This window comes from Homo sapiens, chromosome 18 (assembly GCF_000001405.40).
Source record: "Homo sapiens chromosome 18, GRCh38.p14 Primary Assembly".
NCBI lineage: Eukaryota > Metazoa > Chordata > Mammalia > Primates > Hominidae > Homo > Homo sapiens.
In genome coordinates this window covers 46475669-46762062 of record NC_000018.10, presented here as the reverse complement: position 1 = coordinate 46762062, position 286394 = coordinate 46475669, and the positions used below count along the sequence as shown (strand labels likewise).

The following is a 286394-nucleotide window of genomic DNA, read 5'->3' as shown; positions in this document are numbered from 1 at the left end:
GCAAGTACAGGAACATACTGTAGGAGTGTGACATGCCTGAGGTGCAAGAGAATCTTTCTGTACTATGATGCATCAGGTGGTTTATGGATTACTAATAATAATATCTCTACCCTTTGAAACAAACTGGATAAATTGGAACAAATGCAGGAGAAGAATATCTGGGAGTGATGCTGAGACAGGCAGGAGGATGCTTCTCAGCTTGGAGATATGAAAGCTGAAAGGTGGCTTCATCTCCAGGTTCAAGATTATAAATGATTTTTCATAAATTATATTGGATACAATTTGTACTTCATAAGGGGACTGAACAAGGGGTTTAAATCATTTTTCTGTTATATAATTTATTAAAAACGAGACTGATGAAGTAGAGTCTTGTGTCTGCAGTTGACCATGTAATGGCAAAACCCTGGCTCTCTGATTACAAGGTTATAACTGGGCATTTCTGCTCACCTGACAGCAAGATACCCTCATCACAGACAAAGTGTCCCAGAGCCAGGAATCAGCCTCTTGAAGGCCTGGCTTGTTAACATAAATGTAAAGAGGCACAAAAACAGCATGTACTTATCACATACTCCTCGAACACATGGGTGAAATGTCACTTACATAATCTGACAGGTTGCAGTTGTGCTGTATGATATAAAAACTGGCTTTTTAAAACTGGTAGAAACCTCTAAGTTTTTGAAAAAGTCTTTCCATTTTATATTGGAGACAATGCTCACAGCATGAGTAATGCTCATCAGTTATCAGTAATTTAGCAGATGGTGCCAGTGTTGACATTTGTTCTGGCTTAATTGTGCATGAGTGTGTGTTTTAAACAATGATGCAGCTGTCCCCATTCCTGGCAATTAGAATATAAAAATGGTGTTCACTGAATCTGGCATAGTGATCATTTATCCATGTGTTTACTCTTTTGTTTGCAAGGCCTTCTGAGTGTTTGCTGCAATTCTACAATCAGAATATAAATTTGGCTTAAAATGGAATCTAGCTCCATACTGATAGGAACAAAAGGGACTTCAGACCTCCATGTTTTGAGATCTTAGGTCTCCAGCTTCACTAGAGATGCCTGTGAGGTGTTTGTGTGTGTGTTAAAGATACCTCTGATATGAAGATAGTCAGAATTAAAATGCCATTAGGATTAGAAGAGCAGTGTCAGCAGAGACCACTGGACTATTGCTGATCATGTGCAGAGGATCAAGTGACCAAAATCTATTCTACATAGAGTCTTGCTGCAAAGTTCTAGCTATTCCTAATGCCAGCATCAATCTCATTCACTGCCAATTCATGCAGGAGACCTAACTGTTGAGTACCTCCTCAAGGGAGAGTGGGTGCCTTTGGAGCTGTTGTTGTCCCTCAACTATCTTGGCTCTTGATTGGGTGGGCTTTTTGCTATTAGGTTAGCCAGTTAGTTTTATTGTGGGGACGAATTCCTTATTAGGTCGTGGCAAATCTGGATAAAATACCTATTAAAAATAATTTTCCCTTTGGAAAAACTTTGGCAGTAATTGCTAAAGCTGAACATATGTATACTCTCTGACCTAGCAATTTTACTTCTAGAAATAGATACCCAGCAGATATGCATGCATGTTTTCACCCAAAAAACCATGCACTGGAAGGCTGATGGCAGCAACTACCCAGATGTCCATCAGCTGTAGAATGGATAAGTTGTGCCACAGTCGTTTGATGGCATACTATATAGCAATAAGATTGAACAAACTATAACTGCACACAGAAGTATTAGTTTCATATTGCAGTGAAACATATTACCACAAACTTAGTGGCTTAAAGCAACACACACTTACAAGCTCACAGATGTGTAGGTCTTACATCTGGGCACGGCATAGCTGGGTTCTCGGCTGAGGGTCCCAACAGCTGAAATCAATGTGTAGGCGGCTGGAGCTCAGAATCCTCTTTGAAGTGTATTCAGGTTGTTAGCAGAAGTCGGAGTCTGCTTCATGATTGGAGGACTGAGGTCCTCATTTCCTTGCTGGCTGTCAGCCAGGAGCCAGTCTCAGCTCCTACAGGCTGTCTGCATCCTTTGCCTTGTGGACCTCTTCTGTCTTCGAAGGCAACAGCAAAGAATTTCCCTCATATCAGCCACTCTCGTGATTCAAATCTTTTTCACCAGGAAGAGCCCAGTCCCTTGTAAGGGCTCCATATGGCCATGCCCACTGAGGACAATTTCCTGATATTAAAGCCAACTGATTTAGGCCAATTACATCTGCAAATTCCCTTCACAGCAGCGCCTAGATCAATACCTATGGGAATGTGCATACAAGAAGGGGTGAGGAATCTTGGGGGTCTTCTTGTAATTCTGCCCACCACATGCAACAGCATGGATAAATCTCATAGCAACGTTAAGCAAAAGAAGGCAGACACAAAATAATATATAATGTATAATTGCATTTATATAAAACACAAAACAGGAAGCACTGATCTTTGGGGTTAGGATTCAGAACAGTGGTTACTCTTGAGTACATAGTAACCAGATAGGAACATGAGGGGACTCCTGGGGGCCGATAATTGATCTGTGTACTGGTTACATGGGTGTGTTCAGCTTGTGAAAACACAGCGACCTGAACATTTATGATTTGTGTACTTTTCTGTAAATGCATTATATTGCAATTAAAAAGTTCTTAGGATAATTTTGATTCATTTCTTGAAAATAGATTTGTTTTTCCAAGAAAACAGCACTCAAAGACAGGTATCAGAGTGAGCACCTGATGGGGTGGAGAATAAGCAGGAATACAAAAGAAACAACAGTGCCTTGCCTGGAGTGAAGATGATAGTACCCCTCAAACTCTACACTTGAGCACCAAGTAGAGAAAAATTAGTGAAAAATTAGTACTGTCATCTTGGAGCCTGTGTGTAGGACCTACCTCATAATTTGGCCCAGTGCAAAGAGAAATGCAAACCCCCTTGTTCAAAAGTTTGAAGACAGCAAGAGTGGAGCAATCAGTCAAAATCAATGGTGGTGGTGGGGACAAATGAACAAGTCCCACTCCCAAGAAGCCAGCCTGCCTGTGTGTGTGGGAGAAAGAACCTCATCTCAGAATCCCAAGACTTGTTGCTAGGTGAGTTACTTTGGGCATCTGTTGCTTTAGTCCTTTCAGCTGTAAAATGGGTTAGCCAGGGGCTAGGAGGTGAAAATTCATTAATATATGCAAGTGAAGCACGTTTTTATGTGCCAGACAGCAAACAAATACAGGAATTATTATAATAATGGGCCCTCTAAATGTTGGAGTTTTTCTTTAATTGGTTAAAAAGCCTACCTGTGGCCGGGCGCGGTGGCTCACGCCTGTAATCCCAGCACTTTGGGAGGCCGAGGCGGGTGGATCATGAGGTCAGGAGATCGAGACCATCCTGGCTAACAAGGTGAAACCCCGTCTCTACTAAAAATACAAAAAATTAGCCGGGCGCGGTGGCGGGCGCCTGTAGTCCCAGCTACTCGGGAGGCTGAGGCAGGAGAATGGCGTGAACCCGGGAAGCGGAGCTTGCAGTGAGCCGAGATTGCGCCACTGCAGTCCGCAGTCCGGCCTGGGCGACAGAGCGAGACTCCGTCTCAAAAAAAAAAAAAAAAAAAAAAAAAAAAAAAAAAAAAAAGCCTACCTGTGACCTTGCAGAGAAATACAGAAACTCTTCATGGATAGCACAGGGGCCACTTCTGCCTTATGAATTAACACAAATCCCGAATTCTTGGTGGAACCCTTATCATGAGATTTTACTGTGCATTATTTGATCTTTCCAGTTCAAAGAAGAAACTACTAAATGCCAAGGTCGAGAGTATTGGAGTCTGGGCACTTCCCCCATCAAAGTTCTTGTGCTGAGGTTTGAGTTTCGGTCAGGTTCGCTGTTGAATCCCTGGCCTGACTCTAGAACATCCCGGAGTGCCTGCTGGAACCTGGGAAGGGGCACCCTAGAATCTTCCAACCGGCCTCAGTGGCGAGCGCCGCGGGCACACGACTCCCAGCGCTTGGAGCCTCTGCGGTGTTAGGATGACAGGACTGTCGCCTGGCCGGGTTGGGGGGTGGGGACGGTATTTCAGGCTAAGAATTTCTGAGAGGCACGACATTCGCATTGCGTTTCTGTGATTATTCTCCCTGGCTTGCGTTCTGAAGCACGAATCTTTCCGGATGTAGTAACTGGCTTCCTAAAGCTTTGGGGGGACTGTGGTCCCCGAAGGCTGCCGGCTGCCTGACCTAAGATTTACGAGTGGTTCCAAGGATGAGACAAGGTCCCAGTGTCTCGGTGACAACAGGGTCTTTGACGAACGGCTGCCGAGTTGCAGCTGGGGAGGGGGAAGAGGACTGTGGCGGGGGCGGGGAGCCCCTGAATTTCTTCCTTGTAGGAGTTGGGCGCCGGGGCACGGGCAGGCAGCCCCGCAGGCCATCAGCATGCAGGAGCGGCGCGCCGTCCTTGAAGGGCTGCCCGGCTGACCTTGCTCCGCTTTCTCCGGAGAAATCGCTAGGAGAGCGCGAGGACGCGGCCACGATGGTGACTCAGTGCCCTGCGCGCCGCACGCAAATGCTCCCTTCCATCAAGTCCAGCTCCGCAACTGTTGTTTCCTCTTCCTGCCCTCTTTTTTTTCTTTTTTTTTCTTTTTGAGACGGAGTCTCGCTCTGTCGCCCAGGCTGGAGTGCAGTGGCGCGATCCCGGCTCACTGCAACCTCCGCCTCCCAGGTTCAAGCGATTCTTCTGCCTCAGTCTCCCAAGTAGCTGGGACTACAGGCGCGTGCCACCACGCCTGGCTAATTTTGTTTTTTGTATTTTTAGTAGATACGGGTTTTCGCCATATTGGCCAGGCTGGTCTTGAACTCCTGACCTTGTGATCCGCCCGCCTCGGCCTCCCAAAGTGCTGGGATTACAGGAGTGAGCCACCGCGCCCAGCCCCTGCCCTCTTTTTAATTCCAAGATTCAAACCCGGCGTTTTGCGCTCCGCCCCTCCCCCTCCCCACGGCCCGCCTATCATTAGCCAGACTGCGCGGGTGTTTTGTACGCCCCCTCCCCCCGTCCCTATCGGCAGAACCGGAGGCCAACCTTCGCGATCCCTTGCTGCGGGCCCGGAGATCAAACGTGGCCCGCCCCCGGCAGGGCACAGCGCGCTGGGCAACCGCGATCCGGCGCCGGACTGGAGGGGTCGATGCGCGGCGCGCTGGGGCGCACAGGGGACGGAGCCCGGGTCTTGCTCCCCATTGGCCGCCACCTCGGCGGGAGGGGCCGCCTCCGGCTCGTGGCACCTGGCGTCTCCCCTCCGCGGGGAAATCGGCGGCTACCCGGCACCGGCGCCTGGAGGTAAAGGTACCCGGGGGTGGGGAAGGCCCCTGGCCGCGGCAGAGCTCCCTGCCACCGGCCCTGTCCTGCTTGCCGCCCCAGCGCCTGCGACGCTTGGATGCCCCCAGCTCCGGCCGCGCCAACCAGAAACTTTGCCCCTCGAAGTCCCCCGCCTGCCTGACCGCACCGTGAGGCGCCAAGTCGGCCGCGCGCCCCCCGGGGCCCCGGAACCCCGCGAGTCATTGCCTGGCCGCCCCGTACCCCGCGCCCGCGGCGCCCGGTAGCCAGGATGCGCTACGCGGACCCCTCGGCCAACCGGGATTTGTTGGGGAGCCGAACTTTGCTCTTCATCTTCATCTGCGCCTTTGCCTTGGTGACCTTGCTGCAACAGATCCTGTATGGCAGGAACTACATTAAGAGGTAAGAAAGTCCATTGAGAGGGCGGGATGCGCGGAGCCGGCCGGCGAGCCCCCGGGTGGCAGTGGCCGCGGCAGCTTCGGTCGCAGCGCCCCGGGGTGAGTGGCCGTGGGGTCCGCTCCTAGCCCCGAGCATGGCCGCTTAGGCTTGGGCCACCGCGTTTCCAAGAGCATCCTTGCTTGCTTCTGCCCAGCGCTGGCTGGAGGGTCCAGACAACTTTGTTCCGCTGTGAAAAATGAAGGACAGAATAGAATTCCAAGCAACCAGGCTGACGATAAATCCATTTAATACCCGGAGAGACCGCATGGATCGGAGCGGTGTCCTCCAGACCCACAGTTCTATGGCCATTTGTTTGGACTCCGGGGTCGGAGGGCTCAAAATCGTATCGATTGTTTGTTTGTTTGTTTGTTTGTTTATAACCTCGCGAGTCCTGAACTTTCGTAAGGACCCTTGGGAGAAAAAGCATTTTCCCCTCCAGGAGCTTCGGGTTCGGTGGGGGTGGTAGTGTGGGCTGTGGCTATGCGACAGGGATAGTGATAGTGAAGTCTTACAATCCCACAGCCACTGGATCTGTGAAACTCAACAACCTGATTCCTTCTGAAACAGATGGCTTTTTTTTTCTCATCCTTAGCGCAAAAGGTCAGAGCTGCAGCATAAGTTAACCCCTCGTTGGGCTCTCCCCCTACTCCACCCCAATCCACGGTTAAACTCCAAGAGAAAGAGCAGTAGGAGGTGTCACTCAGAAATTCAATTCGGGCACAGCCTCAGCCTCTCTATTTGCAGAAGATACACTGAAATGCCAGCCACTTCCTTCTGCCGGCTCTGCTGGCTTAAGGAAACACTTGGGGTTCCTCCGCCTGGTTTGAGAGATTAGGGGAGGTTCTTGCTCTAGGATACACCCATATCAGAGCCTCTCTTGGCAAGAGCCCTCTCTCCTAGCTGCTGGGCTGTTTTTTAGTTTGCTGCTAGTGTCTCCCTACTCTCACCGCCCCTCCCCTAGGTTGATAGGAAAATAAATGTCTCTCTAGCTAAGTAAGCATCCCACCTTCTTCTCTAAACTTCCCCATAACGAAACAGCCCTCTTCTCATCCTTTGGGTGAGGTGGATACATCAGGTATGGGTGCTCCCAATCTGGGCTGCCCACGAAGGTGGGAGGGTGAGGATCGCTGCTAGGTGTCGCTGTCCAGTGGAAAAGCCGAGCACTTAGGCTGTTTCCCCTCCTTGTAACTCCCCCGGAGCTGGGGAGTAATGAGGCACCTTGTTCTGAACATTTGTTTACAGCCAGTTGCTGCTCCGGACCTTCCCAGGGAGCGTTCCCTGGTTGGTGGCAGCTCCTGAGTGCTGTCTGACACTGGTGGCTTTAAAGGCCATCTTCGGAGTCTCCTGGCTTCTTGGATCTGATTGGGCCTGCCTCTTGTTTTGGCTACTGCTGCCCCTGAGATGATCCTATGCAAGGACAGCTGGGTCCCCCACAGCTTGCTGCGGCCCTGCAGGCCGATTGCCTGCTGCTGTCTTGGCACTTGCTCTTCAGCAGGGCAGCTCTGGGTTCCTGCCCCCTCCCGGCACCTCCCCAAAGTTGCTGGGGCTGCTGGGATTCCTTCTGCCTTGTCAACAGGGGGAAAATACAACCGCCCATGGCAAACGCCAACCAAACTACCTGCTTGCTCTGGCAAGTCCTCCCTGGTCTTGGGTGGGTGGGCTAGCTGCCAGGAGTTCAGCAGGCACACAAGGTGCTTCCCTTCCTCCCTCACAGAGACCCTGACCCCCTGAATCGCATAGATGCTATCTTGCAGGCCTCACTCTAGAGACTCAACCCAATCAACCAGGCAAAACTTGTATAGGGCTGATCCTGGAAGCGTGCCTGTAGATAAGGGTCTGTAAAGAAGGAGATGATGTGGTCTTGGTACTCAGAGGACTCGAAGTCTATTTGGGGCAACAAAATAGCCACAAATGAAACAGAAAGTGAATGTTAAACTGTCTGAGAAGAGAAGCACTGATAGGCTGGAGAAGTTAGGCAAGACTGTGCCCAGAGGAAGTTGAACTTGAGTGGGCCTTGAAGGAAGGGTAAGATTTGAGGGTGGGGGCAGGGGGCATGCACATCCAAAAAGTGGGCAGGAGCAAAGGTGCAGAGATGCAAGTGTGTCACAATTTCCTCCCGTCTCTCCCACACCTGACCCTACCTACACTGCAGCACTTGGCTTAATCATTGGTTAGTCCTGATCTTGAACTGGATGTGGCTGTCACATCAGTGTCACCCCTAGCACCTGCTTACCTATCTTGTTTCCTCCATATATCATGATTGTAATGAACTGGCCTGATGTGATTATCATCAGTCTGTCTCCTGTCTACAAACACTTGACCAGTGTTCTTCAAGCAGAGGCTCTGGGAGGGCCTGAATCAGAACCAACTGGAGGACCATTGAAATGCAGACTCCTGAGCCCCTGAATCTGACTGTCTTCGGGTGAGATCTACTAACCTGCCTTTGTAACAAGCTCCCCAGGCGATCTGCAAGCTGCAACAAGCTCCTCCTGCTGCTCTAGACCAGTGGTTCTCAATCCCCTATTCCCCGTGGCAATGTTTGGAGACTTCTGTGGCATTCACACTGGGGAGAGGAGAGTGCTGCTGCATGCAGAGGGAAGAGGCCAAAGAGGTTGTAAAGACCTATAATGCATAGTTTGCCCCCAGCAACAAATAATTTTCCAGCCCCAAATGTCAGTAGTGCTGAGGTTGAGAAACTGCTCTAGACCGAAAGCTCCATGCAGTGGGGATTTGCTCTTTTTTCTTTTTCTTTCTTTTTTTTTTTTTTCTGAGATGGAGTCTCACTGTGTCACCCAGGCTGGAGTGCCGTGGCGCGATCTCAGCTCACTGCAAACTCTGCCTCCCGGGTTCAGGCCATTCTCCTGCCTCAGCCTTGGCAAGTAGCTGGGACTACAGTGGCCTGCCACCACACCCAGCTAATTTTTTGTATTTTTAGTAGAGACGGGTTTTCAGCCTGTTAGCCAGGATGGTCTTGATCTCCTGACCTTGTGATCCGCCCGCCTCGGCCTTCCAAAGTGCTGGGATTACAGGCATGAGCCACTGCGCCCAACCAATTTGCTCTGTTTTGTTCCCAGCTGCACTGTGAACACCAAACTTGGTGTCCAGCACATAAGATGTTCTCAATAAATATTGGATAATGAATAAATAATTGAAGGTAGGACTATGTGTGTGCGCGCAGGGATTGTAACAGGAAGAGACACAATGAAGAAATGGATACAACTGCTGTGAGGTGGAAGGAAGGGACGAAGAGGGCAGATGTAACAGTGGGTCACTAGCCTCAGCAAAGTGTTTTGAAGATTGAGAAGAACAATTTGCATTTGGTTCATTGGGCCATTGGGAGCTGTGTTTGGCCCTGGAGTAGGGTAATGGCAGGATAAAAGCCCCTAAGAAGGATGTTAGCTGGGTCTCCTACAGGAAGGGTTAAAGAGGTAGAGAGGCTGGGAGGTACTGTCACAGCCCAGTGAAAGTGAGAAGAACTTGTTGCAGGGAGCAGGTCCACTTCAGAGCCAGGGGATTCCTGAAGGCTGCCATTCTTTGCTTCTGTGCTGAGCTGGTGCGATGCCACCTCACAAAGATTTCAGGGACACAGCAAAGGCAGGCTCTTCCAGGGAGAATTTAGCGACAGCCCAGAGCAAATGGCAGTGGGGCTGTGAGTCGATGTGTGCTTACTTCTTTGGACCCTGGGCTCTCCCTGTGCTCTGCAACCAGAGCTTTTGGGAGGACCCCATTGAGAGCAGTCAGAACTCTGGGGGTCCATTTGCAGCACCTCCCTTGGTCAGGAGGGGAGAAGGTGGGGCAGTGCAGGTGGCTTAGTGGGCTCAGTGTCTCTAATGGAGAAAGCATGTGCTATGTGAATGAGGAGAAAAAGACAAGAAACAAAGTTGTGAACGTACTCCTTGATGCTCTTGGCTTCTCCATGTCTGTTTTGATTGATTGAACAAATACTTCATGCAGATTTACTCTTTAAGTGCTAGGGATACAATGGTGTGCAAGGCAGGCACAGTCCAGGGTCTCCAGGGAGCCGGTGGCTATTGGGAAGACAGAAAGGCACGCCTAGAGGAATGGACGAGGGACTCTAAAAACAAGGAGGAGGCGCCAGAGAAAATCACTGTGTTTCAAGGTACATGGAGGCATTTGAAGGGGTCTTCAAGAAAGGGGAATGATCCACAGGCATAGGCAGAAGTGAAAGGAAGGGGGATGAAACCGAGTTTGAGCAAGGATTGACAAGTGCAGGCAAGAGTTGAGTGAATCTGCATGACTCAGGGGTTAGAGCTATATTGCTGGGGACAGAGTGAGGCAGGCAGGGCCCAATTCCTGAGAAGAAAGTAGGGACCCTGTGAGGATGGCGTGTCTGGGAGGGAGCGGGGAGGGTGACAGCTGTGGGTCTGGATCCTCGTGCGTGGAGCTACCCAGAACTGCGTTGGGAAGAGCCAGACTAGTAATGTAGATTTGGAGTCACCAACCACTGACATCAGTGTTTTTCAAACTTTTATGATTGGGAAGCACAGTATGGCATATGTTATAGCCGGAGACCTTGAACACAGTTATGTACACACTCAACTGAAACATTTTGTGAAGCAATACTTGGCCTTATTACGAGAAATGTACTCTAATGTTTTCTATTTTACTTCATTTAAAAAATCCATTTGCCATGTGCGGTGGCTCATACCTGTAATCCCAGCACTTTGGGAGGCCTAGGCTGGTGGATCATGAGGTCAGGGGTTCGAGACCAGCTTGACCAACATGGTGAAACCCTGTCTCTACTAAAAATACAAAAATTAGCCAGGTGTGGTGGCACACACCTGTAATCCCAGCTACTCAGGAGGCTGAGGCACAAGAATTGCTTGAAACTGGGAGGTGGAGGTTGCAGTGAGCCAAGATCGCACCATTGCACTCCAGCCTGGGTGACAGAGCGAGACTCTGTCTCAAAAAATAAATAAATAAAATTTAAAAATTAAATAAATAAATAAATAAATAAATCCATTCTACTTCCTTAAAAAATACAATGGAATATTGGCCTTAAAAAGAAAGGAAGTTCTGAAATGTGCTACAACATGGATGAACCTTGGAGACCTTGTGTTAAGTGAAATCAGCCAGGCACAAGAGGACAAATACTCTATGATTCCAATGATATGAGAGACCTAGAGTTGTCAAATTCATAAAGACAGAAAGTAGAATGGTGGTTCCTGGGGGCTGGGTGTGGGATGGGGAGTCATCTTTTAATGGGTATGGAGTTTCAGTTTGGAAAGATGAGAAAGTATTGGAGATGGATGGTGGTGATGGTAGCACAGCAATGTGAATGAACTTAATGACATTCAACTGTAGACTTAAAAATGGTTAAAATGGTAAATTTTATGTTATTGTGTATTTTGCCACAATAAAAAGAGTTTTTATTAAAAAAATCTGAGAGCAACCCATTAAATTTTACAATCCGTTGGGTTGAAACCCTCAGTTAGAAAACCACTGATGTGAGCAATGGGATTGGATGAGTCACCAAGGACAGAGCAGAGTGGAAAATGATGATGGGTCTGGGCACAAAGGAGAGCCTTGAAGGATGTCTGCACCTATAAGGGGTCGAGAGAGGAGAGCTGGCTCTGGAAGCCGAGGCTGGAGAGAGGTGGAGGGGAATGAGGAGAGGGAGGTGTTAAGGAAACCAAGGGACGAGGGCGTCAGAGTGAGAGTGGCCAACTGTGGCATGCCAGGAAGAGGGCTCGGGTGGGATAGGATTGAGGTGTCTGCTGGGTTGGCAGTAGAGGCAAAGACAGTTTGGGAGAGAGAAGTGGGGACAGGATCCTATTTCAGTGGGCAGGGAGTGAGTGGGGAAAGACAATGTGGAGACAGGGAGCGCAGGTTACCCTTTCTAGGTGTCAATGCTGAGAAGAAAAAGCATTAAAAGAAAGATTTTCCACAATGAGGGGCATGGAAATTGTTCCGTCTTCTTTTAAGTCCCCCACTGACCCCAATCCCCTTTGTTAGTGCTGAAATCTTCATATAAGCTCACAGCCCTAGAGTATTACAACTTCAGGTGTTTACACTTTAACAGAGGGACAGGGAAAGGGCAATGTTTATTTAAAGGTAGGAAAAAAGACATGGTAGATTTTAATAATCTGGTCTGAGTCTATCTTTTAAACTTAATCTCAGGAAAACCAAATAACCTTGGGCCTTGAATGTCTTCCCGTGTCTTTCAATGGAGTTTTATAATTCTCCATAAAGAGTTTGAATGTTTTCTGTTAGATTTACATCTTAGTTTGTTTGGGCTGCTATAACAAATTACCATAGATTTGGTAGCTTAAGCAACAAATGTTTGTTTCTCCTGCTCAAGAGGCTGAAAGTTCAAGATCAAGGTGATAGCATGGTTGGGTTCTGGTGAGGGCCCTCCTGCAGGTTGTAGACTTCTTGTTTCCTCATGTGGGGATGAAAGAGAGGTAGCTAAGTCTCTGGCCTCGTCTTATGTGGGCACCAATCCCATTTGTGACTGCTCCACTCTCTGACCTAATCATCCCCCCAAGCCTCCACCTCTAAATACCATTGCCTTGGGATTCGATTTCAACATAGGAATTTTGGGGGGACACAAACAATTATTTAGTCCGTAACAATTCATGTCTAGCTATATAGTTTTTAACTATTTAAAAACTATGTAAAATGTTTATTATCGTACAAATTATCTTTTAAAAAGTTATATTTTCTAACCATTCGTAGCTGGCATATAGAAATAAATTTGTTTTTTGTGTATTAATTTTATAATCAGCAACCTTGATTATGCACATACTGATAATAGTTTATCTGAAGATTATCTGGGGATTTCTATGTAGACATTTTTCTTTCTTTCATTACTACCATTATACCTTAATATATGGTTCTTGTTTTACTGTAGTGGCTAGGACCTTTGACATAATATTCAATAAAAGTGTCGGAGTGAACATCCTCATTTTAGTCCTCATCGTTTTCTTCTTTCTTTTTTTGACAGCTTTATTGAAATAAAATTCACCCACTTAAAGTGTAGAGTTAAATGGCTTTTAATATATTCATACAGTTGCACATCTACCACCACAGTCAATTTTAGGACATTTTCATTACTCTGCAAAAGAAATCCTGTACCCCTTAGCCATCGCTTCCCAGACCCCTATCCCTCCTAGTCCTAGGAATGAGCAAACGCACTAACCTGTTTTCTGTCTCCCTAGATTTTCCCGTTTTGAGCATTTCATATAAATGGAATCATATGCTATGTTGTCCTATGTGATTGACATCTTTCACTAAGCAGAATGTTTTCAAGGTTCATCCATGTCATATCATGTATCAGTACTTCATTTATTCTTATTGCAGAATAATATTTCATTGTATGGATAGACTGCATTCTGTTTCTCTGTTCTTCAACTCATAGACATTTGAGTTGTTTTTCACTGTTATGTTAAGTTTTTGTGTGGATATAGATTTTCATTTCTCTTGGGTTTATACCTGTGAGTAGAACTGGTTATATGGTAACTCTGTGTTTGCCATTTGATGAACTGCCAGGGTTCTCCAAGGTGGCTGTATCATTTTACATTTTCTCCAGCATTGTATGAGGGTTCCAATTTGTCTACATCCTTGATAACACTTTTATTATCTTTTTTTTTGGATTATAGCCATCTCAGTGGTTTTGAGGTGACATCTCACTGTGGTTTTGATTTTGCATTTCTCTGATGACTAATGATGTGGAGCATCTTTTAATGTGCTTGTTAGCTATTTGCATATCTTCTTTGGAGAAATATCTATTTAGATTCTTTGCCTTTTTTTTTTTTTTTTTTTTGAGAGGAAGTTTTGCCCAGGCTGGAGTGCAATGGTGCGATCTCAGCTCAGTGCAACCTCTGCCTCCCGGTTTCAAGTGATTCTCCCACCTCAGCCTCCTGAGTAGCTGGGATTACAGGTATATACCATCATGCCTGGCTAATTTTTGTATTTTTATTAGAGACAGGGTTTCACCATGTTGGCCAGACTAGTCTCGAACTCCTAATCTCAGGTGATCCACCCTTCCCAGCCTCCCAAAGTGCTGGGATTACAGGAATGAGCCACCACGCCCAGCCAGCCACCACGCCCAGCCCCTTTGCCTATTTTTTTAAATTAATTAATTTATTTATTTATGAATTATACTTTTGAGTTCTAGGGTACATGTGCACAACGTGCAGGTTTGTTACATATGTATACATGTGCCATGTTGGTTTGCTGCACCCATCAATTCATTATTTACATTAGATATTTCTCCTAATGCTATCCCTCCCCCAGCCCTCCACCCCCTGACAGGCCCCGGTGTGTGATGTTCCCCACCCTGTGTCCAAGTGTTCTCATTGTTCAGTTCCCACCTATGAGTGAGAACATGCAGTGTTTGGTTTTCTGTCCTTGTGATAGTTTGCTTAGAATGATGGTTTCCAGCTTCATCCACGTCCCTGCAAAGGACATGAACTCATCCTTTTTTATGGCTACATAGTATTCCATGGTATATATGTGCCACAATTTCTTAATCCAGTCTATCATTGATGGACATTTGGGTTGGTTCCAAGTCTTTGGTACTGTGAATAGTGCCGCAACAAACATATGTGTGCATGAGTCTTTATAGTAGCATGATTTATAATCCTTTGGGTATATACCCAGTAATGGGATGGCTGGGTCAAATGGTATTTCTAGTTCTGGATCCTTGAGGAACCACCACACTGTCTTCCACAATCATTGAACTAATTTACACTCCCACCAACAGTGTAAAAGTGTTCCTATTTCTCTACATCCTCTCCAGCATCTGTTGTTTCCTGACTTTTTAATGATCACCGTTCTAACTGGTGTGAGATGGTATCTCATTGTGGTTTTGATCTGGATTTCTCTGATGACCAGTGATGATGAGCATTTTTTCATGTTTCTGTTGGCTGCATAAATGTCTTCTTTTAAGAAGTGTCTGTTCATATCCTTTGCCCACTTTTAGGTGGGGTTGTTTGTTTTTTTCTTGTAAATTTGTTTAAATTCTTTGTAGATTCTGGATATTAACCCTTTGTCAGATGGGTAGATGGCAAAAATTTTCTCCCATTCTGTAGGTTGCTTGTTCACTCTGATGGTAGTTTATTTTGCCATGCAGAAGCTCTTTAGTTTAATTAGATACCATTTGTCTATTTTGGCTTTTGTTGCCATTGCTTTTGGTGTTTTAGTCATGAAGTCCTTGCCCAGGCCTATGTCCTGAATGGTATTGCCTAGGTTTTCTTCTAGGGGTTTTATGGTTTTAGGTCTAACATTTAAGTCTTTAATCCGTCTTGAATTAATTTTTATATAATGTGTAAGGAAGGGATCCAGTTTCAGTTTTCTACATATGGCTAGCCAGTTTTCCCAGCACCATTTATTAAACAGGGAATCCTTTCCCGATTTCTTGTTTTTGTCAGGTTTGTCAAAGATCAGATGGTTGTAGATGTGTGGTGTTATTTCTGAGGCCTCTGTTCTGTTACATTGGTTTATATATCTGTTTTGATACCAGTACTATGCTGTTTTGGTTACTGTAGCCTTGTAATATAGTTTGAAGTCAGGTAGCGTGGTGTCTCCAGCTTTGTTTTTTTTTGCTTAGGATTGTCTTGGCAATGTGGGCTCTTTTTTGGTTCCATATGGACTTTAAAGTAGTTTTTTCCAATTCTGTGACGAAAGTCATTGGTAGCTTGATGGGGATGGCATTGAATCTGTAAATTACCTTGGGCAGTATGGCCATTTTCATGATATTGATTCTTCCTATCCATGAGCATAGAATGTTCTTCCATTTTGTTTGTGTCCTCTTTTATTTCACTGAGCAGTGGTTTGTAGTTCTCCTTGAAGAGGTCCTTCACATCCCTTGTAAGTTGGATTCCTAGGTATTTTATTCTCTTTGTAGCAATTGTGGATGGGAGTTCACTCATGATTTGGCTCTCTGTTTGTCTGTTATTTGTGTATAGGAATGCTTGTGATTTTTGCAGATTGATTTTGTATCCTGAGACTTTGCTGAAGTTGCTTATCAGCTTAAGGAGATTTTGGGCTGAGATAATGGGGTTTTCTAAATATACGATCATGTCATCTGCAAACCGGGACAATTTGATTTCCTCTTTTCCTAATTGAATACCCTTTATTTCTTTCTCTTGCCTGAATGCCCTGGCCAGAACTTCCAACACTATGTTGAATAGGAGTGGTGAGAGAGGACATCATTTTCTTGTGTGAGTTTTCAAAGGGAATGCTCCCAGTTTTTGCCCATTCAGTATGATACTGGCTGTGGGTTTGTCATAAATAGCTCTTATTATTTTGAGATACGTTCCTTCAACACCTAGTTTATTGAGAGTTTTTAGCATGAAGAGCTGTTGAATTTTGTTGAAGGACTTTTCTGCATCCATTGAGATAATCATGTGTTTTTTGTCGTTGGTTCTGTTTATGTGATGGATTACGTTTATTGATTTGCATATGTTGAACCAGCCTTGCATCCCAGGGATGAAGCCCACTTGATCGTGGTGGATAAGCTTTTTGATGTGCTGCTGGATTCGATTTGCCAGTATTTTATTGAGGACTTTTGCATCGATGTTTATCAGGGATATTGGTCTAAAATTCTCTTTTTGGTTGTGTCTCTGCCAGGCTTTAGTATCAGGATGATTCTGGCCTCATAAAATGAGTTAAGGAGGAGTCCCTCTTTTTCTATTGATTGGAATAGTTTCAGAAGGAATGGTACCAGCTCCTCTTTGTACCTCTGGTAGAATTTGGCTGTGAATCCGTTTGGTCCTGGACTTTTTTTGGTTGGTAGGCTATTAATTATTGCCTCAATATCAGAACCTGTTATTGGTCTATTCAGAGATTCAACTTCTTCCTGGTTTAGTCTTGGGAGGGTGTATGCGTCCAGGAATTTATTCATTTCTACTAGGTTTTCTAGTTTATTTGCGTAGAGGTGTTTATAGTATTCTCTGATGATAGTTTGTATTTCTGTGGGATTGGTGGTGATATCCCCTTTATCATTTTTTATTGCATCTATTTGATTCTTCTCTCTTTTTTTTCTTTATTGGTTTTGCTAGCGGTCTATCAATTTTGTTGATCGTTTCAAAAAACCAGCTCCTGGATTTGTTGATTTTTTGAAGGGTTTTTTGTGTCTCTATCTCCTTCAGTTCTGCTTTGATCTTAGTTATTTCTTGCCTTCTGCTAGCTTTTGAATGTATTTGCTCTTGCTTCTCTAGTTCTTTGAATTGTGATGTTAGGGTGTCAATTTTAGATCTTTCCTGCTTTCTCTTGTGGGCATTTAGTGCTATAAATTTCCCTCTATACACTGCTTTAAATGTGTCCCAGAGATTCTGGTATGTTGTGTCTTTGTTCTCATTGGTTTCAAAGAACATCTTTATTTCTGCTTTCATTTCGTTATTTACCCAGTAGTCATTCAGGAGCAGGTTGTTCAGTTTCCATGTAGTTGTGCAGTTTTGAGTGAGTTTCTTAATCCTGAGTTCTAATTTGATTGCACTGTGGTCTGAGAGACAGTTTGTTGTGATTTCTGTTCTTTTACATTTGCTGAGGAGTGCTTTACTTCCAACTATGTGGTCAATTTTAGAATAAGTGCGATGTGGTGCTGAGAAGAATGTATATTCTGTTGATTTAGGGTGGAGAGTTCTGTAGATGTCTGTTAGGTCTTCTTGGTGCAGAGCTGAGTTCAAGTCCTGGATATCCTTGTTAAACTTCTGTCTTGTTGATCTGTCTAATATTGACAGTGGGGTGTGAAAATCTCCCATTATTATTGTGTGGGAGTCTAAGTCTCTTTGTAGGTATCTAAGGACTTGCTTTATGAATCTGGGTGCTCTTGTATTGGGTGCATATCTATTTAGGATAGTTAGCTCTTCTCGTTGAATTGATCCCTTTACCATTATGAAATGACCTTCGTTGTCTCTTTTGATCTTTGTTGGCTTAAAGTCTGTTTTATCAGAGCCTAGGATTGCAACCCCTGCTTTATTTTGCTTTCCATTTGCTTGGTAGATCTTCCTCCATCCCTTTATTTTGAGCCTATGTATGTCTCTGCACATGAGATGGGTCTCCTGAATACAGCACACTGATGGGTCTTGACTCTTTATCCAAATTGCCAGTCTATATCTTTTAATTGGAGCATTTAGTCCATTTACACTTAAGGTTAATATTGTTATGTGTGAATTTGATCCCGTCATTATGATGTTAGGTGGTTATTTTGCCCGTTAATTGATGCAGTTTCTTCATAGCATCGATGGTTTTTACAATTTGGCATGTTTTTGCAGTGGCTGGTACCGGTTGTTCCTTTCCATGTTCAATGCTTCCTTCAGGAGCTCTTGTAAGGCAGGCCTGCTGGTGACAAAGTCTCTCAGCATTTGCTTGTCTGTAAAAGATTTTATTTCTCCTTCAGTTATGAAGCTTAGTTTGGCTGGATATGAAATTCTGGGTTGAAAATTCTTTTCTTTAAGAATGTTGAATATTGGCCCCCACTCTCTTCTGGCTTGTAGGGTTTCTGCTGAGAGATCCGCTGTTAGTTGATGGGCTTCCCTTTGTGGGTAACCCGACCTTTCTCTCTGGCTGCCCTTAACCTTTTTTCCTTCATTTCAACTTTGGTGAATCTGACAATTATGTGTCTTGGGGTTGCTCTTCTCAAGGAGTATCTTTTTGGTGTTCTCTGTATTTCCTGAATTTGAAGTTTGGCCTGCCTTGCTAGGTTGGGGAAGTTCTCCTGGATAATATCCTGAAGACTGTTTCCCATCTTGGTTCCATTCTCCCCCTCACTTTCAGGTACACCAATCGAATGTAGATTTGGTCTTTTCACATAGTCCCATATTTCTTGGAGGCTTTGTTCACTTCTTTTTACTCTTTTTTCTCTAAACTTGTCTTCTTGCTTTATTTCATTAATTTGATCTTCAATCACTGATACCTTTTCTTCCACTTGATCGAATCGGCTATTGAAGCTTGTGCATGCATCACGAAGTTCTTGTACCATAGTTTTCAGCTCCATCAGGTCATTTAAGGTCTTCTCTACACTGTTTATTCTAGTTTAGCCATTCCTGTAACCTTTTTTCAAGGTTTTTAACTTCCTTGTGATGGGTTAGAACATGTTCCTTTAGCTCGGAGAAGTTTGTTATTACCAACCTTCTGAAGCCTTCTTCTGTCAACTCATCAAAGTCATTCTCTGTCCAGCTTTGTTCCATTGCTGGCGAGGAGCTGTGATCCTTTGGAGGGGAAGAGGCACCCTGGTTTTTAGAATTTTCAGCTTTTCTGCTCTGGCTTCTCCCCATCTTTGTGGTTTTATCTACTTTTGGTTTGTTGGTGACCTACAAATGGCGTTTTGGTGTAGATGTCCTTTTTGTTGATGTTGATGCTATTTCTTTCTGTTTGTTAGTTTTCCTTCTAACAGGTCCCTCACCTGCAGGTCTATTGGAGTTTCCTGGAGGTCCACTCCAGACCCTGTTTGCCTGGGTATCACCAGCGGAGGCTGCAGAACAGCAAATATTGCTGCCTGATCCTTTCTTTGAAAGTTTCGTCCCAGAGGGGCATCCGCCTGTATGAGGTGTCTGTCAGTCCCTACTGGGAGGTGTCTCCCAGTTAGGCTATACGGGGGTCAGGGACCCCCTTGAGGAGGCAGTCTGTCTGTTCTCAGAGATCAAAGACCATGCTGGGAGAACCACTGCTCTCTTCAGAGCTGTCAGACAGGGACGTTTAAGTCTGCAGAAGTTTCTGCTGCCTTTTGTTCAGCTATGCCCTGCCCACAGAGGTCCCTTTGCCTATTTTTAAAGTGGATTATTTTACTTTTTCTTCTTGAGTTGTAAGAGTTCTTTATATATTTCAAGTATAAGTCGCTTATCAGGTACGTGATTTGCAAAACATGTCTTTTCACTTTTTTGGTGTTCCTTTGAAGCACAAAAGTTTTACATTTTTATGAAGTCCAATTCTGCTATTTTTTTTTTGTTGTTGATTGCTTGTGCTTTAGGTGTCATATCTAAGGAACCATTGCCTAATCCAACATCACAAAAATTTACACTTAAACATTTTTCTAAGTATTATACAGTTTTAGCTCTGACATTGAGATCTTTGACCCATTTTGAGTTAATTTTTGTATATGGTATGATTAATCCTAATTGTAAAGGGAATGTTAAAAAAGTGTCATCATTGAATATGTTTGCTTATTTTTTTAAGATATTTTCTAATAGGTAAAGTTCCACACATTTGTAGAATGTGTTAAAAGTTTTGTTTTTTCTTATTTTGAAAATTATATTTATTTATTTATTTATTTTTTACATGGAGCGTCGCTCTGGCACCCAGGCTGGATGCAGTGGCTTGATCTCGGCTCACTGCAACCTCCACCTCCTGGGTTCAAGTGATTCTCATGCCTCAGCCTCCCGAGAAGCTGGGATTACAGGCATGCGCCACCATGCCCAGCTAATTTTTGTATTTTTAGTAGAGAGGGGATTTCACGATGTTGCTCAGGCTGGTCTGGAACCCCTGACCTCAGGTGATCCATCCTCCTTAGCCTCCCAAAGTGCTGGGATTACAGGTGTGAGCCACTGCATCCAGCCAAAAATTGTATTTAGATATTAATTTTATAAGTACTTTTTCTACATCTATTGAATGGTGTGTAGTTTTTCCCCTTTAACCTTTTGATGTGGTCAATTACTTTAATAGATGTTCAACTTATAATTTTAGGGGTAAACCCAGCTTGTTTATGGTATATTATTTGTTTTATATGATGTGAGATTTTGTTTGCTATTATTTTTATTCAGGATGATCTGTTCTGTTTCTTGAATGCTATTGGATGTAATTTTCTCTTATCATGCTATCTTTGCCTGGTTTTAAAATCAGTCTTGCAAATGAGTTGAGAATGTTAAAACTTTATTCTCTGTAATGACTTATGCACGTTTTTGAGATTCATCTATTCTTTAAATGTTTGGTAGACCTCACCTCTACAACCATCTGCACCTAATGTTTTCCATATGGGAAAACTTTACTAATCCATTAAGTCTTACTAATTAAGACTTATTAATCAAGTTACTGATCCATTTCTTTAGTAATTGTAAGAGTATTTAAGTTTTCTATTTCTTCAATCAATTTTGGTAAATTATATTTTTCTAGAAATTAAAAGAAATCAAGTTTATTGGCAAAATTTATAATATGCTGTATTTCATCTCTGTCATATCCATCGGTTTGCCCCTTTTTAATTCTTAACATTATTTACTTGTTTCTTTTTCTGTTTTTTACATTGTCTCTGTAAAATGATCAGATTTTGGCATTGTTGATTTTCTCTTGGATATTTGCTTTCTATTTTATTAATTTTTATGCTTTGATTTTATTCTGTCATTTTTCTAACTTCCTAAGTTGGGTGCTTAGCTCTTCAGTTAACAGTCTTTCTATTTTCTAATGTAAACTTTTGAAGTTATAAAATTTCCTCTAAATATTTCTTTAATTAAATCTCTTCAATTTGGGGATGATGATGATAACAAGAACTCAGAACGACATTGCATTTACGATGTGCCAGTTACTAGTCCATGTGCTTTATGTGTTAACATACTGAATCCATATAACACAAGTAATAGATACTGTTACCAGGGGCTATTTTATAGATGAGGAAACTGAGCCACAGTGAGGTTAAGTAATTTGTTCAAGGTCATACAGCTAGTAAATACCAGATGTATTTTCAATATCTTGAATTCCAATTATTTTCTAATTTCTATCATAATTTACTCACTCATGAAGTTAGAAGTGCTTTAAAATGTCCAGAGGCTTCAAGTTTTTCCTTATCTTTTTGATTTTTTTAACTCAAAGGTATTGTGGTGAGAGAACATGATATTTATGATATTGAATCTTTTTTTTTAAATTTGCATGTCTTTCATTCTATGTCTGTTGTAACTAGCACATACTTACAGTTTTTAATACCTAGTCTGACAATCTCTGTCTTCTACTTAGAAAGTTTAGTATATTTACATTTATTGTGATTACTGATGACTAAGGATTTATTTCTGCCATCATATTTTGTGTGTTTCACATACCTTGCCTTTTCTCCCTTCTTCTCTTTTGCATTATTTGTGCTTTCTTGGCTTTAGGAGGAGGTTCCCAGTGTGACCCTCCTTGGGAGGGCCCTTTGGCCATTACAAGGGAAGCATGAATCACCGAGATTGGCTGACGAATGCATCTACTACTTCTTTTCTTGCCAGACTATTCATCAATTTAATAAGGCAATTAAAAGACATTTTAATTGTTATTTTAGTGTTTTTTATTGGGAGGATGTTGCAGATTGGATTCCCTGGAAAGTAGACTCTGAGTCAGAGATTAGAGTGTAGGATGTTTATTGAGAAGTGTTCTTGGGATCAATATCTGAGAAAGAGAGAAGGAAATATGACTGGCCATAGGGAGAAATTGAGCTGCAATACAGTTCCAGAGAAAGCCTCAGTGGACCCCATAGGCAGCCCTGGAGCTGGGCTGTCTCTTCATACTTGCCCAGAGTTGGGGTGAGGGGGCCTGACCTTTATACCTGGAAGAGGTATATGCCCTGGAAGAGGACATAACCTTGAGCAAGGTGGCTCTGCTCACCTGTGGCAATTCTCAAAGAGGAATGAGAGCTGAGGGCTGTCGGCTCATGGCACCCCCAACAGGTGGGGAGAAGTCCTTCATTCCCGAAGGTGATGTGGTGGGGTATGTCACAGCACCTGCCCCAGAGGGCTTCTCAGTTGGCCACTTTGTTGGAAATAGAAATCTTTGAATGTCTCTGTTCCCCAAACAAAAATCTCATGCCTAATTGTCAGTCTGTGCTGAAGCCCACTCTGGAAGTTGAATGTTTCTCCCCTGTCAGCCAAGGATCTATTTTTTTCGAGGTGGAGTCTCGCTCTGTTACCCATGCTGGAGTGCAGTGGCGCTATCTCAGCTCACTGCAACCTCCGCCTCCCGGGTTCAAGCAATTCTCCTGCCTTAGCTTCCTGAGTAGCTGGGATTACAGGCTCATGCCAATTTAATTTTTGTATTTTTAGTAGAGTCGGGGTTTCGCTATGTTGGCCAGGCTGGTCTTGAACTTCTGACCTCAGGTGATCCACCCGCCTCAGCCTCCCAAAGTGCTGGGATTACAGGCATGAGCCACCACACCCGGCCAGTGAAGGGTCTTTTACGCATGTCACATCTGTCCTAACTCTGGGCCTTCACCCACGCTGCCTCCGACCCGCTGTCCCCTCCCAGCTGTCTTTCAGTCCAAATCCTGCTTCTCTTTCTGGTCTCAGCCCACGGTGTTCTTTCTCTCCTCTGAATTCACAGCACCATGGTGTCTCTACTTAGCACATCCTGCTCAGCACTGTCCCATTGCTTTTCTATGTGATTGTGCAGTGGACAGGAAATGAGACCAGGAGTTTTGTCCTGCCTCAAGTACAGAGGACCCTCCTATGCTTTGTCTTCCCTCCAGCCTTCCTCTCTCCTGCACCTTCAGGGCAAAAAGCTGGGCTGCCTGCATGTGGCTAGTGCAGGCCTGAGACTTGAGGATGCGAAACTGGGTCAAGGAAAAGTACAGCCTGACTTTGTGCTGCCTACATGTGTATATTCGAAGGCCCTCATCACTGAGCCAACTCTCCCCCGACCCAGGGGACAAAGCCTTCTGTTCGACTGCCCCGAGAAACAGGCACAGCCCCAGGAGATTGGGACCACAGGGACTGGAGGATCTATCCAGAGTGTGGTTCTCGAGGGGGAGGGTGCCCTGGAAAGAAGGGATGCTGCTCTGACTGCAGCCTGGGTGTGTGGTGGGTCAGCAGAGTGACTTTACAGTTTCGCTGGTCAGAGCAAGTTTCTCCTGAGCACTTGCTGCAAAACTGAGATGAGGTGAGGCCAGCAAGTGATCCAGGGAACAAAATTTAAGGTGGCCTCTACTCTCAGGCGTTAACTTTGTACTTACATGAGCCTGAGAATGAGGACCTCTTTAAATGTTGTGTGCTGGGTGCCTTGCTGGCCTTCCTCTAATCCTGGCTCTGACCTGCCATATGCCCAGCCCTGCACCAGGTGTTGGATGTGAGTTTCCTGTACCTTCCTCAGATATCTCTCAGGAGCACAGTGATACCCTCTTACTCCCGGATTCCGTCTCTTCTTCCTTGCCCCACCCACCTTTTTTTTTTTTTTGACATTTCTATTTTCCAGGGATTTACCTCTTAGAGAATTTAATTTCTTCTTTTTGATGTATCCAGGTCATTCACTTCTTATCTAATAATTCTCTAATTTAGCTCTTAACCCTACCTATTACCCTAGGGACACCCCTCCTCCCCACAGGTGAAGGATTCATGAGGTAATAATATTAACTATTGGCCAGGAGTGTTGTCTCATGTCTGTAATCCCAGCATTTTGAGAGGCCGAGGTGGGCAGATTACCTGAGGTCAGGAGTTTGAGACCAGCCTGGCCAACGTGGTGAAATCCTATCTCTACTAAAAATACAAAAATTATTCGGGCGTGGTGGTGCATGCCTGTAATTCCAGCTCCTCAGGAGGCTGAGGCAGGAGAATCGCTTGAACCTGGGAGGTAGAGGTTGCAGTGAGCCAAGATTGCACCACTGCACTCCAGCCTGGGCGACACAGTGAGACTCTGTCTCAAAAAAAAAAAATTAATTATTAACATTCACTAAGGGATCATGAGGCAGGTTCTAACCTAAGAAGCTAATCCTAAATGAAGATTATTTCATTTAATCCTCTCCATAGTCCTATTAAATACATAGTCTTCCTCATTTCATATTCTTGCAGAGAGGGGAAGTAACATGTGTAAAGTCACACAGCTGGTAAGACCCTTGTAAGAGATGCTTTATTCATCTCTAAGTTCTCAGGTCCTAGCACAGTGCCTGACACTAATTGTTGAATGGATGGATTCATACGAAGGGAATCCTGAAACTTTATCCTAACAATCAAGAAACATTCGTTAAACGCCCTCTCAGCTTTGCGCTGGGGGAGAGGGGATGCTACTAAAGAATTATTTGGTATGATTCATGTCCTTAAGAAACTTACAGAACACTTAAAGAGACAAACATGAAAAATTATGTAAGACAGTGTATAAATAAACTCGCAATTTTGTGGCATAGACTATAAATCTTGTAGGTTTCAGAGGAGACAGCAATGGGGCGGGGTGGGAGTACCCTGGTGGGACCTGACAGAGGCTTTGAAGAACTGGTGGGTCTCAGAGACTGGATTTGGGGATATCTGGGGGACAGGCTGAGGTGTTGAGGCAGGAGGAGCAGGTGATGGAAGCTATCAAAGATTTGAAAGTTTCTTTTTAGACACCATAGCTCTGTGAAGCTGACTGACGGCCTGTCTGGTCTCTGTTTAGCCTCATGCAGTGTGAGTGGGTGGGCAAGGTGGCTTCCTCTCTTCCAGCTCTGGTGACGTGGGGCACAAGGGACTGGTCCCTCAGGAGAACAGCTCAGGCTGGGCTTTGCTGGCTCCTTCCAGGGGGCCCACAGGTCCTGCAGAGCCCCTGGACTGTGTGGGTGGAGGGAATGGAAATAAGGCAGGTAAGCCAGGATATGTGTATGGGATGCCACACTGTGGGGGTTCTGGGGGTTTAATGCCACACTGGGTCAGCGGGGGGTGTCCTGGGAGAATAAAATGCATCCACGCTCACTCCAGCCTGGTATTCCATCTGATTTTGTGCTGCATTTGCCGAGTATCTGGGCAAAGGAAGGCCAAACCTCCCTCCCCTCACTCCTCCAACCTGCCAACTCCCCATTCTTCCTCAGCAGATCAAAGGATCAATACTTCCTAAGACCACCATTGCCATTTCTTGGAAATAAACCACACCCCACAACCCCCAAAAGAAGGTTTAAAGGAAGCAAGAATTCCCAAGTGCTTTCTCTTCCTTCCATGTTAGGCTGGGTTTTTGTCCTCCTTCTAATCCAAGTTCATTTTAGGGGGTTCTCTTTCCACCCAGCAGTGCCTGCAGAGCCAATATCCCCACATCTATGTGCCCCTACCCCCACCCGGTGCACTTCTGCTGGTGAGGTGCTATTCTGCAGGTCCAATCTCAGGCCCCTCTTAGTTCAGGTTGGTTAATTGGTTCATTCATCATTCATGCAGAAAGCATCCATTGTGTGCCCTTTGTGTACTAGCCCTGCACTGTCCACTAGCCACTAGCCCCATGTGACTACTGAGCACTGGAAGTGTTGCGTCTGAGTTGAGACATGCTGTCTGTACATATACAATACACGTTGGATTTCGAAGACATAATACAAAAAAGGGATGTGACGTATCTCCTTAATTTTTTTATATTGTTTGTGTGTTGAAATGATAATATTTGAATATATTAGGTTAGAATAAGTATATTATTGAAATGAATTTTACCTGTTTCTTTTTACTTTAAAAAAATCTTTTTGAGAATTGTAGATTCATACGCAGCTGTAACAACACAGAGAGAACCTGTATCCACTTCCCCTAATTTCCTCCAAAGATAACATCTTTCAAAACAATATAGTACAATATCATGTCCAGACATGGTGGCTCATGTCTGTAATCCTAGCACTTTGGGAGGCCAAAGTGGGAGGATCACTTGACCCCGGGAATTTGAGACTAGCCTGGGCAGCAGAGTGATACCCTGTCTGTACGAAAAAAAAAAAAATTATCCAGGTGTGGTGGTGCATGCCTGTAGTCCTGGCTACTCAGGAGGCTGAGGTGGGAGGATTGCTTGGACCCAGGAAGTTGATGCTGCAGTCAGCTATGACAGCACTGCTACATTCCAGCCTGGGCAACAGGGCAAGACCCTGTCTCAAAAACTAAAACACCCCAAACAATATAGTACAATATCAGAACCAGGAAATTCACATTGATACAATCCATCAATTCTCATTTCACCAATTTTGCATGCACTTATTTATAAGTCTGTGTATTTAGTTCTAAGCAATTTTATTACATGAATTTTTACTTTTTTATAATGTGGCTACCAGAAAATTTAAAATTATATATGTGACTCCTGGTATATTTCTATTGGTGCTGCTATAGACGTTGGTTACTGTATTAGTCAGGGTTCTCTAGAGGCACAGAACTAATAGGATAGATGTATATATAAAGGGCAGTTTATTAAGGAGTATTGACTCACATGATCACAAAGCGAAGTCCCACAATAGGCCATCTACAAGCTGAGGAGCAAGGAAGCCAGTCCAAGTCCCCAAACCTCAAAAGTAGGGAAGCCAGCAGAGCAGTCCTCAGTCTGTGGCCGAAGGCCTGAGAGCTCGTGGCAAACACTGGTGTTAAGTCCAAGAGTCCAAAAGTTGAAGAACTTGGAGTCCGATTTTCCAGGGCAGGAAGCATCCAGCATGGAGAAAGATGAAGGCCAGGAGACTCAGTAAGTCTGCTTTATTCTAGCCACATTGGCAGTTGATTAGATGGTGCCTACCCACATTAAGGGTGGGTCTGCCTCTCCCAGTCCACTGACTGAAATGTTAATCTCCTTTGGCAACACTCTCACAGACACACTCAGGAACAGTATTTTGCATCCTTCAATCTAATCAAGTTGACACTTAAAGTTAACCATCACATTTACCAAGATGGATGAAACAGGGTGCTCTCTTGGGGTAGGGCAGGGAAGGCTCAAACACACATGAAGAGTTTACAACTATCTTATATACTAAGTGCCAAGTGGATAGTGCAAACTCTTGTTCATTGCTGCTGGAGTCAGAAGGCAGAGAGACCCCTCTGGCTAAGGGCTGTGTAGGAGCCCATGCTCACCTTAGAAGGAAGGATGCTCTGCTTGAAACAGGATGGGGGCTCCAGTCCTGCCTACCTAGTTCCCTTGTCCTAAACCCTACCTCCACCATTTTCCCTCCTCTCCTCTGCAGAGGCTCAAAGGGTGACCCAGTGTTCCACGGAGTCAATTTGGGAACCACTGGACAAGATTTAGGCTTTGAGTGGAGCCTGGAAAAGGAAGAGTGAAATTTCTGCCCAAAAGATTAGAGAGGCAACCCCAGGTGTACTGCCAGGGTGGAGAGCAGGGGTGGGGGGAGGTGGGGAACGGCCTAGGGGTTGGGGGTCTCTCCGTTCCTCTCCTCCCTCCAGATACTCCTGCCCTGCAGCATCTTTTCTTTTGCCTCCAATGAAAGGCCCCCCAGGTGGACCCTGGTGAATGAAACCCCTTCCTTTTTCTGATGAGGGAATTGTTATCCTCTGGAGCTTCGTAGGAAAGTAACGTAAGTCACAGAGTGAGTCAGGAGCATGGACAGGCAAGGGAGCGCAGAACCTGGTCATTGCGCCCGTTCATCCTGCTGAGAATGCGGCGCAACCAGAAGCATCTCCGCTCTAATCTGGGTGGGAAGGTCCTGGCACCTTCTCTGAGGGGCCCATCTCCTTACCTGGACCTGGGGATGGTGGAGGGCTTCGGGAGGTAGGTGGGGGAAGGGCGGTCAGAGCCCCCTAGGGACGGGGAGAAGCCTACATTCTGGGCCCAGCCCACAGAGACTCCTGGCTGAGTTCTTGGCTCCTCCAGAGATGAAATTGGACTCACCTTCCTCTCACATGGCTTTGAGGGACCCCAGAAAGGCAGTGTTCCTTTCTTCCATGAACTGATGCCCCATCACTGGCCACCCTGCCCCTGGCTCACTTGGCCCCAGTGAAAGCTCATCCTCCCCTCACCTCTGCCTCTGCAGGGGACAGTCCTCACCTAGCGCATCCACCTGGGCTGGCCCCTCATCACCCACTTCCTGTCCTGCTCACATGTCCCCTTCCCAGAGAGGCCTCCCTGACTGCCCTGTGTGGAATAACATTCCTCCCCCACCCCAAGCCCCTTATCCCCCTTTCCTCCCTTTATTTCTCCCACAACACCTTTCACCCTTTAGCGTATGACGCATTTTGTCGCCTGTTAGTTTATTGTCGTCATATCTGTCTCCCTCTGGTAGAAATTAAGAGTCACTGGGGCAAGGCTTTGGTGGCTTGCTCGCTGTTGAGCCTCAGTATGTGGCCTGGGATGGCTGTTGGACCAATATAGAATAATATCATAAAATAAATATTATGCATATATAACAAGATGAAAATAGAATGAATGGGAAAAGGAAAGGTACCCTCGATACACTGTGAGGTCCAATGCAAGTGATTTGCTGATTAACAATAGAAAAGCAATTATACATTTTATTTCACAAGCTTGGCTTGGTGTGAAAGAAATGGCTCATTTTTAAACTTTCTTTCATTAAAAACATGACTAAACCTTACCCACCAATTTGTGGGAAGTTGAATCCACCAGTGTTGAGCCGCCTTCGGGGTCTTCCCCCTCCCAGGGTTGTGTGAAGACCCTGGGGGTCTTGTGTGGGACAGAACAGTGCCGTGGACCCCCTGGGCTGTGCTGGCCCTGCTGATCTGCTCACTGCTTTCTGGAGGCTTCTGGAGCCCTGGGTCCAGCCTCCCGAGCTGCCCCTTTCTGAGGTCCTGCTATCCCTTGTGAGGGATGTGGACAGAGCGATCTCAAGCTGCTAGCATGGGCTTCCTGGTTTGGGCCATGGTCTCACCACTTCCACCAGCCCTCCCGAGACCCAGAGGCACTGGCCCCCCACCTCCCCCAGGACTCTCTCACACAGTTTCTTCACAGCACAATTTCTTGAGCATTGAAGCCTTTCGCCCCCACAACCCAGTTGGCCCTGGGTTGAAGATAAGAAAACCGAGCTACCTTTCTGGAATGGAGGAGGGAAAATACAAATGAATAATTCAATAGATTATCCTCCCACAAAAGTTAAATAGCAACGTTTGTGAATGATTTTCTTCTTTTATTGTTTTTTTACGAATAGAGCCTACTCAAGGTTATCCCTCTAATGATAGGGAGTACAGTCATTCTCATTCCTGTTGTATGCCTGTCAAGAGGGAGGGGGTGGTGACAGGCAGGGCCCTGGAATGCGCTCACCTGGGCCAGTGTGAGGATAGCAGTAAAGGTGAACAGGTGTGTTGTGCATGAGGCCAGAAGGCTGAGGTCACTGACCCAGCACCCCAATATGGGAAGACCCCAATGTGTGCTGGGTGCAACTGACTCCCGGGACAGGATCCAGACCTTGGGTGCTGAGAGGCCTGAACTGGGAGTCAGGACTCCTGGGTTCCAGGCCTATCTTTGCCCCCAGGTGGCTTGAGCTAACTTCCCACTCTATGCCTGTTTCCTCAGCTGTGATGGCTGATGGTGCACTCTACCTCTCTCCCTCACAGGACTGGGGTCAGGATGGAGCAAGATGCTGCAACTCAGGGGCTGCCAATGGGTGGTCTGCAGCCTACAGCGTGTCGTATTTGGTCTGCACAGTGTTTCAAGTTTGGATTCATTGGCAACCTTTAAGAACTGGGAAATGAAAAATAAAAGCCTGGACTTCCTGCCCCTCTTGGACAAATGAGCAAAGTGGCAACCCGAGGCCTGTCTTCCCACAACTTGGGCAGCACAGACACCCTCCCCTGTTCTTGTTGCCTTCGCTCTGCTCGTTCTCTGTCTGGGCCCCTCATGCCCAGGTTTGAATTTGCTCCCTGGTAGAAGTGAAGCACTTTGTAGAAATATAAATGATTAATGTGCGGTTGTACTTTTATTGGCTGTTTTACCCAGGGTGCGTGATGCTCTAAAAGGTCCAAGAAGAGCATAGAGGAGCTCTCTAAGGAGAGCTTCTTGAGCGAAAGTGTGCATGTTATGGTGCCATCCCTAACTTTAGAGATGATGGTCATAGGATGAGCAGGGCCCTCCCCTGGCCAGGATGGGATCCGTCAGGAAGGTAAGGGCGTCTGTTCTGGGGTGGCTGCTGGCTTAAGATTGAGTTGTTTTAAGGAGAAGAAGTGGATTTGGCTTTGTTCTTGGTCAAGACTTGGGTCAGGAAGGACTTTCAGATCAGTGGCTGCAGCCACTCTGGCTACTGATCCTTGGAGTCCTCGCCCTCCACAGGGGCCTGGGCTCTCCTGCTGGGGCGAGAGGGAGGTGAAGGGGCCCTGAGCCCGGTGCTCAGTGACCTCTAGTTCCCCGAGGGGTATGGGTAGTAGCAGTTACTCAGGAGAAAGACATGACATTCTCAGCATGAAACAACTGCCCTTGTTTTGTTTTCCTTATTTTTCATTTTTGTGTTAATACCAGCCATCATCGTCGCTACCATCCCTCCTGTTTGTGCAACGCCAAAAGAGTTACCAAAAGGCCTTTTTCTTTTTCTTTTGGTAGAGAAATAAAATGTTTTTACTATTGAATAAGCATTAAATCAGAACGTAGTGCTCATCACAGGCAATCTGCTAAGAGACTGCAAAGACAGAAAGAAATCTCCCCCTTGACATAACCAGGCAGCTACAGCCCGCTACCTGCATCTTCTCCGGATAAACAACTAGCGCTCACGTAGTTGACAGAGCCATTTGTCACACATAGTTCATCTTCACTTCACCTGGTAGTTGGGGTGACCATCTGTGTTGTTGTTTCTTTTTTCTTTTTTAGACGCAGGGTGTTGTTGCTCTGTCATCCAGGCTGTAGTGCAGTAGCACAATCATAGCTCAGTGCAGCCTTTAACTCTGGGTCTCAGGCAATCCTCCCACTTCAGCCTCCCAAAGCACTGGAATTACAGGTATTAGCTCCTGTGCCCAGCCTACTTTTGCTTATTTCCTTTATTTTTATTTTTTGAGACAGCATCTTGCCCTGTCACCCAGGCTAGAGTGCAGTGGTGTGATCATGACTAATTGCAGCCTCAACCTCCTGTGCTCAAATGATTTTCCTGACGCAGCCTCCTAAGCTCTAATTTTTTGATTTTTTGATAGAGACAGGTTCTCACTATGTTGCCTAGGCTGGTCTCAAACTCCTGAGCTCAAGCTATCCCCCTGCCTTGGCCTCCCAAAGTGCCAGGCCTACTTTTGTTTATTTTTTGAAAAAGTAATGCAAGCATGTATAAAATCAAAAGTTACAAAAGTGTGTACAAATGGAAAGGAAGACTTCTCACCTTGTCCATCAACCACTCCATTATCTTTTCTTTATGCAAACATTGGGTTAAATACATTTTAATTGTGTATATTAGATATAAAAGCCTTTATATGCATGTTAGCATTTATATGTCTGCTTTTGTAGACTGTTTATATCCTTAGGTTGAGGATTATTCATCCCCTTTGACGGATGAGAAAACTGAGACTTCAAGAGGTTCAATGCTGAGAGTCACACTGCTAGTGAATGGTGGAATGCGAGCCCCCCTATCCAAGAATCTCTAGAGGCAAGCATTGCCTGGAGGTGAGTCATCTGCTTGGATGGCTATTGAAGCTCTGAAGAAAGTGGCCACTTCTGGGGCTGGTGTTAACACCTTTAAAGGAACATGGCAGCTGCAGGTTTGTGACTGATGGAGAGGCACTGATAACACCTTCTTATCCAGAACCTTCTCCCTCATCAAACTGGCACTTCTGCCTGAAATCCTGCCAAAGGCTGTTTAGCATTGGAGCTATTTGCCCCTCACTGAGAACTAACAATTTCTGGGATTAGTGCTGCAGTTCTTAGTAGAACCCTGGCCTGGCCTCCTCCAGTTCACTGCATTTTCTGTCCTCTCACCACCCCCTAACCTCTGGACTCTTCCGAGGACCCCACCTGTGCAAGGTGGTCATTTCCCAAATAACAGTTAAAACCGGACTGTCAGTTCTTGAGGGCAGCAGCAGTATCTCCTAACACTGAAGAAGTCCGTTTGTAATTGTTGGTCGCAACACTGTCATTCTTTTGGAGTCTTAGTGACAGGTTAATGGGTAAGATACTTTAGGGACAGGGGACAGCCCCTGTGGGCCTTCAAGTCATACCCCTCCCTGCCTGGTGCCCCTTACTAGCTCTGGATTATCCACTGTAAAACTTGTCTCTTGGGTGGGAGTTTGCCTGGCAACACCTCTAACACCTCTATGGCTGCAGTCCCTTTGCCTGCCCCAGGAGGGTTGGACTCAACAAGCAGTCTGGCATGTGTTTCTGGCTGGCCTCCCCTCTCTCTGTTTCTTCCTCTTTCCCAGGACTGGTAAGACCCTCCTGTTCCAATTTTCCTAAGGAGACCTCTGGGGAGGGTGGAGTTCAAGGCACCCACCCCTGGCCCCCTTTCCCCACTCTGGTTGCTTAAGGACTTTGAGAAAGACAATTTGGGGCTCAGTTTTAGATATAAAGTCTAGTTTCTTCCCTAGGAAGGACCATAATTATGTAGGGGTGACAGAACTCACAGATAGACAGGCAGAGGTGACCGCTGAGTGAGGCAGGATGAGAAGGTGTAGGGGGTTGGAGAGTAAGTGCTGACTTAGTTCCAAGGTGGGACGGCCTGGTGGGCTGGGCCAGAGTGGTCAAGAAGGGCCTCAGGGAAGTGGTGGTGCTTGAGCTGGACGTTGGAGGTTGAGGGACATTGAGGCAGGTGGGGCGCAGGATGATTGTGGGAGCACAATAGTGGCTTAAAAAGCTGAGGTTTGCAGAGGGGTGCAAGTGAAACTGCAGGGCCACTCCTGGGGCACTGAGTTGAGGGTCTGATCCTGTCCTTTGGGTCGTGGGCAGTCTTGGAAGGTTCTGGAATAGGCAAGTGGTGCTATTGGGATACTCCTTAGGAAGCTCACTCTGATGGCAGTGTTCAGGCCGTTGGACAGGGAAGGCATGAAGACCTAGGAGACCATCTAGGAAGCAGCTGCCTTCCTGTCCTCTACTGACCTGAAAAACAGAGCAGAGCAATGACAGTGGCTTCAGTCTCACTCTCCAGAGCATGTGGGGGGGCCTCAGCCTGAAGCAGGAGGCTCTTGGAGGTGGTTTGCAAGGATGGGTTCAGTTGCATTTTGTCTTGAGCACATGGCCAGTCTCTTGGTGACCTGGGCTGCACGCTGTGCCCCACTGGGTTGAGCAGTCAGCACATGGGGTCCTGGGCTCTGGCATCAGGGGTGGGGCTTCTTTGGGGAACCTAAGTCCACAGTGCCAAATGCCCTGTGCCCCATAGATTCAGCCTCTTTTGGTTCAACCACCCTGGAGATTCCAGCATCTGAGTGGGCACTCGCGGATGCTTGGCCCCAGGCCTACCATATGCGAAGGCAGATTGTGCAGGAGCCCACACACTGTGAATGGATAGCTACGCATGTGCCACTTCCTCCCCTTCCTGTGTCCCCCACAAAATTGCCTCCACTGGCCTCCTCCAGTGCCAGAAATTCTGTAACTTTGGCACTTCAATCAAAATGGGAAAGGATCTCAGAGATGATTTTGTTCAGCCTCTTCATTTTATAATACTCTATAGTTTTTTTTTTTTTTTTGAGATGGAGTCTCGCTCTATCACCAGGCTGGAGTGCAGTGGTGTGATCTCAGCTCACTGCAACCTCTGCCTCCTGGGTTCAAGCGATTCTCCTGCCTCAGCCTCCTGAGTAGCTGGGACTACAGGCTCATGCCTCCATACCCAGCTAATTTCTGTATTTTTAGTAGAGATGGGGTTTCACCATGTTGGCCAGGATGGTCTCGATCCCTTGACCTTGTGATCCTCCTGCCTCGGCCTCCCAAAATGCTTACAGGCGTGAGCCACCACACCCATGCATGGTTTGTTTTATATAGACTTCGTCATTAAACAGTCCACAGCAATGGCAGCAGCTCAAATAATATTAAAAATATTGGACAATGGAAAAGTCTTTTTTTCCCCAAAAAAGAGCATGAGAACATGGGGTTAAAGGAGAGAAGGAAGAAACATGGGCCCTGACGCCGGGCTTGGGCTTGAATACTTTCTCTGCTCTTCACAATATCTGGGCAGGTTGTAAATCTAATCTCCCTAGGTTCAGTTTCCTCATCTGTGAAATGGTGATACTAATGCCCACCTATAGGCTTTTGGGAGGATTTGAAATAACATGTAAATCTGTCACAGTGCCTGGAACATATATATATTTTAATCCATTGGCAAAAATTTTAATAAGATAATGCCTTACAATATTTGGAGGGTATTATTAATGGAGGTAGTTCCACCTGTTTTTAAATTGCTTCTCTGAGATGTGATTTTGCCTTCTGTCCTGAAATTCCCCTGGTAGTTGGCTCAGGGAAGCATGGGCAGCTTTCCCCATCCTCTGATGGCTGTAGGATTCATTGCCATGAGAGCAAGGGGCTATGTTACATGGCTGTGGGTTACACAACCAGGGACCTGGCTGAGCCAGGTTGTCAGCAATAACCACACAACAGAGAAAAGCTGAGCCTCCATAAACATATCCCAGATTTTATAATCAGAAAATCCAGACAGAGCTATTTTTATTTTAACAGGCACATAACTTTTGAGTAAGTATGGGCGTGAGGTGGCACCACACACTTTTCAGTGCTTGAGGCCTCTAAATATCTGAATCCAGTCTTGAATAAATCAGTTTACATAATTCTTATATGTTCTGTTTCCTTAGGTTCAGGGCTGTGTTCAATTCTAGCTTAACCTGCAAGGTGCAAAGATTCTGCAAGGCTGACTGAGTCCAGGAAGCTGCCCTTGGCTACTCTAAGGCCTTGTTAGTGATTACGAGTTTAGCACAGTTAAGCACTTGTTTTTTGTTGTTGTTGTTTGTTTGTTTGTTTTTTGAGATGGAGTCTCGCTCTGTTTGCTCAGTGCAGTGGTGTGATCTTGACTCACTGCAACCTCCGCCTCCTGGGTTCAAGCAATACTCTGCCTCAGCCTCCTGAGTAGCTGAGATTACAGGCATGCGCCACCACACTGGGCTAATTTTTTTGTATTTTTAGTAGAGATGGGGATCCACCATCTTGGCCAGGTTGGTCTTGAACTCCTGACCTCGTGATCCACCCTCCTTGGCCTCCCAAAGTGATGGGATTACAGGCACGAGCCACCGTGCCTGGCCTTAAAAATTATTTTAACGTGTATTTTTATTATGGAATTATAGACTACAAAAGAATATGGAGAACAATATAACAAACATTCATGCAGTCATGACTGAGAATTAGCAGTGTTAACAAATGTTAACATCCTGCCGTATTTACTTCAAATCTTTTCTTTTTGAAAAAATAAATTAGACATAAAAAACCAGTTACAGCACTCCATTTAAGCACTTGATTTTGCCCTATCTTGTTTGCTAATATTTCTATGTGTGTTAGTGTAATTATCTCAATTTTATGGTGAGCATTTTGGAAACAAGCGTTTGCTCTTTGCTGTTACTTGGCCCAGCAACTACCAGTTCCTAATGCATAGTAGATGCTCAACAAATGTTATATAAATGAATGAGTGAATAAAATGTTTTATTTTTTAAATTTTTTTACAAATTTATTTTATTTAATTATTATTTTTGAGACAGAGTCTCACTCAGTCACCCAGGCTGGAGTGCAGTGGCACAATCTCGGCTCACTGCAGCCTCTGCCTCCCAGGTTCAAGCAATTCTCCTGCCTCAGCCTCCCAAGTAGCTGGGACTACAGGTGTGCACCACCATTCCTGGATATATATATATATCCAGGATATATATATATATCCAGGATATATATATATATATATATATATATATATATATATATTTTTTTTTTTTTTAAGTAGAGATGGGGTTTCACCATGTTGGTCAGGCTGGTCTCAAACTCCTGACCTCAAGTGATCCTCCCACCATGGCCTACCAAAGTGCTGGGATTACAGGCGTGAGCCACTGTGCCCAGCCATGAAATGTTTTTTCATTTTGTCATCTTCCTTTATACCTCCACAGGCCTTCCTCATTGGGTTTCTTTGACTAATAATAGATCCTATCCTTAGCTCAGGAATGGAATTTAAATTATATAATACATTGGTTTTGAAAATTATGCAGTTAGGTTTTTTTGAGGTAAATGAGTAAACATTGCTAAACTAAAAGAAAAAATAAACTTTAATTCCACCTACAAAAGTAACCAGCTTTCTGGTATAAAACCTTACAGAAATGGAACTACTATTGGGTATCTCCTTTTGTAACTTGTTCCCCCCCCACCCGTGCCATTTAATAATGAGTGTCTTGCTAAGTCATCATATTTTCTGCTCAGTAGTCCCTCGCTTCTATAGTCCTGGGAGGGGACTGCCATGTGAAGGGACATGGGGTCTCACCATGGGTAGGAGGATGACAGTGTGGCTGGCTAGCTGACCCTTCATGCATGCTGTGGGAAGAAGTCTAGCTGGTTAGACTATTTTTTAAGGACCCATGAGTTTCGTAGCAGACTCCTGGGCTGGACATTGATTTGATATGTTTGTGAACTAACTAGTTTGCAAAATCTCGGGTGGAAATATTACTGTTTTCTTGGCCTCTAGGCTGTTTGGTAAAGACTTTTAGGAGTAGAAGCATTTAGAGTTAGCCCTCGGTTTAAATCTTAGCTTAGCTACTTGTTACTTGGGCAAGCTACTAAACCTCTCTAAGCTGCATATTTCATCAGCTGTAAATGGAGATAATGAGATTTTCTTTCTTCCTTCCTTTCTTTCTCTCTTTTCCTTCCTTCCTTCCTTCCTTCCTTCCTTCCTTCCTTCCTTCCTTCCTTCCTTCCTTCCTCTCTCTCTTTCTTCCTTTCTTTCGTCTTGCTCTGTCACCCAGGCTGGAGTGCAGTGGCATGATCTCTCCTCACTGCAATCTCTGCCTCCCGGGTTCAAGTGATTCTCATGCCTCAGCCTCCCAGAGTAGCTGTGATTACAGGCACGCACCACCATGCCCAGCTAATTTTTGTATATTTAGTAGACATGGGGTTTCACCATGTTGGCTAGGCTGGTCTCGAACTCCTGACCTCAAGTGATCCACCCACCTCGGTTTCCCAAAATTCTGGGATTACAGGTGTGAGCCACCATGCTTGGCCCGATCATGAGATTTTCTGCATGAGGCGTTTGTAGGAATTGAGACCATTTATGTAAAGGGCCGGGTTCATAATAGGTGCTCAAAGTGTCTCTCTTCTGAATAAACCAAACCCAAATTTTCTCCAAGAAATACCTTGGTGATCTCTTTGAAAGGAAACAACCACTTCAATAAATAAATAAATGGATAAATGAATAACTATTGAATCAGAACCAGACCGGAGCCCTTCTGTGTTTTGAATGGACTAAGAACTGGACAGGCATTTTGCTTTGGCTTCGGCCTCTGCCCTGTGAGTTGTACCTTTTCCTCTGAGCTCCCCACTGCTGTGGAGCCTGGAGAGTATGAGAACAGGGTCTACTGTTACTCAGCAAAGCATCGCTGGAGCACTTCATGTGTGCAGCAGAGAGCTGCTGGCAGGGCCCCAAGGGGCCTCCTCAGCCCAGGGTCTGGCTGGGAGACTAAGCTGACACACACGTAGGAGGTGAGCTAGACTTCTGAAGAGGGAGGTGCGTGGGCATCATAGAAGAAGGCTCAGATCTGTGATACTTGCAGTCAAAGACTTTGAAGGCAACTGAGACAGTCCTCTTGAAAGATGGGAACAGAGGCCTTGAGAGGTGCAGAGACTCAGGTACTCAGCCTATTAGTGGAGATATGGATGGATCAGTTCCCAGCTCCAGTGACCATCTGCTGCCCCATTCCCTTAGCTTAGAGGCTATTTATTATTAAGGGTTTTATTGAAAAAAAATTCTGCTTTTTTCTTTTTTTTTTTTAGATGGAGTTTTGCTCTTGTCACCCAGGCTGGAGTGCAATGGCACGATCTCAGCTCACTGCAACCTTCACCTCCCAGGTTCAAGCGATTCTCATGCCTCAGCCTTCTGAGTAGCTGGGATTACAGGCACCTGCCACCATGCCTGGCTAATTTTTGTATTTTTAGTAGAGACAGGGTTTCACCATGCTGGCCAGGCTGGTCTCGAACTCCTGGCCTCAGGCAGTCCGCCTGCCTCGGCCTTCCAAAGTGCTGGGATTACAGGCATGAGCCACTACGCTTGGCCTTCTGCTTTTTTCATTTGTCTTTTTCCCCCTGCATTCTTTTTTTAAGTGTTTCACTATTTATTCATTCATCTATCCATTCATTCATTCATTCAAGACAGGGTCTCACTCTCTTGCTCAGGCTAGAGTGCAGTAGTGTGATCTCGGCTTACTTCAACCTCCACCTCCCAGGATCAAGGGATTCTCCCGCCTTAGCCGCCCAAGTAGCTGGGACTACAGGCAAGTGCCACCATGCCCAGCTAATTTTTGTATTTTTTGTAGAGATGGGGTTTCACCATGTTGTCTAATCTGGTCTCAAACTCCTGAGCTCAGGTGATCCACTCACCTCGGCCTCCCAAAGTGCTGGGATTATAGGCATGAGCCATCAAGCCTGGCCTCACTATTTATTTAGAGAAATATTCCACATCCATGATTCTGTCCAGTCAAAAGTTCTTTCTGGGGCGATGCTGTTGGCTTTGGCCAATCGGAGAATGGAATAATCTGACTCACCCATCCTGCGAATGGCCCTCTGGATAACATAGGTTTTAAACTGGTCGTTAAACCTGCCCGTAACCTTGTCAATCTCGCCCATGTCGTTTTGCATGGACCCATGGTCCTCGGCACCAATGGTTGCTGGTGGAGCATTTCCATGGGAGGTACAGGTTTATGAACTCACTGGCATTGTTCTGCATATTGAGACCACACTGGGCATGAGCAGAGAAAGCTGTTCTGTTTTATTTTGTTTTGTTTTGTTCTCTGACTGTTAAAGTTTTCTTCACATGATGATGGTCTTAATAGCTTGTTTATATTTAAGGGCCAGCCAGTCACTAGAAGGTTTCTTGGAAGCTCTGTGGATTGTTATAGACAGCGATTCTCAACTGGGGCAATTTTGCCCCCAGTAGACATTGGCAATGTCTGGAGACATTTTTGATTGCTGCAGCAGGAGGGTCCAGGGTACAATGCTGCTGGCATCTGGTGGTAGAGAGCAGGGATGTTGCTCAGCATCCTATAATGCACAGGACAGTCCCACAACAATGAAGTAGCCAACCCCAGATGCCATAGTGCCAGGCTGAGAAAGCCTGCCCTGGGGCAATTAAGCGGGCACCAACCCTTTCCTCCATATCTGTTTCTTTTGAGCGGATCAGTTTCCCTCCTGAGAAACCCATCCCTCAGCAAACCTGGAAGGCAGGGTGTGTGACCCAAGCATTCAGAAGCCAGGTGCACTCAGTAAGCAGACTTTCAGGCACATCCACTGTTTTCAGTGCAGAGTCTCTGATAAGAGAAAAGAGCGCAGAACTCCTGTGAGTCGGTTTCCCCAGAAAGCAATCTCCTGACATCTGTGAGGTGGGCAGGTGGAGTGGCCAGGCTGCCTGGGCTTGGGAAGAGGGCCTGGTATGGGAATTCACAGGGCGTTGGGGAGAGGGTTGTCTGACTGCTTTTTGTGCAGACTTCAAACAATGCTGCTCTTAGCTCCATTGTGCACTCCCACCTTCGCTGGCCCTGGGGACCTTTCATTCCTGAGCCTTCCTGAGTTGTTCACTGCGAGTAGATCTGCTTTTTGCAGGAAGTAAGATGTCCACTGTCTGGTGGAGGTCCATGACCTTGTGCTTTTCATCATCCAGCATGTTATTGCTGGCCCCTTCTATGGCCTTCTCCCGACATGCATGTCTGTATTTATCCCTTTGCTGTCATTTTAGTGAGGGTTGGGGAAGGAGTGAAGATAAGCATGTGCTGAGTGCACGTCTTGAACCAAAAGTGGTATCCTTGTGTGCTGGAATACTGTAGATTTTATTAAAAGCTCTGAAGTGTGTCTGGCTTTTGAGGAGGACAAAATGTGGTGCTGGCGCTCTTTTGGTTTAACTGGAGGCAGGAATTGAGGGATGGCACGGTATAGGAGGTAGAAGAGCTCTGCGACCTTTGTCTCGCAAAGTCGCAATGTCCCTGTGTGTGAAATGTGTGCTCTCAGCCCTGCTGGTACAGATGGAATGAGGGGATAGATGCAGAACCGCAGAGAGCACTGTAGAGGGCTGTGGTTTATGATCACCATCCTCATGGTTGGAGTCAGTACCATCGCCTCCTTTAATTGCATGACCAAGGCAATGTGTCACTTGGGCACAGCAACAGAATGTGGCTCTCTGGTAGGCAGGCTTAACCCAGCAAATGAGCATGAGTACCGACTGCCTCGTTTTCTTGCCAGAGGCCTCCAGTTTGGTTGGCAGAGTGGTGACCAGCTGACCAATTGGACGGGGCTCTTTAATGTCACGGATGATCCAGCAGTGCAGAGCGGCAGTGACTCCAGCTCCAGGTACAGACCCCGGCAAAAGGCCAGGGAGTGGGGGAAGCTCAACCCGGGGTGGCCCTGCAGCCCCTGCCACATTGTCCACTTCCTAGGGTGGAAGAAGCAGGTCTTGTTCTGGTGGCTCGAAACTCCCTGCACTTTGGTATCCCACCTGGTTCCTTTAACTTGAAGGTGAATGAATTTGAAGGGTGAGGCATAGGACCCAACCACAACCAAGCGGGGATTCACTGGCCCCTTCTATCAGGGGGTAGGGTGGGGAGTCTTGGTCTCAAACCTCCATTTAGGGGTGGGGGCCAAAGCTCTGTCCCTGCTGCAGGGATTTCGGATATCAGCCAGCAAGTGTGTGTAGGTGTGTGTGGGTGGGTGGCATCAAGAAGCGGGTGTCAGGTGGGTGTTCCCTGCTTCTCTGAAGTCCCTTGCCCAGGTACTCCCTGCCCTGCCCACAGGGGAGGTTGCCCTTGGCTGGAGCAGAACCATTTCCATCAAGGTGGTGCTGAGATTTGCTATGCGCCCCATCATGTGGCTATTTCCTCTTGATCAGTAATATTTGTTGAATGAATAAAAATGGAATATTCTCAGGCTGAGCACACTCATTGCAGGGAGGGTATTGTGGAGAATTTTTGCAGATGAGGCAGGATACTGTCTCTGCTGGGAGCTGGGTATGACTGGAACCTGCCAGCTAAGCATTCCCAGGGGCTGATTAAGCTGTTTGGTTTCTTAATTTTTGTATTTTTAAGGAGGGGGTAACTCTCACGTCCGTTTCCCTGAGAGAGAGGCTTGCATTTTTGTTGCTGGTGATTTTGACACACAAACATTAAATTGACCCTGCAGAGAAGTAATGGGTTTTTCAAGGACCCCTGATATGTATGTTTTTATTCAATGCTTTGAGAAAGATGAGATTCTGATGTCAGAAACCAGTCAAGCAAATGTCCACAGACATGCCCGAGGGTGTGGGGATGGTCGCACGCTGTGGCCTGGGCTGGAGGGTCTTATGCTGGCCTTTGGGACCACAGTTCTTTCCATGGAAGTGCAGAGGGAGCTCTGGACATCACGGGTAAGGTGGGGGCCCATGCTTGTCCTGGGAAGCTGAGCCTCCCATGCTGGCCTGTCTGCTAAGCGGCCCTGCCTCCCAGGTGGTGAGCAGTCTAGGTAAGTCAGCAAGTGTGTACCTCCCTACTGGACTCCTGGGAGAGTTCTTCAAGAGGTTTGGGGTAGAAAATGCGAGTCAAAGCCAAGCATGGTGGCTCATGCCCGTAATCCCAGCACTTTGGGAGGCCAAGGCGGGTGGATCACTTGAGGTCAGGAGTTTGAGACCAGCCCGGCCAACATGGTGAAACCCCATCTCTACTAAAAATGCAAAAATTAGCCGGGTGTGGTGGCACATGCCTGTAATCCCAGCTACTCAGGAGGCTGAGACGGGAGAATAGCTTGAACCTGGGAGGCAGAGGCTGCAGTGAGCTCAGATTGTGCCACTGCACTCCAGCCTGAGTGACAGAGTGAAACCCTGTCAAAAAAAAGAAAGAGAGAGAGAAAGAAAGAAAGAAAGAGAAAGGAAGGAAAGAAGAGAGAGAGAAAGAAAGAAAAAGAAAAGGAAAGAAGAGAGAAAGAAAGAAAAGAAAGAAAGGAAGGAAAGAAGAGAGAGAAAGAGAGAAAGAAAGAGAGAAAGAAAGAAAGAAAGAAAGAAAAAAGAAAAGAAAGAGAAAGATAGAAAGGCGAGTCAAGTGAGCAAGGCGGACCGACGGGCCCCTGGGAAGCTGTTTCTTGGCAGATGTCTCCAGTCAGTGGCTGAAACCATTGTCATTGCATGGGCTCCATTCCTAACTTTTCCTGCTGCCAGTATCTTTTGTCTTTCCTTCCTCTTTCCACGGTTTCACCTGTAACTTCTCATAGCCCTCACTGCACCTGTGTTCTCCTCTGCCTTTCTTCCTGTTACCTGTTTTTGTCCATCCTTCCTTTCTTCCTCCCCATTGCCTCCCTCTCTCCTCCACGTCCTTGCTTCCCTACTCCCTTTCTCACTCCTCTTGCCCTTTATTTTCTCTGCCCCTCTCTCCATGATCTGGGCCAGCTTCCTCTTTCCTATCAGCCGGGAGCCTGCAGGGTCAGAGACACAGCTGACCTCTGTCAAGTTGGTTTTGGAATTCAGGTGCCTTTGATGCAACATTGTTAGCAGCTGAGTTGACTTCCTTCTGGAGCGCTCCCATTTGAGCAAGAATTTCCTTAGTCACAGAATAAATGGCATGACCACACCTCCCACATTTTCCTGGGACAATTCCAATTTCAAATCTCTATTTCTAGTTGACCCCGAAGTACCCCCCTAGTTGAAGGACTGCAGTACGTAGAGTCCCCACATGTGGGAAATAATGGTTAACGTAGTTAGAATGGAACTGGAGTTTTTACCCTGGCGTGTGAGCAGCTTCTGCCTTCTTTAAAATGGGCAGGACAGCTCCTGGCAGCAGCTGTGCAGAGCTTGGGGGAGGACCTAACGAGGACACGACGTACATTGTCCCAATTGACAACTCTCCAAATCTGGAAGATGGGATGAGCTTCATGGTATTATTCACATATTGAATAATTCAGTGCATGCCATGTTTTGCTATCTATAGTTGTGTGGTGTTGAAGTGTGGTACAACCTGTTATTTATTATTAACAGTTTGGAAAGGAAGTCAGGAAGTACCAAATATAACCAGAGGATGAAGAGGGGCAAAGAAGCAAATGACTCATACATTGTATATACTCAAGCAGGAGCCACAGGCAGAAGGAGCCAGTCCAAATGATTAGTCCGGAAAACTCCAAACAGCACTACAAAGCAAATTCAAGCCAGATAGTGCTCATAAAAGGCTGTGGTCAGATCTTCTTATTGGTCACAGGCTGGGGAAGTACAGGCTGAATTAGAAAGGTGTGAGCTATAAGATATACATTGACATATAGCTTTATTAATTTCAAGTCTAGGTCTATGAAGTGTTGTCCAATAAGCATCCTTAGGGGAACTGATTTAATGAGCATATAGGAATAATTTTTTTTCTTTTTTTTTTTTTTTTGAGACAGAGTTTCACTCCATTGCTCAGGCTGGAGTGCAGTGATGCAATCTTGATTCACTGCAACCTTCGCCTCCCGGGTTCAAGCAATTCTCCTCCCTCAGCCTACTGAGTAGCTGGGACTACAGGCACCTGCCACCAGCGCCGGCTAATTTTTGTAATTTTTAGTAGAGACGGGGTTTCACTGTGTTGGCCAGGCTTGTCTTGAACTCCTGACCTCAAGTGATCCACCTGCCTCAGCCTCCCAAGGTGCTGGGATTACAGGCGTGAGCCACAGCACCCAGCCGGAATAATTTTCAATCAGCAAATATTTCTATTTAAGTGGGTGTTTTGCACAAGTAGGAAGGCCTGTGAAGACATTTCTCATGTGTTTGTGCTTCCATCGTCTCAGTAAGACAGTTGTTGTGCATCTTCCGTTTTGAATTGCCAGAACCTAGCGTGGCACCTGTTATGTAGTAGGTGCTCAATAAATGTGAATTGTGTAAAAAAAAAAAATGAATTAAGCGAGGAAATAGTAAAGGCTATTGGTAAGAAAGAAAACTTAGATTTCAGTGTTCCTGAGTCTTCCCTTAGAGATTTATCCCTTTGGATTCAACCTTGTCTCCTGGCACTGTCTTTGAAAAGTTGTCCCCTTTCTGGAAACACATTAGAATCAGAAACTCATTCACAGGCTGGAATTGCCAGAGAATTCGCTCTTGAAAAGAGCTGATAGTAGGGCAGGCTGACATTTGTGGGCTTCTGGGTGGGAAAAGGAAGACTGACAGTTGGTGGGGGTGAGGTATAAAAAGTAGAGAGGGTGGAGAAGCCCCGTCTCTACTAAAAATACAAAATTAGCCAGGCGTGGTGGCACATGTCTGTAATCCCAGCTACTCGGGCGGCTGAGACAGGAGAATCGCTTGAACTCAGGAGGCAGAGGTTGTGGTGAGCTGAGATCACGCCATTGCACTCCAGCCTGGGCAACAAGAGCAAAACTCCGTCTAAAAAAAAAAGTAGAGACGGGGCAGTGAAGGCAGATGACGTGCTCCTGTGCTAACTGACTAGACCTCCTCCTGAACACCCCTCACCGAGCATGGCCCCTCTGGGAAGGCAGAGGAGGATAGAGGGTACTTGTCCTCCATGGTCAGCTGCAACCCTGTTCCCTCTGGACTGGCCTAGCTGCCTGTCTGCCCAGCAACTGCTCAGAGAGCAGGGGGAGGCAGCGGTGCCCTCATGGTGATGGCCTCTGTCCTGTAGGGTGGGCAGTGTTGCATGCATTGCCTCAGGAAAACATCCCCCACTTCAGTCACAGGGACAGAGGACAGCTGAGGCAGGAGTCCCCCAGACACTGTCCCAGCAGAGCTGACTGTCAGCCTGGCCCATGGCCACAGCACAAAGGGCTTCACTCAGCTTCTGCCAACTGGGTCTGGCTCCACATCCAGGTCCTTGTCCTCCCTCCAGTATCCACTTCCTCCTTGAAGCCTTCCCTGCTAGCCCCAGCCCAACCGAATCACCTTTAACTCTGCCTTCTGTAGATACGTCTGCCCCCAGGGCAACTTCTGTCATTGCACACACAGAGGACCCTCTGGCGAGTGCACATAATCCTTCTGTGTTTGCTCAGGTATTCCCCAAATCCCGAGGAGCCTCTGGCTTTGGAGGACTGGGCTAGACCACCTGTGCGAGCATCTCCAGGGCCCTCTGGATCCCCTAGATCCAGGCACAGCTGCAGGCTCCTTGGCTGGCCTCACTGGCCCCCTTTCCATACTCCACACCAATCTTGGCCCTCCGGGTCTTACCTCTGGAACAGGCTGGCAAAGAGGAGGTGTGGAAGGCAACTCAGGAGACACTTGTCTCTGAGGTCCGGAGCGGGGCTGGCCCAGGCTGCCTGTGGGTGGGACAGCCTTCTCCCTGCACCCTTCTTCCTGGGCTTCTGGGATGGAGTGTGGAAGACCTCCCAAGGCCAGGGTAGCACCAGCTACAGGAAAAAAGAGCAAGCCCCAAATAGATGACACAAGAGGGTCCTCTTGGCTGAAGAGCGAGCCAAGTGAGTGTCTGGGGCCAGGCACTATACTGGGTGCCTTACATGTATTATCCCATTCAGTCCTTACCCTCAAACATTTGAGGTGGGTGTATTCATTACCCTCCATTTTATAGATGAGGAAATTTAGTCACCAAAAGATTAGGTCACTTCCAGGTGGTGGGTGGAGCTGGAGCACTATATCTATCTATCTATCTATCTATCTATCTATCTATCTATCTATCTATCTATCCTGTGTGACTCCACAGTCCCAGCACTCATGGGAGGGGTTAGAGGGGTTCTTCCTTCTGGGCTGTGGACAGCTCATGCAGGGCTGGGTGAGCCTCCTTGTCTTTTCTTTCCAAGTCCTTTCAGGTCTTCTATTTCTGCCCTCAGCTCCTTGCTGTTAGACCATAATAAAAAGGCCATATTGATTTAAGTAGATCACTTCTGGTCAGGCACAGTTGCTCATGCCTATAATCCCAGAACTTGTAAGAGGCTGAGGCGGGAGGATTGCTTGAGGCTAGGAGTTCAAGACCAGCTTGGTCTACATAGCAAGACCTCGTCTCTACCAAAAATAAAAATAAAAAAAAATAGCTAGACATGGTGGTGCATGCTTGTAGTCCTAGCTACTCAGGAGGCTGAGGTCGGAAGATCACTTGAGCCCAGAAGTTCGAGGCTGCAGTGAGCTGAGATCATGCCACTATGAGCTGAGAGCATGCCACTGTACTCCAGCCTGGGTGACAGAGTAAGACCGTATCTCAAAAAATTAAAAAAAAAAAAAAATAGATCACTTCTGTGCAACTGTTGTCAAAGCTGCAGGGTTGATCTCAGACAAGATGATCTTTAGGGTCTCTCATCTCCTCCTTCCCTATCTCTTCCACTTTCTATCTTCTGTGTCCTCCTCCCTCCTGCCTTCCCAAGTGTGCTTAGTGTTTTTCTGATTGTTGCCTCTGAAAAATGCATCCCTCCACCTGCTCCTGGCAATTATACATTTCAAAGAGGAGCCCTTGGGGGCAGTGCGACCCCTGCAGTCCCGAATGCCATCGTCCAGGCTGAAGGCAGAGCAGCGGAGGAAGCACACTCCTGTGTGGCAGGTGCAGCTGGCTCACTTCAGCCTTCCGGGTCAATGTTCTCTTCTGCAGAAAAGGAGGGAAAAAGGGCCAGAGCTGTTGAGCTTCACCCAACTGGGAAGGATTTGGAGATGCAGGTTTGGTGGAATGTTCTGGGCTGGATGCTGGAGAAACAAAAAGCAAAACAAACTTGGCAGCTTCCCCCATTGGTCCCATGAACCTGATGTGGGCTTCTTGGGGCCTGGCAGAACCCAGGCTGCGGCCGGCTGAGGCTGCTGGTGGAAGTGGAGTTGTTGGCACTGGGAGACTCCTCCTCCTTAAGTCAGGGTTGCTCCAGGAGTGCTCTGAACCCAAAGCTTTATGGCTTTTGAGTCTCTGTGGAGTCTCCTGGGCAAATAACCACTTACACAAACCTTTCTGTGCCTCAATTACTTCATCTGCAAAACTGAGGTCATTAACCCAACTCTGGGGGTGATACAAAGGAGGTCACAGGCTCTGTAACTCCCTGAGTGCTCCAAGGTTAAAGCACCTCACAGGTCCCCATAGGGCTCCGTGGAGGTGGAGTGAGGGGGTCTCTTCCCCCCCTGCTCAGTCACTCCTGGGGTTCTCTGAGTGGGCCTAGGTTCGCCCCAGACGCACAGCACTTCCGTGGGGGGATAGCACTCCCTCCCTGGGCCTTGTCTGCTTTCCTGTAAACTGAGGAGGCCGGATCAGCTGGGTGCAGTGCCTGTCAGGGCCTCACCCCTTCTTCACTGCAGGTCAACTCCCCAGACTCCGTTCCTCCCTTCAGCTTCCACTACCCATTCTCCCTCTTCTCCTTCTTCACGATCCTGTGCTTCCTCCCTTGTAGACCATCTTTGAGAATTTTATGCCAATCACTTGGCAAAGGCAGGAGGCTAGGGGAAGGCATGAGAATGGGAAAGAAGGAAAGAAAAGGGAGTTGGAGTCGGGCTGGAAGGACCAAGCATCCACCCACCCATTAGATTAGGGGATGCTCACAAGGTTAAGGCAGCTGGAGGCTCTTCCAGTTTTCCACTGCATGTCTCCATTTATAGCCCGGCATCCCCCAACTTGATGGCCACCAAGACCTTGCTAAGCTAGTAAGTGATAGCAGGTCATGAAGCTCCCAAAGAGGCCATCCTTCCCCATGCGAGCCTCCTGGTTCGAAGTGCTTCCTCTGGCTGATTGTAAACCTTTCCTCCCTAAGTCTCAGCTGGGGCTCTTAGGCTTGCCTTTTGGAGGCTCACAGAACACTGAAGTCTCTCTTTTCTTCCTCCAGCCATCCCTTTACACTTTGGGAGACATCCCATCCTCTCCACTTGCCCCAGGACCAGGTCTTCGGACACTCACTCAGCCCTCCTTCACCTGCAGACTTCCATGGCACCATCTCCAACATTTCCCACTCCTGGCCTTGCTTCCACCTACGGCAGAGGGGCATCTGTTCCCTTCTCCCTTGAATCTGCTCTTGTCAAGGTCATTGATGACTTCCTGGTTGCTAGATCAGTGGTGCCTTCTCTGTCCTCCTCTTCTTTGACCCCCATTTCCAAGACATATGGGTCAGCACTGCATATGGCCCATCTGTCCTGGAAATGCTCCCTCCTCTTAGCTTCCATGTCCCTGGGCTCTGTGTCTGGGTTTTCTTCCACCTGCAGACCTTTCTTCTCAGTGTCATTTGCTGCCATCTGAATGTGGGAGCTGACCTCAGGCCTGTCCTTGGCCCTCTTTCTTCTTCTCTCTGCACTCTCTCCCAGTGTTTCCTGAAGTCCCTTGTCCTTTGACTCTGGAATGTGCATCCCCAGCCCTGACCACTGGGCCTCAGCCATGTGCATCTGACTGCCTACCTGTGATCTCCTCTAGATGTCTGAGGGCACAGGAAGCTTCACAGGGCCCAACACCCCAAACCTGTTCATCTCTCTAACCTTTAAATGGTTATGTCATCCCGCTAGTTGTTCAAGCTGAAGTCCTAGGAGTTACTGTTGATTTATTCACTTTCTAAATTATCAATGCATCCTGCTGGTTCCATTCCTAAACTATTTCATGGGTCTGTCTCCTTCTCCCCACTTTCTTTGCCACCCCTTAGTGCAATCGACTGTCTTTTCATGCTGCAATAGTTCTCCCTCCCTCCCTTTACAGTCCTTTATCCCCACATCAGATCACGTTGTTCCTCTGCCGAGTCCCCATGATACTGGGTGGCCCACAGGCCCAGCTTGACTTGGCTTTGCTCACCTCTCTGACCTCCACAACCCTGCCTAGCCACATTGGCAGCTGCTACTGCAGAGCAAGTGATTGTATTTACTCACTTCCTTCTCTGGGAAGTTCTTCCCACACATCTGCACAGGGCTCCATGCCTCTATTCATGTCCCCTGTCCAGAGTGGCCTTCCTAGGCCACCCACTATCCTTCCAGGCACCCTCCAATTCCTTGTCCTGCTTTTTTTTTGGAAGAGTTATGGCTATGTGGCATTATATTGAATGAATCATTTATTGTCGCCCCTGTGGAAGTGCCATGAGAGTGGGGACACTGGCCAGTTCATCAGTGCATCCTGGCCTGAAACAGTTCCTGGCACACAGTAGAGGGTCTATAAATCTTTGATGAGTCAAAGAGGAGAAAAACCCTTCTCACGCATCAACAGCGCAGACAGGCCATGGAGGAGCTGTGTGTAATTCCACATAATAAGAGCTGGTCTGGAGGAGTGCCCAGGGGCTGCAGGCACAGAGGAGGGAGGGCCACGAAGGGAGCCAGTGGAAGCTGACCCCTGGGCTGACTCTGCTGAATGAGTAGGCAGGGACTAGCAAGAAAGCAAAGAGTATTCCAGACAGAGAGACTCCCCCAGGGGGGAGAAGACCGAATCCTTTCCCTGGCACTGGGGTGGAGATGGGGACTACTCAGGAAGGAGAAGTGGTGAGAGTTGGCGGAAGATGAAGGAAGGAGAAGGAGGCAGCTAGGATGTATCTCTTGGCTAGGGTGCCTGTGGGCATGGTGGTCAAAGTCCATGAGAAGCAGTAGGGGCACTGGCCAGTGCTAGCATTCACACACTGAGGCATTCCTGGCTGTTGAGCTGAATTTTACAAAGGGAAGCCTTTCAGGGCTCCCTAGTCTGGCCTGGAAAATAAGGTCATCATGTACATACTCTCACAGGGAATATGTTAAACACTGGATCTGGGGCCCTGCAGAACTCCGGGGTGGGGAAGGAGGAATGAAGCTAGACACCAGGCTTTGCCCTGCTACCCCCAACCCCCACCCTGTGCCAGAAATGACCCTCAGGCTTGGTGTGAGGTGCACACCTGGGGCAGATTAATCCCAGGACTATTTAGGGTTGCACTGAGAACATCAGGCTTTTTAGCATCCAGTTCTGATATCTCAAAACAGCTCTGATAATTCCTGGGGACAGATGAGTGAACTGTGGCCCAAAGAGGGCAGGTGAAGTTCAAGGCTGCTGAGCCGGGCCATGGACCAGCCAGGGGTTGGAGCCGGGGCTCTCCACTGCCATGGCATGTCTCCTGACAGCTGTGACCCGCAGTTGTTAACAGCTGAGCTGTTCTTGCCTCTCTCCTACCTATCTGGGAAGACACTTCAGTCCTTTGAATTGTCAGGCTGCAATTTTCAGACTGATTTCTGTGCGTTTGCTGTGACGGGTCGTGTGCTATCTCGAGACGGCAGCTGTTCTGGCTCTAGAAATAGCGCTGAGCTCACTGAAGGGCTGTTGCCTTTGGGAGGGGGAAGGGCTGCTGACTGAGAAAACCCCCCAGAGAACGATGGCTGTCAGAGTCAGGGAGAGGAAGTGCAGTGACACTGTTAAGAGCAGGGGTTCCGGGCTCTCACAGTCCTCAGGTTTCTTTTCCAGTGCCACCATTTACTAGCTGAATGACCTTGGGCAAGTTACTTTACCTCTTGTAGTTCAAGTCTCAGATATAAAATGGGGGAAATTATGCTTGCCTCATAGGGCTATTGGGAGGATTAAATGAGACCAAGTTAAATGGTCTGGTATCAGGCTGTCATGGACAGTTGTGCAGGGTGGGCACTGCACAAAGATACTCAGCCAGGCAGTCAAGTGAGGCTGAAGTACAGCTTACTCTCACTTGACCAGCCATGTGTCTGGTGCATGTGGCTTAATTTATCTGGGGAAAATGGTGCTTTTTCCTTATTTGCACAGAGGCGCTATATGGGCTAGTGGTGTCTCTAACCAGTGTGGAATAAATAAACAACTCCATGGTTCTCTGAGACTCTGCACCAAGCTGGACAGGAGTCTAGGTGTTCAGATTAGTTTCCCTGTTCACCTAGGGCTAGTGGAGATTTAACAGGTGTTTGTGCGTGACACAGGGACCCCCCTGGGCTTCTATTCTCTGGAGTACCATCAGTGTCTGGGGGTGGGGATGGGGAAGTGTTAGATAGAAAGCTGAATGCATGGACCTCATCTTGTAGCAGCCAGTGGTTGCTGGGACCCAGAGTACTGTTGCCCCCAAGAAAGGAAACATGGCCCTGGAGAAGCTCTGGAGAGGGAATCAGGCCAACAGGGGAGCCTCTGTGGGGCAGGCTTTTGGGGAAAGGCTCATAGGAATTACAGACCCAGGCTCTCAGAGGGCCAGACCCTGGGCATGCTGAAAGGAGCCTCTTCGGGAGAATCACTTGAACCCGGGAGGGGGAGTTTGCAGTGAGCCGAGATCATGCCACTGCACTCCAGCTTGGGTGACAGAGCGAGACTCCATCAAAAAAAAAAAAAAGAGAGAAAGAAAGAAAGGAAGAAAGGAAGGAAGGAGAAGGGAAGGGAAGGGAAGGGGAAGGGGAAGGGGAAGGGAGAAGGAAGGAAGGAAAGAGAGAAAGAAAAAGAAAAAGAAAGAGAGAGAAAGAAAAAGAAAGAAAGAAAGAAAGAAAGAAAGAAAGAAAGAAAGAAAGAAAGAAAGAAAAGAAAGAAGGAAAGAAGGAAAGGAAGAAAAAGAAAGGAGGCCTCCTTAGCCCACAGAGCTGGAGCCCAGTCTGGGCAGGGAGAGAACTGATGCCCAGGGCCACTGTGTTCACCTCTTTCTGGCCTTCTGCATTTGTCTTCTCACTTAGTGGAGGGCAGAGAGATGGGGCAGAATGATGCAGCCTGGCACCAGCATCATATTTGGCTGCTGGAAACTGAGTGGCATTTGAGAGGAGTTGGGCTCCTGATATCACCCGCTGGGACTATTTATACCTGTGAGATGCCCTACATGGTGCCAGGGTGCCCTCCCCTTTGATGTGGGTAAAGATAGTCTTTCTAGCATTGAAAGTAGAGACAGTGACGAACTCACCTTGAGAGGCTAGTGGAGTTTAAGAAGGTTGGAGAAAGTGCTTCCCTCAATCTTGTAACAGGGTAAGGGGAAGCTTGAGATAGTTAGAAGAAGGTCTGGGACTTAAAAAAGAATTTATTAGTGATTTCCAATAATAAAAGAATCATAACCCCATTGCAGAAAACTTATAAAAACACAGAAAAGTATTTAAAAAAATAACGCATCATCCCATTTATTCTGAGAAACCCCTATTAATATTGTGTTACAATTCTTCCCTTTGCCCATGCTTTCACATACGTATATATAATTCTTTTTGGAGATCATAGTTTTGTAACTTGCATTTTTTTACTCAACATTGTCATGTGAGCATCTTCTTATGTCATTAGACAAAAAAACTTTAAGCAACATTTTTGATGTCTGTATATCTGTATCCAGACCAAATGGGAATTTCCATGAATTTCCATGACACCCTCCAAAATGCAGTTCTTGAGCGTCCTGTTAGAAGCAGAATATGGGACAGTGCTTCTCAAAATCTTATTTCCTATCTTAGTTCTTTTGGGCTGCCATAACAAAATAGCTTAGACTGGGTCGTTTATAATTATAACAGGAGAAATTAATTTCTCACAGTGCTGGGGGCTGGGAAGTCCAAGATCAAGGTGGCAGAAGATTTGGTGTCTGGCGAGGGCCCGTTCCTCATAGATGGCAGCTTCTTGCTGCATCCTCACATGGTGGAAAGGCAAAAGGCTGTTTGAAGCCTCTTTTATAAGGGCCTAATCCCATCATTGAGGGCAGAGACCTCATAACCTAATTACCTCCCAAAGGCCCTGCCTCTTAATACCATCACATTGTGGATTAAGTTTAAACATGAAACTTAATGTTTGTATTGGGGATACAGACATTTAGACCATAGCAACCTCAAGTCAATCATCTCTACAGACTGAGCTAGAGCAGTACGGACCAAAAAAGCAGAGCCCAGGTAGGATAGAGAAGGAAGCCAGGGCTATTAGCTCCATTTTCCAGATGGGAAAACTGAGGCTTTAGACTCAGGCATGGAATAGTTTTGATGACTTGGCTAAGGTACTACCTGGAGTGTTTTCAGGGTGCCTGGGATTTGTTTTAATCGGATATGGTAAGACACGAAAATATGGAAATGACTGTCATGAAGGAAGAGGTTTTGATACTCACAGATCCCTAGAAACAGGAGGCCCTGCAGGACCATGGGAAGAAGCACCCAGATCAGTAAGGAGGCAGAGGGAGCGAGGGGGAAGTGTGGGCAAGAGCCGTCGTTGGGATTTCCATGGAAAGGAACTGGTGAGGCAGGGTTTGCAGGTTTAGGATTGGTTGATCTGAGTAATTTCAGTGGGTTCTGGGGCATAGGGGTTATCCCTAGTTGCCTAGGACCTGGCCCTGGGGTGAGTGGGGAAGAGCTATTCCAGTGTCCAAGAGTATGGGAGCCTGATAGGGGCATGGGCTCTGGATTGGTTTGCAAATGAAAGGTGCACTCACAGGCTAGTCCTTTACTATCTCCAGGAATTGGCTAGCCCTAGAAGAGGCAGTCCCTCCAGGGTCAGCAAGGCCCCAGGTGTCAAAGCATCAGAAGCACATGGTTAATGAGCCTCAGTGAGATGAGGTGATCAAGCAGGTCCATGTCCAAGCAGGACTTAGTGTGGGCTTTATCCACAGGGTGACAGGGGAGAGGTTTACTAATCACAGCAGAAGGAGGATGTCACCAGTGCACACAGTGAGAAACTTCGAGTTGTTCATCCCTGACTCAGGCCTGCCATCAACCAGCTTACCATCAGAGACTGTCTCTGACTCCCTGGGACTTCCTGGGGCATCCACTGGTATCACGTGCTCTTTAGTGGCGGGACAAAGAGGACAGAGGGGAATGAGCATTTTTGGGGTAGTTCCTGTGTGCCAGTGGATTCCATGAAATGCTCAGCAGTGTTTTTTCTCAACCCTGTCGCACATGCACTGCATTGTTTTTGCTGATTTGCAGCTGAGAAAACAAAGGAGCAGAAAAGTGCCAGGCCTAATGTGGCTGTCAGAATACCATAGACTGAGTGACTTAGCTTATAAACAACAGAAATGTATTGCTCACAGTTCTGGAGGCTGAGAAGTCCAAGATCAAGGCAGATTAAGTTTCAGGTGAGGACCTACTTCCTGGTTCATAAACAGCATCTCCTTGCTGTATCCTTACATAGTAAAAGGGAAGAGGAGTCTCTCTTGGGCCTCTTTTGTAAGGGCAATGATCCCATTCATGGGGGCTCTGCCTGCAGTACCTCCCAGTGGCCCCACCTCCTAATACCATTACCTTGCCTGTTAGGATCTCAACATATGAATTGTAGAGGAGACACAAACATTCAGACCATACAGAGGCCAATGAGGGGTGGAGGGATGTGAACCCAGTTCTGAAAGCCTCTCTACCTAAGCACCACCAAAACCACGGCACAAGGTCATTTGGAATCATGATGCTGCCTAGTTGGGTATATGAGTGATGTTGAGGATGCAGGAGAAAGAGGAACCAAGGAAGAGGCAAGGCAGGAATGCCTTTGTGGAGGAAATGGAAGGGCTGGCTGATTGAAGAGGAGGTACTACCCTAGTTCAAACAGATTGTTTTAAAGAGGAGAAAAAAGAGATGCAGAGAGGGGAAGTTTTACCCAAAGTCACACAGCTGGTTTGTAGCCATATCCGAGATGTGTCTGCAAGTCCCCAATTCCCCAATAACTCTAGGATAAGTCTCGACCTAATGATTTCCTGCATCATTTGAATCTGGACCTTTTCTTAGCAGCAACCTAGGACCATGACTTTACCTGACTCAGTGGATTCCAAAGGGCTTAGTTGACACCAGCTCATGTTACAAACAGTGATCTTTGTGATAGGACACCAGAGCTCACTGTTGTGTGACTGGAAAATTAGGTGAGTTAGAGCCAAGGTCATGGGCTCGTTTTGTGGCCCTAGGCTGACCCCTTGTTCTTATTTGCAGATAACAGAATCTACATTAGCTAGTTAAAGCAGAAAAGGATTTATTAAGGGCACAGCTAGCTCAGATTCATGGGGAAAGCTGAAGAAATGGCTGAACTTCCAAGAATTCCTCCCCAAATTGCAGTGAAATGGGGCCACCGTGAAAGCTGCTGCCTCTGATATAATCATGAAGGTGTTACCACTACTGCAGTTTCCAAGAGCCATGCCACCTCTGCCACATTCTGCACCAGCAAAACCATGCCTTGAGCCTTGCCATTCTTCCCCTATAACAGGTCTGAATCCATCTCATGCAAATGCTTCTAACTGGCTGAACCTAAATTGCATCCAGAACCCTACCTGCAAAGGAGTCTGGGAAATGTCATTTTTAGCTTTCCTCCCTCTGTAGTACAGAAGATATAGAGATAACAAAGACACTGTCTCTGTGTTTGAGATGCTCGTGGTTTGGAAAGGAACACAATTACATAAACACACAATTGTACTATTATGTAGGTGCAAAAGTAATCGTGGTTTTTGCCATTACTTAAAAAAAAAGGCAAAAACTGCAATTGCTTTTGTACCAACCCAATACCATGTTATTTGCTCTAAGAGACAGTGAGCAGGGGTAGCCCAGGGTCAGGGTCAGAGGAGGCTTCCCAGCAGTGTGGTTACTCGAGCCGGGTACTGAAGAATCCATTTGAGTTTGCCAGATGAGAAAGAAAAGGAGCTGTAAGACACAAAGGTGTTTGATATTTTGGGAATCTTCAATACCTAGTTCTTATTAACTTGGTCTAAATTCTTTTATGACATGAGAACAAGGAGCCAATTTATTTTGTAAATAGGGACCAATTTGTTGTGGAAAATATTTTAATATCTTAAAATATTATGTAAAATTATTTAAATATGTAATTATAGTACTTAAAACTATATTAAAATTATTAAGGACAAATATTTATAAACATAACTTTTAAAGTATCACAGTATTATTTTAATGACAAAATGACAATACAAATACAATGATAATAATAATAAAAATACCAATATTTTTAAAAGAAGCCAATATATTGGGTAAAATATTTCAAGATTTCTAAAGCAGCACATACATAAGTTTGTCCAGTGTGTAAGGGTACGTGCGAAATGACCACTGCTGTGTGTAGTGGTTTCTGGGAGATGCTTGAGCGATGCCTAATTTCCAATCCTTGGCCCTGGGGAGCCCCTCTCACCTCTGATTCTTGCAGACTACGTGTTGCCAGGCCACTGATCCCATGTTTATAGTGGTTTGGCCCTGCAGGCTTCTGGATTCATGATGTTAAGGCTGTCCTGGGATCCAACCCTCCAAGCTCCACCCACCCCTGCCTCTGAACAACCGCCAGGAGGAGGGGGGCTGTGAGGAGAGGGCTCACCGGGCCTCTGCCACAGGAGGCCAGAGGGCCCTTTCCAGGGGACACCAGCCGTGCTCATAGCCAAGTGGCAGAAAGAGCAGCCTTGAGTCAGCATGCAGGTTCCCATCTTGGCTCTGCCACCTTCCAGCTCCGGGGGTCTGGGCACCTTAGTTAATTCCTAGAGCCTGTTCAGGATGCTTGTGTCAATTTCCTCATAGGCTGATTAGAAAGATTAAAAGTGAATGCATCCATTCACATCAAATGCTTGGCCTGGTGCTTAGCCTATGGTAAGGGCTTAGTAAGTGTTGGTTGAAATTGGCATTGATATTCTGCATGAAGCTGGCAGAGGGACCCTGAGGTGGCTGTGACATGCCTGGAGCCAGCTGGTGCTGGAAGGGGCTTGTTCTGTTCTGCAAGTAGACCTAGACCAAGCCCTGGTCCTGCCCTACACGGACAGTATGACCTGGAGCCCTGTCTGATTAGCCTCAGTATTGTCAGCTGCCAAATGGGGAGAAAGGCCCATCAGTCTCAGCTATGTCACAGTGTAGGCACGAGGATCAAGTGGGAAAGGGGCAGGGAATGGAAGGGCAAGTTGGAGGCCTGAAGGCTCACTGTCGGACTCCCAGTGCTGCGCCAGAATGGCTCTGGTCTCTCTGCTTTCTCTGATCACAGTACACACAGCATCCCTCCTCCTCCCCTCTCCTTCCCAGCCACAAACTTGGAACCAAACCTGCTTCTGAATTTCCCTGTGTGCTGAAATCTGTTTATGCCTCTGTAAATGCCTACACTCCCAAGGGAGTGGGGCGCTGAGAGTAACTGACCACCCAGTGATCAAGCCAGAGGGCCCCATGGTCTGCCTGAAGCCCCTAATGGGACATCTGCTGGGATGGGGCTGGTTGGCTTTATTTATTTCACTGGGACAGACACTCCACCCTGCAACAAGAGCCCCTGCAGGCCCTGGACATCCTGACCTGCTTCTCTGTTTAACCTGTCTCTGTTGGTCCCCAGGTACTTTGAATTTTATGAGGGGCCTTTTGAATATAACTCCACAAGATGCCTGGAGCTGAGGCACGAAATATTGGAAGTGAAGGTGCTGTCCATGTGAGTGTGGCCATTTGTGGTGGGTGCAGGGAGCATGTGGAGGTGGGGCAGGGGTTGGGGGTGAGTGCGTGGGGGCAAGGGTGGAAGGAAACAGGAAACACATGGTAGGTTCCTATAGAGCGAAAAGTAGGTCTCCTTCCCCAGAGCCACTGGCATTCGGAAAGCCCTGGAGGGCTGGAACACAGTGATGATTGTGCCTGTTTTATGACAAAAGGCCAAGTTTGCAAGGTCACCTCTGGTGACTCGGTGTTAAAGTCCCCGCCTCAATTACTGGTCTCTGATTATCATTACTGGCTCCTCTTGTGTAGAAATTGAAGAGGGCACAGGACTGTTTTGCCTGAAATTCAGTATGTTGCACCGCAGGGTTAAGCGTTGCCCTCTTGCTATCACCTTTGATGGTTTTAATTTTATTAAAAGTTTGGATTTTTAAATTATTTAGGTGATACAAAATTTGTGCAGTACAGATGGTTATTCAATGAAGAGCCACCGAGTTCTCCCCAGAGGTGACGATGTGGCTTTGGGTATCCTTGCAGAGTCAATGCATGAATAAGAATCTATGTATGGAGATTTAAAAAGTTTTTTTTTACATAAATGGTAAAAGAGCTGTGCTCCCCACTCCCCACTTAACAATGCATCACCTATAGCTCTTTTCAACCCACAGGAGGGAAAGCACATTAAATGCTGAACATTTTAGCATGCATGTGCCCACCTGGGTTTCCGCCCTTCACAGAACTGCCATGAATTCAGCAAACCCATTTAGAAGAATTGGTACTATATTAGTCATGACAGAATCTGTATTTATTTGCAAACAGTTACATCTGGATGTGGAAAAAATATAGTTTATTCAGAGGCAGGCAATGTTGGGTGCTCAGATGGACTCATCGGTCCCCTGACATAACCCCAGGGGCATCTGGGGTCCCTGGCCCTCAGGCAGGGACCGTTGTTCCTTTACCCATCTGATGTGATTCCAACTAGTGTGCATCAGGGGAAGAGCATGGGTTTTGGGGTGGGCAGACCTGAGATCTAAAGCTGACTCTGGGCCTTGGCATATGTGAATCTTTCTGCAAATGTCTTAACTTCTCTGAGCCTTTCCTTACCTTTGAAAATGGGGACACTATTACCTACCCTTTAAGGGTTGCTGTAGACTAGCCGAAATAAGGCATGTGAAAATAGATAGCCCAGGATCACAAGGTCAGGAGATCGAGACCATCCTGGCTAACACAGTGAAACCCCATCTCTACTAAAAAAAACACAAAAAATTAGCCAGGCGTGGTGGCAGGCGCCTGTAGTCCCAGCTACTCTGGAGGCTGAGGCAGGAGAATGGCGTGAACCCAGGAGGTGGAGCTTGCAGTGAGCCGAGATCACGTCACTGCACTCCAGCCTGGGTGACAGAGCGAGACTCCGTCTCAAAAAATAAAATAAAATAAAATAAAAAAAGAAAGTAGATAGCCCAGCAGCCTTCATGCTCAGTAGCGCACATCATAGGTGTTCAATAAATGTCAGCACCCGTCTCTCTCTTTCCTTCCTTCCTTTCCTTTTTGGAACTAGTAGCAGCAGCTTTTCTGGACTGTCATGCACAGACTCCATAGCTCAGCGGTTCCTGGAAAGCTCCAAGGGTGAGACCAGCATCCAGCTGGGATTAGCTGCATTGTTTATGGCCCCTGTACTAACCCATGGTCTCTGTACCCTCTCCAGAGAAGGTGGGATACAGACACCACCTATCAGTTTCACTGAGCCCTGAGCTGAACACATACCACTGTGGTGCCCACCCTTGTGGAACTCACAGCCACTGAGGGGGACAGACATTAATAGCTAGTTACCCTAAGGAGCTGGGGTAGTGACAGGGAACTTGACCCAGGCTGGGACTAGGGGGAGGATGTCAGGCAACGCTTCTCTGAGGAAGGGACACTGGAGCTCCAGTCTGAAGTGTGACAGGAGTTAACTAGGCCAGGAGGACTCCAGGTGGAGGGAACAGTCTGTACAAAGGCCCTATGCCAGGAGGGAGCTGGCTGTGTCCCGGGCTCTGAAGGATGGGGCAGCTCGAATGCCGGCGGGGAAGACACGGAAGCTGCATTGCTAGAGGGTCAGGTAGGGCCAGACCATGTGGGGCTTCATGATACAGACCCAGGTTTGGGTTTTACCTTTATCCAAGGGCCATGAGAGCCACGGGAATGGTTTTAAGCAGGGCCTGGGGCATGTGAGCTGGTTGGTATTTTAAACATGCCTCCAAGGAGTTTTGATTTAGTGGCAAAAATGGCTGTTGGAGCCAAGTTCAGAAGCTGGTAGCAGAGAGTCTGTCTTCTCAGAATTCAAAGCTTTCAGGCCCTTCCATGTTTTACTGTGCAAATCCAGAGCACTGTGATTGAAAGCACACCTTCAAGATTTCAGAGAATAAATGACTAATTTCTGTTTTTTTTTTTTTTTTGAGATGGAGTCTCACTTTGTCACCCAGGCTGGAGTGCAGTGGTGCCATCTCGCCTCACTGCAACCTCTGTCGCCCGGGTTCAAGCAATTCTCCTGCCTCAACCTCCCAAGTAGCTGGGATTACAGGTGCCTGCCACTGTGCCAGGCTAGTTTTTATATTTTTAGTAGATACGGGGGTTTCATCATCTTGATCAGGCTGGTCTTGAACTCCTGACCTCATGATCCACCCGCCTTGGCCTCCCAAAGTGCTGGGATTACAGGCGTGAGCCACCGCACCCAGCTGACTAATTTTTTTAAATTATAAAATGTATAGTTTCTTCATGGTTCCTTGAAGGTCTGGACAGGAAGATTTAAGAAATCCTATGAATGGGGTCATCCTTCTGGGGAACTTCCCATCCCTCTATGCATGTATTTTCTGTATGTTGCTGTTAGGTCCTGTATCAGTTTGCTGTAACAAGGTACACAAGACTTAATTCTTCCACAATTCTGGAGGCCAGGGGTCTGAGATGAAGATACTGCAGAGCTGGCTTCTTCTGAGGCCTCTCTCCTTGGCCTGCCAATGGCCTTCTTCTTGCTGTGTCCCTATATGGTTGCCCCGGGTCTGAGTCTTGCCTGTGCTCTAATCTCTCTTTGTAAGGGCATCAGTCATATTGGATCAGGGCTCACTCTGATGGCCTCATTTTAACTTTATTACCTCTTTAAAGGCCCTATCCCTGCGGTAGCTCATGCCTGTAATCCCAGCACTTTGGGAGGCTGAGGCAGGTGGATCACCTGAGGTCAGGAGTTTGAGACCAGCCTGGCCAACATGGTGAAACCCTGTCTCTACTAAAAATACAAAAATTAGCTAGGCATGGTGGCACGCACCTGTAATCCCAGCTACTCGGGAGGCTGAGGCAGGAGAATTGCTTGAACCCGGGAGGTGGAGGTTGCAGTGAGCCCAGATTGTGCCATTGCACTCCAGCATAACTGACAGAGCAAGACACCACCTAAAAAAAAAAAAAAAAAAAAAAAAAAAAAGGCCCTATCTCCAAATACGGTTTCATTATATGGTCCTGGGGGTTAGGACCTAAGCATACGAATTTTAGGGAGACACACTTCAGCCCACAACAGCCCCTGTCACAGCTTCCATTTAGGGCCAGATTAGAAATAACCCAGGGCCATTGTTTTGAGCTCAAAACACAAACACTGTTCAGTGTCATGGACAACCTCATATGTCCCCATGGTCTGACTGTACTAGCCCATGGTCTCTGCACTCTCTTTAGAGAGGAACATGAGAGACAGTCACCTTCCATCGATTCCACTTGCCATCACTTGTCCCTGTTATGGACTCCCATTGGTGGTGTTTGGGCCTCTCCACATTTGGCTTTGGTTCTCATCTCTGCCTTGGGGCACCCTCTCTGTCCCCAGGGGCTGGGCTCCTAGGGTGAGCAGCCATCCTAGCTGGGGCCCCTGGCTGAGCTGGGCTTTGCATGCCCTCCCTCTTCTACAGTAGTTACCTCTCTGTGACCCCAAGCCCTGGGAGTCTGAGAGGGAACGAGAGGCTGGGCTGTTCCTGGGGCATGAGTGTGTGTGCCTCCTTTCCTGAGTCCCCAAGCTGAGGGTCAGCAGGTCCTCCAGGGCTGAAATCAGAGAGCTGCAGAGGCCGGCCTCTGATCTGAGTGGTTCTGACACTATCTTGGGACCCGGGGGCTTCACTGTGCTCCAGCCCAGTGCCATGAGGAGGACTCATAGAGGGTCCAACCCTCAGTCTTTGGGAAAAGGTTAAAGTCCATCTGTGAATGGAGGGGCTGATGGATGTGCTTTGCCCCTTCGGGCCTGCAGAATGTCAGCTGGTGTTTTGTTTGAGGAGACAGGGAGGTGTATGGTTCATCTGGGAACAATTCTGATCCACAATTGCTGAAATCAGTGGTAAAAGTCAGTCAGCCAGAAAATCCCCACATGGAAAATGCCTCCCTCCCTGACAGTGTCAGATACATGAAGAACGACTCCATGATGATTTGTTATGAAAACTCATTGTCACTAATTCTTACTAAAATTATTTACACCTGTCATCTAGAGCCCCTTTATTTTAAAATAAGAATCTTCAGTTGCTGCCTGTGCTCACACCCAGATGGGGGTCATGCTGGAGAATTCCCCAGGCCAGCGTCTCCTGTCACCCTTCCCCATTTTTCTGCCACTGGGAGCTCTGTGCTGAGCCCAGTACTGAGACCAAGAAAGAGGCTGGGAGCAAAGGCCAGCTGGGCAAATGCCCACTCTCTGGACTGGGAGCCCCTTTTGTGCCATTGCAGTGTTCACAAGTCTCTGTCCTCTGCCAGGTGGAGGTTCCTGGAGGGCCAGGACCCAGGCTTCGGCATCTCTGAGTCTGGCCCTATGCCAGCTCAGTACTCATGTGTTAAATGAATAAGTGGACAGAGGGAGTGGGTGAGACCCGGGTGCAAACAGGAGGCTGTGAAAGAAAAGAGGGAGAAAGGCTGGGCGCGGTGGCTCATGCCTGTAATCACAGCACTTTGGGAGGCCGAGGCGGGTGGATCACGAGGTCAGGAGATCGAGACCATTCTGGCTAACACTGTGAAACCCCGTCTCTACTGAATATACAAAAAATTAGCCAGGCGTAGTAGCAGGCGCCTGTATTCCCAGCTACTCGGGAGGCTGAGACAGGAGAATGGCGTGAACCCAGCAGGCGGAGCTTGCAGTGAGCCGAGATCACACCACTGCACTCCAGCCTGGGCGACGGAGTAAGACTCCGTCTCAAAAAAAAAGAAAAAAAAAGAGGGAGAAAGAAGAGTAAAGAGAGAATCACTCTCATTTCATTACAATTAGTGCCCAGCTCCCTCCCACATTTCCACAATTGAGGGGTATTAATATTTTTAGTCTGTCTATAGATTACCTAAGTAATCGATTTCTTGTTCTACCAAATATCAACAGTATCTCTTAATCCTGCACTGTATAAGATAAGGATATTAAAATTATTCCTACTCTGCAGTTCCCCCTCCAGCCTATCGCTTCTGTCATCCATGCGTTGACTTTTAAAATGACAAGGCCGATAACATTTGTATTCTATTTGTAACCATACCAAGCCCTTTTTGAAGCTTTTTCTAGAGATTAACTCTAAAATTTGAAGAATAACAAATAGTGTTTTCCATTATTGGGATGATGTAGATATTGTTCACTGAAGGCCAGGGAGGCACCAGGACTCCATCAACTTTCTTGTACATGTTTCTTTCTTTTTCTGGAGCTTCTAGCCATCTTTTTCCCCTTGTTTCCTCTATTATAGCTGTATCTATTTCCCTGCCTCTCCATCGGTCAGGCATTCCCTTTAGGGTTTCTCTTCATCATCTTGCTCCAGTCTGGCTGCCCTCTTGCTGGGTCATGTGGCTGTTGTTTTGGGGCTTCTTTTCTCTGCCTTCTGAGGTTGGATTCACCTTTGCTTAGAACCTATAGCTTCTTTTGTGTTTACTTCTTCCTTTTACTTCCACCCATTCTCAAGTAAATACCAAGAAGTGACAGGTGGGAGGTAAGGTTTTGAGTCCTTTTGTGTCTAAATGACTGGATTCTTCCCTTTTACCTGATTGTTGGTGTGACGGGTTGTTGGATTGTTGTTTGGACTGTTGGCGTGGTGGGTGGTTGGTTTGATTGTTGGTGTGTTGGGTTGTTGGGTTGCTGTTTGGATTGTTGGTGTGGTGGGTTGTTGGATCGTTGGTTTAATTGTTGGTGTGGTGAGTTGTGGGATTGTTTTGATTGTTGTTGTAGTGGGTTGTTGGGTTGTTGGTTTGATTGGTGTTGTGGATTGTTGGGTTGATTTGATTGTTGGTGTGTTGGGTTGTTGGATTGTTTTGATTGTTGGTGTGGTGGGTTGTTGGGTTGTTGGTTTGATTGGTGTTGTGGATTGTTGGGTTGTTGTTTTGATTGTTGGTGTGGTGGGTTGTTGGGTTGTTGTTTTGATTGTTGGTGTGATGAGTTATTGGATTATTGTTGTGATTGTTGGTGTGGTGGATTGTTGGGTTGGTTTGATTGCTGGTGTGTTGGGTTGTTTTGATTGTTGGTGTGGTGGATTGTTGGGTTGTTGGTTTGATTGTTGGTGTGGTGGGTTGTGGGGTTGTTGGTTTGATTGCTAGTCTGGTGGGTTGGTATTTTAGGTGAAAATCATTTTCCCTTAGGATGTTGAAGACCTTCTCTACCATCTTTTAGCATCTAGGGATACATGAGAAGCATGAGAATGGTTGTTTTATTTCTTTGGAAGTATCCATTTTTTTTTCCTCTGGAATCTTTACAGTTCTGAAATGTGGAATCTTTTTATTTGGAGTTTGTGTCCAGACTCTTCAACTTTCTCTCAAATCTTTTTATATTCCTTCTTCTCCATTTCTCTCTACTTCTTCTCTTTAATCTAATAATCCTATACTTCTGGATTGTACCTCTAGTACTCATATCTTTTTATTGTTGTTGAGACAAGGTCTTGCTCTGTCAACCAGGCTGGAGTGCAGTGGTGTGATCATAGCTTACTGCAGCCTTGAACTCCTGGCCTCAAGCAATCCTGCCGCCTCAGCCTCCTGAGTAGCTGGGACTATAGGCGCATGCAGCCACACCTGGCTGATGTTTTTCAAACATTTTTTTGTAGAGATGGGATCTTGTTACATTGCTCAGGCTGGTCATATCTTTTAATTTTATCTTTTTTCTCTCCTCTTTTTGCTTCCACATACTGGGAAAATCCCTTGACTTCATCTTCCAGCTCTTCTGGTGAACCCCTCCCCCACAAGAGTTCTTTCTTTGTACCCTAAGTAGAATATTTTTAAGTTCTGTTTTGTTCCTCCAATAGTTGTCTTTGTGGTCATTTTATCTGATGGGTTATCTTGGTCTCACTTCAGGTTGACCAGGTGACCCTTGGCTATCTATCCATATTTAACCTTGAAATAAAAACTGATAGGAGCTCTGTGTCTGAAGTTGTTCATGATGCTCCTGGCCCTTTTGTTGCTAGAACGGCCAGATCTTTTAACTGTAAATGATACCTTTTTTTTTTTTTTTTTTTAACAGAGGAACTAATAGTCTGATTCCATCTCTCCTCCTCCTCTGCTGGACATTAAGCATTTGGCTGCCATGGTTTTTGGTGGGGTAGGGGGAGTGTAGGCTTGATGGTTCTGCTTACAGACTCACAACTGATTCTCATTTTTAGGGCCATGCTCCCTCCCCATCCTCCACCCACCTCTTAGAATTTTCCATGTGCAGATTGGCTCTAGGTACTTGGGCTGTGTCATCCTGTCCTTGTGCTACTCTCTTGTACTTCCATACACTTGTTGAAATTTCTCTTCTACTGAGATGCCCTTCCCTGTCATTCTATTCATCTATGGGCTTGTACCTTTTTTAATTCCTCTTCTGGAATGTTAGTGGTGTCTTGGGAGAAAGGAGAAAAGTGCCTGGGGTCAACCCTTCATCTTTAAAGATCTCTGCATTTGTAAAGCAATTTGTAAAATCTTTTTACACATATTCCATTTGAGCTCTCTGACAACCTTTAAGACTGGAAGGGCAGCAGCCAGCCGTTATATCCAACTTACAGATAAAGCAGCTGAGTCTCAGAGAGATTAAATGACTTGCCCAAGGTTACATTGCAAGATTGGGATGGTGCCAGGATTCAAGGCTGGGTGTCCCAGGCCCTGACCTTGGTCCAGGGTGTGATGAGGGCATTGGAGGCAGAGAGAGTAGGGCCCAGACGCTGGTAACAGTAGAGCTTGGAACCCCGCCTAGAGTTTTGCCAGGGCTGTGTTTCCAGAAGGCATTTGAAGCAGTGGCCATATAGGGGGCTGCTCTAGGGGCCTGTGGATTGCAGAGAGTGGGAAGGGGCAGGGGGCAGTGGGTGAGCCAGGGTGTTGCTGTATGATGGCACCTCTCCCTCATACCCTGTGAGGTCCTGAGAGGGGAGGTTTGGGAAAGCTGGAAGGAAGGTTTGCCTTCTGTCAGCCAGGGTGGGAGGAGGAAAGCTGCCAGGCTGGGGCTTTTGCACTCACTTTTCTCTCAGCCCGGAATACACTTTTCCCAGATATTTGCACAGCTCACTCCTGTGTCATTTCAGGTCTCTGTGCAAGGTTCTCCTCCTCAGGAAAGCCTTCCCTGATCACTCAGTCTGAAACAGTCACTTCCCCGTCCCTTTAACCTGCTTCACTTTCCTTCCTGGCACTTGCCACTTCCTGGCAAGGCATTATATATTTGTTTTCCATTTTCCTCCCCAATTGGTGTGTAAGCTCCATGGAAGCAAGGGGTTGTTTTGTTCACTACTGTATTTCTAGTTCCTGCCATATGGAGATAACTCAACAAATAGTGAGACTTGATTTGAACTCAGGTGTTTCAATTAATTCATTAACTTATTGGTATACTCAACAAATATTTACCACGCATCTGCTATGTGCCTTAGCACTTGAGTTACAGTGATGAGCGTAGGCTTGATCCCCTGCCCCCATGGTATTTACTGTCTAGTGGGAAAGATCAGGAATCATGATAGGTCATAGGTTTTACAAAAGTGGAAAGTACAGGGGGCTGTGAGTGAGCATAGTCAGGGCAGTTCAGTGTAACAATACTAATAACTTATATGTACTGGATGCTTTCTGTGTGTCAGGTGCCATGCCTAGTCTTTTATCACATCATCCTATTTAATTATTTCAACAAATTTGGGAGGGCAAGAGACTATTATTACATCCATTTTATAGATGAGAAAACTGAGACTCAGAGAGGTTAAATAACCAGCCTGAGGTCTCATAGTTGGCAGCTATCTGAACTAAGACTTAGGTCTTAGCCCAAGTCCCACTAGTTCCAAAATCCATGTATTTAGTTACTATCTTCCATGACTTTTCCTGCAATCACCCCTCCCCTGCCAGCTATGTATTCTTCCTATAGGGGAGGCTTGCCTTGTTTGAGGACAACTGTTACCACCTCCAATTAAACACAGGACATGCCTCTACAAAATGAACCCTTTTTTTAAAAAGGGTTTTTTTTTTTTTTCTTTTGAGATGGATTCTTGCTCTGTCGCCTAGGCTGGAGTGCAATGGCACAATCTCGGCTCATTGCAACCTCCACCTCCTGGGTTCAAGCGATTCTCCTGCCTCAGCCTCCCAACTAGCTGGGATTACAGGCACGCACTGCCATGCCCGGCTAATTTTTGTATTTTTAGTGGAGACAGGGTTTCACTATGTTGGCCAGGCTGGTCTCAAACTCCTGACCTCAGATGATCCGCCCGCCTCGGCCTCCCAAAGTGCTGGGATTAGAGACGTGAGCCACTGCGCCCGGCCTAAAAAGGGTTTTTAAAGTGGGTATTTGCTTTTTTTTTTTAAATAATGGACCCCTGTAGGAACCTGAAGAAAGCTTCAGATTCTCCCCAAAGATATGCACGTGGGTGGATAGACATGGATTTTGCCTATAACAAAATCGGGGGGTACAGGCACTTCCTTTAGCCCTTCAGTGGACCCCAGGGTAAGAGCCACAGTGATAGTAGTTTCTTGGTAACACTCAGCTCCTGAAGGCTGGTCACTTTCCCATTTATGATCAAACAGGACAGCTTCCTTTCAAGGGCTCCTGTCTGCACCAGCACCCAAGACTAATGAGCTTCTTAGTGGGCCACAGCCAGGTGACCCCAAACAGCTACAGAATGCCTGGCCCTAAAGTGGGGACTGTGCATGATCAAGAGAGAGAAATCATGGTGCTGCCTTTAAGGAGTGTATGATCTGTCTGCATTTCGCAGTTTTACTGTAGAATTACAATTTTTCGAACTACTCAATGGAAAAAGACGATCCAATAATTTTCTTGGAAATTCACAATATATGAGACATATTAAGGGATCTGAGAAGTCTTGCAGTAAAGAAAAGCATTTAACTTTATTTAGCTCAGCTTTCCCCAACTATATTTGACCATAGGATCCACCTTAAAAAACAAACAAAAAAAAAGATGCATAATTCTTTGCCAAAGATCTGGAGTTCATCAGGAAGGGCTCGCCCAATTGTATAATGTGTCTTGTGCTCCCTTCCTTAAGAAGGAGTGGGTGCTGGCCTGGCTTGAGGAGCTTCCTGGATCTTTCTGGATCTCATGACTCTCACCAGGCCAGGGCCTCAGTGGAACCTTCAACAGCTGGGATCCTAGAGAATTCTGGACATTTCTGTAGAATAGGAGAATCACCCGCAAAACCAAGTGTAAGTGAAAGCAGGAAGGAATTGGTTAGGATGCAAGGAACAATTTCTTAACTGAAATGCGGAAGGAGTAACTAAAGATAGGGATAGGTAATGGAGATGCTAAAGCGGATCTGTGACAGAGAGAGCTTGGGAATGTGGACTTGGCTCTGAGCTTAGGCACTGCTGAAAGAGGGGAGAAACTGATAAGAAGGGTGAGCGACTATTTGAGGTTAATGTACATGAGGATCTCATATTGGTCAGTTAGTGTTTGTGGGAATTTGTATTTTTGATTTGGCTCAGTCATTCACTCAATAAATATTTATCAAGTATCTATATTTTGCTAAGCACTGTTCTAGAAGCTGGGGATACAGCACTGAAATGATTATATGTATGCATAATTATAAATAAGTCGATGTAAATGTGTAAATTAAAAATGAGTTCTTTTTGCAGGTTTCGGTCAAAGGGAGAATGCTGTGTGGTTTAGACGTTCCCTTTCCTGAGAGTGCTTTAGAATGTCATGATGCTGAGATGTTTAAATGCCAACTAGCATAGAGGCTGGCCGAGGGTTTTTCAGGGAGAAGGGGCAGTCTCAGGTTTCTCATCTCATCCTTTCTGTCATTTGGAAACTGTGATCCACCCTTGAGAAGGGAGAAAGAGAAGGGCATGCCCTGCTCATGAGCCCTACTGTGTGCTGAACTGTGTGGGTGTTTGATGGGTGTTCCACTGGGGTCTGACTCTCTTTATAGACAGATGTTCCCAAGAGAACTATGCAGGCCCTGGGGGGTGGGCACGTGAGGGAGAAGGTTTCAAAGTGTTTCTGGGATTTGTTTTAATCAGGTACAGTAGGACACGCAGACATGAAAATGACCATCATGAAGTAAGACGTTATACTCACAGATCCCTAGAAACAGGAGGCATGCCCTGCAGGGCAGCCCCAGGGCCGGTCAGGAGGCAGCAGTGAGGGGAAAGTGTGGGTGAGACTATTGAGGTTTTCAGGGGAGGGAATGGATAAGGCAGGGTCGGCAGGGTAGCCAGGTTTAGGATTGGCTAGTTTGAATAATTCTGGCAGGCTCTGAGGCATAGGGACTGCCTCTGTTTGTCCGATACCTGGCCCTGGGATGATTAGGGTGGGGGGTGGGGAGGGGATGGTGGCCTGTCAGTGAGGAGGTGGTTGAGGGTGTGGGCTCTGATTGGTTGGTTTGCACATGAAAGGCACACTTGCAGGACAGTTGTTTGCTAACTAGGAATTAGCAAGGCACCAGGTGCCAGAGCATCAGGAATATAGAAAATAAGAAAATACCAGGTGGGCACGGTGGCTCACACCTGTAATCCCAGCACTTTGGGAGACCGAAGCGGAAGGATCCCTTGAGGTCAGGAGCTCGAAACCAGCCTGGCCAACATAGTGAAACCCCATCGCTACCAAAAAGTACAAAAATTAGCTAGGCATGGTGGTGCACCTGTAGGCCCAGCTACTCGGTAGGCTGAGGCACGAGAATCACTTGAACCCCAGAGGCGGAGGTTGCAGTGAGCTGAGATCACACCATTGCACTCCAGCCTGTACATCGGTGTGAGGCCCTGTCTTAAAAAAAAAAAAGAAACAAAGAAAGAGAAGAAAACATGGTCAATGCCAAGGGCCAGCCCCAGGACTGGACTTGGCCTATGGGAGATCAGGAGGGAGCATTTCTGGGAATGATCGCGCTCTGTCCCGCCTACCCTGCTCATGTACTCTTCTGTCCTCTACTCCCAAGGGTGAAGCAGTCAGAGCTGTTCGACAGGTGGAAGAGCCTCCAGATGTGCAAATGGGCGATGAACATCTCTGAGGCCAACCAGTTCAAGTATCTATGATTCGTCTGTCCTCCCTTCTCCTTGTATGATTCTCCTCACTGCCACCTCTTCTGGTCTCCATTGTCCTGCAAGGCCCAGCTCTCAGCGTGCATCTTCCCCAGAGCAGACCCTGACTGGGCTTAGGAATCCGGGCAGTGGGGGAGATCTGATTCAACATGCAGGCTGAGGCAGGCACCTTGCCCAGGTGCTATCCTCCACCTTCTCTCCCTTAGTCCTTGCAGCAGCCTTGTGAGGTTGGTGGTGCCATCTCCAGTACACAGCTGAGGTTCACTGAAGCTATTAGCAGGGAAGCATGTGTGGGCGGTCTCCAGCAGGCCTGTGTGAAGGTGCATTACGCATCCTCTATAGCCTCCTGGTCCTCACCTCCCCTGTCCTGGGGCAGCGGCTCTGACCCAGTAGCTTCTCTCCTTCTCAGAGCATTTGAGTTCTTCCAGCCTCCACGAGACATTTGAGCCCTGCTGCAGATTATTTTATAAATGCTCTCTAACCAAAATGAGCAGATTATAAACTTCCAGAGAGGTAAGAGCTGGATCTTAAAGTTGTCCTGTGGGAACTCTGCAAATAACAGATGTCCAAAAATTCTTTTTGATGGATGGTGAACTTTAGGGTCTTCTCCATCTCTAAAGTTCTGTAAGCTTATGGGATTATTTTAGTGCAGGTAGACCTTATTTTATGGAGTTGATGTAATCTGGCAATTTGTGTCTATACTGGATTTCAGCACTCAGGTCCAAGTTTAAATGTACTGAGGAGCTCTAAGCATGAAGGAGTCCTGCACAAGATTGTGAAAAGCAAAGATGACTAAGCTTTTTCTTTATAAATCATTTGTTCCAATTTGCTGCAGCTCCAGACCAAGTCTAGAGGTAGAGTAGTAGTTTTAAGAGGCACATTTTTAGAAATGCGAATGTTTAAAGTGATAACACTTGAAGATCAGGTGCCAGAGGCCTCTGGGAGACTACAGAAACCAAGCAAAGGCCTGACAGTAGTTTGCAGAGACTCACCTATCATAAGAAACAGAACATGAGCTTGAGCAAAGTGCTGGGAGAGTAGAGAATAGAACCATAATCTGTGCTGCCAATTGGCCCCTTAGAAATGTTACTGTGCACACTGCACAGAGGTGCCCCTGGGGGCGAGTGAGACCTGACACACTGAGAGTATGGCTGATAAAACACTCAGCCTGGACCAGGTCAGTGAGAGGCAAAAGCCTGTTGTCCAGACTTAGGGCAGAATAGAAGTCTCAGCAGTGGACCAGGCATGGTGGCTCACGTCTATAATCCCAGCACTTTGGGAGGCCAAGGCGGGTGAATCACCTGAGGTCAGGAGTTCAAGATCAGCCTGGCCAACATGGTGAAACCCTGTCTCTACTAAAAATGCAAAGAAATTAGCCAGGTGTGGTGGTGCACACCTGTAATCCTAGCTACTTGGGAGGCTGAGGCAGGAGAATTGCTTGAACCCGGGAGGTGGAGGTTGCAGTGAGTGGAGATCATGCCAATGCACTCCAGCCTGGGCGACAGAGCGAGACTCCATCTCAAAAAAAAAAAAAAAAAAGTCTCAGCAGCAGGACTCACATATCTCAGGAAACATGAAGCAATAGGGAAATGATGTGGCAAGAGAAAAACAGGGATGAGTGTGGGAGCCTTTGGCAGGGACAAGACAGCACAGTGCAGGGGTGGAGCTCTGGGCATGAGGGGTGTGGAGCAGTTTCAGGTGTGAGAAAAGGCAGTGACATCAGGCCTTGCCATGCTCTAAGTGAGAAAACCTTCCAGGCTGGTCATTGCCTCCCTTTGCTCTCATTTCAAGCTCATGGAACAATGATGAGATGCTTCATTCAGGCTGGCAGGAACCTGGTGCCATGAGGGAGTGTCAGGTGGGTGCTAGAAGGCAGGCATGAGCTTTCGAATTACAGGAAATGAATCCTGTAACAGGCCTTCTCCCACCCTGCTGCCTACAAATAGGCACACTGACATTCTGGTTTGTATATCAGTCACTTATGAGCTTGGTTAGTGTGAGTCAGTATCCCTCAATAGGAGTGATCTCCAGTGGGCTGACAAGACTGAGCTTCTGAACTAGCAAAGCTAAAAGGCCCAGATGCCAGTTTGTAATGCCAATCCATGGCCCTGCCTTGCCAGGCCTCTGGTCTCCTCTCTGGGAAGCTTCTGTTACATTCTGAAACCCAGCTCTCCACAGGAAATTCTGCTCTCTGTGACTGGGAGCCAGCTAGGCTTCCCAGTGAAGTACCTGCAAGAGATGAAATTAAAAAAAAAAACATTATAGGCCAGGCATGGTGACTCACACCTGTAATCCCAGCACTTTGGGAGTCTGAGAGGCTGAAGCAGGTGGATCACCTGAGGTTAGGAGTTCGAGACCAGCCTGGCCAACATGGAGAAACCTTGACTCTACTAAAAAAAAAAAAAAAAAAAATTAGCCAGGCATGGTGGTGCTTGCCTGTAATCCCAGCTACTTGGGAGGCTGTGGCAGAAGAATCACTTGAACCCAGGAGGCGAAGATTGCAGTGAGCCGAGATCGCACCATTGAACTCCAACCTGGGTGACAGAGTGAGACCCTGTCTCAAAAAAAAAAAAAAAAAAATCATAAAACATTCCTGGCTTTTGCAAGCTGGAATCACAAATTACAGAGGATTAGAGGTAGAAGAGCCAAGCCTGTATGAGGAAACTAGGGCCCAGAGAGAAAGAGAGAGACCTTCCAGTAGCCTCACAACTGGTCGGGGCAGAGCAGAAGCAAGAATCCAGGCCTCTTGACACCAGGACGGCAGCCCAAGTTTCCATGCCAGGCCTGGCTGGGAGCTCTTTGGAAAGCTCCTCCTTACCCTCTATTAGTGGCCAGGACTCAGGCTCCGTCGAGGAGTTCCATACAGTGCAGACAGGGGCAGCTGGGTGGGGCTTCATGGAAAGAAGCCTGGCCTGGGCCCTGAATGAGTGGCAGAAGGCAGGGGCCTTGGGAGAGGCGTTGAAAAGGGAGGGGACTGCATGAGCAGAGGTGTAGGTTGGGGGCAAGCCTGGGAATGAGTGGGCAGGAGAGGCCTCGGCTCCATGCAGGGTGGGGATGTGTGTGGGATGGGTGGGCAGGAGAGGCCTCGGCTCCATGCAGGGTGGGGGCAAGCGTGGGATAGGTGAGCAGGAGAGGCCTCGGCTCCACCCCTCTGTTCTCCGTGAGGTTGTGCTCTGCCCTCCATCACATCTTTCCTGCATCACGTCTTTCCTGCCTGTCTCCCTGCCTGGCAGGTCTACTCTGTCCAGGTGCTGCAACGCCCCTGCCTTTCTCTTCACCACCCAGAAGAACACTCCCCTGGGGACAAAGCTCAAGTATGAGGTGGACACCAGTGGCATCTACCACATCAACCAGGAGATCTTCCGCATGTTTCCCAAGGTGCTGCTTTGGGCGGGGGCGGTCTGGGTGGGGCGAGGGAGCCAATCCAGCAGTAGCCCTCCGTGGCAATGTCCCTGGGGTTTTGCCTGACTCACTCACGGTCCTCTGGACTCAGTTGTCTTGGTCCTGGTTGACCAGTTGTCTGAGGTGCAGAAGCCCACCCTCTGGATTTCTTTGGGGGTTCTGTCTGAGAACCATGACTGCCAACTGTCTATGATTTGAGTGACTTTTGGCGAGAAAGTGACTAGAAAATTCTGGGTATTGCATTGCTTGCAGAGGATATCCTGCAGATAGGGAGAGAATGACAACACATTCGTCCCCCTCCTGAGGTAGGCACAAGAGCAAACGCACATGCAGAAGTTGTGAGCACAAGAAAGAACAACCCAGTGCAGATCTAGACTCTGAAAGATTCAGCTCACTTGATGACCGTGGGCAGATATTTTGTCTTTCAAAGCCTCAATCTCCTTATTTGTAACACTGGGGCTTGGACTATGAATAGATTTGGCTGATTATAACAGAACTTCTAAAATATCAGAGTCTTAATCAAGATAGATATTTATTTTTTTCCTTTCACATAAAAGAATTCTGGAGGTAGGCTGTGCAGGGCTGGCACGGTGGCTCCCTGGTCATGGAGGACCACAAAATGAATGAGCCGCAGACCTGAATGGTTCAGATCACTGACCTTGGCCATTGAGGACCGCAGTGAGTGAGCTGCAGACGTGAACTGTTCAGATCACTGATGCTGAGCACCTGCAATCACCTGGGCTGACGGTTGGTGCAGACTCACCGCACTACTCTCAGAGAAGGGGCGCTGGAACCTGCGCTTTCAGCCAGTTCTGGCAATTACCCAGGTGTGGTGGCGTATGGACTCTGAAGAGGAGGAAGGTTGCATGGGTGTGTTCATAACCACATTCAGGAGAGCTCTGGGCCCAGGACAGCATTCAGTGAATGTAGTTTATAGAAATTCTGAGTGGGGGCATGTAGAGGTCTTTTTGGAAGAAATCTGAAGGCCTTGGCTGCCTTGCTTCTTGGCTGAGTGCGAAACAAAGCCCAGAGTTCCCTGCATTCTGTGACTGGTACCAAAGTGTATAGGTAAGACTCATGCATTCTGGGGATGTGGGGGAGGAGCTGCAGGTGAGCGGCGTCAAATGTGTTCTCAATCACTGTGGCCCTAAGGGAGGATGGTGCTGAGCCACCTTTATGAGGTGGGTCTTACAAGGCCTGGAACATGAGGCTGGTGACAGCAGGTGGATTTGCATCTCACGCAGGTAATGCCAGTGGGTGTAACACAACTTAGTATGACATACAGATCCAAGGAGAAGCAGCCTATGGACCGCTGAAGGCCAGAGACAGACAGCAGGGCTCACCAGACATTCTCCAGAAAGTGCCAGGCGGTAACTGTTTTAGGATTTGCAGTTCATAGTCTCTCTGTCACTACTACTCACCTCTATCATTCTAGCACAAAAGCAGCTACAGACATGAGTAAACCAATGAGAGTGGCTATGTTCCAGTAACACTTTCAATCTTATTAGATGCCAAAATTGGAATTTTACATAGTTTTCATGTATCACAAAATAGTTTCTTCTTTGGGTTGTTTCCAACCATTTAAAAATATAAAATCCATTCCTGGCTTGCAAGTTACACAAAAACAGACGGTAGGCCAGATGTGGCCCACGGGCTGTATGTAGTTCGCTTGTCCCTGAATTAAAGCAATGTGACATAGAATCACATTTCCTGAACTTCCCTAAATGTAAGTATCTCTTTGTAAAAAATTCAGCTTCCCAGCCTCCTATCTGTGAGACTCTGATTCTGTGGTGCTGGGATGGAGCCCAGAAATTTATATTTTCAGAAAGTATCCCAGGTAATTCTTAACTTACAGAAGTTTAGGAAACAGCCATATGGAACATAATAAACTTTTGATGATTTTTCTGAAAATGACTATTTTTTTTTTTTTTTTTGCCTTTCTCTGGTACAAGTCTAATAGTGCAGTTTACTCACCTACTGGCTGTGAGAGGCCCCTGTTTTCCCCGCCTTGGCTCACTGGGCCTGTCCATCCAGGGAAAATGGACCACAAATAAGGACAGTCTCCCGCAGAAGTCCCCCTTAAATTTAGCCTGATTCCTGATGGCCCCAGGGCAGCATGGCTCTCCATGAGACCCCACCAGGCTGCTGGTCCCACCGGAAGCCCAGGCTGCAGGCCTGGCCCATTTCATGCAGGTCTGCCAGCCGCTGTGTGCCAGGAGGAAAGCTGCCCAGCAGGCCCTGGGCTTCAGGGATGGGAGTGGCCTTTGGTGCCATCTAATAGTAACAAGACTCTCAACCACTCTTCCCATCTGTAAAGTGGAAAGCCGCTTTCCTCCCACATTCCCCACAAGGCTGCCTCTTGGGACCAGGAGCTAATATAGGTGGGTGTGCTTGCAGAGGTGAGAGTAGCAGGTCGAGGCAGGGGGTGGCTTGGCTCTGACAGCTGTGCCTGTGCCTCCCCCAGGACATGCCCTACTACCGGTCCCAGTTTAAGAAGTGTGCTGTAGTGGGCAACGGAGGCATCTTGAAGAACAGCCGCTGCGGGAGGGAGATCAACAGCGCCGACTTCGTCTTCCGGTAAAAGAAACCCTGGCACTGCCCTTGCCACTACCCCATGGCCCTCTCCTCCATATTCTTCCCCCGGTTCCCTAATGCTACCCTTTAAGCAAGTAATCCCCACTTCCCACCCCTGCAGACCCTCAGGTCTGGGATATCCCTTCTTCTCTCCAGCCCCATCCCTTTGGGGAAGTCGTTGAACTCCTAGGTCCTCAGTTTCCACATCTGCACAATGGGAGATGTGTTAAGAGCAAAGGACATCACAGATTTGAAGGCACTGAGGACTTAGGAGCTTGCAGCTGTGTCGGGAGGTCCTCTGGGCACCGTCTCCTTGGGTGGGTGCTGCCCTTCCAGAAGCAGTGGTTGGAACCAGGGAAGCCTTGTGGCAGACACCAATATTGGCTTCACCCTGGCTTTAACTAAGCCAGAGACTGGTCCTTGCACTTCTTCCTTCCGTAAAGCCCCCCTCTTATCTCTTTGTGGATCTTCATTTATATCTTTAGCTGGGGTGAAGAAGGTGGGTTGAAAATAAAAGCTTAAAGCAAAGAGACTTGGGTTGAGTCTGCAGTGGGGTCGCATGAAGCATGGATCCACAATCATCGGGCCACTCAGTTGGTGTCAGGTTAGGGAGGGTAGAGCAGGTTTGGTGTGATTTGAGGTCCTTAAATAAAGGGACTCCTGCATATTTCGGGTTCTTGGCTGTCCAACCCCAGCCCCTGTCTCTAGAAGAAGGAAGCCTTGGACACCCTGCGTCACCTGCTGTCACAGGCGGAGTGTGAGAGACACACCTCTCTCTGTGATCTGGAGTCTGCCCATGTGCTCCCTGTGGACGCCTAGTCGAGTCCAGAATTGAAGGTTAAGCTTCCTCCAACACCGAAATCTCTGGCCCTCACTGACTCCTTAGCCCAGCCACATTCCTGCCAGGAAAGGCAAGGAAAGCCTCTTTCAAGATGGTCTTTTGGGGAGAAGCCCAGGTCTCTGGGGTCTCCCTGAACTTTGATCCAGGCTCCAGCATTGCTAGGCACATGACCTCAGGAATGTCATGTCCCCCTTCTGGGCCTTGGTTTCCTCATCTGCAAAATGGGGATAAGGATAGCAGCTCCATCAGTTATAGGATTAAATCACATAATGATTGTATAGCTCTTAGTACCTCCAGCACTGGACACACCATTAGAGCCCAGTTAGTGCCGGCAACTGCGCTTCCAGGTCCTGTTCCCTCTGCCTGGAATGCTGTCTCCCCAGCCCCTACATCCTGCGTTGCCAACTGCCGCTTGTCCTTCCAAGCTTAGCTCAAGAATCACCCACTCCTTCCCTGGCTAAACCCACTTGCACCCTTTTCTGGGCTCCCACGGAACCTGGTGTCCACCTATCATGAGGCCTTTAACAACCTAACCCTATAACCAGGGACCCGCTGAGTGGTCTCGCTCTTGCAGGCTGGAAACACAAAGAGAACTTCTGTTTACAGTAACTGATGTAATTGGCACAACATAACTACTCAGAAAAATTAGTCTTAAATGAAGGAATGAAGGCGTGAATGAAAGAATGGACTTGTGTGATTTTCAGGGCTAAGAAGTGGAGCGTATAGTGGTTCTGTCCACAGGCTCTGAAGCTGGGGAGCCTGGTTTGAGTTAGAAAAAGCTGTGTTACTTTGCGTAAGTTACCTAGCCACTCTGCCTTTATCTCCTAAAATGAAAGATGAGGATGATAATAGTAACTACCCCTTGGGGTCAGTATGAGGAATAAATGAATTAATATGTTTAAAATCTTCAAACACTGCAGGACACATACTAAGTTTTATTATAAGGAAAATGTTATTTTAAAATATTCCTCTCATTTTACAGATAAAAAACAATTTTTTGGGAGGGGATGATATTCCTTGCTAGGGTCATGGGGCTATTCATAGTCAGAAATGGGATACACTTCTGGTCTTGCATTCTTTCTGTGATACCATGTCATTTCTCTAGCTCGATAATATGATAGTAAATGTCTCCCTCGGAGGGGCTGGTCTCTTGTCCCACCACCTAAGATCTGTTAAGATCTGTGAGAGCACACAGTTGTTTGTGCTACTTTTGGAGATGCTGTGGGCCCTTCCATCCTCATCGTCATCATCATCATAGCAGTACAGCAGCAGCAAAGCCTTGCTGGGTGCCTGTATGTGCACGCCAAGATGCCCTGAGACTCCGTCCTGTTCTAGGCATGTCCTAGATGCTATTGCACTAGGAACGAGACCTAGGCTTGGAGTCAGACAGGCCCGTCCTCCACCCTGCCTTGACCACCTAATAGCAGCAAGTCCCTTGACCCTCTGAATGCCTGGTTTCTCATTTGCAACACAGTGAGCCTAATATCTGCCACCCAAGGTTATTGATGTCTCATATAATCCTATGAAAGTTCCTGGCATGCCACAGATGCTCAAAAAAATGGTAATTGACTGCACACACCCCACCCCCTCCCGCACTCAATCTTTAAGGACAATATAAAACCTGCCTTTCATAGTGGTCTGATAGAGAGGGGTATGGTTGGATCATAAAGTAGGTGACAGTCCTGGTCCTGTTATAGAATAGGGTTCTTCTGCACAATTATTCCTTAAACCCATGGCTTCCCCTTGACGAAAGACCGCATTCTTCACATGGCCCACCGTCCCTTATAGTCTGGCCCCTTCTTCCCTCTCTGCCCTCAGCTTGTACCACTCCCACCTTGCCTGTGCTCCAGTCACCGGGCCACAGTCACTCCTGGGTGCTTCCTGTTCTCATCTACCACAGGACCTTTGCACAGGACCTGTGTCTGGAATGCTCATGAGTTCCACATTCAACCAGCTAACACCTGCTTATTTCAAAATTTATTATTCATTCATTATGTAGTATTTGATGTGAAGAATATTTGTACCACATAAGTATGAAGCAAAACAATAAAATGAATATTTGTAGACCAACCACTTGATTTAAGAAGTTGAATGTTTGTATGGTGCCTTTGTATCAACTGGTGTGCTCCTTCCCATTCTACCTCCGTTTCCCCCTGAAGGTATCGCTACCTTGAATTGAGTACTTAATCATTCTCTCATTGTTAAAAATTGTTTTGTCATATGTAGATGTACCCCTGAACAATGTATTGTTAAACTATGCTTGTTTAGGGCCGTATTCGTTTCCTATTGCTGCTATAAAAAAATACCACCAAATTAGTGGTTTAAACAACACAGATTTTATTATCTTACAGTCTTGGAGGTCAGAAGTCTCACTGGACTAAAATCAAGATGTCTGCAGAACTGCATTCCTTTCTGGAGGCTCTCAGGGAGAATTTGTTTCCTTTTTCATTTCCTAGAAGCTCCTTGCATTCCTTGGCTCATGGCAAAGCCCACAGTGGAGTATCTTTCAGTCTCTTTCTCTGACTCCAATTCTGTTGCCACATACTTTCTTCTCTCTCCCTGGTTGTCACATCGTCTCTTATAAAGACCCTTGTGATGACACTGGACTCCCCCAGATAACTCAGGGCAATGGCTCCATCTCAAGATCCTAAACTTCATTGCAGCTGCAGAGTCCCTTCTGCCACGTAAGGCTGCATAGTCACAGGTTCCAGGGATTAGGACATGGACACCTTTGGGGGCTATTACTCTTCCTACTATGGGGCTTTCTACAAATGGTGGCAACTTGCTTTTGCATGCAATATGTGTTGCATTTCTAAGATGCATCTTCGAACATATCGCATGTTTATGTAGCTCTTCTCCTGCCACAGGACATTTGCTCAATTCCTCCTTCAGACCTCTGCTCAAGCATTGCTTCCTCAGGGAAGTCTTGGCTCCCTAGGAAAGGAGATGCTCCCCAGCCACCTGTCCTCTAAGAGCCATAATCCCATCCTCCAAAGGTCCAGGGACTACCCAAGCTTGTAACTGCATTTTACAACCAGTGATTTCTCTGCCCCATGTGTCTGGAACTTCAGCAAGGCCTGTTGGCTGTCCTAGTGCCTGATAAGGAGCAGAAGGACCACTGTCTTATCACCTGGCTACAGAGAACCTGCCTAGCTGGTTGCCTTTGCATCCCTCTGCCCACATGATCACCATCCCTCCCCTCCCCCTGCACCCTCCCCAGCCTGACCTATTGAATGACCAACCACCTTGGGCTGCCTTTTCTCTTCTGCAGGTGCAACCTGCCCCCCATCTCAGAGAAGTACACCATGGATGTGGGGGTGAAGACGGATGTGGTCACTGTGAACCCCAGCATCATCACAGAGAGGTCAGTGGCCCTCTTTCTAGAGCTGCACTGTCCAAAATGGTAGCCAATAGTCACATGCGGCTACTGGGCACTGGAAGTGTTGTTAGTCTGGAGGTGTGCTGGCTGTGAGTGTAAAACACACACTGGGTTTCAAAGACTTAATACAAAAACAGGATAACATATCTAATTAACTTGTTATATTAATTACACGTTGAAGTAATAGTATTTTCGAAATAGTGGGTTAAAGAAAATATAAAAACTTCACCCATTTCCATTTTTTCATATGTGCTTACTCGGACATTGTTAAATTCCATATGTGGCCTGCATTAGTTCTTTTGGACGGTGCTGGTCTACACTACCTTCACCTAGAGATGGGTGGGTCAGCTTTCCAGGGTGTGACCAGGGCAGGCAGCTCCCTACCTGGCTGTGTCCAGGAGGTACTGGGGAGAAGCTCACACTGAGATCTCAGCTCCCCTCCTGGCTCCCCTCCTGGGGTTCATCTGGAAGGTTTTAGGGGAAGTGTTGAAACCCTAGCCCCGGGCGTAGCCACACCAACCAGGTCAGAGGACATGTAAGAGGAGGGGACAGTGGGAGATGAGAGGAGGGGGTCATTGAATTGGATCAGATGCCCAGGGAGCAGCTATTTAAGGGGCGGGAAGAGACAGCAAAGTCAGAGAGGGCCCAAGAGGGAACGCTGCTTAATGTAAAGAAATGGGGCCAGGTGTGGTGGCTCATGCCTATAACCACAGCACTTTGGGAGGCTGAGGCCAGAGTGTGGCTTGCGGCCAGGAGTTCGAGACCAAATTAGGCAACATAGCTAGTCCCTGGTCTCTACAAAAAATTAAAAAAAAAAAATAGGCAAGTGTTGTGGTGCACACCTGTAGTCTCAGCTACTCAGAAGGCTAAGGTGGGGGGATTGCTTGAGCCCAGGATTTCAAGGCTGCACAGAGCTATGATTGCACCACTGCACTCCAGCCTGGATGACAGAGCAAGACCGTGTCTCTAAAAATAACAACACACTAGTGTGTGAGAGAGAAACGGAGGCTGCAGGAGAGGAAGCGTCTGAGCCAAGACAGGCAGCTGCATTTGGGGTTTGTCCCTGGGGAGCTTGGGGATGACAGTACAGGTGAATGGCGTGAGGCCTCTAGAGCAAGCCTCCACTCCCGCAGCCACTTCCCTTCTGAGCCTCCCTTGGGCCACCCTCATCCTTTTGGATTCAGCATTGCCCTGCCCCCTGCAGCCACACCCTGGATATCTGTCCCTTTGGATCCCAACTGCCCTCTCCTGCACCCACTTAAAAAACTCAACTGCCCCTGAGAGAGTTCTCACCTTCATCTGCACAGGTGCGTGAGGTGTCAGGAGGCAGGTGGCCTTATGAGTCCCTTCCGTCCTTTGCAAAGCCCCAGGGTGCAAGGGTGGGGAAGCGAGGGGCCTGAGGGCACGGAGGAGTGGGTGCTCACCTCTCACTCGCGCCCTGTGTAGGTTCCACAAGCTGGAGAAGTGGCGGCGGCCGTTCTATCGCGTGCTGCAGGTGTACGAGAACGCGTCGGTGCTGCTGCCTGCCTTCTACAACACGCGCAACACCGACGTGTCCATCCGCGTCAAGTACGTGCTGGACGACTTCGAATCGCCGCAAGCTGTCTACTACTTCCATCCGCAGTACCTGGTCAACGTGTCGCGCTACTGGCTCAGCCTGGGGGTGCGCGCCAAGCGCATCAGCACCGGCCTCATTCTGGTCACTGCGGCGCTGGAGCTCTGTGAGGAGGTGCACCTCTTTGGCTTCTGGGCCTTCCCCATGAACCCCTCGGGCCTCTACATCACTCACCACTACTATGACAACGTCAAGCCGCGTCCCGGCTTCCACGCCATGCCCTCTGAGATCTTCAACTTCCTGCACTTGCACAGCCGAGGCATCCTCCGCGTGCACACGGGCACCTGCAGCTGCTGCTGATGGCTGCCAGCCAGGCTGCCCGGCAAGCGGCGCCCCCTCTCCTGCTGTCCCTCCTGGTGGAACTGGGAGCCCCGAACCGGGCAGCGTGGGGTCCTGGCGTTCAGGCTGTCTCTCCCTCCATTGTTCAGCTCTGTACTTGGATCCTGGGGTAGGGAGGCAGGGTTAGGAACCGGGGCAGAGTCAGCTCTGTGCTGAGCCTCCTGGCCTGGCCCCCACCGGTGCATCCGCCCAGTGCGTCCACCTGCCCTGGCTAGCATGCTGCTGGGCCACACCCCAAGATCAGGGGCCCTGGGGACGGCAAGTGAATAAAGCACATTTCCACCCAATTTTGTCATCCGAGAGAGAGCACAAACTGCAGGCCCTTGTTGCAGCTGAAGGAAGACCCTACAGAGAATGGAATTGAGAGTGGAGACAGGACACTTCACAGGACACTTGAGCACAGTCAAGATTTTATTCACACTTTTGGTTCCTGTGTTTTATATCGAAGACTTAGCTATGAATTGCTATCTAAATCTCAGAGCTTAGAAGCCAACCCAGTGACTAGACCTTCCAGTGAAGAAAGTGATCTCAAGAGGTCCAGGGACTTAACAGCCAAGCCACACCACCCGACAGGTTCTTCTGTGACACCGAGAGATCTAACCCAAGGCCTGGGTTATGTCTTAGTCGAGACATCATCATCTGAGAAGCACCACATCCTTTCAGACACATCCTCGGACACACATGCGGTCTTGGTGCCCCCAGGTTCAATCCTGCGTTAGCTCTTTTGATGAGAAGGAAATAAACCAAACCAGCCACTTGCACTATGGCTTCCAAGCCAATGTTATTGACTCAATAAGTGCTTAGCAATTGGCTTCCTCTTTTGTCTTCCTATTTTCAGCTCCATTTAAACCAGGAGTTATTTATAAAGACCTCTTCCTCTCATGTCTCTGAATCCTGCAGAATCCTGCTGTATCGTGTTCCTCAGTCGGAACCATAGGCTCTGGGCTGGAAAGCACTGACATGTCAGGTGGTGAGCTTAGCAGAGAGAAACGAGTTGTGGCCTCCGACACCAGCATCACTGAGGCTTCCGCTGTGAAGGCGGGACTTCTCACAGCAGACCCCAGGGCCTGGGCTTGGGGCAGTCAGCTGGGCTTAGGCAGAGAGGGGTTCACATATCATTTCACATCTGAAATTAATTCCCTTTGCTTCTCCCTGTGGTGTTTCCACCATAAATGGGATGGTGTCTAAGAGACACTGTTGGTGAACTAACTGCCTTAGAACTTAGCTTTGTGGAATCATAGGATGTTAGTGCTGGGAGGAGGACTTCAGCCTACCTGCCTGGCAACCTGTCTCCCTCCCTCCTTCCTTTCTCCCTGCCTCCTCCCCTTTCTCCTTCCCTCCCTTCCTCTTTTCTTCCTCCCCTTAAACATTTCTGGAAAGCCTATTCTGCTTTGGTCTGTGGTTGGACTTAGGAAGACATAAGGATAAACAAAGGCATTATCTGTGTCTTCTGGGGGTGCAGGGCCCAGAGATTATAGACCCAGTCCCACGTGCTGGGTGCTCTGGGAGGGTTAGGAGCTGTAAGAGTCTATCAGGGAGTGGGATCTGCTATCCAATCACCTCATTTGACAGGCCCCCCGGCTGAGCCAGTCAGGGACGTGGAGAGTGCAGGCTTTATCCCAGGCCTCCAGGCTCCTGATCCAGGGCTCCGTTCTTGGCCAAACTTTTGTGTCTTGGCTTGGGCTTCCTGTGGGGGGGTTGTTGTGGAACCTGTGCCCTGTGCACAACACTGTTCTCAGTGCTGACTCTCACCTGCATTCTGAGCTCTGGTCCTGGTTGGGAAAACCTCAGGTGGCTCTGAGTCTCAGTCTGCTGGTCAGGAATGTAGGGGAGTAGCCAAGGGGATGAAATGATCCCAAACACCTGCTAAACCAGGAAGAACTGCAAAGGACAGTGGATGGTTATTACTTGCTTGAGCTCTGCCTATTTCTCCCAGGGAGGGAATTTCTGGGAAAGATTCCAGTTACCTGAGATTTCTAGCCACTGCATGGTTAATTGAACCCAGTTCTTGAAACCATGGAATATAAAAACTAGAAGGTTCTTAAAGACCATTTTGTTCCACTTTAGGAAACAGGCCCAGAGCAAAGATGTGACTGGGTCAAGTCATGCCTGGGGCTCTACTGAGTGCCTGCTGTGGACAGAGCCCTCTACTGGAAGCCCTCTGGGTACTAGTTATGTTCCAGATGGGCAGTGTTTGGGGGAGGCTCCCTGGTGACACAGACATCAGGATTCCCACAGCTGAGGGTGTTGCAGGTTGGAATCTGCCCCAGCCAGGGCCCTCGTAGGAGCTGAGGATTGGAGCATCGGGATCCAGCCCACAGAGGAGTTGGGACACCTGGCTGCTGGCCATATTCCTGCCTGTGGGTCTTAGGGCCAGTCCTTCCTCTCCCTCAATGTCTCAGTTTCCTCATCTCTACAACTAGAAGCTTTGTAAAAATCTTCAGCGTCTGTACAATGTCCTTATTTTGGGGGGACATTCATGATGAATGGATCTAAACCATAATTAATATTTCTCATTATACTAGCTAGCATTTATCAAGCTACGTTAAGCACTTTCCCTATATTATCTCCTGTAATCATCATGAGACCCCTTTGGGTAAGGAGGCTCCCATTGTACAGATGAGGAGACAGAGGCTTAAAGCAATTCCAGGACTTGCCCTTGGTCAGGCACCCAATGGAGGGAACGGCACCCAATGGAGGGAACTGCACCCAGATCTGTAGAGCCCCAAAGTCTGTGCTCCAAACCTCTGTCTTAGCTTCCCAGACAGTGACACCAGAACATGAGGGATCCTGACCAAGATGCCCCTGCAGGATAGTACGGGGCCCTCCTCCAGGGACAAATGCTCTAGGAGGCTGTCATCGTCCGGGAAGCAGCCTGTGCTTATAGGTGCCTCTCCCTAACCCTGCCGCCTACAGCAGTAGCGACTTACCCACAGTGGCACTGGAGGGGAACTGAGGCCATCGTCACATTTTTAAGGTGAGGAAAGATGCCCAGAGATAGCACATGTTAAGTGACAACACGAATGACTTGCCCAGGGCTACATGGCCAGCTTGTGGCTCAACTGGGACTCACCAGTCTCCTGACTTTCAGGATATAGTTTTTCTGCTGCAGCCAGTGTTTATAAGAAAAACATTTTTTCAAAGGCTCAGAGAGACCTGGTGTTGACTCTGGAAGCCTTCTGCCATGTTCCTCCACAGCCCTGTCACCACGCCACCATGCAGTGCAGACTACCCATTGAATTATTATTCAAGGGAAATCGATTCCCGTAAACAAAACAACCATCATGTCTTCCTTTGTGCTAAACCCACTGCTCCAGGCTTGAAAGGCAGCAAAAACAAGTAAATGACTCAGTGCTTAGCCAAGCACAAAGAAAGGTGGCTCAAGGTCAGAGGCAGCGTCTGAGACCATTTCAGCAATGCTGCTGCGGCAGCTCTGCCCACTAATCACCTGGTGCCCAGAGACAGCATGTGCTCATCGCCCTTGACTTTGCTGAGAGCAGGGAGGAAGCAGAGCAGTGCTTAGAAACAACTGAGGCAGAGTAGAGTGCTGGCCAATTTAGTGAGTGAATTGGTGAATAAATTATATTTATTGAGTGCTCATGTTGTGCCAGGCATGGTGCCAGGTGCCGGGGAGCTAGTGATGAACAAAACGTCGTCCCTGCCCTCCGGGAGTTTGTGGTCTGGTGTGTGTGTATACAGACGTTAAATGACGAATCCCACAAACGTACGTGGGAGCTGGTTGTGCTGAACACTATCAAATCCAGTCTCAGGGACAGTTATCTGGGAGAGGTGGAGGAGGGGATGACCAAAGTCAATTCCGAATTCTGAAGGTTGGCAGCATAAAAAGTGTAATGAGCAAAGCAGCAGATACTTCTCAGATATCATCCTTGACATCCGTGTAACATTTGACAAGGTTGGCCTCTCTGGTCTTTTTTGTTTGTTTGTTTGAGACAGAGTCTCCCTCTGTCACCCAGGCTAGAGGGTGGTGATATAAATATGGCTCACTGCAGCCTCGACACCTGGGTTCAAGTGATCCTCCCACCTCAGCTTCCCAAGTAGCTAGGACCACAGGCACGTGCCATTGCTCCCAGCTAATTTGAAAATTTTTTTTTTTTTGTAGAAACGGGGTTTTGCTATGTTGACGAGGCTAGTCTCGAACTCCTGAGCTCAAGCAATCCTCCTGCCTTGGCCTCCCAAAGTGCTGGGATTACAGGTGTGAGCCACTATGCACAGTCTCTCTGGTCTTTCTAAAGTCCTCTCCTCTTCTGTTTTCTAACTATTCTTCCCTGACTTTCCTCCTGTCTCTCTGAATGCTCCTTCTCAGGTTCCTTTGTGGATTCATCTTCCGTGAAGCTTCCTCAGGGTTCTCTTCTCTTCCTAGGAGCATTCCTGCAGAAATCTCATCTATTCAAAGCCTTAAGTATCTTCTGCCCTGGCATCTTAACCCCTCTACCTGCAGGCCAGTCCTCCCTAGGAGCATTGGAAGCATGCTCACTGTGGCCTCCTGCATGTCTGTGTCTGCACAGCATCTCAGACCTCAACATGTCCTCAACTGGTATAGTTAAAAGAACAATCTGAACTCAGAGTCTCCTCCTACTACTTCGTAGCTGTGTGAAATTGAGGGAGCTCCAGAAGCCCCTGGAGGCTCTGGACTCATCATCTGAAATGAGGACAGGATACCAACCACAACAGCTGTTGCAAAGCTAAGTGAAATAGTGTTGCACAATGCCTAGCACAGTGCCCAGCACAAACTAGACACTAGCAAGCACAGGTTGCCTTGGCCCAAAACTTGGATCACCTTTGCCTCTTCCTTCTCCTTCACTCTTTATGTCTATTTGTTCACTGTATCTTGTCAATTCCAACTCATAAACATCCCTTTAAGTCATTCCCTCCCTGCAACCCCTCTGCTACTGCCCTAACCCAGACCATCTGATGGATCTTTTTGCTTTCAGAGAATAACCTTCCAAAAATACCTTTTGTGGGGCCCATTGCCTACCTGTATCATAAACTTCAGGTTCTTTACCAAGTCATGCAGGGAATGTCCCAAGCTGGCTTACTCACCTTCCCAGAGATCCTCCTGCCACCTCCCTGCCCTATCCCATACTATTCCAGGCACCTTTGCACACTCTGTTCAAACACCTGGAATGGCCCTCACACTCCTAAGTTCCTCTCTCCTTCCTTTTATCTGGCCACTTTTGCAGAAGTCAGGTAATGGCCCCCTGCATCCTCCCCTCTAGAGACCTGGGCTGGGCACTCTCTCCTCTGTGCTTCTGCTGCAACCATCACCGACTCCATTAGGACATCCTCACAGCACACAGCATAAGGGCCCGTGTGTCCTTGATAGAAGGTTTGCCTTCTCCCCAAGGGAAGACACGATATCTAAGCTCATTTTGTATTGCCAGCACTGGCGGGGAAGCACATGCCATGGCCACTCAACACATGTTTACTACAGTAATGAGGTCTCTGGTTCCTGGGGGACTCCAGCAGTTCAGGATACCCCGCTAATAAACTGAGTAACACCTTGGGGAAATTGTCAGCTGAGGAGAGTCCTCTATTGATTTTTTTACCTAGCACATCCCAGGAAGGCAGAGACTCCTCCTGCCTGTCCAGGGGAGCTCGGGGCTCAGGAGGCTGAAATGTCTGTCTAGTGGGGGCTTATGGGCTTGGCTAGCCTCTTTTTGTTTTCCCTCATTATAATCCTGCTCATCTGCTTTTTGCTGGCTAGCCAATCCTTTTTCCTCTAGTTTAAATGAAAGAAGGGAGAGACATTTTCTGTGTTTCTTGTTGTCTACTTCTTCCCTTCCTCAAAGCCACACAAACATGTCAGGCTCTTACATCACTGTGGCTGAGGTGCAGCCTGGGAAGCAATGTAAGAGGGATTTATCAATGGTGTTTAAAAAACTAGAGGAACATGCTGAATGCTTTGGCTGGGAAACAGGTGAGCTGAGCTTTGCAGGATGTCTGCTCCAGATGCGAAGGGGAAGACCAGGAGCATGGGGTTGTTTCCTGGGGGAAAAAAGGTGCTGCTTCTCTGAGCTCAACACACGCCCTGACCTAGTCTCCTCCCTGTAACCAGAGCACCCTCTGGGAAGAGGCTAACTGTGGCTCAGGGGTCAGGTGAGGCCAGGCGAGGGGTGCACCAGTGGCCAGGGTGTGCCTTGTGCTATTGTTTAGAGGTCTAGTCAAACGAGGCCAGTCTGTGGAGGCTGATTCCATCCTACGGGGCATCCTAATAAACCAGTGTGATCTTCAAAGGGTAGACTGGATAGATCTACAGTGTGATCTTCAAAGGGTAGACTGGATAGACCTACAGTATAGATCTACAGTATAGATCTACAGTCTACCCTTTGAAGATCACATGGGTTTATTAGGATGCCCTGTAGGATGGCCTTCTGATGGCCTGCATCAGAATCACCTGGGTGCTTGTTAAAACTATGGACTGAGAACCTGGGGGAGAGGTGGCGCCTGGGAATCAGCATGTGTGAGGCCCTATCTGTTCCCTGAGCATACAACTGCTTGTGGTTCAGAAGTTGCCACCAGTTGAGTGGCCATGTATGGCTTGAAATTCAGACTGGAGCCTTGAGTAGGAAAAGAATGAAAAGAAGAATTTGGCACACAACCCAACTTCTGCCTTTTCTGTACATACAAATATAATATATAACCCACTATGTACCTAGCAACAAAAGTCAAGTGCTCGGGAATCTAACATTTACAAAATTGGTTTTGCTTTAACACAAACAAAGATTTCTTTTTCATTTGTAATTATGGTAAAATACACATAACATAGAATTTATCATCTTAACCATTTTTAAGTGTACAGTTCAGTAATGGTAAGTACATTCACACTGTTGTATATTCTGTCTCTGGAACTCTTCTCATCTTGCAAAATGAAAACTTTAAACCCATTAAATGACAAGTCTTCACTTCCCCCTTCCCCAGCCCCTGGCAATCGCAATTCTACTTTCTTTCTCTATGAATTTTACTGCTCTAGGTCCCTCATATAAGTAGAATCATATAATATTTGTCTTTCTGATGACTGGCTTATTTCACTTAGTATAGTATACCAGAGACTTTTTAGAATCACTTAGGTGCAAGCAGCTCTCAAATGACATTAACTGTTTTGGGTGTCCCTAAAGCAGAAATCTGATTTTTGTTTTTGTTTTTGCCTTGGGCAGTTGTCCTGGGCTGGTCGTTGGCCCCTGGCTTCCTGAGACCTTGGCCCCTTGCTGAGGGAGAGTGCAGACCTGGCCTTGCTCTGCCACCTGGGCTCCACTGTCCTGGCCAGCATGTCCTGAGAGACAATAGCCTTGCTGATCTTTTAGAAGTCTTTAGGTATTTTCCCCTGCACAGTCTCTTCTGAGAACCTTTCTTTTTTTTTTTTTTTATTTCAAAGGAAAAAAACCAAAAGCAAAAACATACACTTCCATGACTTAGCTGTTGGCCACAAAAGCCAGAAATCAGTGACTCTCTCTTCAGTTGAAGATGGTTCCCATGGCAACAAATCTCTCATTTCCTTCAACTAAATGATCTGCTCAGCTTTGGGGTAAAAGTTCTGTTTTCTCTAGAATTGCCATTTGCAACCTTGTGTGTACATAGGAATCACCTGGAAGTCTTTATAAAATAATCCCCAAGCCAGGTCCTTTACTTCCCGGAGGATCTGATTCAGCAGGCCTGGGGATAGGGCCTGGTATCCCTATTTTGAAAGATCTCATTAAGTGGTTCTGTCTCACATGGTTGGGAGTCATTACCCTAAGGCAGGCAGTCTATGCCTTGGTGCACGCTAGAGTCGTCTGAAGAGCTTTAAGAAATACTCGTGCGACCCCACCCCTTGACATTCTGAGTCAGGTGGTCTGAGATGTGACCTGAATATTAGGATTTCACAAATTCTCCAGATGTTTCTAATGTGCAGCCAGCCTTGAGAACCACTATTCTAGGTCAGCAGTTCTCAAACTGGAGGCTGCCTCAGAATCTCTTGGAGAGCTCCTTGATTATGGGCCCCGCCCCAGAGTTATTTGGTGAGGCCAGGGTGGAGCATCTCTAACAAGTTCCCAGGTGATGCCAATGCTGGTCCAGGGACTGCACTTGGAGGCTCATGGCTCTAGATGATCCTTTAATGAGATTGGCCCTGTTCTGCTGCCCTGTTCTTTTTCCTGGTTGGGGGTTGGTGGACCCTTCCTTCCCTCAGTCTGACTCAGGCGTGAGACTTCTTAAAGGTACCAGCTTTTCTTTTTCTGAACATTTTAGCATTCAGATAAATATTATGACATATTTTTAAAGCAAAGTAACATAGATTTCTTCTCCCGGGGCTAGGAGCCTCAGAGTCTGCCTGAATTAAGAATTTATCTGTGCCTAAGATTAGGATGCATTTAGTGATCTGAGCTAAGGGGTTGGTGGATCTGCAGCAATAGGTTCAGCCTGTGCCTGGGTGAGGGTCACCTTGTGACCGGCGCTGGGTAGGATCTGAGTACCACACACTTGGCCCTCTAGCATGGGGAGGACCTGTCTGGTCCACCTGGGGGAAAGCCTGGTTTTCTGATGCAGACCCAGCCCTCTGCCCACCTCCACATCTGTGCACAAACATGGAAGGTAGCAATGAGGAAACACAGCACCAGGACTGCCGTGAGCCCAGGAGCTAGGGTTAGAGCCTCACTTCTTTATGCATTTCCTTTTCTATCATACTTTGGAACAGGCTTGAGCTGAAACCAGAGAGTTAGTACCTGGTTTCTGCCTCAATCTAGTCTCCCTCCTCCAAAGATGCCCCCACAACGTGGGCAACTTCAACCCCCATGAGAGCTCAGAATTCCACATTCAGCGACAAAGTTGACAAGAGCCTCTGGAGATCTCAAAGACTTATTAAAAGTGGAAATGGCTACTGTTTTACTGAGGCAGGGTGAAAACACAACTCACTTCCTAGGATCGAACCCAGCAAATTCACTCAGCCCCCAGGTAACTGAGGACTCAGTTGAAGGAAAATAATTTTGAGCCCCTGAAAATAGATGCTATAAAGCTGTGTATCAAGGGCCAACCATTTTGCTAATATCACATATCTCACGGCATTTGCTTTGATTTTAAATTCAGTTCTAGTGAACTTGGTTCTGATTTCTAATGACAAAGCAAACTAAGAGAATGATGACATGTGCTAGATAAAGCAAGAAGTGGCAGCTAATAGCCTAAATTGTGATGGCATTAAGAAGACCAAAACTAGTTTACTTGTTCAACGACAGCTTGTCTTTGGAAAAAAAAAAACACTACATTAAGGATAAGAAAATATGTCCAGGCATGGTGGCTCACATCTGTAATCCCAGCATTTTGGGAGGCTGAGGCGGGAGATCGCTTGAGCTCAAGAGTTGACGACCAACCTGGGCAACATGGCAAAACCCTGTCTCAATAAAGAATACAAAAGCACACCTGTAGTCAGTCCCAGCTACTCAAGAGGTTGAGGTGGGAGACTGGCTTGAGCCCAGGAGGCAGAGGTTGCAGTGAGCTGAGATCATACCACTACACTCCAGCCTGGGTGACAGAGCCAGACCCTGTCTCAAAATAATAATTAAAAAAGACCAAAACTAAATACATATCTCAGGAACCATCAAGTAGCCTGAGGTCGTTGGTCGTTTAGTGGGGAAGAGAGGGAGAATATGTTATAATAACCCCGGGAGCAACACAGCATTTCAGCTCAGTTCACCCTGTGACATCCAGGACATGCAGAGGTAAAAAAGCGTTCCAACAATGTTCAATACACTGTCTAAGAAGGCAGGGCTGCGTTTTATCCACTTTAGAATTATTTCCATCCCCAAACAGTTAAAATACTTTCACAAAAGTCTTGGTGCTTAAAAGATAAATGCTCAGTGACCTGGAAGTTCACATAAATGAAACGGTTGATGATCTGATGATGAAGGATAGGCGAGATGGGTAAACTCACTCTTTTTTTTTTTTTGAGATGGAGTCTCACTCTGTCACCCAGGCTGGAGTGCAGTGGCATGATCTCGGCTCACGGCAACCTCCGCCTCCCAGGTTCAAGTGATTCTCCTGCCTCAGCCTCCCAAGTAGCTGGGATTACAGGCGCCCACCACTTTGCCCAGCTAATTTTTGGTATTTTTAGTAGAGACGGGGCCACCATTTTGGCCAGGCTGGTTGTGAACTCCTGACCTCGTGATTCGCCCACCTCCTCCTCCCAAAGTGCTGGGATTATAGGTGTGGGCCACCGTGCCCGGCCAAACTCACTCTTTTGAACTTAACATTTTCCCCCTGACATTGGAGACTCTCCTGCTACCTCTCTCCTAAGAAAAAAGGGCAGGTGGTGGGGGGACAAGCCCCTTCCACCTTCCCATCTCCAAGGGACTTTGCAGTGTGGGTGATGGTGTGGCTGATCATCCTCTTTCTGCACCTCTGATTCTGCTTGTGTTGTCCTTATTGTGTGGGGCAGGAGGGTCAGGACTTCAGCTAGGGGTGTGCTGGCTCTGCAGTGACTCAGGCCTGGGTGTTTTTTGGTGAATTTAAAAAGATGACCATTTCTGGGGGAAAGTGACACTTTTACTTTCTCCACACCTTCACCATCCATTTTCTTACTGGACTTCGCTGCGTTCCTGCAAGGAGGACAGGGCAGAGAGTAGCAACCCTCCTTGCCGAGGCCCAGAAAGATAGCGTGGTGTGCCCAGGGCACCCATGGTGGGTGATGGACATCTCCTTTTGGGTGCCAAGGCTTCCTCAAGGTGGGAGGAACTGGAGGGCAGGGGACGGTGGCCAGTGTCCCGCTCTAGCCCTCTAGGGCACCTTTTTCTCCCCTCTGAAGTTGTTAGGCTGATCTGGAGTCTGCTCCAGGCCTGGGCTTCACCCTGGCCTCATGCCCTGCCCAGCACCTGTGTGGAGGGACCTGTTCGTATTCATTCCTCTTTGGGGGCCAAGCTCAGGGCACCCGAACCAGCAGCCTTGGGTGGCTGAACCTAGTGGGACAGAAGGGAGGCAGTTGTATCTGGCAGAGTCACCCAAGGCCACAGGCCTGAGCAAAGCAGGAGAGCGGGGCAAGCTGGGGTCAGGGACCATGGTGCTGGCCCCCTGCTGCTCTGGCCATGTGGGAGGCAGCTGGAGGGGTCCCAAGTGGCAGCTCCTGCCAGACTACCCCGGACTCCCGAGCCCATCGTCCTGTACTCTTCTCCAGTGGGACGTCTGGCCCTCACTGTGGCTAGCTTCTGGGCAAGTCCCTCTGCTCAAGATCACTTTATGGGGCAGCTGGTGCCCCCTGGGGCTCCCACACTCTGCACATACAATTTAGGGACCTGGCAGGGTCTTGGTGGCCTGCAGCTTCCCTTTCTGGAACCGACTCGCCTCCCATCAGAGAGCCATAACTCTTCTTCAATACAGTATTGTTTGAACTTTGAAATATATGCATTTGTCTATGTATTTTCTTAAAAATTAACACTGTATCTCAATAAGCATACAATGGATTGTTCAATGGTACAGTTTGGAACCAATCCCCCGCCACTTCCCTCCCCAAGTAAAGCCAGGACAGATGCTGGAGTCAGCATGGGAGCTGTGGAAACCTTTTGCCCTGGAGCCAGGTGCCTGTGGCTGTGCCTGGGAGTGGCTTCAGCCCAGGCGTGGTGTCAGTTTCCTGGCACCCCTGCCCAGGAGCCTGCATGAAGGCAGCCGGGTCTCTCTCTGAGTGGCTGGTGCACCGGCTCATTTCTGAGTGGCCTCCTGCGTATGAAGAAAAAGCGGCCACGTGGCATGCCTCCCTTCCCTCCCTTGCTTTCCTCTCAAAGAGCCAAGTCACGCTGCACTGCGCTCCGTGGAGCCTTTCCCGATGGAGAAGAGAAGGGAGGCCTGAGATGTCCTTTGCTGGGATGTGGAGAAACACCATCTATATGAAAAGCCCCTTGCTTGCTCTGCTGATTTTCTCCCTCCCCTGGCCCTGGAGAGAAAGGCTGTGCCATTCAAAGACAGTTTGGGGACATGGGGGCTGCAGGCCTGATCTTATTTTTATGCAAATTTTGTTCTGGGAGCAGTGGTTTATACAAACTCCTGTAGCATAATTCCAGCTTGTGTGTGGCTGTCCTTGAGTAGTGATTCTGAAGTGATGACTGTGATGCTATGCCTAAAAACATCATCAGGGTACTTTGTATCTGTCACTGTGTTTGAACGGCCCTCAATTTCTATCTAATAAAACCAGTCAAATGGTTCACCTAGCAAAGACTCTGTGGCTGTGGCTGTGTGTGTGTGTTAGTGTGTGTGTGTGTGCGCATATGTGTTTTTGTGTGTGTTTATGGGGATTGTGCCACACTGGGCTGACAGCAGCACAGCCCAATGTGCAGAGCTGCCAGGTATTGTGAAGAGCCCATGGCCACCCTGGGCACACCTTTGGGCAGTGTTGAGGGCACATGAGAATCAGGAGACCTGTGGGTGGCTGGCAGGAGTAGCTATCTGACCCAGGGAGTAGGTGGGCTCACAGCAGGGGCTTAGAGCCCAGATCAAGATCAAGTTGAGTGGCATGCTGAATTGACAGTGTATGAAGGTGTACAATGACATGGAAAGAGGATTCTGGAGCTTCCGCAGGAGGACAGAGGGCCCCTGAGGGCCGGAGCTACCTGCCTTAAGGGCTGGAGCTGCCTGGGACAGGTGGGTTTGAGACACACTCATAATGGAAGCAGATCCCATGGCTATGCGACCTGCCTTTCTCTAAGCAAGGCAGCTCTATCAATGTCCAAAGTCACACTGAGGGCATCTGAGTACTAATTACCCATTTGTAAAGAAAAAAAAAAAACAAACTTCATTCAATGCCAATCTCCTTGAGTGTATTTAAGACAGAATTATATCAAAAGTTGTTTGCATTTATGTGCAAAATACCGGGCTTGAGCCTGTTTGCCCCATGAAATGTAGTTAACATTGCTTGGAGTCCCCAGATCCACATCTTGGAAAAGCCCAAAGCCTTCCCCATGATTTCTGCAAATCCCTAGGGACTGGTGTTTCCATGACTCCACTGCCTTCAGACTCCTGCTTTTGGGCATGTTTCTGTTTTATATTTGTTGACCATCCAGATATTAGATGCAGCACTTTCCTTGATATCTGTGATGGTGTAGTGTGTCCCAGAGTGTAGTGGGAAGCAGTGGGAAAGGGATTGAGACCACTTCAGACATCCTGAAAAAGAGACAGCCCAGCCACCAGCCAAGTTTCTGGTGTGGACACTCCTCATGACTTTGGCCTTACCCTACCTCTCTGGCCTCTCTCTTCCACCTCTTCCCTCTTGGCCTTCCTTTTCTCATCTCTCCATCTCCCCATTTGTCTCTTTGGAGCTATTGAATCATTCTCTGTTTGCTTGGTCTCCTGCTGAGCCTGGGTCTCTGCTCACCTTCTACCTTCCAAAGATATTTTCTCAAAGAGGACCATTTCCTCTCTAAGATGAATTTTGGTGACAGCTATAAGATGTTCAAATGTTTCATTATGACAATTGTAAAATGTCAGACACTCAAGCAAACAATAACGGAACCTAAGGTTACTATTGGAGGGTCATCTCTGAGACCTGGGCATTGCCTTTTTTTTTTTTTTTTTTTTTTTTCTTTTTTTTTAGATAGGGTCTCACTCTGATTCTGAGACTGGAATGCAGTGGGATGATCTTGGCTCACTGCAACCTCTGCCTCCTGGGCTGAGGTGATCCTCCCACCTCGGCCTCCTAAGTAGCTGGGACCATAGGTGTGCACCACCATGCCCAGCTAATTTTTCTATTTTTATTAGAGATGGGATTTTGCCATATTGTCCAGGCTGGTCTCAAACTCTTGGGCTCAAGCCACCCTCCTGCCTTGGCCTCCCAAAGTGCTGGGATTATAGGCATGAGCGACTGTGCCTGGCCTGTCTTCTGTATATCATAGTAAGAAAAAGATCTGACGAACAGGGAAGTGGAACTTCAATACATATTTTTGAATGAATGAATGTATGAACGAGCTGAAGATTAAAGTGATTATAGTTTAATAAATATTTATCAAATGCATATTATTTGTCACTTCATTCATTCAACAAATATGTTTCGAACCCCTGTTTAGGTCAAACTACTTGAGTATTTGAGAATACAAGAGTTGCAAATGCACATTCAATCACTATGTTCATGGAACATAGTGTCTGGCCAGAGAAATACAGGTAATCAAAAAAACCTCACTGCTGAATGTTTTCGTTATAAACCATACTACAAAGGAACATGCAAGTGCTATGAGAGGCTCAGACAGGTAGCAACGAACTGGGATTGAGCACCAAGGGGGGCTTCCCGGGAGAGACAGGGTTAGCTAGGTGGAGTTGTGGGGGATGCAATTCCAGGCGGGAGAGAGCTTGGGACCCTTACGGAAGGCCAGCACGCTCCTGCCCGGAAAAGGAGGGGGACATGGTGGGAGATAAAGTTGGAGAACTGGACAGAGGTGAGACCCTATGGGGAAAGGTGGCCCCATAACTGATATTGATTTTGATTTTAAGAGAATCAGCTAGTCCTTGAAGGGTCATAAGGAGGAAGAGGACATGATCAGATTGACACCGAAAAACCTCACCCTGCTGCAGCGTGAAATGTGAAACTGCTGGGGCCCAGAGTGTTTGAAAGGAGGCCATTTAGGAGGCTGCTGGTGGTGGTGAGGACCAGGACGATGGGTGATGTGGGATGGAGTGAAGGGGACAGGGCTGAGAGCTCCCCAGGAGCCAGATGGATAAGGAGGCCAGTGACAGATGATGATGGGGGTGGAAGAGGAAAGGGCTGTGTCAAGGATGTTGCTTCTCAGCAGGGGCACAGAAGTCTAAGACATCAGTCCCACTTGAGAATGGGATTGCTTGCTGGAGGAGAGAGACCAGCAAGTGTAACCAGATATGAAGTGGGCAGTTTCAACCAAGGCATCAAGCTACGATAATGCCACTCTGTAAAGGAGGCCCTAGACCATGTACAGAGCTGTCAGACAAATCAGTTGAAAACCAGTTAAACTGTTCTTGGGCCCTTCTTGAAGATTAAAGATATAAAAGGGATGACATAATGCTGATAGAATCATTGATTTTTTTTTTTTTGAGACAGGGTCTTGCTGTGTCACCCAGGCTAAAGTTCCGTGGCACCATCATGGCTTATAGTAGCCTTGGACTCCCAGTCTCAAGAGAGTCTCCCACCTCCGTCTCCTGAGTAGCTTGGCTCATTTTTTAATTTTTTGTAAAGATAGGTCTTACTATGTTTCCCAGGTTGGTCTCGAACTCTTGGGCTCAAGTGATCCTTCCTCTTCAGCCTCCCAAAGTGCTGGGATTATAGGTGTGAGCCACCGCACCTGACCCTCATTGATTTTTTAAAAGGATTTCATGGAGAAAACTGGGCTAGGAACCCCATCCTCAAGGTAGAGGGTTGGGGGTCAGTGCTTCCTCCTGACTCCAGGCTTAGCGAGAAGGGCTTCCACAAGGCCACCCAGAGAGTTTGCCGTGGATTCCCCCAGTTGGGTCCCAGAGCACTGGAGCTGGAGCCCCACTCTGGCCTGAGGAAGCTGAAGGGGCCCAGAGCAGCAGAGCTGGGCTGATGGAGGGTCAAAGCAGGATCAGTCCTGGTGGCAGGGATGTATGCTCAAAAGTCAGCCAGAGGTCTTTAGAAAGGATAAGGGGACCTTGGCAGTGGGAGGCTGTGGGGTGTAGTTCTGGAGCAGAAGTGAAGGTGGGATCAGGAGAGGCCCATGTCAGGGGATCCTGGTCAGAGGGGAGCCTGGGAAAACCCACAGGCCTTCCCATGGAAGAGTTGGCTTTAAACATCCATGAGGACCACAGGAATACATACAGTCCTCTCACGAGAGTGACCCAACCCTGCGATGGGGGTGGCTGGGGCATATGTCAGAATCTGCAACTACCAAGAGCAGCAAGAGGTCAGCAGGACAGGAGATGACTGGCCCCTTCCCTAGGCAGCAGCTGAGCTGCCAGGCCTGGCTAAGGAAGAGACATGGAACAGGCTGAGTTTCATGAACATCCAGCGTGGGCTCCTACAGGCTCTATACAGCTCTAATTTTTGACTTGAGACAATATTCATCACTTACAGGGTCTGTAAAACTTTTAAATGATCTGAAAGTGATCCACCAAACAGTCACAGATCTGTTCAAGATTTTATCTAGTGTCAAGGGAAGGACTGTTCTCACTAAGCAAAAATAAATGTGCTTTTTATCATATCTGGGAGTCCTGCTTGTTGGATGTACTGGGTACAGAAGTAATTACAAAATGATGAGCTGTGTGCAACAATTGAGGTATGAGTGAAGGAGAGAGGAACTTGAGGAGCAGAGGAAGGTTTTACAGAAGTGACTGCTGACTGGGCCTTGGATTGCATGTTGGAACTTGCCACTGAGGGAAGGCGAAGCATTACAAGCAGATGGATCTGAATCTGAAAAGTCAGCAAGAAATGAGTTTGCAAGTGGTCACACAGGGTGGTGGGTGGGGGGTGTAGAGGACAGAGGCAGCACCAGACTTTGGTGGAGACTTTGCAAACAGGGCTAAGGAATTGGTCATTTGTTTCCTGAAAGAGAGGGTAACAAGAAAATAATGTGTCCTCACATCAATTTTCTGGAGAAATGATTCTTGCAGGTGCGCCGTAGGAATTCCAGCCTGAGTAAGGTAAGAGTAATTTGCTGGGCGGCCAGTAGGGGTATGATCCCAGTGAGAGAGGCAGGAGGAGAGGACTAAGGCAGTGGCACTAGGAAGAGAGAGGAGGGGTCCAGTTACAAAAATGGGGTCTGTTTGCCATTGACAATGAGGGGGCTGTGTGTGCGTTTGATCATAATAGTGAGGTCAGTCAGGAGAGGAGTGGGGTTGGTGGAAATGGGGTAGGTTGAAGCCAGTGTGGTTGGATAACGGGGTGAGGATATGAGAGCCTGCAGGCCTTGGAGACAGGTTAGTGTTTTGTCCTAAGGTCAGGGAAAGCCACTGGAGCACATAAGCTGGGGAGAGACATGATCTGATTTATTTTTAATAAAATCTGCTTTGAGCAGAGTGGGTTGGAGGGGGGCAGAAGTGGTTGAAGGCTCACTGTTCTAACACTGAGTAGCTGAACCCAGGGAGAAGGCTTCCCCAAAGTAGTTTTGGGAACTAACATTTCAGTGAACCAGAAAACCATCAACCTCACAACACCGCATCACTCTCTTCCTCCCAGAGGAAGAGATGCCTCATTTTGAGACGTCAGACTAGCTAGTTACCTTGAGAAATAAGGGGCACATGGTTGGTGGGGAGCTGTGGTGGGAGCTGGAGCTGCCAGGACATGCATGTGTGTTATTTGCATTGACGTATGCTCACTATCACCACCTTCCCACTACATATTTGTAATTCACTCATTCATTTACTTTTAAAGGCCACGTTCCTTTTCTGCTAGGCAGTTGAGGTACACAGGACTTGCTTAGAAAAACTGAAGTCTGAGGGAAAAAATAGGCAATTGGGATAGAGTAAATGACTGGTCTCAATACTTCACCCCTCACTGTGTCCACACCCCCTGCCATGTAACTTTATAGCCCCCAAAATAGAGAGCACTTCCTTGCCTCTTGACTCTGGGTTTGGCCATATGTGTTGATTTGTTTATCCAAAGGGTGTCAGCAGATGTGATGTAACTAAAAGGCCTCCCAGGTGCTTGCATTTCCAGGGTCACTCCTGTGCATTTCTACCATGGCCATGAGAAGAGCTTGCCCTGGGTGGCTGCTGTTCCTTCAGGCCGGCCCCAGATTGAACCTGTTATAGGACCAATAGGTTCATATGCCTACTGTGCAGTCACAAACCAATTACACCAAGGCAGCAGGATTTGCAGCAGAGAAAGAGTTTTTGATCATAGGGCACCAAGCAAGGAGTTGGGAGGAGACCCTCAAATCCATCCCCCGGAGGAGTTCTGAGCTGGGGCTTTTAAGGGGACCATGGAGGGTGATTCCTTGGTAAGTCAGCTTCTCCTGGGGTCCTTCAGATCAGCTGACATCAGTAGTTTCACTGGTATGCAGGACCTGAAAGGAGTATCTCAAAGGGAAATCTTCACGTTTTATAATGTTCAGATTGTTGGCAATAGGGCAGTTAAGGGGAACTATGCTCTTGTAAAAGAGAAATCTTCATGTTTTATAATGTTCAGATTGTTGTCTATAGGGCAGTTAAAGGGAACGATGATCTTGTAACAGGATCTACGTTATTCTGAGGCAACAGGTAAGGAACCACGAGGGGTGGGTCAGAGAGCAAGCTGACTTGCTGATGAATGCTGAGTGTGCTGCAAGCTTGGTTTATTTTCATTTCTCCCCCTCCCTTCTTTGCTGATTAATTTTATAAAGTTTATAGGGATGGTTTCAAACTCACGTAGAAAAGAGTTGCCCTGGCCATGTTCAGCTGGTCCTATAGATTGAGGCAGACCTGCCAGCTGAGCCCAGCATATATATGTCATCCCAACCCAGCCCCAGACATGTGAGAGGTAACACCATGCCACTGAGATTTGTATGCTTGCTTGTCGTGTGGCAATAGCTGGCTGACACAGGAATGCACACAACAGCTCTAACGTCAGCGTGAACTAAAGCCTGCAGAAGGAAAGCACCAGGCCCGTTTAGAAAACAGGGGTTTCTTCTGTTTATCCACAGTGTGGGTTTCATAAGGAGAAGGTTGGTCAGATTATAGAGGGTCTCTGCTATCAGCTTGAGGAGCTAGAATTCTATTAGTTTCATAGACATTTGTTATCTTGGTAATCCAGCATCTGAATCCCCTTCTAAAGTTTGAGAAGAGCACAGTTCCCAGCATAGCAGTTGGAAAGGCCAAATACTCTCTTTCCCAGCCTCCTTTCCAGCAAGGCTGTGGGCACATGACTTAGGCTCAGCCAATCAGATGCTCCGGCCCCAGACTGAATGGCAGAAGGCAGCAGAGTCCATTCTGGTGAGGGCGGCACAAACAGGCAGCTGCTGTGGCTCTAGCAGCAACAGCCAGTGCTGAAGCTTGTGGTGCACGCTGTACATCCAGGCCCAGCATTGGTGGAAGTCGGGTCCTCTCTGGACCAGCATGATTCTAGGCATCATTTCCAGAGTGTAGATCTCTGGGACATTCTGAGATCCACCTTCCATCAGCTTAAAAAAATAATTTTTCTACTTAAACTAGCCATTGTTGGTTTCTGTTGCTTTTAATCCAGAACTCTGGCTGAGAAAATTCAATTGCCGTGGGGCGTAAGCAAATGTTTTTGAGCTGGAGAGGAATATGACCAACGCCATCCAGCAGCAAGAGAATGTACTCTAAGGAGGAGACGGGCACAACGATATCATTTTGCACATTTGGACATGTCTGTGCACATGCAAATGGTCATTGGATGAACAACCTCTCCCTATTATCATAGGCTTGGGGTCCCACCCAAGTAATCACCCTGTCTGTCCTTTGTGCTTTTATCAGTACACAAGAAACCGATGGGACTCTACATCTTAGCTTTATCAATTAGGACTCCTCACCACCACTGCACAGTTCAGGGCCTTGTGCTATGCCTACTGAGGCCTCCTCCTACCTCTCCACAAATCTAGACCTTGCACTGGGATGAGAAGTGGGTCTGCAAAGCATGCCCTGAGCACCCGTTCACAGCCAGCTATGTGCAGGATCCTCACACCAAGGAGCTGGGGTGGGAGTTGAGTCAATAGCCAGGCCTGCACCATAGGCGTGACCCAGACAGGCCATCACATGGAGATGGAAAGGCAGCAGATAAGGCCACTTCAGAGAGACAGGGTGGAGCCCATGTCCTGCTCCTGAGACCAAGCAATGCCTCTTCATGCTTCCTTGCAGACCATTCCCTCCCACTAGTCCAGCCCTTGGCAACCATAGGCTTCTTTTTTTTTTTTTTTCTCAGACAGGGTTTTGCTCTGTTGCCCAGGCTGGAGTGCAATGGCACAATCACAGCTTACTACAGCTTATTGCAATCTCCACCTCCCAGGCTCGAGTGATCCTCCAGCCTCAGCCTCTTGAGTAGCTGGGACTACAGGTCTGTGCCACCAGGTTTTAAATTTTTTGTAGAGACTGGATCTCCCTATGTTACTGCTAGTCCCAAACTCCTGGGCTCAAGCGATCCTCCTATCTTGGCTTTCCAAAGTGCTGAGATCACAGGTGTGAGCCACTGCACCCATCAGGCCTGTTTTCTGATCCTATAGTTTTACCTTTTAGAGAATGTTACATCAATGTAATCACACAGCATGTATTTTTTCTGACCGCTTTTCTGCACTTAGCGTAGTGCTTTCCAGAGGCATCCATGTTGTAGCATGTTTCCCGACTCCCTTCCTTTCTATTGTTGAGTATTATTGCCTGTACAGATGTACCTCAGTTTGTTTACCCACTGGCCAGGTGATGAATGCCTGAGTTGTGTCCAGTTTTTGGTTATGAATAAAGCTTCTATGAATATTTACATACAGATCTTGTGTGGATATCCTTTTTCATTTATCTTAGGTAAATACCAAGGAGTGGAATTTCTGGGTTGCATGGGAAGTATTTGCTTTGCTTTATTTTCCAAAGTGGCTGCACCATTTTACACTCCAACTAGCAGTATGAGAGTTCTGGCTGCTCATGTCCCTATGAACTCTTGGTATTTGTGAGGGTTAATTTTTGGTGTCAACATGACTGGTTGTGCCCTCAATGTGGGTGGGCACCATGCAATCGGCTGGGGGCCCCGACAGAACAAAGAGGCAAAGGAAAGGTGAATGTTTTATCTCTCTCCTGGAGCTGGGACACCCTTCTTCTCCTGTCCTTGGGCATCAGAACTCTAGGTTCTCCAGTCTTTGGACTCTGGGACTTGCTCCATCACCCGCTCACCACCAGGTTCTCAGGTTTTGGGCCTGAGACTGAGAATTACACCACGGGTTTCCCAGGTTCCCAGGCCTTCAGACTTGGACCCACCACACTACCAGCCTTCCTACGTCTCCAACGTGCAGACTGCCTGTTGTGGGACTTCTCGGCATCCATAATCCCATGAGTCAACGCCCCTAGTAAGCCTCCTGTCATATATCTACTGATCTGTATATCCTAGTGGTTCTGTCTGTCTGGAGAACCTTGAAATAATACAGAAATAATATAGAATTATTTCCCTGACCTCCTAGCCAGTGTGTTCCAGTACCATGGGATTCTCTAAAAATATTTTGATTTCAGCTTTTAAAGTTCTAAGAAACAGCCGGGCGCGGTGGCTCACGCCTGTAATCCCAGCACTTTGTGAGACCGAGGTGGGCAGATCTCGAGGTCAGGAGTTCGAGACCAGCCTGACTAACATGGTGAAACCCTGTCTCTACTAAAAATACAAAAATTAGCTGGGCATGGTGGCGTATGCCTGTAATCCCAGCTACTCGGGAGGCTGAGGCAGGAGAATCACTTGAACCCGGGAGGCGGAGGTTGCAGTGAGCCGAGATCACACCACTGCACTCCAGCCTGGGCGACAGAGGGAGACTCCGTCTCAAAAAAAATTCTAAGAAACGTTTTATTATCTTTTCCCTGAATGGGTACTCGTGTAAAATGAGTTTTCTTAGTAGATTCCTAGAGATCCTTAAGGAAGGTCTCTTCCTGAAGAATCCAGGTGTGTAAACCACATATTGCCAGAAGGGGGCGCGCGCCACCCACCATTAAACTTCACTCCTGGTCCTCAGAGGACTTTGAGCTGCTTCAAGGGCGGCCCCTCAGCTGAATAGGGGAAGAGGGGAGGTTGATCTTTCCTGGGTAGGAACGTTCGGGGTTAGAGATGCCTCCCCCTAGTGGAAGATTTGGATGGCTCCAAAGAGCAGGGCAGGACCAAAGCTGCCCCAGGCTGCCGGGGAGGCCTGTGAGTGCCGACTGCTCCTCAGGCGTCCGCTCCAAATCCTCTCTTCCTCTCCACCTGAAATTCCCCTTTAGAGTCACTATTTTGGCTTAGAGGACAAAATCACACGTGTTGCTTCTAGAGGACTCCTGTTAGCACACCTAAGTTACCTGAGAAGCGATTCAGGGACCCTCAACATGGCTGCACATGAAAGTCACCAGGAGCTTTAAAAACTGGGGCCCAAGCTGCGTCCCAAACCAAGCAAATCAGAATCCTTGGGGATGGGACCCACGCATTAGCGTTCAACACCTCTCTGGGGGCTTCTGGTGTGCAGCCCGGGCTGTGCGCCCTGGGGTAGGAGCTTGCTGATGCCCTCCCGTGAGTCCAGGTGGTGAGCTGATCTAGTTAGTGAGTTCACCTGGGAGGGCATCGGCTACGATGATGTTTAAACTTTAGTGCATATAAAGCTCACCTGGCAGGGGGAGCGGGGAGAGTTTTCTGGTGCCCTAGCTTTCCTCGTGCCCAGAGGCCACTTCCGGAAGCCCGCAGTCTTGATGAGATGGAAGCAGAGAGAGAGAACGAGAAGGATCCAGCGAGAACCCCGCCTGCTCCGTAAGACGATCAGAGGTCATGAATAATGGAGAGAAACGGGGGCCTTTGAGTCCTGGGAGCCTGGCTGATTCCGGGGCCCCGCCTTCCTCAGGAGGGTCCCGTGTGGGCTGTAAGGCTTGGGAGATCTCCTGGGTGAGGAGCCCTCACCTGTCCCTGGGGTGGCCTGGAGGGATCCCAGGTGACCCCCTGGCTGTGAGGCCAGGTGGGAAATGGACTTCAAGGGCTCCGTGTCACCTGATTCTCCATAGGGAGGAGAGAGGGCTGGTGGGGAGGGGAGAGAGGAAGGAAGTCAGCCTGCCCTCAGCGCCATGAATAAGTGATGAGGCCCAAAGAGAAGCCCCGGGGCAGGTACAGAGGAGGAGGAGGTGGCTCACCAGAGGGTGGTGGGAGGGGACAGGGACAGGAGGTTCAGAGATAAGGCACTGAGGTTCAGCTCAGGAGCCAGAGAAGGCAGAGGGAACAGCACCTTGGGCACGGGGAAGCCAAGAAAACGGGGCACTCTGGCCCACCCAGGCCTGAGCTATAGGAGGGCCGTGGGCGCCAGAGCTCAGGGAGGAGGTCTCAGGTTCCCGCAGGTGTGAGGAGGCGGCACAGTGAGCCTGCGAGCGCTGGGAGAAGGCAGCCGACAGAATGATGCCCCAGAAGAAAAGGCGGAGGAAGAAGGACATCGACTTCCTGGCCCTGTACGAAGCGGAGCTGCTGAACTACGCCTCGGAGGACGACGAGGGGGAGCTGGAACACGAGTACTACAAGGCCAGAGGTGCGGGGTCCCAGCCTGCGGGGGGCGGGTGGTGCAGCTGGCTGCGGTGGGCAGGGGTCTGTTCCTGTCTATGGGGAGTCATTCTAAGATTTCGGAGCAAGCCCTTCCTCACTGATTATCCCATGTGTCTGTTCCATATCCCCTCGGAGTAAGAAGGCAGGCATTATGCAGGGATGGTGGGGTCCCTGTTGTACAGACAGGTGGAGCAACTTGCCTTTAGCCCCCGATTCTCAGTGGAACAGAATAGACTAGAGCCACAGTGCCCCCATGGCCCCATGTTCTCCAGCTCCTGAACATCCCCAAAGCCACGTTCCAGTCTGGTCCCCGAGTAGGTGGTCTGCATCAGGCAGAGCGCCCTGAACTGCTGGGGTCATGAAAGGATGTCTTGGGGAGGAAGCCTGACAGCTCATCCTATGCCCACTGTGGTTGATGGAGACAGGGAGCCTGGGGCTTTGCAAGGAGATGTCCATCCCATATGTCGAAGGCGGCCGGTGCTCTGGACCCCAGGGCCTTGTCCTTCTAGTCTCATCTTTCCCTGGGCCACATGAGACCTGCTTGAAATTGCTCTAACTCCTTGCCAGGTAAACCAAAGAAGTGAACTGTGACCCTAGAGCTGGTTTTGGCCAGCAGAGTTTAAGTTGTTTTTTTCCTTTCCAGCGTTTTGAAATCCTTTTTTCTGTGAATGCCAATAGGCTGTGGACGTCCAGCTTATCACAGTCTCCACCACTCCCTGTCATCTCATACTAGGTCTGGTTTACTCATCAGTGCTGCCTGCCTAGTCTCTGAAGCCATTTAAATTCTCAATGCTGACTCCAAAGTGGCTCACCAGTCCCCGTAAGCGCCATAGTCATCCATGCATTCACTCATTCATTCATTCAGCAAGTATTTATTGAATGTGTGCTCTGTGCCTGCCCATGGCCTTGTTTGTCTTCCCCTTTCTCCCTCTTCCTGTCCTCACTCTGAAAGCCCAGTTCTGATCCCATCTCTTCCATGAAGCCCTCCTTGATTCCAGTCCACCATGAGTTCCCTGATTACATCCAATTCATAATTGTTCCATTGTTTCCTGCAAAGCTTGTCCAGCTGTGTCCGGCTTGCAGCCACAGTCACCCTAAACTCCGTGAGGGTGGGGCCTTGCTGTACTTGTCTTTAGTCCTCATCATTCAGCCCCTGCACAGTCCTGGGCTTAGAGGAGGTAGTCTCAGCTGAGATCAGGAAGGCTGTGGCCCCTTTCCAGGTACAGAATCCTGGGTACCTCCAAGGGTAGAAGGGGGGGCTGTAGTAGGAGGAAGTGGGCCCAGGAAAAAGGAAGCATCCGCCACCTTCTAACAGTACATGTGCCTCAAGCTCTGACCCTCTTGTGAGGGGAGGGGCTGGGAGGTGAGACATCAGGGCAGCATCCCCACCATGTGTGCTTGGCTTCCCAGGTGATTCTCCCCAGCCACGTGACTGTTGGTGAGATCATTCTAGAACCTCTCACAGCCAGCAGCACACTGTTGACTTCTGTTTACGGGCTCTGCATGCCTCAGTGTGGCCATAATGATCGTTCTCCTTTTTATCCTTTCAGAAGCCTTTTTACTAATGTTCTCATGTTTGATCCTTAAGATCCCTGAGCACAGTCAAGGCAGGCGGATCAGCACCACTTCACAAGTTAAAGACTGAGGCCCTGAGACATTAAGTGACTTGAGCAAGGTCACAAACAGGATGGACAACAAGAACCTCAAATATCTTTTTCGAGGCAAGCGCCCCATTTCATCTCATGATGCTGCCAAATAGGATCATGCACCATGCACCAGGCACTGAGTTAAGCACTTTATTCATGTTAACTAATTTCATCTTCATGATGACACATTGCAGCAGATGTGTTATCCTTTTTTTTCAGATGAGGAATCTGAAGCACAGAGAAGTTAAGTAACTTGCCCAAGATCACACAGCTAGCAAATAGCAGAGTTAGGATTTGAATCCAGCTGGTCTGGCTGGTCCTTGGTCTTGTACTGCCCGATTTTGACTGTGGTAAAAATAGCTGGAGAAGAGCAAGTGGAGGTGGGTGCCACGCTGACATTTCTAAGGGAACCATGGATTCTCCTGTCTGTTGCAGGGTACTGCCTATAAATGTGGATGATGCTAACGGTGGTCACATGCTGAGCTCCAGCTGTACTGTCATTGTCACCCTCTCAGTGCTAGAACAACGGTTCCCCCACTTCCTTTGAACTCTGGGCTCTGGTGTTACGTGGAGAGTCTTGATGAGTGTGATGGGGAGGAAGAAGGAGGGAAGAAAAGCCTAGGTGTTCCTTCTCTCTTCTTAGGCTACCTTCTGGCTACCCTGGGATTCCCCAATAACCAGAGGGAGGAGAGCAGCTCCCTCAATGCTTTGAGGGCAGGCTGAACGTGGCACATTGCTCTCTCTCCTAAGACAGGGCCCATGATGGGAAGAATAACTCATTCCAGAACTGGAGAGTAGAAGGGGGCCTCAGAGGCCACCCTGCACAGGCTTCCAGCCCCGGAGGCATCTCCTCTCCTGCATCCTAGACAGGAGTCCCCCAGCATCTGTTGGGATGCAATTTTCCAAGGCAGCTTCCTTGGGGATGTTGTCAATGGAAATGATAGCAATGATTTCTCTCTTAGTCCATTGGTGCTGCTATGCCAGAATACCTGAGACTGGTGATTTATAAAGAACATATTTTTTTTTCTTCCTCAAAAATTCTGGAGGCTGAGAAGTCCAAGATCAAGGTGCCAGTATCTGGTGAGAACTTTCTTGCTGTGTTCCCACATGGCAATAGGCAGAAGGACAAGCCCCTTTATAACGGCACCCAATCCCTTTCACGAGGGGGAAGCTCTCATGGCCTAATCACCTCTTAAAGGCCCCACCCCTTAATACTATCACAATGGCAACACCTGAATTTTGGAGGGGACATATTCAAACTATAGCAATGGTGATGATGATGATAGTAACCACTTATGAAATGCCTATCTTTTCATGCAACTGTGGAAGAATGCCTATAAGGTAAATTCCCAGAAATGTAACTTCTAGGTCAATGAGTTTAAGAGTTGAAAGCTATTTTACTTAATCCTTATCACAGTCCTTCAAGGAAGAATTTATTCCTACTTCAGAGATGAGGAAATTGAAGCTTAGTAAACCATTTGGTTGAAATCACATAGCCAATAATGGTAGAACTGGGCTTCAAATCCTGGTCAGTTTTGTTCCATATTTATTCATTGATTGTTTCATTCATTCATATGATCATTCATCCAGATAATTATTTGACTGTCTCTCATGTGCTGGGCTGTTGCTAAGAGCAACAGATTGACAATTGTTTGTGCTGACTTGGAAACTTTATTAGTGGGGGTCTTCCCATCTGGAGTTCAACAGAATTCTGTGTCCTCCACAAGGTATCTGTCTTCTACAAGATAGTTCTTCAGTTATTTGAATTGAGTTTTTCTTTAAGTTAAAATTTTAAACTTGAGCAATATTGTATATACAGAACAAAACTTATGAAGGTACGTTTACATATGCACATGCCTGTGCAACCAGTATTCAGATCAGAATATGAAATATTTCCAGCCCCCAGAATGCTCCTTCACACCCCTTCTCAGAGGCGACAAATCTCCCGATTCTGTCATCATAGATTAGTCTTTTTCCTGTTCTTAAACTTTTTTTTTGAGATGGAGTCTCGCTCTGTCACCCAGGCTGGAGTGCAGTGGCGTGATCTCGCCTCACTGCAACCTCTGCCTCCCAGGTTCAAGCAATTCTCCTGCCTCAGCGTCCTGAGTAGCTGGAATTACAGGTGTGCGCCACCACGCCTGGCTAATTTTTGTATTTTTAGTAGAGACGGGGTTTCACCACGTTGGTCAGCCTGGTCTTGAACTGACCTCATGACCTGCCTGTCTCGGCCTCCCAAAGTGCTAGGATTACAGGTGTGAGCTACTGCTCCTGGCCTGTTCTTGAACTTTTAAATGGAACCATACAGTGTGCACATTTGTGTGGGTCTAGCTTTTCTTTCAGCGTTATATCTGATTTATCCACGTGTGACACAATATATAGTTTGTTCTTTTTTATTGCTGATTACTATTGCATTTGATACATACACCACTGTCTACTTAGCCATTCCATTGTCAATGAACATCTGGGTTATTTCTGGGGTTTTGTTTTTGTTTTTTTGCTATTACAAGTCAAGCTACTACAAATCTGGTACACATATTCTGATGAACACATGTACTTGTTTCTCTTAGATTTATAATTGGAAGTGGAATTGCTGGGTCACAAGTGAGCATATGTTTAGTTACCAGTGCTTGGATCAATTTACATGTATGAGAGTGACAATGGCTCCACCTTCTTGCCCATACTTGGTATTGTCAGTCTTCTTATTTTTAGCCATTCTGGTGGGTACATGGCAGTGTCTCATTGTAGTTTTAATTTGCATTTCCCTGATAAATAGGCAGAGAACTTTTCCATATGTCTATTGGCTATGTGGCTATCCTCTTTTGTGGTATGTCTGTTTGAGTCTTTTGTCCATTTTTCAACTTCAATGAGGTATAATTTATTTATAATAAAATACACCTATTTTAAATGTTCTGTTTGGTGAGTTCTACATTCTTGCATCCACTAGGAAATCAATTCATGGACCATTTAAATTGGCCCTCAAGGGTTCCCTGTGTTCCTTCCCAGTCAGTCCCCCCTACTTCTGACCCCAGGCAACCACATTTCTGCTTCCTGCTACAATAGATTAGATTGGTCTCTTCTAGAGTTTCATATAAATGACATGATAAAGTATGTTGTGTTTTGTGTCTGACTTGTGCATAGAATGCACTTGAGAGTCATCTGTATTGTGCATCAGGAGTTCATTTTGTTTTATTGCTGAGTAGCATTCTGTTGTACAGATATACCACAGTTCGTTTATCTATGCCCCTGTTGATGGGCGTTTAGGGTGTTTCCAGTTTGGGTCTATTAGGAATAAAGCTGTTATGAACATTTGTGTGCAGGTCTTTGTGGGAACACACTTTCATTTCTCTTGGGTAAAGACTTAAAAGTGGAATTTCTGGGTATTAAGTGTACACTTATCTTCTTAAAAACTTGTTGCCCATTGAAAAAATAGTGTGGTTCCCTCCTTTACTTATTGATTGATGTGAATTTTTGGTATCTTCTGGCTCTGAGTGCTTTGTTGGATATACGCATTCCAAATACCTTCCCTAGTCTCTGGCTTGCCTTTCTCTCGATGGTCTCAATTTTAATGAAGTCCAATTTGTCAGTTTTTTTTAATGGTTTGTGTCCATTTAAGAAGTAGCTGTGCATCCCAGAATCAACTATTGACTAGTTTTTCATTCCTCTCCTATGCCTCTCCAATGCTCCTCTCCTTTTCTCCAAACCAAGCATTCTCCGGTGTCTATGTCTTCTCTCATGTGGTGTGGCTCTAGAATTTCCACCAGGCTGGAAATCCTGTGGGCATTTGGTTTGGAAATGCCTTTATGTGCAAGCTGTGTGGGCAACATGTCAGGTCCCAGGTCTGTGCTGAGAGGAGTCAGGAGTGGGCTCCGGGGGTTGATCAGCCTCCCTGTGGTATAGACTATTAAGAATTAAGGCTTTGGTTATCACAAAAGACAAGGAGTTGTGCAAATATATGGCTGCTTTTCTCCCCCTAATGGTGCCTCGATGGGGACCTTCATCAGAACCAAGGAGATCAAAAGGTCCACTCACCCCAAAACACTCCTGATCCTGGTGCCTCACAGGCCTGTAAGGACCACATGAGAATGAGAGGTCTCCTGCAGGGCTTCTGGAATATCTGTGGATCGTGTGCATGTTAGTTGAGCTACATCTAATCTGCCAAAAGAACAAACTCTTAGCTCTCAAAGTTGAAATAGGCTTTTCCGTATGAACGGTAGTTTTAAAACCAGGTTACTATTTGTTGAGTTTCTTCTGTGTGCCAGAGGCTTTTCATACATCATCTCTAATCCCCAGAATGCCCTGCAAACCAGGTAAGATCGTTCAGGTGTTACAGAGAGGCTGGCACTTGTCCAGGGTCACCTTGCTCAAAGTGGAGGAGCCAATGGCTGCATCCAGGTCTCTGTGGCTCTGGAGTCCAGTACTTTCTACCAGCCCACACTGGCTCTGGGCATGCTGAAGTATGAATGATATCTGTAAAGTACCTGCCAAGGTGCCTAGCACACAACACTCCACGTTATTTATGTTTTTCCTTCCTCCCCCATTCTCCCTCACACTTTGCCACTTGTGCCCTCTGTGGAATGGGCTCTGAATTGACAGGTTTGAATAACGAATGTCTAACTTCAAAATATCCTCCTAATCAGCTGGGCGTCTTTGGGGCCACTCAAATATACTCAGCATCTGGTTGGGGATCTGCTCTGAAAAGACCGGAAGTAGAAATAACTATAGGTTTACCGTGATAATCAGGTACAATCATACATGTAAGCCCTTAGCTCAGGGCATACAGTAAGCAACCACTCAATGTTGTTTATTACTACAATTATTAAGTACTTGTATTAATACAATCCAGTGATGTGGTGGACATAGATCATATGCCCCAAATATTTAAAACACCCTCCCCACATTTTGCTGACTCTCCACATTGTAAATTCCATCTTCCCAACGTGGAATTATTATTTTCTCAGCCTACTTTGGTACAGACATGTACCTTAGATTTCCAGAACTGGCTGTTCCAGTGCAAGATTTTGACTCAGAAGTGAAAATCTCATAATGGAATGAGCTGGGGACAAGGAATTATTTTGGAGACATGAGTAGCAGAAGGACAGGGAGGTGATGGTGGGCTGTTTTCTGCTCTTGGCGGAGGGGATGTGGCTCTAGGGTGGCTGGTGGCAGCAACCTTCCCCAGGCTAGTTCTGTGCTGTGATTCCAGGAGTTGCTTCTGGAAATGGGTATAGAGCACATGCCTCCAGCCTTTCCAAAACTTCTGCAAGCCTTCTAATATCTCTATTGCATCCTGCTTGCTTCACTTGGCTAGAGTAGATTCTGCTGTCTCTAAGAATCCAGATGCATTCTTGCCTTCTCTCTCCAGGAAGTCGATAGGGCTATAATTGTACTGATGCCCTGAATAAGAAAGGTGTTGACAGTAAACAGAATAAGCTTCAAGGGTTTGAGGAGACAGAAATCAGAGCCCCTGCCAAAGAAGGACCCCCTGCAAAGCTCTGCACACCCAGCCCTGGGACGGCTTATTCTGAGACTGAAATGTCAGTGCCCAGGAGGTCATGGGAGGTGAGGGCTGGCCACAGTCACCTTGTGTAGAGGGCAGAGAGGAAGCTGGGAGCTGGGTGCAGGCTCTGAAGAAGGCCATGTCTAGGAGGGTATCAGTGTGTTGTGCTGGAAAGATTACAGAATGGGCATCTGGAGGCTTTGGGCCGGGCTCTGGTGTTGATAACGTGCAGGACCTGCCCTCTTGCCCTCAGCCTCCTCGTGTGCAAAACGAGTGCATGGTTTAAATGTGAAGTTTTGATCTTGCAGCAGGACATATCGTGGGTCTCACCATGGCTCAGAGGCCTACAGGATGCAGCAGGGATTCCAAGAGTCCTTTGTGCTTGGGCCTCCCCAGCAAGGGCTGGATTCTCCAGGCCCACACAGGATTCCGGTTTTTTTCTGAGCCTGCAATCTGTCTCCTCCTCTCCTCCTCCAGTGTATGAAGTGGTCACAGCCACGGGGGATGTTCGCGGTGCAGGGACGGATGCCAATGTCTTCATCACGCTTTTTGGAGAGAATGGGCTCTCTCCCAAGCTCCAGCTCACCAGCAAGTGAGTACCCACTTGGCCTTGGTGGGATCCTGGGCCATTAGTCCTGTTGATTAGGTTCTGGGACCCAAGGGTGGCCTGCTTCTCTGGGGAGAAGGCACATCTGACCACAGGTTATTAAGTGGTATGAAGCCTCTGCTAATGACAGACCGTGTACCAGCTGGGGATCCCCCGGTGCACCTCCCTCAGCTCCTCTCTTGATTCTTTTGGACGGTAATGCCTCCTATGGATCTCAGAATTCCCAAGAATCCATATTAGCTGTCCCATATTAGCTGTTCCTTAGTTCCGTGTGACTTTGGCCCAGTCTCTCTGCACTCGGGGCCTTGGTTTCCTCATATATCATCACACAGATATCGGGAAGACCATACATCTGAGGGAGCTGTGAGCATAAAATACAAGGTCTCACCAGGGACCAGTGTTGTGTTAAACCTGCCTGCCAGCCATTGCACACTCAGCTAGCCGCAGGGATTGCTTGTGTGTGTGCTTGTGCGTGTGTATGCCTTGTGTGCTCTTTTTTATTATAACTAGTGAGAGTTGGGACCGTTGTCTCCTTCGGATCCTTTCCCCCCACTGCATGCACGCATACACCAACATACATGCAAAACCTGAGAACATGTTAGCAGACGACTGGAATTTCAGAGACGTTTTGGGCCTCAGGAGTGGTCTGTTCAGCTGGTTTTCAAACTGTGCTGAATGGAACAGAATTGATCAGCTGGTCTGAGTCCATGAAACATTTGAAAACTGCTGCTCTATTCTAATCTGCTCATGGGGAAACCAAAGCCTGGAAAGGCATGAGTAGCTCAGAGTCATGGAGCTTTTCAATGGTGAAGCTCGTCCTTAAACCCCACGTTTTTTTTTGTTTGATTGTTTTTTGTTTTTGTTTTTGTTTTGTTTTGTTTTGAGATGGAGTCTCGCTCTGTCGCCCAGGCTGGAGTGCGGTGGTGCAATCTCAACTGACTGCAACCTCCACCTCCCAGGTTCAAGCGATTCTCCTGCCTCAGCCTCCGGAGTAGCTGGAACTACAGGCGTGTGCCACCATAACCGGCTAATTTTTCATATTTTTAATAGAAACGGGGTTTCACCATGTTGGCAAGGCTGGTCTTGAACTCCTGGCTTTAAGTGATCTGCCCGTTTCAGCCTCCCAAAGTGCCAGGATTACAGGTGTGAGCCACTGTGCCTGGCCTTCAAACCTCACATTATTGATGTAGACATTTCCCTTGACCACATGACCCTATGGTCCCAGGGAGTGTGCTCCTTAAGGGAGTGTGTCCCAGGAAGATGCTCCTTAAGACATCCTGGGGCTCCAGATTGTGACCCTGGGGTTAATGACCTGCCACTTCCAGGGCTGGCAGAGGAAGCTGTAGAAGCCAGGAGATCCCTGCACCCTGTACCTTGGGGGCTGGCCAGGCCCCACGTGACATGGGCTATAGCGTCCATGCTGCTGCATCGAGGCAGGTATAACGTCCCATTTTATCCATTTCCACAGAACAGGGTACCTGCCTTCTTGTACCGCTTACACTGCAGTTTGACTCGCTTGCAGAAGTCTTTCCGTCCGATGATGTGGGCACGGTAAAGAGAATACATGAAACCTCCATCCTCTTTGCCATGTGTTCCCAGAGTGCACTGCTGTAGGGAGAAGCCTCAAACACTAGGGAGTCGCCCGGTTGGTTTCTGAAGTTCCCAGCTTTTCCTTTTAAAACAAAATGAATCCTTTTCTCCTTTGATGGTGGTCCTAACTGCCTTCCCTCCTTTCACACATTCAGCATCCTCAGATTCTTCCCCTTTTTCATTTGTCAAAAGGTCTTCTCAGGAAGGGCCCCTGAGCCACCCTTTATAACATGGCATGGATTTCCACTGAGCCTCCATTCCCAGGAGTTCGGGTTCCAGCCTTCCCTCTCATGGGGTCTGAAGGGGGTCTAGGGCATGAATGAGCTGGCAGGGCTGGGACCTCCTGGCTTTGCTGAGATCCCATGGGGCAGCCAGCTTCTCCTGGGCAGCCCTGAGGATGGGAATCAACCCTCCCCAATTACCCCAGGGGTTGGCCCCAGAGACTGGTGGTAGTCTCTGCCTATATATGGACCATGTTCCAGGTTGGGCAGCAAGAGCATAGGTCTGGCCAGGGCCCCAATCCAGCTGGTCAGGAGTGCTCTAGAGCAGAATGGGTGGTCTCAGTGATGGGGACACAGTTCGGAGTTCCAGCTGTGGGGCTGGAGAGGGGCTTCGAGGAGTGATGGAGGGAGCTGGAGGATGGCCTGGGGGAAGGTCTGCTCTGTGCTGCCAGCATCTCTCCCAGTTCTGTGTATATAGTCAGAGCTCGGCAAAGGCCAGTGGTATCAGTGTGGCTAGAGCGAGACTTTAAAGGGACAGACACTTAATCTGGGTCTTAAGTGGTGAAAATAACTCAGATGAGAGAGGAAGAAAGAGGGTCCTTTAGACTGAGGGGAACAGATTGCCAAAGTCTGGAGGCAGCAATGAGCGCTGCGGGCTGATGGGGGCAGAGGAGGCCTGTAGCTGGGAATGTGGGGCCATGTTGATGGGCAGGGAGGGGGAAAGTCAGAAAGGTCTGGAAGGCCAGGCTGAAGAAGGCCTTGCTGGAAAGCTGACCGGTGGAGTTTCAACTTACCGTATCAACAGAGATCATCTGAGCACAGTGAGCAGGACGAGTGGGGAAGGAGGAGGCCAGAGTCTGGCTGTGACAAGAACTGAGAAAAGGCCTTCAAAGAGCATTGAAGGACATGGTCCTTGCTATCTAAGACCTTTCTATTCAAGATGGAAACTGCAGGTCTGGGAGGGGCATTGCTTTCTGAGGAATTCCAGGCTGCCCATGCAACCCAGAACATATGGCAGCTGAGGTCCCCTTGCTCCGTGAGGTCTAGATGCAGTTATCTCAGGCCATCGGCTGCCCCACCCCATCCTGGGATCTGGCTGAGAATATCCACTGGTCCCACAGTCTCCTCGCACCTCACTGTCTGCTGCCCTCCCATCCCCTCCACACTGTGTTATCCAAACCCAAACCTCCAGGGGCAGCTAGAACCAACTGCATTTTCCTTGCTCACCTATAATACACACACACATGCATATTTGTGTGTAACACACTTCACTGATAGCCCCTGGCCCCAGAGAGAGTTCACACTGCAGCAATGCAAACAACTTAAAAAGGAATATTAGAGCCTCAGTCTTACAGCTCGGCCATCCTCTTTCATGGTGTTTCTCCTGACCTGTCCTCCGTGATCTCTCGTCATGTCTCATCCCACCTCTCCCTCCTGCTTCTCCCACATTCTCTTTCTTCTTTCTCACCCCTCAATTCTTGTCATTCTTGTGCCTTTCCTTCTGTGCCCCAGGTCTTCACTTTCACTCCCAAATGCTGTATTAGGATTTTTTTTTTTCCTAGTACAGAATAATTCCTTCTCCAAGAGGAACTTCAGTACCAGTGCTGATTTTCTTTGCCTTTGTGGTCTGGTGCCTACATTCCTTGGTACTCAGTGGACTTAGATTCCCCCATTAGTGAACCTCTACCCCGACCCCACCCCAGTTAAGCACCCACAGCAGTGGCTGCCAGAAGAAGGCCCCATCTTCTGGGTTTCCTCGCACTCTTCCCCATTAACCAGGGCCACCTCCAGCTCTGAGTCATGTGTTCAGAATATGGCAAAAGGATGGGATCTCATGTATCGTCTGGAACATGGTTATTTGGTTGAAAATTCACCATCTGAGTGTGTCAGAGAATGCCTGGCATTTTAGCCCGATGGCTCTGCTGGCTGATGGCTAAAATGCCCCGTGCAGCCTGTAAAGGATCTCCGTGTGGGGGTTCCTGCTGAATGGCAGGGGCTGTGCACTGCCTTAGCCTTTATGTGAGAATCGACCAGTGGCCTTGGTGAGGCTCCAGGCTTCTGCAAGGAAACATGAAGATTTCTAAGATTTCCTTTGACCCGAAACCCTCTCTCCTTTCTATTTCTTTCCTACCCCCAGTTTTCTGAAACCCACAGGCATTTGCAATCCAGATGTGAGGATTTCAGAAGCTAATCCTGAGTTGGGGGCTTATTTGGGATGATCCCAGCCCTGACCCTGAGTGAAGGGAATCAGAAGAGCCCTGCCTCTGCCACTCTTTCCTCCTCTTCTTGTGATGTGGAAAGCCTTCCCCTTGTCTTCCAAAAAGAGATTGGTGTCCATCTCATAAGCACTGCGGAACCCAGAAATATTCCAGTGTAGTCCTGAGACAGCGTGGAGCACTCCCTCTGCTCTTGCTCTGTCCATCCTGGTGGATCTTCTCCCTGGTGTCCCTGCTTCCACATACGCTCCTCCCCACCCCCCAGCAAGTGACTATAAAGCGCCATGCCATGGTGGATTGTTTCACAAATGCTTTGGAACGTATGTATTCACGTTCAGCCTGGTCACTGGAAGGTAATGGAGATAACTCACATTTTTTTTTTTCTTTTTTAGAGACAGGGTCTCACTCTGTCACCCAGGCTGGAGTGCAGTGTCAAGATCAAGGCTCACTCACTGCAACCTCAAATTCCTGGGCTCAAGTGATTCTCCCGCCTCAGCCTCCTGAGTAACTGAGACTACAGGTGCACACCACCAGGCCCAGCCAATTTTTAAATTTTTTTGTAGAGCTATCTCTTGCTATGTTGGCCAGGCTGGTCTTCAATTCCCAGCCTCAAATGATTCTCCTGCCTTGGCCTCTCGAGGCACTGTGATTATAGGCATAAGCCATCACATCTGCCACATTCTTAAATGATACCGTCATGGGTGCAGGGCCTTTCTGGAGCTTTCCTTTACTGAATGCAACTGTTGGAGCTTCTTTTCTGGAACTTTCATCAGAAGCACCCCAGAAAGCCAGCTGCTTTCCTTCCAAGTCACACCTTGTCTTTGGCTAAAAATGGGGATACTTCCCTTCCTTTTCCCCTACTTGCTGGCAATGGCTGTTTCTAAAATTTCAGGCACCATCAGAAGATGAAGCCCAGTAATTCCCAAACAGCTTCCAAAGAATTTGATCCAGGCAGCCTGCAGGCTGGGCTGGGGATGGGGGAGTTGCTGAAACATGGGATTGTGCTTTTTTCATAATTACAGAAACAATATGTGTTCCTTTTGGAAAGTTAAAAATGTATATAGACAAGAACAAGGAGCCAACACTTCATAATGGCCTCAACATCTAGACATGATTTTTTAAAAGTAAATCTTCTCACTCCATTGTTTTTAAATGAAGATGGTATCCTGTTTGTATTGATTATTCTGTTTGTACATTCTGGTCTTAACCTACCTTTTCTTTTAAGCCTATATTATAAACCTATTTCTGTTTCATTAAGTATTTTTTTTTACAATAGGATTTTTAATGGTTGCAAAGTATTTCATTATATAGCTTCCCAGGGTGACTGTTTCTTAGGGTGTTTATTTGATGGAGAGGCTTTGTCTATTTATTCTAAAGATCACTTGCCTTGTCTTATATATTGGAAGAGAAAAGCCCTCTTATTCCTTTTTTTTTGTTTCCCATTTATATAATCCTGATGTGCAGAAACAATGTCCACACATTCTCCAAGTTATTGACAGCTGCTGTGACTCTGAACGAAAGCATGGGGTGTGTTGTTATTCTCCTTTGAAAGTGAAATTCCCACATCAGGCAGACCCTCACGATTGCTAGTTTGATTTAGTTCCCTTTAAGTGCTTGGTCTGGTAAGTTATTTTCCTGGGCAGGAGGATTTACTGGTGCTTCGTGGAGAAAACTTTGTATTTTCCTTGCTCTTCATCAGGAGCTAACAGTCGACATTCTCTGTCTTTATTTTGCCAATGGTGGAGTAGAAACTCTGGGCACTTTGCCCTGCTTCCTCCCTCCCTTCCTAAGGTACCTGCAGCAAGCCTGGGTGTCACCCCTTTCACTCCAGCAAACTCAGAAGGTTCTGTGCCTCTCTCCTCCTCATCCTTTGCACCCAGGCTGCATCCTGTGGGGGTCTCTTTTCCCTGACAAGGCTGCCTCCATGTACATTTTTGTCTGGAGTTAAGGAAACTTCTTCCTAGGGCAGATTGTTTGACACCATGAGTCCGTTCACAGAATCACAGCTCCTGGGTTCTGTAGAACCTTAAAAGCCGTCTATTACCAAGAGAGTCTGAGCCTGATGCCTTGGGGAGAAGGCCCTTCCCCTTCCGCTTTATTTTAAAAGACGTCGATGGTGGATAAATCTTCTGTGATGGCACACATCTTCTATGATTTTCCTTTCCCATGAGCTGTGTGCTGTTCCTGAGAGTCCTGGCTGAGAGCGCTGAGTGAGGCCTGCAGCTCTCAGCCCAGTGGGATAAACTGGGGACAGCAAGAGCTGCTGGCAGGCCGGGGCTCAAATGGCAGGGGCCCCGGCCCTGCACACAGGATGGAACAGCTGTTGACATGAGCTTCAAACTTCTGCTCCCAGAGGATTCTGTGGCGAGGCTGCTGCAGCCCTCCTGTGTCTATGCTCACTGTACTTAGGATGCTCCTGAATCTGGACTTGCCTGGCTGCCTCACGGCTGATGTCTCAGGTGTACTTTCTTCTGTTCACACCATTTGCAGGATGCCAGAGATGCACTTCCCTCACTGCCCTACTTCCCTGGCTGTTGGTTTGGGGTTGAGTGTTTTCTTTCTTGTTGGAATGGCAGGACCATGGACTGCCACCCAAGGTCTGCATCTACTTGGGGCTGCCATTGCAACTTTTCCCAGCAAAAGCAAGGCCAGTGATGGGGAGTGGCAAGAAGGCCAAAGAGTCCTAAGGTGTTTATTCCTTCCTTCCTCCTCCATCCACCCAACCCAGAGCAGCCAAAGGGCATGGGGTCATGACTGGGAGAGCCAGGTTCTGGTCCCAGCTCTGCTACCAACTAGCAGTTTGTAAAATGGGGCTGATATTGTCTGTGTGCTTGTTTTAGTGACTCACAGCAAGGATCAAATGAGAACCTGGGTGTGAGGGCACGGAATGATACTAGCAGTCCCTGCCCTCCCCTGGGAACCATGTCAGAAGGGAATCTTGGAATGGGATCTTGTTGCTCATAGCTCTCCCCAGGAGTGGGATGATGGAGGAAGAAGCGGAATGCCAGCCCTTGGCTCTCCTCCCAGGCCTGTGAGCCAACAGCTGATCTGCACTAACTGCACGTGTTCATTGCAGGAGCAAGTCTGCCTTTGAGAAGGGCAACGTCGATGTGTTCCGGGTGAGAACCAACAATGTGGGCCTCATCTATAAAGTCAGGTGAGAAGCTGGCGCCTGACTAGGATTGAGGGTGGAGATGAAAGTGAGGGATTGACTTCAATATTGACAATTTCTGGGTATGAATTACTTCCCAGATGTTATTTGAGGGGCTACCAAAGGCCCAAATCTTTCCCTGTCATCCTGAATCACAGTGCCCTAAACTTCCCCACTGGAGATTCATTTTTTTTGGGTTAAGACATTTCAAGACAAATTTTTACAAACTTGAGAATATGCTGTGAGAGACATTATAGCATAGTGGTTAGGGGCAGAGACTCTGAGTCCAGAGTGCCTGGGTTCAAGTGTCCGTTCTGTTATTTACTAGCTGTGCCACTTTGGACAGGTTATCTCTCCAAACCTCAGTTTCCTCATCTGTAAAAATGGTGCCTCATCGGTGATAACCCTAGGACTCAATGAGTTAGTGCTTGGAACAGTAACTGGCACACAGTAAACACTCAGCAAGTGGTAGAGATACCAAGTCCTGTTGCAGCATGTCTTTGGACAGAGAGCATCCGCAGTCTTGCCCTCTCTGGGGGCTTCTTGTGAAGGTATAAGGAGAGATTACTAGTCCAATGGCAGAGGAAGAGCCTTCAATTGCCTCCCTTTTCCCTTCCTAGTCCCTGCCATCCACCCCTATTCAAGTTCATGCCCATTGTCAGATGTTCATTTGTGGTCTGATTGCACCCAGACTAAGGCTGGACAGGGGTCAAATGCAGCCTCAGTTTAGTCCTGATTTTTTATCCCTTCTGCTAGAAAATACAATATCACGAACTCTCTTTGCTGGGGAAATAAGGGGCACATGAATATCCTGGGTATTGATTAAGTGTAGGGAAGGAGGTTACGAGCAGGGAAAGGGCTCTTGCAGGGGAGATTGGGAAGGGGTGTCATTGTGTGAGTAAAGGCGACCTCTAGCTGAGGTCCTACTATGTGCCAGACTTTGTGCCAGACAGAGGCATACATCCTTCCAAGGGAAGGGCCTGGTGTATCATGGGTTTCATCTGTCTGTTGGGGTTGTGTGCTGTATTGAGCTGTGGTTGTCCTGTTAACAACTGCAAGGATAAAGCCTCACAGGGGTAAGATGTTTGATGCAAAGTGAGGTCCAGGGGTCAAGAAACTGGACGTTGGAGAGGAGATAGAGGGGGCTATGGGAAGTGTTAGAAGATTTTAGGGACAGATTTTGAAGAGTCTGAATCTATACTGCCCAGTGCAGTAGCCCCTGACCATATGTGGCTATTACACTTGAAATGTGGCTAATCCAAATTGAGGCGTGCTACCTATATAAAATACACTGCAGATTTTTGAAGCCTTAGTACAAGAAAAAGAATGAAAAAATAGCTCATTAATACATTTTTACATAATTATATGTTGAGATGGTAAATGGAATTAAATGAAACATATTATTAAAATTCTACCAGTTTCTTTGGATCTTTTTACATGTGGCTATTAGGAAACTTTTAAATTGCATCTGTGGCTCACATGTGTGACTCATGTTATGTCTATGGGACCACCCTGGTCTAGATGGCCATAGGGGTCCTCTGGATTGTAGGACTAAGGGGAGTATCTGCTTGTTGTCCAGGTCCAGGAGTCATGATGAAGAGAGGGACACACTTAATCATCTCACAGCAATGGGAGAGGCGGTTGAGCCCCAGGGTATAAGCTGTGTCCTGTAAATCAGGTGGTCTAGTTGGCTTCTGCTTCCTGGGGATTCCCTTGTCATCTTTTCCCTTTACTGTCCTGTTTGACCTTGACTCAGCTGGATATCAAGAAGTGTTGTGTGTATCCGTGCTTGAGCCAGAGTGGGAGAGGCTCACTGCTTTCAAAGGCCAGGGTAAGGAAACAGACCTGAATAGCCAGGACCTCAAAGGGGAAGATCAAGATGATCCCACGGCAAGCCCTAGGGATCTTGGATTTTCTGTGAAAGGCGATAGTTAATATTTCCTTGCATGCAATATAACAGTGTAACATTCAGTAATGTGCACATCCAGCTTGCAAGGTATCCCCATTTTATAGATGAGGAAACCGAGGTTCAGGAGATAAAGTAACAACAACAACAGAATAATTGGACCTCTCTTTGGAGTAAACATCTGGGTATTCCAGTATGGAAGGGGTGCTGTTTCAGTTCTGCCAGTGATGGTGTGGGCCTTGGCTTCTGCCTCAGGATTGAGCATGACAACACGGGCTTGAATGCCAGCTGGTACCTGGACCATGTGATTGTGACCGACATGAAGAGGCCTCATCTCCGTTACTACTTCAACTGCAACAACTGGCTGAGCAAGGTGGAAGGTGACCGCCAGTGGTGCCGTGACCTGCTGGCCAGCTTCAACCCCATGGACATGCCCAGAGGTCAGTGCCTAGGCTGGCCTGCCTGCCATCCCTCCCTAGCTGGGCTGGGCTCACCCAGGAAAGAATCGTGCCTGTCTTGCTCTGGGCAGTCTCACCTACCTCATCTTGGCATGCCTCCAGGGCCTTCCTGTTGGTTAGGGCCAAGGGGAAGCCCCATATCTTCCTGGGGTCTTCCTATGGGCAACTTTTTATGCTCTAGGGGTTCAAGGAGGTGGGAAATACAAGAGGGATTGGAGGCATGATGGAAGGATAGGCACAGCCCTGAGCAAATCCTGTGTTCTCAATGATTCTTGTTGATGGGGTATCTATCGGAAGTCCCCTTTGAGATCAAGGCAGCCTTCCCCATTTTCCTATCCTTTTTCTTTTCTTACGATGCCCAAGGCAGGTGAGTTACAGCCAAGGCATAGTGGGTAGGAATCAGAGCTTGCAGCAGCCAGAGCTCATCATGCTGCCCTCTGACTCCTCCTGATTTTATGAGGAGTAAAACAACTTATTTCAAGTGACATCTCTGGGCAAAGGCCTTAAATTCGATCATTTTAATTTTACGGGAATAATGGGAGGCAGATACATTTGTCCCCCAAAGTTCTGGCCTCATCTCATCCCATCACAGAACATATTTGCTTTTCCAAAAAGGGGGGCATTACATTGCCGGCACCATCACCAGAATACCCTGCTCTCATAGAGTCATGGACCATGAGAGGGGAAGGGACTTTGGAGCCAGGAGATGAGAAGTGGCTTCCTACAATCACTCAGTTGAACAACAGAAGGCTAACACACTTGTTGGAGTCTGCCTTCCAGCGTGTACTCCAAGCTCCACCCTTTATCCATTGTCTTGATGGGCTTTAGCTCTCAATTTCTGTATCTCCAATTTTCTACCTCCCAGCTAAACTTGACACTTGACTTGTTCCTCTGTGATTCCTATCATCATAACTTACAACTTCATTGATTATTTTATTTTTATTTTATTTGTTTATTTATTTTTGAGATGGAGTTTCACTCTTGTTGCCCAAGCTGAAGTGAAATGGCACAATCTTCGCTCACTGTGATCTCTGCCTCCTGGGTTCAAGTGATTCTCCTGCCTCAGCCTCCTGAGTAGCTGGGATTACAGGTGCCTGACACCACACCCAGCTAATTTTTTGTATTTACCGTAGAGACGAGGTTTCACCATGTTGGCCAGGCTGGTCTGAAACTCCTGACCTCAGGTGATCCACCCACCTCGGCCTCCCAAAGTGCTGGGATTACAGGCATGAGCCACCGTGCCCGGCCATTGATTCTTTTTAAAACACATTATTGATCTTTTCTCTGATTATAGAAACCAAATTTGATCATTGTAGAAAATTTAGAAAATAGATATATGCAAACATGAAGAATACTTGTAATTCCATTACTTGAAAAAACAACACTGGTGACATTTTTATGTCTTCATTTCTAGTCTTTTTTATGCATATATAGTTTAAATGAATGGGCTGGTGCAACACCCCGTTTCACAGCATGACTACTTCTGTGCCATTAAATATTGCTCGACACCCCTCCTTGGAATGGCTCTGTGGTGCCCTGGAGCATGGAGATACCATCATTTATTCACTGGATCCCTTATCATTGGACATTTGTACTGTGCTCCCCCTCTAAAAAATTTTTGCTATTATAACAATGCTATTATAAATACTTCACCTAAATCTTTGCACAGGTTTATGATTCTTTCCTTAAGATAAACTCCTAAGTGGAATTTCTAAGTCAAGTGGAATGTACATGCTTAAAGCTTTTGAGGGACATTTCTGAATTGCTCTAGATAGGGTGTATCTTTGCACAGTATTACCAGCTGTGTAAGGGTGCCCATGTCCCTCACCCTTGCCAACATTTGGTAGTATTGTTTGATTATCCAGTTGGATAATTAAAGGGGATTTTTGATGTCCTTTCTTTGATTACTGGTGAGGTTGAACTTTTTTCATACATTTATTGGCAATTTTTATGTGTGTGTGTGTGTTTGTGTGTGAGTATGAGAGAGAGAGAGAAAGAATTTTTTGCCTGGGCCCTTCACCTGTTTTTTCAACTGGGGTGAATTTCATAGGTTCTTCCACAAACATTAAGCATCTTTAATTCTTTATCCAACCTCTACTATGATCAATCGTTAGCACACTGTCAAACTTGCCACTTTTCAGCTCATCTGACCTGCTTTGGTCACTCAAAAATCCAGGGTTCCACTGTCAGGAGAAGAGCCTCTGAAAAGTCATCATGAGAAACAATTCATGTAACTCAGTGGTTCTTCAGGGTTCCACAAGAATCCTCAGGGTAGACACCCCCTGACCTAGTCTTTGTATGAGGCTTCCTGGGCCCCCAGCTCCTTCACAGGCTAGAGGGCATTAGGTTCTTAGTATTTCCAGGCTGGATTCCAGAGAATGGAATGAAAAAGGGGTTCAAATATTCCAATGGTTTTTTTCTGTTTGTTTGTTTGTTTCCTGTTTTTGTTTTGAGGCGGAGTTTCCCTCTTGTTGCCCAGGCTGGAGTGCAATGGCACGATCTCGGCTCACTTCACCCTCCACCTCCCGGGTTCAAGTGATTCTCTTGCCTCAGCCTCCTGAGTAGCTGGGACTACAGGTGTACACCACCACACCCGGCTAATTTTTGTATTTTCAGTGGAGATGGAGTTTCTTCATGTTGGCCAGCCTAGTCTCGAACTCCCAACCTCAGGTGATCCACCTGCCTCTGCCTCCCAAAGTGCTGGGATTACAGGTGTGAGCCACTTCACCCAGGCTTCAAATATTCCAATGACTGCATTGGTAAAGAAAAAGTTAAATTTCTTTGCTTTTCACCTGAAATTACGTCAACTTGGTATTTGGCTGCTACTTCGATGATAAAAATGGGGTCTATTATTTCATCCATGAAGTTTGGTAGGTAAAATATTTCAAAACATGCAATATGGACAGTAACAGGAGAGAGTAAAGGGGGGCATGTTCAGTGAACTTATACCACCAGCCCCCAAAGTGGGACAGACTGTTAGGGAGCCTGTTCCTCTCTCCCCACCCTCAAGGGCCAGTTCCCAAAGTTCTGGCTGGCAATCACTGGAACCTTCTCTCATTCCTGCTCTTCAGGGAAGGGAGGTGTTCTAGGCTGACCAACTGACCCTTTGACGGAGGTGATTGGCAGATCCTCGTCGAGTGGAGGGAACTGGACCTTGATCAGGTTTCCAGGTGTTCCTCTAATGGGAATCTTGCATTTCATGCGTCAAGACACAGGTGTGAGGGAGCCTGCCCTACCTGTAGGCACAGAAGGTGAGCTGGGGGGCACCAGGACTGTTGCACAGTACGGTGCCTGACATTCGCTGGAGATGACTGTTTCGTCTCTAGGCTCTTCTTTAAATGCACTTCCTGGGGAAGTACCCAACCTCTAACCCCTTAAAGGGAATGGCATCTTTAGGACTGCCCTCTTCCTTAATGGGGTCCACTGGGTAGAAGGTAGAGATGATGAAAGACAGACAGGAGGTTTCAAGGGAAGGAGGCAGAAGCTGATCAGCCTCACAGTTTTGTGGATAGAAGATCCTAGAACCAAGTTCAATTTCTTAGTCCTTCTCAATTTGTTGGTGGAAATCGCTACATTTGGCATCTTCAAGACATCAAGCAGGACCAACCAAATGGCTGTGGCTTTTGGTTTTCTGGGTCTGATCTCCAGGACTCGGGGATCTATTGCTGGGGTCTGAAGAGGCAGGTTGTTTGTGCTCCCTCAATCCATCTAGGGGGCTCTCAAACTTCAGTAACTCACATTTCATCTTCAAGAGTTTTGCCTGATTCAAGTACTGCTTGCATTATTAATTACTACTACTTCTTTAACTCACTTTTTACAACTTACATTAACTTATAAATTTATTTTAATAAGAAAGTTGATATTACTATCATAAAAAACTGTTATCATTTGCTATAAATGTCAGGCATACACTAGTAGATATTAACATAAATTCACAACATTAGATAAATCTCATATAGCATTGCTAGCATCTTATGTCCCACCAGTGGTATGCAGACTGTACCCTGGTAAACAATACCAGCCTTGATCTGAGAGGAAGGGGAGGCAGGGTGTTGATTACAGAGATGGGTGCACAGAGGCCCAGGGATGTGGGGATCCATCCAAGGTCAAATGGCCAATAGCTGATGGAGCTAGGACTAGACTGTGGGTCTCCTTATTCTCAGTTCAATTGCTTTCTGCCTGCCCCTTGCGTAGGACATGACCAAGGGCAATTAGTCTGGCACCTAAGAGGTCAGAGCCTGTGATTGTGGGGATTGTGGGGGTTAGTTGGGACAACCTCCTGCTGTCACAAGAACCCCTTCTACATAACCCCCATCAGTTGCTTCTCCAGCTTTGGTTTGAGTCAAGCCTTCCTGGAATTAAACCCCCTAGTCTCCCTGAGGCTTCTGCTTGTCTGTTCCAGTGTTTCCGACACAACACAGTGTCTATCTAGGCATCAGCCCTTCAGCTGCCAGAAGACAGGGTTCCGTCCTCTCAGGAACACAACCCCAGGATCCTTGACCTCTCTTTTTGTGGTCCCTTCCCAAGAAGGTACCTACTAGTCTAGAACCCTGTGTTCCAGACAGGGGACCATTAGCACAGAGGAAGGGGCCTCCCTGACTCTGTTATCCTGCTTCTTTTAAAAAAAAATTGTGGTAAAATATGCATAACATAAAATTTGCCACCTTCACCATTTTTAAATGGACAGTTTAGTGGCATTAAGTACATTCACATTGTTGTGCAACCGTCACCACCATCAATCTCTAAAACTTTCTCATCTTGCCACCCTGAAACTGTGCCCATTAAACACTAACTCTCCATTGTTCCCCACCCCTGAGATCCTGGTAAACTCTATTCTACTTTCTGTCTCTGTAAATTTGGCTAATCCAGGAATCTTATACAGGGTGAGTCTAGTCCAGAATGCTTGGGACCAGAAGTGTTTTGGATTTGGGATTTTTTTTTTCTCCAGATTTTGGAATGCTTGCATAGGCCTACTGAGATATTTTGGGGATGGAAGCCAAGTCTATCCATGAAATTCATTTGTTTCATATGTACCTTATACATGTAGCCCAAAGATAATTTTATCCAACATTTCTGAAAATACTGTGCTGGAAGCAAAGTTTTACAGCATTTCATCTGTGACCTGTCACATGAGGTCAGGTGGTATAATTTTCCATTCATGGCATTGTGTCAGTATTCAAAAAGTTTTGGATTTTGGAGGATTTCAGATTTTGGATTTCTGTGTTAGGGATACCCAACTGTACAAGTGGAATCATACAATATTTGTCCTTTTGCATCTAGCTCATTTCACTTAGCATAATATCTTCAGATTTAATCCATGCTATGGCACGTGTCAGAATTTCCTTCCTTTTTAAGGCTGAATAGCATCCCATTGTATGGGTATAACACAACTTATTGGTCCATTCTGTTGATAGACATTGGACTATTTCCACCTTTTAGCTATTGTGATTAATGCTGCTATGAACATGGGCGTACAAATATTTGTTCAAGTCCCTGTTTTCAATTCTTTTGGGCATATACACACAGATTTGCTGGGTATTATATGTAATTTTGAGTAACCACCATACTGTTTTCTACAGTGGTTGTACCATTTTACATTCCTACCAGCAATGCACACGAGTTCTAATTTCTCCAGATCCTGACCAACACTCGCTATTTTCTGTTTTTTAAAAAACAATAGCCATCCTAATGGGTGGGAAATGATCCCTAATGATTAGTGATGTTGAGAATCTCTTCATGTGCTTATTGGTAATTTGCATATCTTCTTTGGAGAATAACCATTCAAATCCTTCATCCATTTTTAAATTAAGTTGTTTATCTTTTTATTGTTGAATTGTAGACCTCTGTTACATATTCTGGGTATTAACCCCTTTTCAGATATATGATTTACAAATATTTTTCTCCCATTCGATGAGTTGTCTTTTTACTCTGTTGATAGTGTCCACTGATGCCCAAAAGTTTTAATTTTTATGAAACCAATTAATCTATTTTTTCTTTTGTTGTCTATGCTTTAGGTGTCATATCTAAAAAATTGCCAAGGTCAATGTCATGAAGATTTTTCTCCCATGTTTTCTTCTAAGAATGTTATAGTTTTTGTTGTTACATTTAGGTCTTTGGTCCATTTTGAGTGAAATTTTGCAGATGATATAAATCAAGGTCCAACTTCACTCTTTTGCAGTGGATATTCAGTTTTCCCAGCACTATTTGTTGAAAAGACTGTCCCTTCCTTATTGAACAGTTTTGGCACCCCTGTTGAAAATTATTTGACTATATATATGATAGTTTATTTCTGGGCTCTCTGTTCTATTCCACTGGTCTATATGACTGTCTTTATGCCACTACCACACTGTTTGATTACTGTAACTTTGCAGTAAGTTTTAAAATCAGGAAGTGTGAGACCTCAAACTTTTGTTCTTTTTCAAGATTATTTTGGCTATTCAGGATCCCTTGATAGGTCACTTCTTTTAATGCATTCCAAATGTTCATTAAGTGATTTTAACAGTGACCATAGGCCATATTTCAGTCAAAAAGCTTTTGTTCATTTGGAAGAAAAGAGGAAAATGCCTTCACCTCAACTCCTCAGTTCTTGCGCAAGACTTCAAGGCTCCTGGAGAAACCTCCTGGATTCTCTTGACTCATCCCCATGTGAATCAGTAGGAGTGGGCGCCCCAGTCTTGGCTGGCTGCCCTCAACCTGTCAATGGAATGGTTCAGTCAGACATCACACGTGAATAAGCATTTCAGACATACACAGAGCCGGCACAGGGAGTTAGCAGCCATCTCTAGGCTTGTCTCACTCTAAGAGTGGGCGTCAGGGGTCCTGGCACCTTCTGGGGCCTGTGGAAGGCTGGCAACCGCTTTTCCAGCATATCCGCATTTATTATCCCTGGGAACAGAGTCTTGGCTATCAAATTGCTCCAGAAGTGTAGTGAATTTTCCCTCCTGCCATCTGCTTGTTGGCATCCCTTCTGTTGTCATGGATGTGTGTGACTGTCTTCCTGGTGGATTTCTTCCATCCTGCCGGGAATGGCTCACCCTCTTGGTAACTCAGAACACAAGGGGCAGAGTAACTGCATGGACATCTCCACACTGATAGCAGCCCCTGGCTGGAAGTTAAGCACTGTCTCCCCTGCCTGCAGGTGCAGCATCATCCTTAGCAGCTGCTGTTGGCAATGCCCTCTTGAGCTGCCCTAAGATGCTGAGCCTGTGGATAAGGACATAGTCCCTGCCCTCAAGGTGCTCACAGTCCAGTGGAGGACACAGATTCCCATCATACAAAGTGCCCACAAGGAGACTGTAGAGCATCATGGCTCAGAGTGCCAGGCCTCAAATCATGGAGTCCTGGGTTCAAATCCCACCCCTACCACCTCCTAGCTATATGACTTTGAGACAAAATACTTCCGTAGCCTTGTGTCTTTGTGTGCATACATTTTACAAGTAGTATCTTCTTAAAACTCCGAGAAGTAGCGGCTATTATTATCCCCACGTTGCACAGGGGACAAAGGTCAAGGCAAGCAGCACAGAGTGCCTCCCCACTGCCTCTTCTGTTTCTTGGTCTAGGGCTAGCAGCTCCCATTTCTCAACCTGTTTGCTCAGATTGTGTTGGCTCCTGTGCCTGGCAGACAGTGGCTCTGAAAGCTGTTCTCTCCAGCATTCATCAACCCTGAGGAGGTTTCAAGGGACCCGTTGGAAGTGGAACTGAGGCCTGAGGGCAGTATTAGACACCCTGTGCTAATCTGTTCAGAGATTGTGGAGTGGAAACCAGACCACGGACAGCCGACAGCTGTTTCTGTGATTCAGGCCCTATCGCATCAAGCCCTGCAAGGACCCAGTGGGGCAGGTCTTTCTGGAGCCCCGGGGCCTGCCCTATTTGCTAACTGAGTTGGCTCCTTGTTCCCAGAGTTCTGTCTCAAGTTGGTGATATAGGAAACTGCGGATCTTCTGTTAAAACGTGCCAGGGCCAGAGGAAATGTCAAGGCCCCTCGCCCCTCACTTCCTCTCTTTCATCCTCCTCTTTTTTGCATGCCACCCCGACCCCACTGGATGGAAAGCCTCAGCCTCTCTGGACGGCATTACCCACTTCCTCTGCCTCAGGTGTCCCCTCCCTCTCTAAACTCTGTGAGGAAAGTCTGTGCCACACACTGCTGTGCAGTGATTCTGCAATCAGGGATATGTAAGGAATCTCACGGGCAGGGAGGAGGACCTTCTCAACCTACTCCCTGTGGTTCACACGTGCTCTGGCAGAATCACCACCAAGATGAGCCACCAAGACTGATGGTGGTGGGGGGGTTGTAGCTGTCAGGTGTTTTGAGATGGATACATTGCCAAGAAATACCATATTTCAGGGCTCTAACTTCCTAATGTGTATCTCTCCAGTTTCTCCAGTGAAGCTCAGGTTGCTCTGAGGGTAACACTGCGGTCTCCTCCTATCTACCTGGTGATGGCTTTTACTCACAGCTGCTACCTTGGCCACTGGGACTTAGGGGCTTGTATGAACGTTGGTAAGGAACAGGTTGTGTGCATATGGTAGTAATGGGAGGTCATGGATAGACACATCTGATTATAAAGACAAGCCACAGAGATGGGTGGAAAGAGCTTTCCAAAGGGGCAGAGACCTGAGTCCTAGCCTCACACTTTGGTAATTATGTGACTCTGGGCAAGTTGCTCATCCTCTCTGGGTCTCTGTTTTCTCATCTTCTTACCAGGTTGCTCGAGATGTTCTCTGAGGTCCCTGTAGCACTGGCTTACTCTGACACTGTGCTAGCTAAGCACCTTCTTTCTTGCTTGCCTCCAGGTGTCTCCCACCCACTGATTTCACACCCCCCCCCATACCCACTTTGATGTTGTCCCTTTTGGTGAGACATTCACAGGACACAGTGCCCAGGTGCAATTCATAAGCCCACTGCAGAGTTGCCCAGGCTGAGAATGCAGGGCTACTCAGTCCTCTTTGACTTCAGGGAAGCCCTGGGCACATCCCTGCCTTCCCTATGGGGCAGTATTGAAGAATGAGGTTGGGCGAGACATCTGAGTTAGGCAAGGCCTGATAAGATGGCGTGTGCTCTCCAGGTAGATTTGGGATGACCTCATATTGGGTCTTGAAGGAGCTTGGGCTGGTAGGGAAGCATGAGCAAGACCTGTTTAAGGCAGATCCTGCCTGGCCTTCTCACGACCAATATGATGTCATTTCCTGCTTTCTGGCCAAGTAATTGCCCACAGCCCAGTGCCTACCCACAAACCCTCCTACTTCGAAAAGCACTGAGATGATCATGTGGCTTAGATTAATATTGAGCCCACACCATACTGCCTGGGGAAGGCTCCACCAGCTTGGCCATGAGACAGGCCTCTGAAGCCAAGAGCTGCGTTGCAGCTGACCTGGGGGCTGCTCACACACCAGGGCTGTCAGAACCCAGCACAACAGCTCAGAAATGTTTCAGACTCAGGCACTGGCAGAAGCAGAGAGGCCCCTTGCATTCAGAGGGCCCAGTCTTGAGGTGGGTCCTGATTCCACACCTGCTCTTGTTCTTTAGGTTTTGGGAAGGACAAGCCACCATCTAGGGGGCATGTAATCTTCTTGGGTAGATTAATAACAAATATGGTTGCAGCCAGTTTTGTTGTATGCTTCAAAGAGAAGAGAGGCTGATGATTACAGGAAAGGGAAGCCATAAGAAGAAACAACAACTTGGGCAGGTGGGCTGGGCGCATGCAGGTGGTGGGAGGGGTGGATGACGTTTACATCTGGACTCCCATTCTGGAGCAAATGAATTGCCTTTTTTTCTTTCTTTCTTTTTTTCTTTTTTTTTTTTTTTAATGCCCAGTGAGAAAGCTGGAGCTGGGGGCTGAAAGCTGCACAGCACTTGGGAATGGGTAGAAATGGAATTGTGTTTGTTTTCAGCATAATCACTGTTTCCATTCCTGGCTGTTTCATCAGGTAACTGGGTTATAGTTTTATTCCAGGCCATGCAGTGCCACACAATGATTATCACACAGCTCCAGATGTGTACCCGATCTTGACATGACCATGTTGGGCGTAGTGCCCAGGGTGCATTTGAGGGGAGAATGGGATAAGAAAGGGATGGTGATTAACGTATTAGGGGCATGTGCAAATTGTACCGCCCTGCAAAGGATTATGGACCTGCCAGAGGACTGCATAGTGCAAATGCAAAATGAAAGTACCCTGCATGATTGGAGCATAAAACACCCATCGCAAAGGCTCTGTCAAGAAGCCAGAAGCACTGACTTATTCCCAGATTCTATAGGATATTATCGTAGAGTAATTAAATCATTAATCTTAAAATAACTCTCTGGGTCAGAAAGCACATGGGACTATACATCCTGAGTTCTGGTTCTGGCTTTGCCACCAAATAGCAATGAGACCTGGGGCAGATCTCAGTTCCCCTCCTATCCTCAGTTTCTCCCTCTGTAGAGTGCCTGGACTAGGGGGTCTCTTGGAGTCTTTTCAGGATTACTAGAGTGTCCACTTTCATAACCAAAGGGAGACGGAGAGGTCAGGGCCAGCCCTCCTCCATGGGGGCAAAAGGAGATTGGCCTTTGGTGGCTTCCTTTCTACTGTGGATCTTTCTGCCCTATTTCATCTCCCCATACTTCCCATCTTCAAGATAGTCCCCCACCATGGACTCGGTCTCTGGACTCCCCTTCTCCATGGTCAAAAGCTAGCTCTGCCATTCTGCCACTTATGCTAGCATGAGCAGATGCCTTAAGCTCTGTGCCTCTATTTTCTCATTTGTAAAGTGGGGAGAACATTAATTTCTACCTGATAAGATTAGCTGGGGAAATGAGCATACAGGACTTAGTGCCGAGGCACAGAGTCAATGCTCAGTAAATGACACAATAGCGTGGTGCTTGTCCTTGTGGTTAAGCTCCTGATGTTTCCCTTTCTTCTTCCCCCACATCCAGGCTTTTTCTGATTCTGAGATGCACAGGCTTAAGATTCTAACCTCTCAGAAAGTACTCCAGAGCTACTCAGTGCCAGGTTCCCCTCTGGAATCCAGGCAGGTTCAAGCAGACAACTGGGAATAGGCTCATCACCTTGACTGCTGTTAAAGCCAGCAGGGAAAGCCTCTTTTCCCGACGCTTTGTCATTTTCCTTCACGGAGCACTCTCCAGGGCTCTCTGAGCCTATTTGCTGTGGGTGCTGCTTGGGAGTCATTGTTCCTTTGAACTCCATGGAAGAATTCCCAGGTGGGGGCAAGGACTCCAGGGTAGGGAGGGCTGGGCCAGCCCTGCAGCACTTTCCTCCACTGAAGCTCACAGCAGCTCCCCGCCCACCCCATCTGCTCCCACCTAGCACTGCAGAAAATCATCTCCGGAAAGAGGGGGAAGAAGAGAACCACTCTAAGTGAGGCCCTGTTGTGGCACATCAGAGAATTTAAGGACCAAAAGGGACTTTATCTACTCTTCCTCCATTTCAGAGAGGAGAAAATGGAAGCCCAGGGAAATTAAGCCCCTTGCTCTTGGTCACACAGCATAACTGTAGGGCAGAGCTGCAGTCTTGGGCTTTTGGTGCCAGCTCATGCTCCTCCATCATTCCTCCTGTTAAGCACATTCATTCAGTGATTCAATGGGCATTTTGCGGGGAGCCTTCTATGCACCAGAGCCTGCGCTCAGGGTGATTACATACAGGCCCTTCTCTCTAGGAGCTTAGAGTCTAGACGGGAGAGAGTCAAGCCAGTAGATAATCACAGTGCAAAGGGATAGAATATTCTAAGTGGGGTATGGCGCCCAGGCCAATGGGAGCATAGAGGAAGAAGGAATCAGGAGGCCTTTATAGAGGAGGTGATGCTCAAACTGAGTCTTCATGGGTGAGGAGTTTTCTAGGATTTGAAATGAAATGAGGGCACTTGGGGAAATGAGCTCTGATGGCTCAGTGTCACTCACACACCTGGGAATGGATCCTCCACCTCATATTTTCACTGTGGCCTCCACCCTCCCAGAACCACCACCAGCCACATTCTCTTTCAACCCAGCAGCCAGAATGTTTGGAGAATGCATGGAATTGTGTATTTGCTTCAAACTTGGTTATTTTTATCTTTAAATAGGTGTTTAAAATAGCCTTTTTTTTTCTGTTTGTGGAAATAGCACTTTCTCCATGTTGCATTTTGTACACACGAAAATCTGAACTGATGACACAGACACTGTCTTGGCCCTGATCCAGCTGTCAGTGTCCATTCCATTGCAGCACCAATGGCTTCCTGCTGGAACCCTCCCTTTAGCCACAGGTGTTGGCCAGTGTGAGCCCAGTGAGAGTCAGAGAAAGTGTTCCCACCTGCCTGGGGCTGGGTCTCTGCTGGTGGCCCTTGTGTCTATTCTCTCTCACTGGCCATCTGGTTCTCAATCTTCCCTCCAGCCTCACAGCCACTCAGACTGGCTCAAGGCATTTGTGTGACAAAGCCAGCTTGAGGTTATAATAAATTGGCAGGAACTTTCGACTGTTTCTTCTGAAATACAGAAGACATGACCTACTCAAGTATTGACATTAGGTGACTTCAGTTTTCAATCACAGAAAAAATATGGCCATTGTAAAAATTCAAAAGTACAAATAAGCAACAGAAGAATAAGAAAATCTTCCATAATCCAATCACTCAAAGATGACAATAGCTGATTTTTATGCAGCACTTACTCAATGGCTGTCATCATTCTCAACAAACTATTAATCTTAATCTAATCTATCCATCCACCTATCTATCTAAACATCCATTTAATTTTCACAACGCTGCAAGGGAGGTTTATTGTTACCCCCATCTAATAGATGAAGGAGACTGAGGAAGGGGGAGGTGAAATCATTTGTCTATAAGGATGAAGCTAGGAGCAAACACAGAGGCTTGAACTTAAGTACTGAGTACAATTGTGTTGGAGACACCCCTGTTAACATTTTGGTGAATTTCCTTCCCATTCTTTAAATTTTTGTTTATGAACATATTAAACCCTACATATTAAAATGGTATTGCATTAAACTCAATTTTATAACCATGTTGTTTCACTTAATACTACATTATAGCCTCAAATCATCTTCTGTTATTTTATTTTATATTTATTTATTTTTTGAGATGGCATCTCACTCTGTTGCCCAGGCTGGAGTGCAGTAGCATGATGTTGGCTCACTGCAACCTCTGCCTCCCAGGTTCAGGTGATTCTCCTGCCTCAGCCTCCCAAGTAGCTGGGATTACAGGCATGTGCCACCACACCTGGCAAATTTTGTGTTTTTTATTAGAGACAGGGTTTTACCACGTTGGCTGGGCTGATTTCAAACTCCTGACTTCAAGTATAATCCCAAAGTGTTGGGATTACAGGCATGAGTCACTGTGCCTGGCCCATCTTCTGTTATTTTAAGTGGCTGCATTGTAGTCCATGAATGGGAGAATATATGTCACCCCCCAAATCTCCTATTTTGGATATCTTTAGGTTGTTCCCTATTTTTTGTCAGTATTAACAATGCTGTGATAGACATCCTTATAGGTGATCAATTAATATAACTACTCCCTTAGTATAAACTAATGCATAGGGCTTGAATAGTTGGTTCAAGGGATTTGCACAATGTTAAGGCTTTTAACATATATCACTCACCTGCCCTCCAGGAAGGCTGGGTGACATTCCAGTAGTATACAAGAAGTGCTGGTGTTCTGGCCCTCTGGGAAGATAAATACTAGCAGTCTACTAGAGTCTGGGTTGGAAAGGGAAGTAATGGAGCCAAGGTTATCGAAATGTGCAGGTGGATGGGAGGGGTCTTCCGTAGAGAGGCAGGAAAGGAAGCAAAGGAGGACGAGTGACTGCAGGGTAGGTAGAAATAGCTCTTCAGGGCTGGGCAGTGGCTGGAAAAGGAACCAGCAGGATAAGCTGAAGGAGTGGAAGCTGATCTACTCCCTCCTATGTTTCAACACCTGATAGTATCAGACTTACATTGGACAGTTCCCTAGAAAAACGTACCAGCTGTATATTTACTTGAGGGTGATGAATGGTATAGGGCAAGCTTGTTCAACCCACCACCCACAGGCTGCATGTGGCCCAGGACAGCTTTGAATGTAGCCCAACAAAAATTCATAAACTTTCTTAAAGCATAAGATTTTTTTGCAATTTTTTTTTTTTTTTAGCTCATCAGCTATCGCTAGTGTTAATGTATTTTATGTGTGGCCCAAGGGAATTCTTCTCCTTCCAGTGTGGCCCAGGGAAGCCAAAAGACTGGATGCCACTGCTGTAGAATGTTATTTCTTGATTTCTGCCCATGAGCAACTTTTAAGGACCAAGTGATGTTTTCATGTTGGTGCATAACAAGGCTTGGCTGAGGTCAAATGCACGGACTGTGTTTGAGCACGTTAGTTGCTAAAGGAACAACGCACACACCGGGAGCTGTGGAATGGGGCCGTGTGGGTTTGGCAGGTGGGAACTTTTGAGAGAACCTGAGGTTTGAACTAAAGCTGGCAGGGTGGGGGCAATGACAGCCAAGAGAGAACCTTCTTGTTCAGATGCCCTGAGTCCAAATCTAGGCTGCACCCTTTCTAATTGTGTGAACACCATCAAGCTTCTTAAGCTCCTGCTTCCATTGCCTCATTACTAAAAATGGTGACACTAGTAGCCATAGGGTCCATCATTGTGAGGATTAAACGATGTGATAGAAGTGAATGGCCCATTGCAATTTCTCGGAGGATCAGAGGCACTTATGATTTTAATAAGAAGTGTGTCTGCAAGGAGAGCAAGGTGGAGGGTATTCTAGGGAGAAAAGTTCCAGTTCTATTTGTAAGACAGTGAGAGGGAGAAAAGACAGAAGAAGAAAGGGAGAAGGGAGAAAAGAAGGAAGTTACAGGAGGAAAGCAAAGGAAGAAAGCCTGTCATCCATCGTCCCAGTGCCTTGTGTGTGGTCCCAGGAGCAGAGAGCATCTCGCAGAGGCCATGGAAGAGCTGGTACAAAGTGATGATGGGAGGGTGGGTTGGATGTACTGGAGGTGGAAGAGTCTGGAGAATGAGGAAGAGACAGTAGACGAGAGCCTGGCTGAGAGGCAATGGGTGTCCAGGCCTGACGAAGGAAGAGGAAACCTTTTGGGGGTAGCATGGGGGAAAGAACTGGAGTCTACATGACTGGGAGGGAATCCATTGGTCGGTGGCCATGAGCCAGCTTCCGGCACCGGCACATGGCATTGTCCCCCCTGCCCATCCTTGGGTTCTGCGGACCAACCCCTCCCCACATCTGTGTGGGCTTGAGTAGTGAGGGGGCCTTCCCTGGCTGGGAGAGAACATTCCCCCTCATCTCCCACCCCCAGGGCAGCCCCCGCTGAATCTCTCTCCCTTGCCGTTTTCATCTCCTCCTACGCAGCGCCTGTGATATCTCACTTCTAGCGTCTTGGCTCTCAGTGAGCGGAAGTGAGGGGTGTCAGGGTGTGAGCCATTGCAGATTCACTTGCGGGTGGGGTAAAATCAGGCCCAATCATTCTCCTTCCAACCCCCTCCTCACCCTCACCTGCTAAAATAGCTAAAGCCACATTCTATTTAAACAGGATCTGGGGATGGGCGAAAGGCAAGGAAAAGAAACTCCACCAGTTCATTCATGATTCTCTGCTTCCTAAGAAAGCCTGGACCACGTGAGCTTCCCTGAGGTTCAGATCGCACTGGGTCTTGATGAGATGGGGGCTTAGTTACGGGGCATATGCTTGACTTCTGTAGTCGGGAATGTGGCAAGCAGCCTCACCAGCTCCGCTGTGCATGCAGCACCGAATTAGGGGGCCCGGCCCCCTCATGGCTCTGCCTCTCTGCATGGCCTGGGGTGGCTCTCTGGAGATGTGTTCTGTCACTGCTGTGTGCTGACTGTTCCAGACAGAGCGCAGGGGAGGCTGTGGGGGTGGCTGGTGCACCAGGCGCAGGCAGGCAGTTCGGGCCTGCCAGTGTCTGCCTTTTCTGGAAGCCCACACAGGCAGCTTCCGGCCAGCCGGCAAGGGACGGATTTCCTGTTTAGAGGGAGCAGCCTTGTGCCCCTGCCACAGGGCCTGCAGAGGAAAAACAGGGCATGTCAGGGCATGTGCATCCACTGAGCAGGGCAAGGGGGGCACAGACAACCCTCTGTTGTGGCCTTGAGTGGGCACTCTATCTTTAGGCTGCAGCTAAGCCCACCTGCACAGGATCCCAGCTCAATTCTGGTTGGCTTTGAAAGGTACCATGTGTTTAGCTTAATCCCTGGTCTACAACCCTCATTGTATATTCTTCAGATCAATGCTTAAATTAATTTGACCTCCCTGAGCACATGCTGACCTTTAGTGGAAGGAGGTGACTATGTGAAAGGTAGGGTTGCTGGTCTCAGATGTGCAGGTCACACACTGCACAAATGCGACTATGTAAGGAGACACAATTCACATCAGAGAGCTTGTAGATTTGTGTGTTTATTATGACAGTTATCCAACAGATGGCAGTAAAATGTCTTGAGAAAGGGATTCTTTTTGCCTAATTTGCACAAAGGTTCCATATAGGCTAATGGTAGCCCTGCTAAAAGGCCAGAGAGAAATCAACTCTAGGGACAACTGAACAACAGATAATACACTAAATGGGTAAATCACAGGCCAGCTCTAGAGCTGGCTTGGGTGACGATTTCCACAATCCATCGCTAAGCCCTGTTTCTCCCAAGCTTGATCAGGAACAGGGGTGCACTCAGTGCTAGCCTCTCTTCCAACTTGACTTTCACCTGTTTCCATTTCTGCTCCTTACTCTCAATCAGGCTATGAACAAAAAGCTTAAGACTAAGATTGCAGAAGCGGTGCTGCCCTCTGTCCCTGCCTTTAGGAAACCCCAGACCACGCCGCCTCTTCTATCAGTGGACTGCCAGGCTCAGCCCAGCCACATGGCATTGTAGGGGCAGGGAAAGTTGGCCCTGCTCATTCACAATGGGCATAGGACATGCTCTACTGCAACAGAGAAAGGGGACTCCTTCCCCAATCTTCAGAGCCTTGAGATGCTTAGCTAATGGTCCAGATATGCTGCCATTATCCTGCAGCCAGCAGCTGACCACCCTGGTCCAGGCAGCTTTGCTCCCATTCCAGGCCACAGAGAGCAGATCTACCCACCACCCCCTGCCTAGAGACAGGCAGAACAGTGCCTGAGAGTTCAAGACATATCCTAACTCTCACCGGTGGCCCAATCCCAGCCTGTCACCTGTTTTTGTGTGGACCCCGAGCTAAGAATGGTTTCTATGTTTTTTAAACAGTTGAAAAGAATTTTTTTAAAAAGTAATATTTTGGGACACATAAAAATTATATGAAATTCACATGGCAATGTCCATAAATAAAGTCTTACTGTAGCATAGCCACATACCCATTTGTTTATGTAATATTGTCTATTGTTGCTTTCATGCCACAACAGCAGAGCTGAACAGTTGATGTGACAGAGACCAAATGGCCTGCAAATCCTAAAATATTTCCTATCTGGTGCTTTACAGAAAAAGTTTGCCCACCCTGGCATAGGGTCTGGGAGGCCTGGGGTATCCTGGGAAAAGCCCTGGATTCAAAGACCAGAGACCTTGCTTTGAGCCCTTCTTGCATCATTTAGCAACTACCTGTCCTGGGGCGAGCCACCTTGCCCTCTGAGCTTCAGTTTTCTTATCTGTAAATGAGAACGTCAACAGCACCTGCCCTGCCTATCACATGTGGCCATTGTGTGGATCAAATGACATCTAGAATATGCAAGTGGCTTGTTAGCTGCAAATGCCTTTGTGAATATTTAGTATTATTTGCCCTGGAAGGTGAATCCACCATGTCATTTTCAGAGATGAAAGGTGACCTTTTGGCTCACATGGGAATTATTTCTTATCATCATCTTTCTCCCTATTTCCCTGCTTCCTGCTGGCCTTTGGGCAGGGATTTTTTTTTTTAATTGGTCTTTCACCTTTCTCTCTGGTCAGTGCCCAGTTGCCAGGGCAGCAGCCCTATCTCATATGTGGGCGTTTTGTTCTCACAGATTACGAGATCCAAGTGATGAGTTCAACAAGCAAAAACCTGCTTGAGACCAGAACAGCAAGTCTGTGCTCACTGAAACTCTAGTCACAGGAAATTGGGGGGCACTTGTGTGACAGGAAGGCTTGATGCCCTGAGCTGACGTTTGCCAACAGTGACAGAATGGAGCCCTGCTTTTCCTCAGCCTTGTTCTCTCATCGGCAGATGCACCTAAGCACAGATCAGGGCCGGCATTGGGCCATGGGCCTTGTTTTGGAAAATGGCAAAGTAGATAGTCTGGGGTTCTGCTTGAAGAGGGAATATGAAATAAAGGAGGTAAAAGAGTAATGTAATAAATGTCAGCATCCATGTATGGGGACTTCTAAAAAATGGTTTCGTGAGGTGTATCTGTCCATCCCTGCTGCAGCTCTTGTCTCCTTCTCAATGTGATTGGCAGTCACCTGTCACACAGGGATCCTATTCTCCACCCAGCCAACTGCATAGGGACTCAGGGCCCCATCTGCCATAGAAAGTTCTGCAGAGGCTAGAAGACAGTCTGCTTGTTCTAGAATCAGCTTCCTCCTGACCTCTGTCCACCTGACTTCCTGATCTCTTGGCTTGGGTCCCTTGTCCACCTCAGCTGGAAAGGCCTAGAAGCTCCTTTCCACCAGCCCTGGTCTCCTGATCTCTGACAGTTGGCCTGTCTCCCCAAATTGCCTCACTTTGGGCTCGTGGTCTGCTTCTCCAGACTTTGCCAGAGCATGGATGCTGTGTGTTCCCAAAGTCCCGTGTGCGTTCGTGCTGCCCAGGCCTCACTTTTCCTCATTCAGGGTGCTTCCCCTTCCTTCTGAGATGTCTCCTTGATCTCCTGGCTTCCCTCCAGAGTCTGTCCTTCTTGGTCAAGTGTCAAGGAATTGCAGATTAAAAAGGACCTTTAGCGTTTCCACATCCTCTCACCTATGGCACTTTCTGTGCAGCATCCCTGGCAGGTGGCTCTCCACCAATGTGCTTGGCACATGCTAACTGTCAGGTGTCTCTAGGGATGGGAAACTCCCTCCCCAACCCAAGGGCATCCATTCCTTTGTTGAATAGCCTTAGATACTACAAAATCTTTCCTTTGGTGAGTGAAAATCTGCTTTATAACTCAACTCGCTAATTAGAATTCTGCCTTCTGGAATGATTCAGAATATTGGCGACTCCTTCAACAAATGCTTCCCAGCCCCTCTCATCCTTTCTCCTGCTTCACTGTGTGCAGTTTCCCCTGGAGCCCTGCTGCCCCTTCCAATGGACTGATGCAACCTTCAGAACATTCCCCGGCCACCACCCTCCCTGGCTTCACCAGACAAGGGGCCCTAGGCATCTTGCCACCCTGAAGAGGGGTCTTGCCTCTGTGAAGTGAGCCCTGGACTGGAGTTGGGAAGGGTTGTGAGCCAAAATGAATGTTCTCAGAGGCACTGCCAGCCAGGGAGGAGAGAATCAAGGCTGGGGGGCGGCCTCTGGAATATGGAAGATGGTAAAAGCAGAATTAGCTAGCCACGGCTGAGGCCTCCCTGGTCCTTACAAACAACATGGCTCAGAAGCTCTGGGAGGGAAACCTGGAATCTGCCCGTTTAACACCTGCCAGGTGTTACTGCCAGGTAACCTGAGTGTGGCTCCAGTTTCAAGCTGCTCACCTCAGAGTTCCCTGACCTGGCCTCTTCCAAAACCTCCGGTTCTGGCTGCAGTCTCAGAGGATCTTCACTGTAAAGCAAGAGGTGTGGGAGTCTGACAGTGGCTGCTCCTCCTGGAGCTCTCAGTTAGGGACAAGAATTGCAGGATTCTTCCCTACCCCATTGATGGGTTTCCTCAAGTGAGGATTGAGGAGAGAAAGGGAAGGCACTGACCGCTGCTGCCTCAGTGTTCTCACCAGTTCAAGGCCAACTTTCAGGGGCTGTGTGTGGGCTGTCCTCTGTGGGGCTCCTGCAGGATCCTGCACCGTGTCACCTCTAGAAGGGATGAAATTAAGTTTTCTCCTCATCTCTCCAACCTCAGTCCTTTGCCCTGAGCAACTTCCTGGAGACTTTGAATTTTAGGAAATTTGATTCCATTTATTTTCCAGCGTACTTAATGAGACTGTAATGTACATGCCCAGCACTGTGCTAGGGTATGTGGGAGAGATTATCTAGGAGAAGGAAGTCCTGCTCCCAGCCCTCCTATAAATACTTGAAATTAGAAGCCTTACTTGCAGGAAATGGCAAACAACACAAGACAGTAAATGACAAAACTCAAAAATCATTGTCACAGGCAACATAGCGGAGCTGAGGAATACAGAAGAGAAAAACCTCTAAGGGCCAGGGACAGGGCTCAGAGAAGGCACTAGGGAACAGGTGGGCAGAGGGGCTGGGACTCTGAACCTTGATTAGAACAGCTCTAGTTTTTACCAGTTTCACATATTGGGCAAAAGACACCTATAAAAAAGGATTCTGCTACATAAAAAATATGAAGCCACTGTAAGAAGGGAAAAGGGGAGGGAGAGTGGTCTCAGCCCTTGGAATTGTTGGCACCCAGTGAAAAGCTGGAGGATTCCCCTTCCCTTGACCACAAATACCAACCCCTGACCTTTGCTCCTCACTCTAAGGCAGGCTCCAGCTGGGGAGACCTGGGCAGGTCTCATCATGTCAAGTTTACCAAGCTTCGTCTCCCATCAAGGCCATGGCTGAGGCTGAAGCTAAGGCATTTGGAGGTTACAGGGGATTAAGTTTTGTTCAATGAATGGAGCAAAGATACAGGAAGCAGATACAGGTCTTTGAAAGAGCCCTAAGCATGCCAGCCACTATTGGTGCCTCTTGTCTTTGCATTGGTTATGGCTTTGACAATTTACAGATAAATTTGATTTTCATCTGCAGAATCCAGTTTTCCCAGTGAATTTTTATGCTATGGTGCAATGTGGAAAACAGACTGGGAAAGGCAGAGGAGATACAGAGGGCCTAGTTAGAGACATTTCAATAGTTCAGGGGAGATATGGTGGAGGTTGGTTCAGGGTGGCACCTTGGGTCTGGGCTGATCCCTGTGTTTCAAGGCAACATGTTAGCAGATAAAAACAGAAGGTCTTCTCTACCTCTGATTTATTCATCACATACAGTGATGGTCATACATCCAATGGCCATTTGGAACTAATGTTGAGTGAGTTGTTTTTTGCTCTGTTGTTGACAGTAATGATGACAATTCATGCAATGACCATTTGGAACCAATGTGGACTGACTTGTTTTTTGCTCTGTTATTGACAGTAATGGTGACAATTTATGCATTGCTGGGGGTAAGTGTAGATGGTGTGGTAGCTACTTTGGGGCCTCTATTCTCTTTTCAGGATCCTGATGAGCTAAGGTTTTTCTCTCTCCTTGTTCCTAGGTAATAAGTATGAAGTCAAGGTATACACTGGTGATGTAATTGGTGCAGGGACAGATGCTGATGTCTTCATCAATATTTTTGGAGAGTATGGAGACACAGGTAATGGGTTTGAATTATTTTTTTCATAAGCCAAGCCCAGGACTATTTTGTAGATGGGGTTCCCACAATCCTGGCAGAGGAAGGCAGCTTGAGCCCCACTTTGGGCTCCTCTATTGAGCATCTCACTTCTTGTGATGTGGTTTGGAGTGACCTGTCCTGGGCAGCAGGTGTTCATTTTGTGTTGTAAAGTTTATGTGTGTGATGTGTTTTCCGATTATAGTATGGCTGGTGTGTGGGTTGATTGCAATTGTCCTGCATCTCAGACCATGGACACTCCCAAGCTTCACATCTCTAGGAAACTCATTCTCACTTACTCTATCTTCCTAAGCTTCATGCCCATCTTGAATTATACTTTGGGATGTTGCTGGGTGTGGCCTGATTCAATGCAGTAGTTTGGGGCAGAACAGAATGAGGCTGGGAATACAATTTGACTTGGCCTCACAGGGAAAGCAAGAACTGAGAGCTCAGACACAGCTGTAGGTGTTGAGAGGAAGTTCAGGTCAGAAGAATGAGACAGGTGGTTCTCTTCTGCTTCTGCCAATTTAGCAGAATTACATAGGAGTTGGAAAAGCTACAAAGACATGTGAATTTTGTAACAATATACTAAAGAATTCAAAATGCATTGCTAAGCTTATAAGGAAAAAAAAAAAAAGAGAAATCTCCAGGTGCCAGTGCTAGAAATGAAGAGGGAATTCAAAACCAAAGTGTTAACTATGAATAGATGTGGTGGCTCCTGGAAGGAGAGAGCTTTCATGCTCAACAATCTAGGGGATGAGCTTTCATACCCATGTGGGGTCAGGAAATGAGACCTTGGCCCTGTATGAGTCAAGAGATTTGAAATTAAAACTGAATATAAAGCCAGAAGCCCTGATGGTTCAGAGGAGCATCTTCAGTGAAAAAATAGACCAGGAAAAAATTTGCTCATCAGTACAGTAAATGTTTCTTGGCAAGAGCTCTAAATTTTAAAAAAAATACTGAGAAATTGATACCTTAGGCCTGCACTGCATGTGGGCTTGAGGTTTGATTTAACACTACAAGTGTGATTTGGGACCCCCTCTCCCTCAAGTACAGAAAATTGGTTTCATGCCAGTAATACCTTTAGATATTTGGCAAAAGCATTTGCAAGACTGCCTGAAATTTCCACAGATAAAATACTGAAGATGTGTTCACTTTCCAAAACTACAAAACACTCAAATATATAATTCATCATAACTAAGCATTAATCAACACAACACACAATAAGATTAAATCCTCAAGAATTTCAGATAATTAGATACATTGTGGTGAAACTAAAGGCAAAGGGAAATATTTTAAAAGGAAACAGATTTGGCAGATTACTTTCTATAAAAACAATAGTTAGATTGATAGCAAATTCCTATCAGCAACCTATGTAGGTTATAAGCACGTGGAATAGTGTCTTCACTATTCTAAGCAAGGATATATATCACCCCATAATTCTATACCAGCTAGGTTATCATTCCAGAGTGACGGCTAAATTAGCAAATTTCTATGCAAACAAAGATAAATAGAGTTTACCATTCATATGCTTAAACAACCACTAAAGGATATACTTCAAGAAAAAGGAAATTGTACACAGAAGAAAGGAATGAGATACAAGAAACAAAGGTGAGCAAAAATGGATAACTATGTAATGAATCTAAGCAAGCATTGACTATACAAAACAACAAAAATGATGACTAACATCAGCGCATGAAGAAATGTGGACCTCAACAATTAAAATCAATAATATTTGAGAAGGAAAGTGGATGATGAGAGTTAAGACATAGTAAGGGTCTTGGCCCCTGCTGATCTCCCCATTCCCAGGAGAGTAGGGATAATGATTAACTGTAGATTTTAATAAGTATGCATATCAAAATTGTAAAAGTAACCACCCCAAAACAGAAATGTATAATTTGAAAACCAAAGGAAGACATAAAAGGGAATAAAGAATCAATCCAATCGAAGGAAGGAAATGAAGAAAGGGAAGCAAAGAAAAAGCATGGCTAATAGCAAAAGTAAAACAAATGTATTAATAAATAGAACAGAGTCAGCATTTAAAAGATGGATATTCTTTTAGATGAAAATTCAAAAATCCAGCTTAAATACAGTATATGATACAGAAAGTCTGAGAATAAATGGGATGAAATAAAATATACCAGGAAAACATTAACAAACAGGAAAGATTCTGGCATAGCTATATTAATATCTGTCAAATGAAACTTTAAGGCAAACAACTTTGTTCAAATAAAAATAGACAATGACAAAAGGAATAATGACAAAAAGAATGATGCAATAATTTTTAACTTGTGTAAACTTAACAACATATTCCCAAGATATGAAGCAAAAATTAACAAAATTCTTGGAGGAATTTGGCAAATACAGAATCATAGTGGGAGATTTTGATACAATACTCTCAATAATGGATAGGCCAAATGCATACAAATTTAGTATGAGTGGAAAAGATTTTAACTACACAGTTAATAAGCTTGACCTAAAGGGAGTATATAGATTACTGCATCCAACTGGTAGAGAATACACATTCTTATCAAGCATATAATGAACATATACAAAATCACAAAGCAAGCCTTAACTTAAAATGAATCAATAATATAGGGACAACATTCTTTGATCATAAGGCAATAAAATTAGAAGAAATGTCCACATCTCACCCCATTTAAAAATTAAAAAGCATATGTCTAAGTAATTAAAGAATAAATTATAATATGAATAATCTGATGGCACATGTTATATCATCATCACCACCACCACCACCCGGAACAGAATTTATCTGGGGAAACTAGAGGACACAGTAGCAATAGCAACTATGCAGGTCCCTGTTACCCATCACATACTGGGTCATTCCAGGAGGATCTTGCAGGGCAAGACTGCAGACCTGGGAGAGAAAAACTGGCCCTTGGGCTGTGAGGTCTAAGCTACATTATTGGAGAAGGCTAGCCTCTTTCCTGGGGCTGGGGTCCCATAGCAATATGACATGGGAGAATCTTTGCCTTTGGTCCTCTTCTGCCACATCATCATTTATGCTTGAGGGAACATGAGGGTCTCCTCTAGCATAGTAAAGAGGCTGGGGTCCAAGCCTTATGATTGCCACTATATGATGTAGCCTGATCTTTCATCTCAGCATCCTAAAAAGATTCTCTTAAGAACATACTATAGCCAAATTCCAAGGAGATCTGTAATCACTAAAGAAATTAGAGCAGCAATTAAAATTCACCCAAGACATCACACCAAGAAGATTGTTCAGGCAAAATCTAACAAATATTTAAGAAATTATGAATCTCCATCTTATATAAATAGTTTCGAAGAATAGGGAAAAAGGTAATGTGTCCTAGTTTATTTTATGATTTTTGATACCAAAATCAGGCTGATAAATTAAGAGAAAGAAATGTACAGATTAGTCTTATTTATGAATAAAGACCTAAAAAGTTATTTATTTATTTATTTATTTATTTATTATTATACTTTAAGTACTAGGGTACATGTGCACAACATACAGGTTTGTTACCTATGTATACATGTGCCACGTTGGTGTGCTGCACCCGTTAACTCATCATTTACATTAGGTATATCTCCTAATGCTATCCCTCCCCACTCCCAACATCCCATGACAGGCCCCAGTATGTGATGTTCCCCACCCTGTGTCCAAGTGTTCTCATTGTTCAATTCCCACCTATGAGTGAGAACATGCAGTGTTTGGTTTTCTATCCTTGCGATAGTTTGCTCAGAATGATGGTTTCCAGCTTCATCCACGTCCGTAAAAAGGACATGAACTCATCCTTTTTTATGGCTGCATAGTATTCCATGATGTATATGTGCCACATTTTCTTAATCCAGTCTATCATTGATGAACATTTGGGTTGTTTCCAAGTCTTTGCTATTGTGAATAGTGCCGCAATAAACATACATGTGCATGTGTCTTTATAGCAGCATGATTTATAATCCTTTGGGTATATACCCAGTAATGGGATGGCTGGGTCAAATGGTGTTTCTAGTTCTAGATCCTTGAGGAATTGCCACCCTGTCTTCCACAATGGTTGAACTAGTTTGCAGTCCCACCAACAGTGTAAAAGTGTTCCTATTTCTCCACATCCTCTCCAGCACTTGTTGTTTCCTGACTTTTTAATGATCACCATTCTAACTGGTGTGAGATGGTATCTCATTGTGGTTTTGATTTGCATTTCTCTGATGGCCAGTGATGATAAGCATTTTGTCATGTGAAAGACCTAAAAATCTTAAATATTAGCACACCAAATTGATAAATAAATATATAGATATGTGACAAATAATTTCTACTCTGTAGGGTTTATTCCAGGGATTTAATGATAATTTAACATTAGTCTATTTGTATAATTTATTATAGTAACGGATTAAAGAGAAAGAATTATCTTGATAGATGCAGGAAAATTTGCATTATTTACTTTTTAAAAACCCATAGAAAACTAGAAATAAAATTTCTTTTGAAAAATATAAGGCTATCTACCAAAATATGCACAAATATCATGCTTAATTTTGAAAACTTGAAAGCACTCTTTTTAAAGTCAGAAACAAAAGAAATAGTCCAGCTACTCATTATTTCTATTCTTCACAGTACTAGAGGTCCTAGGGCCAGAAAAAAGGGCAAGTAAAATAAATAAAAGCTATAACGGTTGAAAATGAAATAACAGACTTTCATTTTTGTAAAAAATAATGATCATCTACAAAATCCAGGAGAATTTACAAACCATTAGAACCAATGAAAGAGAAAGTTACTAAAGTTGCTGGATATAAGATTACAATACAAAAAGTAATAAAAATTAGTAATGCAAACATTTAATTTAAAAATATATTATTTGCATTAGCAATTACAAGTTACCTAAGAATAAATATTAAAAAGAGCCTTTTGGGAAAACTATAAATTTTTATTGAAGGATATACAAGAATATGTAAATAAATTGAGAAATATGTTCGTGGATGAGAAAAGACTCAAATTCATTAATATGGCAAATTTTCCCAGGTTGTTTTATAAATGCAATGCAATTTCAGTTGAAATCTTAAAAGGCAATACCCCACAGCTTACATTGCTACTAATATTCATGTAGGGCTAAGCCATAAAGAGCTAAATATTGACAAGACAATTTTGAATAATGAAAATAATGCTAACAATATTAATAACATGAGAATATTTGCCCTGCCAGATATTAAGACATTTTAGGTCTCTAAAAACTAAAACAGTGTGATATTGCTAGATGGATAAACAAAATAAAGCAATGAAACAGAATAAAGAGTCTAGAAGCACACATAGAGTTGGCATTGTAAATCAGAAGGAAAAGATGAAATGTTCGATTACTGGTATTTGAACAATTGTCTAACCATATGAAAAATGATAAAATTAAATTCCTGCCTTTTACCACTCACAAAATAACTTTCAGATGGGCTGAAGACTTAAATGTGAAAAAACAAAAATAAAAAATTTTTAGAAGAAACTCTAAAGGAGTATCTTTTTAATCTCAATTTAGAGATGGGATTTTGTAAATAATTCATTAAAAGCATAAGCAACAAAGGAAAATATTGATAAATTGAAGTCTATTAAAACAAGAAAAATATCTGTATGATAAACATAGGCAAACAAGACAAGAGAAAAATGGAATAAAAGATATAAATGGAAAAATTACAGAAGAGAAAAGCCTAAATGGCCAAAATATATTCATGAACATATTCTCAATCTCCCCAAATAAGCAGGGGAATGCAAATTAAAACTACAATAAGATGCTGTTGGGTACACACTGAATAAAAATTTTAAAAAATATATGTTAATGTTTGTGGGGAATGGGAATCTTCATATACTACTGGTGGTAATTAATGTAATACAACCATTTTTGGAGGTAAATTTTGCAACATCTAATAAACTGAAGATGAGCACACCTCAGGGTTCAGAAGCTGTAGGTATCTATTCAGAGCTGTTCTTACAAATGTGCAGTAGGAGATAGGTACAGAAGAGTCCATTTTAGTGCTGCTTGCAATAGCAAAAAAATAGAAGCAACCTAAATGTCCATCAGTAGAAGAATGCATAGACAACAGTGTTTCCTTTATTCAATGACTATTATACAGCAGTCAGATGAATAAACTAAAGTTATGACTATCATCAAGGTACTCTCAAAAGGATAACATTAACTGAGAAAAAGCAAGTAGCATAAGGGTATGTGACAATGATAACAGGAACAATAGCAACCACCTCAGCAGCAATGATAATATAATAGTGACTATCACACTTCAGGAGCCGTCTTTATAGATACATATATATGCAAACAAAAATTCTTGGGAATGATATATACCAAGTTGAAGATAGTGTTTATTTTGGGAAAGGAGTAGAAGGGAAGAGATGGACAGTGAGGCCTTAGACATATCTGTCATGTTTTACATCCTTAAGAAATGAGAAAGGTCTGGAGAAAACTGGACAAAATGTTAGTATCTGTTATCTCTCTTAAATCTGGATGGTGGGTACATGAATGTCTTATATTATTTTCTGTATGTTTGAACTGTCACAACCTAAAATTTAAAAAAAATTAAAAAGAAAGAACACAGGATGGTTTCAGCAAAAATTGGTGCCTAGATAAGATTTGTAGATACACAATAATGGAAAATTGCAGAGCAGAAAGAACAGGTTAAAATTTGAGTCCTAACTAAGTGCTTATAACCTGCATGACTTTTGGCAAGGTGTTTAACTTCTCTAAGTCTCTGTTTCTTCATTTGCAAGACGGAGTTAATAATATCTCCTTCTTGAATTGTGGTGAGGAATAAATGAGAGTAAAACCCAAAACTATGTTAAACAACCAGCAGCATCTGATAGTATTAATACTTACCAGCACTGTTTTCCAGAAAAGGAGTCAGGTCTAAGGAAGTCTGTAGGCTGAATACCGACAGCCCCTTTACCAACTGCTGTGGCTATTGTTCCAATTCAGGACAAGCAACTGGCAAAAGCAAGGCAGGGTCCTAGATCTAGAGATGGGGGTACAAATCGGTTTAGTAGGATCGGGACTCTAGAGTAAGGCAGAAATCAAAAGCTCAGTTATAAGACCTGGGCACAAGCCACACATGAAGCAAACCTCTGCCTTGTTCAGAGACTGGAGGGATGTAAGGAGCCCTTAGATCTCAGGAGGAAGTTGCCCTTGTTAACTTTGGAAGAGCATCTTTCAGTGGGCGGACCATGAAGGCTTGGAAATTCTTTTCTTCTGGTCTTTTTGTAATTTCTTTTGTATGTCTGTGCATACAGGGGAGCGTAGGCTAGAAAATGAAAAGGACAACTTTGAAAAGGGAGCTGAAGACAGGTTCATCCTGGATGCCCCGGATTTGGGGCAGCTGATGAAGATCAATGTTGGCCACAACAATAAGGGGGGCTCTGCAGGTTGGTTCCTGTCCCAGGTGAGTTCAGCTGCTTCTCTGCAGTCCCTGTGGCCTTGGAAGGGGGGCCTTCTTGTTCTTCAGAGGGTTGTATCTCAGTCCCAACTTTCCTCTCTAGGTCCATCTGCATCCACTCTTCTACCTAAGCCAGATGGCCAGCCATTCTGTCCTCCTTATGGCCTCCAAGACTTCATCCACGTTACCATCTTCACAGGAAGTCCAGTACTTTCTCTTTTTTTCCTCTCTCTCTCTCTCTTTTCTTTTTAGGGTACATGTGCACAATGTGCATGTTTTTACATAGGTATACATGTGCCATGTTGGTTTGCTGCACCCATCAACTTGTCATTTACATTAGGAATTTCTCCTAATGCTATCCCTCCCCCAGCCCCCCAGCCCCCGACAGGCCCCGGTGTGTGATGTTCCCCGCCCTGTGTCCAAGTGTTCTCATTGTTCAATTCCCACCTATGGGTGAGAACAGGCAGTGTTTGGTTTTCTGCCCTTGTGATAGTTTGCTAAGAATGACGGTTTCTGGCTTCATCCATGTCCCTGCAAAAGACATGAACTCATCCTTTTTTACAGGAAGCCCAGTACTTTCATCTGAACCTAGCCGGGGCCTGTTCATTCTTCAAGACTCTGCCATGAAGCCTTCCCTGACCGTGGCCCACCAGAACCTCTCCCTCCCATGAAACTTTAGAACCCTGCTTGCTTATAGCATTCATTTGATCCAAGCGTACGCTTTCTTGTGACTTATCTTGACCTGTTGCTTTGTACCACAAATTTCTGGATCTCAAGTGTTATAGTTTCACCTATCCAGGACAAAGTTAAGAATCAAGAAGAAAGCAAAAAGGCTCCTGAGCAGCTAAAACATATTCCATTCAAAGTTTGTAAAGAAAGCTCGTGTCCCTGGCTCTATCTGGCCTTGCCCTGATTTTGAAGGAAGCCCCCTTCAGACTTGCACTCAGAATCTGGTGCTTACCTGTAATCCCTTCTAGTAAACTTGTTTCCTGTCATTTTAAACCTCTAGCGGAAAATTAGAAGGGGAAAGAGGCACTGTAATGGGTAGTGTTATCGAGAACAGTAAGGGGAAGTCAGAGAAGATATAAAATACCAAAAGAGTATTAAAAATTCACACCAGGCTGAGGTCCGTTAGAAAACAGGCAACCGGCCTTTTGCATAGACTTCCCTCAGTTATGAAGACATCAACGTATAATATTTCTGTTCATTACAGAATGATAGGAAAAGGTTAATGTGTTATATATTTTTGAAAAAGTATTTTGAGAAAGGTCTTATTGCTTAAAATAGAAAACTCAGATTTATAACAACTTGACTGTAAAGAATGAGGCTGTCTGATAGTTGAGGTTTTATTATTGCTTAACTTTATTTATCTTCTTATATTAGGAAAATATTTGGCTGCAAGGATCAGAAGATTCAAGTGCAGTGTTAAACAACTAGGAGCTTATTTTTTTCAGCTCATCCTGCATTTCTTCAGCCAGGAAATCCAAATGTGGTCAGCTCAGGGCTGGTGCAGCTGCTTTCTGATGCACCTGCTCCCTCTCTGCGTTACCATCGCCAGCACTGGGACTTTCATCCTCCAATTTGTTGCCTCATGAGCACATGATAGCTACTGAATCTCTAGGCATCTTATCTATGTTCCAGACAGAAAGAGGGGGAGAGAAAATGGGGATAAAGGCTTTGACAAGGGGCATAAAGACTGTTTTCTGGCAAATGATGCCTTATTTTGAAAAAAGCAGAGCCCTCCTTGGAACTTCTGGCTACATTTCACTGGCCAAATATGTATTATGTGGACACCCTAGCTGCAGTGAAAACTGGGAAATTGGGCAGTTAGCTTTCAGCCTGTAGAATAGAAGTGGACTAGGAAGAAGGTGATTGGAAAGGGTGTTGAGTGAACATCCTAGTGATGGCCATACCTGTTTTCATAATTAGTCTGAAAGTTCCTTGAGGGCACCTCCCTAGCTCTTGGCATGGGACTGGGCATTGAATCAACAAAGGAAGAAATGCCCAAATTCCTTTGGAAAGGAAGGGCTTGCCTGGTCCTAAGAGCAGCAAGCCTGGAGGGTACCAGGAGGCTAAGTGGAACTGCTGCTTGGATTGGAGAAGAAATAGGGTGTGAGTCCAGAATCCAAATAGCCAATACATCAGCAGAAGTGTGTTTTCAGGTGGTTTTCTGCTTAGCTGGGCAAAGCGGGGAGAGGAGGCCTGTGCATTTTATGACCTCAGCCAGGGCAGGGCACAGAACAGGTACCTTGAAGTCCACTTTCTTCATTCTGAAAAGAAAGACAGCAGAGTAAAAACACAAGGTTTAGTGGACAGAGCTTTAAAGGGTGAACAGTTTCACCCTCTTGAACTCAGGTTCCTTCTTGGTCACATGGGTGCGTTGTGCTCTTAGGAAGGTTCCCCAAGGAGGCAGGTTCATATGCCAAGATGTGTTTCTTTGTTGTCTTACCCTCAAAGGGCAGCTTGGCAAGGTGTGAAATCTATGGGTGAAAACACTTTTTTCCTTTAAAACTTTGTGGATTGTATTCCGTTAACTTCTGAAATTTGATATTGAGGCCAAGTAGACTTTTCGTTTCTTTCCGGGTAACCTAATTTTTTTTCCTGCCAGATGCTTGCAGATGTTTTTCTTTATATTAATTCAAAAGTCTTGCCAGACAGCATCTAGGAGTAGGGTCTTTGCCTGCCCGCCCTTCCTTCCTCCCTTCCTTCTTTCCTTCCTTCCTTCCTTCCTTCCTTCCTTCCTTCCCTCCTTCCTTCCGTGTTTGTTTTTAATTTCTCTGAAACACAGTATGTGTTTTCTATCTGATGGGCAGGCTATTTGTTTATTCATTTATTTGTAATTAATTTATTTATAGGTCAGAAAAGAGATTTCTTATTGTATGTTAGATTCTTGCTCGGGTGGCATTTGTTCTGGTCTCTTTCTCAGGACAGCCAATTGCCCATCTATTGGATTTCCATTCTCTACCTTCCAAAACCGGCAGCTTCCCCTTTACTCCTGTCATCTCTACTTTTTTGCATTCCTTGAGAACTTGTCAAATTCCCACCACATCATTGATTTGCTGTTCCACACTGAGTTCCACTTCTTTCTCCTGTCAATGTATATTTCAATTCTGAATGTATTTCTTTTAATTATTTTTTCTTATAAAACTAATACATGTTCATCATAAAACATTTAGAAAATACAAATAAACAACAAAAAAAACCACTCATAATTTTACCACCCAAAAATAACCAGTTAATATTTGGATGAATATCCTCTAGTCATTTTTCTATTAATTAATATATATATATCACTTATCACCTATATATATGTATCATATTATCACCCATATATATGTGTGTATATATATTCATTATGACACCATATATATGTATATATGTACATATACGTACGTATATATGTATATATGTACATATATGTATATATGTATGTATATGTACATGTATATATGCACATATATGTGTATATATATATGACACCATATATATATGGTGTCATAATGAATACAATATTTTACAAATTTGTTTTCATTTTTAAATATAGCATGCATATATCCCCATGTTATTTAAATATAATGACATGGCTATTTTACAATATAATTTTTTTTTTTTTGAGACAGAATGTCACTCTGTCACTGAGGCTGGAGTGCAGTGGCACAATCTTGGCTCACTGCAATCTCTGCCTCCCGGGTTCAAGCGATTCTTCTCCTGCCTCAGCCTCCCAAGTAGCTGGGATTACAGGTGCCCGCCACCATGCCTGGCTAATTTTTGTAGTTTTAGTAGAGGCAGGGTTTCACCATGTCAACCAGGCTGGTCTCGAACTCCTGACCTTAGGTGATATGGCCGCTTCGACCTCTGAAAGTGCTGTGTTTACAGGTGTGAGCCACCACGCCTGGCTACAGTGTAATTTTTAATGATGGAAATAAGTGTTTTAGATCTACCATGACTTATTAAACCAATCTCCTTTGGTCAAATGTTTCTATTTTTTCCTCAAAATTATTATATGACATAATTATGCTATATACTGTATATTATGTAATATATAAAATGTATATTATGCTATACAGGTTGAATATACCTTATTGGAAATGCTTGGGACCAGAAGTGTTTCAGATTTCAGGTTTTTTTGAATTTGGAATATTTGCATATACATAATGAGATATCTTGGGATGGGACCCAAGTCTAAACATGAAATTTATTTGTTTCATATACACCTTATGCAAGTACCCTGAAGGTAATTCTACACAGTATCAGTCAATAATTTTTTACATGAAGCACAGTTTTGACTGTGTTTGGACTGCAACCCATCATATAGGGTCTGGTGTGGAATTTTCCACTTTTGGTGTGTTGTCAGCACTCAAAAAGTTTTGGACTTTGGAGCATTTTGGATTTCGGTTTTCAGATTAGGGATGTTCAACCTGTGTGTGTGTGTGTGTGTGTATATATATACAGTATACTATTATACTATAAATAGTGCTGTGACAAACGTTTCATGCCTTATCTTTATGCACATCTGTGATTATTTCTTACGGTACATTCTCAGGAGTTGGTGAAAGAACAGGCAGAATTTTAAGAACTTTGATCTATTTGCTGCTGTATAGTTTTATTTTTCTTGATTCCCTTTCTTACTTAACTTAGTTATTTTTAAATCTCATCTGATTGCCTTTTCATTGTAGTCTTATCTGTCTTTAAAGATATTTACTCCTATTTCATAAAGACTAAATCTGCTTATATTCTTTTAAGCACATCAGTTGAATGGTGTGAGTTCTTTTGGTGGGTCCCACATTAGGTTCTTTCCAGAGTTCTGCCCCTCCTCTGATTCTTTAGAATGATCTTCTCTGTCTTTGATTCAAGAATTTGCAAGGTCTTAAGTTGGTGTATTCCCTTTACCCAACCTCAAATGAGGTGGGTCTTATTCAGACTTGGTATCTGACAATAGTCAAGGTGCCCCTGAAACATAGGATATGCTTATTAAATCTCCCATCTTCCTACTCCTCCTCTCTTCTTCCTCCTCCCACTTCTATTTTCATTCTTGGCTCCAGTTGGGTAATAACCGAACTCCCATCTCACATCCAGGGTTGATTGGAGTCTCTTAGTCCAGTTCTCAGATCCTGGATGGTACTGTCCTGGTATAGCTCTGCCCTGATGTGATGGTTTCTTTTCTTTTTCCTATTGCCTGAGTCTTTGATACCAGTTGGTTGCATTTTATGCAAGAGATGCATTCCTAAAAATCTATATACTTTTTATTTCTTTTATTTTTATTTTTTTGAGATGGAGTCTTGCACTATCGCCCAGACTGGAGTACAGTGGCACGATCCCGGCTCACTGCAAGCTCTACCTCCTGGGTTCACGCCATTCTCCTGCGTAGCTGAGACTATAGGTGCCCGCCACCACGCCTGGCCAATTTTTTTGTATTTTTAGTAGAGATGGGGTTTCACTATGTTAGCCAGGATGGTCTTGATCTCCTGACCTCGTGATCCTCCCGCCTCGGCCTCCCAAAGTGCTGGGATTACGGTGTGAGCCACCACGCCCAGCCAAAATCTTGAAACTTTGAAATTCATTTGAGACAGAATTTCCTGCAGGAATAATGTAAAGCAGAGGGTTGTGCACTTTGAACTTATATAGAGACAACCATGAAAGTGTGTTTTTGTTCTAATGCTTTTGTTTTTTACAGTATAGTCTTCAATATTTTACAAAGCTACCAGATGCTTGATTGGTCTTGGTAGCATTTTATCATCTTAATCCTGTTCTAAAGTGATCGAATTTTTAAAATAAATTTTTTTGTGTATATTTAAGGTATATAACATGATGTTATGAGATACATGTTGACAGTAAAAAGGTTATCCTCTGCCCATATTGTATTATGACTGGAGGACACATTCTAGCTATTAACAATTCTACTTATCCTAGAGCGAGTTTTCAGTTGGATCTTCTGGGCACATTTTGAGAGGGCCCCTCAGCTCTTTGGTGTATTCTAGAAGGCACACTTATCTCAGCCTCACTAACTTAGCTCGCATGGGAGTCCCTGAGGGAGGCATCATAGAGTCCATTAGCCTTACTGTTGGTGGCTGATGTTTTCTGACCTGATCACAAGATCCTAGGATTCACTGTGCCTGATGTGGGGCTTGCAGTTCCCCTTGCCTGGGCTCTGCTTCTCACCAATAAGGTCAGAATCCCAACCTTCAGCCTGTGAGGACAGTGATGGTATTGTCACAGTTTGCAAATCCAGGCTTCCAGTTCTTGTAACCAGTCTCACAAGGCTCATGCTGCCAAATTTTTTGCTTCAATTTAAAAAATGATCTGCAGCAGTGGAGGGAGCGGTGGCTCAGTAATTCAAGTCAGAAGGTAATCGCCAGTCATCCCTGTATGATTCTGAGCTTTACCAGGTATCCTGGACACAGTTGTGTCCTTGTGATAAGCTTTCCTTGGGCCACGAAACAGATATCAGTACATTCTTAAAGTAGACTCAAGTGATTGGAAGATTGGATTAGATCTCCAGGTGCACCCTCAACAACACTTATCTACATCCTTGTCCCCTCTTCTCCTTCCCAGATAGTCATTGAAGATATTGGGAACAAAAGAAAATATGACTTCCCCCTTAACCGCTGGCTGGCCTTGGACGAAGACGATGGCAAAATCCAAAGGGATATCTTAGTGGGCGGAGCTGAGACCACAGGTAGATTTGAAGAAAGGGGAGGCTCTTTTGGGTATTTCACTTTCTGCCTAAGGGTCGCTGTTGGCATCTGTGGGGCTGGAGGCCTGTGATCAAACAGGAGCCAGCTGGGTCTGCAGACAGCATTCCTCCTGCTCCTGAAACTGTTCTGTCCCACTGGGTTGCAGCCTGGGGCTCTGTTGTTGCCAGAGGACCTGGGGGATGCTGCTAAGCAGATACTAACTGCCCAGGGCAAAGGAAGGTATCCATAGGATGAAGCCAGAATGTGAACTTCTGACAAGCATGGATGTTTCCCAGGACATTGATCTGAACTCTTCCTGATATTGAGTGCTTAGTATATGCCAGGCCTTCTAGGTAGGTACCTGACCTACATGGTGTCCTTCAGTCCTCACAACCACCCTATAAAGTAGGAACTGTTATTGTTCCCATCACACAGATGAGGAAACTGAGGCAATGGAAGAGCCTTGTCCAAGGGCACACAGCTGGCAAGTGATAGATTCAGGATTTGGTCTGCTTCCTAAAGCCCTAACCTGTATGAATTCCACAGAAAACTTCCAACTCCCAGCATGGCAGTCATGGTCATGCATGTTCTAGAAAATCAACGTTGATATTGTGTACATCTGAGAATGTTCTCTGCAGCAGAACTCCCATGACTCACCATGGGAGAAAATCCATGTTCTGTAGTATAATGTACACATTTCTCCCCAATTTGGCTCCATTCATCCTACCCACAGAGTCTTCCCATACCCTCTCTCCCACTGCACATTCACACCTTCCATTCTTCCCTCCATCTTGCTCCCATGCCTTCCCTCTCCCCTCAACTCCCTGCTTGCCTTGCTCTTTCTCTCTCTCTATCCTCGGAACCTGCCTTCTCCTCATCCTGAAAAGTCTTTTCTCTTCTTTCTGCCTCTCGAATTCCTGTTTCCAGTCACTTCCTCTGAGCCCTCCCTGACCTTCTCTGGCCTGGGTAACTTCTCCCTTCTTTTGCTCCATGCTCCTTGGCAGACCTTTATTGCTGCTGTTCAGAAGCCTAAATGCTCCTCTGCTCCAGTCCTTTTCAACCTCAGCATTGCGGGCTGATCATTGTGAGGTGTGGCACAAGTCATCTACAGATGAAAAGTTTGCAGTTTACTTAAAAACATACTCGAATAGAATTAATATATACTGAATATGTGAATATTATATGTCTCCTAGTGGTAGAAGAAGAGCAGAAATGATAGCAGCTGGGCATTGCTTATATCCTAAACGATGAAAGTATATCTGATGTGGGAACACCATTTGTCCATGCATCTTAGAGAAATAAAGCTCGAGACCTATTTTTTTTTTCTAGAGCAATGACCATTCCTTTTTATTTATTTACTCCCAAAGGCCTGGAATCTAGTAAGCACTCAATAAATGCTGAACAAAAGAAAATGTAAGTTTAAGAATGAATAATACACCCATGTAGTTGCATGTATTATCACTCAAAGAAATTTGGGATTTTTATTTCTCTGAGGTTATGGGATAAGAGTGTGGGGTATGGTAGGGTGAGGGATGGGTAGGGGAATTAACAAGGCTTAAAGTGACAACCGCCTTAGACCCCAGGACAGAATTACAGAATGTAGGCCAGGCATGGTGTCTCATGCCTGTAATCTCAGCACTTTGGGAGTCTGAGGGGGGTGGATCACTTGAGGCCAGGGGTTCGAGACCAGTCTGGCCAACATGGTGAAAACCTGTCTCTACTAAAAATACAAAAATTAACCAGGTGTGGTGGCACATGTCTGTAATCCCAGCCACTCAGGAGGCTGAGACACGAGAATCGCTTGAGCCTGGGAAGTAGAGGTTGCAGTGAACTGAGATCACACCACTAGATTCCAGCCTGGGTGATAGAGTGAGACTCTGTCTCAAAAAAATAAAAAATAAATAAAATAAAAAAATCTAGGCCAGGCCAGTCCTTAGTAGAATTGCCTGTCCAAATGTTTGTCTTTGGTATTTTCTTTTACTTCGCCCAGTCCCAGAGTTTAATCTCCCTTTGCTAGTTCTTCCTCAGAATTCCATGTCCTCATATTGCCTCCTGATAGACCAGAACCTCAAATGGCCCAACCAACAATGTTCTCTCTCTCCCTCAATCCTCCTCACCCTACCACATCAGGCAGCAAAGGAGGACATTAATGTCCTCTATTAAAAGTTATGTTTTTAAGTTATCAGCAAAAGAGCAAGCGAAATGAATCAGATAGCCCTGAACGTAAATCTCCATTAATGGAGTTGACTATTATAATTAGATTAGACATAACAGAATTCATCTGGCAGCTATTAATAATGTACGCATGGTAATTATCATTAATAATAAGTACTATTCTTAGCCAACCCGAGTTCCTCCTTCTCTTTGTTAGTTTCCTCTAATCAGCACTGACAGCTTCCTGTAATAATACGTGCGGTTTATTCTCAAACTCAGATGCATTGGACACACAAACTCTGGAAAAGATGAAATGAGGTCGAGAGGGACATTAGGTGGCATCTGGAGGAGTAGGACATGATGGGGAAAGAGGATGTGTGGAGGAGGAGGGCTTTGGGGGTGTTGTAACCAGGAAGGGGAGGAGGGGGTGGGATATTATGATGCAGCTCACATTGAACACTCTCTTTCCTGTTGTTTCCACACCAGCTATTACGTATATTGTCACCGTCTTCACTGGGGATGTCCGGGGGGCTGGTACCAAATCCAAAATCTACTTGGTCATGTATGGGGCCAGAGGGAATAAGAACAGTGGGAAAATCTTCCTGGAGGGCGGCGTGTTTGACCGAGGCCGCACGGACATCTTCCACATCGAGCTGGCTGTCCTCCTTAGCCCCCTGAGTCGGGTCTCCGTCGGGCATGGCAATGTGGGTGTCAACAGAGGCTGGTTCTGTGAGAAGGTAAGGGATGCCCCCAGAGACAGCCTTCCCTGATTCAACCCCTCTCCTCTTTAACTTGCAAGTACAAACTTTAACCTGAATGCTACTTCTCTGAACTAGTTACAGAGTGCATGGGCAATCTCTTTCATTGGGCATTTTGGGTGGTTACGTGTCCGTCTATCTTGCCTCAAAAGTGGTCAGGAACAGGGGCTGTTCTGTGCAAGCGTCCAAGGGCCAAGCAGGACAGGTTACCCAGAGGCGCTCAGTTGGTGGTTATGATTATCCTGATTCCTGGTGTAGTGTTTCACCTCAGCTTATAAATCTTTCAATCAATAAGTATTTTAAAGTATATGTTTGTATTGTGGAATACTTATACTTTAAAGAATATATATTAATAACTGTAAGACATAAGGAATGTTAAAAAGCAAACCTCAATTTTGTCTATCACACAGCTTGAGAAATAGAACATTCGTGATGCTTTTAAACTCCTCTGTGTCCTTCCACAGTCATATAGTTCTCTTTCCCTCAAAGGGCACATACTATTATGAATTTTGTCTATGTATAAGCTTGTATTGTTTGTAACTGGCAATTTTTGTCCCTCCCTCCCTCCCTTCCTTCCTTCCTTCCTTCCTTTTTTTTTGGACAGAGTTTCACTTCTGTCACCCAGGCTGGAGTGCAATGGCACGATCTCAGCTCACTGCAACCTCCACCTCCCAGGTTCAAGTGATTCTCCTGCCTCAGCCTCCCAAGTAGCTGGGATTACAGGCATGCACCACCATGCCTGGCTAATTTTGTATTTTTAGTAGAGATGGGGTTTCACCATGTTGGCCAGGCTGGACTTGAACTCCTGACCTCAGGTGTTCTGCCTGCCTCGGCCTCCCAAAGTGCTGGGATTATAGGAGTGAGCCATCGCTCCTGGCCATAACTGTCAATTTTCACTCAACATTATGTTTTAGAGATTTGTCCAAATGGTAACAGAAGCTGTAGTTCATCCACTTCCCTGCTGCAAAGTATTCCATTGTATGAATGAGTTACAATTTATTTGTCCATTCTTCTGTCGATGGATATTTTGGAGTGATTTCTTGATTTTTACTACTATGAGCAATCCTGCCATGAAGTTCTTGTACATGTATCTTTGTGGAAGTGTGCAAGAGCTTCTCAGAATGAAAGTGCTAGGTCACAGGGTAAGTGAATCTTCAGCTTTATAGGATAACTATTATTTCCAAAGGATTCCAGGTTGTTTTCCAAAATAGTTGCACCATTTTACTCTCCTGTCAGCCATGTGTAAGAGATATTTTGTTTTATACATTCTTGTAAATGCTTGATATTGTCTGAATTTTTAATTTTCACCATTTTGGAGGTTGTAAAATGATCCTGTTGTGGTTTTAATTCTTATTTTTATGATTACTACCAAGGTTGAATGTGTTTTTATTTTTTTATTGGCCATTCATGTTTCTTTTTATGTAAAATGTCTGTTCATGTCTTTTACTGAGTTTCCTATTGACCAATCTATCTTTGGATTTATTTTTAGGAGTTTTAAAATTTAATCTGGATATTAATTCTTTGTTGATAATATATGTTCAAATATTTTCTCATAGTTTGTGATGTTCTTTGAGTAAGAGATTTAATTTAAAAGTATCTAGTTTATCAATCTTTTCCTTTATGACTAATGCATTTGGTATTAATGAAAGAAATCCACTTATCTCAGAGCTATGAAGACATTCTCCTATATCCTTTTCTAAAAATTGTTGTTTTAATTTTTCCATTTATATTTTTAAAATACTAGGAATTGAATTTTGTGAGGGAGAAATTCAATTTTATTTTTTTCCATGGAGATATGCAAATGTTCCAGCAACATTTATTGAAGGGCTTTTAAAACTTGACCAAGGTTAAGAATCACCTGGAATTCTTGATAAAAATAGATTCCTAGGCTCTAATTCAGACCTAATGAGTCAGAATTTCCAGGTAATCTGGATATTTAGCAAGTGGTTTAGATAATTCTTATCATTAAGAAAGTTTTGGAAGCACTGATTTACTAAATAGTAATTCTTTTCCCACTGTTCTGAAAAGACTTTTCTACCACACATAAAATTCACAAAATGCATGGCTTTGCCACTGAGTTTTCTAGTCTGTTCCATTTATTTAGTTTATTTCTGCACTAATATAACACTCACTGTCTTCATTTTTACGTTTATACTGTCTTAGTATCTGCTAGGGAAATTTGTTTACCTTGTTATTCTTCCTCAAGAATATTTTGACTATTCATAACCATTTACCCTTCCAAAGAAATCTGTATTTATTTATTTTGCCAAATCCCATGAAGAACAGTGTTGAACAGAATTCATTTGGACCTATAGATTCGTTTGAAAGAACTGACATCTTTACTATATTGACTTTCCCTATCTATGGATATGGTATACTTCTTAAAATTTATGTCTTCTTTAATAGTTTTCAATATAGTTTTATATTTTGTGATAAAGAAATTGCATGTCTGTTAGATATGTTTAAGAGACCTTATAATTTTTGTTACTATTATAAGTGGTACCTCTTTAAAAATTATATTTTCTAACAATTAGTTGCTGATATAGAAATAGAAGTATTTTCCGGACATTTAGTTTACATATGGCCATTTTGCTAAACTCTATTGTTAATTCTGATAATGTCTCAATAATTCTTTGTTTTTTTTCTGTAGGAAGTCAAATTGTAAATGATAACAGTTTTTTTTTTTAATTTTCAAAGCTTATAGTTCTTTCTTCTTTTTTGTTTATTTGACCACATGGCCTAAGACCTACAGTACAATGCTGAGTAGTAGGATTAATAGTAGATAACTTTATTTTGTTTCTGATACTAAAGGAGCTGCTTCTAATATTTTATTTGGTTGATTTTTTTGCAAGTTTATGGTAGACATTCTTAGATTAGATTTGTAAAATTCCCTTCTACTTTTATATTGTAAGGAGTTTTTATGATGAATTGGTGTTAAATTTTATCTAATGCTTTTCTGCACTTAATGAGATAGTTGTATGGTCTTTCTATTTTATTCATTAAGTTGGTGCACTAATATGAGTGCATTTTCAAATGGCAAACTAACTGCTTTTTTATAAGTCAAACTTGGTGATAATAGATTGTTTTACATGTTTTTAGAGTTATTAAAGTTTAATATAGAATTTTTCTGGCCGGGCGCAGTGGTTCAATCTTGTAATCCCAGCACTTTTGGAGGCCGAGGCGGGCAGATCACGAGGTCAGGAGATCGAGACCAGCCTGGCTAACATGGTGAAACCCCATCTCTACTAAAAAAAAAAAAAAAAAAATGCAAAAAATTAGCCAGGTGTGGCGGCGGGCGCCTGTCCCAGCTACTTGGGAAGCTGAGACAGGAGAACAGCATGAACTCTGGAGGTGGAGCTTGCAGTGCGCTGAGATTGCGCCACTGCGCTCCAGCCTGGGCAACAGAGCGAGACTCCATCTCAAAAAAAAAAAAAAAGAATTTTTCTATGTTCATGAGTAGCATTGGCCCCTTATTCCTTTCTTGTACAGTTGTCGATTGGTTATGATTTTAGAGTGAAATGAGAAGTATGTCCTTTCCTAAAAGAGACTGTAAAAAATTGCAGTGATGTTTCCCAAATGTTTGGTTGCAGTCTCCTGCAAAATTGTACAGGTAGGGGTGTGTGTGTGTGTGTGTGTGTGTGTGTGTGTGTGCGCATGTACCACTATTGAAATATATACCACTAAGGTGGTAGATATTTCTTATTGTAGAACAATTTTTGCTTTATATAGTTTGAGGCTATGTTACTAAGCACAGAATTATTATAGCCTCCTAGCGAGTTCAATCTTTATCATTATCCAATCTGATACTATTTATCTCTGAACTGGCAAATTTAGTCTGCTTATATTTATTGTAATTACTGATATATCTGTTCTGCTTTTACTGTTTCTTTTTTCTTCTTTTAAAATTATTTTGGATTGACTGTTTTTCCCTATTTTTTCCTTTTATAGTGATTTTACTGTACATACTTAATATGGGAAACCCTAAATGTAATTGATATCTTTACTCTTTTTTGGCAAGTGCAAGGACCTTAGAAATCTCTAATAGTAATAGTTCTGCATGCTATTTTTTTGCCTAGTATTTTAGCTCCATTTTAAATTATTTTAAAACATACACATTAGATATCATTGTTTTATAGAGTTGCTTGTTCAGATTTACCTACAAGTTTCCCAGTTTGTTTGCTTGTCACTTCTTCTTGCATCTAAGACCTTATTTCTGGTGTCAATTTTCTTCTTCCTGAAGATACCCTTTAGAAGTTTCTTTGATAAAGGTCTATTGTTGGTAAACTCTGATTTTGTTCATTTGAAAAATGTGTTTTATATCACTGTCATTCTTGAAAAATAATTTTACGGTACAGAATTCTATATTGAGTTTTCCTCCCCAGTATCTTCTGGCTTCTGTTCGTCTAATTGCCACTATCTGTTTTTTCTATCCAGATGCTCTTAAGATCTTGTTTTTGGTATTCTCCTGCTTCTCCTCAATATGTCTACATGTGCATTTATTACTATTTGTTCTGACTATGACCAAGCTTATGGTAACTATTTCTTAGGTAAAACTATTATTATTTTCTGTCTGGAGCAAAGACAAAAAAGGTAGGCTTCTCTTTGCAGATTTTTCCCTGTCTACCTTTTGTCTAAAGGAGCAGTCCTTCAAATATTTCTGCTTATTCAGTGTTTCCAGTTTGGAATCTCCATTTTGTAAAGCCCATGGCCTAGTTTCCTGCATCCTCAAGTGGCTATTAGTTTCCTGGTCTCTGAGTGCCAGAGATTGTCTTTTGCTTCAGGGTAGCACCAACTTTAGCATTCACATTTGCCTACTCTCTGGGTTTCTGCTTACTCTGAATTTTGCTGGTTCTTATGGCTTCTCTGTAACCCCTTGGCAGCTCAGCAATGTATGTAAAGTGATACTTCCTGTGGTTTATGTAACATATGGCTATTTTGTGGTGATGAGAGGCTTTTCAGGCTACCTAGTTCTGGACTACCTAGTCCAGAAGCAAACATTTTTAATATATGAATTACACTAAATTATTTTTAAAGATAATGACAAAATAGTTTTTAAATAACAGAATATGATACCCTCAGGATAGTTATGTTTAACAAAACAATAAAACAAACAAAATCCTGAGATAAAAACCACAAGCTCTAGTAACAATACTATATTTTGTTGCTTACCTAACCTTTAACCTTCTAGAACCAGAACTTTTATCATAAATTTTTAAGCGCTTACTATATGTTTAGAACCATGTTCAGGGAACCCATGGGGTGAGAAAACACACAACCTCAGACTTTTAGGATTTTACTACTTCTTAAAAAAACAAAACTAACCAATACACAGTTAACAATGAGAGAACAATTCAAGAGTAAACGAGGAAACATCTGCAGGATTTGTTGAGAGGAAAGAAAGACTTGTAAATAAATTGTTGGTGATTATACCCTCCTGTGCCCTCAACTTGTCGAGGATGCTCTCCAACTTTGCCTATGTATAGGTCCACTTCTAAATATGTGGTCACATGGAATCTTCAGCATAAAAAATGGAGTGCAACAATGGATCCCAGTGAACCTCAGCCACAAATAGAAATTCTGAGGTTCTTCCTGATGAGTAGAAAAGATCCCAAACTGACAATTAGTGTCAGGAATACTTATATTCCTTGTTCTGCCACTAACTAAAGGTGCTAACTTGGGCACTTTATTCTTCTTTCTAGACCTCAGGTTTCCTATCTATTGAATGCAGGTGGGGTGAACTATATTAATTGCCAGTATATTTGTGTCAGAGGGCTAAATGTTTGAGGGGGCTACTGCCTGTGGTCCTGAGCCATCATTTATCTCTAGGGAGGAGCATTTCTCTGGAAGTTTGAAGGGGTACATACTCCCCTCCCACCATCTCTTAGCATCCTTCATCTGGTGCTTCTTATAAGTTAAGGTTCATCACAATGGTCAATAGTGAGTATGAGGTGAGTATTACCTGGGAATATCTAAGGGCAAGAATTCAAGTTAAGGAAGTTACAGTCAATTTTTGTCACTATGAACAGTAGACAACAAATACCCAGTAAGACAATGGTTGGTCAAAACCTTGACTGATGGGAGGGTCAGATTAGTTTTCAAGTTGAAAAGATTAGTTTTCAAGTTAAGAAAGTAAAGCTTAGAAACCAGTAATGTGAGAGTCAAAATTTCTTTGCTGATAGAGGATTCTGTAGTGTGCCAGGAGAAATCCTTTCAACATTTATAATGTGAGTGTTCAAAATCCATGGGTTCAGAACTGGGTAGAGATAGAGAAGGTATAAGAGAGAAGGTTGAATGAGGATCAAGCCTAAAAGAGAGAAGTTGGTTTTTATATTACATTCCAGATATTAATTAGCTTGCATGGGACTTACCTTTTTCCTACAAGATAATTATAGGGAATTAACCTAGTAGTCTAGTTCATTTGGTTCAGATTAACTGAGAATTTATGATGTGCTTAAAGAAATACGGTATTCAAAGAGAGTGTTGTGTATAGAGGAAAAGTTTGAGATTTGAATAGCTAATTGGAAGATGGGTGATACCTACTTTGGAAGACTCCTTGGAGGTTGCATTTCTTGATTTAAGATTTAATGAGATAGGCAACAGAAAAGGTGCCATTCCTTGAGAGTCCTAATACAGATGTCTCTAAATGTGGGGCTGGGAGCCTGCTGAACATCACGAAGAGGACCCTACTGGAGACTCAATGCCGGAGACACTGTGCTCCACTCTCCCCAGGTGGTGATTCTGTGCCCCTTCACTGGTATCCAGCAGACCTTCCCTTGTAGCAACTGGCTGGATGAGAAGAAAGCGGATGGGTTGATTGAGAGGCAGCTCTATGAGATGGTGTCTCTCAGGAAGAAGCGGCTGAAAAGTAAGTGAGAGAGACCCAGAACCTGGAGGCCTCTCAGCCAGGGTCAGCAGAGGCCAGAATGTCAGACCACTAGGCAAAAGCTATGAGGGCAGTCCACTCCTGCTTCTCAAGTCTCCTCCAGAAAGGAAGGAAAAAGCTCCCCCAACCCCGCCAAGCAGCTCCACTCTCCAAAGTACAGGCCATATAGAGTCACACCCCTGGCACCAAGGCTGACTCCAGTGTCACCAAATGGAATAAGCTGCTGTGATGGGCTAGGTGTTAACCTGAATCGTTCACTACAGTGCACTCTGAAAGTACTGGACATAGGGTGGGTGGAGTCAACTCGTTCCCCGATTTAAAACATACGAATACACTTTAGCCATTAAAAAGAACATTATAGCACCTTATTTTTAATAGTAAGGAATCCTTAGCTTTCTAAATTTGGCTATAATGGGTTTCTGAGAGTGGGACACACCTGTGTATACCCCGCCCTTCAGTCCTGATCATTTTGGATTTTTCCTTCTTCCCCATGGTAATATGAAAATCTCTTCACTTCCTGAAGTTTATGGTGCAACTTGATCTGTCTTACAGAATTCCCTTGGTCCCTGTGGGTCTGGACAACCGACCTAAAGAAAGCTGGTACCAACTCTCCCATCTTCATCCAGATTTATGGGCAGAAGGGGCGGACAGATGAGATTCTCCTGAATCCCAACAACAAGTGGTTCAAACCCGGCATAATCGAGAAGTTTAGGGTAGGAGAGGATTGTGATGGATGGGAGGGAGAAAGGAGGAAGGGATGTAGGGCATTCGTCCTGGGGATTCTGGTTCTCTAAGCCAGGTTTTGGACCAAGTTTGAAGACAAAAATGTACGATGGAGATTTTAGGTCCCTGCAAAGGGAGACAAATTTGATGATTTGTAAGCAATGTATTGAATGGGGTACAATTTCTATCTGGCCCATTCATCTGAATCAAACAGTCCAGAACCAAGGCTGGGCAAAGAAGTTAGTATGGAATGGCTTAAACTATCCAGGAGTTGGGGAATCATTGCAGAACAGAGACCCTGAGAACACTTAGTGTCAGACTGCCCAATATGGACTGATTTAGAGAGTAAGGATCAAATTTAATCAAAAGTATGAATTTTAGAACTTTTTTTAAAATTCAGCTTTAAAACTTTCCATTATGCATAAAACTAGAGCAAAGATTTTTTCCCCCAATGGAAGTGCTATTTCAACCTTTAGGTAGGAATAATTTGTAATTTGAGGCTCTCCTCTCAGCACCCCATTGGTACCTCTGTTACACCACTCAGTTCATTGCTCTTTATATATTTATCTTTTCTGCTAGACTATGAGCCCCTAGAGAAAGGGCATGACTGCTTGTTGATCTTTTTGTCTGTTTCACTGCCCAGTAGAGTCCTGGGGCTGTGGGCCTGTGCTAATTTGCAGGGCTGCCCTATAGATTTTGTTACTGGAAGTTTATTGCTTGGAGGATCTTCTTTAGTCTGAATCCCACTGTGGGGCCGTTATTTTTGTTCAGTTTCACCGGCCCAGACTGAACCCTTGCCCTCTGTGGCTGTCTTGCCCTCACGTGCTCCTGGTTACAAGGGTCATGAGAAGATAAAATATGTGAGGGTGGCTTGATTGAAGCAAACCCATCCTCACTGCTGAAGAAAGAGCCCAAAGCAGGTACCCTCCTGAGAGTGGGTCAGCTATGAGAATAAACACATTTCTTCAGTTATGCCCACTCAAATGTTTTTATTTCTCACCATAGATTGAGCTCCCGGATCTTGGCAGGTTTTATAAGATTCGAGTATGGCATGATAAAAGGAGTTCTGGTTCTGGATGGCATTTAGAAAGGGTGAGATGCACCATCTTGGGGTTTGGGAGGTTGTTGGGAAAGGAACAAGGATGGTCCCTTTTCAATGACCCTGTCACATAAATTTGCCTCTGTATTTATTGTGAATAGGGACTGAAAAGGGTTATGGTGAGACCTGAATTTGGATACAGGCCACAGGGACTTCCTAATGGGGAGAGACTTCCGAAGTAGATTAAGAAAACGCTCAGGTGTTTGGGGGGCTTGCATTCTGCCCTAGTCATCTGGTTGCTAGGCAAGTGTGGGTATCCAGGAAACCAGGAACAAATACTAATCCGGCCCTCTGCCTGCCATAAGGATTATCTCCAGGAAATAGCCTTGGCTTCTCTGCAATGAGATAGCAGAATGGGGACTGCAGGGCATCGGTGAACATCCCTGGTGCACCAACTTGCTCACCCCAGAACTTCATTCCAGATGACCCTGATGAACACTCTGAACAAAGACAAGTACAACTTCAATTGCAACCGCTGGCTGGATGCCAATGAGGATGACAATGAGATAGTGAGGGAAATGACTGCAGAAGGCCCAACAGTGCGCAGGATCATGGGCAGTAAGTACTGACAGGCTCTCCATCCTGGGAGGCAGTGGAACTCCTGCTTGGTGTCCCGATGGGCCTGACCTATGAGCTGAGAGTCTTGTCTGCTTTGCATCTTCAGGCCCCTTAGAGTGCCAGAGTGGATTTGGAAGGTCCCTGCCTCAAGACTGGCTTGGAAAAGCCATCTCCAAGTCATGATGCCGGAGCTCTACCATGATTGGTGTGGTGGGGAGGGAGGGAAGATGTATGGGTCTTCAGGTTGGCTCTGAGGGGATGAGAAGCATCTGCCCTGAGCAATAGTTCTCCAGAGCCTCCTTGAAAGGAAATATCCTCTTGCTCCCCTCAAATTGTGCATGAAATGTTCCCCAAAAGAAAAGCTAGATCTGGGATCCTGTAGCCCCAGTTGGCTGCTACCTAATAAGTATTCTATCTCTAATTAAGGATAGCAGGAGAAGGACTAAGCTTTAAATGTGGAATCCAGGAGCCACATTCAAATAGCCAAAGGGAAGAAGTCATTTTGCCTCTAGGTTATAGAAGCACGGTACTGGTAAATACAGAGCACATGCCCTGTCCTTTTCACATGGCAGACATTACTAAGTGATCAAAACATTCTCTCCCATGAGTCTGAAATGAGCTTTGTAGCCCTCAATAAAGAATTCCAAACAGACATTAACAATTGATCAGAAATGGCACTTAAGATAACCCATTTGCTATCCTTGTGGCAGTCCTTAAATTTTAAGCAGGAAAATAGTATTGCAACATTACAAAAAGGTAAAAATATATAAAAACAATGTCACCCATAGTTCCAGTAGCCCTTCTAAATATCTCCGTAATCTCATTTCACAGGTGATTGTGTGATATTTATAAACACTGCATTTGCACACCCAGTAGAAGTTCTGTATATATTTGTTGAAACAGTTTGATCAGAGTTAAATACTCATAAACATAGAAACCTCAAACAGCAAGTATCTAAAAAGAGATCATTCTGTTAGTTTAATTAGGCAATGCTTGTAATTAGCATCATGTTTCTTTTATTTTATGGTTCTTCTTCATTCTTAAGAAGAATGAAGAATATTTGTGTAGAATATTTGTGTGCAAAGGCCCTTAAAATAGCCTGATGCAGATAAGGAGCTGAGGACGTTCTTGCCATGGTTACACAGTTAGTTAGAGACAGAGTTAAATCTAGAATAAGGTCTCTTGCTTCCTGGTTCAGTGGCTATACCAAATCATCACCCTGCCTTTTTGCATTCGGTAATAACTGCCTTGGGAACAAGGCAATCATCTATCTAAATATGATAACATATAACCCATTCCCAAAATTGGGACTTAATATAATATTAAAGGTAATGGCAAAAATTGCAATTACTTTTGCACTAACCTGATATGTAGTCCACCAAGGCAGAAATACACCTGTTCTTACCTGATCTGTCCACTTTGTGCGCCAGAATTGAGCCTGCAGGTATAAAGAACTGGGGAGAAGTCTTGGGCCGTAACTGCTTTTGAAACCCTTTTAACTAACTCTCACGATTTTAGATTCTCGGTCTCTATTTCTACATTATCTGGACGGTCACTCTTGAGCCTTTTGGTAGGATTCCTTCTTGAATTTTGTGACTGACAGCTCTGATGAATCCTTTCCGGTCTGCTAAGTCAGCGATTCTCAAACCTCAGCATGCATTATCCCCAGGAGGGCTTGTTAAAACACGGATTCCTGGGCTCCACTTGCAGAGTTTCTAATTCAGTTAGTCTGGAATGGGACTCAAGGATCTGCTTGCCTAACAAATTTACAGGTAATATCTATGCTGCTGTTGGGGAACCACACTTTGAGAACCACTGTGTTAATGCATTTGCCACTTTTCTAGCTGCTCTCCAGCTTCCAAAATTGTGTTGTTCTCTAAACTTGTCGCCTTCCCCTAGTCTTGTTGGTGAAAACTTTTTTGTTTAGTTAAATTTTTAAAGCAACCTGTAGATTGCCATTTTGATAAGGTTTTCTAGAGAGAAATCTATTTTAATTTGTAATGTCCAGAATGTTCTTTACTTCCACCCCCTCTTTGCCTTGAGTGAAGCATGACTTTCCCCTAAGAACCTTATTTTCCCTCCTCATCAACTGAGGAGGGATTAGGCCCCAACCATATGACCTCCTTTTACTTTACTCCTTTAAAGGCCCTGTCTACAAATACATTCTGAGTTATTGGGGAGTTAGGACTTCAGTATATAAATTTGGGGGTATGGGCACAATTCAGCTTATAACAGACAACATCTCCTAAAGTACGGTCAAGGGCCCATCTATATCAAAACTACCTGAAGTGTTTATTGAAATACAGATTCCTAGGCCCACCACCAGCTATGCTGATTAGAGTCTTTGAGGGCTATTCCTGGTAATATGCATTTTGTCAAGCATGCCAAGTAATTTGTATGCATACTAAGCCTTAAGAGCCTTTGTCTACTTCTTTCAGTGTCCACTCACCTGCATCCTGGTGCTCACCTGTGATGGGTACTACAGGACTGAACGAAGGGGGACGGACAAGAAATGAAAACAAAAGAATCTGTTTTAAAGAAGGGGCCAGGGGGCTCCTTGCTTCTGTCAAGCAAGGGCCTTGACCTTTCACAGCCCTTCGTATTTATTGGGTAGAAAGAGCAGGGAGGAGGAGGTAACAATTGGTCAGCTGATGGATTGATCACAGGTTCGCATTATTGCTAACAGGCTTCAGATGTACCTAATCACAAGAAACACTGCTCCTGGGGCGTGACTGCCCTCAGCATTCCTTCCGGGTAGCAGACACACTTTGTCAGTTTGCCAACAACCTGCATTCATGAGAACAGTTTGCTGTTTCCTCATATAGCCTCCAGTGGTATACTGAGTTGATCACGACCCTCATTCTTTCAGCCTCCAACACTCACCCACTTTGTTGGTCCATGCCCACCCCACTTAGCCAGCCCTTCCCTGCCACTTAATTTGGGATCATCCCGTGAAGCTGCCCCTTCTTTGAACCCATGCCCAACCCTCTGACTCAAGCCCCTGCCCTCCCAGCACTGTTGTGACCTTGGTACACTTCACCTCACCCTTGACCTCCTGTCACTTCTTCCTCCCCACATTTTTCCTGGTCTGTCAGGGGCTGACGTGGATGGGTGGAGGATGGAACGGAGAGACAAACCTACAATCAGACCTCCAGTGGGGAGGAAAAGAGGTTCTGAAATCGGACAGAGAGAGGACACCAGAGAGGAGAAGATAAATTTAAGAAATATTTTGAAGGTGGAACTGGCAGGTCTTGAAGTGTGAATGCTGTGGAAACACAGTGGTGAGATAAGCTTCCTGTCCAGAAAGTTGGGACAAATTTTGCAGATGAAGTGACATTTGAGCTAGGTCTTCTATGTGGAGGGATTTGACAGACAAGGAGAGACCATGTCAGGAGGTGGAGGAGATGGCAAGGAAGAGCATCTCTACAGGTTACATGTATAAAATGTGCTCGTACACATTTTTAACAGTGTACAATTGTGGGGCTATCCTAGCTGGTGTTTTTTTGTTGTCTTCTGTGATGCTATTAAAAAATCATTTCAAGGAGAAAAATAATTCTGGTGATAGTATGGATATGGATAGTATGGATTGAAGGGCTGTCTGTTGTGGCTATAAGGCAGTTTGATGTCTTCCGGGGGTCCCTGGCTATATTTCAGAGCCCAAACAAACTTGAATTTCTTTCTCTCAACTGCTCTTTATGGCCCACAAACATTTATCTTATGCTTGGAACACCCCTATGTCCTCACTCACCTCTACAAGTACTCATATCTCCTTTTCTGGTTGGAATGTTTTCTAACAATAAATAGAGCTGGTGACAATGCTTCGTTTTCCCAGCTGGTACCAGTGTGAAATGTATAATGTGTAAAGACGTCCTGGAAATCCCTTAAGAGGAGAGTCTTAGACTCACGTAAAATGAGTAAATACCAATTTAAAATAATTTCTCTGAGTTTGAAGTTGTGTGTCTCTGGTTTACTTACAAATTAAGGGCCAGCCAAATAAGCAATTAATGCCATGTCTGAGAGCCAAGAGGCTTTTGGGAGTGATTGTTCTGATTAACACAGACTGGGAGATATGGACAATACACATGCCAGCTCACAATTTATTTCCACCTTGGCTGTCCCTCAGGAGCTACATGACAGTAAAATAAATGAGATCCGTGTTCTCCACTGTACTTCCAAGAGAAGTGATTACACACCACTGATGAGTGGGCAAGAGGCCACTGGACTCAAGTGCAGAAAATCGTAGCTTCTCGTTAATCAGAGCTGTAATTTTAAAATTAAAGTAAAGAGGCTCTGTACTTACCCATCTCTTTAAAGTCTTTCACTACTGGTATCTAACAATATAACTATTTTAAATTGTCCACAGACTTCTTGCCAGGAAGGAGCTCGGGACATCCATGGCTGGGGTGTTTCAGAGGGGCTCCTAGAGAGAATCAAGACCCTTGAGAACTTCCAACCAAAGGGACCTCAGAGCTCAGAACCAAAGGGATGGGAATTCCCAGGCAAAAGGATTTCTAAATTCCCTTATCATTTTGCTTCTGGGAATTGCCTGAAAGTTACAGCTAAAAAAGCAGAACTGGCCTTCATCATAATTAAGAGTGAAGCCAGGCTGGTGTTGAGAGCTTTCCTTCCCTGCTGTGTCATGTTTCCACCTTCAGTCCTCAGCTGTTCTTTCCTCTCACTGTTGATACGTTGGACCATTCAGAGCTTCACACAAAAGAACCAACTTCATTTATACAAAGGCTGAAGATTGAAAGCATTTAGTATTTGAATTTTAAACGAGTTGATTAGAGAAGACAATGATGGTTAAATTTCAGGTGCTGTGGCCCTATGAGGAGACAATATTGGTAGGCAGGAGATTTCTCCTCAATCTTAACTCATGGTTTAAGTGCCTACCTATACCAGCTTTGCTCAAGGCAGGCCTCTATGTACAATCAGTCGTTCTTTGCCTGTTCTTCTAACAAGTGCTTTTGCCACAGACACTCTATCTTTGTGTACTCATATGTTTCATGGTCAAATTATTTTTTCAGCTGTCTGCATATCTCCAAATAAAATGGTCATATTACTGAAAAAATAATTTGTACACTGAATTCACCTTCTTGGTGATTTGTCTCATTCCAGGTATACTTTGTCTTCATTTTAGATGGACTATCAATGAATCATGTCCATTTTTAAAAACAACAGCTATGGCGGGACGCAGTGGCTCATGCCTGTAATCCTAGCACTTTGGGAGTCCAAGATGGGTGGATCATCTGAGGTCAGGAGTTCGAGACCAGCTTGGCCTACATGGTGAAACCCCATCTCTACTAAAAATACAAAAAAATTAGCCAGGCATGGTCGCAGGTACCTGTAATCCCAGTTACTCGGGAGGCTGAGGCAAGAGAATTGCTTGAACCCAGGAGGCGGAGATTGCAGTGAGCGGAGATCGCGCCATTGCACTCCAGCCTGGGCAACAAGAACAAAATTCCTTCTCAGAAACAAACAAACAAAACAAACAAAAAAAACAACAGCTATATTAAGATATGATTCATGTGCCATACAATTTACCCATTTAAAGTGTACAAGTCAATGGCTTTTAGTATATTAATAAAATCGTGCATCCATCACCACTATCAAATTCCAGAACACTTTCATCTCCCCCAAAAAGAAAACCCATACCCGTTAGCAGTCATTCCCATTTCCCCACTTTACCCCTCTGCCTCTGACAACCACTAATCTACTTTTTGTCTCCACAGATTGGCCTAATCTGGATATTTCATATATAGAGTCATACAATATGTGACCTTTTTAAATTTAGTTTATTTCAATTAACATAATGTTTTCAAGATTCATCCATATTGTAGCATTATCAGTACTCCGTTCTTTTTATTGCTGAATAATATAGTCCATTGTATCGATGTACCAAATTCAACTGTTAAAGAGCATTTATGTTGTTTCTACTTTTTGGTTATGTAAATAATGCTGCCATAAACATCCATGTACAAGTTTTTATGCAGACATATTTTCAGTTCTCTTGAGCATATACCTAAGAGTGAATTTGCTGGGTCATTTGGTAGCTCTTTGGTTCACTTTTTGAGAAACTGCCAAACTATCAAAATAGCTGTACCATTTTAAATTCTTATTAGTAATGTGTGAGAGTTCCAATTTTTCTACATCCTTGTCAACACTTGTTCTTCTCCTTGATTATTCATTCTCAGGGTTGTTTTGGCTATTCTGGGTCCCTTGCAGTTCTATATGAATTTTAGAATCAGCTTGTCAATTTCTACAAATAAGTCAGCTGAGTTCTGTTAGGGGCTACATTGAATCTATAGACCAGTTTGGGGAGTATTGCCATCTTAATAATGTTAGGTCTTCCAATTCATGAACATGAGATGTTTTTCCATTTATTTAGATCTCTATTTTCTTTCAAAAATATTTTGTGGTTTCCAGAGTGTATGTTTTTCACTTGTTTTCTTAAATTTACTTCTAAATATTTTATTCTTTTTGATGCTGTTGCAAATAGAACTGTTGTCTTAATTTCACTTTCAGACTATTCATTGCAAAAGAATAGAAATATAGTCGATTTTGGTATATTGATCTTGTACTCTACAACTTTGCTGAAGTCATTTATTCTAATAGTTTTTTAGTGAATTCCTTATGATTTTATAAATACATAGTTATGTCACCCATGAATAAGATACTTCTTCCTTTCCAATTTAGATCTTTTTATATATTTGCTTGCCTACTTGCCTTGGCTGAAATCTCCAGCACCACATTGAATACAAGAGATGACTCGTTTCTGATCTTAAGGGGAAAGTGTCCTGTCCAGTCTTTCATGATTAACTATGATGTTAGCTGTGGGTGTTTTATAGCTAACGTTTATGGGTTGATGAATTTCCTTTTCATTCCTAGTTTGTTGATGGGTTTTTTTAATCATGAAAGGGTGTTAGATTTTGTCAAATGCTTTTTCTACATTTATTGAGATAATAATGTGATTTTTGCTTTTTATTCTATTAATTTGATAAATTACATTAATTGATTTTCAGCAGTTAAGCCAATTTGTATCTCTGGGATAAATCCTACATTGTCATGATGTATAATTCTTTTGATATGTCGCTGGATTCTTTTTGTGAATATTTTGTTGAAGATTTTTGCATCCATATTCATAAGAGATATTGGTCTGTAGTTTTCTTATGACGTCTTTGTCAGTTTTGGTACCAGGGTAATGCTGGCCTCAGAAAATGAGTTGGGAAATGTTCCCTCCTCTTCTATTTTTGGAAGAGTTGGAGAAGTATTAGTATTATTTCTTCTCTGAGTGTTTGATAGAATTCAGTAATAAAAACATCTGGGCATAGGCTTTTCTTTCTGGCTAGGTTTTTTTTAAATTACTAATTCATCTTTTCACTTAAAAGATTTGGAATTTTATTTTTAATGGACATATTGTAATTGTATGTATTTATGGAGTACAATTTAACATTTTGAGACAAATTTATGTTGTATCATGATCCAATCAGTGTTGTTAGCCTATCCATCACCTCATGCATTTATCATTTCTTTATGGTGAGAATGTTCAAAAGCATTTCTTCTAGCTATTTTGTGATATACAAGTCTTTATTGTTAACTATAGTCATTATACTGTATAATAGAACATCAGAACTTATTCCTCTCATTTAATTGTAACTTTGTACCCATTGATCAACTTCTCCCCATCCTCTCCTCCCCCCTCCTTTCCCCAGTCTCTTGTAACTACTCTTGTAAAAATATTATTCAATTCCCTGCCTCTATGACATCGACTTATCTCTCTCTCTCTTTTTTTTAAAATATTCCACATGGGTGAAATCACTGGTATTGGTCTTTCTGCGTCTGGCTTATTTCACTTAACCTGATGTTCTCCAGGTTCATCTATGTTGTTGCAAGTGACAGGATTTTATTCCTTTTTTTGTGGCTGAATCGTATTGCATTGTGTATGTATACCATATTTTCTTTATCCGTTCATCCATTGTTGGACACTTAGGTTGATTCTATATCTTGGCTATTGTAAGTAGTGATGATGCAATAAACATGAGAGTACAGATATCTTGTCAACATACTGTTTTCATTTTTTTTTTTTGGATATATACCCAGTAATGGGATTATTGGATCATGTGGTTCTTCTATTTTTAACTTTTTTGAGGAATCTCCATACTGTTTTTCATAATGGCCATACTAGTTTGCACTCTTACCCATAGTGTGCAAGTGTTCCCTTTTCTCTGCATCCTTGCCAACACTTCTTTTGTTTTTTTGATGATGGCCATTCTAACTAGAGCAAGATGGTATATTTCACTATGGTTTCGATTTGCATTTCCCTGATGATTAGTGATGTTGAACTTTTTTTTTCATCTGTCTGTTAAACCATTTGTATGTCTTCTTTTGAGAAATGTCTGTTAAGGTCTTTAGCCAATTTCTTAATCGAGTTATTAGTTTGCTTGTTTGTTTTTGCTGTTGAGTCATTTAATTTTCTTATATATTCTAAATATTAACCCCTTGTCAGATGTATAATTTGCAAATATTTTCTTTTATTATGTATGTTGTATCTTCATTCTGCTAATAGTTGTCTTTGCTGTGCAAAAGTTTTTGTTTGGGCAAAAGTTTGACGTAATATTATTTGTCTATTTTTGCTTTTTCTGCCTATGCTTTTGAAGTCTTAAAGAATTCTTGCCCAGCCTAAAGTTGTGAAGAATTTCCTCTGTTTTCTTCTAGCAGTTTAATCAATCTTTTCACTTTTTATATGTCTATTTAGATTGTCTATTTTTTCTTGAGCCAGTTTTATGGGTAATCTTTTTATTTTCACCCTTTTTGTGACTTTGAATAGAAAAATGTGTATTTTGTTGATAGAAGATAGTTAGATCCATTATCCATTTTGCCAATCTCTGTGTAACAGAGTCTGATTCCGTTTTGATGTTTGACTACTGGCAGGTTTTAAACTACACTACTCCTGTCTTCCTTTTTGCCTCATTTATAGGCCAGCTGATAAGAAAGCCTTCCTTAACACTGGTGGAAAGTTTAAGCCATACAAGCCCTGATCATTCATAGGAACCACCACCTCAGTCTCACTCCCTAACCACCATAAAATCCTAATCTCCCTGCTGTCCCAAGCTATTATTGGACCTGCTCAAGAGCCTGCCAAGCTCTCCCAAGAACTCCTCATTATGTAAATAATAGAATCTGGCTCTTAATGTATGTGTAGTATCATCAGCCTTGATAGCTGAGCAAATTTGGGGTGGGTGGATTCACCCTGTTTCTGCAGAATGGCCACCACACTCCGGCTTTTGATGGAAATGTTTAGTCTAATTAAATTTAATGTAATACATTTAATGCAATTACTGATATGTTCAGATTGACATTTGCCATTTTGCTAACTATATTTTGTATGTCATATCTTTTTTGTTTCTTACTACTTATATGTCTTATACATTTTTATATTCTTACTGCTTTCTTTACTGCTTTTATATTTTTTACAGAGTACCATTTTTGGTCCCTCATTGTTTTTTTAATCATATTTTTGGGGTGATTTTCTTAGTGGTTGCCCAGAAAATTACAATTACCATCTTAATTTAAAATAATCTAGTTCAGATTAATATTAACAATTTCAGTAGTATACAAAAACTTTGTTCCAATATAGGTTTGTTCTCTTCCCCTTCCTTCATGCTATTATTGTAATATAAATTGCATCTTTACATATTATAAACTCACTAGTGGTGCAGCTCTATATTTACTGCTTTATGCAGTAATATGAGATATGAGAAGAAAAGATTCACAAACAAAAAATACTTGCATATTTTCTATGTATTTACTTATGTCATTGCTTTTTCTGGTACTCTTTATTCTATCTATCAGGTGATTTCAAGTTACTGTTTAATGTCTAACATGAAGGTTTCTTTAATATTTCTTGACAGATATGCTAGTGATTAATTCTTGTAGTATTTTATATTCTGGGAATACCCTAATTTCTTCTTAATTCTTGAAAGGTAGCTTTTGTGGATTTAAAATTCTTGGTTAATGATCTGCACATTGAATATATCATCCCACTGCTTTCTGGCCTCTATAGTTTCTGATGAGAAGTCAGCTGTTAATTGTATTGAGCATCCCTTATATGTGATGAATAACTTTTGTGCTACTCCTTTCAAGATTCTCTCTTCATCTTTGGCTCTCAACAGTTTGACTATAATATGTCTAGGTGTAGATCTCTTTGAATTTATCATAATTTGGAGTTTGTTGAACATGTTGAATGTGTATATTAATGCTTTTAAAATCAAATTTGGGAAGTTTTGACCATTATTTGTTCAAATATTCTTTCAGTCCTTGTCTATATCTTCACCATAGGGTATTTCATTTGATCCCATGGCTTTAAATGGACTCCATATACCTATGATGACCAAAGTCATATCACCAATCCTGACCCTCCAGACACATATTCAGCTGCCATCTTGACCTCAGTTTTGAACATCTAATAGACAGCTCAAATGAACCATTGATTTCCATCTCCAAACCTATCCTTCCCCCAAGACTCCCCTACTCCTTATTGGCAACTCTATCCATCTAATTGCCCAAGCCAAAAACCTGGGAGTCACCTGCAACTTCTCTCTTTTCTGCAGTTACCTATCTGATCCATCACCAAGAACTATTTTGTCCAAAACAGTACATTTTAGACTTAGCATCCAAACTATATTGCTAATCTGTTGACTTTTCTCCACTTCTGTTGCACCTCCAGTCCTAGGCACCATCCTCTCTTCTAGACTACTGTAATTATTCTGCTAACTGACCTCTTTGATTCTACTCCTTCTTTCTATATAATCAATTCTTCATGGCAGCCAGAGTGCTCTTTAAAACATAGACCAGATCAAGTTACTTCCTTGCTTGAAGCCCTCCAATGGCTTTCCACTGTACAAAAATAAAAATTAAAAATAAAAAGGAAGCCACACTTCTTACCTTGACCCGCTACACCCCATGTATCCAGCTCCTGTCCACCTCCGAGCCTTATCTCATATTCCTTCCCATTCCTTCTACTCCAGCCATATTGGCCTTCTCTCTGCTCCTGGAACATACATCAGGCATCCACACACAGGGGCCTTTGCACTTGCCAGAATTATCTAACTTTATAGCTCACACATTACCTCTTTGCAGTCACCTTTTCTGCATCTCTAAATAATTTATATTCCCTCACTCCACTCCTTACCACTCCAAGATGTCCCTCCACTGTGTTATCTTAGTTACAGATATAACAAAAACATTTTCTTATTCATAATTTATGATTTTACTTTGCATTGCTCCTCTCTACTTTTACTCTTAACTCTAATATCAGAATTCCTGTACTGTTAATGGTGCCTGGCACCTACTAGGCTTCAGTAAACCGATTTGGGGTGAATAAGTGAGTGAATGGGTACATTTTACTTTTCAGCTTACTTTAAGTGAGAAGGAGGGCTGGGCATGCAGGGATGCAGGTCTACCCCCTCCACAGTACATTTTCAACATGGGAAGAAGTTGCTGCCCTTCCCACAGTGACTGCATTTCATGCCTTTCTCTCTGCTTACTGGCATGTCCTTATCAGTGGGAGTTCTGAAGAGAAGACACAATTCTTGTTCATGGAGAAAAGTTATCTTTCTTGAGAACACATAGAAGTTGGAGAACAACCTAAGGCAAAAGGTTTACTGGGATGGATGGAATTGAGGGCAAACATGTTTGGGTTAGACCAGTGGTCCCCAAGCACTGGCCAGCTCCATCAGAGTCCCCCAAGAAAGCTTGGAAGCAATTCACGTTTAGTAGACTGAGCTCTGGAAATTCAGAGTTGAGAAACCTGAAGCAGGGCTCAGGAATCTGAATTCTTATAAAAGTTTCCCAGAGGATACTGATAATTGACAGGATTGGGAACCTCTGGTCTGTCTCATTTGATCCCATGGATTTAAATGGAATCCATATACCTATAATGACCAAGGGCCTAGGCCAAGAGACTTGGGGATGACTCAGCTCTTGATTGGTGTGTGGTAGGATTTAGATAGTTGGGAGGAAGGGGGAAGGTCAGCCCAGATGAGAACTAGAAGGAGAGGAGGAATCAGAGCTTAGAAGTGGGAGCAGCAGGGCTAGGGATGGGAAGCAGGGGGCTGTCAGCAATGATGTCCCTCTCTCTGCCTGCCAGTGGCCCGGTACCATGTGACTGTGTGCACAGGTGAACTTGAAGGTGCTGGGACCGATGCCAACGTCTATCTCTGCCTTTTTGGTGATGTGGGGGACACGGGGGAACGGCTGCTCTACAACTGCAGGAATAACACAGACCTGTTTGAAAAGGGCAATGTAAGTTACAGCAATGTGCCCCACTCATCCCCTTCCTCCCAGTTCCCTTCCCATGTTCCCTCGTCTTCCCTGCCCTGTTAAAGTTGAGCTGATGCTGGTCCTGGGGCCTCAGCCATCAGGAGCCTCACTCTGGGTAAGGGGGCGGGGAACTGGGGAATCCCAGCAGAGCCACTGGGAGGGCACAGCAATGCCTAGTGTATTTGGTTCCTGAGTATCTGGCCCGCCCTGATTCACTAATATGCATGGACACCTGTTGGACTCCTGGGACTGTACAGCAGGGAGTTGAAGAGCCACCTTAGAGGGATTATGGTTCTCCCCCACCCCTGAGCTTTGAGAAGAGAGCAGAACAGAAGGACACTGGGAAGCAGCAGCAGCATCTTTCTTACCTCAGGGGTGGGCGGAGAGGGAAAGATGCCGGGCACTGTGGACTAGAGGACCTGGGCTGGAGAAAGCTGGGCCCCCAGGGGCCAATGTGGGAACTTGGCATTCTCCCCTATGGCATGACCATTGCAGGCATCTTGTTCATGACCTTTAGGAAAGAGAAATCAAGAAAGACCCTAAAGATGGGGTGGGAGAACTTGCTTCTGTTGCTAGCCTCATTACAGTTGTGTTGGGTGTTCCCCCTGTTTCCCCAGCCATCACATGGGTGTTCTGGGGAGGAGGCTGTGGAAGCAGTGGGGAAAGAGCTAGGCAAGTTTGAGGCAAACCCAGCCTTGGGCTACCTGCTTCATTCTCCTGAGCCTCAGTTTCCTCATGCCTGAAATGGGGAAAGGATGCCTACCTGTGGTGGGCTGTTGTGAGCATTAGGGGCAGTGGATGTACCGTCTCTGAGGTCAGATCTGGCCCACAGCACACAGTGGATGCTGAGTACAGAGTCGTTGTTGCAGTGAAGTGAGGCCAAGGGAGCTCAGCAGGGTGAAGGGGATTTGCAGACAACTGCTCTATCTCCTTCCTCTGCCACGACTTCCTTGGTGAGGTCAGGGAAAGCCCTGGAATTCCAGTGAAGGCCTCTCTCTGAGGCCAATCCAGGCTGGCTCGATTCTTGGGATCATGGCCATTTGAAGGCTGCAGTGGCAAAAAATAATCTGAGCAGGATGTTGTGGGTGGACTCAGGTTCATTTGAGGAGAGGAGGTAGCGATGCCTTTACTTCACATAGCTTTTTAAATTTCCTCTCTCCTTCCCACCCACCCACCTTTCTCTCCAGCCTTCCCTACTCTTTACTCCTACATCTTCTGACGCCTTTGTCCATCAATCCCACCTTCAGTGTTTCTGTCCCTGAAGGCTCCCAGGTGTGCTCATGTACACTTGGAAACTCTGTTGCCCCTACTGTTATGCTGCCTCAGTGGTGAGCAAAACTATACAATTAGCAAGGCTACTTAGTCCCCGTAATCAATTCTAATCATTTCCCTCCTTGGAAGGGGCCCAGTATCCCTCTAGAGCAAGGAGCCAGAGGAGATTTGCCAAGGAATTAGCTCATGATAAATGATTGGTGACTGACAACAGCTTAACTTGTTTATTTTCCCAGAGGAAGCTGCCTTTTGAAAGGAGAGCTGGAAACTTGACATTGGATGATATTCCAGTGGAAGAAATTGGGGGTGGGTGTGAGCTGTGCTTTATAGGTAGCTCCTGTCCCATGTGTGAAAGAGGAGTTGCCTAACCCATCAGCTCTGGATTTTCTGATATCTGAGCTTATGTCTTCCCTTGGTGTTTGGGTCCTGGGGTAGCCACTGTCTAACTGGCCTTGTGGTTTCCCCCCACAAGGCTGACGAGTTCACTATCGAGTCTGTCACCATGCGGAATGTGAGGCGGGTGAGGATCAGACACGATGGCAAAGGCTCCGGCAGCGGCTGGTACCTGGACAGAGTGCTGGTGAGAGAGGAGGGGCAGCCTGAGAGCGACAACGTGGAGTTCCCATGTCTCAGGTACATGCGTCCTGCCTGCTGGTGTTTTCTCCAGCTTAGGTTATGATCCCTGTGTTTTGGGAAGACCCAGCCCTACTACCATGACCAGCAAGCAAAACAGTGGCTTAAGGCTATAGCTGGTGCAAGAAAGAGGTGACCTCGCTGGTGGTGCTTAGACCTGAGCCTCACATTCCCTTCTCACCCCCTACCACCGTGATGAACACCACTGTGGTGTGTTCCGGTGTGCTGCTAGTTTCCTCTATTTAAGCAACAAAATGTGGGTGCTTGTTCATGATAAAATTTGGCAATTCCTGAATTTAGGTGAAAGTTAGTTCAGAGAGTTAGTTGCAGATTGAATTAAACTTTTAAATCAAAAGTTTTTTTTTAATTTAAATAACTTTCTGACCATACCTCTTCCCTGTTAACTTCTTTTCAAGGTATCTTACCTTGTTTTCCTTTCTGCAATTTATTCATGAGATAAAGTTTCCTTTCTCTTTTTGCTTAAGCATTTGGGCTCCCATTGACTTAAAGAAGTCCCTGATAGAGAGATTTTAGAATGAGCAATACCAGTGTTTTTCATGTCATCATGGTGGCTCTCCACATTTTATGTGGCAATGTCTGGAGGATTCACACTGTATGATTGACTTGGGGCCTTGGACTGACCCGGCTCTGCAAATCTCAGTTCCAAGGCTGAGTTCTGTATGTAGAGATGAGTTGCTATGTGTCCACTTTATTAGGGCTGGTCCAGGGCTCCTCAAGGGTAGCTACACTGAGGACAGCCCTCCTTTGAGTGGATGAGGGTGAGTTGCACAGCTGCCCAGTAATGAGTGTGTTGCTCTTCCTCTTACCATGAACGCAGATGTACTCACATGCATGCCTGTGCCTACAGGCGCACACACACAGGCACACATCTGCTGCAGCTGAATTACTTAGCACCCCACCAACCCAGGCCCAGTAGTTTCCCAGCCACGGAGGGCCACTGGGAGGGCTCCATAGGTCAATGATTGTGAAACAGATTTTGTCAATGACAAAGAGCTCTACAGTCTTCTACATATAGCACTGTTTGTATTACAAGGAATTACATTGAAAAGGTAAGTAATAATGCAGGCAGCTCCAAGTGAGTGGCACTAACAGAGGGCAGGCCAGGCAGGCTTCCAGGAAGAGATGGAAGTGCACCTGGGCCTGGAAGGGAGGTCAGAGAGTGGACAGAGGGAGAGGAAAAGGGAGGGTGGGCCACCTAGGCTGAAGAAATGGCATGAGGCATGAGCAAGGGGCTGAGGGGTGGCTCATCCAGAGGTTGGCAAGGGGCGCCTGGCATGTGGGGAAGGAGTGAGAAGGCTGGGGTGGGAGAGGGTGGAGTGTGAACCCTCATTCTCCTAAGCCACGGGGGAAGCGGGGTGTGGGGGAAGAGTACAGCCTCGCTTCAAGTCATTACTGGCGTTTTCACCCCCATCCTGGATCAGAGGCTGACTGGCTGGATGCCAGATGGAAGAGCTTGCATTGTTTTATTCCTATCTACTCAAAATATATTTATACCTACTATATACTTACTCCCTGTCCTCATGGAGTTTATAGTCTAGAGGGAAACTAGACTAAAAGCAAGTGAATAAAGCCAGAATGACACACTGTGAAGAGTGGCGTGGAGGAAACACACAACGGTGCAGGGGCTGGAGCCGGGGCTAGAAATGGGAAAGGCCTGCCTGCAGAGGGATGTTGAGGCTGGCCTCCTGTGGAATGAAGAGGAGAGCACCAGGGGAAAGGACTGGAGTGTTCTGGAGTCCAGCAAGACAGGCAGGTAGATGGAGGCCACTGTCCGGCAGGGCGAGGGAGACTCTTGCATGCGAGGAAGGCCTGTCTGGCCTCTGGGGATAGGACAGGGCCCAGGGAGGAGGGGAGAGCAGTAGGAGATTTTGGGGAGTTGATGACGGCATGTGTTCATGTTCCAGGGCTGTAACAAAGTGCACAGACTGGGTGGCTTAAATGACAGAAACATAATGTCTCACAGTTTCGGAGGCCAGAAGTCCAAAATCAAGGTGTCAGCCAGGCTGCACCCCTCAGAAGGCGCTAGGGAAGGATCTGACCCGGGCCTATGTCCTCACCCCAGCAGCCTCCAGAGTTCACTGGCTTGTGATTGGCCACCTTCTCTCTGCGCCTCCTCACAGCATCTTCCTCTATATATATCTGTGTCCAAATTTTCCCTTTTCATAAGGATACCAGTCAGATTAGATGAGGGGTCACCCTAATGACCTTATTTTAATTTGGTTACATTTGCAATGACCCTATTTCCAAATAAGGTCACATTCTGAGGTACCGGAGGTTAGGACTTAAATGTATGAATGGGGTGGGGTGGGGGGACACAATTCAGTTCACCACATAGCAGCTTGGCCCTTAGTGGTGGCAGTGAAGGTGGTGAGACGGGGCTTATTGTACACCAGAGAGGACCCTGGAGGGACAGTTCATGGGCCTTGCCCATAAGAGACAGAGAAAGGGCCAGAACTGAAAGCCCCAGGCTTTTGCCTTTGATAGGTGGGTTGAAGGTCATGCCCTTTACTGAAATGGGGATCCTGGGGAGGGAGAGCTGAGGGGTGGGGACGAGGTTGGACTCTGGAGGTCTAGTTGGGATGTGTTTGGTTTTCAATGCAGAGTTAGGCCTTGAGAAATGAATTCAGAGAATAAGAGCATAGAGCTAGAATTTAAAGCCAGGGAACTGCAGGGGATCCTTTAGGGAGAGTGTGGATAAAGAAAACAGTGAGGGCCGAGCCCTGGGGCAGGCCAGGAGAAGGAGCCTGGAAAGGGGAAGAGGAAGAAGTTGGTGTGTGCACACTGCATTGTCACATGCATGGTGCTGGGGGAGCTGGGAACCAGAAGTCTAGCCGTCCACCTGCTGTGTGACTTTGACCCAATCCCTTGTCTGGTCTTCTGCACCTTCCTGGCCAGCATGTGTCTTATGGTGAGGTTGAGGGTATTGTACTTTGAAAGGAGCCCATTAAAGACACAGTGGTGCTGATGATGCTGATGGCTGGGCGGAAGAGAAGCGGAGGCCTCAAACACTCCAGAGTCCTCCCTGCCCCCAAACACTTAACAGTGCATGCATTTTTTTTTTTTTTTTTTTAGAAAATGGGTTCTTATGTCTTGCTGACACATGTAGTGATGGCATTTGCCAACTCAGGACCCAGGGGACTTGGAAAAATCAGGAACTGGAGCCTGAGCATGCACACTGCTTCTTTCTTCACCTGAGCTGTTATTTTAACTCTGTTGGAGAGGAGGACAAACCAGGTCTATTTATCAGAATTTCTGCTAGGATCAGGTGTGTGTGTGTGTGTGTGTGTGTGTGTGTGTATGTGTACACACACACACTCCTGTGAGCTCAGAGAAAGAGTAATAAAATCACCACCAGACTGACTTATCCTTTTAGCAACATCTCACTCTGAAACTGGGCTGAAGTGTTTGAAGCTGAAAGAAACTGGCTATATTTGGAAATATCTATTAATACCCTGAAAGTATTTAGGTGGAAACAAAATGACAAGTCATGGTTTCCTTTTGCTGCTGGGGAGGGCCTGGGGGTGGATAAGTGGTGGAGAATGAAGGGAGCACAGGTAAGATTTTCAGATGGCCGAGGGCTTGCTGACTCTCCACACTTCACTGCCCTGTGAATGCGTTGCCCAGGCCTACTTCTCAACCTTCTCCTCTGCAGTCTCCATGCCAGGGTGACCTCAGCTGGACAGATGGAGTGGGAGGCTGTTAACGGGTTGATTTCAGGGACTCCAGCAGCCCTGAGTTCCCAAATCCCCCTGTCATTAATGCCTAGGATTTCACCATTGCATGCTCATGTCTTGGAGTCTCCAATGGTTTTCTTATGTTCTAGATTCACAGCACCAAAGCCCTTGGGAAAAATAACAGCCTAGTTGTCGTCTAACATTTTAGTGTTAGCTAATAGCCAACTGAGAGCAAGGTCTCATGGGAATGTCAGATCTTGTGTTTTGGGAAGGAGGATGTAAGAGAAGGTTTGGGAGAGACCACAGCATTGCCTCCGTCAGCCTTGGGGAGAGGGGTGGTCTATTAGCAGAGAGTATTGCAGTTTGGGGATGCCTGAACTCCATGCCAGGGAGGCTATGGAGGAATTAGTGTCTTGGCTTCTTTTACAGGCTCTGTAGCCAGGGAGTTGCCTCCCTCTCAGTAGGGTAATGGAGTGGGCTGCAACAACCAGTACCAAGACATAGACAAATGGGAGGTGGTTTGGTTGAGAGACAAATGTCTTGTTTTCCTCAGTATCCTGGGGAACAATGAACGGTATCTATTCTGCTGCCATGGGCCCCGTCATAAACCATCCTGAGTGCTGGGGCTTAGAAAACTCATGCTTGCATGATTGATTTCTCAGGCTGAGTCTCCGTGCCCAGTGTGATAGGTGCTTTTCAGGTAAATTGCCCCATACCTTTCCGCCTGGTGGATGACCAGCCGAGAGCTGGGACCGTGGCTCACTCCAACATGTTGAAGAGTCACAGCTATCAAACCGCAGCCCTGCAGAGCACAGCCCCAGCTTCTCCTGGAAGGCAATTCTCATTTATCTCTGAGGACTCAGATCACTGAGCCCTTCTCATTTCCCTCAACTCTTGCAGCACTTACTCTGGTCCAATACCTATCCTGGTCTTGGTCCTCAGTGCCTCAGCTGGTCTATCCTGTCTTTTTTTTTTTTTTTTTTTTTTTTGAGACGGAGTCTCACCCTGTCGCCCAGGCTGGAGTGCAGTGGCGCAATCTCTGCTCACTGCAAGCTCCGCCTCCTGGGTTCACACAATTCTCCTGCCTCAGCCTCCCGAGTAGCTGGGACTACAGGCGCCCACCACCACACCTGGCTAATTTTTTTGTTTTTCAGTAGAGACGGGGTTTCACTGTGTTAGCCAGGATGGTCTTCATCTCCTGACCTCGTGATCCACCCGCCTGGCCTATCCTGTCTTCTTAAGCAGGCTGCCGACAGCCTGGGCTGGGCCTTACGTATCCTAGCATATGTTCTCTGCCATCTCCCCACCCCAGAGCCCTCAGCACAGTGCCATGAGGATGGAAAGCTCTTAGAAAAAGAGGTGCTTGTTTTCTATGCTAATGATGGCTTTCAGGACAGACTTTTGACAGTGATTGCCAAGGCCCTATATCATGTGACCTGTCCCCTCTCCAGCTTCCTCTGCCAGCTCTCTACCTGTTGTTCACTGCATCCCATCCACATGGTCCTGTTTCAACTCCTGCGGGCTCTGTTCCATCCCAGGATATGTTGCTTCCTCTGGGATACTCTTCCTTTTTCTCCTGGTCTCCTTCCCAAGACCATGTGACATCATCCTACCCATTCCCCAAGGAGTTCCCTGCCCTCCTTCCAATCTCAGCCAAACACCACTGCCTCCGGGAAGTCCTCCTTTCCCACTCCAGGCTAGGATGTTTTGCTAGATGCTCCCATAGAATCATTTCACTTTGCTAAAGTCAAAGCTCTGGGCCTCCATAGTGACTCTGCATGAATGGGTGAAGCTTTGATTGTCTGCCTGCTCCACCCAAAGAGCTAACATTCCCCCATTTGCCCACCAGGTGGTTGGACAAGGATAAGGATGATGGGCAGCTGGTCCGAGAGTTGCTACCCAGTGACAGCAGCGCGACACTGAAGAGTGAGTTGTCCTGATGACCAGGTGCTGGGTGTGCCCTTGGTGAGACAGGGGCCTTCCCTCAGCTAAGCCCTTCAAGAAAACACGAGCACTTCATGTTTCACAGAGGTGGCAGTGGGGAGGGAGGAGAGGGAGGCTCCGAGGGAGTGTCTGGAGAGTTCCTGCCTGTGCTCCTGCACACAGTCTCTTTGTGGCCTCAGGTGTGAGGCCCTGAATGCATATGGGTCAACGAGAGTGATGAGCAGTAATGCTGGCCAATGGTGCCAAGCATTGGCAGTACCTGTCATTCAGGCCTTAAGAAGAGAAATATTTTGAAGGGACTGTAAAATAGGGACTTTAAAAATGCCAAGTATCATCTTGGAGGCCTTAGAGTTTTCCTTACTGGTGACATTTCTTCCATTGCTTTGGTTTGATCATGAGCTTTAGACAAAATTAAAAGAAACTTATCTCTAGAATCCTTGACATTACCAACACCTCATGTTTGTCATTTATTATCTCATTTGAGCTCTGCAATAATCCCAGAAGATGGTCAGGGTTGATGTTGTCCATGGGTCAGATGGAGAAACTTAGAACCGGAAGAGCTGAAGATATTTTTATTTTTGTTTATTTGTTTATTTTTGAAACAGGGTCTTACTCTGTCAACGAGGCTGGAGTGCAGTGGTGTGATTTTGGCTCATTGCAGCCTCAGCCTCCTAGGCTCAGGTGATCCTCCTGTCTCAGCCTCCTGAGTAGCTAGGGCAATAGGTGTACATCACCACACCTGGCTAATTTTTATATTTTTTTTCTACAGATGGGGTCTCTTTATGTTGTCCAGGCTGGTCTCAAACTCCTGGGTTCAAATGATCCACCCACCTTGGCCACCCAAAGTGCTGGGATTAGAGGCATGAGCCACGGCACCCGGCAGCTAAAGATATTTGTATCTGACCTCTTCTAAGGTCAGACTGCTGACTTTGAACTAGAGTGTCCCATTTCTGGTCTCAGAATTACAGAATTTAAGATCTGGGAAGGATCCCAGGAGATAAGATGCCTGTGGCAAAAGGACCCCTATTCCCCCTCCACAACCCCAGCAAACCCAGTTGTGTAGTCAGTGATGGGGCTGGGACCAGTACCCAGGGTATCTCTGTCTATGTCACTGTCCTTCCCAGTCCAGCAAGCCCCTATTTCACCATGTGGACAGGACCTCCTGACCCCCTGCTTCCTCAGTCAGAGCGTCTGAAAGCGTTTAGATCAAGCTTGTCCAACCCACAGCCCGCACGCATGTGGCCCACGACGGCTTTGAATGTGGCCCAACACAAATTTGTAAACTTTCTTAAAACATAAAACTTTTTTGCAATTTTTTTAACTCATCAGCTATCATTTGTATTAGTGTATTTTTTGTGTGGCCCAAGACAATTCTTCTTCTTCCAGTGTGGCCCAGGGAAACCAAAAGATTGAACACCCCTGGTTGAGATGGAAAATAGTACAAGAAAGAGGTCTCCTTCCCAGTCTCTGCTGCTACATCTTTCAGCAAGAATAGAGGCCATTTCCTCAAGTGCCCTTGGGTGGCACTAATGGAGCTGATCTGGAGCAGACCTGCAGGTCTGGCCTTCTCCAGGGCTGGTCCCTAGGCAAGGTGTGCTCAGCTGACTTTCTCCAAATCCTTCTGCCTAGTGGGAGGACCCTACGGTGTCAGTGAGTGGCAGGCCTGGGAGTGAGCATCACTCACCTTTCCAGTGCTTCCTCCTCTTTGCCCAAGACACACACCCAGGAACAAGCCTGGAGGACTTGGGGTCTTGCCTTGTATTATTCCAGGACTCACCTTTTCCTCGGGTGTTTTTGTCCCTGAAGACCGATAATGCAGACATTCCTGGCTGATAAAATGGAGTGACACCCTCGTGGTGGCCCAGTGAAGAGCAGGGGGTTTCAAGTCCACATGAGAGTTTCACTCCTGGCGACCTCTTAACTGTTGCCATCTTGCACCAAACACATGACATTCTGAGGCTCAGATTCCTTGCCTGTGAAACTGGGGTCAGAATCCTTAGCAATAATACCATGTGTATAATGCTCTAGACACTGTCTGGAAAGGTTGATCCTTCCTTTGTCTCAGTTTCCTTGTCCACTGTCAGAGAAGCTAGACCAGATGATTGTGGGAAATCCTTTCAGGCTCTTATGTTTTGATGTTCTTGCTTGTGATTTACACGCTTTCCTGCTCTAAGCCCATTCACACCTTCTGGAGCAGACAGAGAACCTACTAGAATTCTGCCATTACAGTTGAGGAGACCTCACAGAGATGGAAGGAACCCCTGCCCCAAGTTGCAGGGCTGCTTAGAACAGGAGCCTGGATTTTCAATTCCCAGCGTGTGTTCCCCACAAACCTCCAGCTCCAGGCTGCCCTCCTATACACGCACCCTGCTTCCTGTCACCCCCTGCACTAACCCCTTCCCTTCCTCCCTCTGCCTTGGGCTGTTCAGACTTTCGCTATCACATCAGCTTGAAGACTGGGGATGTCTCTGGGGCCAGCACGGATTCTAGAGTCTACATCAAGCTCTATGGGGATAAATCTGACACCATCAAGCAAGTTCTTCTTGTCTCTGACAACAACCTCAAAGACTACTTTGAACGTGGCCGGGTGGATGAGTTCACCCTCGAGACCCTGAACATTGGAAATGTAAGTCTCCTTCCCAAGACCATGTGACATCATCCCACCCATTTCCGAACACACATTCACACGTGTCCACACACACATATGTCCACACACAGACACACACGCACACACTCATGTACATAAGGGTAAACACATTTTGAAGAGAAAAAGCACACTTGGGAATAGTGAGTGAGGTGTGTAGTTTTTTAGCTGTGACCTAGAGCAGCTGAAGATATGTAAACAGTAGTGATGCTTCCAGAGCCTCTTTGGGGCTGGAATGTGTATTTTTAGTGGCATTGCCTCAACATTTTATTTACCTACATATCCAAGACCAATGTACCTGGGTCACAGACACTGGAGAAGGAGACTGAACGCAGGGAAGGAAAAGAGAAGGGAGGACTAAGAAAAGGGGCTAAAAATACTTCCCAATTTCAAACTTGAGTGTGCATCAGAATTGGGGCCAGGAAGCTTGTTTCAGTGCACACTTCTGGGCCACACCTGAGAGATTCTGTCTTGGGAGATGGAACCCAAGAGCCTCCAGATCAAGGCTCCAGGTGACTCTGCTGCAAGTGGTCTAAGCACTTCATCAAAGAGAAAGCTGAACAGTAAAGCAGCAAAGACAGACTTTAATCAGTAATCTACCACTGCCATCAGGAAAAGAGGCCAGTGTGAACTGAACCCAACTTAGGTTTGTGCAGAGGTTTGCAAACCTCTTTAAAGGGAGGATGAGGGAATAAGGGGAGGGTAATCAAGGGCTCAGTAGAGTCAGGGGGAAAACATGAAAAGCAGTAATGGGGAGGTCAGCACATGTGGGTTGTGGAACCCATCTGGGTTTGCTAACTGATGCTTTATGGCATGAGGGTCTTATCCTTCAAGAGTCTGGCAGACAGAAGCCCTACCCTCAGGTGTTGGCTGGAACCAACAGTAAATTATTTTGACAGCCTTGAGTTTTCTAAGGCAAGCACAGTAAGGGGGATTAGGGTCACTCTAGGGATGTGGCCTTGAGCTGTTAGAAACTGTGTTAGTGTTTTGTTCAAGTCTTTATAGGCCAAGATTGAGGCTGAGAAAGGGTTCAGGAGCCTGGCTAGAGTTTGGCCAAGGTGAGAATCTTCCTTGACATCACCTGGAGAAACACAGTTCTAAATCTTGGACTTGAGGATTGGGGATGTCTCTAGAAATGCCTGAGCTGGGATTTTTGTTACTACCTGCTGCTCCCAGGGTGTGGCTTGGTGGAAATGGAGATGGTAACAAGCCCTCTACCTGGAACCTCATCTTTCCTGCCCCTTCCCTCTCTGGGAGTCCCACCCTATTTCAGGTCCTAGGAATCTCTTCTCCCATCAAAACTCACTCCAGGGAAAGATCTCATGTTAGTCATTTATACCTTGAGGTTAATGAACTTAAATCAATGTTTTCATTTATCAAGATGTATTTACATTTTAAGCTGAATCAATAATTGCAGAGTGAAAATGCTGTTCCCTTTACTAAAGGATTTTGGGCAGCAGCTGGCGGGTAAGTTAGACCTCTAGGAAGAGTAGGGTGGCAGTGGGAGGGCATTTAAGCTTCTTCCTGAGTTTCCGAAACCCCCTCAACAAGCAGCATGGCCAAGAGGCTGGGAGCATGGGCTCTGGCTGCCAACCGCATATTTGAGACCCATTTCCACTTACCTGCCATATGTAAGTTATTTAACCTCTGTTTGCCTCCGTTTTCTCATTCATAACAACATGAGATACTAATGGGGTTGCTATTAGTATTAAATATGTGAATAACACCCACATGCTCATACTAAGTGCTGAGTAAATGCTACTGAACAATTAGTCTATGTCAGGTGTGAAGTGTTGTAGAACTGAGCTAGTGTCTGCCCTTAGGGAGCATCCAGTCATATCAGACACTTACCTCTGTCTTTACCCTTTCAGCCAATCCCTCCCTGGGACTTTCATAGTCCTGGCACCACAGAAGAACAACAAAACTCTTCCCTGTCCCTTGACATGCACACAGAGGGCTCTCAGGCTTTGTAAGCTTAGCTGGTTTTCTTCTGATAATTCCAGGGGACTGGGCTGCATGCACTTAGCTCTGACGTTGTTGCCATTACCAGCTGCAAAGAGGCACTTAGGACTCAGAAGAGCAAGAGCAGGCTCGCATGGACAGTTTTCTAAATCTGGCCTTTTGGCACCAGACTCATGGCTAACATCACCTCTTCAAACCATTGCAGAGAGAATCTCAGGGCTGGAAGGGTTCTCAAAGGCCATCTGATAATTCCATCTGATGTTAAAATTGCTCTGTATACAGCATTTCAAAAAGAAAAAACATAAAAGCAATCCAAACATTGAAAAACCAAGTACATATAAGGATGGTGATATGATCATCTGCACTCCCCTCTATGTTGCCCATGGGGGCAAAGATGTTAAAATGCAAAATCGCAAAGCAATTATAGAGTGTTATTGGAAAAAGAAAAGTGTTCCTTGGGTCCAAGAGTGAGCAGAGGAATTGGACACAGAACCGCAGAGTCCTGAGAGGTTGCCTGCATAGTCTGTCACCTTCAGGATGGGTGATATTCTGTCACCTTCAGGATGGGTATGTTGAAGAAATGCAGAAATATATACAACTGTGTATTGTTCAAAACCAAACCAAATCAATAACACAGTTATTGGAAGGTGATGGCAAACATTTTAAACATTTGCTTTCTCACATGGCCATGACCTAACATGATTAAGTACTAGTGGAGCTTTCAAATTTTGTGTCACCTCCACTCCCCTCTTGTTTCTCACTATGGCCCTGGGAGGTGTGCTGGGCTTAGGAGAAGGGAATGGTGGCTACAGGCAGGTGAGGTGATGCCCTGGTGCCCCAGCTGGCTGATGGTGGGGCAGGAATGGGATTCCAGCTTTCCCATGGATCTTCCCTCTCCTGGGGACTGGAGACCTGGGTTGTGTTTTGTGCTGGTGTTTGGGGAGGTAGGGATGGGATCATGGAGGTTTCTACACACTGGCTCCTTGCTCACCCTCACTCGGGTTTCCTTCAGATCAACCGGCTGGTGATTGGGCATGACAGCACTGGCATGCATGCCAGCTGGTTCCTGGGCAGCGTTCAGATCCGTGTGCCCCGTCAAGGCAAGCAGTACACCTTTCCCGCCAACCGCTGGCTGGACAAGAACCAGGCTGACGGGCGCCTGGAGGTGGAGCTGTATCCCAGCGAGGTGGTGGAGATCCAGAAATGTATGGAGGAGGCTGTGGTGGGACCACCCATTGTTTCCCATGGGGGATGGGGCTGAGGGGAAGGAGGAGGGACCATGGGGCAAAGCAGGTCTTGCTGACAAGTGCTGCTGGTAGGGTCCTGCAGGGAGAAAATGGGGGCTTTCACTGCTTCTGGTACTATGGTTCTTGCAGGAAAGTAGGGCTCATTTTATAGATGAGGAAACTGAGGACCCAATGGATGAAATACTTTTTTGTGGAATAAAGGCAGCAAATGACTTTATTAGGAAATGCACACTCAACCCTGTATAGGAGTTTGAGACCTAGTTCATGTCTTCTGTGATGAAGACTGGCTGAGGAGACAAAACTCTTTATTCATTCATTTATTCAAAAAAAAATACACAGTCAGCCCTCCACATCCATGGGTTGTGCATCGGTGGATTCAATCGAGGATCAAAAACATTTGGAAAAAAATTACATCTGTACTGAACATATACAGACTTTTTTCCTTGTCATTATTCCCTAACAGTACAGTATAACAACTATTTATATAGCATTTACCTTGTATTAGGTATTATAAGTAACCTAGAGATATTTAAAGTGTATAGGAGGATGTGTGTAGGTTATATACAAATACTATGCCATTTTATATGAGGGGCTTGAGCATCCTCAGATTCGGGTATGCTTGGGGGTTCTGGAACCTGTCCCTGCAGATACTGAGGAATGACGGTCTATTGAGGGTTTCTCTCTGCCAGCACTGCTCTGAGCTTTGTGGAGGCAGCTGTGAGCAAAACGAACAAAACCCTTGCGCTCACAGGCTTTATATTCCACAGGGGAGACAGACAATAATAGGATAATGCGAATGAACAGCCAAGAGGAACATGAAACAGGATAAAGGGTTAGCAATGGTGTGGGGGAAGGGCCTTTTTGGATAGGATGGTGACATTTCTGAGGAGGAAGACAGTGGGACCAAAGCCTGGCACAGAGAATGTCCCTTCTCACCTCTGCATTTTTTTTTTTGAGACAGAGCCTTACTCTGTTGCCCAGGCTGGAGTGCAGTGGCACAATCTCAGCTCACTGCAACCTCCTCCCGGGTTCAAGCGATTCTCCTGCCTCAGCCTCCTGAGTAGCTGGGACTACAGGTGTATGCCCCCACACCCGGCTAATTTTTGTATTTTTAGTAGAGATGGGGTTTCACCATGTTGGCCAGGCTGGTCTCCAACTCCTGACCCCCAGTGATCCACCCGCCTTGGGCTCCCAAAGTGCTAGCATTATAGACGTGAGCCACTACGACTGGCCTCACCTCTGCATTTCTACATTGGCCCTGAAAGCAACTGCCCAAGGCTCACTTCCACAGCAGCTTCCCTGAGAGGGAACCCCAGTGTGAAATCACCTCTCCCGCTCCCAGAACTCTTTGAATATCTTTTCGTGTGTGTGTCTAATCTGAAGCAACCTGCAAGTTCCTTTAGGGCTGTTATATACACACGCTTTGTAATGGCACTTGCCAGTATAAGAATCAACTCCTTCCCTCATTTTATAAATCAACACTGGAATTCCATCAGAGTAGTATAGATACTAATCAAGAAGATAAAGATAAAGATAAAAAAGCAATAGTTCCCTTACCTACCTCTTCCCCTTACCCCAACCCCCCTTCTTCAATGCCAACAACCTTACTTTAGATTTTTCCTCTAAAATTTAGCTCCATATTTTTAAACAATATACCTATCAATTTTTATTTATTTAGTTTTTAGAGACAGGATGTTGCTCTGGCACCCAGGCTGGAGTGCAGTGACACAATCATAACTCATTGCAGCCTTGACTCCCAGGCTCGAGCGATCCCCCTGCCTCAGCCTCTTGAGTAGCTGGGACTACAGGCACGTGCCACCACACCCCTCAATTTTTATTTTTATTTTATTTTTGTAGAGATGGGGATCTTGTTGTGTTGCCCAGGCTGATCTTGAACTCCTGGCCTCAAGCAATCCTTCTGCCTCAGTGGATTTACAAAGCAGTGGAATTACAGGCCTGAACCACCGTGCCTGGCCTCAATTTTTTAATTTTACAGTCTTAGACGTTATCTATTGACTTCCTACTATGAAAGAGGATTTAGCTCTTTTAACATACACAAGCACTTGTATGGGCCCTCATGTGTGCGTGTGTGCGTGCACACACACACACACACACACACACTCTCTCTCTCCCCCTCCTTCCAGCCTTCAAAACATCTAAATCAGTGTTCAATTTTTATATTATTATGTCAATATTATTCACTGCTGAATCACCTGCCTTATGATAATTGCTTTTCGTCTTTTGTAGAGCTTGTTTTTTCTGGAGTGAGTCTCCTTTTTCGATGGATCGCTCTCTCTGCGCTCACTGCTCTCTGCATTACTGTGCTAGGGCTGCCTCATCACTGTGGACTCACCTGGTCTCTCCACATCCCTGGTGTCTCTCCACATCCCTGGTGTCTCTCTGTGTGCCACAATTTCCTTTTCTTATAAGGACGCCAATCAGCTTGGATTAGGGCCTGCCCTTGGGGGTCTCATTTAAACTAGTCACCTCTTTAAAGACTCTTATCTCCAGATACAGTTACATTCTGAGGTATTGGGGTTAGTGGCTTCAACATAAGCATTTTGGGGGGCCTAATCACTCCTTAAAGGTCCCACCTTTTAATACGGTTACAATGGCAATGACATTTCAGCATGAGTTTTGGAGAGGACAAACATGCAAACTGTAGCAGGCAGGCACACAGCAGGGATCGCCAGCTGGTATGTGACTCCTCCTCCTTCCTGGTGCGTGTGGTGCAGAGGATGACTGGGGTGTGTGTCTGATTGCTTAGATTTGGCATTTCCACCACTTATTCTCCTCTAAGCTTCACTTTGTTTACCTGCAAAATGGGAATGATTGTGCTTACTCAGGGTGTTGAGGAGAGGATTAGATAAGTGAATGACTGTAAAGCGCCAGGCACCTGGAACAGGCTCAGGAAAGGTTTGTTTTGTTACTATCATTGTTATTGTTATTATTACTAAATGTTCCACTTCTTCTGCACGTGCCCACCCAGTGGTCCACTATGAGGTTGAGATTTGGACAGGAGATGTGGGTGGCGCAGGCACCAGTGCCCGAGTCTACATGCAGATCTATGGAGAGAAAGGCAAGACAGAAGTGCTCTTCCTCTCCAGCCGCTCAAAAGTTTTTGAACGGGCGTCCAAGGACACATTCCAGGTATGTGGGGTCGAGGAGCGGGGGTGCCAACAGCAGGCTCAGTGGACACCAAGATGCTTCCCTGGGTGTACTAATTTCCTCAGTCAATACTCACCCGAGAATGGGCTGCCTCCCTCCAGTTGGGTGGAAAATGCTTCCTCTCTCCAGACCTGAGCTTTCGGCCTAAAATGAGGGGATTGGACTAGATCAGTGATTCCCACCCCTGGCCTCATGTTACAGTCACCTGGGGAGCTTTAAGAAAAAAGTGCTGCCTGGTGCACGCCCCATACCAGGCAAATCAGAACCTCTGGGGATGGGATATATTTTCTGGGTGTACGTTGAAAAGCTCCTCCAGGGATACTAACATGCTGCCGACCCTGAGAACCATGGGAGCAGGTGATTCTAATCTTGCAAAAGATGACACTAAGGCTGCAGTTCCTCCACTCATTCCCAGCCCTGTGGCCTCTGAGTCTACAGTTCTCTCAAGCCTGATGTCAAGGAAATGCTTCCCAGCCAAGACACTGAGAGACTTGGAATTTTATGGCTGTTTCCTGAGTATCCCAGGTCTCCGTTCTTCCTTTCCAAGTCTTTCAATAGAAGGAAAAAAGAGATAAGAATGTGGGCATGGTGTTGGCAAGAGAGGAGGATGCAAGGGTGGCGCCCCTTAGGAGAAACATGAATGTTTTATTATAGATATGACAATGTGTGTGCATGTGCAGATATATGTGTGCAGGCAGCATGTTCATGCTGGGTGCCTTGTGTTTCTGCATGCCAGGAGCACCTTAGCCTTCAGCAAAGAGTCCTTACCCGGTGCCCAGGGAAGACAGTCCTGGCTGAACTAGGACCTGGGCCAGAGTCATAAGTGTCTGGAACATCAGAGCTGGAAGGAGCCTCATTGAGCCAGACACCCTCATACACTGCTGAGGAGGCAGAGGACCAAGTATTTTAGCTCTCTGAGCCTCCACTTCCTCATCAGTTAAAACCTAGCTTTATAATACCTGCCCGGCTGGCTTCACAGTCCCTGTAATGATCAAGAGTCAATGTCAGGGAATGCACTTGGGATGGAGTGCCCAGTTATGGAGATGGAACTGGATAGCGTGTCTTCTGGATGCCAATTTACTGGATGTGGTGGTGGATGAAGGCACGGCTGGGCAGACAGATGTGAGGGAGGCCAGTGGTGCAGCAAGCTGGCCTCCTTGGCAAGGTTGATTGCAGGGGTGCTGTAACCTGGGAAATGCTGAAGAGGAGAGCTAATGCCGTGAAGAAGTGACTTACCAGGTCCAGAGCCTTTCTCCTAAGTAGCTGAGAAGTATAAATTCCACTCTCCCAGGGGCCCTGGGCTCTACCATGACTGGTAATTTTCTGGCAAAGGTGGTTTGTTGACTGCATTGTGGACTCATGAACAGGGGGTCAGAAGGCCTGAGTTCTCATCTAGGTCTGGACTTGAATTGTAGGACACTGTGGAACTCATGGGACAGCCTTGGCCTCAGTTTGCCCTGGCACTCAGTGAAAGAACTGGTGGGACAGGCTTTGAGAAGGATCAAACCCCAGACAGGGGCTCATCAGCATCAGGAAGCTTGGGAGGACTCTGACTAGAAACAACCCCCATGTGAGCCCTACCCTGAGTGCTGCAGGGGACGGACCAGACCCTACCTTAATGTGGGTCCTTCCTCAGAGCCTGGGGCTCAGGACAGAGCTCAGGTCTCATGATCTAGAGTCGATGATGCCATCAACACTGCCCTTTGGGCCAGTTATGTGCTATGCCCATCCTGGTAGAGACTGAAAATGATGGTCTCCGCCTTTAAGGAACTCATAATCAAGAGGGCAGAGACCAGCTTGTGAGGATGAAGAGGGCATCCAGGCCAAACCGGCACCACAGCTAAACCCTGGACCCCCTCTCTGCTCTTGGGGAAGGGGCAGTCAGGCTGAGGCCATGTGCTCAGGGTTGGGGGAGGAGGGAGCTTGGGCCTCTGTGGGTGTGGGTGAAATTTTTGTTATTGAAAAAGAGCACTTTTGTTTTTTGCTTATTACGAAAGTTATATACGGTTAACACTGAAAATTTTTGTAAAGAGAACACAGAGGCACAAAGTTAAAAAAAGTGATGAAACACAGGAACCTGAATGAATAGATTTTAGCTGCAAGTAGAGGAGGGGGATAAAGGCAGGCCAAGTAAGGAAACTGTATGAGCCATGATAGGGACAGAAATCATAGGAATGAGGCGCGCGCGCGCGCGTGCGTGTGTGTGTGTATACGTGCAGGCATATGTGTTTAAGAGAGAAGAGGGAGACCAGCTTGCCCACACAGAAGTTGGAAGAAATAAACTTTGTTGGAGGATGGGGCCAGGTAATCCCAGGGGACCCAGGACAGGTGTGGCCGGAGAGAGGGAGGTGGTGGAAGGATCTGAGCACAGAGGCCCCAGCCCTCTCCATCCTGCAGCTTAGCAAACAGGCCTTGTGCCTGGCTCTTTGTTGGGCGGGGGTGTTGGGGGCGTTGGGGAGGACGCTGGGGCCACGACAGCCGCTGCCCTGCCCTTTGAACAGCTTGAGGCGGCCGACGTGGGCGAGGTCTATAAGCTCCGGCTCGGGCACACGGGCGAGGGCTTTGGGCCCAGCTGGTTCGTGGACACCGTGTGGCTGCGGCACCTGGTGGTGCGGGAGGTGGACCTCACGCCGGAGGAGGAGGCCCGGAAGAAGAAGGAGAAGGACAAGCTGCGGCAGCTGCTCAAGAAGGAGCGGCTGAAGGCCAAGCTGCAGAGGAAGAAGAAGAAGAGGAAGGGCAGCGACGAAGAGGACGAGGGGGAGGAAGAGGAGTCGTCCTCATCAGAGGAGTCCTCGTCAGAGGAGGAGGAGATGGAAGAAGAGGAGGAAGAGGAGGAGTTTGGGCCGGGGATGCAGGAGGTGATTGAGCAGCACAAGTTCGAAGCCCACCGCTGGCTGGCCCGGGGCAAGGAGGACAACGAACTTGTCGTGGAGTTGGTGCCAGCTGGCAAGCCGGGTCCTGAGCGTAAGTGGGTCGTGGGGGGTGGGGGTGGGGAGGGAGTGGCCAGACAGTTCCCCTAAAGGGGGCCCACTGGGGGCAGGGGGCCTAGATCCCCCTCACGTGGAGGCCAAATAGGTGGGCACCCATCATGGTTCCCAAATAGCTCTCTTGACCTGTGTGTGAAATGCCACCATTGACACTGCTGTTTGGGGATAAGCATGGCGCTTGTTCTGAGGTTCTCAGGAAGAATTGATGACTTTGGGAGGAGCCCTGATATGACTCAATACAACTGACTGAGGGGTCATGAGGTAGGAGGGCTGCCTGCTGGCTTCATGGTAAAGGAGTCTTGGGTTGGGAGTGTGGGCAGTTTCAGTCCCAGGTTAGTGTAGATGCATCTGAAGATCCCTCTGTTCTAGGATCTGGCTGGATCTGAGAGGCTGTGCCTCAGGTCCAAACACCCCATGGCCATGAGGCCCTCCACACTGCATCTTTCTGTGTCTACAGGAAACACCTATGAGGTTCAGGTGGTCACGGGGAATGTGCCCAAGGCCGGCACTGATGCTAACGTCTACCTAACCATCTACGGCGAGGAGTATGGAGACACGGGCGAACGACCCCTGAAGAAGTCAGACAAGTCCAACAAATTTGAGCAGGGGCAGGTAGGGTGAGGGTCTCTGGCCCCTGGGTGGGGGCTGTGGGTTTGGTGCCCTCTGAGATTCCCATGGCAGCCCATCGCAGCACAATGGCTGCTGTGTTTGGCAGTGTGACTTGTTCATCCCACCAGGTTTCATGGCAGTACCTCTTCAGTAACACTGATACTTTGTGGAGGGGTTATGAGAGAATTGCAGGCAGGGCCCCAGCACCTAGAGCCCATGGGCCAGCTGACCCACAGGAACAAACAGAGAATGGCGTTGAGTGGCAGATGCTGAGGCACTTGGTAGGGATGCGGGGGTTCAAGAGGAAGTCCTCGCCGCAAGATGGTGTCTTGGGGGAAAACTAGGGGGAGGGAGCAACTTAAACTGGGCCTTGGCAGGTGAGTATGGTGTAGACATATAAAGGCAACAGTGGAAGATGTTCTCAGAAGATGGAACCACATGAGCAAAGATATGGAGGTGGAAATGGGGGAGGCCAGTTTAGGACAGTGTGTCTTCCAGCTGAGCTGTGGTCGGTGCTAAGCCCCAGTGGATAAGCTTGGATAAGAACAATTTAGGGTGTGGGGTGGGTGGGGTCATGAGAGGCTTAAGAGACAAGCTGAGAAGCCAGAACTGTATCCTAATGCAGTGGGAATCCATGAAAAGAAATACACATACCTTACTCTTCCAGGTGTAGTGGGAAAGTCATGAAAAATAAAGCCGTCATCTTTGCCCTTCAAGATTTTATAATATCCCCTGGCTAGAAAACTATCTCTTATCTCACCCTTCCCATTCCTGCCTCTACCCGAAAGCCAAATTCTCTCATTAACACAGATTTTTTAAAAATGAACTAAATTAATTAACATATTTCTGGGCTCATTTCTTGATTTATTTCAGGGGCCCCCTGCTTTTTCTTTAAAGAATCTTCCCCTTGACTTGAGGATGTAGTTTATTTCTGCGTTTCAGTGTTCTCCTTTAAAAATTATAGCCACATATTTCTGGATTAGGAAAAAATTTCTATAGAGGACTACATAACTTGTGCAACTGGTAAAATTTGAACATGGACTGTATATTATATAATAGCATTATGTTGATGTTAAGTTTTCTGAATTGGATCATTCTAGTGTGATTATATGAGAATATCCTTGTTCTTGGGAAATCCATGTTGAAGAATTTAGGGATGAAGAATCATGGTATCTGCCACTTACTTTCAAATGATTTAGAAAAACATACAGCAAGAGAGAGAGTGCAAGAGAGATGACAGAGTGAGAAAGCAAATGTTACAAATAAGTGCAGAATCTAAATGAAGGCATATGAACTTTCATCATACTATTTCTGAAAGTTTTCTGTAGATTTAAAATCTTTTTCAAAATTAAGAGTCAAAAAAGTTATATCCAAGAAGGCCCCATTTACTTATAGGTTCCTGGTGTGGTCTGCTTCCTCCCGTGCATGGAGCAGTGTGTGCATTCACATGGTGTGATCCATATGGCCCTCTTCACACCTAAATGGTGGGCAAATCCGTCTTCAGTTTCTGACAGTCACTTTGGATTTGCACAGCACCAGCTCATAGCAGGTACTTAATACAAATATGTGATTGAAGCAGATTATGCACACACCTGCACACATTGCAGAGGGTTTCAGTGCACCCCCCTCTCTTGCACACAAAACACCCACCACAGATGTGGGCATCCAGCAAACCTATCTTCTCTTCTGCCTCTCAAGGTCACCTTCACTCTTCCTCTCCTCCTTCCACCTTCCTGGACATGAGAGTGAGAAGATCTCCTGGCAGGGACAAGTTAGGGAAACAATTGTGCAGACCAAACACCAGACTACTAAGTGACATTCTCCATCATCCCCACTCCTGGTTGCTTTGGGTCTCACCATTGGCCTCTGGCTGGCTGCCCTGGTTCTTGGGAGGATGGGGCTGATGGCCATGTGGGGAGGGGTAGGTCTTACCCCACTGAGTGTTCCCTGGCCCTTCCCAGACAGACACCTTCACCATCTATGCCATTGACCTGGGGGCCCTGACCAAGATTCGGATTCGCCACGACAACACAGGCAACAGAGCAGGCTGGTTCCTGGACAGAATAGACATTACTGACATGAACAACGAGATCACGTGAGTGTGGGGGCAGTGGGCAGGGAGGGGTGTTGCTCTGAGGGAGGCCATGTCTGCCACAGAGGTAGTCCTGGAAGAAGACTGGGGGTGGGCCGGCTGTGACGGTGGAGGGTGAGGGTGGGCTGGGTGACACCTAAGGGTGAGGTGTACTGGCCGTGACATCCAAAAGTAAGGGTGGACTGGGGTGCACTGAGAATGAGGGTGGGCGGGTATGAGGGTAAGGGCGGGCTGGGGGTGATGTCTGAGGCTGAGGGTGAGCTGGGTTATGTCTGAGGGTGCAGGTGGGCTGGGTGTGACATTGGAGGGTGAGGGTGGACTGGCTGTGACGTCGAAAAGTAAGGGTGGACTGGGTGACATCTGAAAATGAGAGTGGGTGAGTATGAGGGTGAGGGTGGGCTGGTGGTGATGTCTGAGGCTGAGGGTGAGCTGGATGACATTGGAGGGTGAGGGTGGGCTGGCTGTGACACTGGAAGGTCAGAGTGGCTGTGACGTCACAGGGTGAGGGTGGACTGGGTGACATCTGAGAATGAGGGTGGGTGTGTGTGAGGGTGAGGGTGGGCTGGCTGTGATGTCTGAGACTGAGGGTGGGCTGGGTGACGTTGGAGGATGAGAGTGGGCTGGCTGTGACACTGGAGGATGAGGGCGAGCTGGCTGTGACATCCGAGGGTGAGGGTGGACTGGATGACATCTGAGAATGAGGGTGGGCAGGTATGAGGATGAGGGTGGGCTGGTTGTGATGTCTGAGGCTGAGAGTGGGCTGCGTGACATCTGAGGGTGAGGGTGGGCTGGCTGTGTTGCCTGTCATGGCCACCAGAGCAGGTTTGCCCACGTTGCAGGCTGGATGGGCATTGCCTCTCTCCCTCTTCTCTCATTGGCAGCCCCTAGTGTCACCTGCCCTGTGAGATGACAGTCCAATAGATCCCCCAGACCAGCAACTCTTGAGGTCCATCTGTTTAGAGAGACAGGATTTCCAATCCCTGTCAGACCTTCCTTGGTCCAGTTTCCATGCCTAGGCATAGCTCACCCATAAGCCTCTCAACGTATAAAGCAACTTCTAGTACATTCTTTTAATATTCTATACCAGGGATCAGCAAACATTTTGTGTAAAGACCAGATAGTAAATATTTTAGGTTTTGCAAGCATTTGGTCTCTGGAACAACAGCTTTGCTGGTGTAACACAAAAGCAGTCATAGATGATGCCTAAATGATTGGGCATGGCTGTGTCATTTTGACATGTGAAAATTATATGAATTTCAAATTTCAGTGTTGGACACTGAAATTTGAAATTCATATAATTTTCACATGTCAAAAAATATTATCCTTCCTTAGATTTTTCCTCCAGCCATTTAAAAATGTGAATCCATGCATAGCTTATGGATGTCCGCAAGCAGGGTAGGCCCGATTGGGCCTGAAGGCCGTAATTTGCTGACCCCTGGTGGAGGCTCACAGCTGCCACATGAGTTGGGCTGGGAAGAGAGTGTTATGTCTTCCCATAGGTCCACACCCCAGGGAGGTGAAGCCACAGCCCCATAATCAGTCAGTGCCACAGCTAGGACCAGAACTCCAGACTGTCTATGTTGAATTGAACGTGTTTTCATTAGGCCTCATTGCCCCTTGGGTGTAAGGGGCCCAAGGGCAAGAGAAAGGAGAGAAGTCCCCTTGTATGAGTGGAGTGGGACAGAGAAGAAAGCATGAGTGATCCTGAGTGGGCTTTGGGGCTGCTGAGGGCCTGCCAGTGCCTAGAATGTAATGGGCACCCTATCAACAAATATTTGTTGAATTAAATCAACTTTCCAGCCCATAGACTTGTTGGGCTCCCCTCTGTGCAGGGCAGGAGGTGACAGGGTTCTCCCATCTCCCACCCCACCCTCCCCTACCAGCCCGAGGGAACACTGAACCACAGCTCACAGACAGCCCATTGTCATGGTTTTCTGTGAGGTCATTGTGAAACCACATAAAGACCGTAGGACAGCCCCATGGCTGGGAACCAGGGTCCTGACCTGGAGTCTGACCTCTGCCAGAAACTCATCAGGTCACCCTGGACAAGTCATGCCATCTTTATGGGCTTTTGTTTCCTCTTCTGATAAATGGGCTTAATGTTGCCAGCCTAACTTCTTAAGATGTTCTGAAAATCCAAGGCATTTAAGCTTGGAAAGGAAAAAGTGCCACAGAACCATGAGGCTGGGGACAAACTGTGAACATCCCCAGCTTCCCCTTGCAGCTCCATCAGGGTTAGTAATTCTCTGCCACTGATTTGGCATTTCTCGGCTAGCCCAACAATTTAAACATTATTATAGCTTTACAATCTATAGTAATGCCTGTCAGTACTTGTCCCCCTTCATTATTCTTTAAAAATATTAGCTATTCTTGCCTTTTTCAAATCAAGACATTAAGTGACTTGAAAAAAAAATCCTCTTGGAATTTTGATTGTTATGCCATTAAGTGTATGTGTAGAGAATTGCATATTTAGAATAAGTGCTACCCTCCGGTACACTTTTCCATTTATCCAGCTGTTTATGTACCTCAGTAATGCTTTACAATTTCCTACACATAACTGCTACACATTCTTGTTAAGTTTATGCCCAGGTATATTATATTTTATTGCTCTTGTGAATAGAGTCTTCTCATTACTCTTCTTTTCCCCCCTCCCTTTCTCTTCTTTCTTCCTCCCTCCACTCTCCCCTTCCCTCATCTCCTCTTCCCTCCCCATCTCTTTCTGTTGGCATGGCTAGTTGACAGTCCTTTGCTTCCTTTGCTATTGAAGTAGCAGTCTGCCAGGGCTCTGTGATGAGCTGGCCTTAACAATCTTCAAGCCAAGAGCAACTCTATGCAAAGCCTACTGTGGGAGCTAGACAAAAAATTATAGAAGTTCAGAAGAAACCGAATCAGAATAGTGAATCTCCCCTTTCTTGGAGAGATACCACCTTTTCTGTCAATACCTAGGGCCTTCCCTAGGCTCTCCATGACCTTTATGAGCTCTGAAATAAGGCCTTTGCAGCCAAAAGGATTTGAGAACACTGACATCTCCCTCACTGTTGACATGTCCAGTCAACATCCTCCATGACTAGACCTCTTGGATGCCTCTCTGCCACTCATGCCCTGTCCCCAGCCCATTGGCAGAACCTGTTGGGCCTTCCATCAGAAGAGCATGAGTCTGACCTCATCCCTTCTATCTTCACCATCCCCACCCCCTGATCGAAGCTTCCTGACCTGATCCATGCTTGCCCAAGGCCCTCCTATTGCCTACAGCAGCCCAGTGACCAGGATCACACCACTCCTCTGCTCCAAATCCTGCAGAAGCTCCTGGTCACTCAGAGTCAAAGCCAAAGCATGTTTGGTGGTCAGCTCAGCCCGCAGGTCTGCTCTATGCCCCTCATCTCTCTATTCTGATTCCCCCTTGCTCACTCCTTGCTGTTCCTTGAACCCAACAGACATGGTCCCACCTCAAGGCCTTTGCATTTGCTGTCCACGCTCCCTAGCAGTCCTTCCCCCAGTGGCTCCCTGTCATGCTTTCTTCAGGCAGGCCTCTGCTCAAATGTCACCTTCTCAGTGAGGCCTAGCGTACCCTCTTCCCCTCATTTCTCTTGTCTGTTTATTTTTCTCTATATCAGCTTATCATCTGACCTACAAAAAGCTTGTGTATTTAGGTGCTGCTCATCTCCCCACAATAGAATGTAAGTTCCATGTCGTTAATGGCCTCATCTGTTTCATTTACTGCTGTGTCCACCCCAGCACGTAGAAGAATGTCTGGCACACTACAGGCATACCATAAATACTTATTAAATACACTAATGAGTAAAAATGATGGTTAATATGTTGATTTATTCATTAATTTGACAAACACATGCTGTGCTAAGTGCTGGGGGTTAACTAGCTGCTCAGTTATGACTCTGTTTTTGAAGAAAGGAACCCTGATGGTCTAGGAGGCTGATGATTTAGGTTTAAGTACTTTCTCTTCCACTGTTATGTGGCCTTGGGAAAGGCACTTTACTCCTCTGAGCCTCAGGCCTTCCATCTGTACAACGGGCATAATAAACCTCACCCAGGAAATCATCATGAGGACTAGATGAGAAAATGTGTTTAGGCGCCCAGCACCCTTCCTGATCCCAGTGCAACACAGCAGTAGTTCTTTCCCCTTGGCAATGAGAGTCCAATTAGTTAACATGGAAAAGTGGCTTGACAGCTGGGAAAGGCTGCAGGAATGCGTGGGATTATTCTTAAGGAGCTAACACTGTTACCAAGTGAAGGAGATAAAACACAGGTGACTACAAGGCACAGTGACAGTGGTGGTTGTCTCAGGGTTGACCTCAGAGGAGGGAGTCATGGGTGGGGACATCTTTGGGGCCAGATGGCATCTGAGATGGGCCTTCATGAGCAGCAGCCTTGTTTGGTGCTTGGGAAAAAGAACATTAGAAATGGTTGAAAAAATGTGATGCAGGTGGCACAGAATTGGGCAATTGAGGGGCACACACAGAAAGGAATGAGTAATTCTATTTGGTGCATAAGGGACATGAAGGGGTGGGAAACAGGAAAAACGGAAAGGGAGGCTGGAGAGGAGCAGATGAGGGCATCCAAAGCCATGCTGAGGAGCTTGAAAACACACCCAGGCTTTTGGTTGGCCAGATTTTACAGGGAGGAAAAGACAGAAGCAAGAGAATGCCAGCTGGGGTCAGGCACTGGTGGGAGATGCTGGCCTGAACCGAAAGGATTGGGAGAAGATATAAAGCTGTGGAGGCCTTGGCTCCCTGCGAAGTCACCCCAAGGGAGAGCTCTGTGTGGTCCAGGGGCTGTGCTGTCCAGTTGGTAGATGGCAGTCCGGGTCTCAGCAGAACCACTCCTAGCCCTCCTAGCCTCAGAGGCTGTTTGGAGAGCAGAGAAGCCTAAGATGGTGGAAACACAAGGAGGAGGGGGTTGGGGGTGCAGGTTTATTGATCTGCAATTCAATTGCCAAAAAGAAAATGCTCTTGTTTCTAAATGGAAGATATTTGAGGTCCTTTATAGGAGTCCCAGGCTGGCAAAAAGTGATTAAGATTGCATGAGAAAGCCTGTTTAATGCTAGTTTGCAGCTGTGGGCTGTGAATGTTTTGTTTTGTTTTGTTTTTTTACTGCCTCAAGTGAGTTGGATTTAAAAAAAAAATTGTGTAAGAAAACACATGACATACAATTTATTACCTTAACCATTTTTAAGTGTACAGTTCAATAGTGTTAAGTATATTCACATTGTTGTGTATCAGATCTCCAGATTTTTTTCATCTTGCATGACTGAAACTATACCCATTAAACAATTACTTCCCTTTTCCACCTCCTCCCAGCCCCTGGTAACCACCATTCCACTTTTTGTCTCTATGACTTTGAGTACTCTAGGGACCTCATAGAAATGGAATCCTACAGAATTTGTCTTTTTGTGTCTAGCTTGTTTCACTTAGTGTGTTGTCCTCAAGCTTCATCCGTGTTGTAGTACATGACAGGATGTCCTTCCTTTTTAAGGCTGAATAATATTTCATTGTATGTACGTACCACCTTTTTAGATGGATTTTAATGGGGTGTCCCGGGATCTGAGGTCTCCCTTGGGTCAACCTGGGCTCTGCACACAGCCTCACATCCCTTTGGTAAAGGACTACTCTTTTTACAAGATTGTGATATCTTTTTACAAGATTGTGATATCAGAAAATTTTATGTTTGAACTCCTCCTGCCTTCTCTAGCTTGAGAGGCCCTGCTCCTTGGCCACTCTGAAAAAAAATGACAGTTTACAAAGGCACTAGATTGATTTTTTTTATTAATAGTGATGTCATATTTAGAATAAGAAGAGGCTAGTTTTTCCTTCCCTCCTTTGTGCTGCTCAGACAATTCCTGGAGTCTAAGGGTTGGCACCATCTTAGGCAAAAGAATGCTAGAATAAAGAACGTGCATCTTCAAGGAAAGAGTGGTGGCTAATTAAGGAACTTAGGAGTTGGCCGGGTGTGGTGGCTCATGCCTATAATCCCAGCACTTCGGGAGGCCAGGGTGGGTGGATCACAAGGTCAGGAGATCGAGACCATCCTGGCTAACACGGTGAAACCCCGTATCTACTAAAAAATACAAAAAATTAGCCAGACGTGGTGGTGAGTGCCTGTAGACCCAGCTGCTTGGGAGGCTGAGGCAGGAGAATGGCGTCAACCCAGGAGGTGGAGCTTGCAGTGAGCCGAGATTGCGCCACTGCACTCCAGTCTGGGAGACAGAGCGAGACTCTGTCTCAAAAAAAAAAAAAAGAAAAGAAAAGAAAAGAAATTTAGGAGTTATCTCAGGAATTTTGAAGAAGGGGATGAGAAAGGTTTACCCCCAGAGGAGACAATGGCTTTCAATTCTATTGATATTATGAGTGCCTTGTATGCCAGGGGATGTGGATACAACAATGAGTAAGCAGACTCTGCATTCATGGGGTCATAGTTTTCCCAGCAGGAGGAACAGACAAATATACTCCCTGAGCAACCTCTTCCATCCTTATCACTTCAATTACCATTTATTTGAGAATAATGCTCAAGTTGTATCAGTCAGAATAGGCTAGGTTCTGCTAAGTAACAAACAGGCCTAAAATGCCAGTGGCCTAACACAACAAACATTTATTTCTCACTTATATGTCTGATGTAGGGTATCAGGGGACTTTGCTCAGCATGTTCACTCAGGGACCCTGGTTGATGGAAGCTTTTCCTCAACATATGCTTCTGTGATCGTCCTTATAGTGGAAAACTGATTTGACAGATCACACGCTGACTCTTTTTTTTTTTTTTTTTTTTTTGAGACGGAGTCTCGCTCTGTCGCCCAGGCCGGACTGCGGACTGCAGTGGCGCAATCTCGGCTCACTGCAAGCTCCGCTTCCTGGGTTCACGCCATTCTCCTGCCTCAGCCTCCCGAGTAGCTGGGACTACAGGCGCCCGCCACCGCGCCCGGCTAATTTTTTGTATTTTTAGTAGAGACGGGGTTTCACCTTGTTAGCCAGGATGGTCTCGATCTCCTGACCTCATGATCCACCCGCCTCGGCCTCCCAAAGTGCTGGGATTACTGGCGTGAGCCACCGTGCCCGGCCCACACGCTGACTCTTAAAAATCCCTTACAGCCCAGGGATTCCATGTATATTAACAAATAACCTAAAAATTCAGTGTTCTTCAGCATCCAAAGCTATGAGCCTCTAATATTTGGGTTTCAGAACACATGACAGAAATGGTGGGATATTTGGGAGTACGTTGTCTTTAATTAGGGTATCTTTGTTAAGTCACTTAATCATTGGCTCTGCTACTTTGTCACCTTGTCCACATTTATTGGCTTGTTGATTAAATGAGATTGTGCTACTTTCCTTTTTCTTTCAATACTCTAACTAGCTGCATTTTTAAGATCTGCAATAAAGTCTAATGCACTCAATTTCAAAGACAAAGAGGCAAATGCCAAAAAAAGCTGGGAATATGTTTAGTGTCCTGGGTTTCATCCACATTTGATGTGATATTTTATGTTTTCTCTACCTCTGTTCCCAGCCCTGAAACAAAGATTTATGTTTTAATTGATGGCCTGGGGGGTCCTATAAGATCCTTAATAATTAAAGACAGATACCATTCTTGAATATTGTTTCATGTGGCAAATATGTTGGGTGGGATTTCCAGAAAGGGTTGAACAAAAAGTTATTAAATTTTTTTCCCTTAAATTTTATCTAATAAAGAGTTGTCCTCTGGAATCTCCCATTCCTCCAGGGATCCTAGAGGTCCCAGAATGTTGAGACAGAAAAGACCTTCCAGGTCATCTCACCCAGCCTTCTGGGTGGTACAGTTTAATCCCTAGGATCTCACAGCTTGTTAGGGGCAGAGGAGGGAAACAAATTCAGAATTCCTGAGTTCCAGATCCATGCTTTTGTCATTACACCACTCTGCCAGGATTTACTCATACTTGATGTTGTCCAGACTTTAGCTTATAAACAAAATGGAAAATTCTGTATGAAATTATTTATATTGTACAACACTCAATTTTGCAATCTCATTCCATTTTTTACTTTCAAGTGGAGTTTATACTTTTAACAGTTTCGAGCTTTTGGTTCGATGCTCAGTTTCAACCTCCTGCTTACAGAAGCCCTTACTCTTTCCTTCCATCATCCTTGTTTAGGAGTGTGGTGAGCTTATCTGCCTTAGAACACCTGCATTCCTCTCATCTCCTTTATTCACTAAAAAACCCCTGCCTGGTCCCCTCCCTGGTATCCAGAAGCCTGGTTGACCAGGATGTATTCCTGGAGGAGGAAGAGGCAGGGGTCAGTAGGCCTGGTGTCCTAAATCTTCATGTGTGCTTGTTGGCACTGTGGGGATAGAAGCTGAACGCCCAGCGCTCAGGCCATACCTGACTCCTGCTTTGGTTCTGTCGGTACAAGGAGCAGGTTCTGAGAGGAGACGTGCTGCTCTCTGCAGTAGTGAGCATGCTGAGGGGCTTTAAAGTCATGATGCAAGTATCTCAAGGACAATGGAGATTTTGCTCCAGGAAATCCAGACTCTGTGTGCATTTTCTCTTTGTATGCATGGGAGGGCTTGTACCTTTTCTGTCTCTTTGACTTTTTTTCTCTCCCTCCCTGGCTCTTTCTTTGTGTGTGTCTCGTTCTGTCCTTGTCCTCTGCCAACTTCCTACACACTCTGTCTCCACCTCTGCTCTGACCCCAGCTCTTTCTTTATTTCTGTCTCTCTTCCTTAATTGGCCATAATTTATAACTATAGCCTATTATTCATAAGTTATTTGATTGGATAAAATGTTAACTTTCCTATTCATACATTTAAAGGCTAAGAAGCAGAACAGTGTGCATTTTTCTCTGAAACACTAATTTAATGGTAGCTTAGTTCATATTGCCCCAGGTCGAGCTCCTTTAAATCCATGCCATCAGTGTAACGTTGCCCCCCTCAGCACCCCATCTGAGCCCATTGACTGAGATCTCGCTCTCTGGTTCTGCTCCTCTAACATTTTGATACTTGGAGGCAATGAAGACTCTAGCAAAATGTGGGACTCAGACAGGGATGGGACCTTTGGCCTGCACTGCCCCTACCTCTCCAGACTTTGAGCAGTCCCTGAGTGGCCCTTGTGCATCAGGGCAGGGGTGGGGAAGGGACATAAAGAGGGTGGAATGGCCCCAACTTAGAGACAGGCTGAATTCTGAGACCCTTTGTGTTATTCTGGGAGCTTAGCACCCAGAGAGGATATTCCCAGACCACAGCGTCCAGAGATCCCAGGCATGGGCCAAGGAGAATGAAAGGGAAGGGAAATTACAAGAGCGACAATAGCAGTAGCAATGCTTACTGAGAGCCTACATTGAGCCAGGCATTTTTATAAGCATTTTATAAAGTTAACACATGTAATCCTCACAACACCCTATGAAATAGGCAATATTATGCTTATTTTATGGTACACTGAGGCACAGAGTAGGGTTGCCAGTTAAGTTTGAATTTCAGATAAGCAATGAATAATGTTTTTGTATAAGCATGACTCAAATATTAGATAGGACACACTTAAAACGTTATGCATTGTTTATCTAAAATCCAAATTTAATAGGGATTTTGTAACTATTGGCTAAATCTGGCAACCCTAGCACAGAGAGATAAGGACACTTACTCAAGATTGCACAAGTATTAGTGGTAGAGCCAAAATTTAAACCTGGACAGTCTGACCCAGGGGAGAGTCCTTAATTACCCCACTGTGCCTCCCATCCCTGGCCCTACCTTCACTCTGTCCAGGCACCTCCCTTGTGCTGGGTGTTACCTCCATGCTGAGGGGTCTGACTTGGACCTCCCTTTCCTAGATGGCCCCAGCAGTCTTCTATGCCAGCTCCTCAGCCATACTCTCTGTACCTTCTGAAAGCAGACATAATTGGCTCATTCCATTAAAATCCATTAGTTCAACACTTATGTATTGTGCACCTACTATGTACAACCCTCTCTACTAAAGTAGCCCTGGCTAGCAGATTCATTCTGGAAAGGGTTGGAAAGGTCCCCGTATGTCCCTCTCCTTCTAGATACTTCCATCCAATATGACCCTGATTGAGGCTCTGTGTGCTCCAGGCAGGTCACATAACAATTTTCAATGGAGTGTCTAGAGCCAATGTCCCCAAGTTTGTTCTCTACCCCAGGCAAATGACTAATGGAGTGATTCCCAGGCTGGGTAGAATAGCAGGGCAATGCTGTCAGGGGCAGACAGGGGAGAGTTTGGGACCCCATAGAGGGCCTCTCATTCTCAGCCCATGACTGCTCCTGGACGAGACCTTTCTAAGAGGACATTCCAATCTTTCCCTATCCACCCCCACAGGTACTACTTTCCATGCCAACGTTGGCTGGCAGTGGAGGAAGATGATGGCCAGCTGTCCAGGGAGCTGTTGCCAGTGGATGAGTCCTATGTGCTGCCACAGAGCGAGGAGGGTAGGGGAGGCGGTGACAACAACCCCCTCGACAACCTGGCCCTGGAGCAGAAAGGTTTTCTAAACTAGAGCTGATTTCTTTCTCCAGCACCCCTCCCCTCTGCCTCTCCCTAACCCTAAGTCTCCATCTTCCTTCCCTCCCCTGTGGGCTCTGGGAACTTCCTCCCTTGACAGTCTATTGTATTGCCCTCTCATTCCTCTGTGGCAAGACTGGGGAGGTAAAGGGGGCATAGTCTCACATATCTAGTGTAAGGCAGTATAAAGCACACAGCTTAGGACTGAGTTATTGTCAGAAATGAAATGGAATGGATTGGAATCAAATGGAATGAATTGGAATGGAGTGGAATGAACTGAATTGGGATGATTGGAATGGAATAGATTGGAATGAAATGGGATGGGTTGGAATGAAATGGAATGGAATGGAGTAGAGTGGAATGGAATGGAGTGGAGTGGAATGGAATGGAATGTGATGGGTTGGAATGGAATGGAATGTATTGAAATGGAATGGAATGCATTGAAGTAGAATGGAGTGGAGTGGAGTAGAATGGAGTGGAGTGGATTGGAATGGAATGGAATGGGATGGGTTGGAATGGAATGTATTGGAATGAAATGTATTGGAATGGAGTGGAGTGGAGTGGAGTAGAATGGAATGGAGTAGAGTGGAGTAGAATGGAATGAGTGTAGCCACTTCTGATTCAGTCTTGTGCCCTCCCCTATAGGCACTCAATGCATTTTTGTCAAGGGAAAGAATGAACAGTAACTTTCAAGAGTTCTATGATGCTCCCCTGAAATATGCATCCCTAAAACTCCTCCCAGCCAGGAGGAGTCAGAATGGGGCTCCTGGCTGCTGAGCCTCTGACCCTCAAAGTATCCCCTAACCATCCTATCAACTCTATTGATTGAAGGCTTCCTGTATAAGCCAGAGGCAGAGGACTCACATCTCTACCCTCTGGAAGTTTCCAGACTAATGGTGACTGCAGAGTAACACATGCTGAAAAAAAAAATGATTCTTAGAAATGGCCAAGAGGCGCGGTGGCTCACGCCTGTAATCCCAGCACTTTGGGAGGCCGAGGCGGGCGGATCACGAGGTCAGGAGATCGAGACCATCCCGGCTAAAACGGTGAAACCCCGTCTCTACTAAAAATACAAAAAATTAGCCGGGCGTAGTGGCGGGCGCCTGTAGTCCCAGCTACTTGGGAGGCTGAGGCAGGAGAATGGCGTGAACCCGGGAGGCGGAGCTTGCAGTGAGCCGAGATCCCGCCACTGCACTCCAGCCTGGGCGACAGAGCGAGACTCCGTCTCAAAAAAAAAAAAAAAAAAAAGAAATGGCCAAGAGGAACATAGAAACATACTTATTACTAATCACTGGGCTCACAGATACAGGATTGAAGGGGCAAGAGAAAAATTGGAGTGATGGGGTAGAGGGAGTGAATCAAGGAAGCCCTTCTAGAGGAGGTGGCTGTCCTCTTTCCTCCTTTCATGAAAGGAACAGTCTACAATTCATTGCTCTATACTATTCTCTTGGCAGATAAATCTACCACATTCTCAGTGACCATAAAGACTGGGGTTAAGAAGAATGCGGGCACAGATGCTAATGTCTTCATCACACTCTTTGGCACACAGGATGACACTGGTAAGAAAGCAGTGCAGGGCCAAGATTCACCCACATTCTTCCCCAGGGAGACCAGAAGACTCAGCAGAAATTTCCAAGGGGAATCCTAATTATGCTTTTGTCTCTCAATAGGATGCAAGCAATTAGCCCCATCGAGAAAGGCAGTTCCTTTTTTTCTAAAAATTTTCTTTTTCTCTGAGCCAGCTTTCTTTTTCTGTTCTAATGGTGAAGGTAGCCCTGACTCCACCCAATAACAATCTGGGACAAGATGGCTTTGCCCAACTTTCAATGAAATTCAGCCATGATACTCTCAGTATGAGGCACTCCAGGCATTGTAGAGTTGTTCAGGAGCCTTTGCTCAGGTACTCAGAGAAGGTGGTGTTTAGTGTTGGGTCCAGCCATCTGCTCACGCCACTGTCCAGCCATTCTGTTGAGTTTAGAGAGGAGTCAGTCAGTCCCTCAAGTAGTCATCATATATTTGCTCAAAATCCTGCAGGTCCAGAGCCTAGTGCCAAGCATTATTGAAGAATAAATGGACCTAACCCTTGACCATGGGGTGCTCATATCTACTACAACAATGTGCTGGTAGAGAGCATGGAGACTCTGAAGCTTGTCTGATTGGTTCAAACCTCCACTCCACCATTTATTAGCTGTGTGACATTGGGCAAGTTGCTTAACCCCTCTGTGCCTTAGTTTCCTCTATTTATAAAATGAGGATAAAATTAGTATGTGCCTTATAGAGTTGTAGGTCTAATGAAGTTGAACATGTACAACATTTGGGACAAAGTGGCACTCAATAAACATTAATTAACATCAATTATTTAATAGGTTGGATAAAGCAGATAATATATAATGATATAATTAGGTCATAACCTACAAATGCATGTGATTGCAATCATTCCTGAACCATGATCAAAGAAATTAATCGGCTTTGGCAACTGCTTTTATTATCTGAGGCCTTTCTATGTGTTAGACAAATTCTTGAGCATCCAACAGTCATCAACTCATTAAGTCCTCACAACAGCCCTACGAGGAAGGGACTAAGACCTGTCCTTTTTTGACATTTGGAAAACCAAGTCTCAGAAACATTACATAATTTTCCCAAGGCCACCCAGTGGTAAGTGGCAGAGCTAGGCACTGGACCAAGGTCTGTCTATCTCTCTGTATACTTAAACCAGTCTGTAGTGAGTCTAGGAATAGCAGAAGACTTTCTACATGAGGTGGGCCCAGAGCTGGGACTTATTGGGGTACAGGGACTTAAAGGCAATGCAGTGCATCCTGAGGCAGGAAGACATAGCGATGACTCTGAGATCACCTCAGTTTCAGACTGACACTACAGGCAGTCTCAGGACTGATTATATATGTGAAATAGCTGGGGGTTGGGGCATTCAAATTCATCCCTCCTCTGTCATCCAGAGAAGATGCTCCAGAGATTCTCACATGTCCCATCCCTGAAGGAAATCCCATGTTTCCCCAGGGAACATAGAGAGTGTGGCTTTGTCACTGGCTGACTCTCCATGTAGAGAGTTGTGAGGGTATGGAGGTGGTGCAGCATTGACTTAGAGCTCCACCACTGTCTCCCGGATGATTTTGAGTAAGGTATCTCTTTCAACATAAACTGGAAATAAAAATGCACACCCTAAAGGGTTATTGTAAAACTCAGTGAAAGAACACACACCAAAAAAGTGCCCACTGTGAGTTGAACAGTGAGAACACATGGACACAGGGAGAGGAACATCATACACCGAGGCCTGTCAGGGGGTGGGGGGTTAGGGTAGGGATAGCCTTAGGAGAAATAACTAATGTAGATGATGGGTTGATGGGTGCAGCAAGCCACCATGGCACATGTATACGTATGTAAAAAAACCTCATGTTCTGCACGTGTACCCCAGAACTTAAAGTGTAATAAAAAATTTTTTTTAAAAGATAAAAAGAAAATATGGTGTATATACACACCATGGAATACTACTCAGCCATAAAAAGGAATGAAATAATGTCTTATACAACAATTTAGATGGAGCTGGAGCCCATTATTCTAAGTGAAGTAACTCAGGAATGGAGAAACCAAATACTGAATGTTCTCACTTATAAAAGAGAGCTAAGCTATGAGGATGCAAAAACATACAAAATGATATAATGGACTGTGGGGACTCATTGTGGGAAGGTTGGGAAGGGGATGAGGGATAAAAGACAACATTGGGTACAGAGTACACAGCTCAGGTGATGGTGCACCAGAATCTCAGAATTCACTACTAACTCACCCATGTAACCAAAAACCACCTGTACCCCAAAAGCTATTGAAATAAAAAATTTTTTAAAATGCCCACTGTGCAAAGGTGGCCAATGGATGATAATTGCACAGTCTAAATTTGGTGGAAGTTCAGAAATTTGGTCATTTTGAAAAGGGATTAAAGGTTTGGGTCTGACTAGGCTTGAAAGGCCTCAGGTCCAGCCAGTCATGCTGGGGTCATCTGATCCACAGGAATGACCCTCCTGAAGTCCTCCAAGACAAACAGCGATAAGTTTGAGAGGGACAGCATTGAAATCTTCACGGTGGAGACGCTGGATCTGGGAGACCTGTGGAAAGTCCGGCTTGGCCATGACAACACAGGTGTGGCTTCCCTCCCCTCTGTTCCTTGCTAAGACTTTAAGGACCATGGACAGGTCCTTGTGGGCATCTGGGAAAGATTCTGGAAATTTGAATGCCATCTGTCTTCTGTAATGACACAGCTTCCTTAATCCCTTTAGCCCAGTAGAGCCGAGAGAGTCCTCAGCTGCACACAGAGTTTCTGGCCTAATTAGTCTAGAGCTGTACCTGGACACTGGTGATTTTTAAAGCCTTTATCAACCCCAGTGTCGGTAATTTTAATGCACAGCCAGATATGAAAATCTCCGATCTAACTCAGTAGTTCTTTGAGTGTGCAACAGGATCACCTGGGGGGTTATTAACTCACAGATTTCTTGGCTCCACCCCCAGAGCCTTTGATTCAATTGCTTCATTCCTATCATTGGGTAAGATTATAAAGCTTTTGTAAACACAGGCTCTTCCTGGCATCCCTGAGTTCTGTTTGAAGCCCCTTCTTCAAGGAAGGACAGCATCCTTGCTTCCTCTCAGTGCCCTCCCACCTCAGCCTCCCCCTACTCTCCTGTCATCTCCTATTGATGCTCTTTTACTCTTACTAATTTCACTGACAGCAGCCTGGAGTGTGATCCAGCTTCAACATCTGGGTGCACATTTTAATGGGAGTCACTTTAGCAATGCTGCAAGCAAAAGGGATGTCATGTTAATGATATCAGCCAGCCACCTAAGGAAGGAAGTCAGGAGTCCCTGAAGTTACCCACAGGAAATCATCTCTGCTCAGGTCCTTGATGGGTTTTGTGTCTCCTCTCTCTCTAGGCAAGGCCCCAGGCTGGTTTGTAGACTGGGTAGAGGTGGATGCCCCATCTCTTGGGAAGTGCATGACGTTTCCCTGTGGCCGCTGGCTGGCCAAAAACGAAGACGACGGGTCCATCATCAGAGACCTCTTCCATGCAGAGCTTCAGACGAGGCTGTACACACCATGTAGGAACCACACACGGCAAGGCCAGCCCTTCTCTGGGGCCCCATCACCAGCTACCCCAACTCAGCCCCAGTTCTTCCTTCAGGATTGACTGTGGGCCAGGCCCACCTTGAAGATTTTGGTCTTTCATCCCTGTCCTGAATTTTCTGACTCTGTGGGGGCTGTGGGCAGAGTTCTGGACCCAGGAAATGAAAATATGAAATTTATTCTAAACTCTACTCCAAGCTAGCTGGTGACAACATGTAGAGAACCTAACCTCTCGAGGGTTCAGATTCCTCATCTGCAGCATAGAGATAATAATGCAGGATGATAGCAATATCCAAAAGGAAGAAAGATAAAGGTCTAACTGAGGAATCATTATCAACCCTGTCACCAATCCTTACTCCAGTCATTAACATGCCAAATAAGTCAGCAGTATAAGATTTTCTCAGGTGGTATACATGACTGCCAGCCCCACAATGGCTTGAAAGGGCCCTCACTTATGGGTTGAAGGGAAACACAGCCTGGACCCTGCTAGACCCAGAATTCAAAAAAAAGGTGAATGTAATTCCCTTTTCTAGCTAAGGGGAAGAAGGGAAGGGAGTAATTTAGTGAAGTTTTGACACTTCCTTTCCACTGTCATCATCAGAAAGAATGTATTAAATGTTTATAGACATGTAAGTATGTAGTACTATGTACTGGGAATCAAACTGAAATTAACTAAACTCTGAAAGTCTGTCTGAATTTGGTAAAATCTGAATAAATTCCAGAGCATATAATTTTTTCTAACTAAATAATAAACTGTACCACAAGATTTCCCCCAAACAACTCATACTTAATAGCATGTATCAGTGATGAACAAATTTTTGCCTAAAGCAATAAACTGAAATGAACAGATCATCAAAATATCTTCTGATCCAAAGTCTAAAATGAAGTGACATTTCTCTGGCTGGGCATGCCCAAAGCCAGCCCTGGATCCAGCCTCTATTCCCAGGAGTCACCTGCAGGCGAGGACAGACTCTGGCCTGAAAGATGTGCATGGGGTTGGCAGCAGCACTGGGTGGGACCCTTGAGGACAAACGTATCCATTTCTCCCTACATGCCCTAGGACATGCCATACCAAAAAAAAAAAAAAAAAAAAAAAGATAAAGAGTTTGTATGGTTTGACTTTGAATATGTTCAGTTCCAGCCTGATATTAAAACTAACCTAAAGGGTGAGCTGTTCCTGCCCAGAAACTTCCAGGGGTTCTCCTACTGCTGGCCAGTCTCAGGAAAGCTCAGATTCTGTTGCCAGCTTTTCTGTTCAAGGCTTTCCAAGTCTTGGGTCAGGGAGAAACCCCAGAGGCTCAGAGGAAGGGACTGTATGCTGCAGAGATGACACCTCTGTTATTGGTTGAGCACCCAGCAGGGTCGAGGCTGTTTCCCTTCAACCTATAGGTGAGGGCCTTTTCAAGCCATTGTGGGGCTAGTGGTCACCTCCCTGGGCTGTCTCTTTCTGTTGCCTGTGGCTAAGCAGCAGTACTTATCTCTAGTTCACAGCAACAAGACTCCTAGAGGCTGGCAATGCACGCTTTAAGGTCAGGCAAGCCTGGGTTTGAGTTCAAGTTCTACCATGTGACTTTGGGCAAGTTACTTCACCTCTCTGAGCCTTGGTTTTCTCATTTGTAAAATGGAGTGTAATAATACCTACTCCCTCAAGTCATTGTGAGGGTTAAAGGAGGTAAGGACCATAGCATGCTCAGTACAGAGTCTGACATGTAGGAAGTCTTAATAAGTGATAACTATTACTACTATTACTACTGCAAGTATCACTACTACAGCCCTACAGCAAAGTAGCTATGATGATAAATGAAAGCAACGTCTTCATCTGGAGAAGGTTAGGGCCACAAGAGAGAAGGAAGCTTGTATTGTGACTCCTTTCAAGGGCCAAGACTACAGGATAGAGTAGACATCCACTTGAACTGTTTCTCTGGGTTTTCAATATTCTTCTTTTTTTTCTTAAATTTTTTTTTAGTTACTGTGACCCAGAGCAATTGTACACATTTATACGCATATGCAAAAAATAAAAATGTCACAAAAATTGTACTCTCATTATGTGTGATATACAGTGATATTTTTCTATTAGATTTTTTCAATTCCACATATTTTAAAAAATACTGTTGACAACCCACTAAACTCATTTCACAACCTGCTAATGAACTAACCTATAGTTACTATAGCAATACATTGTTTCAGGTGGTCTCAAACTTTAGTATAAAGTATGAGTTAAATATTCAGATCCCTAGACCCATCCTGCAGAGAAACTAAGGCAGGTTTTGCAAATCTGCATTTTTTTTTTAAGAGAGAGTCTCACTCTGTTACCCAGGCTGGAGTGCAGTGGCGTGATCTCAGCTTACTGCAACCTCCACCTCCCAGGTTCAAGCAATTATCCTGCCTCAGCCTCCCAAGTAGCTGGGGCTACAGATACCCACCGCCACGTCCAGCTAACTTTTATATTTTTAGTAGAAACAGGGTTTTGCCATGTTGGCCGGGCTGGTCTTGAACTCCTGACCTCTAGTGATTAGCCCACCTCGGCCTCCCAAAGTTCTGGGATTACAGGCATGAGCCACCACACCTGGCCTGCAAATCTGTATTTTTAACAAGCATCCCCAAAAGTTTCTGAAGCAAAGGTCTTCCACCCATGCATAGAGACATACTGGTCTCTGTTCACACCGGTGGCTGCCCACCAGGAAGCTGCTTGCTAACAGCACTGATTTGTCAACCCTCTTTCTAGGGGAGATAGTCCCTGGTGGGACCAATAAACCCTGGTGCAGCCCTCGCCTCCTGCTATCCTCTCCCCTATAAAAGATGTGTGTAATGTGACGGAACCTGAATGAGGGGCTGGGTGTGAGGTGGATGGGTTGGGGCAGGCAGGCCATCTGGGAGCAAGTGAGAGACTGGGAGCAGGGGATACGGAGAAGAGTGAAAGAATGCTCACTACCGTAGACTGGCCGATCCAGTCAGCAAGTTGCCCCCTGAAATCTAGTGCTCTTGTTTGTGGAGTCTCTTCAGCCAAGCACCATGTCGAGGGCACTTTACAGACAATGGACACTGAGGCTCAGAATTAACTTGCCCAGATTACACCAATGGTCAAGACAGAGCTGGGATTCCAGCCTGGGCTTGTCAAATTCTGAAGCCTGTGCTTTCAACCAGTCTGCTACATGTGCTCTGGCATGTGAGAGGCTCACACACCCTGGTCTGAGGGGGTGAGGGTTTTCCATGGGGGCGGGGCAGGACAGGACCCCACCTGCAGTTGCTAGGCAACCTTGTGAAGGTCCAGGTCCCTGAGCAGCAGTTCCCCGGGCAGCAGTTCCCCAGTGCAAGGGTCTGGGCTGGTTGTGCTGGTGAAGAACTGGCTCTCACCATGTTTGTTTTCTGTTCTCTCATCCACTCTGGCTTTGCCCTCTGACCACCACCCTCAGTTGTTCCTTACGAGATCACCCTCTACACCAGTGATGTCTTTGCTGCTGGGACAGATGCCAACATCTTCATCATCATCTATGGCTGCGATGCCGTGTGCACCCAGCAGAAGTATCTGTGTACCAACAAGAGGGAACAGAAGCAGTTCTTTGAGAGGAAGTCTGCCTCCCGCTTCATCGTAGAGGTACTTGGGCTCAGCAGGCTGTCCAGGGATGGAGTAGGTCAGACAGAGGGAGAGGAGAAGCCCTACCTTCAGGGCAGAACACATGCCCTTCATCCTGATGCACTGCTATTAGAGAGGAAGGTGAGCAGCTCATCCTACCTTCCTGGGCCTCAGTACATCCAAGCAACCAGGGGAATGGTGAAGCTCACCCTGCTCCTCCTGGACTGGTGTCAGGATCAAAGGCAATGATGAGAGACAGGACTTGGGAACACTAGAGGCATAAAGCCAACGGGCCTCTCTAGAGCTTCCAACAATAGACACTTATCCACAGGTGGAACATAGCTCCCAGACTTGCTGGTTGTGGGGTTCTGCTGATACTGCTAGCCAGGGAGAGGTGGAAATCCCACCACCAGTGGTCATGGGCTAGGGTCTCCTGCTCAGCTCTCAAGCTATGGTCAAACAATTTAATAGAGAAGAGCATTCTGTATGTTCCATGGCTTCCCATCAGGTCTTGACAATGGAGGTGCTGTTGTTCAGTGTTTACTGTGCATGTAGGTCATAATGCCTTGGAATCCATATACTTCAATTTAGTGCATGCACACTGTGCCTGCCCTGTGTGCTCAGCTGTGCACTAGGTTGGGTGGGAGACACAAGAGAAGGGGAGAGCTCAGATCCTGCCTGAGAGGGGCTTACGGTCAAGTTGGGGACCCCAGTCCTCCCAACAAAGGTAATGAGAGAGTCTGGTGATGGTCATTGTCATGGACCCTGTGGGTCAGAGGGCACTGTCATAGGCTAACCCACTTAATTATCATAAAAACTCTGTGCTATAATTGTCCCTGTGTAAATATGGGGAAACTGGGGCATGAGGTTTAGTTGCTTCCCTAAAACCACACAGCTAGGATGTAGTGGGAGCAGGATTGAAACCCAGGAGGACTGGCTCTGGAATATGCACTCTTAGTTAGCTACTGCAGTAGACAAGCAAATGGACTGAGCTTACTATCACTGTTTAGAGAAGGGAGAATGCTCCTTGGAAGAGGTGGCTTTGAGTTGGATCTGAAAGGGGGCATTAGCAGGGACAAGGAGGAAAGGCATTCCTAGCAGAGGGAACAGCATGGCCAACAGCTCAGAGGTGGAAATAAGCATGTGGCTTGAGGTTTGAGTAGAAGCCATGGGAGGAGTGTGATGTAACTTGGATAGATGGCAATAATGAAGCAAGACTTAGAGGGGAAGCGCAGGAGACCCTGAAGGAGAAGAGCCAGGAGCCTCAGAAGGCTGGGCCCTCCAGGCAGTGGGATCTTTGGAGATGTGCCCCTTATTTTCTGATAGGAAACAAAGCCCAGGGCACCTTCCTTCTTCCTGGGCCAGTCTCTATCCCGGGGGATGCCTTGCTCTCTTCCCACCTTCTCTGGAGCAGTCAGCACTTGTGGGAAGGTCTGTCACCTTTGCTGAGTCTTTTAACGAGAAAATTTAAGGGTGATTCATTAATCCACACAAAGCTAACATCTCATCCACCCAAGATGTCATGGTGCGTGAGTCATCCAGGCCTGATGCCGTCAGCGGCTGAGGCTGTGATCACACCTCGGCATGACTTCCGGGGAGTTTTTATCAATGAAGTCCCCACTAATAGACAGCTATAATTTGCCAGTAATTTTGTTGCTATTTTTTTTTCTTTTCAAATCTCTCTGGATTTGGGGGGAGTGTGAGAGCTGGGAAACAAATGAAAGGGCTTTGTCTCCTGGCCTCTGTCTCTCTGCCCACCTGTGTCCCTCTCTCTGCACTTCCCTTTTCTGATTGATTTTCAGGTAGGAGGTAAAACGCTGAATTGCGGAGTCGGTAACCCTGGATCTGATTCTGGCTCAGCCACTATCTCAGGAGGAAGCCGCTTCCTCTCTCTGTGGCCCCCTCCTAAGAAAAGATGTTGACCAGGAAAAGAACAATAATAGCTAAGAGTTATTGAGAACATCCAAGGGCCAGCACAGTTCTAAGGACCTGATGTGTATCAACTCATTTAATCTTTATAACATTTCCAAGACGTAGTTAGTATGATCATCCCATTTTACAGATGAGGAAATAAAGTGCAGAAAGGTTAAGCAGACTTACTCAAGGTGTCTTAAAACAGCAGAGCTGGGATCTAGACTCAAGAAGTTCAGTTCCAGAGACTTCTCTGCCTAATTCTTTCACCTTCCAGAATACTAGGGTCCCTTCTGATGTTGATGTCCTCTGAGTCTTTCTCTGAGGCCCACCAACCATGAGTAGCTGTCCCCTAAAGGCCACATTGCTCTCTGAGGCGTTAGAACTGAGATGACCACCAGGCGCGGTGGCTCACGCCTGTAATGCCAGCACTTTGGGAGGCCGAGGTGGGTGGATCACCTGAGGTCAGGAGTTCAAGACCAGCCTGGCCAACATGGTGAAACCCTGTCTCTACTAAAAATACAAAATTTAGCTGGGCGTGGTGGCAGGCACCTGTAATCCCAGCTACTCCAGGGGCTGAGGCAGGAGAGAATTGCTTGAACCCAGGAGGTGGAGGTTGCCGTGAGCTGAGTTTGCGCCACTGCACTCCAGCCTGGGCAACAACAACAACAACAACAACAACAAAAACAGAGGCAGCCATCCTGTCCCATGCAACTTAGTGCTTAGAGGATTAAGGTCACAGAAGCCAGAGATTCTCCTCTGCATCCCATACCTGGAGGCTCCAGGTGGGAGAGAGAAGATGTTGTAGCTGCCCCATCCCCCGCCCAGTTCAGGGGCTCACCTGGCACACATGTATCAGCTTTTTTTTTTCAGGGGACTTTCATGCACACCATCGTGGTTAAGGCTCACCACCGCATTATGAGAAGGCCTGGCTGATTTTATCGTACCCATTTTGCAGCTAAGGAAACACTCTTTTGTCCTTGCAACCAATGCTTATTGAGTACCTAGGTCATGGGCACTGTTCTAGGTTTTTGGGATACAATGCAGAGCAAAATGGTGCCTGCCTTGTGGTTCTCAGTGGTGAAAGAGATGGTAGGTGTCACACAAATAAATGAAAACTTACAACTATGAGAAGTACTCCAAGGAGGGGCTCCACTATGCAACAAGAGCCTGTCATGAAGAAAATTAACTTTCTCGGGGAGGTTAAGGGCTTTCCTGAGGAAGTGATCATTGAGTTGAGACCTGGATTACGAGGTTGAGCAGGTATGGGTTAGGTAAAGAAGAGGAAGGCAGAGAGGCAAGCAAAGCATGTGCAAAGGCCCCGTGGCAAGGAATGTGGAGTTCTAGGGACTGGCATTTCTATGTGGGAGCACAGAAAAGGAGTGGCTGGAAGGTGGGGGACTCTTAGGGGCCTGGGGCCTTGAATAAGTCCACTTGGCAAGACAGGAGCATGGCACAGCCAGAACTCATCTTCTGCTACCCAGTTCAGTTCTCACACAGGGGATGAGTTGCTACAACAGTGAGCAGTGGCAGATGGGGAGCTGGGCTCCATGCTGAAGAGGGGTCCCCCTCCCAGAGAAGGTGGATTAAACCAAGTTCTGGAGTCAAGGCTGACTTTAAGAGAGGGGACATGAGGCATAAGCATGGCGTGTGTGTCAAGGACAATGGGAGCTGGCCTGGCTGGATAGTGGAGACGTATCAGGAGGAAATGCAAAGGGACTCAGGGTGGATGCCCTGGGGAAGCAGGATGTTGCCAAGGCCATACTTTCCTGGATCTTTCAGCTAACATTCAGTGCCTTATCTCCTTTCCAAAGTTAGAAGATGTGGGAGAAATCATTGAAAAAATTCGGATTGGCCATAATAACACGGGCATGAATCCTGGGTGGCACTGCTCTCACGTGGACATCCGCAGGCTCCTCCCGGATAAAGACGTGAGTTGTTGACTGGTCTGTCCTGCTGTTTCTTTTGTCCCTTTCCAGAGCAGGTTCAAGGCAAATTCCCTGTGAGGACCTACTGGCTAGATCAGCCTTATTGAGATAAAAATCTCATAATGAAAATTCACCCAGTTCACTCAGAGTGCAGAAACAAGCTCTGGTCCCAAGCAGAATTTTCTAGAACCTGGTTTCGTGGTTGAGGAGGAGGGTCTGGGCATGTTTCTCCTCCCCACCTCCAAGGCCATATTACTAGTGATTGACCAGAGTGCCCTTCCTGTAACTCAAGGTCAACTCACATAGAAAATCCACCCCAGACAACTTTAAAAACATTCTGAAGCCACAAAAGTATAAACCTAGGAGATAGATCTCAGCCATAGCTATGGATATGAATGAAGAGGGAGCAATTTTATTTTATTTTATTTTTTTGAGATGGAGTCTTGCTCCATCACCCAGGCTGGAGTGCAACAGTGCTCTGCCTTCTGGGTTCAAGCAATTCTCCCGCCTCAGCCTCCCAAGTAGCTAGGACTACAGGCGCACGCCACCACGCCCGACTAATTTTTATATTTTGTTAGTAGAGATGGGGTTTCACCATGTTGGCCAAGCTGGTCTTGAAATCCTGACATCAGGTAATCCACCCGCCTTGGCCTCTCAAAGTGCTGAGATTACAGGCATGAGCCACCATGCCCAGCCAGAGGGAGCAATTTTTAAATACAGAGCACCCCCCTCCTCTTACCCACTGAATCTGAGTCTCCAGGATGGAGTTCAGATACCTATTTTTAAGTGACCCTGGGAACTCCAGCCTTTCAGAGCCAAACTCTGATGTGGTTGTGCAAGTCTTTAAGACTGATCTACTGAAATTGGGGCAAGGGGCTCTCCTGTGGCTTTTACATTATTTATGGGGCCCCATGATCCTTGTCCTTGGTCTCCATGAGTATTGAGCTGATGAATCCCTGAAGTTGGCAGCTTTCACATTAAGGGCTAATTTTCCTTTTTCTGCCTCACCCCAGGGTGCAGAGACCTTGACTTTCCCATGCGATCGGTGGCTTGCCACCTCTGAGGATGACAAAAAGACCATTCGAGAACTGGTTCCATATGACATCTTCACTGAGAAATACATGAAAGATGGGTCCTTACGGCAAGTCTACAAGGAAGTAGAAGAGCCTCTGGACAGTAAGTGTGGTGTGGCCACCCTCATCACCATGGGAAGGCTCCAGGACCCTGGTCCTCCTGAGCACATGCCCTGTGCCAGGCTAAGCCTCTTCACCCAGGAGTAGGGTCTGTTGTTACCTCCACTCTCTAGAGAGGGCCACTGAGGCTCACAGAGGTTGCATAATCTGCCTAAGTGCACACAGCTAATAGATGGCCGAGCTAGTCTTCAAAGTCTCAGCTGTCTCACTCCAAGGTTTGTGCTAAAATTCTTCCCTGGTCTGACATTGGGATAATACATCCAGATAACGGGAATCCTGTTCCTGGTTTATCCTCGTCCCTGTTTTCTCCCTACTATTCATTTATTTGCTACCAATCACTGGCTTTGGCCTCTCTGCTCTTGCTGGACTTAGCTGTCCCAACTTAGTATGAATCAAGAAACCTTCTTGATTTATATGTAACTGGAACCATTGTGTATTTGTTCTCAGTAGTTTGGCATGGCTCTAGAATGTCCAAGGTCATGAATTTCTGGATGGGCTGGTTAACACGTCCATTCTTCATCAATGTGGTTTTCTCTGAAGGATTTGCATCAGACTGGCCACTCCTTGTACTTCCTCCTCCTTTGCTTTTGGTGATACCACCATATTCTAGTTCTCTTCCTACCTCTCTGAAGTGTTTAGAGTGCTGGTTTCTTTTCTCATGCTAGATAGTATTCCTCAAGGCTCAGTCCTCAGCCTTCTCTTCTCCTCTCTTTCTACATTGTATATGTGTACACATACAGACACACACACACGCACACTTTTCCCAGAACATATGGACAGAGTCATACCTCTGTTTTGACCAGCAATGGCATCGTCCATGTCAATCCCCATGTTATTCATGAGCCATTCAGCTCTGAATTATCTTGAGCTGTTTCAAAGTCAAATTCATTTGCAAAAAACAGACTTTCTACCCCTGATGATAGAAAAAGAATACAGTGGATCTCTCTAGCAGGGCAGCCTACACAGATCAAAGAAGCTCCAAGAGCTTGAAAATCCACCTTAAATTTGTTGTGTTGTCTTCTTGGAAAAACTGGAGTAAAATTTAAAATTCTGGGCCCCTTATGGAGACAGGAAGACAGGTCTTTCTGCCCACCAAGTGGATAAGACACCCAAAAGACAAAAGACAAACACCATCTTCCTTTTTTGTCACCAGAAGTAAAACAGCTATAGCTCTGCCTTTCCTTTAACCTGAGTTGTCGCCCAGAAATAAAAACGAGTGTTGCCTCAATAGTGTGACTCCCCTACTCCTATCCTTTTCTCCACATAGTCTTTGCTATTAAATCTGGGGATAACTTCCTTCTCAACTTGGACCCCAGAGGATGCCCTGGAATGCTGTCCCAGGAGAGCACTTGGGCTGTTCTGTGTGGATAACACACCACAAAACTCACTCTGAGCTCAGTGATGTTTCTAGGGAAACATCTCTCCATGGATGCACCGGGTGGCCTGGGTGGGACGGGGAGGGAGGAGGATCCAGAAATAGCTGGCTCTGACTGCACTACTGCATTGCTCAGCATTCAGAAGCTGAATCAGTTTTCCTAATTCCCAGAGGACTGGAGAAAGCAGAAAGGGGGAGTGAGGAGGCCATTTCATCCCAGCCCCTGGGGACACAGCATCCTGCTCTGGGACACAGGCTCCTAGAAAAGGTGTCCCTATAGGCCCATGCCACCTGTGATTAGCTCACATGTGGAGCAGGCCCAAATGCACAGCTAGAAAATGGATGAGGGGGAAAATGAGGGGGGAGACCGTCAACTGTTGTGTCTAAACTATGACAAGTTTCCTAATGTCACCGCAGGTCAGTATTAGCAAGACAAGCTTAGGTAACATTTAGACAATAAAGAGAGGATTTTCTTTATTAATGTAGTGTGTGAAATGCTGACAGGTTTTTGCACTGAGCTGAGTGGGGCAGAGTGGGGTGGGAGCAAGTGTGGCTGGTCCCTGGTTTCTGCCCCTGGCGGTGTCTCTGACCAGCCTCTGCAGGTCAACTCTCACAATGCACTCAGGAGCTTTGGAGGGTAGTGGCTTGGGCAGGACCACTGAGACAAGGAAGATGGTTGGGGAGAAGGTTTGCAAAAGGGACAGGGGTTGCAGGAGAGGGTAGAGTTTAGGTTTGAACATGTGAGTTTGCAATGTTGGAGTCTGGTCAACGTGGAGACGCCCTCTAGGTAATAAGTGTGCGGATCCGAAGCAAAGGAAGGACCTGGGTTGGAGGCAAAGACTCAGAGAACTCAAGGAAGTGCAAGATGAGAGCTGAGGAATATGGGTGGAACCTGGGAGGCCTTGGCATCCAAGGCATGGGTGGAAGATTAGGAAACCATAAAGCTACCCATGAAGGAGTGTCCAGCCACACAGAAGGAGAGCAGGAGGGAATAATGCTGCAGAACCCAGGGGAAAATAAGAAAATCATGGGAACCCTGCTGTGGGTGTCACTGTGTTCTACAGCCATGGGGACAAGCAACTCACATCACTTTACTTTTCTAAATTTAATTAAATGTGGTTCTGAGCCCACTTGCAAGGGCTGATAAGACAGGCCATCTCATTCACGGCAGGGAGGGGAATCCCCTTTTTGAGGGTCTTCTAGGAATCCTGAGGCTCACAGTAGAGGCCTGGCCCTTAGTCCAGGATGAGTGCCACTCCCAGCTGTGCTCGCTGTCACACAGTGTCACTACTGGCTCTCCACCAACACACAAGTATCATTTCTCTGGGTGGCCAGAAACACTCCTGCATGAATCTGGCTTTGTCAAAAGGCCCTCTGTTCTACCCTTGAGGCCCCCTTCAAGCTTCAAGTCTGTAAAGAAGCCCAGCTGTCACTTCCCTATAGGGTCCCTGTGTGCAGGTGAGGGGTCCCTGTGGCCCACGAATACTCCCGAATCCTCACTCCCTCCCAGGACAAGGGAAGTTAACCTTCCTTCCACTTTGGCCACCTCTGCCTTTCAGCTTCCATTTCTCACCTTGGGGATAATCCAGCCAAGTTCCCTCTTCCTTGGCCTGAAACTCAAAATCTCCAAAGACAGAGGATACACAGAGGGGCCAACCAATTTTTAGCCTTCATAAAAATGCAAGACTTGAGTCTCCCTGGTAAGGAGAAGGTTAGGAAAGGAGATGTTTTATTTTTCCTTAAATAAAAACAGCAGAACAAAAACAAGATACCATGCGTTTTTGTTTTTCGTAATAATTTTTAATAATTGTCACACCCATATTTACTGAGCCCTCCCTATGGGCCATAGGAGACCAAGGAGAGGGCGGCAGTCACAGTGGCTTCGGTGAGGAGTTGACCTGAACCGCTGGGGCAGGGGAGGGTGGCAGTGGGTTGGAGAATAAATGAACGTGAGGAAATGAACAGAGGGGAAACTGTTCTTTACAAAATATTTTCTTTCTGTGAACCACTGAGAAGGATCTCGTGTTGACACTGGTCACCCTCAAATGGGAAGGCATTTTATTGCCATGTATCATGGCAGGTAGATTTAGTGACCACAGTGTGGACACATCTCAGGTAGTTTCTGAGTCTTTCCCCATGTACACTGCAGGCAGCTATATGGGCAGATAGATCGTTTGAGGGGTGCTAGAAAAAAGTTTCTATTTTTGGGGTCTCATAGAGCCTACCTGGGTCTAGATCAGATGAGCACAGTTCCCACTGGAGAATCCACATGGATTTGAAGCTGAGTATGCATAATTGAGCAAACAAAAGGAAGGCATTAACCCCTTGAGGCCTAGGCCAGAAGCTTAGCACCTCCTACAAATCCAGTTCCTCAAGACCTAAAGCGCTGTCACCCTTTTCTTCCCTTTGTCTGTCTGTCTGTCCCACCACCTGCCCAGTTGTGCTGTACTCGGTGCAGATCTTCACAGGGAACATTCCTGGGGCAGGGACGGATGCCAAGGTGTACATCACCATCTATGGAGACCTCGGGGACACTGGGGAGCGATACCTTGGCAAGTCAGAGAACCGGACCAACAAGTTCGAGAGAGGAACGGTATGAGGGGCACACGGAGTTTACCCTCCTTCCCTCCTCTCCAGGCCCAGCGATCTAGGTGCCAGCTCTTCTTGGTTCCTGGGGACATCCAGGAACTCCATGGGGCATTGTGCACACTCATTTGGGCCTCTGCCCTTGCCCTTCCCTTGCAAGTGTGCCTTATTCCCCTCTCCTAGCTGATGCACCCACCCTGGATCCTGCATAGGGGATGAGGTGGAGCAGAAGGCCGGCCTTGGACAAGCAGGAGGCCTGCTGGAGCTCGAGGTTGTTGGCTGGATGGGGCTGGGTCATCTTCAGAAAATCCAGTTCACTGTGCATGGTTCATGAACGTGGAGGTGAACACTGCAGAATGGCAGGGGCTGTGCTGACAGAGACTTGAACTGTGGGGTGGAGAGGGGATCTGGAGGCCTGGTTCTGCTATCAACTCCTTATCTGCTTCAACTTCTCTGGCCTCAGTTTCCTCATCTGTAAATTGAAGGGTCAGATATGAATTGGCTAAATTGTGTTGTGTAGAGCCCCAGGTGGCTCCAAGGCCCTTGGGAGCGGTGGAGGCAGGTGCAGATGGACACCCCACTCCCTCCCAGGTGGATCCACTTTGACCTGGCCTGTTGATCACAGTGCCAGGCAAGCCGTCTGTTAAGCAAAGGGTTCTGTGGCTATAAAAAGGCTTGAAAACCACATGACTGGGTGATGTGTAAGGCTCTTCCAGCTCTGACAGACTGATTTTACAAAAACACAGGAGTCTCTAAGGGTGGGCTTTATTAAACTTCCTTTCTCGCAAGCTTGGCTCCCCTCTCCCCGCCTCTACTCCTCCCAGTCTGTGCCCTTTCTGTCATGCCCCCTGCCCCTCCCCGCCCTTGCTCCTCAGCCTCCTTTCCTTCTCCTCTCCATGCACTGAAATCTGCCTGAAATCCCCACAGGCCAGGCTATCTCCACAGGGAGATCAGGTTAAGGGGATTGGCTCCTAACCTGATCTGTGCTCTTGCCTGTGGCTGTGCATGTCTGGGGATTTCATACATCAGCCAATGGGTATTTATCAAGGGTCTCCTTAAACCTGACCCTCAGCCAGGCATATCCCTTAATATTGAACCACTCTACTAGTGAGGAGGATATTAGCCCTGGGATTAGAAAGGTGGGTGTCATCTAAGTGGGTCTGCAGCTGGCTGGTGACCCCGTGAGTCAGAGACTGTGGAAGGAGCCCCAGCCTGGCTGCCAGGTCTCCAGGAGTCAGACCCCCCAGCACTCCCATTCACTGCTTCACCAACCAGATAGAAACCATTTACCTCTAACTTCAGTTTACTGCATCTGAAGCAGGAATAGTAATATGATTGCTAATTAGACCTCTGGGCTGAAAAACAGGACAAGATGTAAGAGCATGTTGTACCAGGAAGAAATAATCTAAAACACACACATTCATGTTCCACAAGAGATCTAATTGTTCATTGCCCTTATAAAGTAGGTAGGAGGAGTCCTATCCTCCTCTTTCCATCTTGCAAAAATAGAATGCCAAAAAGGTCAAGTGATTTATGTGATTGTCCCTGACTCTACACTAGGGATATTATTTATCAGGTCCCCAGATGCTAGGGGCAGGTCACCTGAGCTCAGATCGTGGCTCTGACACTTACTAGCTGTGTGATCTTAGACAAGTTACTTAACATCTATGTGCCTCCTTTTCCTCCACCCTAAAAAAGAGTTAATTTTGAGTTACTGTGAAGGTCAACTGAATAAAAAATGTGAAGTGTCTAGAACCATGTCTGGCAGGCAGGTAGCTCTTTGTGCTGGATGTTGTCAAGTCTTGGGAAAGCTCACCTGTCCCCTGCCCTAGTTGACGCCTGGTGTTGATGCCTGGTAAATGCATTGTAAAAGCAGCAATGTACAGCATTCAGCTGAGAGGTCCATTTTTATGCATGGCTTTATTTACAGACTCTGGCAAAGAGTGGGCATTCAATAAATATGGATTAAGTAAATAAATGAATGGAAGCATAAATGAAGGTGATGCAAGCCATTCCCCTCTGCGTTCAGATTCCGTTTTTTTTTTTTTCCTCTCTCTCAGCAATTGTTATGTCACAAGAAAAAATCTTTGTCCCATTCTGCCCCATCCCTTTCTTCTGTTTTCCTCCAGTTTTGACGCCCCATCAGGGGAGCTGGACCAACTTCTGGCTCAGTTACTAACCATGTGACCTTAAGTTCACTGCTGAACATCTAGAAGCTTCCATTTCTCTGATCACTCCAGAATATGGAAGTCATCTTGGACACCCCTCTCCCTGTTGGAAACCCCTCCCCACCCACATCCAATCAATTGCCAGGTTCCAGAGTCTTCCTTCTAAATAACCTTAGATCAGCCAAGTCTGCCCTGTCTCCACTCAGCCCTGCCTCATCTCAGCTCACTCACTGAGCCAGCATGGTCTCTCTGCTCCAGGCCCTGCCATCCAACCCACCCTCCAGCTTCCTCAGTTAACCTGTCCAAAACTGACCAGTCACTCTTTCAGTGCAAGCCTGCAAAGGCTCCCCATGGGTCCCAGATCTGCCCTGAGTCCTTCATGGGATTTGTAGACCTTCATGGCCTACCCCCACTGGCCTGTTCAGAGTGCCCTCTGTAGACCACTGAGTGCAGTTTCCAGCATGCCCCACCCTCTCTTCTACCTCAGCATCTTTCCAAACATTTTCTGTGCTTACATGTACATGCACCCATAGAAAATAGGTAAGCCATTCCGTGGTATTACTGTTATACATAAAAGGCATCATGCTATATAAACACTGCTTTAACTTGCCCTTGGCGTGCATGGCTGCCTTGGAAATCTCTCTCTGCCAGGGTATTCAAACATAGCTGGAGGTGACTCTTCTCTATAGCCACTGCACACACAACTTTCTGCAGGAAAGGCTTTACCAGTTATTTAGCCACTCCCCAAGCACAGGACCCCAGATGGCTTCCAATTTTCCACTGTAAAAATTATCTGTGGTAAACATCCTTGTGCAATGTGAAGGTCTTCCCCCAGGACAGATGCAAACAAGTGGAATTGCTGTATCTCAGGGTGGGCCCATTCTTACTCTGGTGAACCCAGTGGATTGCCAGCACCCCAGGACTGCTCCCATCCACATCTGCTTTCGGCCACACACCACTGGCTGCTATTTACCTGCAGCTGCCTTGGCCATGGTCTTTCCCTACCTGAGCTGCCTGGAAAGCCCAGCCCCCCAGCTGCAGCTTAATGCTGACACCTGGAGACGTCTGTCTTCCTAGGCCTGGCTCTAGTCCTCACACAGGATGTTGTTCCCACCACCTGAGCTGGAATTACCCATCCCCTCCTCTTGCTGTCCTGGACTGTGGGGTCCTGGGGGCAGAGGGCATCCTATTCTATTCATCTCTGGATTCCTAGGGCTCAGCACAATGACTCACATGGCACCTGCACCCAGCAAATCTTTCAGAAGGAAAGTAGGTGTCCCTCAGTGTCACCTGTCCCCTCTCACCCTCCTCAGGCTCCCATCCTAACTTCCCACATTCAAACTCTGTCTTGGCCCCATCTCATTCAAAGCCTAGGATCCACACCTCACTGAGCTCCCCTCAAAGAATCAGCACACAAGAGTGGAATGTCCACTTGACTGAAGACAGACTCAGGGATACAGATTAGGGCCTTGTATCACAACCCCCACAAAACCCCCTTGAGCCTGCATCCCAGATGTTTGTCCCTGAGTCCCTCCACAGCCTTTCCTCCCCCAGAGCCTCACCTCTACTGCCTCCTCTCCTGCAGCCCAGACTTACTGGTTCATCTAACTCCCTCTCAGCATCTCTCAGGGAATTTCAAACCCCCTCCCGTTACTCAGAAGTTCATCTCTAGAAGAGCTTTTGCCCTCCGGTTGCCACAGCTGGACTTATCCCCAATGCTCAGCATAGCTAAGGAGTCTGGGAACAGGACCAGCTGACCACCCCTCCTCTGTCTCTGCCCATGACCTTCAGGTCCCAGCCCCCTTACACAGAGGAGGCTTCGAAACACCCACAGGCTTCTCCCAAAAGGAATGTGGTGAAGGCAGTTTTCTCCATGGCACCACACATATAAGTGGACTGCAAAATGGGACCACTGTGGATATGAGGCCTTGGACCCCACAGGCTCGGTGTTGGGGATTTGGGCCTGGAGGGCTCCCCAGCAAAGAAGGTCTGTTCAGTGCAGCAACTGAGGGGGAAGGAAGGTCCCAGAAGGGTGGGGCTGGAGTGGGTTGAGTGGGTGGCACACCCCCATATGAGTCCCCACATCTGGGCTCCCCAGGCTGACACCTTCATCATCGAGGCCGCTGACCTAGGCGTCATCTACAAGATCAAGCTCCGCCATGACAACTCCAAGTGGTGCGCAGACTGGTACGTGGAGAAGGTGGAGATCTGGAATGACACCAACGAGGACGAGTTCCTGTTCCTATGCGGGCGCTGGCTCTCCCTGAAGAAGGAGGATGGGCGACTCGAGAGGCTCTTTTACGAGAAGGTGAGCCAAGGGGTATATAGGGCCTGTGGCCATCCTCATGCCTAGGGGAGGTCCCTCGAGGTGGAGGTGCTGGAGCTGCAACTGCCAGTCCTGCTCTCCCACACAGGAGTACACTGGGGACCGCAGCAGCAACTGCAGCAGCCCTGCTGACTTCTGGGAGATCGCCCTGAGCTCCAAGATGGCCGATGTCGACATCAGCACAGTGACCGGGCCCATGGCTGACTACGTTCAAGAGGGCCCAAGTAAGCCAACCAGGGAGCTCTTTGGACGGGGGCCAGGCACATGGAAATGTTTTAAAGCAATTCTTGGATGAGCCATTCTTGAGCCCCACCATCACCGATGACATATCTAACACTTAGTCATTTACATAGTTTTCACACATATTACCTGTTTTATCCCCAGAACAACCCTGCAAGGTGAGAGGGCAGGGCTAAGCCCCCTTTGCAGATGGGGAAACAAAGGTTAAAGGAAGTTAGGGTGAGAATGAACATCCCTTACCTGTCACTAGAGCATCACACAAAGCACTCAGTCATGCAAACTTAAGGCATGATGTGGTGGTGAAGGCAGGGGAAGAAGTCCTGAGATGGTCATTTGGGGACTGAAGTTCCATTTCTGATTCTGAAAATAAAATGTGTGGCCTTGGACAAGCCAGTCTCTTGGCTTCAGTTTTTTCTTCCTCCATAAAACAATATCAGAGTTCCCTGGCAAGTTCTTTTTGCTAACCAGATTTTTGAGATAAGGCAGTTCTAAATTGCCTATCAAACATTTGAATGCACTACTTTCATAGTCAGTTCTCTTAAACATAAGAGTGTGACAACCATGCTATCCCCCTCCAGGAGGCCACATGGTGGATCTGTGGAGTCAGGCAGAGAAAGTCAGTCTGCTTGCAGTTTACCTTTTCACTCTGTAAATGAGTGATAGGACCACCAAGAAAGTACCTTTCCTTAAGCACTATGATCACCTGTGGAAAGGCTCCCCCTGTAAAGATAAAATAAGGCCATGTGCAAGTAATTCCAGCCAGGAAGAGACAGTTTGGAAACTTTTCAAAGAAATACAGATTGTATAACCTAAAATCCACTATGCCAGGGTAGTGTCTTCCAAGCTATTGAGAAAGATGAACCCGGAGAAGGGTTTCCAACTTGTATCAATTAGTAACTGCAAATGACAGAGACCTGGAAATGGTGACTTAAACAAATTAGGAATTTTTCTTTTCACTCACATAAAAGTCCAAAGGTAGGCCACCTGGGACTAATATAGCAGTTCCAGTGCAATCAAGGACCTAGGTTCCTTTAACCTGGTCATTCTGGCAACCTTATAAATGACCTAAATGTTGCCTATGGTTCCAAGATGAATGCTGGAGCTCCAGCCATCACATCCATATTCCAAGCAGAATGAATGGAAGGGTAAGGAAAAAAAGAGTACTCCTCCCAGTTGAGTCAGACCTTTTAAAGAAGATTTCCTGGCCAGGCGTGGTGGCTTATGCCTGTAATCCCAGCACTTTGGGAGGCCAAGGTGGGCAGATCACCTGAGGTCAAGAGTTTGAGACCAGCCTGACCAACATGGAGAAACCCCATCTGTACTAAAAATACAAAATTAGCTAGGTGTGGTGGTGCATGCCTGTAATCCCAGCTACTCAGGAGGCTGAGGGAGGAGAATCACTTGAACCTGGGAGGCAGAGGTTGCGGTGAGCCGAGATCGTGCCATTGCACTCCAGCCTGGGCAACAAGAGTGGAACTCCATCTCAAAAAAAAGAAAAAAAAAAAAGATTTCCCCAGAAACCTACCCAACAATGTCTCCTTCCATGTCATAACCACCCCAGCTGCAAGAAGAATGGATAGTTGGTGGGAAACTACAACTCTATGGACACTACCTGAGTAAGTTTTATGCTGATTAATCTGGTGTGTTTTGGAAATTGCTGTCTTCTAGGACTTTCATTCACTATGTGGCATATATGATACATTTTTATGTTCTTCTTCAAATTCCTTCTTTCTATGAGACCTTGCTTTTGCCAACAGCATTTTTGTTGACCATAGGGAGCTTTTTGGGCATATAATGCCTATACGTGGTGAGAGGTTATTTTTCTTACCCTCCTTCACATAATAGTGCTAGGTTCAAGTAGGATAATTGGTCAAAAGAGCTTTTAGAAGCTTGACACTCCAAACAAATGACAAGAATGCTGTCTTTGGTCTGTACATTGGGAGTTAGCAACTCCCTCAGTTCTTGGAGAGGAGACACACACCACAGATAACTTACCAGTCTGAAGGGCTCACTGCACTTTGTCTCTGAGCAAGGAGCTGAGATCAGTGCCCTCAGAGGTCACTTCCAAATCTGTGAGTCTATGAGGCAGTGCCTTGTCTATCTGGTCTGTTATGAACCTGAGCCCCGTGATCTCTTGCAGTTATTCCCTACTATGTGTCAGTCACCACTGGGAAGCACAAGGACGCGGCCACTGACAGCCGAGCCTTCATCTTTCTCATCGGGGAGGATGATGAACGTAGTAAGCGCATCTGGTTGGACTACCCCCGAGGGAAGAGGGGCTTCAGCCGTGGCTCTGTGGAGGAGTTCTACGTCGCAGGCTTGGATGTGGGCATCATCAAGAAAATAGAGGTGCTGGCTTCTCGGGGCCCCATGATAGTGACCACCCTAGGGATAGACAGAGCTGACCAGTTCCTGGGTGGGCGGGAGAGTGCAGGGTGGGAAGAACAGCCTACCTGCAGCACCCCTTAGAGCAGGTAGCAGAGAAGAACCAACTAGCCAGGTGACTTTGGGTGAGCCACCTGCCCCTCTGTGTGTCTGTCTTCCACCCACCCAGTGGGAATGTTCTGTGTATTAGTTTCTATGGCTGTGTAACAAATTATCACAAACTTAGTGCCTTAAAACAACACAAATGTATTATCTCACAGTTTCATGGGTCAGGAGTCTAGGTGTGAGTTAGTGGGGGTCCATCTTTGAGATCTCAGTGGGCTGAAATCAAGTTGCAGCCAGGGCTGCGATTTTATCTGGGGCTTGGGGTCATCTTCCAAGCTCACTGGTTGTTGGCAGAATCCATTTTCTTGGGGGTGTAGGACTGAGGACTTCATCTCTCAGCAGCCCACCATTCCCCACCATGAGGCCCTCTCCAAAACCTGGCTGTTTTCTTGTTCAATAGGAGACAACCTCTTCTGCTTCAAATATCTCCAACTTCTTCACCTCTGACATCTAGATATGCTTTTTTAAGGGCTCGCCTGATTAGGTCCAAACTACTCAAAGTCACCTAATTAGAGGCTGTAATTATATCTGCAAAATCTCTTCACCTTCATGGGAGGGACCTGGGCCAGCAAGTGCACAGCATACTGGGAAGAAGCACTGAGGGAGGGGGCTGGGCAGGGAGCACTTCCTTCCCAGTTGTGCCCAGATCGTCACAGATCAGGTGTGTCTCCTCCTAGCTGGGCCATGACGGGGCCTCCCCTGAGAGCTGCTGGCTGGTGGAAGAGTTGTGTTTGGCAGTGCCCACCCAGGGCACCAAGTACATGTTGAACTGTAACTGCTGGCTGGCCAAGGACAGAGGCGACGGCATCACCTCCCGTGTCTTCGACCTCTTGGATGCCATGGTGGTGAACATTGGGGTGAAGGTAGGGGGGGCACTGTGAGTGTGCAGTGCATGGCCAGGGCAGTGCAGGTTGAGGTGGGGAGCAGCAGGGGAGACAGAAGTGGAAGAAGTAGGAGACTCATCACTGGGGCATCCGCAGGCGCTGCAGCCTGGTGTGCTAGCCAGATGTACTTTGCTAGGAGCCGCAGACTGAACTCTCTTCTGGTCTGCTGCCGTGTGACCTTGGGCAAGTCATCTCATTTCTCTGGGCCTTGGTCTTCCCATACACTGCTTAGAAATAATGCATCCCTGCTACTCATGGCCTGTTCCATGTATGGTCTTGTTGAGAATTAATGAGATCACAATTCATGAAGAGCTTTGTGAGTAAGCAGCTCTATGTAGACAGGCAGGGTCATTGTTCACCAAAGGATCCACCATCAACAGCAGTAGAGTGGTGATAGGAAAGATGGCATCTGGGATACTGTGAATCTCTGAGTCTCACGGTGCAGCCAATGGTGTCCACACAATACCCTCCTTAACTGAAAAAGCCTGGAGGGCAAGAGGTCTGAGCTTCGGTCCTGGCTCCATCTCTAACTGGTCAAATGACCTGGGATAAATTATATAAACGCACAGGTCAGGCCAGGCAGGAGGCAGATGCCTGGTGCTAGGATCTGAGGACACACAGCCATTTGGTGGCCCAGAAGCCTCTGTTTCACCTGACCCTGTGGGTTTCTCTTTTTGGCTCATGGCTATGGGGTCAACAGAAGGCCCCAGCCCTTATCTCTGGTACTGAATCAAAACCAATGGGCTTCTTGGACCAGGTCAGAAGCTGTCCCACAAAGGTGAGAAGAAATCACCTGGACCTGAGTGTGCTCTGCCTACATTGTATATGGAAACAGAAGTGGGGCTCTAAAAACCTTGACAGGCAGGAGTGTGGGGGCCTGCCACTCTCCTGCCTCTCGCCTGCTAGAGACTCAGAGAGCAGCACTTTCTATAGCGCACATCCTTCCCCTACCCCCCAGACATCTCCATCTGTGGCCAGACGGATGGTGTGGGTGAGCACACAGTTCATCCAGGGACCTCCGCCTGACCCACTTCCCAGCCTGTGTGTGCCTCTGTGCCACCGCCCAGCACACATGCACACCCCACGCAGTGCAGCTGCAGCTCCCTTGGAGCCCTTTAGTCCAGGAAAATCCAGACCTACACCCGTTATCCATGGCACAAAGGAACACAGGTTTGTCACTTTACAAAGAACTGCAGGGTTCTTTGGGCTGGCCATCTCCCCAGGACACCTGGTATCAGACTAGAATTACAAGAGCACTGTTTCTGTCTCTTTTTGGAAGCACACTTATTACATAAAAAGAGATGTATCTGTGTAAAGGAGAGAAAGATGGATGCAGAGAACACAAGAGTCGGACGGACCAGCTCTCAGGGGCCAGTCTCCATGGGGCAGCTGAAGCACTCATTTTGATCATTCTATTTTTTATGCCTGCCTGGATAAGAGCAAAAAAGTGTCAGGCTCGCACTTTTGTTCCCAGTGGCTCCTCCTGCCCATCATGAATGCCCTTGTTGGGTGGCCTAAGGGGATTTTCTTGGTAAAGCAAGAGGCTCTTCATCCATTCCCTCAGCAAACATGTCCTGAATTTCTCCTGCGGGCCAGGCCTGCACAGAATACTTCAAACCTCACAGTGTCCTGGCAGAGATTCTAGATGCTGCCAGAAAAGCATGCAACCCCCACCAGGACAATGATGGGAACATGACCGCTGTGATTAATAGCTCCGGTTTGGAGGTCCAGGCTTCTGGGTAATGGGGACCAGGCCCCTGCACAGGTGATAGAGGAATGTAGCAGCCTCCAGAGAAGGGACACACTGGACCAGGTACGTTCAAAGGAGACAGTCAAGATGGCCCTTCCCCAACCGTGTGTCTGAGCCTCTCCTGAACCTTCAGACTTCACTGTGAGTCCAGGGGCACTTGGTGAGAAGGAAGGGAGTAAGAATCTGGGACCAAAGAACATTCTAGAACATCAGTGTAAGTGCTTTCTCTTGCCACGAGGCTGCCTCACAGAGGAAGAACCGAGGTGGGGGCTTGGTGAAGGCACACCAGGAAGAGCAGGCTGCGCCTCACCCTCCAGTGGAGACAGAGGGCAGACATTCTCTTTGGAGCACACCTCAGGCTAAATGGCAAAACCCCAATCTCAAGTGAACATCATGGAACTAGGGGATTGTCTCACTTCTCCAGTGGATTGAGGCAGTGCTCCCTCTGTAAGAATCACTCCCGATGGCACCCCTCATTCGCAGCTGCAGGGCATGTGCAGGCTGTGGCATGAAGGGGAACTGACACCCAGAGCTTTGGCTGCTGCTTGGGGCTGCACAGGTGGCAGGCTCAGCACCAGGTGCCATGCGAATTGTCAGCAGCTCTCACTCTGCAAGGGAGCTTATCCCTATTTTACCACAGGGGAGCAGAGGCTGGTGAGGTCGGGCATCTGCCCGGGTCTAACAGCCAGCAGGTGGCAGGTCTGGGATTCACATGGAGCTCTGGAGGGCTCCAAAGGCCACTGTCCTGCCACCATGCGCTGCTGGCATGCCTGGACTTAGGTTGGAATTCAACTGACAGCGTCAGTTAACGCCAGGCTTTCCATCATGTTTCTATTGCAGAAGGGCTGTCAGAACTCCTTTCTAGGGTGGGACTGGGCACAGTGGGGTATATAAGAGAGTGACAAGGCTGCCTTTTGCTGTCCAGGCATTTACAGTTGATTTGAGGAAGGGCTCTTTCCAGAGCTGTGGAACTTGGACAGTGTGTCTCTTTCTCTGGTGAGACTGAGGCAGGTCAGGTGGGGTTGGAGGGTGAGGCTGAGACTCAGCACCTGCATTCCTCTCATGGCAGGTTCTCTATGAAATGACGGTGTGGACAGGGGATGTGGTTGGCGGGGGCACTGACTCCAACATCTTCATGACCCTCTACGGCATCAACGGGAGCACAGAGGAGATGCAGCTGGACAAAAAGAAAGCCAGGTACCTGGAGGCGGCCCCTGCCCCTCACCCCTCCCACATTCAACTCTCCCCCTCTGCCCCACCCTGCCTTCAGCCAGGCTGATTCTCACATGCCCGCTGCAGACCATGAGGCCTTCCTTCCTCTGCCTTTGTCTATTCTGTCTCAGTACCTTTCTCTTTCAAGGGCCAGCTCAAATCTACCTCCCCCAGGAAGTATTCCTTGATCACCTCTACCCATAACATTTCTTCTTTCTTTCATTTGGTACTCAAAATTGTTTATTGTAAGGTTGGTAGATTAGTTGATGGTATTGTATCATTGTTAATGTCTTGGTTTCATTAACTGTACTATGGCAATATAAGATGTTAACATTAAGGAGAGCTAGGTGAAGGGGGCACAGAAGCTCTATTCTATTTTTGCAACTTTTCTGTAAGTCTCAAATGATTACAAAATAAAATATAGTCAATTTTCAAAACATTAAAAAAAGACTGAACACCTAGTATATGCCAGGCACTGACTCAGGCACTGAAGAGATGATATAACCAAGAAGACAAGGGTCCTTGTACTTACACAGCTTAACCTAAGGAGGGCAATAACAGCAACACTAACATTTATAGAAGCTTGTTTTGTGCCAAGCATTGTTCTATCATAAGTCATGTATTGATACACTTAGTCTTTTCCTCAACCCTATAATAATAACCCAATTATTATCATCCCCATTTTACAGGTGAGAAACTGAGGCACAATAAGGTAAAGTCATATGCTCAAAGTCCCATGGCCGTTAAGCTGTGGCACTGCAAACTATACCCAGATGGCCCCCAGTCCTAATCACTCATTAGTGATTAGTAATGACATTAAAGATGGCCCTCCTATAGTACTCATTGTCCCTGTCCTCCCTTGGATTCCCAATTTAGACAGTCCTGGGTTTGGGCTGGTTTGTCATGTTCAGCCACTGTCCCCCAAACATCCCTGGCCCCTGACATCTTAAGAACCAGAGATGACAGACTCGGATCCTAAGCTTAACATTTTAAAAACCCACCCACAGCAACTTGCCTCTGAACACACAGCACTCCTTCCCTTAGCTGGAGGGCAGGACCCAGGCGGCTTCCTTTCTGAGCCCCTCATACCTCCTAGCTCTTGCCTTGCTTATAGTAGGCACTCAATACTTCTGGATTGGGGTGGTGATGAGGACATTGTGGATGATAAGTGAGGATGGTGATATTGATGGTGCTGAATGGTAGGGATGATGACTGGGATGATGGTAGTGATGATGGTGATAGGGATGAAGGTGATGGTAGGGATGATGATGTTGATGATGGTAGGGATGATGATGATGATGGTGGTGGTAATAGGGGTGAAGGTGATGGTAGAAATGATAATTGTGATGATGGTGATGATGATGATAATGATGGTGATGATGGTGATTATGATGATGAGGGCAGTGATAGGGATGAAGGTGATGATGGTAGGGATGATAATTGTGATGGTGATGATGATGATGATTATGATGGTGGCAGTGGTGATAGGGATGAAGGTGATGATGGTAGGGATGATAATTGTGATGAAGGTGGTGTTGGTGATGATGAGGATGTGGCTACTGAAGCTTTTGAGGACCAGGCAGCATTTCTTTTCATGGACGGAGCAGCTCGTGCAAGCTGGAGCTTTGCCCATCCTATGGGCCCTATGCAGCTCATCCCTGGGGGTCTGATTTTGTGTCTGTCTTCTTTTAGCACTTCTGCTGTCTCATTTTGCAACTCCCATTTCCTCCTTGAATTCTTCCCATATCAACAGCAGTCGTGATAATAATAATGGCTAACATGCATTGAACATTTATTCCATGTCAGGCACTGTTGCAAGTGCTTTTTAATATATATTAACTCACAACACCCCTCTTATCACTCTTTGTACTCTTATCGTCTCCACCAGTAAGATGCCTGAGACACATAGAGGTGAAATAACTTGCCCAAGGTTATACAGCAAGTAAGTAGGGGAACTGGGATTTGAACTTGGTTCTAGAAATAAAGGAGGACCAAATGAGAACAGAAACTCTCTACTTAGAGCTTGCTACAACAAGAGACTCAGTTACCATCACTTGGTTTGGTAGAGATTTGAAGGCTGTGAGAGGAGGAGGAGCTTTATAGTGAAGCATTATTTTTGGTGTGGTAAAGCTGGAGGTAGGGTAGCCAGAATCGGGATTTCATACGTGATTGCATTGGGGAGCATATCTGGATTTGGTCCGTCGGTCTGGTTAGTCCTGAGTTGGGAGCAGGGACAAAATAGGGAAGCTGGGGGCCATTGCCCAAGTCCTGACCATTCTGGACCAATTTCTGTAGAGACCGTGGTTTCTTGGGATGGTCGCTGCAGAGGAGGCAGCTCAGAGTTCTATTATCATACATGGTCTGGCTACTATTGTTTGCATATTCAGTCTCCTATAGTCTTTACTTCTGTACTGTGACTCTAATCTCTACCCAACCCCATATTCCTGGATTTTCTCTGATTAACTATCCCACTCCTACATTCCAACTTGTTTTCCAGATGTACAAGGCTTAATTGCTGGTGGAAGAGGCATCTCGTTTCTGGAAGTATCTAAATTCCAAAAATGTTGCTTGAAAATCACATCATTATAAATACAACCATATTGTAAATGCTTTGAGCCACCTTGCTAGTTAAAAGATTTTTTTTTTCTGAATAAAGATTTATTTTGTGAGGGGAGCCATCATTTCTTGATTACCCTGGTTTGCAAGCTCAGGGCTGTTACCCGAGACATGTTTTGATTTTTTCATTTGCATGTGGCCTGATGTTTCACCTGTGTCTTGAAGTCCTTGTTAAGAATGTCTGTATCTTGACTAGGAAGATAGATAGAAAGACCCACTGGGCATGTGTCATGGGCACAGCTTGCTATTGTGCAAGGTGATACTTTCAAATGGTATGTGACCAGAATGAGGCTGAGATATGCATGCATTCACACAGAAGGTATCATGAGGCTTCTACCTGCTGCAACGCTCCTGCAGTCAGATGCTATACCCAGGGGCTGAAGCTTACAATAGCCAATAGCAGTTCACTCTATCCCACTCCCCAGCTAAATTTCCCAACTTCTCATCTTGCCACTTCAGAGAAAATGGTTCTGGTAAATTAACTCCCATGAGATGCTGGTGAATTAATATGGCATTCAGAAAATATGATGCCCTAAAAGGTAATGCATACTCTCAGGAGATGAGTCTCTAACAGAGGGATTTGAGGCGATTGGTGTCCAGTGGGTGTAGAAACTATTTTTAGACAAAGAATTGTGGTATTTCTATAGCGGGAAGTAAATGCCTATGAGGGGTCATGCCTAGGCCCAGTAGAAACCTAGTGAAATGGGAGCTTCCTTAGACTGGACACAAAAAGGATTTTGGGTCCCTTTTTGTGTCACAAAAGAGTTCTGCTGGGTTTACCCTTCAGGATGGCCTATTGCTTTCACTAACCCTTAGTACAAAGAGCATGGAAAGAGGCTGAGCTCAAGGGAATGGAAACAGAGGACAGACACTCAAATGGGATTCCAGTTGCCCTTTCAGGAAAGGATCAGGAAATACTTGGCTGTGACCATGTCTAGGGCTGTAGTAAGCTTGTAAGTTTTGACTCTCTCTTCCACATCTTTATCACTTGAATCTTAGTCTTTTTAGCAATAAAGCTCTGAGACTGCAAAGGGCTTATCTTTGGGGACTTCATGGGCAGAAGACTTGGGTGGGAAGGTTGAGTCCTTCTCAGAGAGCTTGGAGGTGAGTCCCAGGGGACAGCATGAATGATGGTGGTCTGAGAGAAGAGGAAGGAAAGCTGAGTTCCAGGAACTGCTGCCATCCAGGGGCACCCGAGTCAGGCAATTGAAAAGTTCCTGCACTCACTGCTGGGCACCCCTCTCAAAGCACCATCTGTAGCTCAAGGGCTGCCCTTTAAGAGGAGACTGGCAGATATGTACTAGGTCTGATCATGGCATTCAAGAATAGCAGAGACTTAGAATCTGTTTAAGATTTGACCTTGTTCTACTCTCAAACCACAGCAAAGATGCCCACAAGATAGAGATGCAGCTCCCCATCACCTCATATGTCTCGTAGGGGATGCACAAGGTCCAGCTTTCCCAGTGGTCCCTAAGGAGCCCAGATCAGCAGAGCCTGGGACTGGAGGCTCTGTCTTTTGTGTCCCAGTTACTTCAGCCTCCATGGACACTTACATCATCACTGAAGCCAACTCCCTGCTGCTCACCAGCCCCAGGCTTGGAATTTTCTCTGTGTGAGTTCCAAGGCAGCCTCCCCTTGTCTACCTGCTTTCTGGTCCCAAAGTTTTCCAGTCACATCACTTGGGGCTATATTAGTTTCCTGAAGTGGTGATACAAAATTACCATAAACATAGTGGTAATTAAAACAACAGAATTTTCTTCTCTCATTTTTCCGGAGGCCAGAAACCTGAAATCAGAATCTGTGGGTGGAAATCAAGGTGTCAGCACCACCATGTGCCCTGCAGGCTCTGGGAGAGAATCCACTCCTTGCAGCTTCTGGTGGCTGCCAGCAGTCCTTGGCTTGTGCTGCATCACTCCAGCCTTCAAGGCCAGGTCTTCCCATCTCTGCCCCATCTTCACATCCCACCTCTTTTGTGTATGTGTTGATCTCTCTCTTTCTGCCTTCTTATAAGGACTCTTGGGATTACATTAAGGGCCCACTGGAATAATCCAGGATAATCTCCCCATCTCAAGCCTCTTAACTTAATTACATCTGCAAAGACCTCCCTTTTCTTTTTACCATACAGTTATATACATGGATTCCAAGATTTAGAACACGGATATCTTTTGGGGGACCATTTTTCAGCCTACCACAGGGGCTACAATCCACAGAGCATGGATCTGAAAATTCTGTCACATGAAGAACAGTCAAAGGTTCTAGAGACATTTACATTTTTAAACATTTTATCATGAACATACATATATATGTAAAAGTACATACATTATTGATACTTGTAAAGCAAAAACTTATGTAAACCCTCCATGCTGCCTTCAGGCCAAGAAATTAAATCTTGACAGTTCTCAGCTTTTAAGGTAAACATTTTCTTGTTTCCTTTCTTTTTTGATCTCCATCTCATGGGGCTATGCTTTCATATCACCTGGATTTCATACCTAATGATAGGCTTTTATATCACCTGGATTTGAATGGTACCTAAATAGAATCAGGCCATATATCTTATTTTATGTCTTAGTTCTTTCACTCCGCATCAGGTTTTTCATATTTTCCTGAGCTGTTGAGTGTGATTGTGATTTGCTCATTTTCATTGCTGCATAGTATTCCATTGAGGACCCTGGAGAAGAGAGAGATCCAGTGGTTTGTTTCAAAGGGGTAGAGAGGGAAGAGAGTAGAGGCACTGAGATTGGTCAGATGTTGACAATTCAACAATTTATTCTGGTGGCAGAACTCAATGTAACAAAAACTTACTAAAGGTTGGCCATGGATGTCCTAAGAGGAAAAGAGCTGCAAGGGTGGCCATGGAGCCCCATCAGTAGAGCTGTCTAAGCATGGAACCACCCAGTAGGTTCATTTTGCCCACAGCCCAGAGATAGCTGATTTATCAAAGCAGGGGAATTGCAATAGAGAAAGAGTTTTACACATGTGGAGCTGGCTAAATGGGAGACCAGAATTTTATTATTACTCAAATCAGCCTCCCTGAAAATTCAGAGACAAGGGTTTTTTGAGGATAGTTTGGGAGAAGAAATGGGGGTGTCTAGGCAATGGGTGCTTGCTGCTGATTGGTTTGGGGGTACAATTATAGGGGTTTGGGAAATGGCCCTCATTGCATGCTGAGTCGTTTCTGGGTGGGGCCACAAGAGCTGTTGGCAGGTCCAGGTGGAGCCATTGGTCATCAGACATGCAAAAAACCTGAAAAGACATCTCTAAAGGCCAGTCTTCAGTTTAAAATGGCGATGTTGTTATCTGCAGGGGTAATTGGGGAAGTGCATATCTGTAATAATGGCTGGCAATGTTTATGTCTATGTTTTAGCAGAATTCAGGCTCCTCTCATCCTCCTAGGCTGGTAGTCTCTCCTTAACTTTATGGAAGGGCTATTATCGTTTAAACTATACACTAAATGTCTCCCAAAGTTAGCTTGACCCAAACTCAGGAAGAATCAAGGGGAGTTTGAAGGCTAAAGGCAAGATGGGGGTTGATTAAATCAGATCTCTTCCACTGCCAAAATTTTCTGTTATAATTTTTTCAAAGGTGATTTCAAGCATAGGCTCAATGGCCTTGGATATGGAGAACTTCAGACTGGAAGGAGGGTGGTCTAGAGCAAAGCTAAAACTGGCACTCTGACCCTGGCCAATCCTGAGAGCCCCAGCTATGCCCCTAAGATGTCACAAAGACAAACTGCCTGAGCAGCTGCCCAGCGTGGTGGGCTTTAGACCCCACACCATCCATCCCCATCTGCTGGCCAGCCCTCTCCCAGGGTCCCTAACCATAACCCTTCCCGGGCTTTGTAGCAATGCCAAAAATTCTCCCATGAAATAGTTGTCCTTCCAGCCTAAGCCTTTGGCCCTGTTTAGCCTTCAGGCTGTGCTCAGTCATGGAGCCCAGTGAGGGAGTGGTTGCTGGGCCCTCCCTAAGGACAGCCTTTCATAGCAGGCAGGAACAGAAGGAAACCAGAATAGGAAGGACGTGAGGGGCAGCCAAAGGGGGCCCTTCCTAGACACCACTGCCTCAGCTGCTGAGCAGAGGATCCTTTGAGTAGATGAACAGCAAAAATCCTGGGCCACACAACAGCCCTGTCCCTGTGAACCAGGGGCAGAAGGCCTGGATCAAAGGCTGGCTCCTCAACTGAGGTGTCTGGAGGGGGTCTGGGGCACCTGGAAGGATGTGGCTAGTGAGTTGGGAAGACTGAAGGACAAATAAGGGCCTTCACTTTAGATGGTTTTACACCGAAGAGAGGAAGTCCATCCAGGTTAATTGGGGTTCAGCCTGGAATGAAGGGTGAGGGGGTAAATGTAATCTCCTTGCAGTCTTCCAGAAGAAAAGCTTGTTTCTCCTCCCCTTTTCCTTACACCTGTCCCACCATAAAATCTCCATAAAATGAAGACACTTGGCTAAATTCAAAGAGTGAAAATTAAAGAGACATGCAAAGCGAAGAATTCTAAAGCTCTTTTGATCTGCAAAATCATGCTCCTGGCAAGAGTAAGGAATTGAAAGATTATTTGAGAGAATCTCAGTGTGTGACATGAATGTGACATGAGCACCTCCTTACAGTTTCCATTATGCCCAGAGGGACAGATGGGGCTTCAATTAGAGGAGGAGGGATATGGGGCTGACTTTGAGATAACTTTTTTACTTCTAATAATTGTAAAATGCACACAGAGCAAGTTGTCAGAAGAGATTGTCTCTGTTTCACCACCACCTTTAAGACTAGCAGTAGTTAGTTCTCAATTTGCAATATTTAAGTCTCAGCCGCCATCAGCTATGGCCTCTGTTTTTAAAAGACATAAAAATATGTCTTGTATTCAAGGAAGCACGACGATTGCCATGCAGAGCCACATCTCCAGTGCCACCTGCATTACCCCGAGGGCCTTATCAGCAGTATCATCTGGAATCAGTCAGCAGTCAAGCAATCAGTCAGCATTGAAGGTCGAATTGTACATGCGGCACTGTGGGAAGAGCAGTAAGGAATAAAGATAGAGCATCTCTGAGATGATGAGGTCATTCAGCAGGAAAATAATAATAGCAACAAAAGCAGCATTACCTTCTATTTGCCTACTGCTTTACAGTTGGCAGTAGCATTACCCAATTCAGGGCACTGTGTTCAGTTTTGCAGATGGCAAATAGAAAAATGTGAACGATGCCATCTAGAGTTGTGCAGTGCACAGCCTGCCCCACCATTCGCAACGGGCCTGTCATGCACAGAATCTCATTTACAGCTTTTCAGATATGGAATTATTTTTCCATTTTAAGTTGATTTCACATCCATTTGGTCTCCATCACAGTTTTGTGAGATTGCAGGGCTAGTGTTATTCTCCAGACCACAGGTAAGGAAACCAAGTTCTAGAAAGGAACTAGGACTATTCTAGGTGACTGGTAGAATGAGATTAGAACCCAGCACTGATACCTCTTGGTTCGGGGCCATTTCTACTAGCCAAACTCACTTAACCCAGTCTTTCAGGAACACATCTGGGATGCAAGAGATGGGCTGGTGGAGAGTTGCTGAGAGCAGAGGGGCTGCTGAGTAAAGGCCTAATCTTCTCCCTCACCCCAAACCTGGCCTCTGGCCTGGCCCACCCCAACCCTCCCCAATGGCCAGCTTCCCTTCTTCATGCCCCTCCTCTCCACCCCCAGGTTTGAGCGGGAGCAGAACGACACCTTCATCATGGAGATCCTAGACATTGCTCCATTCACCAAGATGCGGATCCGGATTGATGGCCTGGGCAGTCGGCCGGAGTGGTTCCTGGAGAGGGTAAAATGTCTAGACCCTCACTCTTCCTTCCAGCCACCACCCACCCCTTCCCCTGGTTCCTCTGGCTTGTCAATGGACCTTGTTAAAGCACAAATGTCACTGTAGAGGATCATTACATGAACCCAGCCCATATGATCCAGTATGCCCTTTGGCATGAATTAATCAGAGAATGTCGTTTTATTTATTTGTGTCCAGTGAGAACTGAAGCAACTGTCAGGTAATTAAACAAGAGCTGTCAACGTTACGTGGACAGAGACCTGAGAAAGGGGAGGGGTGGTGTGGGCTTCCTTCAGGACAGCAGCTGGGAGGGTTGAGAGAGGAGGAGCAAGGCCTGGGGCAGAGAGAGGCTGCCATGGTGGGAACTTCAGGCAGGATGGCAGAAAGCTTACTGGGGCCTCTGTGATCACGGAGTTAGGCAGCTGCTTCTTTTTCCATTGTGGGCCTCTGAGTCTGAGCTTGGCCGTCAGCACCCTGCCTGAGGAACCTGGATCCTTAAGCTCTCAGTTGGGCTGAAGCCAGCCTTGGGGATGGGATGCTGGGATCTTCAAGGAGCAACAGCAGCGTGGGATTTCTTAGTTCTGCCTCCATCCTCCCGCTTTTCCCAGCATACATATGCATGGGCACATATGCACACACATACATGCACATGGCCACAGACTCAGTTTCCACCAAGAAAGGAAGGCAGCTGCTCCTTCTCAGGACCTCTCATCACTTCCTCACCTTCCCCAGCTGTGCGGCTCTGTGCCTTCAGGCTGCCCAGAGGAGAGTCATTAACACTTGCTGCTCCAGGGCAGAGAGAAGAGCGTCCACGGCATAGGGCCAAGCTGCACTCATTTTGATGAGAACCACTGTGATGTTAGGAGTCCAAGGGCTTTCCATGCTAAGAGTGGCTCCAAAGCTGGAGACCCCTGGCAGCCAGGAGGAGCCTCATCTGCAGCACCAGACTCATAAAGGCAATGACTATGCCGACAAAGATGATCTTCCTGCAGCCTCCGTGTCACACGAGGTCCTAGGCATGCGAACTTGTGTGTTGTGCCAGTCCTCCTTACATAATGTATGTTATAGTCTCAGGCAGCATAACAAAGCACCATGGACTAGAGGCTTAGAACAACACACATTTATTACTCCCTCACTGTCATAGAGGCAGAAGTCCAAGGTGAAGGTGTCGGCAGGGCCACACTCCCTCTGAAGGCTCTAGAGAAACATCTGTTCTGGGCCACTCTTCTGGCTTCTGGCAGTTCCCTGGCTCGGGGCAGCATCATGCCAGTCTTCACATGGCGTTCTGGGTGCATGTCTGGGTGGTATAAGATTGGACTAGGGCCCACTCTAATGACCTCATCTGAACTGATTACACCTATAACAATCCCCTTTCTAATAAGGTCACATTCTGAGGGACTGTGGGTTAAGAATTCAACATATGAATTCTGGGGGAATACAGTTCCACCCATAACACAAAGCCCTGCAGTCCCCTACCTGAGTCAGCCCATGCAACCTCGTCTACCAGAGGCCAGCTGTCCTGCATCGCCTCAGGCTCCTCCTCCCCTGTTCAGCCATTAGCAGACTTTCTTGAGTCAATAATATGGTGCCCACACCAAGGACTAACCTGCAAATGTCAGCGTTCTGCTCCCAGGTGTTTGTGGCTGACAGGGGCTCGGTTGGTCCATTTTTCTGTCACTCTTTCAGCAAATATCTCTTGTGCACAGTGACAGGCACCTCTGAGGACACAGCTTTAGGTGAATTGCCCATTCCCAAATCCCAAGCTAGGGCAGTCCTCGTAAGGACTTCAAATCCCATGCCAGGCACACAGGACAGGGCCTTTGTCCTGGAAAGGGCCCTTTCCACACCCCGTGGGTCTCAGTCGCAAGCGCTTGTCTCAGGTCTGGGATCTCCAGGGTTGGGATTCGGGGAGGGGCTGCATGAGCCAGGGGGTGCTGGTGGAGGTGAGGGAGGACAGGGCATTCCCACGGTGGCTCCCTCTCCCCCAGATCCTACTGAAGAACATGAACACTGGAGACCTGACCATGTTCTACTATGGAGACTGGCTGTCCCAGCGGAAGGGCAAGAAGACCCTGGTGTGTGAAATGTGTGCCGTTATCGATGAGGAAGAAATGATGGAGTGGACCTCCTACACCGTCGCAGTTAAGACCAGCGACATCCTGGGTGGGTCGGGGGTCCCTCACACCTCCCGCTCCCTTACCACTCCAACCGTCAAATTCGGGCTCAGGCCCTTGTTTCTGGTCAGGGCATTTTTCTTCATAAGGCCTTCCAAAATCTAGTCAATCCAAGTTTTCTCCACAGTGTGTCGCTTTCTGTCTGGACAAAGCATCTCCTCCCAGGGAGTGACTGGTTCCCTCCCTCCTCCCTTGGGGAAATAGGGGAGAACATTACTGGGGAGTATGGTCAGCACTTTTGGAAATGGTACAGGCACTTGATGCAGAGCCTTCCCATCTTCCTTCTGCTGCCTGGCACCCCTCGCCCAAGTGTCATGCACCTCAGGCATGCTCGGACCCATGTGCTTGGTGGCCATCTACCATGTGCCGGCTTTGGCTGTGGGTCTTAGGATACAGATGTGCTGCCCAAACCTTGCAGGTCTGACCTTCATTGGAGCAACCACAGTGCAGTGCGGTGACGCTCCGATGGATGCAATGCCAAAGTCAAGTCCAGAAAGACAAATCCAGAAGCCAGGCAGACAGGGCACCCAGAGGAAGGATCTTCTAATCAAAAGTATTAGCATGTTAAAGGCCAGGAGCTGAGAGGGAACACACTGTCATCCAGGCATGGGGGCAGTACCTCCTACCTACACTCCCCTATCCCAAGCCTGCTCTCCAGGAGCCATTACAAGGAATCTGGCAAGCTCATCACATTAATTATAAATGGTGAATGAAGGATTAACTTGTTGGCCATGGTAGCTTACATTTTCAACAGAGAAGCCTCTTGCCAGATAAATGAAGCTCTCATAGTAGGATCTCAGGCATAAATGATAGGTCAATAAAGCTAGTAAATTTTGTTGGGGGTACCTCCTTTCTTCCTATTCTCACAATGGAACTTTTACCCCTATTGCTTAAAGTTCCAAGTGTCATATGTTTTCAGACCCCTCCATCCCTTTATGATGCACTCAGAAAATAATAAATTCATTGATAACCACAGATGTGTGTCAGAAAAGCTTCACTGGGTCACCCCTTCCAGAAGCATTTGCTTTTGACTTGGGCCAATACCTGTATTTGGCTTAAGCAAATGATATGAAGCTCTAGTGTAGAATGTCAATCAGAGACAGATTTAGGGAACACAGAACTTCCCTGCTTCCTTCTGAACCCACACTGTGCAGGAGGTAGCCTATGTTTCTAAACTGTAAAGCCAGCCTATATGACACGCCTTTTAAGTTTGGGTATATTTCCCCAGAAATAGATGAGTTTTGTACTAAACCATTCACACTTGCTGACCATGACTCCAGTTAGACCAAAAGCTTTTGTAAGGCACAAAGATAAGATGAAGAAGAGAATTGGAGACCTGGGACAGTAATTGACCCTTTCCAACCTCACCCCTGGCCTTCTTGAGTCTGTACTCTGTCCACCTGTACCCCTGACTCCTCTGAGGAGTCCGGGATCAAGGCCAGAGCAAGAGGACTGTGTGTCAAAGAGGCTGGCACCCTAAGCCTCACCTTGTGCACCCCCCAGGAGCAGGCACTGATGCCAACGTGTTCATCATCATCTTCGGGGAGAACGGGGATAGTGGGACACTGGCCCTGAAGCAGTCGGCAAACTGGAACAAGTTTGAGCGGAACAACACGGACACATTCAACTTCCCTGACATGCTGAGCTTGGGCCACCTCTGCAAGCTGAGGGTCTGGCACGACAACAAAGGTAGCTCCCACTCAAGGCCAGGTTGGTGGGAGGGCAGCCCTCAGCTCCCTTCCTGAGCCATTATTCCCTCCCTGGCAGCACATTGACTCTGATTACCCCAGGGTGGCAGAAAACTGAACACAGTTGATGACCACCACATTGATGCTTCCATCAGTATGAAAGAGCCAGTGTTTCTGGGCAAATATTTTTAGAGAGGAAGCTTAGTTCCTCCTGCTTTCTCCCTGGGTGATTAGTGGTTCTCCATTGTTTGTGATTTCAGAGCATTAATTTGACTTAGTTCAGGCTTTAAAAATTAAGAAAAAAAGCTAAATCACCAGTTCATTTCCCATGGATTTTCTATAAAGGATTATGTTTGTGCCGGGTGCAGTGGCTCATGCCTGTAATCCCAGAACTTTGGGAGGCCAAGGTGAGAGGATTGCTTGAGCCCCAGGAGTTCAAGACCAGCCTAAACAACATTGTGAGATCCCATCTCTACAAATAATAAAAAAGAATAGCTGGGCATGGTGGCATGCACCCGTGGTCCCATCTACTTGGAGGCTGAGATGGGAGGATTGCCTGAGCCCAGGAGGTCATGGCTGCAGTGAGCTATGATTGTGCCACTGCATTCCAGCCTGGATGACAGAGTGAGAACCTGTCTCAAAAAAAAAAAAAGAAGGGATTATGCTTGTTTATTCATAATAGTAATCCTAAAGTTGTTGAATTCACTTATAAATATAAACTATGAAATAGGATATAAACCAAGTGAGAAATATATTTTTAACTTTGCAGTGCCTAAGGAATGCTTTGTCATTTCTATAACTGTGATGACGTTCATGTTCTCAACATTTCTTTGGTTATCATTTTGCTGTCTTTAAGCCACTTTATTTTCTCTGGCTTTGGGCCTATAAGTTCTATTTGTTATAATTAGGATAGAGTTGTTAAATATTAAATTCCACCTCCTTGATGCATACCGCTTTCTTCATTCACCCTTTTGTCTTCTGTAGAAACATGTCTCTGCAAAGCTATCTGCTCAAAGCCTTCTCTAGCCTTTGCTGGGTCTCCCAAATGGCTGCCCAGAGCTGTCCTGAATGTTGTGTTGTTCCTCACTTCTTCCAAACCCCTGCGGAGGACTAGCCTATCTGTCACGGTCACTGACGAAACCCAACTCGGTAGTTTGCAACCTCTCTTCCATAGGAGCTAAGCTATTTTGCTTTAACGTGGATTAAACAGTTAAAATTTTTTCCATAACACAGAATAAACTCAGACTAGGCATTGATAAAATAGCCTTTAAGGCAATAAAATAACAAATATTTACACAGCACTCCACAGTTTTCAAATTTCAGTGTATCCCACCAGTCATTTGTATACGGAACATCTAAAGTATTCATGACATGCCTGGGACTCTGTTAGGTATTAAAGATACAAACATTTGATTCTCAAAAATACTTTGTGAGGCCAGGGGCTGTGGCTCACAGCTGTAATCCCAGCACTTTGGGAGGCTGAGGTAGGCAGATCACTTGAGCCCAGGAATTTGAGACTAGCCTGGGCAACATGGCGAAACTCCATCTCTACCAAAAATGCAAACATTAGCCAAGTGTGGTGGCTTATGCCTGTAGTCCCAGCTACTGAGGAGGCTGAGATGAGAGGATCACTTGAGGTCAAGGCTGCAGTGAGCTGTGATTGCATCACTGCACTCCAGCCTGGGTAACAGTGAGACTCTGTCTCAAAAAAAAACAAAACAAAACAGTCAAAAACAAACAAATAGAAACCTTTGTGAATTACTGCAGCAAAAGCACTTTATTGCTCCTCTTTTTACAACCAAGTAATATTGAGTCTAGTGAGGTTTGAATGTCTTACTCAGAACCACACAGCAAGGAAGGGACACCCAAACCAGCCATCACCCAAACCCAGGTCTTCTGATGCCTGTTCTAACACACCGTTCTGTGTGCCGGCCCATCTTGCCAGCCACCATTCTGCACCCTCACCAGCCACTGTGTCAGGTGGTCAAGAAGATGAGGTGATGAGAGGCAGCCTCTTTATCTCTGTTTGCTACACCCCCCAATATCAGGGTGTATCCGGGTTAGTCTTGTCCAGAAAAGCATGCAGTGGAAGGGAACTCTTCTTCCTCACTTGATCATTCAAGTGGCATTATGAGTCTGTGGAAAGAAACATACTCGCAAATCATGCTCAAATATCCTTAATGCACCTCTCCTCTTTCCTAAGATGAAAACAAAACAAAAACTCCTGAGTTTTCTTTCCCTCCATCTCATCATCCATTCTGATTGTCTTAGGATTAGCAGCAGTTTCCCAAGTCTGGTTGAATAACAGTAGCCATAATCATTAGGACCATCTTCTGCCCCAGACACTTCACAAAATCAGGATGAGATCTTCCCATGACACTCAACAGTGATCACGTAGTCAAGACAAGTGTGAAAGCATTGAGCCACATTCTGTGTATCTCCACAGGCCTAATTAGAGGGATTTGACAGATCAGATTAGTAAGGGTGGCAGGCATGGGTGTGGGGAAGGTAAGGACAAGGTCTGTCTACCCTAACCCTAACAGGAGAGCTTGTCTACAGTCTCTCCTGTTAAAGTGCCTAAACCGTTGTTTAGGAAATATGTTCCCAAGAACTATGTCCCTGCCTTAATCAGAAAGAAGTACATTATGTCTGTGGGCTTCCAACTCTCTGTCTGGCTACCAGCACACACTGGCAAGATGTCACTGCCTTTGAGGATAGGAATCATGCCTTATTCATCTTTATCTTCAAAACTGCTTATAACAGTACCTGGAGCATAGTGAGGGCTTAATAAATGTTAGTTTAATTGAGACTCCCCCCAGAGAGCTGAGAAATACCAGGTCTTTTAATCCTGTTCTGCCATAGCCTCTATCTCAGAAATAGCAGAGACCCAAAGGAATTAGAACCCTGGGAAGGAAGAAGTGGTATCCCCAGCAGCCTGAGCCCTTCCTCTAAGACTCACTATGAGACCAGAAGCACGGGGTTCCCTAACCTCTTCCCAGTCAGCCCAGAAAACTGGAGAGGGGAGAATTTCATGTAGACTATGATGACCCAACTTTTCCATGCCAGAGCCATTTACAATATGAGTGTTTTATTCATGAGGGGTGAGAGTGGAGAATATAGCCAGAAAGACTGAGGATGCTGTGTTAAGGACCATACTCTGTAGAAATCACTCAGCAGTCTTGGGGCAGGGGCAGGGGCAAGAGGAGCTGTCCGTGGTTCTGACTCCTTCTCTGGCTTCTCTCAACTCTGGACTCCACAGGCTGATCCAGGTTCTTTCCTTGGTGCCTATTTTCAACCTGGCCTGCTACAAACATCCAGATGCTTGACAAGATGGTCCAGATTACTATGCATTCCAACCCCAATTCACATCAATAAAAGGTAGAGAGTTGCGGATCCAAGATCAGAGCTCATCTCTGCTTCCTGCCTGCAACTCCATCTTATCCAAATCTGAACTCCACCTAATTAACCCCTTTCTTCCCTGGATGGCTTCCCCTGTTGCTCCCATACCTTCTGTCTCAGCCTGTTTCTCGGGATGAACCTTCCAGAGTCCTTTCAGCCATTCCTGCCTCCATACTGTACCCTTCCTTCCAAACCATCTAGGAAAGTAAAGGCTCATATATTTGAGAAGAAGATTCAAAAAGTAAAATCCCAAGATGTGGTATGTCAATTCCCTACTCCATAGTTTCCTGGACATAAATTTAATAGAAGAAACATGAGGCCTCATTTGCTTCTCAATAGCAAAGCAATTCAAAATATTTAAAATGTTTATTTCTCTCTAGCAAATTTCTAGAATCCCTTGCTTAAAAATGTCCTTATACAGCCAAATATTTAAGCCACTGTATGTAACAGGGAGAAAGAAAGGGGAGATGAAAAAGTCATGTAATCACATTTCAGGAGTCAGGAATAATGATTGTCTTTAGTGACATGCAAGTTTCCCCCTTTCTTGTTTTCATCCTCCTACCTGATGTGTCCTCTTCAGAGACAAAATGAGCAGTCCAGGTCCTTTGCAGGCCTAACAATCCCCTCAGTTTTAATGTTTATTTCTGTTAACAAATCAATTACAGCTGGCTCTCACTATTCACGGTAGTTATGCCCTATAATGTTGCTGTGAACTCTGAATTCGCAAACACTGAACCATTGCTCCTAAGGGAAGCACAGGGTTAGGTTCCTGTGAGCCTCTGGTTACAACATTTTCACCAACTGATCAATAGATAACCTTGTTTTATGTGTGTTTCTGTTTAAAGACATCTTACTTAGTATTTACTGTTTGTTCATTAACATTTAACTCATGACCAACAGCCCTATAAGTCATGCCTGAGTGAAGCTTATCTAACATGTATCATCTCTGGAAGGCACGTTACAGCCTTCTTGCATTTAGAAACACTAAATAGCACTTCAGCTTGAGGACCAACCACTATGTTTGGGGGCCATTTTAAAACAATGAACTCACTAACAAATAGCACAAAAATGTGAAAACATGGCACTAAATAGACCATGAAAAGGACAATTGTTTATGGCATGAGAGATGAAACAAGAAGGCAGTGTTGCCTTGTTCAGCCTCATCTGAGAACGTGCATGGCATTTGGCAACTAAAATTTTTTGCCACTCTGCATATGTCCACAAATGACCACATGAGTATTAATTTAGGGTTACAAATAAATTTTAGCAAATAGCCAAATCCACAAAGATTGAACATGTGAATAACGAAGATCAACTATATATCCATTGAGTACTTACTGTTAGGCATTGTGTTCAGTGCTAGGGACAGAGTAGGGAGCAGCAGACAAGATTCCTGTCATCTGGATGCCCTTCTAGCAAAAACTACATGTATTAAACAAGTAATTAATTTAAATAATGATGTGTGTCTAAAATGGAGGTCCACAGGATGCTAGTCCGAGGACTCAGAGAAAACCCTCCTGAAGAAGGGATATTTAAGCTGAAACCTCAGGAATGAATAAGAGTAGCTATTAGATGAAGTGTGGTGTTCGCTTAAAATGAAGGAACACATGTGAGGTAGAGTGAATAGCAAATATAAAAGCCCTAAAACAGGAAAAAATCTTGATATGTTCCCAAAATTAAAGAAAAATCCAGAATGACTACAAAATAGGGAATAGGGGTGGAAGCTACAATATAGATAGGAACCAGGCCATGCATAATATTGTAAGCCATGTCAAGGATTGGGTTTTTATCCTGAGTGTACTGAGAAGCCATCAAAGCGTCTCAAGAACGGGAATCACTCAGAGAAGATCATTGTAGTGTCTGTGGGAGGTAGGTTACATGGAGAAGAAAATAAACTTCAAAAGATGATTAAGAAATTGGTGGGAGAATGTCTTGCAGCACGATGATGGCAGTGGGAATGGAGAAAAAGCAGACCGATTTGAGAAATATTTAAGGCAAAGGACTTGTTAAAGGTTTGCCTGAGAAGACCTGAACAAGAATGGTGAGGATGCTGGAGAACTTTCTTCATCTTGATGAGTTTAATTTGAAGGCCTGAGTGACATCTGTGATGTCCAGTAACAGTGGGGTCTGGACCTCAGGAGGAAAACTAGTTGGAAGATTGATCTGAGATAGTAAACTAAAAGTTGTTAGTGCAGAGAGAGTAGTAAAGTCATCAATAAAGAGTGAATAACAGAGTCTATGGAGAAAGTGCAGCTTGAGGATAGCAAGGGCGGTGTAGAGCAGATTCCCAAGAATTTCAACATTTGAGGTGAGATAATGGAAAAGAAGGAAGAGGAGGGGGAAGAAGAAAAGAGAAGGGGAAGGAATTACCTCCATCTTTTGTACTTCCAAAGTGGGATGTGCTTGGGGAGGAAATTTACATCTGGGAAACTCTGTAATGCTGAAGATTGTTCACTGGCCATGAAATCCCAAGATGTGGTGTGTCAATTCCCTACTCCATAGTTTCCCGGACATAAATTTAATAGAGGAAACATGAGGCCTCATTTGTTTCCAAACAGCAAAGAAATTCAAAATATTTAAAATGTTTATTTCTCCCTAGCAAATTTCTAGAATCCCTTGCTTAAAAATGTCGTTGTACAGCCAAATATTTAAGCCACTGTATGTAATAGGGAGAAAGGAAGGGGAGATGAACAGCTTTGTGTAATTTGTGGATTTATGTTTGTTAGACAAAAATGCTCCTCATTGCTTCCTCCCCCTGCCACACACACACAAACACACACCACACACAAAGTCAGGAAATCTTTTTCACCTAGCCTCACTCTCTCTGCTCTCTGGTCCTTTTTGTAATGTGGAATTGTCTTTATTCCTGACTATTCTGACACATCCAAAGAATGGCATGGTACATTCAAGTTTTCAGAAACTAGGGTCTAAGATTAGCTATTTTCATTCAAAAGGTTTGCTTTGTTATTCTCTCTCTTCTTTTTTCCTAGATCTCTAAACTTTCATTTCAGCCCTTATTTAAATTTCACCTTGCATGAAGTAACTTACATCTTTTGCCCAAGCTAACAGACATTCATAGATACCCAAGAGATAACTTTGCACCTGCCATTCCCTTCCCCTGCTAAATTATTATGCATCCTTCAAAATCCAGATTAATATCACCTTCTCCATGAAGCTCCCTGATTATCCCAAATGAAGTTAGATGCTCCCTACTCTGTGCTCCTAAACTTCTCTGCTCATACCTCTATATCTAGCACTCACAACACTGAACTGTAATTGTCTTGCCAGTCATAATTGGCAGACTTTTGAGTCTCTCAAGACTGGAAATTTTGATTCACATTTATATGCCTAATGCCTGGCACTTAGTAGGTATTTAACAATTATATGAATAAGTAAATTAATGTTGAACATCAGCTTGTAGCAGCTTCTGGATCCTAAATAGACGGGTCCAGAATTCTATCCTTTTCTAGACTTCCACAGATATATCTTTCTCCCCTGTAGGTGACTGAGGGGTTTCTAGATGCAACAATTATATCAGACACACTTGTTAAAGCATTTGTAATTATCCAAGGGTAGGTGTCATGGGTGAAATAGTGTTCCCCACCCACCAAATTCTTCTTCACCAAGAACCTCAGAATGTGATAATATTTGGAAATATGATCTTTGCAGTTAGACTTAGTTAAGAATCTTGAGATGAGATCACCATGGATTTAGAATGGGCCCTAAATCAATGACGACTTGTGTCTTTATAAAAAGATGAGAGAACATGGAAAGATGCTGAAACAAGAGCATGTGAAGATGGAGGTAGAGATTGGAGCTGGAGATAGCAGTGACAAGCTGAGGAACACCAAGGATTGCTGGAAGCCACCAAAGCTAGGAAGACACAAGGAAGGATTCTTCTCTAGAGCATTCAGAGACAGAATTGACCTTCTGACACCTTGACTGCAGACTTCTGGGCTCCAGAACTCCAAAAGAATAAATTTCTGTTATTTGAGCCACCAAGTTTGTGGTAATTTTTCTGATGGCCTAGGAAAATAATATAGTAGGGAAGAACCTTCTGGGGAACAGTAAAGACTTCCCTAGGGTCTCAATATAAACAGTCTGCCTCAGGATTTGCTACTGGGTGGAAAATATTCAAGGCCACTGGACCAAGATTAATCTCACCATATCAGAGTGCAGTCCCATCTGAGAGCCTAGAGTCAGCAGGGTTTAACTGCAGGAGCTTAAGGCATAGCAAGGCTGGGTGGCCCAGAGTCCTAACACTAAAGTTGGTGTCAAGTAGTGATCTGTTTAGCAAAGGCCTTGCTCCTAACTTTTACAACTGGGGTCTCCACAGCCCTGAAATTAGTTTGATAATAACTTGGGGCACAGAAACCAATTATTCCCCTAGGCATGAAAAAGAGGGGAAACCTAGAACTGAAAGGCATTGTAGATTAGTTTGTGATCCCACTCTGCAATTGTCATTTAATTCCAGCCACTGAGACCTCGGCCTTGTGACCTCTGCCTTGTGACCTAACTCCCACTGTGCATCCTGCCATGATTATATCTGCCTGTCTGTGGTTTAGAAGCTCTCTTATGTTCTCACTTCCTCACTGAAAGTTCTTCCTATTGCACTACCTTGCTTGAGCCCACTCCCAGAACAGTCGACATATTTGTAACTACATGTGTATTCTGTCTCTTTTACTTGAGCATTAGCTCCACAGGTACCATTATCTTGTTCATGTTCTTTCCCTAATGCCTATCACATTGCCTATAATATAATAAGGACTTAATATATTTTTATAAAATTTAATTATACTTATACTTCTCTTTCAGACCCTTCCCTGTCTTTTTATGCTTCAGTTATAGGGAACTCAGTTTTCCCCAGAATCAGTGTTCCTTGTGCCTTAGTGGTTTTTTAAAAAGTTGAGTCCTGGCCATGAAACTCAGACTCATGACTAAGTCCTCCAATGCCAGCTGCCCCCACCCTCAAGACACTAATTGCACACATATCCAGACTTTCTTAGTTTTCCTGATGCATTTTTCTACTATGCAAAAACGTGACTCCAATCAGCCAATTCCTTCCATCTCCTCACGGTCAAAATCTGAAAGAGGCGGGTTCAGCACCGTGGACAGCTCTAAACCACTCCAACCTTGTGACTGGTTGCTACTATTGTTGTTCAGATGCCAGCCTCTCCAAAGAGCTTGACACCCCACCCCACCACCACTTTGGATAACCAAAAACTATCTGATTGCCTTGGACCCATAATGGCTCTTGGGTTTAAAGAAATCCTGAGTCATTGATGTGATCCTCTTCCCCTTGTAGGCAAAGAAGTGGCCCTCCACCCCTTCAACAGACATTGGGTCTGAAACCAGGATAATATCACTGGTAGGTCTTCAGGCTCATCAAGAAAAGGAAGATTTCTGTATCCTTATTTTTTTGTTTTATTTCATTTTTGAGACGGAGTCTCACTCTGTTGCCCAGGCTGGAGTGCAGTGGGGCCATCTCTGCTCACTGCAACCTCTGCCTCCCAGGTTCAAGTGATTCTTCTGTCTCAGCCTCCAGAGTAGCTGGGATTACAGGAGTGTGCCACCACACCCGGCTAATTTTTGTATTTGTAGTAGAGGCGGGGTTTCATCATTTTTGCCAGGCTGGACTCAAACTCCTGACCTCAAGGGATCCACCTGCCTCGGCCTCCCAAAGTGCTGGGATTACAGGCATAAGCCACTGTGACTGGCCATTCTGTATCCTTATTGAGCCCATGTGGTTGAGATACTAGGTTCAGGGGAGGGAGACAGAAGTCCAGGTTTTGTGTCCAATTTCCTTTTAATGGTAACTTTCTCCTCCAGAGATGGAAGTTTAAATGTTAATACAAGCTAAGATGGCTAAACATGTCCTTAGACTCTCTCTATGCCACACTTTTTATGTTTATTTTAATTTTTTTTCAAGATACCTTATGCTTCCCTTGCATAGACACGTATGAGGAAAAATATATTTTGTTTGAGAGTCTTCTACAATAAAGATGGGGATTTCTGAACAAATACCATATAAATCAGGTGACAAATGCTTAGTTAACTTAAAGTGTAGCAATCTTCTCTTCCTCTGAATCTACCTTTCAACCATTTTTGTCTATTCAATATTTCTTTTTTAGTGAAAAATTTTAAACATGCGCAAAAGTGAAGATTAATAGTGTAATAAACTTCCACATAGCAATCACCCAAGTTCAAGAATTATGAATTAGTGATTCACAATTGAATCAGTTATTGATTATTGAACTGTCAAATTTGAACTATTGAAAGTTGTCACACCAGCTGTATTGTTCATACCTTTTAAAATTTTTTCTTTTTGGTTGCTGGGGGATATAAAATCAAATCCTAAACTTCATGTCATGTCACCCCAAACATAGTGTGTTCCTATTTATTTATTTACGGATGGAGTTTCACTCTGTCACCCAGGCTGGAGTGCAGCGGCGCCATCTCGGCTCACTGCAACCTCCGCCTCCCAGGTTCAAGCGATTCTCCTGCCTTAGCCTCCTGAGTAGCTGGGATTACAGGTGTGCAGCACCACACCTGGCTAATTTTTGTATTTTTAGTAGAGACAGGGTTTCACCATGTTGGTCAGGCTGATCTCTTTTTAAAATGAACAGTTTCTTACAAAATTACACCACCACTATCATACTTAACAATGATTTATTTGTATTGTTCAATTTCCACTCCATGGCGAATTTTCCCAATACTATGTAATATGTAAATTTTCTTAATATTGTATATGGAATATATGGAAAATATGTAAATTTCCTTAGTACTGTATACTGAGTAAGTCTGTGAGGAATACAATGTATTGAGGAAATACCGTTTATTGATGTAATATGAAGTACACAGAAATCCCATTATTATTGGTGCTAACATTGAATAGTGGATACAGGGACTGCCAGCCTGATTACTCCACTGTAAAATTTCCTCATAACTCTTCATCTAATGGACTCATCCAGTGATGATCAATTAAGGTTACAAATGGTGATTTTCTAATTCTTTCATTTCTTATTCATTTAGTAGCTAGAATTTTTCTGTTAAAAAAGTCCCTCAGGCTATTTGATTACCATAAAATATAGTTCATAGAGGAAAATCAAGACAAATGATTAATTCTCCATAATTCCAATTACCCAGATAGCTTTTATAATACTGAACAAATTATAACCAGAGTATTTATTTTCTAATTTATCTTGTTCTTCATGCCTTCTTTGGTTAAGTTAAGCTCTGAGGAAAGAAAGAATTTATGTGTTTTCTTTTGAAAAATATAAATTCATGGCTGGGCGTGGTGGCTCACGCCTGTAATCCCAGCACTTTGGGAGGCCGAGGCTGGTGGATCACGAGGTCAGGAGATCGAGACCACGGTGAAACCCCGTCTCTACTAAAAATACAAAACAAAACAAAACAAAAAAAGCCGGGCGCAGTGGCGGGCGCCTGTAGTCCCAGCTACTCGGGAGTCTGAGGCAGGAGAATGGCGTGAACCCGGGAGGCGGAGCTTGCAGTGAGCTGAGATCGTGCCACTGCACTCCAGCCTGGGCGACAGAGCGAGACTCTGTCTCAAAAAAAAAAAAAAAAAAAAAAGAGAGAGAGAAAAAGGAGAAAGAAAAATATAAATCATAGAAATATTAGGTTGGTGCAAAAGTAATTGCAGTTTTGCCAAAACCACAGTGACTTTTGAACCAGCCTAATGTAAAGAACCTCAGAAATCATCTATTTCAATCCACACATTGTACAAGTGAGGATACTGAGGCATGGGGATATAACGTGTTCAGTTTGGTGGATATGCTGAGACTGCAACCTGATCTGCCAGATCCCAGAGTGTTGCTCTGGGTGGCCTCTTAGATAACATATGTGAAAAAGTGTTTGTGGAAAAATAATAGCTAGATTCTCATATTCATCCACAGCTAGGGCTCTGTGATGGTTCCATATCTTACTTCAAACCATTTATTATCTTACTGAAGAAATGTGAGTTACCTAGATGAATCCTTAGCTTGCCAAAGATTATTGTCAAGAATGGAGTTGCTTGGTGAAGAAAATTATCTGACTACCTGAGAAGAATTTTTAGTGGTTTGTGCTGGAGCAAAGAATTGACAGTTCACTTTAGAAAGTAAAAATCATTGATCAGTTCTATGTTTATTGAATGCTAAGTCTATACCACTGTGATACAATTAAGAGCTCCTAAGATATGATTCTCATTCCCTAAAATCTCATTAGAGACGTCAGGCATACAGATAAAACCAGCCACAAAAGTTAGTGCATAGTCATGACCTGAATAGCAGAGATTTCTCAAGATGTCTGTGCTCATGGCCAAGAGAATGGACAAGCAAAAAACGCTGAGAGCCTGGGGATTTTGGAGGGCATTGCAGAGGAAGTGAGGTCTAAATTGTCCAGAGGACAATAGGCAGGTATTTAAGGCAAGGGAAAGCTGGGTGCCATAATGAGGAGAAAGGAAATGCCAAAGGGATGCTTAAATCCATCTCACTGGGCTAGGGGATTTGTAAAAGGGCTCTTCCTTATTGAGGTGAGAGATAAGATGATTGGAGTCAGGCTGAAGAAGGCCCTAAATATGTAAACACAGAGTTGGGCCCTTTTGTCCCATCAGATGTGGAAAGCCACTGGGGAACCGCAGGCAGAGATGGCATGTTAAACTCTAGGGAGCAGCTGCCAGTCTCACTCCCATCCAGAGACTGTCATCTCTTGCCTGAAAAGATTGAGACCTCACACTGCACAGTTTCTAAGCCTTTTTCTTAAAGTAAACTTTCAAAACTGTGGGACAAAATAATCAATTCTACTAGGACAGGCCACCACTCACTGCTAGGGCTTTGAATTCTTTTTCCCATCCACTCTTAAAACTTCACCATTAGAGCCATTCTTCCCTATTCAATAATGGTGCACACTAATGCATTCAATAAACACTTATTTAATAATATGCCAAGCACTGTCCCAGGCATTGAAATATAGAGGTGGATAGGTTACAAAAGGCTCCTGTTCTCAAGGGGCTTACAACCTAGTGGAAGAAGACAAACTATACAATATATGAGAAAACAAAGACAAACTTATTTCAGATTGTGAAGTGGACATATCATTATTGACAGAAAGTAATTGGGGATTAGGAAGCTTCTGCAAATAGGGTTGTTAACAAAGTCTTTCTCAAAGACAGAATATTTGATCTGACATCTCAGTGATGAGATGGTGTTGACATTCAGAACCTGGGGAATATAGTTCCAAACAGACAGAATGGTAGATGCAAAGTTTCTAAGAAAAGAGAGGGCTTCATATATCAAGGGATAAAAAGAAGGCCAGTGTAGTTGGAACAGAGTAAGTGAAGTTGTGAGTAGTATGAAATAAAATCAGAGGAGTGGAAAAGGACCAGATCATGTCAATCCTAATAGTCCTTGATGAGCAGTTTGCATTTTATTCTGACAGTGATGAGGAGCCATTGGGGGATTTTATATGGAGAAGTGACAAAATCTGATATATCATTTTAAAAGATTAATATGATGCATTTGGAAGGATATTATAGCATTGTGTGTAGAAGTACAAGCCTGGATACCAACTAACTACCCATCAACAAGGACAAGATAAATAATTTGGTGATACGTGCATTCAATGAAATACCAGGCAACTATGAAAAAGAATGAGTCCGTATTTATATTTTGATATAGTTTGTCTCTGAGTAAAAGGTGTCAATAGTGTAGAGTGTTTGTTACTTTTGTGTAAAAAAATAAAGCAGAACCCTAAAAGAGGAGACTTTGTAAAGCAATGGATTCTTTGTCAATTTCAGATGGTTCCTTCTTGGTCTACTGATATGCTTTGGCTCTGTGTCCCCACCCAAATCTCACCTTAAATCGTAATAATCTCCAAGTGTCAAAGGCGAGACCAGGGGGAGATAATTGAATTGCGGGTGTGGTTTCCCCCATGCTGTTCTTGTGATAGTGAGCGAGTTCTCACAAGATCTGATGGTTTCATTAGGGGCTTCCCCCTTCACTTGGCAATCATTCTCTCTCCTGCCACCTTGTGAAGAGTTGCCTTCTGCCATAATTGTAAGTTTCCTGAGGCCTCCCTAGCCATGCAGAACTGTGAGTCAATTAAACCTCTTTTCTTTATAAATTACCCAGTCTTGGGTATTTCTTCACAGCAGCATGAGAACAAACTAATACATCTGCTAAGGCCAAGTAGGATATCCACCATGCAGCTAGTGCTGGCCACTCAGTTAGCCATGCTGTACCTGTGAGTCTACTATCCTGCTGTCTACTCTCTACTATCCTGCTGTCATCATCAGCAAAATCCAGACACATGACATCAGCCTGCCAGATGTTTCATAGTTGCATGTTTCATAGATTCTTAGTGGGAGAAAGTCATGGTGAGATCCCTGTCAATCACACCCAAAATTTCCAAAACAAGGCAATTAAGTGAGCAGCAGGCACAAAGCTCATGGAAGGAGTTTCTCTGAGGAATTCTAATTTGAAAATTGTGGATGGGGTCAGACAATGCCAATTTTTGAGAGGACGGGGGAAAGGGGGCCACAGTGGGAAGAGAGGCAACCTGCCACTGAGCACCAGGGCAACCCAGGCCAGACAGGCTCCTATTCTGGTTGTCTTCATCCATGCAGTGGGGGCAATGAATTATATGTGGATAAAGGTAAAGCCATCCCAGAATCCACCCTTCCCCTTAGCTCACTGTTTTTCTCTGTCACCATTCTGGCTGGAGCCCGGAAAGTGTAATTGTGTAGTGAAAACTGTGTAGGGTAGAGCATGATAAATGGTGCATTCCAGCAACAGAAAAAATCTCGTGATGGCCCACGTCTCCAGGTAATGCCATCCTCCTCCACTAGCATACTCATGCTCACACTCACGCATGCAATCACATGTTCAAACTTCCCATTGATTTCCTATTGCTGTGATTCTGTAGAAAGACCTCTCTGACTCTGGTCCTGATACATTGAATCAGTAGTTCTCAAGGTGTCGCTCTAGGACCAGCAGCGTTGACCTCGCCTGGGAGCTAGTTAGAGATGGGCATTCTTGGACCCCACCGCAAACTGAATCAGAAACTCTGGCAGTAGGGCTCAGTAACCTATAGTTTAACAAACCCTCCAGGTGATAGTGATACAGGCCCAGGTTCTCAGCCTTGGCTACACATTGGGATCACCTGGAGAGCCTTAATGACTAATGATGCCTAGGCCCCACTCCAGAGGTCTGTAGCAATCAAACTCTCTAAGAGCTGGATAGTAGAATCTGTTTGTGTGTGTGTCTTCTGTCACACACATGCACACAGTGAGGATGAATGGTGGGAGGAGGACAAAAAGTCTCTTCCACCTGGACACCTTCCAATAAAATCATCAACTTGTCGCCTTTTTCTCTGCCTTCCTCTTTACCTGTCTCTTCCTTCCTATATTCCACTTCAGAAGTGTTTGAGCACTGCTTCAGCAGGTCTCCTCTGCCTCATTTCCAGACTGAATGCATTGAGGCTGCTAAGTAGTTCAATCTTCGACAGCCAGCAGTCGCACTTGAGGCAGAAGGTCTCATCTTCATGACACTATCAGGAAGCATCTCAGAAAGCAGCCATTTTGCAAACTTACAGGTGGAATTGGCCCTAATGTAGAAAAATTGAAAGATTAATTGAGTTAAGAAACAAATTTATTGTTAAAATAACTTACCGCCGGGCGAGGTGGCTCACGCCTGTAATCCCAGCACTTTGGGAGGCTGAGGCGGGTGGATCACCTGAGTTCGGGAGTTCGAGACCAGCCTGACCAACATGGAGAAACCCTGTCCCTAATAAAAATACAAGATTAGCCAGGTGTGGTGGTGCATGCCTGTAATCCCAGCTACTTGGGAGGCTGAGGCAGGAGAATTGCTTGAACCTGGGAGGCGGAGGTTGCGGTGAGCCGAGATCATGCCATTGCACTCCAGCCTGGGCAACAAGGGTGAAACTCCGTCTCATAAATAAATAAATAAGTAACTTCACTGTTTAACTCAACAGAAGTGTTTTAAAATTTAGCTTAACTCTATTGGTGCTGTTTTCCACTTCAGTGAAGACCTGTGTTTACAAAACGTAAGAAGTACTTTTTCAACCTGGAATGATGCTATACCAGGACCGCCAATGTGTATTCCCTGCTGAGCCTTAACATGTGTCCCCTGCGATCTGGGTGACTGCAAGTGTGTGTCTATCTTTTTGTGTCTCTTTGTGCTTTAAGACACTTGGAGTTTCCTTGCGGACATATAATGAGCAGCAAGTAACCTGCCAAACCACTGGGATATCCTCCTGCCTGGGGTCCTTTGGTTGTAAGGGTTCTCAAGGACTTTGAAGAGAAGAGAGTAACTCAACCAGTGCATGGTATAAAGAGCATGCAGCTGTCACATGCATGCTATTTACACCATGCAGGCAAGTGCACATCAATTCATATTTGATAGCTGTGCTATGGTGGGCACACTTCCGAGGGAAGCCCTGCCAATTATAACAAGGGCAGCTATGTGTTCAATATTAGCAACATACCCAAAAGAAATAGCAGCTTTGGATTTCTTCTATGATTGTTGAACAGCTTAGCCAAGTCATGACACATTAATTCATTCAGCATTCATTGAGCAACTGCTACTTGCCAGTCATTATGCTAGGCATGCAAGAAACGAAAACAAGTAAGACCTACTCCCTGCCTTCAAGAGCTCATGGCCTGGAGGATGAGACACATGTAAATACTGACAACACAAGGTGGACAGTGTGTGGCCACGGCAGATGCAGGGGGCTATAGGAGCATGGAGAACACCTGATGCAGGCCTAGCAGGTGATCAGGGGACATCAGGGAAGGCTTCTTGGAGGAGCTGACACCTGAACTGATTCTGGAAGGATAATGGGCATGGACTAAGTAAATACTGGTGTCAGGAAGTGATAGAAGTCATCCTTCATCTTGGTGAGCTCCAGAAAGTTCTATTTTGGGTCAGAGATCTCAATTATAAATTAATGACAGCTATGAGCTCTCTCCCTGGTAAAATGTTCATGTATAATTACAGCACAATTTCTTGGGGTCATGGACTGCTTAAGTTCCATACACAAATCCTCTAGGGTTCATGAACCCAAAGTTAAGGGCTTTGCAGAAAATTATATCCTCTGTGCTGGAGGAACCCTCTGAGACCACCTAACCCAACCCCTCACTTTATCAACAAGGAGATCAAGGCCCAAAGAGGACAGATAACTTGTCCAGGGCCACACAGCCAATGGGTTGTGGGGATGTAGAAGTCTGAAAGGGGAGGGAAGGCACATCCAGCTTCCAACCCCCATGGTGTCTTTTCCACAGGGATATTTCCTGGCTGGCATCTGAGCTATGTCGATGTGAAGGACAACTCCCGCGACGAGACCTTCCACTTCCAGTGTGACTGCTGGCTCTCCAAGAGTGAGGGTGACGGGCAGACGGTCCGCGACTTTGCCTGTGCCAACAACAAGATCTGTGATGAGCTGGAAGAGACCAGTATGTGGGGGAGATCATTGGCTCAGGAGGGAGGCAGGGAATGGTGCTGGAATAAGAAGACACCGTTCCAGCTGGAGGGGGGTCAGGTGCCAGATACAGGGAATAATATGGAGATATGCATGAGGAAACATCCTAAATGCTGTTTGGTGAAACTGGAACTGCTAAGAAACACTGATGCCAGCTCATGGCTCAGAATCACAGGGACTAATTAGGTAGCAGGAAAACCCACTGGGGACAAGCTGACCCTGACCTGAAGGCTGAGCTGGGTGGTTTGGTGTGGAGTTCTCTCTGGTTTATTTTTATAACATGGACATCATCCAACTGATGCCTGTGGCAACAGCTGCCTAATCAACGCTTCCTAGAAACAGAATGCAGGGGAAGCCAGTATCTCTAGCAGCGGCTTTCCTTTTGTCCCTTCCTCAGGGGATATTTAAAGGGGAAGAGTAATTGATCCTGAGGGGATGGCCATCAAAGCTGAGGGAGATGTGCCTCTCACAGATGCCAGGGTCTGGGCCCAACAGATTGGAAGAGGCTTGTCAAAGGCAGAGCGTGACATAAGAAATGGATTTTTCCAATCTTAGTTATTAAGGCAGCACTAGCTTCAGTAAGAGGCAAACCCCTAAATCTCAGTGTCTTCACACAACAAAACATTTTTCACTCCTATAATACCCAGTCCAGTATGTGTGTTTGGTGGGAGGTCTTCCACGGAGTGATTTAGGGACCCAAGCTCCTTCTGTCTGTATCTCTCTCTGGGACATCCTCTGGCAGGGCCAATGTCTTCCTCTCTGCAGCCCCTCCCACTCCCTATGCTCCCACTCTTGAAGCCTTTTAAGGCTGCCCAGTCAGCCTTACCTGCAACACTTCCAGCCAAAATACAGTCCAGCTTGCAGGCCAACTCCCCAGGGATGGAACAGTCACTGCTTGCTTCACCAGACAGTTCAGCTAGAAAATCCATCTTCATATTTATGTTATTGAAGCATCCCTCCTTTGGTAGTCCCAATGGAGTCAAACAGAAAATTTCAGGAGTGGTCAGGACTCTTGGTTGTATGTACCTGAAACCCAATCCTAAGCTGGCTGTAGCAAAAGGGAATATATTGGCTCCCAGAACTTGGAAGTCTTGGGTGGCTCTAGCCGAGACTTGGCTGTCTCCAGAGGCTCCCGTGGTCTCAGTACGTCTCTTTCTCTCTTCTCCTCTCAACTCTGTTTCCTCCCATGTATCAACTTTGTTTTAGTACAGACTCTCTCCATTGTGGAAGGTGGCTGCTCGCAGCTCCAATCCCACACCATTTCAGCTTAATAGCTTCCATGGAAGGGAAGAGAGCATCTCCCTGCTTAAGTTCCATACACAGATCCTCTAGGAGGATTCTGGGGAGGATTCTGATTGGGCAGGCCCAGGACTCTCAGCTCCATCCAACCCACATGGTAGGAGCTCCTCAGCGTAAACCGTGGGCCTGAAACGTAAGACAGTAAAATCCAAATGTCCACTAGAAGCCCAACTATGCTCCTAGCATTCCTCCATGGCCGTCACATGCCCCTGTAGTTCTTGTCTCGAGACTAAACATCTGTTTATTCTGCAGCAGCTCCTTGAACAATGTGACATGGAATCTTCCCTGCATCCTGCCCCTTTCCCTCTTGGTACAACCTGTATCACTCATTCGCTGCCCTCTGCAGATGCCATGCCCAGGATGAAGGCAAGATTTCAATGGGGATCTGTTCGCTCCTCTCCTGTCTTGCCTTTCAAACTACGACCCATGCCTCCTAAGCCCACAGTAGCTTTGCTGGTGGCCCCTTTATGCTAGTGACTTCCATGTGCTTCTTCCTTTGCGTGACTACTGAGAGCCTTCCTCTAGTAGGGCTTGTCCTTGGGTGTGCTGGCCCCACGGGAGATCTGTTAGATGGGGCTCATCACGTTTACCTGCCCTGAATATTCAAGTTCCTGATCCTCTTTCATCTGTTCCTTCCCAGCAACCTGTGAACAAAGTTGGGAATCATGCCTTCTACATTTTTATCAAGCCGCTTCGTGTGGGAAAGTAAGCAAGGTGAAAATATGCTGATTGAAACTTCCTCTCAAAAGACCACAGATGTGACTAGCAACATGTGTTTCTAATCTACCTAAATGTCCTTGCTTACAAACCTTGCTTCTCTACCTTATCCTTAGGACCACTAGGAAAGAATTCATTTCAATCCATGTAGGAAACCCCACCCGCATCATCTCTCACACCTCCTACTTGAGTCCATCACGGTGATATGCAGGTTCCCAGTGCTCCGTGCCTCCCTCACTGATTCTGACAAACCATTTCCCTAACCACACCCAGGATCCCTCTTTGAATTCACCAGTACCTGTTTGCAGAATAGACCATCACCTCCCATGGGAAAGCAGAAGGCAATGGTACAACTTCCCTTGCTGGGATGGCTTTGGGTCTCTGGGCTGGAATCTGCCCTGGGCTGCAGAACCCCTCCCTACTGCAGAAGGATGCACTTTCTGTGGATCTCTTCCTCTATCAGAGGCTGCCTGTCTCTTTGCCTAGATTCACTCTACTTGTTTCAGGTAGCAGAGATTTCTCCTTGAGAAAAGTTACAGAGGCAAAAGGGTGGCTGAGGGGCTGGGAGTGGTGCTACATTGAGCCACAGGTATGGCCGTCTCTCATCTTCATTATTTTTATCATGTCTCTGAGATAAAGGCACAGAAACAGAGCTACCCCTTTGGATCCAGAATCCCAGACCGTCAGTCATCCAGGTACTGCAGCAAGGGGTCTATGTCTGGGGACACTTGAGCCAGACACTTACTGTGTCCTCCAGGGTGCTGGTTCCATCCCTGGTCTGGTCCCTGGGGAGTGAGCCTGGATCACATGTCACACTCTCTCAGTATCTTGGCTTAGGGGGATCAGGTAGCAATTTTAATTAGGGTGGTTGGATAGACATCTCTGAGACATGACTTTTGAGTAAGGATGAGAAGGAGGTGAGTCAGTGAGCCACGCCACTATGGGTGGGGGAGGGAGAGGGAAAGAGGGAAGGACTCCAGGCAGAAGGACAGCATTGCAGAGCTCTAGGGAGGAGCACACCTAAGTGCTCTGGGTGCAGCTAGGAGGCAGAGTGGCTGGAGTGAGAAAGAGAGAAAGTACCAGGACACAAGGTGGGAGAGGAAATGGGGAGCCAGGTTTTCCTCTTACCCCACGGTACTTTGGCTCTTTTTTGCAGGGTTATCTATCACATTCTGTCATATGGTACAGTCCATGTTTGTGTCTGGGGCTAGAGATTGAGTTCTAGTGTCACCCAGGGTCTAGTCCAGTCCTGGCACTTGGCACCTACTTAACCAGTGTTGGAGGAGTGCACACCTGTGCAGACACGATTGAGTGAATAGCAGGGTGAGATGGAGTGACACCAAGACAAGATGCAAGTGAGACTGCTTGCTGGAGCAAGTGCAAGGGTCTTTGGGGTGGCTTTGCCTGCCTGGGTCTTTCCCCTTTGCTTTTGCACTGGGCCCCACTTCTTGTCCCTTCTCAGCACCAATCTCCATTTTGCATCTCACCCCTGTAGCTGAATGTTCAGCCCCACCTCCTGCTGCATTCCCAGTGGCTCCCATATTTGCCTACAAAGAGGTTGCTACTATAAATAAAATGAGAGCATTCGCTGTAGCCCCAGAATCCGGGCAGATTCTACCTACAACGCCTCAATCGTGGTGCTTTTAACCTGCCTCCCCCACCCCCAGGCTGCAGCCTAAGATCAAATGAAGGACCGGAGGCCGTGACCCTCTTGCTCCCGCCCTGAAGACGGGCACTGCTTCCCCTGTGCTGACCCTCCCCCACCTCCTCCATTACAGCCTACGAGATCGTCATAGAAACGGGCAACGGAGGCGAAACCAGGGAGAACGTCTGGCTCATCCTGGAGGGCAGGAAGAACCGATCCAAAGAGTTTCTCATGGAAAATTCTTCTAGGCAGCGGGCCTTTAGGAAGTAGGAAGGGGAGGCCCATGGGAAGTGGTGGGGGGTGGGTAGGTAAGGGAGGACCCCGAGAATCTCCCTCTTGGGTGGGAGCCATAGGTACACAAATGGGCCTAACCAGCAAGTACTTACTGAGCACCTACTGTGTGCCAATCCTGTGCAAGCACCCAGGGGCTAAACAGGCAATGGTGAAAGGGAAAGCATGGGACTGCATTTAATGGGAGCCCACCCTGTGGATGGACAGTGCTACTCAGTCCAAACATTGCCCCACATCTACGTAGACAAGGACCACACCTCCTTCCATCAGAGCCACCTCTGAACTGTTCGGATGCCCACTTCATCTCCTCACTCTCTCCAGGACTGCTGAGACAGCCTCCACCTCCCCCTTAACTCTGCTACATCTTTCTCTTAGTCCATTCTGACTGCTATAACAGAATACCTCAGACTGGTAGCTTAGAAACAACAGAAATGTATTTCTCACAGTTCTAGAGGCTGGGAGTCCAGGACCAAGGCACCAGCAAATCTGGTGTCTGGTGAGGGCCTGCCTCCTGGTTCATAGCCATCTTCTCACTGTGTCCTCACATGGCAGAAGGCGGAGGGAGCTCTCCAGGGCCCCTTTTATAAAGGCATGAATCTCATTCATGAGGGCTCAGCTCTCATGACCCCATCACCTCTCAAAGACCCTACCTCCAAATACCATCACACTGGAGAATAGGTTTCAACATATAAATTTGGGGGAACTGGGGCACAGACATTCCATTTATAACAACCTTTTCTTCAAATCTCTACCTCAGGATGAAGTCTGGACACCTTAGACTGGCACTTACCCCCACAGGCTGCCTGCACCCATACCTTCTCCATTAGCTTTTCCCTCCCTGAACCCAAACTTCACCCAAGCCAGCATTCCCCCAGAAATATCTGCACCTCCACACCCCACTGTTCCCACCTATGACTTTGCTAAGACATGTCTGTTACAGGGGACTCTTCCCTTCCCCTCCTCCCTCTGCTCTCCAAGTCTCACCACCCTCCCCATCTCCATCCTGCATAACGATGTCACCATTCTTTGGTGCTGAGGCCAGGCAGCTAGTGGGGCTTTTTCATCGTGATTGTCTTGGTCCCAAACTGAACTGAACCCCTCAAAGCCTCCAGGACTGCCATGAGCTCCTGCTTGCCATCCCATCCCTGTTCCCTGGCCCACTGCTTGGAATGCAGCAGGCCCCCGACAAATGCTTACCTGCTTCAGTGGGCAAAGGCAGCTCATGGACCACACTTTTGTTTCCTGCAGGGGGACCACAGACACGTTTGAGTTTGACAGCATCTACTTGGGGGACATTGCCTCCCTCTGTGTGGGCCACCTTGCCAGGGAAGACCGGTTTATCCCCAAGAGAGAACTTGCCTGGCATGTCAAGACCATCACCATCACCGAGATGGAGTACGGCAATGTGTATGTACTGAGCCTCTCCCCAAGGAAGTGCCACTCCCTCAGCATGGGGCAGGGACTGAGCTGGACCATGGGCAAGAGAGCAGGGTATGATGAGGTCTCTTCTTCAAGGTCAAGATTACCCTGTTCAGGAGGCCTAGAAGGCAGGAAGGGAAGAGACAGCTGTATGCTTCTGAAGCTATCTGGATTGTGCATCTACTATCAGAGGCAGGGGAGTAGGCCAGATGACCTGGGGTGCATCTAGTCTTTGGATCCAGGGATGCTTCCTTGGAAGGATACTGAGAAAGTCAAACAGTGCCAGAGAGCAGAGACTTTCCTTGCCTTCCCCTTCCCTCAATCTAAAATGACAAAGAAACACAGTTATGAAGCCTGCTGTTTACACGGTCATAGTGAAAACCCACCATCCATGTGGGCAGAGTAGGGACCAGAGACAAGCTAGGGTAATCCAATGGTCCATCTGCCTCACAGTACCCCAGATAAGGGGCTTTGCATTCTCTCATCAGAGCCTTCTGGAGACTCAGACATTTCTGGAAGATTAAGGGTCTTAGTTACCTGGGCAACATAGTCACAGTCATCAATTTGTCTAATTAAAACCCCTTGGTAACCAAGCTGGAAGCCAGGAAGAGCCCTGAGGCTCTGGAAGGCAGGAAAGGTGCTGAGAAGGAGCCAGGGGAGGGTGGAAAGGGGAATCCAAGATCAAGGCTTGCCAAAGGGTAAGTGAAAGCTGAGTACATAGCTCACAGGGCCAGAACCACTGTGGACGCTCCCACATCTGCACCTCTCCCTGGGGCTGGCCCTGCTCATACCACACCCTAGAGCCTTCCCTGCACAAGGAAAGGTAGCCCTTGTCTGCACAGAAGCGGCAGCCAGGCTGGACCTAGGCAGAGCCCTCGGCTATGGGCTCTGGCCCTCAGGAGGCCAAGCTTCTCAAAGCCACACTTGTCCAACCTGCAGCTCCCTGGATTTGGCTCCCCCAGACCAAGCAACTCCTTGGGAATTTGGCAGAAGAGGTTCTGACCTCTGCTCAGACTGCCATAACAAAATATCAGAGAGTGGGTGGCTTAAACAACAGAAAGCTATTTCTCACAGCTTTGGAGGCTGGAAGTCTGAGATCAGGGTTCTAGCATGGTGGAGTTCTGGGAGCACTCTCTTTCTGTCCTGCACATGGCCGCCTTCTCTCTGTGTCCTCACGTGGCAGAGAGAGAGAGCTCTGGTTTCTCTTCCTCTTTGTGTAAGGGCACTAATTCCATCATAAGGGCCCCACCCTCATGACCTTATCTAAACCTAATTATCTCTTGAAGTCCCCCATCTCCAAATACCATGGCATTGGGGGTTCCAGCTTCAATGTATAAATTTGGGGAGATACAACTCTGTTCATAGCAACTTCCCTCTTGAGCTATGGCATTATTTGCTGCTCTTTTAGAGAAAGCCCAGCTCAAGTACAATCAATCCTGTAGGAGTTGCTCTATGTGGCTGCTAGGACCAGTACTGATGAGAACTTGACAGCTGGGAGACTATCCCAGAAAAGTGAATGACTCACTGAGCAAGTCAGGGCCAGGCCTAAGCCCTTTCCATGGCTCAGTACTACCTCCCATCCACAAGGACTGTGTCTGCTGATACTGCTCATCTGCAAACCTCCCAAAATAAACAAAACAAAATAAAATAGTCACCCTCACATTACCCTTAAACCCACAATGTTGGCCGAGAGAGAGTTCTCAGCACCACCTGGCACCTTCCTGTCTTAGGAGGAAAGGAAGGCAAAGGCCCAGCTGTAAGCTTCCTGCCCCACAGTCCTGGGCCTCAGTTGTAGAATTTTCCATCCTGCAGAAGAAAAAGCCGCTCTTAATTGAAGCATCTTTCCCTCCAGCCTCAGGAATGCAGCCTGTCTTTTGTTGTCACCAGGGCTGGAGCGGGGAGGAAGAGATATCTGTGAGGAAGGGGCTCTTCCTGAAGTGAAGGGGTTGCAGGGGGTCCAGGCCTCTGGATACTAGCGCTGTCACCTGGTCAACTGTGTGGCCTCCAGCAGTTACCCATCAACTCCTTGTGCTTCACGCTGCCCTTTGGGAGGAGAGCTGGATGCTCTATAGGGTCTAGGGTAGAGGGACGATGGCAGGGGTGTCAGCCTAGGAGCTCTCTGAAGTCATGCCCTAGCTCACCCCTGCCTGCCTGCAGTTCTCAAGCCTGTGGTCTCTGCTGGATGAAAACCTGTCACCTGCAATTCTCAAGCCTTATTCTCTGCTGGATGAAAACCTGTCGCCTGCAGTTCTCAGTGGTCTCTGCTGGATGAAAACCTGTCGCCTGCAGAAATACCACCTTCGTCCAGAAGGGGGACTTTGCAGGCATGTTTAATCGTGGTGACAATTCACATGGCCTCATTCTAGAAGGAACCTACATTCTGCATTATAAAACCACTTGCTTAACACTGTGTGTAACATCCACAATTCCTTTCCTGCCACCATGTTAGCCATATTTGGAGTTACATGAATTACAAATGAATTTAATCTCAATATCTCATACACACAATAACTCCAAATGTCCATCTCACAGCTATTTCCATTCTGATCCCTCTTTTGCAGTGTGCTGTTGACCTTCCTGACCAGTTCTCATTCATCACTAATAGCCTCAGGATTTGGGTGAAAGGTCATACAAAAAGACCTTATTTTTTAACTGAAAACACCTTTATTGTTTATCCCGGTAGCATATCTAATACACAACCATAAAAATTCAAATACAGAAACGTATGTAAAAGAAAGTAAAAATTCCCTACAGCCCTGCCCATCAGAGGTGGCCACCATGATGAGCATTTTGGTGACCCCATTCTCTCTGGGATTTTTCTAATACACAATGTTCACAGATGTGTGCTTATACATAGTTTTGAATATGTATCACTTTTTTCTGCTCATTTTTCTCTGCTTTTGCCTTTACTCTGGCTGGACACCTTCCCCCCTTTCTAGCAGGAGCAGCCCGCTGAGTGTCCTTCCAAAGCCAGAGCTTTGTGTAAGTCTGCAGGGCCCACATTTTGGTGATCCTATAATTATGTCTATCAGAAAACATTTCCTTATATCTACACCAGGGAATATTTTTCAGCCATCAAAAATAATGAATTAAATACATACCAGATGACTTGGAGCAATTCCCAGGAAGTATTATTGAGTGAGAAAAGCGAGACACAGGAAAACATGTCTTATGTGATGCCGTTTTGTAAAGGGAACACTGACATCCCCATATGTCTATGTACACGTGGGTCTGTGCAGGGTTGGGTGAAATGGAGGGAAATTTGGCAGGCTACACCCTCAACTGTTACATGGGTTATCTGAGGAGAAGCGATGCTGAAGTGAGAAGGAGAAAGAAAGAGAGCCAAGCAAAGAGGGAGCAAAAAAAAGTACGTTTAGAAAAGTATGTATATGATCAGATGATTTTTGTATTTATATAGAATGATGCATATTAGTGGGCATATGCATAAAGAAATACATTTTAAGAGAATTTTAAAACAATGCAAGTATCTCCTCCTCTAAGAAATTGTAGTATGTAACAACAATCCAAATTTATCAAGTGATAAATTGGGGGAAGAAGGATCTCAAAACAGAATAAGGATTTCCTGCAAATGTCTTTAAATGGCTTATTCTTCAGGGCCAGGCAGGCTCTGGCTCTGGGTCACCTTAAGCGCTGACTTTTCTTCTTCAAGTCTCAGTTCCTCCTCCTATGAAATGGGAGGATGATGCCCAGGGTTGTTGTGGGAGCTAATGAGATTCAAGAATGCAAAGTCCTGGAGTTGTGTAAGCAGGCAAAAAACCAAAGGTGTTTTTTTTTTTGTTTTTTTTTTTTTCTGTTAAGAATGTTCATCTAAAATAGGGTTTGATTTTGCACCATTGGGCACACCTTTTCAGTGTTGCATTCCTGAAGTTGTTAGCCAGCACCAAGACAGCTTGTTTTCAAAGGTGTTAGCATATTAGCAATTTGGAGTGGGAAGAAACCATAGCAATTGTTCAGTCCAAACCTCCAGCTTCGCCAATGGGAAAATCAAGATCTGGGTAGGATATGTGACTTGTCCAAGGTCACACAGATGGTAGGTGGCAGGGCTGGGGCAGACCATGCCCTCTCACATCCTGTGCAGCATTTTCCCACCATGCTGTCTGGCTTTTTCCTTTATAATTCCTGAACCCACTGTCATTACCCAGAGGCTAAAATTGGGGATGTGCAAGAGAAGGTTTGGGAGGACTTCTTGGTCCAAGACCATTCTCTTGGCTCTAGACTTGCTTCTGCTTGTGATGGCTTCTTCGATAGAGGACTTTCTCTTTCCCTTTGTACTCTGCAGTCCATGAACACACACACACACACACACACACACACACATACATATATATACAAACTCTTTGTTCAACTCAGCCAAGTGTAAGGGATCTGGGAGCGTACATTTAATAGTCATATTTCCACTTGGTTTTGCCTAAAATTGTCACTCTGGATTCAGCAACTCCCTCTAAAGGTGACAACACCAGGTACAAAAATTAACCAGTCCCTTTAAGGGAGCAAGAGTATCTGCAGATGGGAGTGAGCTTGGAAAAGAGCAGGTGACAGGTGAGAAAGGAAAGCACAGCTGTGTGCAGTGACTCACACCTGTAATCCTAGTGCTTTGGGAGGCCAGCGCAGGAGAATTGCTTGAGGCCAGAAATTTAAGATTAGCCTGGGAAGCATGGTGAGACCCTATCTCTACAAAAATATATTTTTTTAAATTAGCTGGACATGATAGTGCATGCTCATAGTTCCAGCTTCTCAGGAGGCTGAGGCAGGAGGATGACTTGAGCCCAGGAGTTCGAGGTTATAGTGAGCTATGATCGCGCCATTGCAGTCCAACCTGGGTAGCAAATTGATACCCTGTCTCTAAAGAAAATAAAAATTAAAAATACATAAAAATGAATAAAGGAAAACACAGGAAGAGGAGAGTCAGATCATGAGGAGTTTTGCAGACCGTTGTAAAGTCTTTGGCTTTTACTTGACATGGGAAGCCACTGGAGGGTTCTGAGCAGGGGAAGGACATACTTGGGCTTACCTCTCAATAGGATCACATGGCTGCTTCATAGAGAATTGACCACAGGTAGCAAAAAGCTAGAAGACCAGTTAGGAGGCTCTTGATAATTTCCAAATAGGAGATGATGGTGACTTGGACCCAAGTAGCAGGAGGGCAGATAGATACTAGACAGTTTTCAAGTGGGCTGGTTCTGGATATATCTTAAAAATAGGGTCGGCCAGGCGCAGTGGCTCACGCCTGTAATCCCAGCACTTTGGGAGCCTGAGGCAGGTGAATCATGAGGTCAGGAGTTCCAGACCAGCCTGGCCAAGATGGTGAGAAAAAAAAAATAAAGTCAACAGGATTTGCTTATGGATTGGACATGGAGTATGAGGGGCAAAAAAGAAGTAGAAGAATCAAGAAGCAACTGGAAGAATGGAGATGCCCGTCCATGGTGAATTTGAAGTTAAACAAGAATCCATACGCACATTTAAACCAACATTTCCAGCTCCAATATCCCATCACCTTGGGAAGGGATCATTTATAGATGAGCAAGGGGATCTGGGGGAGGGAGCAGCCTCGGCTGGGGTCTGCTTAGCCCCTACCCCTCCACTCTCCCACCTCTCTGCCAGGTACTTCTTTAACTGTGACTGCCTCATCCCCCTCAAGAGGAAGAGGAAGTACTTCAAGGTATTCGAGGTTACCAAGACGACAGAGAGCTTTGCCAGCAAGGTCCAGAGCCTGGTGCCCGTCAAGTACGAAGTCATCGTGACAACAGGCTATGAGCCAGGGGCAGGCACTGATGCCAACGTCTTCGTGACCATCTTTGGGGCCAACGGAGACACAGGCAAGCGGGAGCTGAAGCAGAAAATGCGCAACCTCTTCGAGCGGGGCAGCACAGACCGCTTCTTCCTGGAGACGCTGGAGCTGGGTGAGCTGCGCAAGGTGCGCCTGGAGCACGACAGCAGTGGCTACTGCTCAGGCTGGCTGGTGGAGAAGGTGGAGGTCACCAACACCAGCACCGGCGTGGCCACCATCTTCAACTGTGGCAGGTGGCTGGACAAGAAGCGGGGGGATGGACTCACCTGGAGAGACCTCTTCCCTTCTGTCTGAGGGGCTAGGGCCCCCACCCTCTCACTGAGATGCCCCAATCTCACATTTCTGCCCTCCACCTTGGCGGTCAGCAGCCCTTCAAAGCCTCTAGCATTGGCACTGGGGGCTAGCAGTCCACTGAGAACTTCATGGGGTCCTGCTCCCCACCCTACCCCCAGTTTATTGAACCTACAGTGATAATAATTAGCATGTGTCATAATCTGTGGCTGCCCAAAAATAATTTTTTGTATTTCCTTTTTCTGTAATAACAGTAGTGACCAGGCTGGGACTTGCTGCAGAGTGTGGATGAGAAATTGAGTCTTCACCCAGGGGATAGAAGTGGAGAAGCAGAGGCCATCAAGATGGTGTATTTTAAGCAAAAACTAATTAACACTTTTCCCCAAAAAAGCTAGGCTAATTAAATTATTACCAACCATATCCTATAAAGAACTCATCTTAGCATCTGCTTGCTAAGAAGTGTATACTTTTCCCCAGTTTCAATAAACCCAGTGGCAAGTGGAGAAAAACCTCAGGAAGAAGTGTTTTGCCGGGGGATTTATGAGCCTGTGAAAAGTAGATAATTCTTTCCATCACTTTACAGAGAACGCATTGGCAAGTGCCTGCTGGTTATCCCAGCCTGTGCTAACACAGTCAGGACTGGACACAAAGGTGATAGGGATGGCACCTGCAACAGCCTGGTCACTGGCACTCTAAGGCCGGGAGAGAAAGCAGGGTCATTGAGGTTATTTGGTGATTATCACCTGTGGCTCTCTGTGGGCAAGGTTTGGACTGAGAGCTGAGAGGGGCTTGGGAACAAAGTGAAGACCTGGTCTTTACCCTCAAGGGGAATGTGACCTTGATGGAGAGGCAGCAGGAGAACTGTACATTTGAGTACCCACACAGATTCACACATGCACACACACTCTCCCTGATCGGCAGTCACAAAGTCACAGCAAGACTTCGCAGAGCTCAGCACCTAACTTCTGATTTTCCTGTAGAGAAAAGGACAGCAACAAGGTGGGTCGGGCTGGAAAATATCCCTACAGGAGGGCACCCCAGGACCAGTGTTTCTGCCACTTTGCTGTCCCTGCACCCTCTGTCCCAGAAAGGTCTAAACTCGCAGTGAGGCTTCAGGACCCTGAGGCAAGTTCAGGCCCCTCTCAGAGATCTCTCAGAGAGAGGTTAAATGCACAGGCTCTGGGGGCAACCAGCCTGGGTTTAAATCCCCGTTCTGCCTCTTTGCAACTGTGAGAACTTGGGCACATTATTTTCTCTCTCTGGGCCTCAGTTTCCTTATCTGTAACACAGGGGGAATGATCACAATGCCCACCTTGTAGGTTATGATGAGGACTAAATGAGTTCATGTGTATGTAGTTTAAATTCAGTGCCTACACCAGATAGTGAGTATATCCACCATGCTGAACACGCAGGACTTGGGGGATGGGGAGGGGAAGATGGCATCATTAAACAGCTTTGTTTCCATCTCCTTCTGTGGAACTGGTTCTTCCCCTGTCCCTAGATGAAAATTTAGACAAGCCTCACAACTCCTGTGGACTCCAGTAGGTAATAAAAAGTCCAACAAACACTTTAAGTCATGAAATCCATCTCCATTCTATAATTTAAATGTCCAGCCCCAAAGTAAAGATTAAAACATCAAACTTAAAATTAAGCTTCCTGCCATCTCCTGGCTCAGTCCCGTCACAGGTGGGCCCACAGTGAGGGAGGGGTGTGAGTGTGTGTGCAGTGAGTGTATTATGTAGTGTGCAGGTATAAGGTATAGTGTGTGTTTGAATGTGTGGGTGTACACATTAGTATATATGTGGT

General features: G+C 46.2%; 2 protein-coding genes, 2 long non-coding RNA genes and 1 pseudogene across 33 annotated transcripts in view, besides 8 other annotated features; 3 read left to right on the top strand and 2 right to left on the bottom strand.

Annotated features, from left to right (window-relative positions):
- ST8SIA5-DT (ST8SIA5 divergent transcript) overlaps positions 1-6514 on the bottom strand; it is a 45010-nt gene extending 38496 nt beyond the window's left edge. For 4 of the 8 annotated variants that reach the window (XR_001753434.3, XR_001753432.3, XR_001753433.3 and 1 more), the window contains exons 1-2: positions 3604-4620; positions 1797-3266 (exon numbers count right to left, since the gene is read on the bottom strand). This is a non-coding gene — a long non-coding RNA (ST8SIA5 divergent transcript). Of the gene's footprint in view, positions 1-1796; positions 3267-3603; positions 4621-5031 lie in introns of those variants that run through there. The other 4 variants (XR_001753435.2, XR_007066356.1, XR_007066357.1 and 1 more) reach the window with 2 other exon arrangements.
- ST8SIA5 (ST8 alpha-N-acetyl-neuraminide alpha-2,8-sialyltransferase 5) lies at positions 5010-94242 on the top strand. 3 transcript variants are annotated; one of them, NM_001307986.2, is made up of 8 exons: positions 5010-5685; positions 40594-40701; positions 57399-57491; positions 69808-69894; positions 73144-73288; positions 75777-75889; positions 79999-80091; positions 81553-94242. In NM_001307986.2, exons 1-8 carry the CDS (start codon positions 5555-5557, stop codon positions 82019-82021), a joined length of 1239 nt encoding a protein of 412 aa, NP_001294915.1. In that variant the 5' UTR covers positions 5010-5554; the 3' UTR covers positions 82022-94242. The 3 variants fall into 3 exon arrangements, with proteins under 3 accessions (NP_001294915.1, NP_037437.2, NP_001294916.1); NM_013305.6 differs by lacking the exon at positions 40594-40701; NM_001307987.2 differs by lacking the exons at positions 40594-40701; positions 57399-57491.
- Positions 5038-5427: a silencer, noted in NCBI's record as "silent region_9420". NCBI's record gives its function as "represses an Ori minimal core promoter by ATAC-STARR-seq in GM12878 lymphoblastoid cells {active_cell/tissue: GM12878}" and the evidence as "EXISTENCE:reporter gene assay evidence [ECO:0000049][PMID:35858748]".
- On the bottom strand, positions 38860-39088 carry RPS21P6 (ribosomal protein S21 pseudogene 6; annotated as a pseudogene).
- Positions 44203-44989: an enhancer, noted in NCBI's record as "H3K27ac-H3K4me1 hESC enhancer chr18:44297037-44297823 (GRCh37/hg19 assembly coordinates)". NCBI's record gives its function as "activates a minimal SCP1, AML or CMV promoter by ChIP-STARR-seq in primed H9 embryonic stem cells {active_cell/tissue: H9 hESC(primed)}" and the evidence as "EXISTENCE:reporter gene assay evidence [ECO:0000049][PMID:30033119]".
- Positions 84410-85255: an enhancer, noted in NCBI's record as "NANOG-H3K27ac-H3K4me1 hESC enhancer chr18:44256771-44257616 (GRCh37/hg19 assembly coordinates)". NCBI's record gives its function as "activates a minimal SCP1, AML or CMV promoter by ChIP-STARR-seq in naive H9 embryonic stem cells {active_cell/tissue: H9 hESC(naive)}" and the evidence as "EXISTENCE:reporter gene assay evidence [ECO:0000049][PMID:30033119]".
- Positions 85256-86103: an enhancer, noted in NCBI's record as "NANOG-H3K27ac-H3K4me1 hESC enhancer chr18:44255923-44256770 (GRCh37/hg19 assembly coordinates)". NCBI's record gives its function as "activates a minimal SCP1, AML or CMV promoter by ChIP-STARR-seq in naive H9 embryonic stem cells {active_cell/tissue: H9 hESC(naive)}" and the evidence as "EXISTENCE:reporter gene assay evidence [ECO:0000049][PMID:30033119]".
- Positions 94243-95855: 1613 nt separating the features above from the next.
- Positions 95856-101863, top strand: LOC105372096 (uncharacterized). Its single transcript, XR_935430.4, has 3 exons — positions 95856-98923; positions 100148-100204; positions 101166-101863. It is a non-coding gene; the product is annotated as an uncharacterized LOC105372096 (long non-coding RNA).
- Positions 103646-104595: an enhancer, noted in NCBI's record as "H3K4me1 hESC enhancer chr18:44237431-44238380 (GRCh37/hg19 assembly coordinates)". NCBI's record gives its function as "activates a minimal SCP1, AML or CMV promoter by ChIP-STARR-seq in naive H9 embryonic stem cells {active_cell/tissue: H9 hESC(naive)}" and the evidence as "EXISTENCE:reporter gene assay evidence [ECO:0000049][PMID:30033119]".
- Positions 103786-103835: an enhancer, noted in NCBI's record as "active region_13280". NCBI's record gives its function as "activates an Ori minimal core promoter by ATAC-STARR-seq in GM12878 lymphoblastoid cells {active_cell/tissue: GM12878}" and the evidence as "EXISTENCE:reporter gene assay evidence [ECO:0000049][PMID:35858748]".
- Positions 104843-285102, top strand: LOXHD1 (lipoxygenase homology PLAT domains 1). Of its 21 annotated transcripts, NM_001384474.1 has the most exons (41): positions 104843-105159; positions 112794-112908; positions 120027-120107; positions 122263-122447; positions 143773-143871; positions 151139-151287; positions 157834-157957; positions 160596-160846; positions 167597-167732; positions 168303-168463; positions 169479-169565; positions 169995-170130; positions 182279-182433; positions 184196-184356; positions 189901-189977; positions 192425-192621; positions 195614-195806; positions 198838-198998; positions 201518-201980; positions 202461-202615; positions 204574-204707; positions 215005-215168; positions 216642-216746; positions 219208-219336; positions 220123-220287; positions 223726-223907; positions 227612-227728; positions 228739-228901; positions 232732-232886; positions 237146-237355; positions 237462-237597; positions 239754-239962; positions 240781-240966; positions 243807-243934; positions 252248-252365; positions 254351-254525; positions 256040-256225; positions 272921-273091; positions 276912-277044; positions 278318-278476; positions 284111-284790. In NM_001384474.1, exons 1-41 carry the CDS (start codon positions 105030-105032, stop codon positions 284589-284591), a joined length of 6822 nt encoding a protein of 2273 aa, NP_001371403.1. In that variant the 5' UTR covers positions 104843-105029; the 3' UTR covers positions 284592-284790. The 21 variants fall into 21 exon arrangements, with proteins under 21 accessions (NP_001371403.1, NP_653213.6, XP_047293246.1 ...); NM_144612.7 differs by lacking the exon at positions 240781-240966; XM_047437290.1 differs by lacking the exons at positions 104843-105159; positions 112794-112908; positions 120027-120107; ... (4 more) ...; positions 278318-278476; positions 284111-284790 and adding an exon at positions 275057-275130 and having other exon boundaries at positions 160400-160846; positions 276912-277013.
- Positions 259350-259550: a silencer, noted in NCBI's record as "peak3133 fragment used in MPRA reporter construct". NCBI's record gives its function as "represses an SCP1 promoter by STARR-seq MPRAs in K562 erythroleukemia cells {active_cell/tissue: K562}" and the evidence as "EXISTENCE:reporter gene assay evidence [ECO:0000049][PMID:32103011]".
- Positions 264650-264850: a silencer, noted in NCBI's record as "peak3132 fragment used in MPRA reporter construct". NCBI's record gives its function as "represses an SCP1 promoter by STARR-seq MPRAs in K562 erythroleukemia cells {active_cell/tissue: K562}" and the evidence as "EXISTENCE:reporter gene assay evidence [ECO:0000049][PMID:32103011]".

Coding starts and splice junctions, on each gene's coding strand:
- ST8SIA5 (NM_001307986.2), top strand. CDS start 5,555: ATGCGCTACGCGGACCCCTCGGCCAACCGGGATTTGTTGGGGAGCCGA. Junction 5,686..40,593: donor GGCAGGAACTACATTAAGAG/GTAAGAAAGTCC, acceptor TTTTCTTGCCAG/AGGCCTCCAGTTTGGTTGGC. Junction 80,092..81,552: donor CCCAGCATCATCACAGAGAG/GTCAGTGGCCCT, acceptor CGCCCTGTGTAG/GTTCCACAAGCTGGAGAAGT.
- LOXHD1 (NM_001384474.1), top strand. CDS start 105,030: ATGATGCCCCAGAAGAAAAGGCGGAGGAAGAAGGACATCGACTTCCTG. Junction 216,747..219,207: donor TGGCACACAGGATGACACTG/GTAAGAAAGCAG, acceptor TCTGATCCACAG/GAATGACCCTCCTGAAGTCC. Junction 220,288..223,725: donor GACGAGGCTGTACACACCAT/GTAGGAACCACA, acceptor CACCACCCTCAG/TTGTTCCTTACGAGATCACC.